This window comes from Columba livia, chromosome 19 (assembly GCF_036013475.1).
Source record: "Columba livia isolate bColLiv1 breed racing homer chromosome 19, bColLiv1.pat.W.v2, whole genome shotgun sequence".
NCBI lineage: Eukaryota > Metazoa > Chordata > Aves > Columbiformes > Columbidae > Columba > Columba livia.
In genome coordinates, this window is record NC_088620.1 from 1616114 (window position 1) to 1837410 (window position 221297).

A 221297-nucleotide genomic window follows, 5' to 3' on the forward strand; every position below is an offset into this window, starting at 1 on the left:
AGTAAAGCAATAGATCTCATGAATGCTCTGATGAGGCTCAACCAAATCAGGCCAGGGCTTCAGTATAAGCTGCTGTCGCAGTCTGGTCCGGTCCACGCCCCAGTCTTCACGATGTCTGTAGATGTTGATGGTACGACGTATGAAGCATCAGGACCTTCTAAGAAAACAGCCAAGCTCCATGTGGCAGTGAAGGTAAGATGGCCTGAAGTGACCTGTTAACCCCAGATCTTGGAACAGTGTGTGAATTATGGTTACAACTAGTGATACACAACCTCAGAATTTAAAAAACGTGTACTCTGAACACAGCTGGGCACGGCTCAAAGAGCATCCCTGGTTGCATACCAGCAGAGGAGAGAGACAATGTGCAAATGTGGAGGAACAATGTCCCAGGGCTCTGCAGGCCAGCTCCTGTGACAATGGATTGAATGTGGTGCTTATGTTCTGGGCTCAAGGGTTCAGTTTTGTTCTGTTCTACTCCTTTTTCCTTTTGGTTTAAAAACGGCATATTGGTGGCTCCCCTGTTCTCCTTTTCATTCGCTGTGTCCATCTCTGGGTTGTGAGCTCCTGGAAACATGTCTTCAGTGTCTGAAGAGCACCTTTGCGCACTGGGGGAAGCAGTGTATGGAACTGGTTGGTCTCCAGTCAGTGTTGCAGTAGGGGACTGGCATCATTCCGGTACTAGTTAACCTGCGCCTGCTTCTTGTATGTGCTCTACATGACCGAGCTCAGGTCTGTAACACAGTGATAGACTGGAATGCCCAACATGAGCATCCGTGTTGTATTGCATGAGGCCAGTTCAGACTGCTAAAGCAGAACAAGCCTGCCGGGTTTCTGGGAAGAAATGGAAGTTTCCTGCAGAAAATTTATATGGAAGAGAACCTCTTTTAATAGAATGCACTTCTGATAGAAACAAGCCCATCTGTCATTCTGTGCTTCATTTTGTTTTGAACAAGAATTTCCTTTTTAGAAGCTTCATCTGGCAACTTTCTGCTTTCCTTTGATTTCAGTTTTGAAAATCCCATTGTCCCGTGTGCTTTCAAGTTCAAAGTGTACAGAAGTATCTAAGGGAATGTGTTATTCCTCCAGGAAAAGTAGCTCTCTGCATGTGTGTCCTTCCAGACCTTCTGCCTCATTCTTTTATTTTGCCTCCCTCCCTGCAGTCTTTTAAAAAAGTCATAGAAAACTTGTCCTGAAAAGCTGTGACTCCTCTGCCCTTGAACTTCTCTGCATCAGCCAGATCCGTGCTGCTGTGTACCCAGCTCTGTTTTCTCTAATTTTACACATACACAAATTTTGGGCTACACTTCAAAACATCCCTGATTCAAGCCAAGAGGAAATAGATGGTGTGGTAGAGACTGCCTTCCCGTGCCTGCCCCTGTTCTTTTTCCTAGCAGGTCTGGGTCCTGCTTTCCCAGACCTACAAGATGGAATAATGTGCCCATTTCAGTTTCTATATCTGACCTTTTTAAAGTTTAGGAAATGAAAATGCAGCCACATGTCCTACGATTGTGTGGGAGCTGAGCCCGGGGTTACTTCCGAGCTTCTCAATTTGGTGTTGGAACATGGTGATTTTTGAAAACTTTGTTCTTGGGGAGTTTCAGGTTCTTTCCAGACCCTTTTGGCTCTGTGTGAAGAGTGGTGCTCGTGGGTCATTGCTGTCTTTGAGACCAGATTTTCTGTTCGTGTTAATTTCAGTTTTGGAAGCCTGGAACTATTTTCCCCATTGCTATTATGTTTTTCTCCATTTTAACACAGGCAGAAACATATTTCTAAGCAATCTGCCTTTATTAGGTGTATAGCGTTGTTCTGTGTTGTGATCAGCTTTGTATTTGTTTCTGTACCGCTGCCTATTTTACAGTTCATTTCATGTGGTTTTGTTGTAGGTTTTACAGGCCATGGGGTATCCAACTGGTTTTGATGCAGATGTGGAGTGTGTGAGTTCTGATGAAAAATCAGATACCGAAGGTAAAAATGAAACAACGTCTTCAATCTCAAGCAATAATACTGGAAATTCCACAGCTGACACCTCTGCTACCCTAGAGGTGAGTATTGCATTAAAAAGTACAAGTGATGGAGAGATGTGGGGATTGCGTTTGTATTTGGTGGGGGCTCGAGGGGGGCTGAGGTTTGGGGGGTTTGGTTGGTTGGTTGGTTTTGGCTTTTTCTCCCAGAAGAGGATGGCGTTTATAGCAAGGGTGGTGGATGAGGAATGAAGAGATAGTTTCCAGTTTCAGATCTGCCATAGACTTTGTGTCCCTGTGGACAGATAACTCATCCTGGTGCCTCCTTTCCTGAGGTTTCAGGTGGAGCAGCCATCTCGTCCTCGTAAGACCATCAGCTCTTTGAGATGGGTGTTGTCTCTTCTAGTCAGTTTATGTACGTCATTGTGACTGGGACAGCTTTTTAAAATAACCAAGATACTCCCAAGGTGCATGACTCCGGTTTTCCATGTTTGCACTTTTGACACACTTTACTTTCCAAGGGCAGGTCCTGGTACCAGGACTCCAGATCTTTATCCAAAATAAGATGTTGCTTTTGAAAACTTTGATTTGATCCCTTCATCATCTTTTTCTTCACTAGTGAGAAGTCATTTGTAGCTGTAGCTGAATGCACTCTGATGCAGGCTGATTTGCTGGTCTGCTGAGATCTCAGCTTTATCTTCCTCGCATCCCAAACAGTTACAGATATTTCTGCTGAAACATGTGACCTGGGATGTGAGACTCCTTCAGTCAGCTCAGGAGTGCCAGGACGTAATTAGATCGAGCAGATGTGTGCAAGGTTGGGAAGGCTAATCTCTCCTTTCAGTGATAAAGCCTTCGATTTCAAGGAACTTGACACCATGGCTTCAGCTTTGGATACACTCAGGGCTTAAATTCCATGTGCAGTTGGTGTAGTGTTCAGTGCTGTGCAGATGCTGTGCCAGGCCACCAGGACAGCAGCTCTCACCAACAGAAATAAAGAGGGTGTGACTTCTTTTACAGTATTGTTTGTCCCGCTGCTGTATTTTAGAGAAGCGACTTCCCATCTGGTGTTCTAGCACAGCATGTTGTACTGAGGCCAAGGCAGCGTTACCTTTGCTGCAGGTCTGTTCTGGGAAGCCTTGCCGATGCGCGTGGTGGGAGGAACAAGCTATTGCAGAGGCTTGACACACTGATCATGCTGCTGTGTCTCAGTGGCTGCCCATGTGGCACTATATGCCACAATGCTGTAGGTGTTTATCTGCATTTTGAAGAGAAGAAGGCTCTAAAGCAACACTGTAAATGTCTCTCTAGGTAAGAACTCAGGGTCCTATACTCACAGCAAGTGGCAAAAACCCAGTGATGGAGCTCAATGAAAAACGAAGAGGTCTGAAGTATGAGCTCATCTCTGAGACAGGTGGAAGCCATGACAAGCGCTTTGTGATGGAGGTGAGTGCAAACAGGGTTATGGAGTCATTGGTAGGTGGTTTTATTAACAGTGCTTCTGTCTTTGGAGTTGCTTGCTGCTACGGTCCAGATTTTTTGTTTTGCTTTTTGCAATGCGCATATCTGGTAGCGATGGTTTCAGGTTTTTGTATCTCTCATTGCTGTTGTGGTGATTACACCAGGGAAAGGAATGTCTTTGATGCTTTAGGAAGACACAGTAAGAATTAGAACTAGGTTCTGACAGCCCCAAACTACATCATGTCCTGACATGAGGAGGAGGGAAGTAGAAGATCCACAGCTTGACAGAAATATCTGATTTGCAAACATATTTGGTAACCTCATGTCAGTGACCTGATTCGAATCTCCTTTTGCCAGCTTGCCAGGGATATTTAGAATAACAGTAGCTGTGAGTAAACTCATTCGATTTCTCTCCTTCATATACTTGTGCAATCTCTCAAGTAGCCCTGGGCTCTAAAGTCATGTACATATAGTGTTGGCAGTGATGTTGGTATATGGGCCTGATAAAGAGAGCCTCAAATGGTCCTAAAACCCCTGTTCTGTAGTGATATCGTTCATGTGTTGAGAAGCTCCTGCATATTGGCTAAATTTAGTATCAAATAGATATACTGGTCCGTGTTGAATTGCACCTGCACATTCCAGATTTCTGATATCTGCAATATAATGGTTCACAGGATCACTTAAGTATACTTCATCAACTTCATCATCTAGAAGCAATAGCAGTTTGTCACATAAAACACTGAGGATTTTTTTTGACGCATCAGTTCTTTATGGATGGCATGTCAGTGAGCAGTGGTGCAGCACGGCGTTCTTAAGGATAAATACTCATGAACTCATGTCTCAATTTTCAGGTAGAAGTAGATGGGCAGAAGTTCAGAGGTGCAGGCCCAAATAAGAAAGTAGCAAAAGCAAGTGCTGCATTAGCAGCACTTGAAAAACTGTTTTCTGGGCCTAACGCAGCAAACAACAAGAAAAAGAAGATTCTTCCTCAGGTAAGACTTGTTATTTGCTTTTTAGACTGCTCTGTTATCACAGCTCTGGGTTGGTTTGTGATACAGGAACTTCTGCAGGAAACCACTGATTTCAGTCCACTTTTATGCACACATGTAAGGTTTCTATTTTTATTCTTCTACAATAACTGTAGTATAACAATATAATCTGATAGTTGGGACCATTTTGTGGGAAATACAGTAGAAAAGGAAGCACAGAGAGAGGTGGGGAGGAGGCGCAGTGCGGTCAGTGGTTGATGCAGTGATGATGTGAAGTCCCGTGTTTCAGCCCAGAGCCGCAGTGCGCTCCTTCTTCCTGGAAGTCCTGTATAGCCAGGCAAAGGCCTTCACTCTACATTCTGGAGTAAGCTGAGATTTTTGCACTTTTTTGCACCTTTTCAGATGAGCCGTTTTGTTTGGCGAGGGAGACCTGTATAATCAAAAGCTTGGTCTTGTCCATTAGGTTTAACAGCCACAATGATCTTTCAAATCTATTAAGTTTGAACAGATCAGAAACTAATCAACAGTGGTTTTCCTCCAGAGGATTACAGTCTGAACTAAGCTCTGAGGATTACAATTTGTGTCTCTTGTGCAAATACGTTAGAATTAGATTTTCTTGTCATTTCATGCTGGAGCAGAATGTATCATAAAATACATTTGCAAAAGAAATTGGTCATTTTTTTTCTGTAACTAATAATCCTGTTCTCTAGGACAGTACTTTTCCATTCTGTGTTCTACCTTTAACAAGACTGGCACATCAAGCATGTTTGAAGAGATTTTAAAAGATGATGATTTAATGCAGATGGCCTTGTATTTCCAGCTCTGCTCTCACTTTCTGAATTGCTGTTTTTTATTACTCTGGGCAGACTAAAGGGGTTGTCAATACAGCTGTTTCTGCAGCAGTCCAGGCTGTTCGAGGCAGAGGACGAGGTGCTTTAACACGAGGGGCATTTGTTGGGGCAGCTGCTGCAACTGGGTACATAACACCAGGTAAGGCATGACACTAATAGTTTAATTTTTGACTGTTGGGGTGTTTTTTTCCATGTATGTCAGTCACTTCTGCAAGAGCCTGAAGTGTTCCCTTTGCTTTTCAAAGCGCGTTGTTCTTTGTGACTCTGTAGCGTGTCTGAGTCTTGCAGGTGAAGTGAAGGGAATCTAGGCATTGCTTTTACTTGGGAATAAGAATCACAGATCTGTAAGAATGGGATGCTGGAGATTCCTTAGTCAAAGCAAATCCAATAGCTTCCAAAAATAAAAGTTATATTCCTCATGCCCAAGTGTTTGGATGACAGCCTGAGCTATGATCATGCCCCTCAGCAGCTGACACGTGCTAATAGCAGAGCCCTCTTGTTTGGTAGAGTTGCTTCCTGGCACAGTCGACAGCGTGTTGTCTTCATTGTTCCTGTATGTTGATGTAATTATAAATATTAAAAACCAGTAATTCATTTTTAATGGCTGTTAACATTGTGTTTGGAACTGTCTTGCTGCCCACGGAGTCATTTATGAGACACTTTAACCTGCCAGGGGCATGCTTCTTGCCAGCATGGAATTACTCCAGAAATAGGTTTAATTTCCTAGTCACTGTAATTGTTAAGCTTTTATTTGCCTTGGCCTTCACAGATTATTTCTCTTCATCCCCTATTCTTCTCAGAAATCTCTTGCTTTTTGTGATGGACACAAATGATCCCACCAGAAAAACAAACTGTAAAGCCTTCACGAACCAGTAAGATGTAGTAACCAAGACTTGTGTTACCACTGGTGCTTTTTGTCTCGCTCCAAAGTTACGCTTAGTTCTTTGGAAAAAATATACAGTTCCCTGTTTGCCTTGAGGTGTTCATATGTTCTTTGTGAAACTTTCTTTTGTCTGTTAGAAATGGCAGAGAAAGCAGAATTCACAGGAACTTTACTGATGATGATGTGGTGTCTGCCATAGGTATCTAGCATTCTCTACCTTATAATGGAATTGAGGAAAATTACCATTCTTTGCATTAGACTGTATCTGTATTTTAGGAAGAACATAAGCAAAGATGGGTTGTCTGGACCATGCCCACTCCATGCTCGGACAATACAGATTTAAGGGTTTCAGTTGAAAGAAAACACCACTGAAGTGAAATGTGCAATTTAACTCTCTGATCCTGAAGCTTAATAAAGTCATTGGGCAGCTTGTTCCTCAAGTGACCACGAAGAAGGATTTTAGTGTTTACAGCAAAATTTGTACATACGAGTGTGAGCTGTTTTTATCTGTGGTCCTGCCTCCTGTACCAGAACGGGTCCCTCCCTGTGTGCCGCGGTGCAAACACCGTCTGCAGATACTGTAGGAAATGAAACCCATCCCTTATCTGTTTATATTGCAGGCTATGGAGCACCATATGGGTACAGTACAGCTGCACCAGCTTACGGTATGTATAGCCCAATAATTAACAAATTAGAAATTATATCGAAACTGTTGTGGCAGTCGAAATGTGGCAGTCCAAGCAGAAATTCAGAGATTAAAGCTCTTACACCATGACAACAACAACACTTTTATGCCATAACCTTGTGGTTCTTTTTTGGTTGGAGTAGCTTTTTTGCCTATGCTTTGCCTGATCTGTGGAAGGACTGCTTGTTCTAATTGCCTGTTCCCTTTCCTACTGAAACTGAATTGAAGTAGTTTTCCTACTATTTACAGCCAATCTGTGCTCCATTCAAAGACTACCGAAGGGCCTATTTCAGCCTCTCTGACCAATATTTATCTAAATGGCGTAACAGTAACGTTGAAATGTTTGTCCCCAAGTGTAAGTGGCTTGTGGACAAAGCTCCTTAATGCTGTCAACTCTCTGAAATCTCCAGTACAGTATGTGCATATACACCTCCCCTGCAGGCTAAAACACTGCTGCTTGGGACAAGCAGAATGGGGTTTGTGTAGCAGATACCGTTAGCACGCAGATTGCAAGGAAGCGAGGACACGGTAATTCACCACAAGGCTTTTGACTAAGAAACGTAGTGGTATTAGGCTGGCAAAGCACTACTTTCATGAAGATTGTAAATAAACTCAGAGAGCTCTGATGGAAGGGTTTTCTTAACTTGGCTTCTCCCTACCCGGCAGCTTTTTTGTTTTTTATGCTAGACTAACAATGCATACCTCTAACCGGCCCTTTTGGTTACTTTGAATGAGGTTTATGTGGCAATGGGAGCAAAGCAGTTTGGAGTCAGTGATATGTCCGGGCACACAGAGCGCGTCCCCCAGAGACAGTCCCGCGTCCTGGCCCGGCCCCGGCTGGGTCAAACCCTGCTGCTCACATCACAAGTTGAGTATGGTTCTAGGCCTGCGGTTTTTCATACAGGAAACTAAGCCTGCAATTTGCTACAAATTTTCTAACTTTTGTAGCATTCATACTACTTGTTACTCTCAAATTTATATAGCTTGGGCAATACCAACTCCCCTGATAACATTATAAAAGTTTAAAATATTTAGAAACATTGATTTCATTACTTTCTTTTAGAAGCTAGAAACAGTGGAAGTTCACTTTTCTTGACTAAGATCAGCTTGGCCTATTTTATACTCCTGCAACGGAAAGGGGAAGGAGAATGTGCCCAAGGATGGCACTTAGACTGTGGGATTCTCCCTTCAAAACTGAAGCAAACCTCTCTGGTTTTAGAACTCCTGGCCTGTTGACTGGCCGTGCGCTTTAACACACAGCAGCTGACAGCCATGTGTTCTCTTCTGTTGCAGTACACAAGGAACAGCTACACATTTTCTCAAGGAAAAATGAAAGGAAATTTAGTTGAGGGCTTACTTCATGATACAGATTTATTTTTTGGCTCTTTCCAAGCCATAGCTACTGACTGTAACTAAGATGAGTGGTACCTGCACACATGTATTTTTACAAGCAGGGACCCACAGTGACGTATGAGGAATCCTTTCCCTGCTGAAGGAAAGAGTACAATTGTTACCAACTTTGCTGTCAGCTTTTCTTGCTTTTTTCATTCATTCATTCCTTCTGCTTTGTGGTTGTTTTGGTTTTTTTTCTCATGATTCCTGTTCTGGGAGCTGTATTTTAATCACTTAGCTGTGTATATGTGACATATCACTGACTTCAAAGCATTGTGGAAGTGAATGCCCCCATTTTTCACATAAAGAGTTTCTGGTTTTAATGTCTTACAATTGTGATGCGAAGTACTGGGATAATGCTTTTTGGCTGTAAGGTAAACATGTCTCTTTGCCTTTGTAAGCTGTTGCATGTTGGGAAACTTCACTTTGATCATCTGGTGCTCTGGAATACCTGCTGTTGCTGCTTTGTGATTTCTAAATGGATACATAGGTTAAATACTAGAATTTAAATAGGCAAGATCAAAAAAAAACTTTTAATTGTGCAGAAGTTTGCGAGGCCACAAGAACTCTGTAATAATCATGAAATCAGGCAGATATTAATCTTTCCAGATTTGCCACTTCAATACAGGAGAGGAGATGCAGAATAATGAAACAGATGCAGAACTTAGTGTAGGTGCTTGATTTTTGGCTGACCTACCTGGATGCTTATCAAAAGTGCTCAACAGTTTCCCTGTGAGTTCCTTTATGAACAGCAGTGCCTGTCTAGAGTGTCTGCAACTGTAATTGGCCTATGAAATTAACTCAGAGCATAGAACGAGATAGCAGAGATGAATTATCATAGAGATGATGAAATAGAGCTTCAAGTCCAAGCACACACTCTGCTTTTGAGAGTTCTGCTTACTTTAATTTTACCAAACACCAAAACCAAAATAAAAGCAAACATTAAGCTCATCATCTGTTGGAAATAGTGCCAAGTGTTGAAGTTTTATTGTTTATGGGTCTCTGCACCCTAAAATCACATTGATTGACTGATCTGGAAAAGGTTAATGAGAACAATACTGTAAGCTCTTGTCTGACTTTTTTGGATCGCTAAACTTATTTGGAGTCCTCTCCCTTTCTTCTCTCTGTAGGTTTACCCAAGAGAATGGTTCTGTTACCAGTTATGAAATTCCCAACATATCCTGTTCCCCACTACTCATTCTTTTAGCAAATGGCAGAAGCTAATTCCTATTGATTGAACAACACAGTACAGTACAGAATGTTAGAAGAAAAAAGCCTTTTTATCCTGTTTTCTTTGAACACATACTTGAGCAAAGTCATTTGTAAAGAAACATCTTTTTCCTACTTTTTGATTTTAACAAAATGCAAATTTAGTTCTCTAAAACTTGAAAAAAAAATGTTCTGTGAAATGTTACCTCATTTTCAAATAACTTATACCAGCCTTCTGTTATAGGGAAGAACTAGAAGCTTAAATCTTACGTTTTAAATGAAGTATCCAATTATGTAAAATTAAATTTGTGAAGGATGTATAGAATATAAAACACTGATCACAAATAAACTGTTTTGTTGTAACACAAGAGTACTGCCTGTTTCCTCATGCAGTCACACAGACTCAGTTAATGACCTGTACTTGCTGTAGGGTTATTAAATACAGGGCACAGTTACTTAAAAAAATAAAAATTAGAAAAAAAAACCCCACACAATAGAAACTTCACAGTTAACATTTAACTTTGTAATTATGGTGTGTAATAAACTTAGTAAAATATGGGTTAAAATATTGTTTTATCTTATTTTTTATAGTTAAACATCAGTACCTGAGTTTCCACGTAGTCTTTGAGATCAGCATTACTGTAACTGTGAGTTTAGACACAGTCTTAATTATCCAGGAAGGATTTTCACTCATACACGAAATACTGAAAAACAAACAAAACCAACGGAGTTAATGTTAGGCCGTCTCTCTGTATTAGGTTGCATTCTGTGAAATAAGTATTGAACAAAGGAAGCTCCCACAGACGGACTCTTGTTATGTAATTCCAGGGATGCACAGCTAAGTCTGTATTGCCCAGAGAAAGGACAACAGTAATGTTACAATCAGGTTCTTTAGAGCTCAAAAAAATGACTTGTTTTCCTTTCTTTTCTGTTTTTACAAAAAAAAAAAAAAAAGGGAGAAAAAAAATTTTAAAAAATTGCACTTGTTCTTGTGGCCTTCTTCACTTTCAGATTGTCTGCCCACCCTTGATTTTCCATCCACCATTGCTACAGAAAGCAGTTTAGTTGTCAATCTTATACTAAAACAAAGGCTTCTTCTTTCCCCCTTACATTTATAAGAATCTAAAGCAGCAACAAGGTCCCCATGGAAACTTGCTATTTAATTGTCCCAGTTCTTGTTGAGTGCTGCTGTGAAAAGTGACACACTTCAGCCATAGGCCAGTACTTCTCGAAGGGTTGGTGCTCAAAGCGAGGGAATCCTCTTTGCGCCGAGGAGCGCGTGCACCTGTCTGCAATTCCAGGGCAGGCCCCAGCTCCACCACTTCTGCATTAAAAGCTGCTGTGGGCTCTAACGCGGGTGCCAAGTAGTCTTTATTAAGGTATCACCCCACAAAATAAGCAGCGTTGTTGGTTGCACTTCTCTACTCAGACCTCACCCATTGCTTTTCAGTAGGTTTGCTTTAGTTCGAGCTCTTCTAAAGATTTGCCTTGATGCACTCTGTTCTCCAACATGCTCCGCTGCTGAGGCGGGGGAGCTTTGTATATCAAGAGAGTGTAAGAACGGTGCTTAAAGCAACATAAAGTTCCTCCTCCCCTACACCCCCCATTATAGGCAAAGAAACATTAGAAAAGCTTAATAAGCTGTGGCTTATGTAACAAGCTGCTTTTTTTGGAATTAACTGCAGCTGTTAAGCTAAGTATTTGTGCTGAGGATTGTGTTTACATCTTAAATGGTTTTTCTTTTGCCATAGCTCTAACTTTCATTTGGTGTTGGTGGTACTTTAATAAAAATTGTAGGTGTATTGACAAGTAGTGGTGAGCCTGCTGTCGTCATCCACATGTTAGTGCTGAAGAGCAGGGTCTTGGGGATGTCGTCAGATGAGTGGTGCTCGTAAATCACAATATATTTTGCTGGCCTATGGATGAAAGGAAGCCATCACGGAGCAGAAAAAGCATGGCTGATAAGAGCCCGTTTTTCGTAATCAAATATTCATTAAAGGAATCTTGCCTCTGCACAGATTTCCCTCCCTCCTTCCCTTTTGGAGTTCCCCTGATTGGCAACTGTTTGTAGTTATTTTTTTAATCCCCAGCTTTGTAAAATTCTCAACAAAATATTCTCTGAACCAATTCTATAAAATGAACATTCATAAGCTGAATAACTTGCTCTTATTTTAAAACCAAGGAGGGCGCTATGCTCTTTTCCAACATGATGGCAGTCATTTCAGATGATTGATAGAAGTCATTTTTTATTTTTGTCATTTGTTGGGAGTTACTAACCACATTGTAAACTTGCCCCCTTGCTGCATATTTTACATTTCTCTGCTTTACTGAAAATATGAATGAGCTGTCAGTTCTTTGTTTAGAAAGTGGTAACCTTGGAAGTGTTAGATGTTTCAATACCTTCATAGAATTCAAAGTGCCCATTTTACAATGAAAATTCCACTTGCAGCTGAAAGAGCAGAGAAATTTAAATGGAGCTTTAGCTTCAGCCAGTCTCTCTGAAATTAACATGAAGTTTTTGCTTCTCTGCTCTTTTCCCACTGTAGGTGGTTTTTTCATTGACAGTCCCTATTGCCAGCCTCTCAGCATCGCACCTTTTATTATTCACTTGGGCCCTCAAGATTTCTTCTCTGACTTCTAGAACCATCAGGTTGTGTGGCTCGAAATGGCATTTTGTACATGTCTTAAAAGCAAGAACGTGGTTCGTTTTGAGATTTCTCAACTTCAGACGTGGAATCTCAACTTTTTTCCTTCTCTTTTATTTTTTTAATGCTTTTTCTCACTTGTGGAATTTTGTTCCATTTAACGAAAAGCAATACTTACTCCAAGCCACAGTCCTTTCTTTGGGTACATAGCAATAGATGTGTATATACTTCTGAAGGGAAAGATGGGTATGGTGGGGAGCGGGGGGGGAACAAGCACAAAACCAAGCAACAAAACCTAGCGGAGTGCCTGCTTTAAGCAGCGAATGCTGCACTTTCACTAGCTAAGTACTTTACAGTTTTAATACTATGACTGTATTTGCATGGTTCCTATAAAAATTGCTACAGAGACTTGCAATGGTCACTCTTGCAGCAGTAGTGCTTTGTACCATTGTGCACGTCTGCGGACATGAAATGTAGCAAAAAGGCAGAAGAAAAAACATAGAATATATTTTTTTTCCAAAACCTAACTAAATGTTGTATTCTCTCTCTCTTCCCCACATCATTAAATGAGGCACAAAAAGGGCAGGCCTGAACTTGACTTCCCAATAGAGAGCTTTTGTGTCTCTTAAAATCATCACCAGTGATAGGAAAACATAGTTATCTGGTAAACATCCAGTTCAAAAAACTTTGCTGCTATAAATTTACTGAGCTTTTTCCTCTTAAATATTTGTATGTGGATATTTTGAGACTGTGAATCAGCAATAACTGAAAGGTGATTTTTTTTTTTTTTTTTAAATGGTATTGGAACATCTATATGTTGCAGCTTAAGACTTTTAAGCAGTTTTCAGCAGGTTAATACCACTTTATTCTCATTCTCTCCGGACCTTCATAGCCATATGCACTTGTATAAAATAAGCAGAAATGTAGTGACTGTAAGCTGAGATCGTGATATAAAAGGTAAGAGATTTTATTTTCAGCTTAAAGAATATTTTTATTGCTTTTTTTCTAATAATCTCATATACCTGTGACAATCTTGTATATGACATGTTTTTATTGTCTTGTCTAACTAAATGTTTGAACAGATAATACATAGGTCTGAATTCCAGCTTTGTATTTTTCAAGGCCACTTCAAATACTCCCGTTTCAGTTAAAAAAGAAAATATTACTTAACACTTTTAAGAAATAGTTTGGGTTTATCAACAGACTGTTCTCCTTCGAATATTTTTCTCTTGTGTAGCATTAAAAGCTGTATTGACCCTGTGTGTCAGGCACTACCCTCCCTGCATACCTGGGGAGAACATTCGGGGAGGTACCAAACCACAGCCGTGGCTGCACCGAAAGCTGCACCATGGTTATCAGGAGAAGTGGAATGTGTGATATTATCTAACTAATAAAGAGAGAAATTATTTCCCTAAGCTATTAAAGCTAAACTCCAAATGAAGAATGAAAGACTTTGATGATAGTACAGTTAAAATCTGCAGAGATCAAATTACATTAGGCCAAATTAATTAATGAAGCAGCCAGGTTTGCTTCCCTCTTGTGGGTGCAGTGGGAGGAGAGGAAGGCAGGCAGTGATTTAACTCTGCATGAGTAATTTGCCTCGCTGTGGTCTTCTAAGGCTAGAAATTAGGATACAGCCACCCATAAATAACTATTTTTAGTTCTGTAGTAAATGTTTTAACAAATATTTTACTTGGATTAAAATTGTTTTGGATTATGACCTATATGGTGCACATGATATGTGTAGTTTTAAAATACTAGTGTGGGTTTTTTTAAATTTGCCTTTATATAACCTTGTGTTATGCAAAGTTGCATAGTACAGTACTGCACAATTGCAGTACCTGCAGTATTTGAAGTTGCTGGAAACAACTTTTTTAATATTAAAAAGGTAAAAAGGGGGGGAGGGGGGCAAAAGGGAGGGAGTTGATGATGTTGTATTATTAACAGCATTTTAGGGTCTCAGTTCAGAGATGAAAGCATTAAAAAACCCTGATTGATCACAGTTTATACTGATGTAAAACAGGAAAACACTTGTTACGGAATATATAGTAGTATATCAGGCTCAGAGCTTGTTGTTTTGCATCAAAATATAACAGCAAAAATAAACTAGATTTCATTTCAGTATTGAAAACATCTAGTTCAGTAAATAACTGCATGTGTAGGTTATCCATAACTCAGGACATGTCTGGATAGAATTCATAGCCAGATATAGAAAGATAGCTGTTAAATATTGTTAGCTTTGCTGCTCTTGGCAGAAAACTGATCTTGCAAGTGGCCTATACACTTGCACCTGGGGAAACGAACTTCAGGAGCCATGAAAGCACAGAACCATTTGATTACATTTGCAGGTGCAAGTGAAGAGCCAGTAGAACGTCCTTGCCATTTGGCGGTGCAGATTTGCACCGTGAAGATAACAGCAGATGAAAACTCGGGGCTTGGTCTGAAGCTCACTTAAAATTCAATTCATTCTTTCAGCCTGTCAGGCTTAGCAGTGCTGACAGCGGAGCAGCGGGCTGCTCTGTTTCCTTCAGAAGACAGTATTTTTTATGCGTCAAGGCAATGTTAAGGTGCATTATAATGAACTTCTCTGGAGTATTCTTTCCTAGGCTTAACTGATGCCAGCCTGACAAGACTGTCCAGTTCAAGGACTGATTAATAAAATGTCTTGCTGACTCATTTGATCTGTTTCTTTGTGGCCTGTACTTGGCAGCTTAATCCATTTGTATTGGTTTCCATCAGGAGTGCTTTGACTATGCTTAGTGCTTTGATTTCCATATTTTTCTGTCATTACCCTTTTAACTCTAATAATCCTAAGATTCCACTCTTCTGCTTTTTTAAAATTCTCGCTTTGTTGGATCTTCTTTTTTTCACTGAAAAGGTATTAAATTTCTCTAATACATTTTTGTTCATCATGCATGTACTTCGAACGAAATTTGTCTCCTTGCTTTTGTTGCTCCCCTTCTCAGAAGGAGAGACACCATTTCCTGACACGTGAAATACCCAGTGTACGTAAGACTCCTAAATCCTGGGGTTTGCAGCCACTTGGAATCAGTGATAAGATCCTAAGGCGCAAGATTGCCTAGGAACCTGTCTCATTGCTGGGCCACTCTCCATCATCTTTGCCAAGTCTTGGGAAACAGGAGAGGTGCCTGAGGACTGGAGGAAAGCAAATGTCACTCCAGTCTTCAAAAAGGGCAAGAAGGAGGACCTGGGTAATCATAGACTGGTCAGCCTCACCTCCATCCCTGGGAAACTGATGGAATGACTTATCCTTGCTGCCATTTCAAGGCATATCAGGGATCAGAGGGTCATTAGGGGCAGTCAGCATGGCTTCACCAAGGGGAAGTTGTGCTTGACGAAACTCATTGACTTTTATGAGGACATAACAAGACGGGTGGATGATGGCAGAGCGGTGGACATGATCTACCTTGACTTGAGTAAGGCATTTGACACAGTCTCCCACAGCATCCTCACAGCTGAACTGAGGGAGTGCGGTCTGGATGAGCGGGTAGTGAGGTGGACTGTGAAGTGGCTGAAGGGAAGAAGCCAGAGAGTTGTGGTCAGTGGGGCGGAGTCCATTTGGAGGCCTGTATCTAGTGCAGTGCCTCAGGGGGCAGTACTGGGGCCTGTATTATTCAATATATTCATCAATGATTTGGACGAGGGAATAGAGTGTTCTATCAGCAAGTCTGCTGATGACACCAAGCTGGGAGGAGTGGCTGACACGCCAGAAGGCTGTGCTGCCATCAGAGGCCTGGACAGGCTGGAGAGTTGGGCAGGGAAAGATGTAATGGAATATAACAAGGGCAAGTGTAGAGTCTTGTACCTGGGTAGGAACAACCCCAGGTTCCAGTATAAGTTGGGGAATGACCTATTAGAGAGCAGCATAGGGAAAAGGGACCATGAGCCAGCACTGGGCCCTTGAGGTTTTCTTCTAGAAGTCTTCTCACAGAAGCAGGGTCTAAAGTGCCTTTTCTGTGAGACTAGAGGTCTATTTTATGGCTGAGCTTTGTATTTCTGGATATACCCAGCAGCCAAACATGTAAACCTAGTTAAATGTGCTTTGTGCAGCTGCTCATATTGTTGCCTATTTTGTTGTACCTTTTCAGTGAAGCAGAAATGTTATAGCTTGAATTTCTGGTTCATGGAAAAGAATTCCAAAAAAGTTCCTTTCAATTAGTACATATATAAATAGGACACCAGGGAAAGTCTGCCTGTACACTTCCCACCTTAGCTCTAGTTTTAGCTAACCAGATGATCGGGTGTATTTTGGGAGTATTTGGGTGTCTGACACTTAAAGGATTAAAAGAAGCCAGAGCTTCACAAAAAGAATTGACCTGGTTAATGTGTTGTCTGTGTTGGAGGTGAATGGCATTACCATTGACTTTGGAAGAACAACTGGTGAGCTTCAGTTGTCTGCTTGGAGGAGGAAAGTGAGGCTATTTACAGATGGGGAGATTAAAATATAGATTGTTCCATTGTTACAACGGCATTTGTTTGCCTTTGGCTGCTCTTGTTTGCTGTTCTATCTAGAGAAGGTTTTAAGGCAAGCAGATTGGCTTGGAGGGCTTGGCTAGCTGCTTCCTGCTATTCTGGCCCCTTTGCCAGTGCTTGCTGGCTTCCTTAAGCACACGTTCAGGAACTGGAACATGGAGACCTTACTGCTGGGCTTTGTGCCAGCTGGATGGAGAGGGGCCAGCCTACGCTCACCAAGGGAATGTGGAACACGCAGCCTCTGTTGCCCCAGCAATTTCTGTTGGACACAGTGCACCATCCAGCCCTCACAAAGGCAATTTAGTGCCTGGGTAGGTGGTTTCTAATCGGTCTAATTTGCTGTCATGTAGCCAAAGTGAGCTAATTAGGTGATTCAGCAATTGTCATGGCTCCCACTTAATGTGCTTTAAACCCTGCTGCCATGACTTCCAGTGCAAGTGAATACCTTTGCTTCTGTGAATTCTGTCTTCCTTCCCTGCCTTTTCTGAGCATCTCCTAACATCCCAGTAAAAAACTGATTCTCCCAAATTACAGAACTTTTACATAGAAGTTTCTAGATTTCTTAAAAACCTTTAATCAGCCTATGAAGATCTTCAGAGAATCAAGTATTCAGTATTTCAACTTACTCATGTGCCAAGGGACTATTTCTACTCATTTAGAAAGATCTGTGAAAACTGATCTGGTATCTCCGACCACTGGAGACTAGGATTCTTTCTATGACAACACTTGCCTTCTGGTAGGAAAAAGAGATATAAAGTGTGTCTTAATAAAAAACTCTTATCTTGTAGCCACTGAAAGAACTTAACTGGGGAAAAGTGCACAAATCTAAAATTATTTGAGACTTTTTGCCGCTTTTTGCTTCTCAGTAAGGGTGACAGAGCACTGGAACAGGCTGCCCAGGGAGGTTGTGGAGTCTCCTACTCTGGAGACATTCAAACCCTCCTGGACACCTTCCTGTGTAACCTCATCTGGGTGTTCCTGCTCCAGCAGGGGGATTAGACTAGATGAGCTTTTGAGGTCCCTTCCAATCCCTGACATTCTGTGAAGAAAAGTCTCCTGTTTGTTGGCTGTTCAACTGTGGAACATCAAACTTTTGGTACTTGTTCTAAAACTCCAAGATAGCAGTAAATGTGAACAGCTTTAATGTACCATCCCTGATCCAGTCCCAGCAATGTCTTGGAGAGTGAGCCTGGCAGTCTCTGTCTTTTCAGTCACCCATCCCCTGAAAGAAAGTGTCCCTTGCTTCATTTGTAATTCAGCATCTGTGCTTCTGAGAGCTTGTAGATCATCACAGTCGAGTGGTGGGATTCCTGAACATCTCTCCAGAAGCGTATAAATGAAGACCCATTAGACAATATAGTATTTCAGTCTTTACTCAGACAAAATTATAAGTTTCCCTCTGTCTCTTTTGCTTGGTAGTATTATTCAGTATTAGAACTTCTTGCCTTTAGCTAAATTCTCTCTAGACAGTTGCCTGTTACTTAATCAAGGGAAAAAGTATGTCCCAGCTTCAGATGAGTTCCAAGTCACAGAAGCAGCTTATAAAACCAGCTACTATTTCCGGTGGCTCTGGGAAACAGCACAAGAATCACAGAACTCTGCTGCAGTGGATTCTTTGGGATACGTGATGAGATACGTAAATATGAAGTTCAGATTGCTGTTCTCGGGCATGAAGCTGACTTAGGACCTCTCTGGCATCAGAAGAACGAAAACGAGCTCTCTGCTTGACTCACTGAGGAGTTCTGTAAGAACGGTTGTACAATCTTAAAAAACAGTAACTCAGCTCAAATGTTCAGGATACAGGCCCTCTTGGGCTTCCTACTGAATAAATCTATTGAAAAATGAGATACTTCATTGACTTGTTTAAAGCAAAGCAAAGGGGTATTATAGTTGTATCCGCTATCTACAGTATATGAGACAGCTTGTCTAGCGGCTCATTGATTTAATTCTTCTGTTTTAGCACATCTAGTTCGCTGTGAATCTGATCCCTACTGTAAGGTGAAAACTCTGTTACAGTCATTTCAGAGCAATTAACTGGAGAAACTCAGCCCTGAAGTCCTACACCTATGGACTGTGGCAGCAGTTTTCACCTGTACTTTCCCTTCAACATTAACCACTAGTAATTAAGTGTTTGACATTAACAGAATTGTCATCACAAAGCTATTTTATTACTTAACCCCAGAATTTATGTCTCCTTAGCTTTATTTGTCTTATCTAAATCCATACTTATTTATGTCCACGTTTTCTAGTGCTCTGAAGCATCCTCCTTTTTCCCATTCTGCTCATAGAAATGGGACCGATTCAGTTGTTCCTTTGTAACTGATGTTTAAGATGATACGAAACCATGAGTAGGACAGATATGCCTGTTCTTCTAGTCTGGGGTCTTCTAGGAGAAAGGGTGCTGCTTCTGCTAGGCCTGTCTCATACTGTGTAGGCAACGCAATGCCATACCAGAAGTAGCTGTGTGAGTTTGTAAGAGAAAAGGTTCATCACAGTATAAGATTTAAATTTAGGAAAGTGGGGTTTTTTTCCAGTTCCTGTGTGTATGAAACATTCAGACCACATGTTTACCTTGACATTTAAGAGGAGTTAAATGTCCAGAAGTGGTATGTGGAGATGTGTGTAGTTCTAAAGCAAGTTTCTTATTTTAGATGTTGTTTTATCTTTTATTTGGTGCCTTAACTCTGAACAATCTAAGGTCATACATACTGTACTTTAAAAGAAACCATCAAGTCTACAGAAACTGTTGTAAAGACTGAAGCCTTCTCAGTGGGAGAGTTCTCTTCCATGTTTAATTAATAATCCATTGAGAAACAGGAGTTGCAAGAATTTAAAGAGCACGTAAAAATTTTAACCACAGATTGAGACTGAATTTATCTGATTTCCAACTTCAAAAGTTTGTGGCAGTAAGCAAATGGAAGGTACAGTCTCTTCTAAGCTGTGTAAGTAAACAACATCAAAGTGTTTTACAGCTAGCCAGAAGTGCATGTTTGTGAAAACCTCTTGACTGTTATCTCTACTTGAACAAATTACACTAATACTAAAAGGCATTAATTGAATGTAATTGGCTACCTTTCGTTCACTGGTACAGGGGATTTGGAATGAGTAAGAATTGCAATTAGTTTTCAATTCCAGCGTAGACTTAAGCGTCATTCCTGCCTCTTACCTAGATCTAGAAGCTCCAGGTGCCTTATGCTGCTTTGCGTTCGTGTAGTGCCACTCCTAGTTGAACACATGCCTGCTGAATACATCTGGTCCTTGTAGAACACACTGAGGCAAGAGAGAGCAAGAAAAGAAGACAATGAAGCTAGAATGCCCTTCTCCAGCCCTAAAGGTTGAGCACTGTGGATAGGAAGTTGGCAGGAATATTGCACTGCCTTCTCCAAGTCTGTTAATAGAGTCTGTGGTAAAACCAGGAGATTTATGTCTGCTTTGGTAAACCAAGAGCCTCAGGAAACTAAAAGGAGGGGGAGATGGTATTGTTTTTTCAAGAGTTTGTAAGAAATTAGATAAGAGTTTTAAGCTAGCCATATAACAGACCAAAAGCTGCTAGTCATGTTACTACAGGAAATTAATTAATTTTTTTTCTGTTCAGTAAACAAGCCCAGGACAGAAGGTTTTTCAGAGGAGGAAGAACAGGAAAATTCCAATGAACAAATTACATTTCCTGATGCAGCCCTATCCAAAATAGGGAGGCTGCTCCAGGCAGTGTATATAGCATGCAACAGGAATTTTGGGAAGGGAAGGAAAGAAATAATAGTAATTTCCGTCAAGGACTACTAGTAACTTATTTTCACAAAGCCCACAGTACTGTAGACAACTTGCTTTAACACAGAACAGCATGGCAACAAGGAAAAGCAGATACTGCTTCCACATCTACATGTTGTAATGTACATATTTCAGGTCACCAATACTGGTGTAATTAGTTATGACAAAGTACGTTCATCTTACCAGAAAAGCATATTTTGACATTCTATCCACTTCTATTTTTTTAAGCTAGAAGGGAGTTAATTATAGCACTCAGCTGTTTCGAAGGGAGTACAGCAGAAGGTAAGTTTCAACTTCATACTTCGAAGCTGCTATGAATAAGTTGAGTAACAGTGTTCCATGGAAACAACCTGATGTACTTATTTTCTTTGTGCTCATTTCTACGTTCTTAGAAAAGCACAAGCTTGTGTAAGAATAATCAATACAAAGTTACTCAGGGTACTGTGTCATCTCAGCAGTGGACACTAACTGCATTTTAAGTCAAGAAGCACATATAAATCAAGCTTAATTAAAAGGAACGGACCATCTTGGCAGGTTTTGCTTTTCTACTGGCACTGTTACAATTTAATTATCTATGCATACAGAAATGTGTGTATTGCACACTCCCAATAGCTCTTGTAGTTCTGTAAGGGCATCCTGTAAACTAACACAGTAAAATACAGTCAGTGTAGGAGAGTGCGTATTCTTCTTCCATTATTTCCATGAAGAACTGTTTATAAGATGACAGCAATTATTGCTCAAAGCAAAATAATGGTGGGCTAAAGAACAGCATTCAGAACAGTACAGCTTTTGAAAAGTTAGCGATATGAATTATGAAAATTTTGATTTGTTGTACAGATTATTTCCTGTGTTTCTAAACCAGAATCACTGCTTCCTTGCTCAAAATAACAGGATAAAGACAAGTGTAGTTTTCTAATAGCATCTATTGCATGGAAATACACATATACTGGAAGAAAATGGAGGCTGTACTGCAGAGAGCATAATCAACTACAGAGCCATTCTCTGGGCAATGCTGCATAATTTAAGAGTGGGTAAATATGCCTTCAGGGACAACACGACACAGATGTTTAAACTAAAAAGGCTGCAAAAGAAAGCCTCGAAGCTTTGTCCAGTCATACATTTATTCTTCCCTGAAAAAAGGACATATACACTCATATGCGCTTAGTGAGTTGTACATCAGATATCGCAAAGGTCCTTAAGGACAGATGTGTTAAAGCCAGTCTCCTTTTGGACAGAAAAGGGAGGAAGCTGACTCTGTCTTCCAGTTCCAAAGTGCAGTGTCCTATTTCTGATCCTAACCCTAAGTCAATATTTATTGATCAAACTGACTAAGCTTTTTAGGTCAACAAGCTCGCCATGAAGCAATTCTGTTCTCCAGCCTCTGCAGGGGCCAACAACTGGTGCTTAACTACTACTTCCACTCCAGAATGTCACCTGTCCTCCAGCTGTCCCAGAGCCATTCTGGGACACTTGCACTTCAAAGAGAGCAACACTGTTGTGGGGGGACTCTCAAAAGCACTGAAATGCGACAGCAGAGCAATCCCCGTGGGCTGTATGCTTTTGAAGTCCTGTCCAGTTCTTGGTGACAAAGTTGAGCATGAAACCTGTACTGCCAAATGTACCGGCCCTTATTGAGAAGGACATCTGTGGGAAGCAGCGATTGTGAGGAAAGGCTGGTGTTTTCCAAGTCCAGCTCATGCATTGTTGGGTTTTCTTGGGTTTTTTTTGTTTTGTTTTTTTAATGGTTGAGTTTCCACTCACCAAATATCACCATCGGTCAAATCCATTAAAACAATTACTGCTAATTTGGGCAAAAACATCCCCCTTGTATATCCCAAACTACCACCACACATCCATCTAAAGAACTCTTAAGCAGAGAATGCTCAGGAGGCAGAGCCCTGCCAACAGTCTGCACACTAGAAGGCAGACGCGAAATCTGGCAGTGCAGCATGATGTTACTTTTCTAATGGCAATTACTTCCACAAGACAAGGAAAAGACAGAGGCAGTGCTTTGGGGCAGTGTTTCATGCTCAGCAAGTTTGTAGAAGGGAGGAATGCAATTCTATAAATCACTTGTACTGTATTTCTGTTTCTAGACTTGAATGAATTTCACTTTTCCTTTGTGGGTCAGCATAGTAAACATTAAAGAAAAGGTCTATTTTTCTAAATCTCTTTCACCAATAGAGGTCTGACCTGCAGCCAACAGATGGATTTATTTATCCACAGAGGGACAGTGTTTATTTTTACACTAAGATTGGATATGGCATGGAATAAAAAGAAGTATGACCTTTGAACTATCTAAACCTGAAACACTAGAACAAAGTCTACAAATGAGTAATATGGTGGACAATTCCATCTTTCTTCCCAGTAAATCTCTCTCAAAAGAAATTACCCAGAATTAAACTTCCAAATGAAGTACAGGAGATCCTTGTGGTCTAATTACAGCCTGCTTTCAAAATATTTAAGATTTCTCGGGATTTGTAATCTGTAGAGAACAATGACAAACTATTCCTGACTCTACTGTAAATAAAGCAACTTCAAATAAAGTAATTCGGTGACAACCTTAGCTATTTATAGCATTTAAAATGTAATCTGAACATTCAAATTGTCTTAATTTGGTAGCAGTTGAGTGGGAAGAAAAATAACTGCACACTGAATTTTAAATTGAGCCGTATCTACTCACTAGCCAAAATAAGCCTGCAAATGTAAAGTAAATGGAATGCTCTTTGTACATTAAGTTGCTTCCTCACGTGATGCTGTACCCTGTACACTTGGCTTCATTTGGCTTCTGTGTTGTGGTGTGTATGCCAGCCACTGTTATTAACTGTACACAACACTTCAATCTGCACTGTAATCTTGGTTCATATGCCACTGATTGTAACCCGATGCTACAGACTTATCTGTATATAAAACCGTAACCATGTCCCATTTGCTTCCAATAGCACACAATAAAGGCTTATCTCTGTAAACAGGAATTATGGCTGTATGACTGGGTTGAGCTTTTTTTGTTTACAGTAAGGAAACTGGCTTTAAGGATTTTTGAAGCCTGGGAAGCCAAACCACAGAAGTCCTTTCTACTTTAGTCAGGTAATAGGCTCAGCAGAACATAGAGAGAGCACTTCCTAAGGTTGCAGTTTTATTAGAGATTATTATTAGCAAAGTTGCGACTTTGAGATGTAACCTAAAGCACATTCATGCAGTAACAAGCAGGATGCATTCCTTCACAAATATGGCAGAGAACACAGGACACAGGACTGAATTGTGCAAGGGCCACTGCACACAAATATGACCGGCCACTAGCCAATGGAAGTGGCAACAGCAAAGCCCAGGGAAGGCTGTGATGAGCCAAGAAAGCTAAAAAAAAGGAAAGAAAAAAAAAAAAACCCTCATTGTATATTTTCTTAAAAGATAAACTGGATACATAAAGAACGAGTAAGGTTCTCTCAAACTTTTTTTCTTCTCCTGCCCCTCTCATTTCACTCTATTTTCTAAACATTTAATTCCTGTGGTCCCAGTTTGTCCCCTGAGGTCTGAACCAAATCTGAGCAATTTCCTTGTCCAGAGCCATTGAGGGCAAGAGTTGAGGATACCATAAGAATTGTGTGGTTCTTGCAACTTACATTAAGATTTACAAGATTTACTGGAATATACAAGTATGGCCAGTTGCCTGGAGTTACAGAACAGTTTTACTCTAGAAGGGAAGATAGAGAAGTCATTTTATCATATGCCCTTATATTTTCTTAGAAGTGTTTCTTCTGGTCTGTAATTCAGCATTTCAAGTCTCAGTGCAGAGGTCGTTAATCAAATTCAGAGGAGATCAACCTTGAGGAAGGATTAAAAACTGCTGTGAGCTGATTAAAGCTGAGATTGCTCTTAATAAAATGTGATGTATGGAACCCCACAGCTTAGTACGTACGATAACCAGAATAAGACTTGGTGCACTCATCAAAACAGTGTGCAGCCACCCGAGTGTGCTGTTGTGTGGCAAACAGTCATGCACATAAGAACTGCTGAGGGACCACTGTACCAAAAACCACTAAACCATGCGTCACTTAAAATTCAGAGCTGCATCAAATATTTAGCACGCAAGATCCACAAAGAACTGAACACAGTCAGTTAAGAAAACATCGTTAACACTTGACTGAAACTGAGGTCAGTTTTACCCTAAATATCAGTATAATACTGTACCTATGTACATGCTTAACGTTAGTGAGCTTATTAAGAGGTCATTCAGAAAGCTACCTCAGGATTATCATCTCGGAGGTGCTGAGAAGGCTGACAGCTCTTCAGCAGAAGCCTGGCAATGGCTGGTCAGTGACAGCTTGTGACAGGAGCTGGGCCCACTCCAGCAGCTGACTGGCATTCTGTAGACTCACAGGAATGAAACCAGGGGTAGATAAGGGAGGAGTAATACAATACTGACTAGACTGAACAACGAGGTGGGCACATCCATCTTGCCTCACTGTGCAACTGCCTGGTATCATCTCCTACTTAGTTTTTTTCCCATCCTGCTGTAGCCAACCTAAACTTGCCCACATAACTTCTTAAGACATAAAGAGATCAGAGCAGGCTGTTGAGCTGCTAGTGGATTCTAAAAACAGTCTGTTACTGTAATGCTGAGACTGCAGGCACTCAGGAGCTCTACCGTTTGCTGTTCGTGTCTGTGCAGCAGACATCTCATCCATAATTCATAGAAGTCTGGCAGAGGCTTCTATAGCCCCTCCAGCATGCTGCATTCTTCACCATACCATGCAAAAAACACCTTAGGGAGACACACAGTCATCATCTCATGGAAACACTATCCTTTCCCCTCCATGCTAGATGAGATCTTGTTCCAGAAGGAATTCTCAGGGGGATTATGCAGCAGTCCTACCGTGCCCTGGGTAGGTGGGGAGCTCAGATACACACTACTCTGGAAGCAACAAGCCTTCATCCTCCTCCTCTTTCCCATCCATTCAGTCTGGTGCACCACAATTAAATTACCATAAGACCACTTCTTTAAACTGGCGCAAGCCTTCAGGGCACAAAGGACATTAAGTCACGTCCCTCTTTTCTCATCAGCCAGAAAACACCAAAACCACGGTGGTTTTCTACGGTATTCTTAAAAGAATTTATAAAAGCCCTTTGCTCACATTATGAAAGCTGACAGTGGCACAGCTCTTAGTCTCATCTCAGCAAGTACTTTACCAGCTTTTCTCAGGCACAGAAGTGGAATAAGAACTGCGCAGCAGTTTTCCCTAGGTGGGATAAATGGCCAGATTTATTAGAAAATCCCATCAGGAGTCATTCTAGTGTCACCTCCCAAAATTAATTTATGTATCTGGCTCCAAGCCTGTCCTTCACCCTGGATTCCACAGACAACTCTATGCATTAACAGACACTCACAGCAGGGAGTTTAAACACACAGCTTTGATGTATTCATGGTATACACTAACTGTACAGTCGACATGATGAGGGCTTCTGCTCCTATCTGGCAGCCTGCAAATCTCACCACTTCTGCACCTTCTGGAGTCTGAGAGTCCAGAGACGCTGTGATTCCATCTGAAGCACTGCAGAACCTGCCTAAAAATCACGACTTCTGTCATACAAGCTGTTGATTAAGGTGAACCCTCTGCAACACCATAACTGAGACAGCATGCTCACTCCTGTAAAACAACCCGTAGTCCGAATAGTTATTGCCTCCAGAGACAGTCATGCACAGAGTTAAACTACATCTACATCTAGTTCTGAATACCCTTTAGGACAGAACCTAAGGCAGACCCTTCTCTTAGAAAAAGCTCAATCAGCAATAGTGTATCTCCAAATAAACGGTTGGCATCTTTCCTACATCACCTGCCTACAGAACATTAAGTTCCTGGCACAGTTATGACAAAAACTTTTCACTACATAAAGCAAAAAGCAGCAGTTTTACAGCAGAGTTATAAATAGCAAAAAGTCGTAAGGATAGTGCTATAGGATGTCTTCACTGCAAAACCATTTGAGCTAATCCTACTAGATTGAGAAGAGCCTAAATGTACGTTAAAATTTAACCACTCTGTCCCTACTACTGCAAACTAAAGATGTGGCACCACAGCAATGACCACCGGGTGCAGATCTGCTGCCCTCGCTCCAGCACTAACAACCTCATGTGAGGGCTGGCACCAAAGGAACCTGCACTGGGGAGGAGTGACCCTTCAGTGCATTCTACCACACTGTACATCTGCACATCATAAGATGGAAAATATTCATCAAAGAGGGTGCTTTGTAGCAAAACTGAAGGTTTAGGACTTGTAATCATTAGACACACAGAAATGCAGCACAGATTCGAGTGTCCTAAGGCAAAAAAAACCACCGCCACCAACAACAAAAAATAAATGAAAAGTGCAGCATGAAAAATGCACCTTCAAGTGCTTCCTTTCTTCACCTCTTCTCTGACATACATAGAATTGACATGACACACCAAGCAGACTCAATAGCACAGGTAGTAAGGATAAGACAGGACAAAGAGAAATTATTATCTTTGAGATCTGCATCTCTGGCTGGATGCTATTTGGCATCCTGACAGATTCTGCTAATTCACTGCCTGAATTACCTAGTTGCTGAGTTTTATTAAACCAGATTTTAGCTCCCTAGAAGCACAGAGAACATTTAATTTAACATTAAAAGACCATTCAAGAAAGATGATTTCTGTTAAGAACCTCGCTATTTAGCATTGCTCTTTAGAAGTCTTCCAAGGTCCAGGACTTTCCCCATGCCATCTGCAGCAATTTCATCTATGCCAATTTGGGCCAAAGCGTGTAATATAATTACTCAATTAAAAATAAACTATATTTCACAAAACTGGTTAGCAAACTGGCAGTCCTCAGTGAGAGGTCAAATAAATAATATTCTTCTCCTGTTGCTTTAGGAATAGAAATCAGAAAAGTTCTATTTACAATAATTTTACCATGTATAAATACATTGTATGCATTACATTCGTAAACACATAAACAGTACTAAATTTTTTTCCACACATATAAGGTAGTGCACAGAAACAGTCCCCTTTTACACATCTATACAAGCATTGCCGCAGCAATTCTAACGTTTACAGAAATGGAGTTTTTTTCCTTATTCAAGCTTTCTGTAGTTCCAGCACCAGAACTCAACCAACACTCAGCAGAGCCTGTAACAGGGAGGAGGAAACCACAAACTGCTGTGACCTGCTCAGCAGTCAGCGATTTGATTGGCTTCTTGTTGTGCAGGGTCGCCATGGGCAGAGCAGTACAAGGCAGCCGCTCATCACCTTAGAGATCAAACGGTTCAAGCACACAGTGCTTTATTAGCTCTCACATCCTATTTCAAAGCTTTCCACTTCAGGAGGCCTCAATTCGCCTCACAGCAAAGCTGGCGCAAGAAAGGAACAAACCCGACTGTGCTAAGTATGAAGAGCAACCCCCAGAGCAGCAGGTGCTGCTGCGGCACATGAAGAGACCTCGGCACCTTCCTCACCCTGAGGGGCCTACGGTGCTGTCTGCGAAGGGCAACAAAAACGACAAGGCCATCGAAATCTCATGCAAATGACAAAATTTTGTCTTTGCCACAAAGACCATCAATGCACTACCAAGCTCAGCACAGGTTTTCCCCAAAGTATCATAGATCTCCAGCAACTAACACTTCTTTCTAAACCTCTATCATCTTCCCCTGCCCTAGCGTTCTGCAGACACCAGCACATGGCACTGCAGATGCTTGGGAGAGCTCAGGGAGAGCAACCTGACACGCGGATTCCCACAAACACTATGTGGGGTATGAGGGAACTGCCATGCTGAAAGGCCCCTACTGCCCTCAAGGCCTCAGATGAAGGGGTGCCAAGCAGTTCTGAGCAAGATACACAGATACCATCAGTGTGTGTCCACACACAGTCCCCCCTGCCCGGTCAGACCCCGCCTTCTCTCTGCCCCACAGCCCCATCCCTGAGCGCACCACCGGGCCCCACCTACCGGGAAGCTTCTAGCAAACAAGATGGCGCCGTGGGAGGTGGCCGAGGGTGACACCCAACACCAGCCGCACGAGCCGCCGTCTCTCAAGGGCTGCTTCTGCTGTCAATCAGAGCGCCAGCCTATCAGAGATCGCTACGAGACTCTCGGGCTCTGCCCCCCACTCGTCGGGGGGCGCCGCGCGCTGCTGAGGCGGTGGCCGCGTGGCGCTGCTGAGGGGCTTTTGCAGCCTGAATAATTCGGGTGCTCCGCACTGCCCCTTCTCAAGTAAATCGATATCAGACAATCATTTGCATTGTAAACTTCGAAGTCAGCTCAGTTCTGCTGCTCTTATGTTCAAGAACTTAGAACACTGAGAGAAAACACTTTCAATATTAAACTCAATGTTCTTAAATGCAATATGTTTTTTTAACAGGGGCAATCATGCTTTTCACAGAATCACAGAATGTCAGGGGCCTGGAAAGCTCATCCAGTGCAATCCCCCCATGGAGCAGGAACACCCAGATGAGGTTACACAGGAAGGTGTCCGGGCGGGTTGGAATGTCTGCAGAGGAGACTTCTCACACAGTCCATCCTTTCCCGCCATTCCTGTAACAGGGCTGCACCTGCGTGGCCACATTATCCGAAGAAAAACCCTTCAGTACAAGATGACACGTCATATTTCATTACCATGCAGAAAATGCGGCAAAATCAAGATCTCATTCCTCAAAGTCATCTGGACATGCAGCAGTGAATTTTAGCAACGTTTTGGAGGTTTTTGTAGGCAGAGTCCTTGATTGGTAATACAGAAGGAATACTGCACAACAACAACAAAGTGAGGATAAAAAGAGGAACATTTAAAGTAGATGGCAATCCTCACTGTGCACACAGACACTGCATTTTTGTTATTTTTAAATTTAAGAAGGACCATGGGTTTGGCTGCTCACATGAGCGTCCTTGCTCAAGCAGGGCAGGGACAGGCGCCCGTTGCCGCCCGCGGGCTGAGCAGCCTCCCTGGATTAGGCTCTTACATGAGGCACCTCTGCGAGTGTCTAAAGTTAGGCTGGATGAACGCGAGCCAAGCTGCGGAACAGATGGAGCGAAATCCTCGTCTTGATAACAGGAACTTTATATCACTGCCGTGGATAAGAAGGGCAGCTAAAAAAAGTCAGGGAGGTGGTTATATAAATTTCAAGAAAGCTTACCAGCAATGCCTAAAGGTAAAACTTTCTAATAGAACTTGAGTATCCACTTCCAGCTGCAGACCCTTGAGCAGCCAAGAAGTTCTGCAACAAAAATGAGATTGTAACACTAGAGCTACCACGTTAGAGACCAAAGAAGCTTAATGGTGCAGCACAAACACGCAAAGCATTAGGAAGCCGGAGCCTGGAGCACACAGGACTTAAACCCAGCATCAGCACCCGGGCACTAATCTTGAGTTCAGTGCACAAAACCAGCTCAGAGGCTCATGTGAACAGAAGGGTGATTGACTGCCAGCAAATAACTAACCATCTTATGCATGCCAGAATGCTACCAAATACGCTCATTCCTTTTCACTTTACAGCTGTGTAAAACACTGGTGCTTATAGCAGCTGTCTTTTGGGTTTTTTACCTTGCTTAATCATAGTCTTGAACATCTGCAAATTCATCTTCCTCCTCTTACAAAACGACCTGCTTCCTTGTGTTTCACGTCATTGCACTCCAGAAGATGTGCATCTCAGCACAGGATCCATTTTTCTTAATTAGCTGTGGATGTTTTAGATGGAGTCAGATGTGAAATACATTGATAATATTTATATCCTAATATCAAAATCCTTCAGGTAGATATCTAAAATAATCCATAATGACCAGAAACTAGCTAGAAATTTACAAAATGTTGTGAAGAAATCAGTTTCTCAATGCGTGTTACATGTCAATACTAAAACGGAGTATATGCTGCATGCAGTTTTGAGTTTTACTTGAGGGAGTGGAAGAGATCGGAACAGTAAGCCAGCTTTTCTCCTCCTGTTAATACCTCATTTCTGGAGGAACGAGCAAGCTACGCTGTTTCCCAGTCGCTTTGGGGAAGGTAAGTAGATCAAGTACTTTGGGCTCGAGTTCTTCCTCCTCCCCCCCACCTCTCCTTCCCACATTTAGCTTCACGCTTTCTCCCGAAGTTGTAATTATTGAGAAACAGCAGAGCTGCAGTTACCAAGGGATGCACCTCTGTGAAAGACAAAGCAGCAAAGACACGCACAACCTTATAATGCCATTCCCTTAAACCAAAAGTACGGTTGGAAAAGTGACAGTGTGAGAACAGCCTCCTAGAGCAGGGCTGCTTTCAGAGTAACCTTTAGTCGTTTTGGTGACAAAAATACATTTCCACTCCTTGTTATCTCTGCAGTACACGCGGAGCCGGGGGAGCCTGCGCTGCACCGCGACCCAATTAGCGCAGCCATCCCGTCGCACGGCTGAACCCCAATGCAGCTGTGACCAGAAAATCCTAGTGAACAGGATGCGAACAACACTTGACCCCACACAGTTTGTTACTGACGATGATAAGCAGAGCGAGCCTACATTTATTTTGCAGATCCAAGCAGAATTTGGAGGGCCGTGGAAAAAAACCAACCCTGTTCTAAATTGGACATGTTTGAGAAATACTGAGTCACAAGCCTCAAGCTGCACAAGGTCATTTTTGCAGTTTCTTTTTTCAAAGCAAACCCTAGATTTTGTTATATAAAACAGTGTTGGCAACACTCAGAACATGCAGACTTTTTTAGCAAAGCCCTTTGCAGCATGACTCTAGCTTCAGCCCTAGAGAAGCTTCCAGATGCTACTGCTTCTACTTTGAGAACTAATTTTATATTGCAAAATATTTAATTTCCTGTTAAAATGAAATGAAACAACAAAATAGTTATACAATTTTACTAGTTTATATTTCAATTCATAAAGTATACACACTGCAACTATGCTACCACAATGTCCACGCATCTAATATTGATGGAGTTACAGTATTCTTTTTTTGGTATTAAACAATAGAGATAATGTATGCAGTTAAGGAAAAAGCTTGGACATAGCATGTTCTATTCCGTAGTTACAGAGTACATTAGCTAGCATTAGTACAGTAAACAAGAAAAAGGTAGAAATACAAAATAAACCAAATATCTTTATATACAAACCAGTGCCTCTTATTGTTACCAGCTTATACTCACACTGCACACAAAATTTATCCACTGATGCAATAGATACTTCAGCATAACACAAACCATTATAAATTAAAAAAATTACAAGGTGCAAAACTCCATTCTACAGCTTTCTGGTGAGAACTCAAGACAATCCAATGAATAAGAAATCCAAGCACGTTTAGCACCTATTAGTGCAACTGCATCGAGCGTGAAAAATGACCTACACAACCTTGGAACATGTTACCAGGGGAGCCGGTTGGACAGCTACCGATGCTCGCAGCTACACTCGCGCAGTGATTTTTGCCTCGTATGTATCTCAGTTTATTGTTTCTTTGTCCCATTCATACCTATGTGCAAAACTAAATCCTGGAAGCTTTGGCAGAGCTTCCCAGAAGGCCTGCTACAGCCCGCCAAAACAAACACACGCCACAGAACAAAACACCTGACAAAAAACAAACAAAAAGACTCAAATGTCAGACCATCCACATCATTAGTACTTAATAGCAGTCCCGGTGTTGGGGATTTTAACGCTCTTGATATGTGGATCAAACAATATGACACAGAAGTGAAACGGAAATTTGCTCAGGATTCTGATTATTCTTGTCTAGCACTTCGACAAGTCTCCAGCCTCAGGTGGTGAATTTGATTGGCAGCCCATGCCAAAAAAGCCTGGAGTTGCATAGAATTGATTAGTAACAGAAAGAGATGCCAAACACAGAGAGATGGATGCTGCGTCTACTAAAAGTGGGGTTGCTCGACAGGAATGCTGAAATCATCCCCATTCACAAAGCAAAACATGTCACCTCCTACTCTCCATATCCTACCTCTGGGGACTGCTCGCTGGCACTGCTGTAGTAGTTCTTGCTAGAGTTGGTTTTTTGTTGTTTGCTTTTTCTTTTTTCCTTTTTTTTTTCTTTTTTTTTCTTTTTTTTTTTTTTTAACTTTGTTAGTGACACTTTTCCTTTCAAATAAAATATTAAAAAAGGTTATAACTGTAAAAAAACCTATCATATGTAAACTTAACAATTAGGGTTTGGTAAGTTCTCGTACCTAGTCTGTGAAAAGCCTCCAGCCAGACGGCAGAATGGAGTGTTTCTCTGAAGAGCTTCCATCTAGCTACATCACCTGGTAAATATCAGTAGTATGAAGATCCCATGTCTAGCAATAAAACCTCTCTCGTGTTTCCATCCTCTTTATCACTGACCTAATGAAATCCTGACATGCTGTGTTTCTATTTTATTTACATTCTGGTCCTCTCATGTCACAGAATTAAACATCTGGCCAAGGAAGGCAACAAAAGGTGTTGTGTTAAGAAGGTGAGTTTGACAGAACTGCTTTTCAGCAAGTCTCTTTTCCTTGGACTCCAGTCACTGTTTTTATAGAGCTTATTGTTCTGTTGAACCACGTTTTCTTTGCAGCTTGTACTTCATTCAAAGCCAGACCCAAATGGTGCTCCAAATCCTGCAGACACAAGAGTCATTTCATTAATTTGTTACGTATTCGCAGCACAAGGTTATATAGGTTAAACTTAGAAGGCTCTAGGACATCTACAATCTCTTGGCCAATTTAGAAGTTAAACAAGTCTTACATAAATTAAAAGTAGCACAACAAGCTGATGAAGAAAAAAAAACAGCTTTGAAAAGCAAAACAAGCCATGTCATTGCCCTCAGTGAAACATTCGGCTTTCTTTAGTACATCAAGCCCTTTAATTCCTTCCCATCTTAGAAGGAGCTGTTCCCACAGGAAGTGAACTTCCTACCAACTCATTTTTACCTTTCTGTGAACAAGCAGCACCGACATACCGGTTTTCAGCTAAAAGAACAACGTTGTCACATTTTACACAAATACCTCAAATACCTGGAGTGCTTTCCAATCATGTTTTAAGAAACATGTCTAACATTTGTCACATGTTACTTCTTCACTTCCCATCAATTGTGAGATAAAGAAATGCATGATTCAGTACTTTGTCAGAGCCTGGATTTCTTCCAAGAAGTTGCAGCAGATCCGTCAGTAAGTCTGCACTGCAGCCAGGCAGATGTCTGGGAGCTGCAGAAGCTGGTAAATACGGTTCATGCGGTTTCAATTATTTTGTCTGCATGCACCAGTTCCAGACCCAATGTTTGGTTAAATAACCCGTGCAGGAAATAGCAGGTTACAATTTCAACCAACGGGATCTCTTCCAATCCCTCTACACCACACATCTTTCTCTAGGAATGCAGACACACCACACACACCCCAAAATGAACCTCCAAAGCATTACCTGTATTTTACATTCCGCCTCCACAAGCTGCAGCTTGGTCTGGGCCAGCTCGAGCTCCATTTCTCTCAGCTGGTTTTTCAGCGTTTCCTTCTCCTCATCCGTGTCCTCATCTGAACCGTCCTTGGCAGCACTGGCAACCTTCACACGGCCTTCTTTATTGAAGAACTCCCGGCAGTGCTCGCAGTCATCCACTTTTTGCTAAAGTAAACACCTGATTGTGAATGCTCGCGGTGAAGTGCTGCCCATATGATCAAAGCCTTTTCCTGCCTCTGCTCTGCAAGAGCAGCACAACGTGAGAGGGACCACTAATGACTTCCAAACTCAGGTACTTTTGGGGAAGCACAGCCAAGCAGCAACTCCTGCCACCCCCACATTTATGGGCTCTGGAAAACACTGATGTAGTTTTGGTAAAACTGTATCACTACAATAATGGACTCTGTACTGCCTACATGTTACTTTATGGTAAGAGACAGTCAGAGAAATCTCCTCCGGAAAAGAAAACCCCTCAAAATTTAAGAGTTGTTATTGCCCAGCATGAAGATTAGTATCTAACAGATATAGCATGGGAGAACTGACATATATCCTTCTTTCCAAAACTGTAAGTCAGTAATGAACTCTTTTAGCTGCCATTTCAGTAATGTTCCTTCTAGTCTTATTTTGCTAAGATATTAAAACATTGTAGACTGTGGATCTGTTTGGTCTCTTACCCGTATTTTCTCAATTTCAGCTTTATTTGCGGTTTGTTGTTTTTCCAGTCGCTCGCTCAGCTGGGAACAAATCTGACAAGCAAAATTATGTTACCAGACCATTTATAAATGCAAATTTCCTCCCAAATGAATGCTAAAGCACAAATAAATGCTACAGGAATATTAACATAGATAGTCTGAGGGCTCTTAGAAAGCCAGGAAAATTGGGCTGCTGCATTAAGTTCTCTCATTGTACATATTCTCATTCTCTACATATTCTTCTATGCCTGGAGGAAAAGATGCAGTTTCAACATAATTTATTAGCAGTTTGGTCTTACTAAAGGAGCCAGAAAAGGTTAGGAATAGCACGGCTCTTTTTGTTGCCTTTGGGATAAATGAACGAGGCAAGACAGCCAGAGCAGGAGAAACACCAGCTCATTCCTCGAGATCTGTGCGATGCAGACTTCACAATGATTTGAAGGTTATTGGCCCACTAAAAAGATACATGAATATGCTCCCTTGATATCTTATGATCAGGAGTTTAAATTCCCAAACAAAATCTTTGAAAGGAAAAAGGCATCTTTTTAATTTCGGAAGTGCAGTTACCATTTGTTGGAGGAAGGGAAGCTGGGAGAGAGCGAGGTGAACCTTTGATACCCAAGAGCCATTTGAACAGCGTCAGGCTGTGCTGACTGAGGACCACAAATACCCACATCAGGGGCAAACAGAACTGACCACCAAGCCTCAGGGTCTTGGCAAAAGAAAATACAAAACCAAACCCAAACTTCCCATTTAAAACAGCTAAAATGTCTCCTCAAATGCATGGTGCAGATTACATTTATTTCCAGAAATCACCTGAAATACCTGAGAAAGTTTTGCGGTTTGATAGCAAACCACATCATCATTAAGTTGTACTTGCCTGTTTGTAGTCACCAATAATAGAGCTGTTCTTTTTGATTTCTGACTCCGCCTTATCTAGTTCCCTGCGACACATTTCCTTGAGCTGCAGAAAAAAAAAGAGGTTGGTTATTTGTACCGTGTGATAAATAAGCAGGTGGTATTTCCTCCTTCACTGCTCTGCTCTACCCAGGAACACCCGTCCAGCTCAGCTCCACGCAGACAAGGCAAACCTGGACTTTGGTGGCCACACCAAAGAAGAAAACCCTGAGTACCTAACAGAAGCAAGTATTAAAAGCCGGTGCTGACAGCCCAAGGCCTGCACCGCCTCTGTGTGCGGCCGTCTCTGGCACAGCCTGCGCCTTCGTGATTTAGAGTCAGAAGTTCACTACCCTATGAAGCACCTGGCAGGAAAGTGAAGAATTCTTCTTTGCTGACGTGCTTTACACTCCAGAGGAGGGACAAGCATGACTTAGAGCATTAAGCCCTTCCCACACTTGTCACCTTTTTGGTTTTTTTAAATTTCTGCACTGCACAGCAGCGTGAAAACGACAGAAAAGCCTCAAACCTGAGCTGATTCTTCTTCTAGGCGCCTCTTTTCTTCTTCTGCATCAATCAGCTTCTGTTTGGTCATTAGCAGCTCCTTATTCAGAGCATCTGCCTTCTCCTCCGCCTGGAACACAGAGCACAGCACTGAGCAGAGGCTTCCTGGCTGTGCCAACGCTGCCAGGACACAGCCAAGTCCACATTCTTTTCATCCTTAGTAAAAAGGGTCTGTTCATTGTTAATAATAATAAAACTTCATTCTGAAAACTATTTCTCTAAATATTACCGCTACACTTCAGCGCTCCAAAACTCCTTGAATTCAGTGATTAGTTTTAGCAGAACTGCAGCAGAGATCGCTCCAAAGAAATCCAGTAACAGAAATCAGTTTTGTTCTCTCATCCAGACTGGAAGTTGACCAGTGCATTTTGAAGACAACATCACAATGTGCAAGATGGATAAATGACTATAACCAGCTTAGGCCTATATTTAATTTGCAAATGAAATGAAAACCACCTCTAGAACATGTTAAAAACCCCCAGAATTCTATGACACCTACCAGTGGATGTGAGACCATCTTTGTTATGTCACCCAGAAAAAACTGCAAGAAGAGAGAGCTGCCAGAGCAAACACTGAGTCCGAGCCCCCTCGAAGAAAAGAGATGGCCCACCAGAAGCCGTGCAATCCTTTTTCACTGCAGTTTTTGGGTCAAGAGGTATCATTGAAAATCTTTGGCTCTTTATAAAGCACTGAAAACTCTCTCTGCAAAGACAAGACACCTTTTCCTATCTTACACACAGCAATGCAGCACTTCCCAATAGGTGTGCCAGTTCTACATAAAAATAGATCAATAACTCAACTGATATATAAAATCTGCAGAAAGGAGCTGTACCAATTCCCTTCAAAGGGAGCAAATCAAAAAGTGAATTTTAGTCCCTTAAAGTCCTGCTGATCCTTTAAAACGGAAGGCAAAGAGAACACCTTTTCATTATACATGGTTTTTAAGCTGTTTTAAAGCTAAAGAAAACTGGGATGTGAGAGTCCAACAACAGTAGAAAAATGAAGCCTATTTTCTGGTCTAGTGCAAAGAATATTAAGGAAATTCTTGTATTTCCAAATGCTTTGCTTTGATCTTTTGGGCTGCAAGATTTCAGAGATGCCATGAAGGTATGAGAAAAGGTGTGTTGAACAGTGTCCTTTGGTACTTTTCTTTCAGGACATCTGGCTAGTAGAATGAAACTTATCATTTCAGGATCCAATTAGAAGAATTAATCAGGGTCCTAAAGTAGGATCAAACCTACCCATCTTCTCCTGCAGATAACCCAAACGCTGCCAACATCATTTACCATCTTTGAAGGCACGACTATTGTGTATCTAATGAGGTACCTCAAAGATTTTGCTTAATCAGCTCTCCATTTAAACAAATCAATGTAAGAGCACAACTGTGTCTCACAGGCTCAAGCAGCCACAAACAACAGTTCAGAGCTGACACAAAAAGCTGCTTCGGTACGTGTTTGCTGGAGTCCACGCGGGTGCAGTCGGCACAGCCTCGCAGAGCTGGCTTTAATGAACTGGAAAGGCCAAGGGAACAGAAGTGAACATACCAATGCTGTGTAAAACCTGCTTCTAGAACATACCGCTATGATTCACAGGTTTTAACACTAAAGAGCAGCAGATGTAATAAACCCGAAAGTCAAACCCAACCTCATTAAGAGCAACATTCACCCATTAGCATCAACATTTACTGTGAATGTTTTTCCAACAGCAGGTTTCCAGGAGACCGTGGGAAACCTTGAATTCTCTGAAGCAGATAAGCCGAAATGTTTTGAAGCCTGTCAAATCCTGCACTGTATGATTTTCAAAAGTCATTTTCCTTTGAGATTTCAGAAATGCACTTATCTTGGTACAGAACAAGAATGGTAAAACATGAGCACTTGAACTCTTCCCCTCATCTCCCCAAGCAGGCAGACTAAATGCGTTCTAGCCTACCACCAGCACTAGAAATGCCGGTATCTTTCTGTCTCTGCACGCCCTGTGAAATAAAAGGCATATCCAATTAGATCTCCCAAACATGAATATGTAAAGAAGGGAACGGGACAGTAAGCTTAAAAAATAATCTTGTAACACAAAGACAACCCAACGTTTCCTCCTGAGAGCCCTCCTCTTATGGGAAACAACCCAGGATGATGAGTTCACAGGGGCAGATTCCAACAAGCCAAGTGGAAACCACAAAAACATTTTCGGAGCTGCATAAGGTACCTGAGAATCTGATTCCACAGACAGACTCAGACTCTCAGGTTTATTAGGCACATGGCAAACCCTGTCTGCTGCGAAATCTTATTCATAAGAATACCAGCTAAAGGAAAACAGAATACAGCATCCACGTCATCATCTCTGTGACGATTCAAAGACTTGACTCAGCTGCTGCTAGACTTTAATAGAGAGAAGAAAGCAACTGCTCAGGTACAGGCTCAGACCCTCTCCTCTCCCTCAAATGACTCCAGATGCTTTCGGTCCCCAGCCCCATTTCCCATGGACTGCTGACACAGGCCTATATATCATCAGTCTGCAGAGTCCTGTCCCACCCAGATAAAAACTACTTTGTGTGTCTCCTCTCCAGTGAGAGGAGGAATGAGGAATGAGCCCTAAGTGCCCCGTCTCCACTAGACAGCATCAAGACACGTCTTACATTGTCTAAATCTTTTCGCAGAGCAATCTTGCTGGTCACCAGTTCGTGTGCGAGATCGTCATTTTCTTGCTCAAGCCTCATGTTTGCTTCTTGCAGGCGCCGGTTCTCACGCTGTGGGAAACAAAATTAATCAAGAAAAAAGGTTTTCCCAGCTGTTTGTCTATAAAACACAATGCTTACTGTGCCCAAGCACAAATACGCACAGTTGTATATGCCCAAATATAAATTGATACTATTTCTTTTTAAACTGTGAAGGTGGGCCCAAAACAACCGATGAACATTGCCAATATAGAGAGATTCACTTCATGTTCATGTATAAGAGCAGATTCCCCTGTAGTGTGCAATTGGGGCACAAGATAAAGAAAACACCTCAAAGAAAAAGGAGTCAAAGCAGGAATTTCCTGCAGGTACCGTGTGTGACATCAGGCTGGAGCAGGGAAGCATTACCTCACATCTTTCGATTGGATCCTCCTGTTGAGCTTGCTGCTCTCTCATGGTATGATATTCCTTTTCATATTTCTTCAGCTTCTTCTGGCTAATCTAAATAAAAGCAGCCCATTAGTTCCTGCCCAGAACATCAATAAAAGAACACAATTTGCAAAGGGTTATGGTACAAGCTTTAGGCAGCTCCTGCCTTCTACAAAACACAGCTATTACCTTCATTCAGTTTTGAGTATCAAACCATTAGACATGGTCAAAAATTCCATTCCCCTCTATACAATGCCAGAAGCATCCATTCCTCTTATCCTTTTGTGGAACACGGGATAGTTTCTGAAAGGCATCCACAGGAGCATCCTACCCGAGTTCTCCTTGGTGCACGCAGCTATTTGATGCTCCACATACCACAGCGGCTCAGTGTCACCGCCTGCCTCGAAACCCACAGGACGTGTTTTATTTTTGAACTAGCATGATGCTGAGGTTTCTCCAGCTGTAACATTCATCATCACGCAGAAGTGTTTGGTTTACATGAGACTGCAAATGCTGAAAGGGCAAGTGCAGGCTCAGCTGACATTTCTGCCAGTGTCACTCAAGCTTGGCAGACAACAGCCCAGTCCCAGCGCTGCCGAGGTGTCTGAGCAGCGGCAGCCCCGAGGCACGTCTGCTCCGGCCCGAGAGGCTGGAACCTTGTCCTCAGCTCTGACACACACACACCACTAGGAATGTGACTCTCTCAGGGTGCCAGTTTCCCTTCTGTGAGAAGGGAGAGAAACGGAACTCACTATTTTGTGCAGTGTTCGAGTCCTACAGGGATGGAGAACACAACCTCTAACAGATCCCAATCGGCATCTCTCCTGGGGTCACCTGTGCCAGGTGCTACAGTGGTTCAGCAACACGGATCATGCCAAGACCACTGTGAACATTTCACATGCAAGTTAGTAGCCATCTAAATTAAATCGCTAGCATTACAAGTTGCTGCTGAACCTTTATTATTATTTCAGTAAACCATGTAAATTAAAAGGCTATGTCTATGTTTTCCTCTCTAAAGAAGTCTCGTCTAAGAAACATGTTAAACTAATTTTACAAGCATAAATGACAGGCAGAATGGAAACCATGTTTAGTTTCTCCCTGGTTTTATCACTACCAGCTTACTTGAAATGAACTGGTAGCTCAGCTCCCTCTAGCGAGGGCTGCACAGAAACATTTCCTGTACTCCAGCTGACTTTTGGAGCTACCAGCCCATTTAATTGGAGTCACTCCAGCCACATCCCAACTGCTCAAGTTATTCTTACTAAGCACTCCAGCCAAATGCGCAGAGTATTAACCCTTCACTGACAATGAAGCCAATATCTTCAGTTATTTCACTGCACTGACCCAAATTCTTGGGTTTCATATGCCAAATCTCAAGCTATCTAAAGGTTACATCTTGAGAGGCATCCATCATGTGAGAAGAAAGGAAGGCAGACACACCACTGGATTTTCATCTTCCATTTTTCTGCGTGCATTAAACCAGTTTCACCTCTAGATGCCAATAATGAGGTGATGCTGCGAAGATCTGCTCCTGCCCCCCGCTCTGGGGGCGCAGAGGGACGCGTGCCCTGGGCCCTGCACGGTGACACAGGGCAGGCCGAGCAGCGCAGCCCCGGCAGGGAGGCAGCGGTAGCTCTGGCACCATTGACTGCAGCACCGAGGGGTGACTTTAAGACTCCAGTGTTGTCTCAAGCTGCTCATTCACTGACCTCCTTTCCAGCAGAATGCTGCTGTAATCACCGTGCCTTAGCCAGGCTACTTCTCCCTTCCTATAAATGATTTATTCTGACATCAGGCCCTTTTCTGCTCAAAAGCACTTCCAGATACAGAGCCGGAGATTTCTCCTGACAGCAAAGGACTCCTATTTTAGGTCAAAGGAAGCAATTATGTGCAGCACTCCTGCCATCGGAGCATCACACGCAGCTGTGACACAGGCTGGCTCTGCACAACCTGCCATCTCATCCCCCAGCTCCACCGACACCCTCGCCCTTGCTGCTTTAACCCTCCCCACAGCGCCGGGCACACAGGGAATCCTGGCAGACTGGGAATAGGAACAAGTTTCTACTGGCAAATGAGAGGCAAACGCACTCATTACACACAGTCTTAACCAGATGCACATGCAATGTCTTACCTGCGGCTAACACCACATCATTGGAGAGCTACAATAGCTCACTGTGCTCTTGAGTATTCCGTAATTTCTACACTCGTATCATAGAAGACATGCTTGAACTCTACACAGAATGCTGCTATGTGAGCTGCTACTGCACCAGGAGTCCTTAACGTCAACATAGTAGGGAAGTTGTGCAACTGTGAACTGATGCTACAAAGAATTCCCCTAGTGAACTTTAGGCAACAAGGATACTTTGAGAAACACCAGTCTATTTGGCTAAAAATTAATCTACGTGAAACTGTAAAGAAAGAATCTCGGCTTCCTCAAAATACACAAACCAAATGATCAAGGTTACATGTTAGAATTCAATCAATACAACTATAAAGAGGAAATAATAACTTCCTGTCACTCTTTTATTAAATTTCACTTTAAGGGCTTACTCCAAAGTGCCCACATAAAGCTTTAGTTACAATATTTACTGATTATAAAAGCAATTGACTCTCAGTTGTGAGGCCATGCAATATTGCTATATCTAGCTAAAGTCTGAATGTCAAAGGCTACAGCTTTTATTTCACACAGTTATACTTAAAAAATAGAGCTTAAAGGGATATTGAAATCTAAAACAACAACCCACAATCAAGCAAAAAAGCTCCTCTGTTTACCTCAGTAGTTCAGACATAAAGGAGAATGCACAGAGCTCCCTGAATAAGTTCTATTAAGAAAACAGAAATCACTGAGGTTAATTCCTTTCTGGGACAGCATCCCCCCAGCCTGCAGCACGCACCAAACTCCGCTCCTCTGCCTCTTCTCTGTCTAAAGAAGGCTCCTGGAAGGACCAAATGACATTTGACTGTGACACATGGTTTCTGCTACAGAAGTCCAATTATCATCAGTATTTCCTAAACAGCGACTGTCTGAACAGTTAACCAATGACTCGTGGAGAGGCCCAGCAGCTGCGATGACCACATGAAACAACGCTCTGGGTGAGCCCGCCCGCCTCCCGACACCCCGCAGACACGGCCGGTGCGTGCAGAGCATTCGCCCTCGCAAACATCTGCACAGCAAACGCCGGACGCAGCGTCAGGGCTCGGCCTCCAACCAGCAGCTCTGCGCTCCATGCCCGCAGCAAAGGAACAGCCAGACGCCAACGCTGCAAACCTCACGAAAAACAACGCTCTTCACACTGTTCAAAAACTTGAGCTAACTGTGGCAGCTCCAGACCACATAAACTCAGGCAGCGCTTTGTTCAGTTTCCTAGGAAGCAGACTCTCTTTAGGCTACTAAGGTCACACCAGATTAACCTGTTACTGTCAGCGACCTAGAGAACAAGTGAAACAGTCGTGAACAGGTAACTTAAAACACTTTTTAAGAAAGCAGAATACATCCTCCACCATAAAATATGACAAATCCAAACCTCACACAGGGAATACATAAACTTCAAGGTTATTTCCCTAGCTTGACTTGTAAGGAATTTTAAATGCCAAATGGTTTTCCTCCATCTCCCCAGATCTGTAAATCCAAGAGTGCATTTCAATGAGCTCCCTATTGCAGCACATAAACATCACGTGCACTCACGATTAAAAAATACCAAACATATTCTGTCTGAAACATGACATTCTGTTTCAAATGAAACTGCCCCACTACCTCTTTTTGAAAGGTACCACCGCCTGTTTGCAGCTACTACTGGAGAAAGATTTCATCAAAGAGCTGCAGAGATGGCTGCAATTATTTTATATTAGCGCCATTAGTCATTTAAGATTTTTCTTTGAAGCAGTTTGATTTTCGGTAGCAATGCATATTGCTGCTGGTTTTGAGTTCTCCAGGTGGGCTCGTATCACTCTGAGAATCTCAGGGCTTTACTGTTCCACTGCAAAGCACCTGCAAGGCATTTGCATCTGGACAGGAGAGTTGCGGTTACATATGGAGACAGAAACTGTGCCCATTCAATATACGACTGCAGTTGCCATCACATCTTTACCTTCATATTACACGCTAATTCCATCAGCTTTTTGGCGTTTTCTTCTGAGCGATACCTCTTGGGCAGCTGCACGCGGAAGAATTTTAAAGCCCCTTCAAAGTCAGTCAGTAACAAATCATCCTTGGTGGTCTGCAGACAAGAAAGAAAACCAGTAACTGCAAAGCAGATTTTGTACAATTACTGAATTCCCAGGGACAATAAAGGCACGAGAGGTTTGTAACGCTCCGAGAACACAACTACTTTTTAGCCTTCTGCAAACAGTGGTTATTTCTGCAACCTCCCATTTCCCGGCACCCGAGGCCCATGCGGCGCAGGCGGCCCAGGCACCGGCACGTGCCACACAGAGCCTGCTCGCTCTTCGAGAAACAGCGCCATATTTTTGTGACGGGCACCTTAATTTTTTATACTGTGCAGAAAACACAATGTAACGCTGGATACTCACTTTTAACAATCCCAGGGCAACATTGAAGATAACACTTATTCCCTGGAGAGAAAAACAATGACAAGATAAATTAATTTCTCAGTATTTACAAGCCTAGATATTAATTTAGTTAGTGGGTTTTGTTGTTTGTGTGGTTTCTGTGAAAAGAAGAACGGGGATACAAGTGTAACCAGATACTATATTAAATCAAAGGCCCGGAGAAGGACTTTGCAAACAATTTGGAAAATATCTTTTACCGGACAGCCATTATAAATAGTGAGAACAGTGTTTCAACACGGGGTTTAGTATCTTCTTAGCCATTTGAAACTCTGAAATGATGAAGGCACTGTTGTATACTGTATTTCATTTTTTTCAGGACTAGCTGGTTAGCTCAAGATCATTTTCATACAGAAACTTCAAATGCAACAATATATACACCAGTATGTTAAGTTCTGGGGTTAAAAATTGAGATAATTCATGTAAAGAAAAAGCAAGTGACTCACTTTAGAACAGCTTCCTACATCATCTATTTTGCCAATACTCGTTACAAGTATTTTATTTATATTACCCAATTAAACACTAACAGATCCGCTAGTCAGCAGCAGCACACACCTCCTCTAGGGGCACCTCTGGCAACCAAGACACGTTCCTTGCCTTATTTCCAGATTCTGTCTTCTTCCCACGACATTATTCTTTCTCTATTACTTTACATGACAAAAAACCCTTAAAACTCCATTATGAACAGATTTGCTATTTATGAATTGAAAATGTGTTCCTAAACAAACAGAACCGATTTTCTTGGTGCCATCTGTTGCTCTCCAGTACAGTGGCACAGGGAGAACGCCCAGCAGCAGAGACTCAGGGGAAGGGTGAGAACCCTGACCGGGGGACTGCGAACGCGGAACCCTTCAGTAGAGGAACCGCACACAAAGCTGAAACAACCGCAGAGCCAGCGAAGAGTGGATGTGCAATGTCAACCAGCGAGTAAAGAAAGCAAATCACTGAATAACTCAAGGATGCTTCAGTACAAAATGGGATTTGTTCGCTTACATTATAAGCTCTGACTCAAACTACACTACTTACCAGCACAGTGCCAAGATACTAAACATGATTACATGCAAAATCTCCATGGAAAGAATGTTGCTCCCTAAAGCTGTGAGTATAAAGAGACTTCAAGTTTCCAGGAGAAATAACTCCAAGCTTGTTAGATCACCACCGTGAGAGTTAGCTGGGCAATTTTAGTCACAACGGCCTCCATGCAATAATATTCCAGAAAAAAAAAAAGTTAGCATTGCGTATAATACAATTAACAGCAGAGAAACCCACACATTTGTAAATTAACTCTCATCCCATGAGCACTGTACAGAATCTCAGACATTCAAGTGTTACAATAAATAGGGGATTATAATATTTTATATAGATATTGACTCCTAATTTATATCTTTAAAGTGCTGAGAACTCCCTGTCATTGCAGAAACATAACACTTCTACATAAAAGTAATTATCACATGCCTCGCTCTACAAGAACAGATCGAAACAAGGACGCGAAATGAACCAAGACAGTGAGAAACCGCCCGAGGTTGCCAGCAGCACGAGCCTCCAGCCACAGCACCCACCTCACATAAGAGTAAGTCAATAATGTGGAAGACCATGTAGAGAGGGAATTTTGCAGTGAAGAGGGTGAGGAACCATTGGGACGCGTACATGTGCGCTTCGAGGCTGATGTCCAGAAAGTGGTTATACAGATCAGGAATGTATTCCTAAAAATAATTGGAAAATAATTGGAAATAATTGGAAATAACTGGTAAAAAAAAGCACAAGCACTGAAAGTTAATTCATCACATGTAAGATAAACAGGTAGTTTTGAATTGCAGGCTCTGACCCATTCAGTTTGCCAATTTGAACACCCACCTGCATGAGGCGCTCCAGCTGATAGAACTTGCAGTGCAAATCTTCGAAGTTTTGTTTGAAAAGTTCCCTGAGTCCATAATCAAACATGATTTTGACCAGAACACTGAAAGCTTGCTCCTCGGGCATCTGGGAGGGAGGAAAGTGTATTTATCGCAAGCATTTCAACCTTCCATGTCAGTTCCATTTGCCCTGACGTTCGTTCTGGGCAAGCGGAGCAGCATTTGTGCTTAAGCTTAAAACAAACAGGGGAAATCTCCCCCACTTACATGTAGAAGCAGCACAGCAGCAAGAAATGACTGGCCTTGACAGTAGCCAATCTCTTCATCGTAGACAGAGTAGGCCTAGAAAAAGAAACAAGAGTTTAGAGCACATCTGTCTGGAGCTACAAACAAACAAAACAAAAAGCTGCATTGAACACAGTTCCTTAAAATTTTTACAGGGTGCATCAGTTGCCATTCTAATGAAGGGATAACCTGTATGAAAATCAAACTGTGACACCTAGCAGCAGTGGTTGGTCACAGTGATGGTAAATACAAGTCATGGTAAGCAGTCAAGAAGAATTTAAAGAATACCTTGCATATTTTGTACAGGGAGTCCTGGCCATCTCCCCCAGTATCTTTAAAATAATCATGAGCAGGGAACGTTCGATTGATGTCTCGGGTGATAGCACTGTCTTGTGGAGACTCCTATTAGAGAAAAGATATTAAAATGTAAATGAAAACACATCAAAAGAATATAAATTACATTCCGCTAGGACTGAGAGTTCGGAGATGGGCATTGTGTTCTGCGCGCTGTTCTAACCGTAACGAAACAGAGTCTACTCAAGCAGAACAGGCTGCCTGCAGGCAGGCAGCTCCGGACCACAGCCCTGATGGATCTGCTTCCCACAGCACATCTGGGAGCAGCGCGAGCAGCAGTTCCAGCACGCGCGGGCGTCCCAGTCACTGTCGTACGGTAAAACATCAGCTAAGGCAGCCAGAGCTGCCCGCGTGAGCCGGGCACTGCAGCGCCAGGAAGACCAACTCTGTTCTCTGCTTTGCTGATGTCTTGTGCCCTTGAGGCAGCCAGGACCCAGCTGTTATCCACCTGATCACGTAACTGCAGCTGTTACCCAAACTGCCAAAATAAAACAGAAACAAAAGCCCTCTGTTTGCCTGCAGGTATTTCCTTTTGCTGACCATGGGTCCCTCTTTGTGCTGCTTCAAGGATGACTTTTCTGGGCAGCTGATGAAAACAAGAGCTCCTTGGTACTGGGAATCATCTGAAAAGATGCCACAACGATCATTGAGCCACCATTGCCAATGAAAGGGTCAGCGGCTCCCTGGTTAGGTGGCTTCCCTGGCAGCGACTGAACGCACTAATAAAAAAGCCGACCTTCTTCCCGTGTGCGATCACTGAGCAACAGTGTCCGGGTTAACAACGCTGCAAACATACACGATGCTCTGGGGAAGCAAGAGAGATTTTTCTGTTTTTTAACAAGTTTTACTCTGTCCAAATAACCCGTGTTTCTGCTAGACAAACGGAAAAGGGCTGGAAGTAAAACAGACAGTAACAAAGTGTTTGATGTAATCAGTGTGAAGATCGTTAAATACAGCTTTTAGGTGATCTTTTTCTTCACAAAATGATTTTGCAAACAAGAACAAAATTACCGCAGCGTGCTTGATTTTCACTTCAGATTTTAATCCAAGGTTAATGCTCCTCTTAGTGGCTTAATACCGACATTTCATTAGGAAAGCATTACACGGCTAGCAGAACCAAGTTATTGGATTGGCTTGGAAATTAGATCAAAACTACTGTTCAGCATTTTGATTTTATAATAATTAACAAGCCAAAGAGGTCTATCTCATTATAAAGAAACCAGAAACAAACAAAACCCAAACGCTAAATAAATTTCATATAAATATAAGCCTTTTAAGTCAACACAGACAAGTAAGATAACGGCCAGCTGTCGCTTCAGCTGGTTCGGCAAGTGGAGCGAGACAATGCTCAGAAACAACTCTGAGAACTCGAAAGCACGTGAACACCGTCCTAGCGGGACCTCCAGCTTCTCCGGGGCTTTCCAGCCCAGGGTGCAGAGCAGAGCCTGCGGCGCCCGCGGGACCGGCCCGGGGCTGCTCCGGCGTCACCGTGTCCTGCGCAACGGCAGAGGAATCTCAAACCCACCTGCCTTTGCAGCCACTGATTTAATAGCAGAGCCCAAAGCATCTGGTTGGAAACTCTTAGGACAGGCTTCTCAAACAAATCACTCATTATGACCAAAGAGAACTAATTAGTGGTCTCTCTCTGGCTTTGCGTGACTCGCTCAGCACTTGACTCCTGTGTTTCAGCACAATTCTTCAAGTAATCTGTAACGCTAGTTCCTGCAGCTGAAACGCAGCTTGGGGAGAGAAAAATGAACGGAAATGATAAGGTTTAAAAAATGTTTTTCAAACCGTGGCTTTGAAATGTCCCCATTAGTACAAACTGCTGCAATCCAAGCATTGTGTAACCTTTTCTTTACTCCTATTTTTATACCTTGCTGTGAGAATTGGCTCAATGGGCAATTTCTCATGCTTTCAGGGGACTGGGAACCGAAGGAAACCCTTCTGAACCCACACCCTTCACCAACTGAGATTGAAAAATAGAAAGCTAAGAATGACAGGAAGAAAAAGAAAGTAGTAAAGAAAACAGAATGGAAAAGAGCCATGAGAACTGAGGCAAGCGCAGTGGAGATTAAAATTCTCACAACAGCTCACTGCTCAAAGGAAAGCAGGAAAATGCAGACGCTCAGACTGAAAACATACCCTTCCTCCCTCTCTTCTAGGCACTTTAAAATATTAAAGGAGTTATACTGAAACCTTCCTCTCTGGTTGATTTAAAAAGAAACTACGTGAGTAATTATGGAAACCAGGATGCCGTCCAGCAGATAAAACCTCATCTGTTGTATCACCCTGTCTATAAAAGCATGTTGGTTCCTGCATCCTAAACTGGACACGCTTAAAGCCACTTTCCTTGTATTTTTATGATGTCCCGGGCCCATCCCAGGACCTGCAGACCACACCATGCAGTTCTTCGCACTGACACTGTGTTACTTTAGAAGCTGTTTCTGTACCTTAAGCCACAATTAAAAACACAGAAGAGATGGAGCTCCTAGGGCCTCTTCATGGGGCTGATCTACTCGCAGCTTTCAGCAGATCAGGTTTATTCCTCCTAATCCCCTACTTAAATCCAAGAGAGTAAAGAAACAACAGCAAAGAATTGCTGAAGGAACAGGGTCTGCGGTGGAAAAAGGCAATCTGAAATGAGAAATCTGCCGAGAAGAGCAGGCGGTTTCCTGCTGGAAAAGGCTCAGCACTCAGAGATCAACACCAGCTAACTGGGGAAATCCCACGGGGGCATGAAACACGAAGGCTTTGCCTGGACACAGGTTGACTTCACAAATGACATGAAAATGGACAAATGGTGCGGTCCCAACTTCAGACTCCTCCTGCTCTCACCCCAGAACGATCCAAAACACAGGTGGTTCTCCCTGGGTGAGTCACCCAACACATCCACCGTACAACCCAAACCGCCTGGTTCTCGCTCTTACCACCACGGCATCCATTTTCACATTGCAATTATTTCTTAGGAAGGTCCCACTGACTTGCAAGTTACTTGTCAGAGGTGACTGTGAGAAGGGCCCAGCGACTCAGTCGACGGGCGGAACGTTCCTGCTTTGCCCAGGGCCAGATCCGCACGCGGCATCTCCTGGCACAGCCCGGCGAGCGGGTCGGGACCAGCACCCGCCCGACACCCGCAGGGGCCAACGCTCCCCGGAGCTTTCACAGGCAGCGGCAGGCGTAATATTACACAATGGGGAGACGCCATTTGAGCAGATCTGCACATTTTGAGTACACCCGAAAACATTAAAAGGTCTTTTGATAGCTGTTTTCAGCATTAGCAGGACACCGTGCCACCACGTCTGCTCTGCAGGTTGGTAGCATTCCCAGGTTTACTTTCAATAAGCAATATTTACAGCGACTTCTACACATTCCTGCATTCGTCTTCGACCAAACCACTGTGAGGTTTCCATAAGAATTACACCTGTTACTAAGACCTTAAGGAAATATCACAAACCCACTTTTGAAGCGGTGTACTGTTAACTGCTCGCAAGAAATGCTGTCTGCAGAATGTACGTGTTACCTGGAGTTGGCACTTACTGAGAAATGCACAAATAAACAGTATTTGTGGAAAAAACCTGAATAATGTAGACGAATTCGGGACAGCTGCAATTTGATACAATAATGCATTGATCCAGCATACTTTCAGTCCAAATATGGCAATATAGTGCAATTCTAAAAATAAAAGTGAATCCCTTGTGATATCCAGCCATTTCACTGAGTTCGTTTCCTTTTAGGGCTCAAGTTTCCCACAGGAAAATTACAGAGCGGAGTTTGCCCACAGTGCCCTCCGTCACGAGCGGCCGGAGCAGGAGCAGAACGCGCTGCCGGGCCCTCCTGCTCTGTTCGACTATTCAGAGCTATCGAGATCAGAGGAAAAACCCACCCGCTGCCAAACGAACCCACCCCCGTCAGCAGCGACACACGAGTCAGCCCAGACGAGACGTGAAAACATGTGACGTATCATTTATTTCTTAAATGTATTTATGATCCATTCAGACCTTTCAAATAAAGTGTACAAGTGCATTTCAGAATAAAAAACTACGCTCTCCACACAGCTCTGTAGAACACTACATTTCGTCAAGAAACTCGAAGCAAAAACTTCCTATGAAACCACCCATGCATCCTTTGGCTACAATAATATCACTGATCAACAAGTACTGCTATTCAACTCAGAGTTTCCCTTTAAAGAGAAGGAGCGTCCTAAAATACGCTACCCCTTCCAGAGACCTCTCTTTAGAGAGAATATTCAATAAATTAGCTAGGCGTTTAGGCAAAACAGTAAGGCTACTTAGTACTGTCGATGCATGATCCATACATTGGAGAACAGGCAATCCCAGGCTACGTGAAATGCGCCAACAGCCCTTGAAATTTTAGGAGTATCAAGATACATCAATCCAGAACAAATGGCAGACAAAAAATGTAACCGGTGGAGCAATCACTGAGAAATGTGCAGTTTCTCTTAGGATGGGATGTGCTGATAACAGACTCAGAAAAGTGTTTAGAAAATTCAGTAAGAACCACATTGACATTCTTAAAATTACATATTTTACAAAGCCCTAAACTGCGTGACCGGACAATTACTGCCGTGTTAAATTAGTTCTTTTAAAATACATATGCACATGTGTCTTTTACATATATGTGTATTTATATGTATATATATGTTTTAAAACAAGCAGTTTAACAGGGCAGTCACTGTCCGGTCACACAGTGCACACAAATACGTATGTACATCTACAGCAAAAAGGAAACAAGCCAAGAGATGTATGACACCGCTGGGGTACAGACCGCCTCTAAGGGAATAATACATTTCTTTGAGATTCAATAGCTCATAGCAAAATTACCTCTTGGAAATAATGCAAAGATTTAGAATCAGATATTTACATGCTTCCAATTTATCTAGTTGCATTTAATATTTTAAAATATCCAAGTATTATTTTTAATCAGTAACATTTGTAATTTTTGGCTCAACTGTAGTTTTTCTTATTATTAGTCTTAGTTGAAACATCAGCTACAGAAACGTCTTAAAACAACAGGGCAGGAGTCCCCCCTCTCCCCTGTATTTAACACTTCGAGTTGGCACAAACCAGGTAATTCTGGAGCCGGGACAACCGCCCCTTCTTTCCTCAGCCGCTCTGCGTGTCCAGCGCCATCGTGCCCAGCTCCCTCCCGGCCGAGCTGCGCGCCCCGAGGAGCCCCCGGCGCCCCGCGTCACAACCAAACACGGCGGTACAGGCTCGGGCTGGATCCTCCACCCGTTTGCCGCTCTCATCTGCTTGGGTGGACTTTTCCGTAGTTCTTCGCGGCAGGGGTTTCACACTCACACCTCTTTCATCTTTTAATACGAAATAATTTCCAGCATTAAAAGGTGCACAAAGTTCTTACAAACAAACACATACGCTTTCTTACGTGTGATTTTGTCTATTCTCGGCCCTTTCACTGGATCTCAGCAGAGAACCAGCAGTGGTCATGCTCCTCGTGAAGGAGCTGGACTGTCTCCCAAACAAAACTCAGAAGGACCCTCCGACAACGTCAAATCTCCGCAGAACGCACGGAAACACCCTCCCCGGCGGGTCCCGCTGTCGCGGTCCGCGAGCGGGACACAAGAAGCACGAGCACCCTTCGAGGTCCGGCCGCTCCGCTGCGCTCCATCAGCAAACAACCTAAAGCACATGCAGGCACAGCCTCCCACGCTCGCGCCTTCGTTGTAAACAGCACGTGGGAAAACACAATTTAAAAAGGTACTAATACAGTTTTGAAATCCCTGAAGAAAATACATACCCACGAGTATTAAGAACAGTAAAAAAGCAATTAGCAATTGCAAACTCGTTTCCATCCTGTTGCATTCATTAGAGAAATACAAAATTGAATCTAGTGTTTACATGCTAGAGTTACAATAGAAACTAGATTGCAAAGGTTACATATGGAGAGAAATTTATCAGCGTAGGAACTTGCAAAACACTGTGCTGTACAGCATTGCTAAAGACCTAAGTCTGTGAAGACAACACACGCGACTGCAAACCCTTTCAGGCAGCTCGGAAGCGTGGCTGGAGGTAACGCCGCTTTCGGGCACCTGAAAGGATTCGCTGCACCGGTATTTTCAGTAAGTTTTAATGACAACGATTTATCCTCAAGAAATACCTAACCCCTCAAAAACCGAGGTGATCAGAAACACACAGGTACCTTTCAGCCCTCAGGGTTTTATTTCTTTGTACACTAAACATCAATTCCTTTGACAGCATCTACAGAAAATGTCTAAAAAATGTTCTTATGAAATACTTTTAATACTCAGTAATGCTAATATTTAAAAATACTTCACAGTGTGGTACTAACGTAACTTCATAAAACAAGCAATTTGAGTTAGCTAAAGCTCAAAGCCTTACATTATATTAAAATAGTCCAAAGATTTCACACACACACACACACACACAAAATCACTAGCACTATAAATATGCCTAAGCCACTTTAGTGCAAAGTCTGGTTTTGCTTTCCCTGACAAATCCCTCTATATTCCTGCCAGCATATTAAAACGTCATCCTTTACTAATCTAATTATTGGTTTTTAAGGATTCATTTACAGTTGAAATCCCAGAAGAACTTTTTTTCAATTTACCGTAAAAGTAATGACTTGGTTTATTAAGCATCTGATTGCTTGTATCACGTGATCATCGCAACGTTTAAGAATGACTCGCATATGCACAGCAAGACTTGAGTTCATCTTTACAAGGAGTTGCTTGAACTTATTTAACTCTTTAATTAAAGGATCTCCAGTAATGACCACCGGAGAGAAGCCAAAGCTTTGACTCACAAAATCACCATCTTCATCTTACAACTTTCTACCAAGAAAGAAGCGGGACCAAGCAGCCGATCCGTCCGTCCCGCCCGCAGCGCAGAGCAACGCGGGGCAGCCATCGCCAGCTTCACAACCGCGATGCCAAACACAGCCTACAGCAACGTGCACGCGCGCGGCGCTTCTGCACACTCCTCAGCGAACGGCAGCGCGGGCTGTGAACCCACGCACAGCGACGCGGCCGCCCGCGCAGAGCCAGCGCCTCCCAACAGCAGCGCAGGCATCGCGACAGCCCCGCGGCTTCACGCCAGAACGAGGAGGACTTCAACAACTTGTTTCTCAATTAAATTACCACAAATTCACAGCTAGAGAGTCAGTTTACACTGGACAGCTGGCTCAAGTACACCAGAGGCTGTAAACAAAACAACCTGGATCAGGATGCAGGAATGAAACTTACTTCAACATTTTCATCAATGGCTAAAGCTCAAGAGATCCAAATAAGTTGTGGGTGAAATCCGCAAGCGTTTCCATTTGCAATCACCGGTAAAGGCGTGTAGAGCAGACACAGACTGTGGTTTGTTTCAAACACTGTGACGGGAATAAAAACTGAAAGGTGGCAGAAGTCACTATTGCATGAAGAACCACGAGCAAAGCTGCCTGCGGAGGGAAAACACTTCACCTGTCCAGAAAACCCTGTGTCACAGAAAACAACCCTGAAAAGCTGACTGAACAAACTACCTCCCACCACATTATCTCCCGATTGCTGGAGCACCGCGGGTGGTCGAGCGCGACGCAGGCCGGTGTCAGCCCTTGTCCCCGAGTGGAACCGGAGGGTCTGCGGCGGGAGCCCCAAGGAGCCACCAAGGAGCTTAAACTCCACCTGCTAAAAATGTGTTGTAACGGATACGACCCAAATGAAATACTCCATTGTCCACCGGCAGCACGGGCATCTCTGCCCAGAGGTTTCATTTGTTTCCACTGGCCGCAACTTTCAGTTTCTTTCTCTAAATATAACTGCGTCTGGTTTTATACATACTAAGTTTTAACTCTGAAGGGCAACTATTCCCCCATTGAAGCATAAAAATCACAGAGGCCTTTACACCTGCTGGATCTCAGCAGCGTCACCGACAAACGTGTGCTCTGCCAACTTCACATGGGGTTGGCAGTGAGGTAAAAGTCAAGTTTCTCTCGAATGCCACCACAGAAAGGACGTGTCATCGTATCCTGCAGTCACAGAAGGGAAGAAAAAGGTTTCTAAACTAAACAACAAAATTAGGAGCAGGTCAGGGCAAACGCTTCAGCGGGTGCTTCAAGTACTTGGAACAATAGATGTGTTAAAACAGCAGAAGTCCTCCAAAATCTCCACCTCCTCTTATGAAAATAACCTACAATAGTGGAATAAAGTAACTGGAAAAATTGTAAATGGGTCTTTTGTTTGTAATGTCTGAATGCAGACCCCTATGCTCAGGTATTCTTGCCTAAGAACCATGGTTTTTAAAGCACTGACCACCTTCTTCTGGTCTAAGATACGTGACAAATCCTGCAGGCAGCCCCTGGGCGCTGTGACACCGACCCCGGCCCGAATTCCAACAGCAGAAACTGATTTCTGAGTGGTGAGAAGCTTAAAAACAAGTACAAAACCCCTAATGACACAAAGACTGCAGGAACTATAGCATTTAATTAAAGAAAGGGAACAGCAGACAACAGCAAAGCTTTCGCTTCGCACAAAAGATTCCTGTTCGGTTAAAAAATAGTCACTTGATTGCAGATTATTAAAAAAAATAAATATTTCACGGATTTTCTCCCCACCTATTTGGAAAAATGACAATATAATGACACCCGGACTTCCAGTCAACTTCAAAAAACCAAAACAACTCCTAGATGAAGCAGATTTTCACCTTCTGAGAAGTTGTGCATTTAGAAACCCTTTCCATGGCACTGCAATGGAACCTTCCAGCAGCTTCATTTGAAAGTGAGGCAGATAACACAAATAATTACAAAAAAGGTCTTGAGATGGAACTTTAAAATGTGTTCACTTCATCACATCAAAACCACCATTTTTATGAAGATGCAATCTGAATTCTGCACTCTCCACAGTGCGGCATTCGTGCACACAACGCTCTTGACACCCGGTTCTGAAGCATCAGGCACAACCGGGTCCAGGCCAGGACAGGATTAGCTCTGTATGTGCCGTGATGCACATGATCCAACTGGAGAGTTCGCTGCCTAACAATCCACAGCACGCACTGCGCCTCCCGTTACCTGTGCCACAGAGGATGTGCGTTTCTTCCACACTTGGCACCGTGAACAAGATTCACTCCCATGCAATTTTACTGAATGAACTCAAATGTTACGAACATTTAAAACAACTAATAACATACAAACCTAAATCGACATTAAATTAACATACAGGACAAAAAAAAGCGATTTAATTTTTAAAAAAATCAATAAATTAACACAGATAAAAATAGAAATATTTGACACAAAAGCTAAGCTACTGAGGCAACACTTTAAAAGTGTCTGTAAAACACGGGATGAAACTCAACCGCATCAACTGCCTGCACCTCCTTTTGGTCCTCGTCTCTAAGAGGCTTCCAGGGTCTGATTTTCACCTCTCACAGGAACCACCTGAGCCGACGAAGACTGTGAGAAGAGCAAGGCGACGGAACCAAGGCCTGGCTGTCGGGAACGGGCAAACCAAGCACCCGCAGCAGGTGTGGATCCGCGCCTGCACCTCGCCCACCACCGCACGCCACGCTCAGCCCCACCTCCACCTCAATTCCTACGCCTCGCTGTAGACCCCTCGCCACTCGTTAAACTCTTCCATATTCTCAAAAACCAGCACACAATGCTCCTATTAAACCTCTATCCATGCCACAAGATAAAAAAAAAACAACAGTCTTTGCTCTCCAGCTTCCACTTAAACCTCAAACTGCCGTTTTTAGGATTTTAGTCCTAGCAGATTCTTTTCTTCTATTAAATTTAATCGAATGCTATTTTAATGATAGATTGCATCACTTCAAAGACTTGGAAATCTTAGATAAGGTGAAGAGCCAGAGAAAAGCTATTGGGAGTTTACCTGAGAGGCTGTTCCAAAAATACCACACACAGAGGCTTTGATATTAGTGACTAAAAGCCTTAAACTGTTCCCCAAAGCCCACCTTTGCCATAATACCCACAAAACCCTTGAGAACAATTAGGCAGCCAATGTGCTGTGGGCTTATGACACCGTTTAGCAGTGACTCACCCCCCCGGCTGTTGTGTGTCTCAAAGTCGCGGTGCAGGAGCTGTGCAGAACAAACCTCCCCTGCCGCGGCCGGGCAGGATGGCAGCGTCAGCCCCGGCCCCGCTCTGCTTTAGCGCAGCAGGTAACAAGAACCGTCCTCCTGAAGGCTTTGGGGCTTAGATACTTTTGTTCTTAAAATTTCCGATGAACTAAGGAGGAACTTGAGAGGTTTGAACTATGGATGAAGTAAATTGAAAGCAGACTGAGATATGACTTAGATGTGCTCTGTAACAGGGCTCTCAAACCAAAACTGGGCAGCAAGAGTGGGGGTTCTGCCCCGTCCTCCCCAGGAACAGGAATCCTGGGGGGCAAAGCCCGGCAGACAGAGCACAGAGGAGGGAACGGCTGTGCTCGTGGCAGGGACAGCGGAGAGTACGAAACAGTAGACCTGAAACCATTTAACAAGTGTCTTCCCTTCGGCCAAGAGAATTACCCCAATTCTAAAAAACCTCAAACTACTCTTCCCTAATATTTCTGCGTTCCTAATTCTGCGAGAATCCCCCTGTACCAGTGTAAAACCTGCTCTGGGAGCAGAGCTGTGGTGCGAGGACCCCCCGGCACCGGGGACGGGGAGAGCAGATGATGCAGGCTGTAATCCATACGTACAGAAACACACGGTTCACTTTCATTTTCCAAACAAGGCATCAGTAAAAAAACAAGGATATTCTTTAGGAAAACTAAGCAATTTGAGGGCCATACTGCCTTCTTAACAGCATTACAGTACTCAAAAAATATTTCATCTAAGCTAGCTTGAAAAAGCTGCGGTCAATGAGGTTTTGTTTCTCAGATCCTGCCTCTGACCGGTTAGATACGCGTTTGCCAATGGGATTTAGCTCCTGCTATATTCGAACCATCTTTAATCCCATGAAGGCTAAAGAAAAATGTCACTGATTTAGCTCTGTGCACTTATGAATAACTCAAATACTACAGTTAAATTTACAACATAGTTCCCTTAGCTGTTTAGAAGACAATTGTTTTCTTTCCTTTCCCCTTAAGTTCCAGTATGTAAAATATCAGAAGAATTTAGATTTAAAAAAAAAAAAAAAAGGGACATGTTATTTTTAAAGTTGTTCTTGAGAAAATTTCCACATACAAAACTGTGGCATTTCTCCACTGGTTGGAGAATAATTTTCACATGTTGGCATCATCCTTGAGTAGCTGCCACAACTCTGGTATCATAAAGCAACATATATTTTCTCTTAGCTTATCAAAACACATTTTATTTAACTGCTAAATTTGGTCTGATGCAAGTTTCTCTTGTTACTTCACAACAAACAGGAGAATGCGGGTGCCACGCTCATCGCACACGCGCGTCCCACCCGAGCAACGGGCGCGAAGCCGGATTGGTGCGTTCACATTGTTCACTACTGTTGTAGAAGTCCTGTCTAGGTAGCACTGGAAAACAAATTGTTTGGCCCCTTCTGTACGACGCTGGAACATTGTGTCAATATACTTTGGCATATATTAAAAAATCCCTGTAATATACCATATACTGTGACATTTCCACTTCAGCTCTATCATTTGCATGTGAAGCACGAATCTCAAAAGAACCTAGTAAAGCTGTAAGAAAGACTACATTTTGCCGAAGCTCTCAGACACCCACTCCATTCAGTCACACCAGCTGGAGAGGTAAGTGTCAAGATACAGCTTTATTCTTAAAAATGCATATGGAGGTGAAACTCCACAGCCTCCTCCACAGCAATAACCTTTTGAAGTGAAACCACAATGATATGTGCTCCTGATTCTTCTATGTCAGCAGCATTTCTCATAAACCTTTTTGCAAATCTGGACATCATAAAATCATAATTAACTTATTTTGCTGTTTACAGAATTGTCCCTGCACTTCCCAGTCCAGCTGATAGGAGTCTTAGACATGACATCCATTGGAAGATCTTTTGCTCCTAGAGGTAGAGGAGTCCTTAGCCACCCTCTGTCTAGCGCAAGAGGCACAAATAGCCCCCGAGAGACGCTTAAGCCCCTTCTGAAAGACACTGTTGGAGAGACTATAAATAACACAGTTGCAGAAACTGTTGCTAATGGCAAGCCAAGTGGTCAAGAAGGACGCGATGCGGTTACTATAGACATTGGAGCTCTCCAGCAGAAAATAGATGATGTAGGGCAACCAGAGGATGTAGAAGACACTGGTGATGCGGAAAAGAACCATGGCATAGCGCTTGTCCGGGCAGGGCTGCGCCTCCCCGGCCTCCCCGTCCTGAGAGCTGAAGCGCACCCGCCTCTCGTTGATCTCCTTGGTGTGCTGCTGGCAGATGCGGAAGATGTTGAAGTACGTGAAGCAGACGATGAAAGCGGCTGGGGCATAGAGCATCACCACAATGAAGAGGGTGAAATAGGGGTCGGTGTTCCAGGAATTGGCACACCACTGAAACACATCCCCGTGATATCCAGGCTTTCCCCAGCGAAAGGAGGGGAGGAAGACCAGGCAGGAGTACAGCCAAATGATCAGTATGCAGATCCGAAGTCTCCATGGGGTGACGAGCGTGTTGTAGGTCAGCGGCTTTGTGATGGCGATGTATCTGTCAATACTAATGCACGCTAAAGAGGCCATGGAGACGCTCTTCAGCACCGATACCACATAACCAAAGATTTGGCAAACCAAGGACTCACTTAAAACAATAGGGTAGTGCAGCAGAGACAAAGAAGGCACCAGACAGCTCACGCCCACCAGGAGGTCAGCATACGCCATAGTCTGGATGAAGTAGCTGGTGGTGTGGTGGTTCAGCAGAGGTGCACAGTGAAAGACAAATATCACAATAATGTTGCCCGAAATAATCAGGACCATGAGGAACACAATAATAACCACTTCCAGGAGGCAAAAATTGATGGTCTCCAAATAGCTAATGGCCAGGAGACAGAACGGCCGGCCACTCTGGTTGCCAACCAAAGAGGAGTTCATCTTGAGCACTGCAGTGATCTCTTTACTTCATGCTCCTGCCTGCTGCCTGCAGCCACTCCAGGCAGCTGCTGTCATTGCGGCTGGTGCTGTGTGTGTAGCAATGTCAAAACCAGAGCTCCGGTCCCCAGGGCCGCTCCAGATGCTGCTGCTGTGCATTGTTCTCAGCACAATTCCCCTTTAAATCCGGCTCCCCGCCGCCACCTCTGCACCGGGACCCGGCAGCCGTCATGTCAGCAACTTCGCACCCGCACACGGCACAGGGCTGATATTAAAGCCCTCTGGGTGGGCTGCCGCGTCAAGGAGGGATGAGGGGTTGGGGGAAGAGGGAGAAGGAACCTTCACCGAGCCAGGACGAGAGTCCTCCCAAAGGCTGACAGAAGAGAAGGGGAAAGTGTTTTACAGAACCGCCTCTCCTCCCTCTCTCACCTCCATCCCCACGCCCTGCTCAGCGCTCCCCGCCGCTACCCCCGCTCCCCGCCGGCTCCGGCTGCGCCGCCTCCCCCGCTCTCGGCCCGGGGCAGCGCGGGGAGGTTTTCCGGGCGAAAAGCCCTGCCGCCGGCCATCCATGCGGAGGGATGCGCGGCGGGGAAGGGGTCCAGCCCTCCTCTCCTGGCTCCATTTTGCACGACGCTTTTGTTCGCCGCCTCTCCCGGCCCGCGCCGCTCCGGCCCCCGCGGCCGCCCCGCCGCCCCCGCCCGGCCCGGGGCGCAGCCCGGCCCCGCCGCCCGGCCCCTACCTGCCGCGGGGGAACAAAAGCCCGGGAGCATCCTCGGCCGAGCGCCGGCACGGGCGGCGTGTGCTCCGGCCGCGGCGATGCGGAGCCGGGGGGAGGGGACGGCGGGAGGAAGGGGAGGGAGGCGGGCAGGAGCGCGGGGGAGGGCGCGGCGCGGCGGGGACCCGGCGGGGAGCGGGGCCGCAGCCCCCGGCCGGCAGCGGCAGCCCCTGAACGCGGGGTTCCGCGCACGACGCCCTCGGGGGCCGATTTCCCCAGGGGCCGATGGCGGTAGGTGCCTCACCCGGCGCGACCCCGGGGAAACAAAGGGGCTCCCGGCGCTCCCCGGCGGGCAGCCCTGCCCTGGCACAGCCCGGCCCTGCAGACAGACACACACCCACGCCCTGCTCCTGCGGACAGACAGACAGACACCCACCGCACACCCGGCTCCTCCTCTCAGCACCTGTCAGCGCGGCAAATGACAACCGGACGGAGCAAGAACGGGAATTTAAACATTTAGTCATCGTTTAAGGCTTTTCCGTCCAAGCCCGTGTGGGAAATACTTATTCTGGAATACGGGTGTCTTTATTCCAGGTGTAGTGTGTGTTGTTTAGGAGACACCCGAAACCAAGGGCAAAGCTGAGAACTGCGTCCCACCAGTAATCCAGATGTTGCCCAGGCGGGTGAGCACCTCCTGTGTACACACACACAGGACACAAAGGCATCGCCATCCCCGACAGTCCCGGCACAACCTACACCAGGACAGACTAGAAAACACGACGTTCCAGAGAACAAACATGCGATTCACAACACAGCACCTAACCTTGTATTCACACCGTAAGCTAATACCATCACGCATATTTAACCAGAAAAACCTCTCTGATGCATACCAGGTAGAGATGTCAGCACAGGATCCTCATATCTTGTTTGTCAAGAGAGCTTGACTCACTTGACATGCTGGAAAACACCTTCCCATGGTATGTGGAAGCTCATTCTCCAACTGACATTCCAGACTTCTCCACAGCTCAGGACAGGCCCATCGCTACGGGAACTGGTCCTTGAACCATCCAAGCCAGTAAGAGACTGCAGTAAGGCTCTTCAGCAATTAACTTCCTTCTGTTAAAAATGAAAGCGCACAACTGGCGTCCCTACAAGCAAGTCCAGACACTGAATTCAACCAATACCAACAGACCCAAGGGTTCAGTCAAGCTAAGTGAAACATTTTGTGGGATACCTAATGAAAAATGAAGTGCAGGCAAAAGGACGGATCCCACAGCAATCACACTGCAACGCTAGGGATTTTAGCTGACATGTAGTTAAAAAAAATACACTGGTATTGGTCAAAAATCTCTGCTGGACAACAGCATGACTTGGCAGATTTTTAGTTATTCTCATGCAAAAGCCTGAGAACAAAAGCTTGTTTATTCTGCCCTGTCTTTACCCCTCAAAGATCCCCTTACTATCATACTTCAGTTTGTTATAATTCATGGTGTTCCTGATTGTGGCAATGGAAGTACTAGAACTGTAGCTAGGAAACAAACTTTGAATTAAATTTAGGGAAGGGTATTGTGGTTATACAGAAAACAAGCTATGATTGAATCACTGCAGGAAAAACGATCTATCTTTCCAAAGCAGAGAATGACTTACATACCAATTGATTCAAATAGTATTTCTGGATCCTTAGGCATGAACAGACACATTATAAACATCTTTAAGAAAATAACATACATTGATATTTAAGTGTATCATAGATATAAAACCAAGGTGGTATTGGAAATAGTGAGACTGACCAAAACAGTATCTAGTTGCCGAAATTTTGAAGCAAAAGATGCATCAAGACTCCTCACTGGTTAGATTTTTATTACAAGATTAATTCGTACGCAGCTGACAGGTATTTCTGTAGGAGAGACGGGCTGGTTTTTCCTTTAACTGACATTCTATTGTTTCTCCAAAGCTGGGAGTGGTAACTATTCAACGTTCATGCCAACTTGTCCTGCTTGCTCCAAACACCCAGCAAAGCAGTGATACCTCTGGTAATTCTCCCTGCACCAGAGCCCAGACCAACGTGGCCCAAGGGTGCGAAACTGAAGCGGGAGGTGACTGGGCTGGAGATGGACCCACCATCTCTTCGGCCAAGTGAACCACCTGACATGAAACCGTCCGGTTCGGGTGGTTGAGGGCTGTGAGACACTGAAAATATTTCTGTGTCGCAGAGACTTCTCCCTCTTATACACACGTATACAAGAAAACCTCATCTAAGACTTTGAAAAGTATTCAAGAAATCGTTCAAAGTTACAATGAGAACTCTTGGGAAAACTAGTGCTTGCAGAAGATAATTAAACTTTTATCACCACGTGATCAAAACTAATCAAACACGGGATGTCGAGGTTCAAGCACACCGACAGCACAGCTACATCATCCTTCCTACACCGGGATTCACGGATGGACAGTAGGTTCCATTTCAGTCGATTGTTACACAATCATGGCTCTTTGTACTCCTGAAAATTAAATGTATTCTTCTTAATTTATACAAACATATGGAAATGTGATTGTGATAGAAGTGGAAAATAAGTCTTAACCAGCCACAGCTAAAGCATTGTTACATTTTATGCTGCTGATGAAGCAACACATTCCATCAAATAATGGCAGTGACATTTTAATCTATTTCTTCATTAAAAACTAGTATCATTTGCACCAAGCCAGATGAGTCTATTTGGTAGAGCTTCCGTGTACTGTAATCCTCCGCTCAGGGAGACAAAACAGTGGGAAGATGAGGAAGTGGGCAGCAAGAGTCTTGCTATAAGCAAAACTGGAGCAAATTAATTTCTTAGCAGGCCCACAGTCTCTACCAGAAACGGTGACGACCCCGGGGCAACATTCCAGGATACTCCTGCCGCCACCGCATTACTTTATTTTATTTGTGCCACAAGACGTATGTCCCTCTCATGTCATAATTTGCTTAATATAGTGCATTTATCTGGCACAACAGTTTGTAATTTTTTTCTCCTTTCAACATTACTTCCTCCCACACAGACCTATATCTAAAACCTTTTATTTTCTCCTCAATATTGTAAATGTCAGGCTCCTAAAATTTTGGTGTTATGAAGCGCTCCTCCGCTGAGACCGCCACTGATCTGAGAGATTGCATTAAACCTTTCGAAAAACCTCATCTGAAAAGTGGCTACTGTCTATTTTGCTTTGTATCCTGCTTTTCTGGGGGGTTGCTTTTGGTTTTTTGGGGTTTTTTTGTGTGTGTGTTTTCTGCTGTTTGTTTTGTTGGGGTTTTTTTAACCCGTGTGGCTTGCTTCACAGGTTTTCTACTCCACAATGCTTTCCATCATTAAGTATTTTTCCTGCAGGTGCCCGTTAATACCTTGCCCGAGTCCCCTTGTCTCTCCTCCCGCCTCTGAGAGGCTGGAAGCCTGAAGATTTACAGCCATAACCATGATTGCCAAAGTCCTACCGGGAGCAGATGCCTCTCAAAGGGATTGTCTAGATCGTTTTACCTAGAGTTTGCTTTCTGTCCCCAGTAGGGACATGACCTTAATTCATCGGGCTGGCTTTCAGCCACACTCCCCAGCACGAGCACGGCAATCTGGAGCTGCTGAAAGCTTTATTACTGCACACAGATGGTGTGCAAATTCTCAGAAGTAATTTGTGGAAGCACCACAATGGTGAAATTTAGACACTACTACAATAACAAAAGCACAGAGTATAAAAAACCCAGCTAATGTTTAGCAAAGAAATACGGAGCAAATCATTAATACTGTCATGACGACTAGAATGCAACGTGCACACCTTGAGGTGCAAGTCAGATTCAAGGAGAGACCCAGACACAGCATTCAGTGGCAGAACACAACAAAAGATGTTTCCTTTTCAATCATTCAGTAGCCACACATCACCAGGACATAAGGAACTACCCGTGCAGCAGGTAATTTGCAAAAGAAAGCAAAACCTACAGATGTGCCGAGCACCCGGGGCCAGAACCGCACAGGGAGGTAAACACCACAAGAAATCCTGGGACTCCTGCCTCCGCCGCCCTGTGCACAAGGGGAGGAGAATCCCTGAAAGAGGCCAGAAGCGTTCGAAGCAGCTGTCACCACAGACCCATATTAATTTGGGACTGTGCTGCCACACGGAGTCACGAAAAGTCTGATGGAAATCAAACGCAGCTACAGGAACAGAGGTCAACGTGAAGAGAGCAGGGGCGCTGGAGCAGGAGCGCTCAACCCGCCTTCGCGGCATCACCCACCTGCACCGGAGAGCAAAGGTTCTGCACCAACCCCCTGTGCTGCTGCACTACGGCACGGCAGTTCTCACATAAACCATCTTCAGCGCTTGGTAACGCACACCGCTGCACGCTTGCCAGAGATGAATGTGTATTACTGACAAGCAAAACCGCGGTGAAGCATTACAAGGACGGCAAAGCAATATATTGCAAGAGACCCTTGCCTTCACACAACTAACAAATATTTTTTCCCCAGACACGTTTAGTCCCCCATTGCTGCATACTGACCATAACTGAGCTGGTGTTTTCAGAGCAGTAAGAGTCACATTCGAACTACTTAATTGTCAAAAAAATCTATAAAAGGCAAGAAAATTTTAAAAAGGAAGGCCAAAGGACAATCCAGACTTCTTCTCCTGTTAGCATATGCTATATACAATGGGTCTGCAAACGTTTCCTGGGTCTTGAATTCAAGTTCCCATCAGCCTCACAAATAATTTTGTATTCTTTGCCTATTGCATCTTTCTTACTTCCACACCGATAACCTTTTTCAAAACCTCACGCTTGTTCCACTGCCTGCGGACTGAAGAAATCACAGTTCCACTGCAAACCAGCCAGGCACTTCCCTCCCAGCACCCATCTGCCCGTTTGCAGAGACGTTCTGGTGCCATCGCCATTTCAGTCACAACAAGGCCGGCAGCCTCAGCAATGGGCTAAGAGGTGCTTCCAGGTTTAGGAGACTGCATCTCCCCGGGCCTGAGCTGGTTGCTGCCGCAGGCTGGAAGCCCAGCACACGCCTCGGCTGATTCCCGCACAGCCTGGGAACGCTCATTCCGTGCTCGTTTAGTCCACAATTAGTCTCGGTGCCGGCCGAGCAGGCGGGGCAGCCGGTCCTGCGGCAGAACACGGCGCTGGGCCAGCCCGCCCTGCCTGCCGCTGGCTCTCCAGAGCTGCTCCCAGTACATTAGATCCAGGTTGTTTCCTTTGTCTCTGCCAAACGCAAACGAGTGGAAAGGTTTCACAGATTTAAAAATGAATCGTTACACGATGCCTTTCTAGCTCACAGATAGTAGCAGTATGTGTCACCAACTGTGCCACAAAGAGATCATCTTTTCCACTCCGATACCAAAACACTGAAACAGAGGAACAAGTGACACTGTCAGCGACTCACTAGGCAATTAAAACAACACAACAGGAGTAACTGTGATACACTCCTTGCCAGAGCACTCAACCTCCACATTATTTGTATGATTTATTCGCCATAAAATCCAAGTTACAGCTCTACAACGCATGTAACAACACAAAGAAATTCAGATCAAGTTTCTTCTATATTCAATAAGTGTGTGAAAGTACTTATGGCAAAACATTTTTAGCTAATCTAACATGATTCATTCAAATCACGTAGGATCCTTCCTGCATGATTCCAGCAGGAACAGAGTTTAATTTCAGAAGCCCTCTTGCCCACAAAATAAGGTCTTTAATTGCTCCTTACGAATCTGTGCCATCAGAACACAGATACATAAAGGCTGATTCAGTTGTTTTGCCTTTTTAACTGGTGAATAATTAATTTCTGTTATATTTGTACTAAAGTTGCATCATTAATAATTTCTAATATAGTCCTTCTAGACTTGCATGTTTGATGAAAGCACTAAAATACAACATACCTATAATGGTCAAATCCAAACTAACAGATTGGTTTTCTGATTAAGGGAGGGACATTTCATGACCCATTTGTTCCTCTAGAACTTTGAGAAACACCGAATGATGTCTGTATATATATTATTCTATTTTCCTATGTTACTGAGGTCGGCATTCAACATAAGTTAAAAAGCTGCTGTCTAGAGCAAAAACGTCCAAAGTGTTCTGTTTTTTCTATCAAAAAAGGCTGCAATTTTAACTGGCGTTGGATTTTTAGCATAAATGTTAAGACAATACAGCAAAATTCAGCTTTCTTTCAGGAAATCCAAACAAGCAAAGGAAATGAGCTCCCTGAATCTCTGTCAATTATGAAAGCAATTAATAGAATCCTAATTTTTGACAAACTAACTCGGAACTCATCTGAGCAAAACAGAATCGGGACCACTAAAAAGAAAGCACTCTAAGTAGAGATAATGCCACAAGCAGCCCTGCGTGTGAGGGCTTTTTGTTGACGAGAGGACTGAATGCTCCTCGCGACCCGATGCACTGTATGGAGATACGCTCAAGAGTGTTCCAGCGCGAGGGTACACACTCGCAGGTCTCTGTGCTTTCATTCCTTCAGATGTGCGTGGGGGGAAAGAGGTGAAAAACAAGGCACTGTACCTTAGTGATGAGGATGCGGTACTTCTCCACCAGGTGGTCGTTGTTGTGACACCCCGCCAGCAGCTGCCACACCTCTCCCCGCAGCGCCTCGGGGACCCCGCTCCGCACCAGCGCCGACAGCGGCTTCGGCCGCACGCTCAGGTTGAGGTGCCTGCGTATGCGCAAAGGGATTGTTACCATCAACCAAACACAAAGAAACGAGTACATGAGCAACAACCGACGTGTACCATCAAACGTGTCAAATGACAGGAATTTCAAGACAGTCCATATGTTGCCAGATTAAGTGAAATTCAAGTTATGAAATAAAACAGATTTGGAGAAGCACTTTCCAAACGCTTTCCTTGATTCCTATTACATTTAAATATAATATAAACATATGTTATGAACCGCTCAATGAACCAAAACACTCCACAAAACCGGAGGACAGATCTCACACTGTGTAAGATCGCAGGCTCAGACTGCACCGAACCCAGAATCCATGTGCAGCAGCATGTTCTGCTCTGCAGAGCCGCAGCCAGGGGACCTCCCGGGGAGAGGACAGAAAGCAGGACACGGAGCGACGGACCTCACGTGGTTATCCAGCTAAGGCCTATAAAACTGCTTTGCCTTCCTGTCAGATCAGAGTAAGTACAACAGTCATTCCAATGAATACAGCCAGGATCTGTATGGCTGTAGACTAAAAGCCACACACTTCCAGGTTCTTCCAAACTATTTTGAAAGGAGAAAAATTGTGTGACTCAGCAGTTAGGAAACACGAGCCAAATATTATTTAGAAATCACAAAATACCAATGCATGTTTAATTGCTATAAAAATCTAGTTACAGGATTCTAAAAACCTAGCGTAAGACTACGTGAACTCTGATTTTTATGATTTTGAATCCTCTTATGTTAAAACCTCAAGGATCATTACTTCCAAATACCGGGGTTTAGTTAAGAAGGAAAGCCCTTTAACACCTATTAGAGCCGGTGCCAGCGCTAGCGCAGCAGCACTCGGTACCCGCTCAGGGCTGCCAGAACGCTGCCTGCAGTCAGGCGGCTTCATTGTCTTTGAGCCCTCAGAAGAATTACAAACAAATTCAGGTTCAAAGAGACGCTCTCACAGCAGCAGATGCACAGAGCTCATCTGCTCCAGATGTTTCTACATGTCCAGGAGACAAAGGGCTCATATCTCGTTAGCCCACAGCCTTCCCCTGCTTACGGACTGTCCACTGCTGATGGTCACTCTCCCAGCAAATTAGCTCAATATATTCGTGCAAAAGTACTTATTCAAATCAGTACTAAGTAATTACGGAAAAAAATAATGTGAAATTGTTATAACTTTAAATTAAAGAGAATCCTGTTTAAGTGGTCACATCAATACTTTTCCTCTGAAGTGCATAACTTATTCTAATCTCTGCTGTCCCGCGCCTCAGAGCTTCCATTTGCTGTACACCCCTCGCCCTGCTTCTCAGGAACACAAGGAAGCAGAAGGCAGCAGCTACAGCCAGAGTGGGGCTGTAGCACATCTGAGCTCAATCTGACGCGGTGCCTGTCAGCCCCCTTCGGGGAAAAAAGAATAAACTAAAAACCAACCGAATTTCACAATAATCAGCATCAGTTTCTTAGAACGGCTCAGGCTACTTCAAGATGAATAAAGGATCCTTCGTGAAAGGAGGACAGGTGTTGCATTAGCAACTTGACTGGCAAGAAACGCTTTTCTTGTAAATTGGCATTTTCTAGGAAAAAAAACAGAAGAGCCCATGTTCTTCCTTCTTGGCAGGCTCCGGAGCATCTTCCTGCAGGGGAGGAAAAGCATCTTTGCTATCCAAGTACAAATCTCCCACATTCTTAAGCTACAGTGCCTAAGACATGACAGCTGCAGGAAAAACTGGCTGGGAAGTACACCAGAATTACAAAGAGGACTGGAAGTGATCTGTGCAAATAGAGACAAAGGAAGGGATGCCTTTTTTTATACTACTTGGATTAGGTTTTTCTTTAACAAAAATCCCAGTGAAACTCACAGATGAGTAAAATACTCATTTTAAGAGAGAACCACCTAAAGAGACAGCATACGTGAATTTTTATACAGTATTTAAACTTGCACTCAAAACTGAAAATATTTCAAACACCCCTGGAATAAATCAGAAAACGTGAAGCCAGTGAATAAGGGGAGTCATGGGGATGAAAGAGGACTAAATCCATCTCAGCCGGCTTCTGGAAATAACAAAACCTCCGAGCAGAAGGAGAAAACAGACTGAGAATATTCAGAATTGTCATTTTCAGAACGTGATTTTACCACTCACCATTTGGACAGCAGATCTCCCCACGTCTCAAGGATTTTTTCTGCGCACTCTTTGGAAACATCGCCAGAACCACTTAAGAGCGGCTCATCGTTGTCTGCCAAGAGAACAGAAGAGACGCCATGAGCTCGGCAGCCATCGCTCTCCAGATCCACCGCTGCGCTCCTCCGCGTGCCGTGCGCAGGGAGAGCTGCTCCTCACCCCGGGCTGCAGCGCTTGTGCGCTCGGCTCGGAGAAGGCAGCAGTGGCCTCTTCCCACAGCGATGGGACAAGAGACGGGAAACGAGCAGCAAGACATGAAATTCTGGTTAAAAATCAGAAATGAAAAATTTAGCGCGTGGATGGTCAAACTGATGCAAGGGCCCAGAGGGGTTGTGGAAACTTGGTCATTGGAGACGGTCAGATTGCTAATGAATAACACCTTGCAAAGGAGTTCATTTTCAAACCAACCCTCCCTCAAAAAGGGCAATTAAAGCACAGAAGTGAACCAATTCACCCAAGGCCACAAAGAAGGCCAGCAGAAAAAGTAGAAACGCAGCAACTCAAGTTGTCTGCGTTGCAGCTCAGAGCTGTAAGGCCAGGTGTTTATAAACTCACAACTAGTCCTTGTTTTGGTTTAAGAGGATTTTTAAAAAGCAAGAAAAAGATCTTGAAAACACATTAAGTTCCAAGCTGGGCAGGTCCTGGTATAGTTTTATGTATTACAGATGTCTACACTCATCTCTTCACTAAAACATGCTGCTTGCTTCTATTTCCAAATAACATCAGCTTCTCATTTTTACTCTCGAATCCGTTCACAGCTGCTCAGGGAGGGGCAGAAGCTACATGATAATCCCAAATTTTTAGCAGCCTCTTTTCACATTGTTCCAAATATATCACACCAGAGACTTCACGAGGCCTGGGCTGAGAAAAGCACAAACTCCAAGTGTCAGACACGGGAGAGGCTGCGCCAGGAATGCAGGGGTACCGGTTATTGAACACCCACAGAACTAAAGCAAGAAAAACAAAACCATCAGCAGGCCACATTCTGATTGGAAAGGACCCGACACATTTCATAACTACGTTATCTACTGACTGCCCTTTCTTTTGAAGTACACAGAACATGCAACCCACTTCTTACCTTCCTCTTCATCATCCTCCGGAGGAGAAGGGATCATGGAGCCCTGTGACCCCGACTGGGGCAGACGAAGAGAGGGACTTGCTGTGGTTTTTCTTCTCTCCCTTTCCGATTCGCTTTCTAGGCACACAACTTCATATAAGGTGTCCGAGTTATTCTTTCTGTCCTTTTGCTTTATCTAGGAAACAAGAAGTCCCATTTTCCTGAGAAAAGCCATACGAACACCCAGATTACCTCCCGAGGCTCTGCCTTCTCTTCCTGGAGCAGGAGAGCTGAGAAACAGTTTTCAGCCCGTTCTACAGTGCGGACTGTTCGGTCCCTGCAGCAACTCGGTGCATCCTGCACGTGCTTCTGTCCCCAGTGCCCCGGACCAGCCGCGGGCATCCTGCACCCAGAGGGCACGAAGACCCGGGCCAGACGCAGCAGAAGCGGCACAGGGAGCTCAGCTTTTCCACCAGAAATGGACTGGACACAAACGCACAGATTTCTTTGAAGCTGTAAATGCATCTGTCCAACAAATGGTCTAAGATAGGAAGGTTCCTTAAGACGAAATAACTCTGCCTTGTTGTAAAGATTAGCAGAAAATTAAAAGCCAAATCTTAAAAATTGTGTCCAATTTATCTCTCTAACTTCCTGGGGATACCGATGGTGGCTAAAGAAGAGTTTTAATAAAAATTGTTCATATTTATTTTTCCACCATGGCAATTGTCTTTAGGGATGTTTTCGAGTCAAGGGTATCTGTGTATACACAGCTGCAGGAACACAAACTGTTGAGTCCCGAAGACTATTACGTGGCCCTGTTTTCTCCTTAATTTTCAATGCTTTGATACCTTCCTTTCCTTTAAAGGAACATTTTCCTTTGTCAAGTGGTTCTCAAATTTTAATACAGTATAAGGATTTAGAACATTTTTTTCATAAATGCATAAAAATAGAGAGTAGAAAAGGGAAGGTAAGAAAAGAGGGAAATGAGATTTATAATTATACTCTACACTAAGCTCCCAGTGCTCAGTTTGATCCTTTGGAGTATTGAAAATGAAGAGAAACGCATCAAACCTAAAAATGACTAAATCACTAAATGTAATCTGAGCAAGTAAAATCCTTCTGCTTTCACCATTTCCGAATAAAGAAACACTGCCAAAGTACGATAAGCCAGCTCTACAACAGCTGTATTTTTAATAGACTAATCATGAGTCCATAGAAACAGGTTTCCCTTCCAGGCTTATCAGGCAGTACATTCTATATTTGTTGCTTCCACTATGAATTTTGATAATCTTCCATTAGTAAACACTGCAAGTTGGATAACCTGACAGCGCCTGTGCAAAAAAGAGAATTAGCTGAGATAAGTCACAAAGCCTGTGAATTTGGTCAGACAAAAGACACAGAATTAGCAAAGTAAGATAAGCTTCCTTTCAACCACCAAACAGAACAGGCACCTTTTGGAGGCTGCCGAGTATTTATAGCCCAACAGCCTTAACTGTTCGAAATCTCAATGCTCCACCTCAAAAATATCCTCCATAAAAAGGTTGATCTCATCCATGAAGAGTTTTTCCACTTTAAATTTTGAAGGCAAGTTTCCAAAATGTTTATTCATATTTTACATAAAAAATAGCTCATACACTGAAATAATACTTGGTGAACCTCATCTTTGTTACTACCAAAATGCCATTAGTTGTGAGCACTTTAGGACAAGTGCAAAAAGAACTAAGAACCACCTCTTATTGCACTCATACCTCTCTAAAGAAGAGCCCTTGTCGAGGCAGCAGGAGCCAATCTTGTCCCTTTGGGCTGTGCCCAGAATTACTAAACCTTGGGAGAGCCCACACATCCACGGTGCGTTGGGCTTCTCTCTATTTCCATTGCTTTAAACACGACCCTCACTTCAGAACAATAATTCCTAAAGCAGCACGGCAGCTCCTTCAAGTACCTCATCTCTTTAGCAACACGGACCTTCGACTTTCCAGCTTTATTTTGAGATCAAGTTATTGTCTTCTCCCATTATTATAAATACCCTGGACGGGAAGCATCCTTTCCTTTTTAGCAGATTGGGTAAAACAGCAAGTTGGAAAAAACAGTAACAGTTTTTTTAAAAGTTCTGGGGATTTTTTGTGGTTGCTGCATTGCTTTCCCCCGGGGTCAGCTTGGGGTATGTGTGAAACATGTTCCCAAATACGCACAAGGGGGAAAATAGACTTTTCCAAAATATATTTATTTTTCCCCTCTAATTTGAGGTGGATGTTTGCTCATCTAAGAAAAAAAGTCGCATTACTTGTCACCAGGATTATATTAAAGCCTTTTTTCCTCTTAGTCTTTAATTTTACATACTTACGCTGCTACACCCTTAAGCGAGCAGCTCTCAGCACAACCCTAGTCTGCAGATAAATCCACCGTTCCGTTTATTGCTGTGGCTTGGCTGGAAGATCCATAAGCCACTATGTAACTTTGCAGCCTCATCAAAGCTGTCAGAATTTGCTCCGAAATGAGGACACGCAGCTTTTCCAGGCACTTGAGGCAGCCGGCGGTGACCGGCGTGGGGAAGGACAGCGTCCTGAAACTGAGGAGCGCCTGCTGTACCTCTGAGTTAGGGGCAGGATGTTGACATATTAACATTCTATTAATGAAGGTTTTACCCACCACAGGGAGAAACACCATAGTGAAATTCTGACCCGCCAACAGGCACTAATAGCTACAATTCATCTTTACCTCCAACGCATTTGTATTTATTCCGCATTACACCATAAACCTCTCAAGTCTCGAAACTATATAACTGACCATACCGCGGTTATTTTTGAACAACACATTATCTTTGAAAAACCTCGCCAAATCCCAAATTAACCGGAGATTATTTGTTTATTTTTAAAGCGTTACCTGTTTCAATTTCAGGAAAAAATTTTCAGTAGAGCTACGTTTGCTGAAGGGCCAGAACAATCGCTCATTAGGTGAACAAACTCTGACTTTAGTCTCCAGAATGAACCGAACAGGCTCCTGAACCTCAGTTATCACCAAATCCACAGCCGTAGTCATGAACAGCACTTTATCTAGAGAGAAAAAAACAATGCAATAGTATTGAAGGAAATATTTGAAACACAGTCGTCCATAACCTCTTTCCTCGTAACAGGAAAGAACAGAAACTTTTTTGCAGAATATAATTTTTTCACAGAATGAATCACAGAATCCCAGAATGTCAGGGATTGGAATGGACCTCGAAAGCTCATGCAGTGCAATCCCCCCATGGAGCAGGAACACCCAGATGAGGTTACACAGGAAGGTGTCCAGGCGCCTTCAGGCCCAGAAAATGACCTTGTTAAAGAGAATTAGAATTTTGCTTTTCCAAATCCTACTGAAATGTATACAAAAATCTTCCTTAAACATTATAAAGGATCGGCATACTTAACTCCCCAGTGCAGACCTCTTGCCATCTAACCTACTTACATTTTAGTTGGTTTTGTGTTTTCAGAAGTTACTCGGACAACACTTAAGTCCCACCACATTAATGGCAGCATTTAAGAGCATCTCAGCTGTGAGATTCAGAAAACTGACTCTACAGTACGATGCTCCAAGAGGCGGCAACTGGGCTCAGTGACCCGTGAGATCTCTTCTGGTGCTAAGTGATAAATTTTGTCCTTCAGGTAGGATGGCATTTAATCCAGCAGCAGACTGTACCCAGCAGCTGACTTTTATGACTTGGCCCAGTCAGTTCCCATTAACTTCCCCAACCTTTGGCACGCAACTGTGACAACAGATTGAAAAGATGATAATTCAGCTGACATCTTAAAAGAAGTGATGACAGATCTGTTTCAGCACTCGAGGGCAATGCAGTATCAGCTATTTTCAGGTTACAGCTGGGAGCGTTTTACTTCCATTCTCATAGGTACAGGAATCTGTCTCATTTTTTAATTAAAAACCTGGATTTAGATAAATCTGAACTGACCACAGAAACTAAGCAAAGACAAAAACTGCAATAGTCATTTAGTGCCATTCTCTATGAGATTCTTCAGAAGCTCTAATGATGCACAAAGCATCTGCATCCTGTCCCCACACCTCTACAGGCTCCCGCTGACAATACAGCCCATAGCGTGACGAAGGTCTTCCTGTGGGATTCATCTTAGAAAAGAGAACTGACCTGATGTCCACTATGTGAGTCATTTGCTCTGGCCAAGTTCATACCTTTGGGTGTTTCTTCATTTACAAATTGGAAGTGTGGAGATTTCTGATTCCAGCTCCCAGTGATCACATATGATTTCCCATCAGAACTTTTGCCCATGGACTCCTGTGAAACAAGTTTATGTATTTTTACATAAAGACATCTCTATATGATGAAGTCTCAGCCCTATAAAACAGCTACAGCACTGGCAAGAGAAGGGCAAGCATCTCCAGTCCACGTGACACGGTCCCGTAACAGATCATCTCTGAAGAACAGAGTTCCCACGCAACCCTTGGTCCCTTTGCCGATAACACAAAAAGCCCAAGTTATACTATACAAACCGCATGTTATTAAACTATTAAGAACCAAATCAATATTTTTATCTTTCTTATTCAGCGTGTCTGTTTTCCCACCAACCTTATTTTCTGGGCAATCCAAAGCCTGGTAAAAAGCAAAACTACTCATGTAGTATTGGACCTTCTTGGGTACTCACTACTGTAACAAGTGTGCACTACAAAAATCATACCAAGTTTGTTTCCACAACACACTTCTGAGGTCAGATGATCTCTATCATCTTTTTACAGATGGAAAAGTGAGTCAGAAAAATAAAGCACCCACTAACTGTCAGTGTTATATTTGAAGCCACTTAGGCCCCAGGTTTTTTACAGTGGTAAGTATGCTATAAAACTTCTCATGTTCAAAGCACAGCTCTTCAATATTCAGCACTTCCAAAAATAAGGTTGCCCGTTTCTCATTTCAGGCTCCCAACTCACTGCAAAATCGGGCAAATCCCTTGACCAAGCACCAGGTCACGTCCCAACTCCAGAGCACAGACAGAGATCCAGCCCAGGCGCCCAGAGCTTCCCCCCCAGCAGCACAAGCTACAGCATCAGTCCCTGCCAACAAGTGAGCATAAGAGTCTACATCTTTTCTGTCTAGCCTGAGATCATGCACAATTGCAATCAAAATTATTAGTGAATTCTGTTAAGAAAAGATCCTTACCAAATCTAAAAGGTGCATGTCACCACTCCGGACGTCTTTCCCACGGCTAAGGAGAAGTCCAAAACACCTGCAAAGCCAGGCAAAAAATTAAACTGCAAAAACCAGACTTACTCATAAGCAAACCGTTAACATTCCTTATCTAAATATTCATTGCTATACGTCACAAGCAGCCCATGAATCCAATAACAGTGTCAACAAACCTTGCCATCTGAAAGCAGCATCAAGCACGTCAAGCGAACCCATGTCATGCCTGCATTCTTCTTCCCTTTTTTTTTGAGACATATTTGCATAGAATTTACCCTTTCATACAGACAGAAATCACAAAATTCCAGATGTAGTGCATGGATCTGTCTTTTTACGGTTTCGTTTTGCAAAGACTTTTGGCCCACACAGGTATATTCCACTTCGCCCTCTGCTTTACCACAGTCCTGCATTTCATTTCAGACCACAAAGCCTGGGAGACGCTGTGTCTTGTCTCTGTAGCGTGAGCAGCACTCAACTCCATCACTAGTCAAAAACTGCCAGTTTATTTCTAAGCAGGGAAAGATCTGAAGTCCGAGCTCTTCCCTACACAGATGCTTCATATTCTAGAATTCCAGCCTGTGGCAGATTCAAAGTGCACGTACAGTAACATTCTCAGATGCAACAGAGATGAAAGGAAACCCAACTGGTGTAACTCAGGCATTGATTATAGCCTCAGCATTTAAGACAAACCGGCCACTGAAAATAAAAGCAATGTTTTTTAAAAAAGATTTTGAAATGGGTATTTCGAGCGGATGCGACCACTGATTCCACAACCAGATGTGCGCAAGATCCGACTGCACCTGCCGCTCAGGCCTGAACAAACCAACCCGAGCTTCTGCACAGTCCCACTCCGGGGAGAGGTGTGGAACTGAACCACACACGTGCCTATTCAGAGAACAAACACCCATCTGCTGCCTCAGAGAAAAGAGCATAAAACAGCAAATAGGTAAAGATCTTTTTATATTATGAAATTACCTCTCAATAGCAAGTTCTTTATTAGTTGTCTGTTGGACATAAATCACTATCTTCTTATCAATTCCTTGGCGGAGTTTAAAGCATTGCCTGTCCTTGTCTTTGGGAACCGCACTGTTATTGAAGAGGAAAGGAAAAAACTCGGTCATTTATCTGTGTTCCTCGCATGTATCAAAACCAGCATCAGGCACTTGGTGAAGCCAGGTAGACAGAAGCGCTCAAGACCTTTCTTCCACACACCACAAACAGCAACATGAAAGAAACGGCAACATAACCAGGTGACACTATTTTATCCTTAGGTGAAAACCAAGGACACTTAGTTTCCAAACTAAAAACTATGTTTCTGCACTGTGGGGCTTAGTGTTGTGAGAGTTTGGTGTCACCCAGGCCCGCAGCTGAATCATTTTTCAGTTTCAACACCTGAGCAGTCCTTTGGAGTACCCAGTAAATCCTGGATTATTAAATGGGATTTATTTACTCATTTAATAAATAAAACTTGAGCTGGATGTAAATCTGAGAACAGAAACAACTCTGAAGCTGCGGCCAGGAGCCAATGCGCTCAAAAAGGCAGAGTATTTGGCAGTCAGGCTGTAGGGAAATAAAGACACTTTGGCAATTCCAGAACGCTATACATGGTCACATAAAACATCTACGGGCTCGGTGCATAGGCTAAGCAGAAGAAAAAGTTTTTAGCATCAACTAAGAAAGGTCTTTTCAAAAACTCAAGTTTATCCTCAAGAGCTGACGTGAAAACAGCGTTAGCTGATACAACGTGAAAAGCTGCTCTGACACCCTCACCCTGCACCACCACCTGCAAACAGCACCTGCTTCAGGAAATAAAAGAGGAAAAACTGATTTAATTTTGAGAATTAGGTCAAATAACAGAACGAGCTAGAAGCAAGCTTTGTTCATAGAGCTTTTTTGGAAGCGCTGAAGAAACACTACTTGCCAGGTCAGAACAGGTGAGTATTTTAACGAAACAGATCATTCCGGGACCATCTCAGACTCAAACTCTCTCTTCACTCACTTTCCAACAGAACCAGACGCCGTACGCACAGAAATGAAGAAGCTGTACCTGAAATAACCTTTCCCATCATCTTCTTTGATTTCCAGAGACACAGAGAAGGTGAAGATATCGCTGTCCGGAGTCTGCGGGGTGGCGGTGGCGGAGAGCGGAGTCTGTTTGGCAGAGCGGCGGAAGGCAGTGGCGAAGCTGTACAGGATTCGGCTCACCTGCATTGACACGGCCCAAAGGTCAGACAGCTACAGACATACAGAACAGTTGAAACCTACCTGAATTTTCACTAAGTAAAGAGAAGCAACTGTAGGAAAAGAATTCAGTTTTAGCATCTAATTAACTGGTTTTCTGCACTTCTTAAAAGGATAAACAATGACATCACGTGCATTCTTATTTCACGTCTGAGGTTTCTACAATTATCTTAACTTGGTGTAGAAAAGAGCAATTAATTACATTATTTTTAAAGAGCCAAAAAATCCTCAGTTTAATTTCAGTAACAATGCTCACAGGTACATAACTACCATTTGACAGAAAGATTCAACTTACAGCCTCTTGGATTTCACATCGGAAGACATGAATCCTGAAGAGTTCTGCATTGTAGTGGCTTTCAGTGAAGGCAAAGCAATCGCTTTCAGGGGTTCCATCATGCCCTCGTACACAAAAAAGGATTTTATAGATTGGATAATTTGCTATTTCCGTGTTTGTCTGAGGATCTAAAAGCCTGTTTAAAGAGACAGAAAAAGAACACAAACCTTGCAGCTTTAGAATAATTCTTTCAGCCAAATATTAACTTGCAAGCTTTAACAATTTCAGTACATCACAAAGACTGTAACAGCTCCTGACTGCCACAAAGCTTGACCAGAATAATTATATTTAAATTGAACAGCATAAAAAAGTACAATGCAGCAGACATTACCACAAATAATTTCCGCACAGTTTTCAGGGCTGAGCCACCCAAACGCCGCAGGAACAGGCAGCAGCAGATGGCCTCACCGCTGTTCAGACTCATGTATCAGCCGTTTTCCAGCCCTACAAACTAAATACTTTCCAGGCTATTTCCAAAGTTTTCATTAATAACCACTCCCACTATGGCTTTTGGGACACTTGGATCATCATAATATTTCATACTGATCCTTGGGGCATAAAATGTCTTTGGTAAACGAATTCAAAGCATCACTTTTGTCAGACCTCTTTAAAACCCACTTTTCCACTAAATGAAATCCCAAGATGCCCATGTCTCCTCCCAGGCAAACTGGGCACCCGTTTCCTTTCTAAAAGGAAATAAGATTAAATGCATAAAGTCAGAGAGTACACCTGAGCAAGCTTCGTACCTCACCGTTCCCTCCGAGACATTAGGCACGGACAGAGTCACATCCAGAGAGATCTGGCACTGGCTCCGCAAGATGGACATCATCCGCAGAGCTTCCACCTCGCTGCGGGGAGCGTTCACCGAGGCGCAGCCTAAGTACGTGAGCTTGCTGAACACCACACTGTCCTCATCCGTCACAGGCGTAAAAGGGCTCAAATCCTCACAGCCTAGGGTGAGACACAAAGCTGAATGTGAGAAGAAATATCAAGCTAGTTCATTATATACCACCAGACATTCCCCATCTTTTTCTAACCTCCCTGGGATGGTTTCACTGGCAAACTCATTTCTGGTTTCTGCAGTCCTGCCACCGACACTGGGTTAATGGTTGAAGACGCTGAAGCTTCAAGGACAACAGGTTCTTCCCCATCTCCATCAGTTGTAACTTCTCCATGGTCCCGCTCACTTGACTGATCCTCCATGGGTGGGTCCATCAGCACGTCTTCAAGTTCCCTCTGCAGCTGCTGTTCGCTTCCATTCCCCACAATCTACGAGCCACAAAGAGTTGGGACACAAAAAAGACTGTTCAAGTGGAAAAAGATGCCCCTCAGGCACAGGGTCATTCATACGGCTTTTTCTGTCAACCAAAGCAGCAGTTAACAATTCAACCTAGTGACAACCGTAAACACAAACTGCACCGTGCAAACGCTCGTTGGGACGGGTATTAACATAAAATGCACATGAAAAATGTTCTATTCCATCAAGATTACAAGCCAGAAAAGTAATTATTCAAGAACCTCATAATCAAAATCTTAAGTATTTTAAAAGAAAGCCTTCAATCTCAGTCCAGACTATCCTCAAAAACTAATTCTAACAGACACAGCACATATACTTCTGGACTGGAATTGCTCTGCTGTTCTTATAGCCCTACCAGTCAAATGCAGCAAGCCAGCTGCCCAAGAGACGGGGCGTAAAATACAAACTAGGACTAACTCTGTGTCAGCCAAAGTCTCTTATGCAACCGTATAAATTCAGCACATGGTGGGAACAGTGCACCTTAAGGGCTAAACAAGCTCAGAACTTTGCAACCCACAGAACCGTGAGGCAGCGTGGCAGCGCAGCAGAACCACGGGCAAAAGGGAAGAATGGACAAGATACACCTAATGAAGCTTCACGAAGGTTTGCTTGAGGCAGAAGGAAGAAACCATTTAACCATGTCATTATTTTCTCCATTTCTCACAAAACTGAAAACTGATTTTCCTTAACCTTTGAATAGGATGTAGCCTCCTTCAAAACTTCCAGGACAACAACCTGGGGGATTTATTAGCACTGCAGTTTATTCCCTTCTCCTGTGGCAGGTGCTGCTGGGCTGTGCTGGGAGGGCTCGGTACAGCACGGACTTCAACAGCCGCTCCACAAGGAAGGACTTTGCAAATCCAGCTCAGTCCCACTGGCAGTGGGCAAAAGCAGACACAGAAACAACACTGGAAAGCAGAGAGCGCTAGCAAATTGTGTTTCTGGAAAACAATCACTGACAACCACTTTTTAAAGTGTCTGAACAACGTTATTCAGTATAGACAAAAAGCAAAACCACATTTATTAATTATGACCAAGTGATTGTATTTGGAAGATACATTTATCTGTCTGGACTCGAGAAACAACAAAAATAAAAATGGGCATTAATTCAGTTCACAGCACTATTACTTAAAACTATAGCATATCAACAGCTTTTAAATGGGAGCCTCAAGTTTGATGTAAGAACTTCACAGCTATGGCACTCAGCAAACACACGCCTAACCTTGCGCCATCACCCTCCGACTGCATTTGGCCCATGTAAGAGCCTCAAACTGCTTTTCTAAAGAAACGGAACACCAGAAAAAGACACCTGGTCAAATATGAACCTGAACTGATTTTCTGCTTTTCTCAGTGGGCACATCAAAACCAACAGGTTTTGACATACGCAAACAAATTAACTTCGTTATAAATACCAAAGTAATTGATTCTCCCTGAAAAAACTAATCTCATTTGTTCCTGTGAAACACATAACCTCAGTTCTCATGTTGTAGTTTTGATATTAATTTTCCATATGCTGCTTAAACACTTCCAGATACCACTGTGACAGTACTTTTAATAAATGTTTGGCAACCTTGACAACTCCGCTGACCCTGCACACACAGGGTTTGACAGTACAGTAAAGCTGGCTACTGAGCCACCAGTTACAAGCTGAAAATAAGAAAGGTACCAAGAACAAAGCTATATTCTAGAGTGGTATCTCTCTTCTCTTGAAGAACTACAGCAAAAGGCAATTTCTGTCCCTACAAACAGCTGAAAAGTCTTCCCATCTCCTCTGTCAACAGTTTTCACCCCTCTAAGCACATGAAGGAGGCCAACAGGAAGGTGCCGCTATGGGGAATTCACACTGCGCACGGACCGCTCTTCTGGGGTTTAGTATTTCCATGAATCACCTGATCGCAGCCAACAACCAAACAGCACAGGCTCCCGAACACCCGAATACTGAAAGGCTCAAGGTGAATCACTTTGTTCAAGGATTGTGCTCAGTCTTGGCACCAAATTCATAAAGCAGCTTATCTTTAAGACCTGCAAAGCCCTGTGACATTCAGTGACACATCAGGGAACAGCACAACTTTATTGTGTGGTTGTTGATGATCAGGAGGCAGCAGTGCTAATGTTCTTCCTTCCTCATCAAGAGAGACAGCAGATCTGTACCAGCATTTCATTTGGAAGTAAACGCACAAGGAAAATTTAAGAAGGACATGTCAGGAGTTGGCTGGAAATTTATTAAGCATATTCTTCTCTGAAACATTTGTGAGCTTTATGAAGATGACTTTATATATAAGTCTCTTCAATGTCTCTGATTGTACTAAAAAAGACACAGCATGTCACACAAGCGCTGCAGGACAGCCACAACAAGGCAACCGCCACACCAGCAATACAACAGCGCCTGTGTGGAGCGAGAAGCGCTGCTGACTACAGTACTTCATGTTCCCAAACTCTCTGTGGGAGTTACGGGATGGAACGGAGAACCCAGCTGATGGTGCCTGCCTGCTGGGGCCTCAAATGATGCGCCACAACTTCCAGACTAATCACAGCCTCGGCCACAGGAGCATTCTCAAGGTAAGCACCACTGGGGAGACTACGCTGAACTCTGAAGTATTTATAGCTGCTGGCATCTGCAGTATCTAGAAAGACAAGTGTGAGGTTACAGCCTTTCAGTGGGTTTTACAGAACACCAGGCTGATTGTTCAAGAAAACTGCAAGTTTTTTTAGGCTATCCTATGGCGTGAAGTGACAATCTTCTGCATTAGCAAGAAAATATAAGTGAATATTTTTGCCAGGTTAAGCAAAAGTAAGATCTTGAGACTCTTAAGTAACAGAATTAGCTTGAAGTCCTATGTTAAAGGAAACAGCCAGTATAACGGTATGTCCTGCCCAGGACTCAGAGCAGTGCAAGAACAACAAATAAAGCAGTTGGGAGGTAAAGTCAAGATGAGCAAAAGCATCAAGAAATGTCTCTGTAACAACTGCTGCTAAGGAAGAGAGGAACACTCAGGCCAACAGGCAGAACACGCGACTTCCCATCATCTTTAAAGACAGCATTTTGAAGACGTGGATGTGACTGCAGAGTGACAAGGGTCTCTTTTCAGAACAGCACGTTTAAAAGTGAGAAGACGTCAACGCCCTTCCAATTCACACAAGCCTACTGCATCAGCTTGTGTTCGCAGCTTCATGCCAAGTTGTTAGTTATAACTACACTTCTACATTTCTTAAAGAGAACATTTCGCATTGGGGAAAACTTTAATAGGTGTTTAAATTGACAGATAGGGTCAAATCAAGTGTATGTTAATATTGCTTTCTATCTGAAAGCTGTGACAAAATCACAGTTCCAAGTTCATGACAGTCAGTCTGTTTCATCCCAAGCATTTCATGAAGGATTCTGCAAAGTGGAGAAAAAACCCCACAGGTAGTGATGGAGACAGCTTATTCAAAACCTAATTATCACCCCTGACATCAGCAAAAGTAATGCAGAAATCCCCGGCAAAATCGATTCTTGAATAAGTTCTCCCTTCCATCAAGTTTTCCACAATAAAGAAGTCCCTCTTTAAGCTCTCTATGGTTAGTTTGAATTAGAAGAATAGGGAACAAACTCAGGTTATCGATTCTTACCTTCAGTCCTGTTTTTTCATCATCACTACCATTATTTGTAGATGGTGTTTCATCCCCTTGCCTGGAAACCAAGACAAAATCTTCACTGTTAAGAGTGGATACCGAGTCTGAAGAGACACTGATTTTTCCAACAGAAGCCTTGTCATCCATGACTTAAAAAGGAAGTTCGATTCATGAATGAGATTAAATATGTTATAAACTCCTGAAAAACAAAAATCATAGAAATACTTATATAAAACTTCATGCTAAAATGCTCAAACGTTTCTTCTCAGAAGCTTGCTGACTAGTTATAAAAGTCACACATCTAACAGCATAACCAAGTTACAACTCCTGTCGGTGCTCTGATTTTCTACGCAGCACACTACTCACACTGCTATGAGAGCACCGGTTGCCACAGCTCACAGAAGGGAAGTTAATCAATCTTTTTGCAGTATTTCATTATTATATCAGGCACCATTTTCTACACATAGCACAACGCAGGCCCTTGGAACACACACTACACCTGCTAACAAAGGACTCGTATTAAGGCCAGAACTATCAAGTCCATTTACTCTCTTCAGATAACCTGTCTGCCTTCACCTGTGTTCATGCAAAAATGACTTCTGTAGCTACCAGAGCTCACTGTACACTGCACTCCCATTCTTCTCCCCCAAAACAAGAGTTAGATCTAACTCTTGATATTTTGTAGTAAGGATGCTCTAAAACCTTGGGACATAGAGCATTTTATGATTCTACACTGAATCTTCTGTACTGTAAGGAACAATAAAATAAAAGACTTCCAGGAAGCAGGAAGAACAGGGTAAGCTGGATCAGCACTGAGAACCGGAACCAACAGAGGGTTTTAAAAAGCTGGAACTGGCACTGAGAGGCATTTGAAGAAAGGAACAAAAGGTGAAGTTCAGCCGCACACCTTGAACCCTACAGCAGATTCTCAGAATCTGTGGCTCAAAACAGACTGTGTGACAAAAATAGGCAAAAAACCCAAATACACCCTTATCACAACGCTCGGGTCTTTCCATACTCCCAAGCGGGACCAAACCCAAGTGCTGTTTGAGCCTCCAGCCCTGTCCCGACACGGGGAACCTGGCAGCCCCACGCACACTCATCGCATTCCTCGCCGAACCAAGAACAATGCACCCAAAATAGCAAAGCCTGCTTTTATTTCTATCAATGCCCTTCCCTCCGCAGCCTCCAATACGACCTGAAAATCTGCCAGGAGGACAACAAGTTTTTTTTCCTCTGGGTTATTTTTAACCTGATTACTTTCCCAACAAAGTCGCTTCATGGTCCTGAAACATGTTTCACTGGACGACTGGAGCAGCGCGTAAGAGCAGGAACAGATGTGGGTTGTTCACTGATAACAATGTACCTACGATTATCGTGTTTTGCTTTCAAAAGCATGTAAGGTATTTAGATATCATTTTCAAATACACTTTAAGATCCATTGGCATTCAATGAGAATTACCGGCTGAGAAACTGAGATACTTTGAAAAGTTTTACCCACTGTATGCATCTATCTGGTATTACCCACAGGTACCGTAAAGGCAGCGCAGAGCTCTCCTTTTTAAAGATGCTTTTGCTTAAAGAATTCATATTAGAAAATTTCTATAGAAGTTCCTTATTGCACTATCTACATAATACACATATCATCTTAAAATAACTATATCAAATATATATCGAAACACATCATAAATCCAGGCTTCAAACACTTCATCTTTTACTGTTTCATTCAAACAGCGCAAACTCATCTGCCACACTAAGACAGTATGAGCAGAAGAGCAGGCTTTGATCACCAGCAGCTGTAAAGATCGTCAAGTCAAGGATCCAATTTAGCCATTTATTTTGATACAGTGCGTCTGTCTTGAAGTGCTAATTTCACCTGTTCCCAAAGTCTGTCAGTCTGCCACCTTTCACCAATATTAACTCAAATCAAAGAAGTAGTATGCTGTGCTTTTGCGTACTCCTGGTTCTAGTAGCGTGGTGTAAACGGCCAGCGCACGGATCCTGGGGCACAGCCGGCTCAGCCGAACGCCGCCGCAGTTTCACAACACAGAATTGCAACAGCAGAAGGTCCCAATTAGCCCAACTTTGACAGCCCTACATTGAGCAAAAGTCTTACTGAAATTACACAAGAGAGCACAGGAAAGGGGACCACGTAGTAGACTACGGGAAGCAACTTTTATTAGTGATACACCAGCGAGCAAGGCTCAATTACCCAACCATGCTGGAATCAGCCACTGAGGTTGATTAGATTAATGCACAAATAGTCGAGGTGCAAAAGCAGAGTCTTCAAATACTAAAAACGCTAAAGTATTGTCTGAAGTTAATGAAAATTTCCACATCCCCATACTTTGTTTCACACGCCTTTAATTTCCTCGGTTCCTTGCCAACATTTTGTTCCATGCAGATGGATCATTGTACCCGAATCGGAAAACACACGGTGGCAGAACCAACACCAGAGAGCCCACGAGCTCACTGACACACGGGCCAGCCCAGAAGGGCACGCACACACCAAGGACCAGCGGAGCAACTAAGTGAGGCTGGTTTACGACTCCCCTGTAACCAAAACGCAACAACAACCAGGAGTGGCGGCTGATCTTCAGTATCACCTGCAGCCTGGGGAAGAACCAACACTGTCTGTTCTCACAGCTTGGAGCAGAAGGAGAAAAGACCCCGGCCAAGGGCAGACCTCGAGTTTTAATGTTTCTCACAAGAAGGTGTCTTTGCACACCTACAGGAGACGGAGTGACAAGGTAAAACATATACTAAGAGGCAAATGTTTATTAACATCTGTCTTTGCTCGCCTGCGTAATTAAATGGGTATCCCGGCCTCTCCTCACACAAAAGACCATTGGAAAAAGCTGCAAAATGAGAAAGGCAACACAGCTGGCTCTTGGGTCACTGCTCTCAGTTTTATTTAAAATTGTAATTCTCAATGCAACTCACCGTCACTCTGCTTGCTACTGTTACACTGCAATGCCAGTCCAAGAATCACACTATCTTTTTGTATCTTTAAAGCAATCGAACAACAGTAGCAACCTGCCTTCCTCTCCCTACTCAATATAGTGTGCAGAGGAACAGAAAGGCACCACTCACCATCCTAAGATTGCAAACAACTGGAAAACAAACCTATCACTGAAATTAGCAACATAGGTTGACAAAACGTTTCTGCTTCCCTATCCTCTCCCAAGTATTTGGCACCTGACCCACAACTTGCGATCAAAATTTTCCCTGTAACTACTGCTTAAAGCAAGCAGTATGTTATAAAAAGGAAACCAGAAACCCTTCCATCTTACACTACTATAAGAGAAGGAGGCTTGAATGCCACCTTGAGACACACACAACAGGTGAGGCAAGGCCCTCAGAACTACGGCTGGTCTCGCGCCGTTCGCAAGGGGTGCCAGTTCCCCCGTGTTTAGAACATCTGCAGCCACGCTAAAAGCCAGAGGGTGAGCAGAAACACCAATGTTTCAGCTGCAACCTTCTTGCACTGTTTAAAACAGCAGTTACCTTTAAGTCAACAGCAGACGTAGCACCCTTAGCACCGAATTTAGAGGGGAAAACAATTAAAAATATACTTAAGTTTTGGGTTTTCATGGCAGAAAAGAGAGTAAGCATGAGAACGGGAATGCAAACTAGAGAGGAAAGGAGATTTTCTCCCCACTCATATCTTTTTCAGCATCTGCGCTTCAGCTGCAGTTCCTATAGGAATTCCAGTTATCACCATTATCACCTTAGTGCGAGTGAAAAGTGGAACTTGTAGCAGAGTTCAGAAGCTTTACAATGTACTTTGCAAAGCTGGTTTATGTCAAATAAGCCAGCACTATTGAGTCTTTGACATCCACGATGTTTTTACCTTCACAATTGAAGCAGTGCACACTCGTTGTTTTACAAACACAGAGCGAATCCCGAAACAAAGCCTGGAAAAGGCTACAGCAGCGTGTCGTCATTACAGGTGGCCAGGCAGGTGTTTCAGTCTGAGCAGCATGGGAAACACAAGAGCAGAAGTGGCACCACGCTGGCAGACACGGGGGAAAGGAGCTGTGGTTTCGCTTTTTCTGAGCACATACACACCGCCTGTATTTTACTGCGGCTTTTGGAAAAACAACATACAAGAAAGACCAACCCCTAGCAACCTTTTTCTTCTCACATATCACACGGTTAGTCTGCAAAACCATATGTTTGATCTTTATCCACCTTCTCTGTGCAAAACACATTCTCAAAAGCACCGAGAAGTATTTTATGCTCAGAACGAAGCAAGAAAGCCAGTGGAATACTGCACGTGAAAATAAAGACCTGGGATGACTGAAGAGGGTAATTAATAAAAAATAGCAACTGCAATACTAACTTTTCAGTTTGTTTTAAAATGCACTGAGGGTCACAGATGTTCCCACCAAACTCAAGAACCAGACAGAAAAAATATCTCATTATTAGGAGATAACGCTGCCGTGAATTCCAGCCTCATCCTCTTCCCAAGAGCTGAGAAGCACAGATTTCAGGAAGCTGAGTGAATCATTAGCCATTGTATGCAAAACTAGGGATCAGGCAAAACACACGAGTTAAGCTAATGCAATCTTTGTTAACAATCCTTAACAGATTCACAGTTATTGCCAACATAATTGTGCTTACAATCTTAATTTGAACCATCTGCGTAGGAGACAAAACTCTAATTTTAGGCTCTTGTAATAAGCAAATTCTCCAACCCCAGAAATATGCAGCAGTTCCTGGGAAACCGTGGCTTATAAAAGAAATGCTGACACTGCCTTAGCTGGCCCATCGCAAGAATGTTGCTGGAATGAATTAACTACGAACGGGCGGCTCTGCGGCTGATGCTCCATCGGCACCAGGTGCACCCGCGTGCTGCCTGCGCAGGGAGCAGCACCCGGCGGGCCCGGCACAGCGACCCGGAGCCCAGCAAACCCTGGGGAGGACGCTCGGCCTGCTTCTGGAGCTCCCCCTCATTAGCACGCTAACAGACAGAGTTACGCCTACCAGACAAACACAGCACTTCAAAAATATGCCGTGAAAGAACTGAAAAAAGGAGAGTTACACTCAGCGCGCGCTACCAAAAGCTGTCTGCGCTAGGACCCGGAAAACGAAAGGAAACTCCTCTGCCAAGCTCCATTTGTTAATTTGTTTACTGTGTCCACAGAACTAAGCTTGCTCAGGTCCTTGACCTTTTAATGTTGAGTAGAGGCCTTTAAAAAGAATACAGTGTTTCTGTAATTTAATCAGCAAAGGGGAAGTCTATGCAACTATATATTTTCTAATAAAGTAGCCAAAAACCTCAGAAATCCCATCAAGTTGTGCTTTAACAAAACCTCTAAGTAGAATAAAACTGGGACTATAGATCAAGCTGTATCTGTGTATCAAAGCAGCTAAGCGGTATTTGATCTCCAACTTGTATTTAAGAAATAAACGTAATATTTTTTCCTCTCTCCAAACCCCTCCTGAGCATTTTTTCTTCTTTTCCTGGTCTCCCCCAAAACCCCTTGAACAGGCAAAACTAAACAGACAAAAACCACAAAATCTACCTCTACCGGTTCAATTTTCACTTAATTCTTGCTGATGCATGTTTTTAAACCAACTTCGCAGAGTCTGTTTGTTTCTACTTAATTTTCACCCCTGACACAATCTAGGAGATGTTTTAAGTAAAACGAACGTGCCAACAGGATGGAAAAAGGAAACAAGACAAACACGGAGGTTACGCTGCACAACAGGTACACATACAGGTGTCTGGACCCGATCAAGTGCCACATTTTAGGATTCACCTGGAAGCAACAGGCAACAACAGACACGGCCCGGCCAGGGAGAGAATCCCCGTCAGTCCCACAGGAGCCCAGCGCAGGACGGGACGGCCCCACCGCGGCTCCGGTTCGCGCTCGGGGAGTCCCGGGGACACCGGCGGGTTCGAGGCTGGAAGCACCGGAGAAGCGAGGGGGTCCCCCGGCCCCCAACCCCGAGCCGGGGCAGCTGCGAGGCCGGGCCCAGCCCGGCGCCCCCTCCTGTCTCGGGACCCAGCCCAGAGACCCGGCAGCGCCCGGCCCTGTGCGAGCCGGGGCGGCCCCGCTCCCGCCGCCTCCCGCACCTGCTACCGGGCGGCTCCGCGCCGAGGCCGCGGCCCCCGCCGGGTGGAAGGGACAGAGGGCGGGAGGGGACAGCACCGGGAGGGCGACACGGCCCAGGGAGCGGGGCAGGGCGACGCCGGGAGCGGGGCACAGGAGCGCCCCCAGCTCCCGCACGCCTGTGGCCGGTCAGGGGCGGGGAGCGACGGCGGAGCCCCAGTGCGGCGGCGGGGCAGCGCCCGCACGCAGCTCGCGGGCACCGCGGGAGCGGGCCGGGGCCGCCGGGCGGCGGCGGGAGAGGGGCGGCCCGAGGGCGGAGGGACGGGGCGGACGAGACCCCGCCGGCAGCGCGAGCCCCACCTACCCCGGCCGCCGCCGCCGCCTCCCGGTGCCGGGCCTGGGCCGCCGCTCCGCGCACCACGTGACCGCGCGGAGGGGGCGGGCGCCCCGCCAGGCGCTTCCGGGTGCGGGGCGGAGGGCGCGCGAGCGCTTCCGGCGGCCGAACAATGCGGTTCCGAGTCGCCGTCCTGGGCTGCGGCGGCGGCTGTAGGTCCCGGCGGGCTGGCGGGGCAAGGGCGGCGGCCCCGGAGCGGGGGCCGGAACGGGCCGCGGCTCCCGCGCTCCCCGCCGCCGCCGCCTGTGCCGCGGGCCGCGTTCGGCGGGCGGCTCGGCCCGGCCGGGGCCGCGGCGGGTCGCGGGGCCGCCCCGGGGGCGCGGCTGGCGGCCGGGCCCGGCCTGGCGCTGGGGCGGCGCGGCCCCAGGCCCGGGCGGCGGCTCACGGCGGCTCTCCTCCCCTCTCTAGGTCCGTAGCCGGAAGCCGCGGCGGGCGCTGCGGTGGGAGCGGCCGCGGGTGCCAGCGGGGGGACGCGGCCCGGCGCTACAGGTACCTGTCCCTTTCCTCCCCGCGGCCTCCCGGCTCGGGGAAAGAGCTTCGCGTTCGGGCAATGCTTGAAAAGCTGCACGGGCTCCCGGCTGAGCTGTCCCGGAGCAGCGGGAGGAGCGGGTTCAGGATTCGGCGGCGATCCGCGGCCCGTTAAAGCCGGGGAGGCACCTGCTGCCAGGCCGGCAGGGTCCCGACCAGCCCGGAGTTAGGCTCGGTCTGCCACCCCCGGGATGGAGGGCTTGGCGTTCATTTGATGTTTGTTTTTCTCTTGGAGAGCAGTAGTAGTGGGAACTGAACGTGTGTCGAGGCAAGTCACTTCTTTTCCATTTTCAGTTTCTCTTGGTATGACTCTTGTACTTGCCTGAGGAAGCGGCTGGAACAGTCGTGCACTGTCGACAGCGTAGTACAGCGTTACCTTGGCACGGGCACTGTCACCGCATTTATATTGTAGTGTCCCAATGGCGTGGAAAAATCAGGCTCACAAGTAGCCTTCCAAGAGAAAACATAGAGAAATAGTTCTGTAATGCCTGAAATTCTTTGAAGGTATTTCGCGATGATCTGTTGCTACCGTTTATATTTGCTAAAGGCTATTGCCTCATAAAATTAAACTTTTTGCCGTAGAAACGGGGATGGGTATGGGCCTGGCTGTTCTGCTCTCTGTAGGTTCAGCAGAACCCGTTGTGCTGCGGAATGATGGTGTGTTTCTGAACTTTCCGTGGTCCCTTGTTTCTGAAGGCGTCTGAAATCCTTTTCTTTTTCTTGCTGCTTTTTCTTAGGTGTGCCAAAATGTCAGAAAGATCAGATATTCTTCACTTCAAGTTTGACAATTATGGAGATTCAATGTTACAGAAAATGAACAAACTGAGGGAAGAAAACAAATTTTGTGATGTTGTGGTCCATATAGACGACATTGAAGTTTATGGGCATAAAATTGTCTTTGCTGCTGGCTCTCCCTTTTTAAGAGATCAGTTCTTACTAAATGACTCCAGAGATGTGAAAATCTCCATCCTGCAGAGTTCAGAAGTGGGGAGGCAGCTGCTTCTGTCCTGCTACAGCGGCGTTCTGGAGTTTCCTGAAATGGAACTGGTGAACTACCTGACGGCCGCAAGCTTTCTGCAGATGAGCCACATTGTCGAACGATGTACACAGGCCCTCTGGAAGTTTATAAAGCCGAAGCAGCCGTTGGAGAGCAAGGAGTGTGAACAGCAGAGTGACTCCTCTGAGCTGAAGGAACATCAAGGAGATGACGACTCTCTGCAGCAAGATTCACCCTGTATCCAGCCTTCAGAAGACAGCATGGACATGGAGGACAGCGATATTCAGATCATCAAGGTGGAGTCCATCGGGGAGGTAACAGAAGTCAGGAATAAGAAGGATCAAAACCAGTTTATTTCTCCTGAACAAACTGCGCTGCATTCCTCAGAGCCTCAACACTTTCTTATCAACTCCACTGTTGAAAACAGAGCAAGTGAAATAGAGCAAAACCACCTCCACAATTACGCCCTTTCCTATGCTGGCAGCGATAACATCATTCTGGCCTCTAAAGATATGTTTGGGCCTAACAACCGCGGTATAGACAAAGGTCTCCAGTGGCATCATCAGTGTCCAAAGTGCACAAGAGTATTTCGGCATCTGGAAAACTACGCTAATCACTTAAAGATGCATAAACTGTTTATGTGTCTGCTCTGTGGCAAGACGTTCACTCAGAAAGGCAATCTCCACCGGCACATGAGAGTGCACGCAGGCATCAAACCCTTCCAATGTAAGATCTGTGGGAAAACGTTCTCTCAGAAATGTTCCTTACAGGACCACCTCAACCTGCACAGCGGGGACAAACCCCATAAGTGTAACTACTGTGACATGGTCTTTGCGCATAAACCCGTTCTGAGGAAACATCTTAAACAGCTACATGGTAAAAACAGCTTTGACAATGCCAATGAAAGAAACGTTCAAGACATAACAGTGGACTTCGATTCATTCACATGTAGCGCTGCTGCAGACAGTAAGGTCTGTCAGCAAGCTGATGCAAGCCAGGTGCTGGATGCAGGGAAGCTGCCTCAGGCTGTGCTCAGTTTAAGAAATGATAGTACCTGCGTCAATTAAGCAATTAGAACCAGCCCTTTGAAGGGATCGTGACTGAGGGGAGCAAACAGTTGGTTTGGGCTCTTACCTAAACTAGTGGTATGCCCTGAAAGGCTACGGATGGATGGCAGGTTGGATTGCAAAACCTGGCAGGTCTTCAGCCGTCATTCTTAGTCTTACTTGATATTTTGTGTGAACAGCAATCTTCCTTCAGGTTTCTGTCTGTGTCTCTACTGTGGATTACGGGGTTAATTGTTTCATTTCTCTCTGATTAGGAGACTCAAGACTAACACGTTTTGAAAGGCTCTTGCTCTGCGCTGCAAGTGAAACCATCTGCTGTACAGTTAGAGGCCTCTGCCTGGGCAGATGGAGGAAAGAGCAAAGCGGACAAGTCTGTGAAATAACCCTTTTTTTGTTTTAAGCACTGGATAACTGAAAGCACTCCATGCAGTTAAATTTAAACTTACCTCTTAAAATTATTTTTCTCCGATCTTACCCGTAGACACCTACAGTTGAAATGAAGTATTTTTTTTTGTCGCCTTTTTGCCCTTTCTAAACTATTTCAAGAAACTTCTGCTGCCAGTCAATGCTATCTTAAAAGCTCTCAGGGTTTTTAACCTCAACATGCGTTATAAAAAGATAAAACCCTAAATGATTTGGCAGGGTTAGCTGGTCATTGCATAGAACTGTTCAAAATGAGAATAAATTTCAGTTCTGGAAGGTGAGAGGCCGGTGCCTGGAGTGCAAGTATGACCTGTTTCTTATGCTGTCATACGTAGGATTTTTAAAGGGCACGTACCAGTGTGTGTAGTGAGACAAGCTAAACACTTCAAAACTAAAAATTATCATCCATCTCCCGTAAATTTTGCATCACATAAGCCACAACAGTTGTTGGTTTGTGAGCAAAGCTGGAGTGGAGAAATACTGCTTTCTGACACTGTGAAAAGAATCTGATTTAAAAGCTGCAATATAAAACAACTCCACGCTTTTCCTTCCCCCCCCACCCTTAGTTCTCCTGTATCTCTCCTTGATCACTAATAAGGGCCACATGTCAGTTAACTTGACAAAAAGAAACAAATACCCACCATCAGAACATTAACAACATAAAGTTTTTTGAATTCTTAGACATTCAAAGAACACTTTTTTTAAGTGACGTGCATAGTTCATGACCTTTAGTGTTTTACAGAGCCCAGGATGAGGTATAGGTAGCACAATTTCCGTAGGTTAATGTATCAGCTATAGACTGTACTCAGCAATACCTCTTGTATACCGCCTTAAACATCAAATGTAGCGGGAATGGCTTGTTAATTGGGATTCTGTGATTATTGCTTCTCAAAAGTGCCGTGGAATTATCCGCATCCCAGTCGGGCTGAAAGAAACTAATTTCTCTGAGGAACACCATTCCCAGTAGAACAGCACTCGTATTACGTTGAAGTGTAGCATAAACTAATAATCAAATGGCTGATCCTATGTAGAGAACTGCTGTTCGTATTTGGAGTAAGTATTTCTTCCAGTGCAGCTCTTTTCCACAAGGTTTGCCATGAGGCTGAGATTATGCTTCCTACTGACAAGTAGTCCTGTTTGTGTGTTTGAATGAGGGGCAGGGGTGAAAGGCTGCTATTGTATGGTTAAAAATGCTAAACAGGTATGACCAAAGGTGTGTTAGAGCAAAAAATGGTTTGTATGTCATTATCAAAAGTTGGTCTTGATCTTCAGATACGTGTGTGTAGAAGCCAGGATTTCCATATGCAGACATTACACTGATGGACGTTAAAAAGCGTTAATGTTGCAGAACGTTTTCAGAAATCCACGTAGGTTCAAGTAGAAAAGCAAAGTGATTCTGTGAATCAGTTCTTGCAATTGAGTTCTTAAACTACTGTACTTGACTGTTACATGAACTATTACATGGACAGCTATGAAGCAATGGAAATGAAGTCAGGGCATTACATTTTTCAAGTTGTAGCAAACATATTTAGGCCTAAAATCTAAGCAAACGTATTTAGGCCTAAAATCTAACTATTTGAAACTTATTAAAATTATTGTTCAGGTTCCTGGGACAGACAATAGGTTTGTATGGGAAGAAAAACTGTTTTTCCTCTTAAAGCAACCTGCTTTTAGAATTGTTCTGAGCTAAACCAGACTGTGATGGTTGCATCTGACACTTGTGTTTTGTCTTCAGGCAGAATCTTCTGTATTATTCAAACATTTTGATAATATATTATTCACTATATGGAAATAAGTTATAGCACTAACATAAAAATGAAGATAGACATGGAGAATAAGAGCTTGCAAAGCCAGGTCAACATGCTGTAAGAGACTAGTGAACAGGCTAACCAGATATGCATATGGACATGATAAAGGAAATGGTCTTCTGCCAGAAAAAGGAATAAAACTGTACAAATGGTAGAAAAAGCGGCAGCAAAATGGACAGTGTTGAGAGCTTTTTCTATCTGGAAAGTTTTTTGTGTGGAATTATGAAGTTGTAATGTTACTGCAAGGAGAATACAGCTTGATGAAGTAGCCATGGGTGACCTGAAGCTGGTATGAAGAGACAAAGGTTTACCTAACAAATTGTTTGGTCAAGATGTAGAGGTGTTCAGTCCACCCTCTGCTGTGGTGGTGTCGACGTCTGAGAAGGCCGAGACTGCTGGCTGTTCAGTTCAAAGGCTGCTTGTGGTCATTCGGTGAGACCACAGCAGAAGTAAATAGGAAAATGCAGAAAGGTACAAGACTGCTTCTCCAATGAAAATGGACGCATCCGCGGGATGAAAAGTGACTTCTTGCCGATGTCTGTGCTTTGGGCCTGGAGAAAGGGTGCAGACCAAGAGATGCGCTCAGGAGGTGGCTGCGTGGCTCCAGAACACTGGAGGTCTAGGAGGGCAATGTACAGATGGCAAGGTGCAAAGTGCACTGGTGGTAGAGTTCATCTGACATTTGCCCCTATATGGAACAGACAAGTGAAGAGCATAGATGAGGCATTAGAAAAGAAAAACCTGGCTAATGCTGCTTCTCGGAATTACAGGTTAAAATGGAGTGAGAATTATTATAAATGGAATATACAGAGGCAGCTCGATTATTGAATAAGATGAACTTAATTGTCCATGTATGTACAATGTTTTCATTTCAATGTTCCGATTAGTGAAAGACTAGACCCATTGGTTGTTGCTACTGATGCCGCGTATTCAGACGAGGACTACAGCAGTTGTCATAATCTGTGTGTTCATGCGTAGAATACTATTTGCTGGTAAGTGGATAGTCTCACAGTGTGCTGTACAACTTCCTGCATATCCTAAAAACAACTGAAGTCTATTACAAAAATATTTTAATAACTCCTTGAATATATTAGGATTTTTTTTATGTTGGCATTTTATTTATTTTTTATATATATAGAAGCAAATGTTAGAGCTCTTAGGTTTCCCAGAGCTTGAGGCTCACTACTCGTCTGAGTGGTGGTAGATTGTGCAGCACGTGGATGGCGCAGCTGCACAGTCTCCTGTGTAGATCAGGGATGAGGCTTTCTTTAATTTATTTTTCTTTTAGAAGACATATTTTGCAGGTTAGTAACTGATAAAATTGAAGTGTCAGTCTTGTTCTCCACTAGCTTTTTGGCAAAACTTAGATAGCTGCGACTGAACTTTTGTGGAAACAATTTCAAAATTGTGTGGGGCTGATTTTGGTTCTGGAGTCATTGGGAGGAGTAAAAGCGAGGAGGGAGAATCAAAATGTGGTACATACTGAAACTGTTGAATTCTGAAGTCATGGTAAATGTTGATTTTTCATAAAGGGGGGGGAAATAGTCGGCCCTCCTGACTTGATAAGGGTTGAGAAGGCAGAATGGACGTTTTTCCTTGGAGATTGTATAACCGACGGACTGAGCATTAGCTACCTCTTCAGTGACTGGGCAAAACTCTGATCCTACGTGTTGTAACCAAAGCAGGCGGGTCGGTGGCTGGCGGAGCAGCTTCCCCCGGGGCCGGGGCCGAGCCAGCTGCCCGGCCCGGCGCTGCGCCGTCCCCTCAGCCTGTTCTCGCTGGCGGGGCGAGGAGCAGCCCCGGGGCAGCTCCTCTCCGAGATGCCTTACGGGGCCGGCGGCTCGGGGCGTCCCGGGCCGATACGTTGCTACCTCTACCGGACGTTTGGCGAGGCGCGCCCCGGTGTCGGTGCGGCGGTCCCGGCGGCAGCCGCTGTAGCAGTGCCAAGTCTTACAATAAACGTGCTGCTAACTCTGTGTCCCGCCGCCTCTCATTGCCCGCCGCGGGAACGGCGCCGCCGGAGGGGGCGGGCGGCCGGTGCCGGAAGGGGCGGGGGAAGCGCTTCCGGGGCGCTGCGGCACGGGGGAGCGCAGCGCGGCGGAGCGGAGACCGGCCGGGCCGCGGCCGGTGAGAGCGGCGGAGCGCGGGAGCGGCGGGCGGCTCCGCGGGGCCCGGCAGCCGCCGCGGGGCAGCGAGGCTTGGGCGGGCCCTGCCGGCGGGGCGGGCTGCGCTGCGCTGCGCTGCGCTCGGCGGGACTCTCCGGCGGGGCCGGTGCCTCCCCGCGGGCCGGGCGCCATGGCCGCGGACTCGGAGGTGCTGCACTTCCAGTTCGAGCAGCAGGGCGATGCGGTGCTGCAGAAGATGAACCTCCTGCGGCAGCAGAACCTCTTCTGCGACGTCTCCATTTATATCAACGACACGGAGTTCCAGGGGCACAAGGTGATCTTCGCCGCCTGCTCCACCTTCATGCGGGATCAGTTTCTGCTCAACCAGTCCCGGCAGGTGCGGATCACCATCCTGCAGAGCGCCGAGGTGGGCAGGAAGCTGCTGCTCTCCTGCTACACCGGGGCTCTGGAAGTCAAAAAGAAGGAGCTCTTGAAGTACCTGACCGCCGCCAGCTACCTGCAGATGGTTCACATCGTGGAGAAGTGTACCGAGGCTTTGTCGAAATACCTGGAGACCGATGCTTCCATGGAGAGCGGTGAGCAGGCTGCGGAGGGGTGTCATTCCTCGGATGCTGAACTGAGAAACAGGGATGAGCTTTTAGAGAAAGACTGTGAAATAATTGAGATCTCTGAAGACAGCCCAGTGACCGTAGAATACCCTGTGAAACAGGAGAAGGGGGACATCTCACGGCCCGCAGCACAGAGCTTGATCTCAGAAAGAAAGGACGCAAAAACCCCAGAAGTATCAACGGTTGAAATCGGATACAAGGATGATGAAATCTGTATCTTCAGAATGGATTCTATGAGTGTAGCAAATGTGGAAAACGATCATTTTCCTCAGCCTTGCACATCCTCTAAAACCAACTTATATTTTCCAGAAACTCAGCATTCCTTGATAAATTCGACAGTTGAAAGCAGAAATACAGAAATGTCAGGAAATCACTTCCAGGCTTTTGTCAGTGACAACGCAGAAGGAACTTCTAGTCTGGTGAATGGGCTCCAGAGCCTGGAGGATTCTGGCAATTCGTGGCGGCACCAGTGTCCAAAGTGTCCGAGGGGATTTCTGCATCTTGAGAACTATCTCAGACATCTGAAAATGCACAAACTCTTCTTGTGTTTGCAGTGCGGCAAAACATTTACGCAAAAAAAGAATCTCAACAGACATATCCGGGGTCACATGGGCATCCGGCCCTTCCAGTGCATGGTGTGCTTGAAGACCTTCACTGCCAAGAGTACCCTCCAGGATCACCTGAACATCCACAGCGGCGACAGGCCCTACAAGTGCCACTGTTGTGACATGGACTTTAAACACAAGTCCGCTCTTAAAAAGCATTTAACTTCAGTTCATGGAAGGAGCAGCAGCGAAAAACCAAACCTGAACACTATTACGAAAGTTAAAATAGACTATGATTAACAGAAGGGTGTTGTGGAGCCAGGCTCCACAAAAAGCTCCTGCCTAGTGACATCCTAGATACAGATCCCCACATGATGGAGAGAAGCACAAATATGTGACTGGTGAGCAGAGAGCCCTGCGAGAAGCAGACTTGCCTTTTGCATTAAGATTGCTATTTTAAATGCGAAAAAGGTGTTTGGTAGTTGAAAGTAAACTGCAAAATACTGGAAACAATTTCACGCTTTCGTTATTCTGGACGCGTTCTGATTTCCTCCCCCAATTATATTTTATGCTCCCCTGTTTCAAGGGCAGGCGCTGCCGATTTTCAAACTGTCAGTGATATTGCAATAAGCTGAAGCCTGAGCCGTGATGTTCCTGATGTAGAATGGTTAAGGAAAGGCGATGTTTGTGTTTATTAAGCAAGAGAGTCATTCCCACCCAGCTCATGTACCATTTCTGGTGAAATCACCTCCTTACTTGCCCAGACTTTGCTAATCTTTCAGCAGAAAGAAGGCATGTTTTCATAAGCAAGTCTGTGATATTTAAGAAAGACCGCACAAGCAAACAAAAACTAGTCAAGGAAGCTTTCAAATTGCCTCTTGCCAATAGAGAATTGGTAACAGAAACAGGATTGTCTTGCGGTTCATTTTTAACTGGATAGTCTCATTAGAACCATTTGCTTTCAGTTTTATGAATGAGTGCTGATTTTTTCTAAACTCTGTTCTTCTAATTTTTTTCTGTCATCCCAGCGTTTAGTGACTAATTCCAGTTCAGTTGGTCCTGTTTGTTGAGTTGTAACATTTGCCTTCGTTTTTTACAAATCCTAGACATGTACACTGATGTGAAACATTAAGCTGTGTGCTGTTATGTAATAGCAGTTTCTACGTTAATTTTCAAAAATAATCCTTTATATCTTATTAGGAATGGCTTAGACATAGAGGTCTTCTCATACTCTAATTCTGTGATACAGTAAACCCGTAACTAGCTGTGTTTGGATAGATGTGTTTGTACTTTGTCAAAGGTCATTTCAGTTTCATTGCAAGCATTGGAAGCCCCATAATGCAGAATCTTTATCCTGTACCTGTCTTTGACTGGAATGTGTTTCTTCTACTTAATGTGATATGAATAAAGAGTCAATGCAGTTGTTAATATGAGGTCATGGTACTTACATTAGATGCTGTCTAGTTAGCAAACAGCAGTAGTTGTTGCTCGTGCCTGTACCATGAGGATACGCTTTCCTCCGGGTTTCAGAAGTGCTGTTACAAAGTTCTTGCTCTGAGTCCCGAAGTCTGGCCCGTGTGCTCCATCATCTGGCTGTTTTAACAATAGTTGTTAATGTCAGTTAGCAGTTTGCATTTCCTTTCCTTCCCCGTGTGAGTACACCAGCCATTGTTTGGGGGTTTATTTATCAGCTACGGGAGGGGTTAGGTGGATACAACATCTACCGTGCAGGTCCCTGTTCTTATCTGTAATGTACATGGGCAGCTGTGCCAGCTTTATTACTGTCTTCATCTATGGGAAAATTTAGTTGAAGAGGTTTTAAAACTTGTTACATTAGTGTTTTTTTTAAATTTTCACGATAATTACTATAGTTGAAAGGTTTGAGTCAGGTATGGTACAACTGCCTGACATTTTGCCAAAAAAATGTGTTTTATAGCACTGTCTTCTGTTTGCATTCATTAGTCTGTCACTGTTTACAGCCTTTGTGATTTGTACAGTTTGCTTGTTTTTCACATAATACCATTCATTTTGGTTCTTCATTGCATAAAGTTAAGGGTCTGATTTTCAAAAGCATGCTAATACCTGCACTTGCCCTTCCTGTATTTACAGATGTTAACTTGGGTATATGTACAGGTTTGTATGTAGCTTTTCGTGTGTGTCTACAGACCATCTTAGTTACTTAAAATAAACCCCTTCATCCCTGGAAGAAATTGTAAAACAAGGAAAAAGTTTAACTCCCTCTCCTCATCCTTTTTACATTGGGCTGCTATTACTATAGTTCAGTCAATAAATATATTGTGCATTTATGGGACAGATTTGGTTCAACTGTGCCTATATTGCTTCAGTTAGTATACATTTTTGGCAGGCATATGATTATTATTGATAACACTTACAAAGATCATTCTTTGGTTTTTGTCAGACTGACTTTCCCAGGTTATTTCCTGTGCATCAAGGGAGAAGCAGAGGCTGATCTCTTCAAGTCCATCTTCTGTGGGAGCAGGACTGCGAGTTTTTTTGGTCTGTTGTTGTATCGCATGTGAACACGAGAGGGAATTGCGCCGTGTCACGGGCCAGCAGCATGTTCTGTTCAGTGGCTGGAATGTCTTGGTAAGCTTTGTGAACAAAACCTGATTAAAGGTGTTTCTTCTGCCCTTTCCACACGTGTAACCACTTGTCCTGTCATAACGCAATAAACGAAATGCAAACAAAACATTGTTTCAGAAAATACATATGTGTTCTTCTAATCACAGTTAAATAATTATGTGCATACCTCAGAACTTATTCTTTTGGCTATGGCGAGTAAAGAAGATACTGCAAAAAATATATGGCAGTCATTTTGTAATGTGGTTTTTTGTCCTTGAGAAGGGTTTGGCAGCAGCTCCCGCTTGCTCGATGAACGCTTTCTGCTCTGAATCAAAACTCTACAGGCCTTGATTAAAATACCTGGTGGGGTCTTTGTGAGCAGCAGAGGAAGGGGGCGCGGCTCCGACCCCCTCATCCTTCTGAGCGCTAGTAATAACCAAGTTACTAATTACAGTTTAAAAAGGAAAGTAAATCATCGACACCCGCAGCGGAGACGCGACGCTGCAGGCCGAGGAGCCGCTGGGCGGGCCGCCAGGGGGCGCTGGCGGCGGGTCACGTGGGCCGGTGCGTCTGCGCCGCCGTCTCGATGGTAGCGCCCCAGCGCCCGCTCCCACAACGCCCCGCGCCGCCCCGCCCACCGCCGCGGTCACGTGCGGGGCGGCGGCGGGCGCGGCGCGGCGCAGCCGTTGGGCTCTCGCGCGGCGGCGGGCGGGTCTCGCGAGAGGGGGCGGGGCGGCGCTCCCGGCTGTCAGCGCGATGAGGAGGCGCCGCCGAGGCCCCCGCCGCTGCCTCCGCCGGGCCGCGCCGCGCTGCCCGCCCCATGGCGTGTGAGAGGCCGGGGCCGCCGCCTGCTCCCGGCCCCGCCGCCCGCGCCTCGCAGGTAGGAGCGGGCTGGGCGGGGGCGGCCGGCGCGGGGGACGCGGTGACCCGGTAGGGCTCCGCCCGCCCCCCCTCCCCCGACCCCCCCGCCTCTTCCCCGGCGCCCTGCGGGGTCCCGGCGCTGCGGAATCCGGGCGGGGAGCGGGGCCGGGCCTCGCCCGCCGAGCGCGGCCTGTCAGCGCCCCCGCCCCGCCGGGGACCGGCCGCCGCTGCGGCGCGGGGGAGGGGGCTGCGGGGCAGCCATTTGGCGGCGGCTCCGAGGTGACGGCGAGGGCCGGGTCGGGCGCAGGTGCGCGGCTGCCGGCAGCGGCCTGGCGAAGGGCCGAGGCTGCGGGGGGCCCCGCCGGGCCTGCCCGCCCGGGCTGCTCCGCTCTGCGCCGGCACCGGGGCCGCTCCCGGTTACCTCGCCTGGGCCGCCTGGGCCGGTGTTGTGGTGTTCTCCGGTACAGAGGAGAATCGCACCGGCACCATGGGTATTCCCGGTCTTGTGGAGCTGTGCTTGAGGGTAATGGTGGAGAAGAGTCATGGTGGAAAATGGGCCCTGGAACTGCACCCGTCGTGTCACGTTTAACGTGTCTTAAACAAAAAGCCCAAAGCAACTGACCAGGAAAAGCATGTCTGAGTTCTGCTGATGCTTGAGGTGCACGGAGGATTCTAAGTGAAGCTTTAGACGTCAGCACAAGGCACAGGAAAAGGCAGCGGTGTCACTGGAGGGTGAGGAGTGAGCAGTTACAGTCAGGGGTCAAAGTGGGTCGGCGTGTATCTTTAATGAGAGAAAATAATGGCAAAGTTTAGGCCGACAACCAGGAAAATTTCTGCTTGAGGTTTGTTCCGCTAGTACAAACTTAGGATTTTGGTTGGGTTTAACTGTAATTCCTGTAGCTCCTCTTGTGATCATTCTTTCATGCCCATTATAGCTATATCATAATGGTGAAACAGAAATGGAAAATAGCTCTTCAGATTACAAAGGTGTAAATTTGTAGTTGTGACAGGAAATATTTTCTCGTTTTAAATGAGAAGCAACAAGTACAATTGTAACAATCAAAATACTCTTATTTGACCTTTGGTCTGTGTTAAGTATCTGTGGAAATTCTAGCAATTGAAGGTTGTGTTGCTAATATAAGTATTATTCTGTGAAGCACTGAATTCTTAGTTTTTGTAATTAATTGCTTTCCCAAGACCTGCATGCCTTGTTAACGAACTTTTCCTTGTTTCTGCAACATAAGCAAAGCTTGCCACAAGAAAAGATTTCTTATTAACTCGTGCTCCTGTCACGTTTGAGGTCATGGCCATTTCTCTCAGAAATACTCAATGCCAACAACTCTAGTGTCAGTGCTTGAGATATGTCAAACTCAAGGCTTAATACTGAGTATTGATCACTTTTAGTCAAGGCTTTGATTTACAATAGGTGGGATATTTACGGTATCCACAGGGTAGTAGCTAGTAGTGTTTTTGTTAGATGTATGGTCCGTTTTGTTTAGTAAGATTTTGCGTACCCCTTGATGGGATCCGTGGAAGTGATCTCACTGCCTGGACAATCCCAGTTAAAGGAAAAATAGTGTATATCCCTATTAAGCTATTCTGTATGAACTTTACACATGCTTTCCAGCTCCAGTGGAACCCTCTGTTTTCTTGCCCATGTCTCAGAATGGAATTGGTATTTATTTTATAAAATGTATAGTTTCAACATGGAGGTCATGGGTTAAAAAAGGGGGGGGGCGGCACCAGGAACTAAACCGTACATGAGAGACCTTATTCTCTGAAAATATTAATGAAGAGTAGGGAATTCTTTAATACATCTCTTCTTGAAGTAATTGTGTCAAAACAGATCTGCTTAGAGATAGGTTCCCTTTCTCTGCATTCAGTGTAAGCTCAACTGATTTTGATGACAGAGAAATTTTTTCATTTATTTGCCCTTCAGTTAGTCCTGAAAAGTCAATACGGTTATAGGAGCTGAATTCGTATCAGGCTTGTGGCAAGGACAATCTCTCCTTTCAGTGGCACCTACAAAGCACAAAAAAACCCCACAGTGGCATTACATAAGTATATAGGAAACTTTTAAAATCCACTCACAGGATTTCTGCTTGTGACACTGGAACAGGAAAGAGCAAGTGTGAAGTGCTGATGATCCACTGACTCTGGTGTGGATGTGGGGATTTACCTCTGAAGTGGGTGAACTGCAGCCACTGAGCAACCGTGAACTTCCATGAGAGGGTCGTACCCCTGCTCACGGGAGTTATTCTTCAGCCGTGTTTCAGGGAGGGAGAGGGGATCTAAGCTTTAATTGTTTAAGACAACCAGAAGCAAAGTATCCTGTAGGCATTTTGACAAAATGTAGTGTGGATAGAGATACATATTCTAGTATGTCACCAAGTTTTCTCCTTTCTGGAATTTAAATTGGCCTGTAGATACTCTCCATAGCATTAACATTCAGTGGAAGAAAAAAATCATTGAAATACCATCTTTAATAACCATTAAAGATTCTGCTTTATATATAGAATTTGCACGTGATATAAGGAGATTTACATGTGACAGATATTATGGAACGTAGAAATAAGCAAGTCTGCTCTGTAAAGAGGATTTATTTTAATTTCAAGCCGTCATAGCTGAACGATGCAAAGCTGTTCTGGGGATGGCCCTTTTCTAAGCCTTTAAGGAAGCTAATTTTTACATCTGTAGATGATGGGTGTTGAAGAGAAGTGAATAAAAGGTTCTAGCCCTTTCAGAGAATAATTCAATACTGATAACTTGATTATGTGGACGCTACATTTCTGACCTAGTCAGGATGCTTTCAGAACTACATCATTTAGGAAGGAAGGCTTGGAAAAGCTACCTCCTTGTAGTGCAAACAAATGATTAATCTGAAAAATGGAAAATTATAATGGAGATCACTTAGAAAATACCATAATCTCTGCAGTCAATATTAAGAGCAAGTCAACATCAAGGACTCTTTAATTTAGCGATCAAAAATCAAGTGAATTCTAAGATTTGGATTGAAATCCACAGTGGGGCTGTAATTGGACTAACTTAATTTGTGAAGATGCCGTATAATTCTAGAAGTTTTTCAAGGTTTTCCTTTGTTTAGCACTGACAGAATTATTCCATGCGTTCTCGTGCAAGCTCTGCTGATTAGACTCTCCTTTGCCTGTGTCCCCGAGGGAGCGGATCGAGCAGGTCTCAGCAGAGCAGACCGAACGTGGAGCTACTTCTGTTGAGCCACATGGCTGCTGCTGATCCTTCTCTTGTTTTCCCTGGGCATTTGCCTGGGCTGTGGGGACCTGAGCGAAAGCCTTCAACCCTTCCTTTGAAAAGAGATGAAACCTGCCTATCTTGCATTTTGGTCGATGCCCTGGCTCAGGGCGATGTGCAGCTTTGAAGGGGATCCCTCCCTGCCTCACGTTGAACCTGTTTGACTTCGAAGAGAAGAAAGTTTTCTCAGGTTGAACCCCGTGCTGCCCAGGAACCAGGGCAGGGAGCTGGGGAGGAGGCGCTGCGTTTTGTTATGCCTGGCTCAAAGAGCTATACCTAGATTGGATCCAAGGGCTGATGAGGAAAAATTCACAAATGATCTTTAAAAATGAAAGAAAATCCAAGTTGTCTGCTCAGGCAGCTGAAAATGAAGCTGCAGTTGTCTTTGAATATTCAGTCCTTTTATGTGTGAGGAGTAGCTTCAAGGGGAGGGACTGAAATTGCCCCATCTCTAATGTATGTATTTGGATTAAAAGTATTTAAAAGTAATTGAATTTGTATCTCATATTGTAAATGAGAAATCTAGTCACTGAACTAAGATGCAAGGTAGCACAGCACTACTAACTAAAAAATATCCCTTCCTATGTTTTTGTGTAAACTTGTTGGTCTCCTGAAGCTATTAACTTCTGGTGTGGAGAAGTGAACATCTCCCGGTGTTGGGCCTCTAAGCCTTGGATAAAGATAGACTGTGAGATATAAAGCACTGTCATCAGATTTCTAATCAGCTGGTCCAGACACCGTTCAGCTCAATGTGCCGGCTCAGTGTCCTGCGGGGGGTTCTGAGACCTCTCCTGGCTTAACGAGTATCGATACCGAACTCCAGAGAGCAAGTGCCGTATGTTCAGCATCGCTCTTCATAGATCAAGCCCTGTGTCTTTAGAGGTTTGTTGGAATTCCTGCAGATTTGTCATGTCCCTTCCTTCCAGATAGCCCTTTATTATATCTGAACAAAATGTGATATTTTGGGGCTGGGCTCTGGTTGGCTGGTTGTGTATGTGATGATAGATCAGAAAAGCAGGCAGAACAGATGGTGATGCTGGAGCCTTTCATGAGAAGTGTGCAAATTTGGACCTTTTTCCAGATAGTAACTTTCATGGAATGTATATACATGTCAGATGTGATGCATCTCTGTCAGGTTGGCTCAAAAATGATCCAGAGGTCCTGAGGTTCACATGGAATAGGAGTAGACTAACCGAAAGCACAATCATCTAAACTTGGTTTCTTTAGGAAATCAGGATTAAATTAATCACGTCCAAAGGTTGTTGAGTAAATACAATGACTTGGTTTAGTTGAGAAGAATGTCATGGGTTTAGATAGCTAAAAGTTAATGTAAAATAAGAACATCTAAATCCTACCACTTCCGGTGTTCGTAAATGGTCCCGCTATTCAGGAAAGGTTTTGGGGCTTCACCTTCCTCCACCCCTTCCAATTTCATCAAATATTCTGGTCTAAAATTATAATGAGAAAATCAGTCATTTATCATGGTTGCTACACTCCATTGCAACCATTTCTGCAGTGGGACAACATTATTGTATTAGAAGCAGAAAAATTACTTAACTGTAATAGTTTTTATTATGTAATTTCTGAGCTTAGACTTGTGCATTTTTCAGTTTGTCATCTGAAGTATTACATCTAATGTAATACTATAAAATTTATTGTAACTATACTGTGTAAACATCTTCTAAGTAAAATCTCCCGTGTCTTTTCAACCTGTTTACCTTGTATGTTTGGCCAGTGTCTGCATCAGCAATTTGGGGGGGGAGTTTTTTGCAGGGTGCTTCTACTAATACGTTACTGGGGAAGAGATGTCCTGTGTATGTGTAGCGATAGATAGACCAGGGGTGATGGTGCAGACTGAGTATACTGCCTGTTAAAAACAACCCCAAAGTGATTTCTACGTTGCTGCCTTTATTATGCTTTCCTCCTTGTGTTTGCTCCGTTTGGAGCACTGAAGCAATTCAAGAGGACATCCCCGAAACACATTGTTTCTGACAAGGAGCAAGAATCTGTTAAACATTTGGCTTATGCTTTTTGTAGAAGGTGACATGGTAATTAGGGGATTGTTTTCTTAACACACTGGAGTGCAAGAATGGCGGGATAGCTGGCGTGGCTCGTGGAGTCTGGAGACTTCTCTGTGTGGCTGTTTGGAGCTGGGGGAGTTGGGGGCTTTCCCCAGCTGTTTGCTGATTTAATTATTATTTTTTCTTTTTCCTGTCAGGAAATCTGAAGGTCAACACATGCTTAGTGGAATCTGTCATTTATGATGATTAAATACCCAGAGATAGATCTTTAAAAATTGGTGGTGCATGCTTTAAGAATCTGTTGTTTCATTTCTGTGCTGGTCAGGAAAACAACTATATTTTAAAAGCTTGTAAATAGACAGGTGCTGTTTCTTGCAAGTCTCTGAAGTATCTGTGAAGACTGAACGTGGGTACGTCTTGGAGCGGTTGAGATCATCAGTGAGCAGGGTGGAAATGGAGACTGTTTGCTAGTGACCAGCAACATCTCAGCAGCTGAGCTGTGTGTGTCCTGGCCTTTTTTAACTCTTCCCCGTGTGAGTCACGGAGCAGCACACCGGTTTGTGCTGTTGGCCGTGTTGTGTGTTCCGGCAGGTGCAAAGGCACCGACAGCGTTCCTGGGTCAGCAGCAGCGCTGCCGTGCGGGTCGCGGCGCTGCCGTGCGGGTCGCGGCGCTGCCGGGACGCTGGCACAGAGCTCTCGGGAGAGCACTGCCTGCGAAGCTTCACGCTGCGTTCTGCACAGCTCGTCCTGGTGCTCTGGGGCGGAAGCTGAAGTAAACGCGCTAAGAACATGGTGGGATTCTTGATAGAGGCTTTAAAAATCTTTCTAGGCATGTTGGCTCTTTGTTTGGTTTTGCTTTTGAATTTCCTTGGTTAAAAGACACATGTGGCAATGGTAGATTAAAGGGGACTACAGGTTTTTTTTCATCCCTGCGAGAGCTTCGCTTGTGCCTTCCTAGAAGTTGGATGAAAATCTCTTTTGCTCAATGTATTTGAATATTCTGGCTTGTGTTGAATGTGTTACATCAGCAGTTTGGTTTTGAAGGGACAGGTTCAACCTTCAGTGTGTTGTGTTTTACACTTACTATGGGAGTTCGTTTGGGGGAAAAATTGCTGCATAGTATTGAAAAGCTCACTGAGATAAGGACAGCGTGTACGAGTATCCTGTTACTTAAAGGACACTGAATGTTCATAGTACTAAATAGAATTTCTAAACAGATGGTCATAATTAACATAAACGAGATCCACAGATAGTCTATTTGGTGTTCTAGTGATTGTTTCAATGATCTGATACTTTAGCATTAATTAACTGTAGCACGGCCAACAATGGAATTGCAGTAAAGAGTTACCAAATTCAAATGGGGAGGGGAGATCTCAGCTTCCTCAAAACAATTGCCTTTTTCTGTCATGGGAGAAAAAAAAAGAACAGAACAGTAAACATGTAATTAAAACATTTGTGTATTTGCATTTCTAACAAGCTGCTGGGAGGAGCTTCTTCCCAGCCTTGAAGTGAACTAACTGGTCTGGAGGTTGTGCAGAGAGTCAACATCATTGCACATCGCAGCCAAGGGTGGGGCTGCGGGTGGAAATCTTCAGCATGGAAGCTTGAATGAAACACTTTGGGTGAACTTCGACCTGTTATCTCTTTCAAGAACATAAGTTACATTAGAATGGGTGTCTTTCAGAACAACCTCTATAAATCCGTATTTTCTTTGTAATACATTCATGTAAAAGATTTGCGTGGTACTACTGCACTGTTTCAAGAGAAGAGACTTAATAGCAAGCCAACCTAAGTTATTGCTTGTTTTGTCATGAGTTTTGTCCTAAATACCTGGACTTTCAACACGTCAGAGGTTTTCTTGCTGTGTGTTCTTGGAAGTGGAGTTGCACTGTGTAAGGTAGAGATGTGAAAAGCAAACCTGAATGCAGCGGTCTCTGCCCGTGGGTGCTAGTGTCTGATGAAGCCTGAGTAAGGTTTGCAGAAGGGGAAGGTATTGTTCTACTTCACCTTAAATGGAAAGAACATTTTAACTCCCCTCCCTGAACAAAAACCCCCAAACTGTATGTTCTCCCTACCCCAGAGCCATTGCACTCCCAGGGCCACTTTCAGGGCTTTGAGAACTCGAGGTTAGGTGACATAGTGTGAGAGATTATTACTGTGATTCATGCCTTTGTGCTTTCTGTGCCAATAAGTGTCTTCCTCTTCCTACGCCAAAGGTGTATTTAATCCTCTGAGAAGAACTTTAATGTGATTTATTGTGAATAGGTTCTACTTCAGTTTATGGTAGTCTGCATTAATTCAGTTCATGAGCCTTTTCTGGTACATTTATTAGACTAACACAAAGCTGTTCTTTTTCAACACAAGGATTTATTTTTATTGTGTAAAATATTGAAGTGGTGGGGTTTTTTTTTGATTAAAATAATTCTAAATTATCAGAAAGCATGTTTTAAATACTCTGTTATTCACTTACAGCTGCCAAAACATAGTACAGTGAAATAATGGTCTGCTAGCCTGCTAAACAAGTGTCCAGCTTCCACAATGCCTGTGCAGGCAGCTCAGTGGACAGAATTTCTGTCCTGCCCAATCTGCTACAACGAGTTTGATGAGAATGTGCACAAACCCATCAGCTTAGGCTGCTCTCACACTGTCTGTAAGACCTGCCTGAACAAGCTTCATCGCAAGGCATGTCCTTTCGACCAGACTGCCATCAACACAGACATCGATGTGCTTCCTGTCAACTTTGCACTCCTCCAGTTAGTTGGAGCCCAGGTATGATTTAAGCAGCTTTTTGTATTGCCACTTAGTGTTATTACCTTTTACATGCCAGTTGCAATACATATGCTCATCATTTTCCTTTGTTTTAGTGTAAAAAATTGTAAGATTAACTTCGTAATATCTAGAAGTCCATACATATTCTTAAAAGCAATGACACCATTTTCGGGACCATCTTCTTCTCATAAAATATTCTAGTTATAAGCTTATTCTGGCTCAAAAGGCTCCTGAACTGTGACTGGAGAAAAATACCTATGAGGAAATAGACAATTATCTGTCACAATTGGCATTAGAAAGGTGAACCTGCAGATGGCATTTGTTCATCATGCTCTTGGCAAGGAATCTTGTTTCTACACGTCACATGTTGGGAAGTAGCGAGCTGTTTAACCAAGAGTCAGAAATATATGTGTATTTTTTTTAAAAAAGCACGATGATGGCTTTTTGGTTACATTTTCAGACACAGGCTAATCAGGCCAGGAATGTTCCCTCTGCTGTCTCGCAGCAGTGGCAAAACAGCAATTATATAATCAGTACTGCGCTTTACGGAGACTAAATAAGTCTGTTCACCTTCTGCTGATTCATATGCTTTTTCGTGTTACTCTCGCTATACCACCTGGGTGATGCAGTAAGGAGATGCTTTTAGAGTTGCTTTTTAATGTGTTATCACATGAATTGGCACAGCTATCGGTAAGAACATGATCTGTATCAAAGTGGTTTGTTTCTCAGGTTCACATGTCCCTTTTTTATTTGTGTGTCAAATCACTGCCTTGATCTTGCAACATTCATTTCCCTGGTCTTCCAACTTCTTGCAATGTCTTTCAAACAACTTAATGTATTGTGACTAATACTCCCTCTGTTTTCATTGTCTGACCTTGTTATTCTACTTTGAGTTTTTTCCACCAAGTTAAGCTTCTGGTTCTTCTCTTTGAAGATTTTCACATGCCCAAATTATGCTTAAATTATTTTTTGACTTTGCTTTTGATTTTTTTTCATGTTATTTTCTCGCCAGTTAATTTTGTCTTGTAACTTAGTCTGCAGTAGACCATGCTGATCTTACATACTGATCATCCTCTCCCATCTTGTGTTCTTCATCTTTTAAGTACCTTCTCATTAGACCGTGGCTATTTTTTTCTGTCCTACTTCTGTTCCTAATGTGTTGAGTACTAACAAAATTAATCTTGCATCACCCTGATCCTAGTCTTGAGTCTTTTTAGGTTATTCCTTACTACATTTTACATACCTTGGGTGGGTCCTGTCTCTAAAAAGCGGTGTAAATCTGCAAAGTTGTGTGATTAATATCGAGATGTTGGTACCATCACAGGCACATGAGGTGGGTCAGCTGGGTATATATAATTCTCCCCCTTCCTCCCCCTTGCATTTTCTTAGGTACCTGACCATCAGACAGTAAAGTTGAGTAATGTAGGAGAGAACAAACATTATGAAGTAGCAAAGAAATGTGTTGAGGATTTGGCACTCTACTTAAAGCCGTTAAGTGGAGGAAAAGGTGAGTCTGCTGAACCACAGAGTTTTGATGTAGCTTTTAACAGCATTGTGTTTTCAGCACTGATTTGAGAAGTCAATTGGGTAATCCTGTCATTTTGTAATAACATTTTCCTTATGTCTTTAAAAGCTTATTTACACCTGTGACACTTGATATTTTTAAAGTTTATATTATATTCTTTTATATTTAATAATATTTTGGGGGGCTAACTTTGCACTAAAGCTTGACTTTCCTCAGGGGATGGGTTTGATATCAAAACTTTAATTAAAATTCTTTTTGATAATGAAGAAGTTGCCGAAGAAAAGGAGTTGCCAAACAGAGTCTAGTATCCAAGTCCTAGAGAGAGACATGTGCTCTTAGACATTTCTGTTTGTGTTATTCAGGTAAATTTTTCTGCTTAGAAGCACCAGTTTGCCTTTTCTCTCTTTCTTTGAAGGTGTTGCAAGCTTGAATCAGAGTGCACTGAGCCGTCCGATGCAGAGGAAGCTGGTGACGCTGGTGAACTGTCAGCTGGTGGAGGAGGAGGGTCGGGTTCGAGCCATGAGGGCAGCTCGGTCCCTGGGCGAGAGAACCGTCACCGAACTGATCCTGCAGCACCAAAATCCTCAGCAGCTTTCTGCCAACCTTTGGGCTGCTGTCAGGGCACGAGGATGCCAGTTTCTAGGACCAGGTGAGGTACCTCTAGAGTCTGCAACAGAGAGTATATTTAGCTGTACCTTTTCTTAACACAAACAACATTCTTTGACAATTTCTTCTGTGTGACTGAATATTTAATTACTTCTAGTTTTCAACTCTTTGCCAGGAAGAAGGGAGAAAAAAGTTACAAGTTAGAAAAGTCTGCTAGTTTGAAGTTGGTTGTGGTGTGTGGTGTTTTTCCTTATGAACTGTTCTTTGAAGTTGTCGGGAAGCATTTCAAAAATTCTGGCCAAAAGACCAGATCAGCATGCTTTCTGCACAGTTCGTAGTGCAGTGTAACTTGCTATCTTTTGGTTTTGTGTGTTAAAGCTATGCAAGAGGAGGCACTGAAGCTTGTATTACTGGCACTGGAAGATGGCTCTGCACTCTCGAGAAAAGTTCTGGTACTTTTTGTTGTACAAAGGCTAGAACCAAGATTTCCTCAGGCCTCTAAAACGAGCATTGGTCATGTCGTGCAGCTACTGTATAGAGCATCGTGCTTTAAGGTAAAATACCAGTATTTGAAGTTTGTTATCGTACTAGTGCAGCTCCAGAGAACCCAGCTTTCTTAGTTGGAAGTAGTGGAATTGGTAAAGTTTTGCACCTGCAATCCTGTAAAGACTTGAAGAGTTGGCTGTTCTGCCTGTGCGCTGCCAGCTGAGTGGATCAATACATGGAAGAAAATTAAGTATATGCTAAATATACAAAAGTGATACTTTTGTGATTTATGCTGTATAACTGTCATTTTCTGATGGAGATTTTTTTCTGGTAAAGGAGGAGTATTTAACTATTGCTGTTTATTAGGTCACTAAAAGGGATGAAGATTCTTCTCTGATGCAACTTAAAGAAGAGTTTCGGAGTTACGAGGCTTTGCGGAGAGAACATGATGCCCAAATTGTTCACATTGCCATGGAAGCGGGACTTCGAATATCACCAGAACAATGGTCTTCCCTTCTTTATGGTGATTTGGCACATAAATCACACATGCAATCCATTATCGACAAGGTTCGTCAGAGGGTTGGCTTTAGTATCTTTGTAAGATTAGATTTGACTGCTAAATGTTATAATAAAAATTGAAGAACTGCTTAACTTTTTTGTCATATCAAATATTGATTAAAATTAGAGTGAAGGGCCTTTTTTCCCCTACTGTAGTGTATTCTTCATATGAAGACATTTTGTTCACCTGTAGTTTAACACTAATTCACTTTTTTGTGTCTTATGATGAAGCTTCATAGGGCAGATTCTGAGCTGAGAAATGAACTTTCTCTCCAGTGATCCTCTCTATGCCATCTGAAGACACTGTTACATTGAGGAACTTGTTTAATGGAAATCTTTTTAAGATTAGTAGTTCACGGTTTGTAAGATGCAACACACTAACGCTTGCTTTGTTTTCAGCTCCAGTCTCCAGAGTCTTTTGCGAAGAGTGTACAAGAATTGACAATTGTCTTGCAGCGCACGGGAGATCCCGCCAACTTAAACAGGCTGAGGCCTCATTTAGAGCTCCTGGCAAACATCGATCCAAATCCAGGTGTGTAAATGAAGCTTTTAAAACCTTTCTTGATATTTTTCATATCTAGCAAAGTAAACTATTAAGATGATAACCTCCATTCCTGCTTTCAAAATTCCCACTAATTAATATAGTATGTCATAAACCCTTCTTCAGGGCTGAGTTCTGTCCTCGTACTTGGTGTTTTGGCATACTGGAAGAGTTTCCTCCTATACTACTGGAATTATTGACAGAATGACAAGCTTGCTTTTAATAATTTTAGATGCAGCATCTCCAACTTGGGAGCAGCTGGAAAATGCAATGGTCGCTGTGAAGACTGTGGTACATGGGCTGGTGGATTTCATTCAGAATTACAGTAGAAAAGGCCATGAAACTCCACAGGTAATGATGTTTAATTGTTGCAGTATATTACTATTGATTTGAAATATTTATGGAATATTTTGAGTATTTATGGAATTTTCTGTGGAATAACTGATGATACTGCTATGTACTGCATTCAGGTTTTTGGCAACATTTCTGAATATGGAATGCAGCAGAGCTTGCTGTAGTGAGCTTGATACAGTGGCAGAGTACTTAGCCCAGCAACAAGACATTGCCTTAGTTCTCTGATTAAAGGTGCAAAACCATGGATATACTTTGTGTATTTTATGCGTATCTTTTTGTAAATGTTTGTTAGACTCTAAGAGGAATGTCTTGTCTTGCTTTTTTTTAAAGCCACAACCGAATAGCAAATATAAAACAAGTATGTGCCGAGACCTTCGCCAGCAAGGGGGATGTCCAAGAGGAACAAACTGCACGTTTGCTCATTCTCAGGAAGAGCTTGAAAAGTGAGTGTGGGAGACCTTTTTTTGGTGTTTTTTTTTTAATAATTTCCTTTTTAATTTAAATCCAAGCAATCTCCACAAAATCTTGAAAACAGTTTATTCTGTATATTTATTCATTCAGAAGCATTTGTGAATCTCTTGAAGAGACAATTCTTTACATGGAATTGAAGGTACAGTGAAGCGATGTCTGCAAACTAATTCTAGTTTTATTTTACCTCATGTGAAGTAAAATTTCCTTTCCTGAAAGTGAGTCTGGGCTGAGTGTCCGTCAGGGATTTGGTTATATCACCCACAAGAGTGAGAATGTTAATTACATTTTGATTGATTAAGGAATGAGTTATTTAGATAGTATGGTAACGTCTCAATTCTTGAAGCTGTTTTCACCCAAATCCCTTTTCAAAGAACTGCAGAAGTGGATCTTCGCTACGAGGAGAGATGATCGTTGGTTACAAGGAAGACGTTGATATTCAATTTGCAGATCATTGAAAATAAGCACCAGTTTTTTGAAGTCTTGTAATTTTTTTATGTCATGTTCCTCTTATTACCTTTCTTTTGCTAGTTTTGCAACTACATTAAACTTCACAGTAAGCACTTTTAAAAATGTCTGGCTTTGTGTGTGTTTGTCCATGCGTTTGCTTATAGATATCGCTTGAGGAACAAAAAAATCAGTGCAACAGTGAGAACATTCCCCCTTCTAAATAAAGTTGGCGTGAACAGCACCGTCTCAACCACAACAGGAAACGTAATTTCGGTCATAGGAAGCCCTGAAGCAACAGGGAAGATGGTGCCAAGTACTAACGGAATAGCTAATCTAGACAGCGGTGTTCCCCAGCTGATCCCTCGCTGTGCAGACACCTCCCTGAGAGCTCTGGAGAACACCAAGAAGGGTGGGAAGGCTGGAGCCAACGGCCAGAACGTTTCTGGATCCCCTACAGAATCACTACCTGAAAAGTAGGTAACATTTCTTCATAAAGACAACGAAGCACAACATTTTGCTTTTAGATTATCATGGAGTTTGTGGATGGCAAACAGTAGGTACTGAATTCTGGTCCTGACTGGCCATTGTGTAAGATCTTGTACTGCAGTGCAGACACCGTTACACAAAGTCTGTGAATTCAAGTTGTCAGAGCCAGCAGCGGTTGTTTTGCTGTTGAATGCTCCCATGCAGTGTTGATAAAATGGTAAATCTCTCCCTTTGTTTTTTATTCCATTGTTCTCAGTGTAGTATCTTACTATTGAGTTACTACATAAAAAAATAAAACTGAGAACTTGCACTTAAAATGTGACACTTCCTGAAACCAAGAGGGGTACACCTGGTGTCTGGTCTCTTAATAATGCTGGAAACCTTCTTGGGCTTGGGTTTTCCCTTAAAACTTTTAAAATACTTCTCCAGGAAGCACTGAACCTCTAAACAACTCTTCAAAGCCTTTGTCTTTACTAGAATATAATTAAAAGTGGTGTGTAAGCTGCTGGGTACACAGCAAAACATTTATGTCTGCTTTTGAGTTCTCTTAGGACAAAGTCTGAGATGTAATAATAGTGTAAGTTTGGGATATGAAGAATAAAATTCCAGAGGCTGTTATATGGCCAGTCACACATGGAGTGTACACAGAGGTGACTGAAGGAAGTAAAGATCTGCTTAATGATTTTTTGGTAATCCTTTTCAGTAAAATTGGTTCTCCACCCAAGACTCCTGTAAGCCAGGCAGCAGCTACCTCAGCTGGTCCTCCTAATATTGGAACAGAAGTTAATTCTGTGCCTCCAAAATCCAGCCCGTTTGTTCCCAGAGTTCCTATCTACCCTCCACATTCTGATAATGTTCAATATTTCCAAGATCCCAGGACTCAGCTGTCATATGAAGTTCCGCAGTACCCGCAGACAGGTGAGTGAGACGAGCGCTGAACCAAAAGTAGCTCTGAACGTTTCTCCAGATAAGCCTGAAAAAATCTTTCATCTTAGTTTTGTGGATGTTTTTCAATATCAGCTGAATCTTCTCTGAGTGGAATACTAATCTGGTCTGGTGCTGAGTAGGGAGGGACCTGCAGTTTACTTGCAGTGTTGGTGCTTCTTGTTTTTGTGTACTGTATGTTACACAACTTGTACCTCAGCATCCGGAAGAACTTGAACCTCAAGGTGTTTCATCTACTTTTTCCTTTGTTAGCATTTAATTGCATTTATTTAGTCTTGCTCGCCTCATGCCCTATCCATGAGGGTATTGACAGGCAGTATTCAGACCCAGAAGCACTGCATGCTTCTTCTGTGAGACCTACACATCTTTGTGCTTGCTCAAATGTTTTTGAAAGGTTTCCATCATCTTTTTGGGTAGCAGTGCGCATGTTTATGTTCAAGCAAACAATTACGTGTTCTAGCATCAGGTCATTCACAAGCTCTCAAAAGAAAAGGTGGGGGCGTTCAAACATATTTATATCATAGTACATAGGAGCAACGGCAGAGAAACTCTCTTTGTCCAGATTGGGTGAAGGTGGTAAAGGGTCAGCATTACCTCTGTGAATACAGTTGTCATGCGTGAAACTATATTCCACAGAAAAATGATAAGGGTCAGTAACAGGTTTGTAAAGTGTGACTCTTCTCTAAAGCTACTTATCAACACTATTTACAGTTTTAGAAGGTGTAAAATTCTGGGTCATTTGTGGTTACATTAAATATGCCTTTTTCCAATTTTTAAGGATATTATCCACCACCTCCAACAGTACCAGCTGCTGTGGCTCCCTGTGTTCCTCGCTTTGTGAGGTCCAATAACGTTCCAGAATCCTCCCTCCCACCTGCTTCCGTGCCATATGCCGATCATTACAGTACATTTCCCCCTCGAGATCGACTGAATTCTCCTTACCAACCTCCTCCTCCGCAGCCGTATGGACCAGTTCCTCCTGTCCCTTCTGGAATGTATGCTCCAGTTTATGACAGCAGGCGCATCTGGCGCCCACAGATGTACCCACGAGATGATATTATTAGGAGCAATTCTTTACCTCCCATGGATGTGATGCACTCATCTGTCTATCAGACATCCTTACGTGAGAGATACAACTCTTTGGATGGCTATTACTCTGTGGCTTGTCAGCCCCCAAGTGAACAGAGGACTGTGCCTTTGCCAAGGGTAAGTGAGAGCCAACGAGGGGAGGATGTAGTCTTTATTTTGAAGGTCTTTACTGTAAAGTTGGTAAATAATTAGCATAGATCTCTTCTGTTTATTTGGGGTTACAGTGATACTAATATGTGACCTGGACAAAGTTCTTTTTTTGTTTTGTTTTTGTTTTTGTTTTTTTTGTTGTTGTTGTTGTTGTTGTTGTTGTTTTTTAACCTTAATAAACTGGGCTTGTAAAATACACCACTCTAATCTACATTTAGATCAGATCCCCTCTGCCTCTTTAATTCCCAAGCAGGTTGCTTGAATTAACTACATATTTAAGATTTGAGTTGCTGGACGTGGGCCAGGTTCTCCAAACCTTGTGAAATTCTTCTAGTGACATCAGGGGGAAGGTTATAGACCCAGGGGTCCAAGTGGGTCCCATGCAGGTGTTTGCCTTCTGTTCAGAGGATGATAGGATATCCAGTCCTGTATTTATTATTGCCAGGAGCCTTGTGGTCATTTGAAGAGTGGTTACGATGAGCAGTTAAGACGGAAGCCGGAGCAATGGGCACAGTACCACACGCAGAAAACTCCTCTGGTATCGTCAACCCTTCCAATGGCAACACCGTCTCCAACGCCACCATCTCCTCTCTTCAGTGTAGACTTCGGAACAGAGGTGAGAAACCAAAGAACTTTTTTCCATTCCTGTTTCTGTAAGATGCCATTTAGTAATTCTAGTAAAGGTTTTTCTACCTGCTATCTATTGTTGATAAAATAAATCTTCTAGTGAAAAGTAGTATCTAATAATGAATGCATTCAATTTGATATTAAGGTGATGCTGAACAAGATTGCTGAAAAGAGGTCAAGAAGTGAAGTGATTCAATTTACCCTCACTAAAAGAAATGTGATTTTATTGAACTAGCTTTGTGAATCTCCAGTTTTTTTGTGTAGTCCTTTTCATTCAGGTCGGAGGGTTCCAAGTCATTCTTCTGTCTGCCATTGGCTTGTACATTAAAGGAATATGCATGGCTTCCTCTCAATTTAATTACTGTAGGTGTTTGCCTGAAGAAACATGCCACTAACATAGTGACACTGATTCCAGTGTCTCAGAGTGGCAGAGCTTGTCCTTCTTTGACAGTTGCCAGCTGTACTAGTTTAAAATTCGAATAGGTTGTGTTTTCCCTGAATCAATCTTGAAAACGGCTGGAACTCCTTGGTTGACTTCTCAGATAATTTGATTAAATAGCAATAAATGTATTTTCTTACTTTAGTACTGAATTCCTTGTTTTTATTATTCCCTTTTCTGTAGTTCTCAGAGAGTGTCAGTGATTTGAGTGGAACTAAATTTGAGGAAGACCATCTCTCTCACTACTCACCGTGGTCTTGTGGAACTATCGGCTCTTGTATAAACGCTATCGACTCAGAGCCCAAGGATGTGATTGCCAATTCAAATGCTGTGTTAATGGTAGGGGGTTTCTGCATGTTCTCTCATTAATGTAATGATATTTACATGCTGAAGTATCTTCTGTTTGGTTAAACAAGCCTTTAGGGAACAAAATCCCCTTGGTATGAATCATGAAATACAGCTTATCTCTGGAGGGGTAAGAGCTCTTGTGTTTTGGAGACTTTCTGCCCTATCGTGTCGCAGGTTTCCTTTATGCTCTGGAACATGCTTGGAAAAGCAAAATTATTTCTCCTAGCACTGGCAACAGCTTTCTTGTGGTCGGGTTGTCATTGAAGGGCAGTAGGTAAATCATTGAGACCCATCTTGGCTCTCTAGTTGGACAGACTTTCAGCATTGTATTCAGCAACAATAATGAGAAAGTTATTGGCCAGCTGAAGAATCTGAATAACCTCAACTGAGTCCATATGTCTTCTGTCTCCTAAATATATAGGATTTGGACAGCGGAGATGTTAAAAGGAGAGTGCATTTATTTGAAACTCAGAGAAGGGCAAAGGAAGAAGATCCTATAATCCCATTTAGCGATGGACCGATCATCTCCAAGTGGGGTGCGATCTCCAGGTCGTCCCGCACAGGTTATCACACAACGGATCCTATTCAGGCCACTGCTTCCCAAGGAAGTGCTACTAAACCCATCAGTGTGTCAGGTACAAGTCCAGGCTTCCTATGACAACATAGCATACATCACAAGTACTTCATCCTGTTCATGCTTACTACAGCAATGAAGATGCAAAGAGCTAAAATACCTGCATATCCCACTTCAAGAGCAGAGAAGATAATGAATGGTGTCTTAATTTGTTACAGATTATGTCCCTTATGTCAATGCTGTTGACTCAAGATGGAGTGCCTATGGCTCAGATTCTACTTCATCAGCACGTTATGCAGAACGGTATGGACTTGTTTTGGTGTGTGTTCTGTTAAAAGATTTTTCTATAGCTTGCTGTTCTTCAAAATCCTGAATGTGGGGGGAACTATTAATAGGCATTCTTAATTTAAAAGATTTTTTTATTATCCAACATAGAGCCTGGGAAAAAATAGGTTAGATCTTGTGTAGACATTAATACTTAATCCAGCTAATAATACCCACTTCACAGAATCACAGAATGTCAGGGGTTGGGAGGGACCTGGAAAGCTCATGCAGTGCAATCCCCCCATGGAGCAGGAACACCCAGATGAGGTTACACAGGAAGGTGTCCAGGCGGGTTGGAATGTCTGTAGAGAAGGAGACTCCACAACCCCCCTGGGCAGCCTGGGCCAGTGTTGTGTCACCCTTACTGAGAAGAAGTTTCTTCTCAAATTTAAGTGGAACCTTTTGTGTTCCAGTTTGAACCCATTACCCTTTGTTCTATCATTGGTTGTCACCGAGAAGAGCCTGGCTCCATCCTCCTGACACTCACCTTTATATATCTGTAAACATTAATGAGGTCACCCCTCAGTCTCCTCTTGTCCAGCTCCAGAGCCCCAGCTCCCTCAGCCTTTCCTCACACAGGAGATGCTCCACTCCCTCCAGCATCTTGGTGGCTGCGCGGGACTCTCTCCAGCAGTTCCCTGTCCTGCTGGAACTGAGGGGCCATAACTGGACACAATATTCCAGGTGTGGTCTCCCCAGGGCAGAGCAGAGGGGCAGGAGAACCTCTCTGACCTACTGACCACCCCCTTCTAACCCACCCCAGGTACCATTGGCTTCCTGGCCACAAGGGCCCAGTGCTGGCTCATGGTCACCCTGCTGTCCCCAGGACCCCCAGGTCCCTTTCCCCTACGCTGCTCTCTAATGGGTCATTCCTCAACTTATACTGGAACCTGGGGTTGTTCCTACCCAGATACAAGACTCTACACTTTCCTTTGTTATATTTAATTAAATTTTTCCCTGCCCAACTTTCCAACCTGTCCAGGTCTCTGATGGCAGCACAGCTTCCAGTGTCACCACTCCTCCCAGCTTGGTGTCATCAGCAGACTTGCTGATAGTCACTCTATTCCCTCATCCAAATCATTGATGGATATATTGAATAATACAGGCCCCAGTACTGCCCCCTGAGGCACTGCACTAGATACAGGCCTCAACTGGACTCCGCTCGTTGACCACAACTCTCTGGCTTCTTCCCTTCAGCCAGTTCGCAGTCCACCTCACTAGCCAGTCATCCAGACCGCACTCCCCCAGTTCAGCTGTAAGGATGCTGCGGGAGGTTTCTAACTCCTCCTGCTTATTCCCCATGCTGCACGCATTGGTGTGCAGGCATTTCAGAGTGAGCTGAGCACACCGATTCCACCCCAGGGGTATGGGAGGCCTCCCAGCCTTCATGAACTCTAGAGTGATGCCCCACTGATGCAAGCCCAGCTACAACCCCATCCCCCTTCGAGTCTAGTTTAAAGCTCTCCAAATGAGCCCTGCTAATTCCTGTCCCAGCATCCTTTTGCCCCTACGAGATAAACCTTTCCCACGTATCACTGTTTGGAGTGGTGTCTTGTAAAACCAGCCGTTCCCAAAGAACCCAAAGCCCTGCCTGTAACACCAGTCCTGGAGCCAGTTGTTTACAGACTGAATTTTGCTATTCCCTCCCATATCATCACCCAAAACTGGAAGGAGGAACATATCCCTTGAGAGACCTAATCAAAGAATTGGAGTCTGTCTTACCCATGTGTAAAATAAGGATGTTTGCTTCATCCAGTGGCTTGGGGTATTGTGGGCCCCAATGAGGATGAAGAGTGTGTTGTCTTAGTCATGTAGTTTATGTCCAAAAATCTTACTTTGATAGACTAATGAAGTTTATGGGACCTTTGATTTAGAGAACTTGTTTTTAATTCGTAGTCCTGCCTTCTTTCTCTTGAAGGGACAGGTTCATAGTTACAGACTTGTCTGGTCACAGGAAGCATTCCAGCACTGGAGATCTGTTGAGTATTGAATTACAGCAGGTAAGATCAGGTATTATACCATGTGGGGGGTTTTAATTTTTTTTAAAAAAAAAGGTGGTTTAATAAAGTGGCTTTAAATAAACTTTCTTAGTGTATCATGCAGAAAATAGTACAATTGACAAAACCACCAGTACAGGTTAACTAGACGGTAGCACCGCAACACTTAGTATGATGCATAAGGACCACTAGTGTGGGCTGTTCCGTGGCATCAGTAAGACCACTTTGGAGAGGAAGTGGTGGGCCTGGTACATGCCAGCAGAGGTAGAACAAAATAAATGCTGTGCATTGAAGGAATTCACAGTTGTCCATCTAGCAAGAGAAATGCTCTTTTTGTAAGCTGGTTTATTTTGCCGTTTGATAATCCATGGCCTAAGCATCATTGTCGGTAACTGATGCGCTTCTCTCCATAGGCCAAAAGTAACTCGTTATTACTTCAGAGAGAGGCGAATGCACTAGCCATGCAACAGAAGTGGAATTCTCTGGATGAAGGCAGTCGTCTTACCTTAAATCTTTTAAGCAAGGAAATTGATTTGAGGAATGGTGAGGTAAAGAAAGGGGTAACTGGGATGAAACAGATCTTTTGAGGTGTTTTGTGGATATATAAGTGCATGCGTTGTAACTAAGAGTTAGAACTCTTAGTTTTAACATTTCCAAATATTTGTAACGTATTCTGTGCAAGTTAAGTCACTTGTTGCTGCACCTGAGATCAAGGAGGTGCACCTGCTGTGCTGCTGCTCCCATCATCCATTTACAAAATGGGAAGAATGTGACAATCCATTTTCATGTAATCGTTGTTCTTCATTCTATTTGTACATGTTGTAAGTCTAAACATTCTGCCAACGGACTCTGCAGAAATTTGTTTCAATATTTATTTTATCTCTCTGTTTCAGTACTTTAACGTAATTAGATTTATCTTTGTATCCTGTGTTGTCTGTGCCCAAAGTTGTGTCTAACTAGCTCTTCAATATTGTAGAAGTGTCCTAGAAATGCGTCTTCTGCTTTCACTTTAATGGATGAGTGTTGTGTGAAGCAGGTGAAAAGCCAATTTGAAATGTACAGAACATATTAATTCTTTTTTTAGACCGATTATACGGAAGACTGTGCAGACACAAAGCCAGATCGAGACATTGAATTGGAGCTGTCAGCCCTTGATACAGATGAACCGGATGGGCAAGGTGAACAAATAGAAGTAAGTGCAAAAATCTGTGTGCCTGAAGAGCTCACTGGGTCCTTTCGTTGGCTGCTAAAAAACTTCTAAAATTTCTTTGTGAATTAGTAGATTGTTGATAGCAAAGCCTTTGGGTTTTAGTCTTTGTAGTGATAACAAACATTTGCCTTATTTTGGCACTAGGGGTCTCATACTTCTCATTCAGACAGCCAGCGTTACTGAAGTTAAAACCAGCTCACTGTGTTCTTTTGTCACAGCCTCCAGCAACTGATGTTCATACTTGTGTTGTTGTTCACTGCCATCTTTGAATAACTGTTTTTTCCTTTTCCTATAGTAAAATGTGATAGACATTCAAATGGTATTAAATAAATATAAGGAGTCTTATGACCAGCCTCCCATTTCCATCAGCTTTATGTAGTGGAATATAATAGGAAAATGTAAAGCTGGTAGCAACGGTATTGATGGACATTTCTCCTTTTCTCCTGTAGGAGATTCTGGATATACAGCTAGGTATTAGTTCTCAAGATGATCAGCTGCTCAATGGAACAACTGTAGAGAATGGGCATCCACTCAAGCAGCACCAGAAAGAATCTATGGAACAGAAGAGACAAAGTTTAGGTGAAGACCTTGTGATTCTGTGAGTGTTAGACAAAACAGCAGTGTCTGCCAGTCTTAGACAAGCAGCAGCAGCAGCCTAGGTGAAGCGAGATTGTTTAAGGATGAACTACGTTCCTGCTCAGACTCGGATTAGACGTCTGCATTGTGTGTACGTGGGGAAGTGAGAAGAACTTGTCAAGGAATAGAATTAGGTCACAAATATGAAAGTCCCAGGATGGTACCGTTGTTCCTACGCATTGTTGTAATTGTATATACTGAAACACGTCACAGCTGTTAAAAATACCTTTCACATTCAGTAAGCAAAAAAATCCAAAAGTATTTTTATAGTTAACAGAAATTAAGAAGAACTTCAAAAGGTTTAATGTCATACCGTTTGCACAAATCTCCATAGAGAGGTAGTTTTTAAAATACACTATTCTAGGTTTGTATGTTCTGTAGTCTTTAACGTGTAATGCAGCCTTTGAAAATGAGGCAGACTGCATTTAACATCTTGAGCGTACCGTTCCATAGTAAGATGTTTAGCCTGTTGCTAAAAAATGAGTTTGTGTCAGTATTTATTTAATGCACACAATTCAGTTCCGGATACTTGTGCATGTACTTGATTAATATTTGTATAACTTATTTTTCTCCTCAGGGAGGAGCAGAAAACAATCCTGCCTGTAACTTCTTGCTTCAGTCAGCCGATCACAACATCTGTTAGCAATGCGAGCTGCCTGCCCATCAGCACAGCAGTCAGTGTTGGCAGCCTCATTTTGAACACTGCTCACATTATGTCTGAGGATAAAAATGACTTTTTAAAGCCTGTTGCAAATGGCAGGATGGTTAACAGCTGAAAGGCATTCATCTTTCCAGCTTGTGACCACACCATGGAAGCATTTACACTAGCTTTTTATATATATAATATATATTATATAATGTATATTTTTTTTAAAGAAAATAATATTGGGGTCATGCATTTCCTGTGGACTCTTTGATACTTCAAGCCCCTCTCGCATTAGCATTCTGAAGAAGAAAAAACTTACTTTACTAGAGTAAGGCGTTCACTTTCCACAAATGAATGGAATTTGGACATTGTTTTACTTAAGCTTAAAGCAGCTTTTTATGAGTTTGTAGCAATCCGGTGCGGTATCTGAGCCATTCTTGTTTAAAATGGCTTCTGTAGAAAACTAACAACTCAGTTATTTAAACTAGCAGGATCCTACAATGATACATCTAGTGAAAGGAAGACTAACTTATTTGTCTCTGTTTTGTTTCATGAGAGAAGAACTTGTCTTGTTGCAGCTGCTTTTTCTTTAGTTGTGGAACTTGCATGGAGTATAGTTTCCTGTTGGAAGACTGAGAGGTGGAGATTTGGACTCGAGACTTGTACAGGGTTAACACACCATTAGCTTTGCACTGCTGCGTTGTGTGCAGGTCTGTGGTGCAGTGCTTTGCTGCGGCTTTTTGTTTCCATTCCCCCCCAGTTTCTGCTTTAGCGCTGTAGATACACATACACAGGCTACTTGTCCAAGTAAAGTTACCAGAAGTAAACCAAGTGCCTAAGTCCTCCAGCTAACGTACTAGGTATTGATTTCCCCAATTCATATGTGAAACAATTTCCAGCCGTTTTGAGAGGTTATGCACTAATGTAACAGCAGGTTTGGGGTTTCTTTTTTTTTTTATTAATTAATAGTTCTCAACTTGGAGATTATAGAATCCAGATGACTTGGCAAAAAGCATCGGGTGCTCTTGGCTTTCCTTTGAAAACCCTGTATGTAGTGTTTGCACTGACTAACAAGATGGTATTGCTGTTTTTTGTACTGTTTTGTTTTTAATTTAAACTAAATATTGGGAATTTAAGGCGGTTGTATTACCTTTGTTTAAATGTTGTTAATCATAATTTTGTATTCAGGTTTAATTTTTGCTTGTTCAGTGGCAACTTATTTTCAGAGACCTTGACAATACAATAATATAGCATTATCTGACCTTCGCAGTACTGAGAAGTGTATGAATTTATGCCCTGTGAAGATGTGACTGAGAATCAGACATGGCAACTGAAAATTGGTTTTCATAAATACACACTAACCAGAGCCCTGGGCATATTGTTGTTGAGAAGCTTAAAAATCCACTTTTTTGGAAAAGCAAGCAGGACTCTCCTCCTGATGATTTCCTGTCTGTGTTTGTCCTCTTTGCTTTGTGACAAGTTTTACTTATTTTTTCTTTTTTTTCTTTTGATGTTTTTATTAACTTCTGTGAAGTTGTTTACTCTGAAAATGATACTGGAATATTTTAAGCCAAGCTGATCTTTCACCAGGTGTACTGCATGTAAGGGCTTTTCCTGCTAGCAAAATGCTTAAAGAGGATCATGTTACTGGTCGTCTGAGTTGTTGTTTTACAAAATCACAGCTATGTGGTCGGCTAAGATTTTGATACCTGTTTTGTGCACGCTTCTGGGGGGTGGGGGTTGGCATTTCCCTGAGGGTTACTGATTAGACGGAGTAAATATTGGTGTTTGATATCTCTCCTAATGAACCTCTCCATGAAATAATTATGTTGTAAATATACCTGGAAATCCAAGGGTTAGTTTTGATATTCTGGTGTCAGTATGGAAGATCTTACACGTCTCTTTAATACTCAAGTGTAAAGGAATGTATGTAGAAAAGCAGTCCCGTAGTGTGTTCGTAGTTCCTTTGGCTGTTGCTGTCCCTCCCTAGAGCCGGTGCCACCGCGCAGCTCGGATTAGGCTGACGCTTCGTTTCACTCGCAGCTCCAAGTGAATGGATACAAGAACCAGACCACCTTTGTCACCTTAACTTATTTCCTATTGATGTTAACTTTAACTTAGAATGTTAGACATAAATATAATTGTTGTATATTTTATACCAAGACCATTCTGTAAATATGAATTTATATTACTTTTGAAATGCTTCTGAGATACTATTATTTGCTGTACAATGTAATTCCAAGACAGATATGCAAACAAGTATGTCTCTTTCATGGATATTTAAACAGTGAGATCTTCCATGTTGAAGGTGATGTAATTTTTTTAAAAGATTTTTAAATTTTAAATTGCTATTTTGTTACAAAAATAGAGAAAATATAAAGGTTTGAGAAGTCCTTATTTGCCCTCAGGGAAAGAGCCCTCTGTGCACCAGAACTCCACAGAACATCTTCAGCATGATCTGAGGGTGAATATATACTACATAAATTGATTGTGTATTTACCTTAACTTTTTAATTTTAAAATTACAATTTTAAAAACTTGGTTGTGCTCTGCTGGAGGAGGATTGGGATAAGCTGCTTACACACATTTGCCTGTTTGTCCAGTGAAATTACATAAGCCTGACGTGTTCCCGCCGACCGCCGCGGCGTTTGAGAGCAGATGTACGTCTGTGCTCCTGTCTGCGGCAGGAGGTCCCGCGATAAGGCAGCTCTCCAGGGTGACCGGACACTTCACATGGAAAGTTGGTTCTTAGCTGAGGCTGAGGTTTTTTCAGTTGATTATTTTATATATAGGATGACAGGCAGAAGAACTCGGGGGGGTTTAACAGCATGCCAGCTTTGTCTTACAGTTGTCACACTGACTGTGTGCCTTCCAGTGCCCTGACAAGAAGCTGCAGGTGGGAACCCAGCTCTGGCTTTCTGCTTTGGTGAAGTTTCAGCCCTTGACCCTATCCAAACAAGTATGTATTCATTTGTCTGGTTGTAAATCAGGTGCCTTTGGGCTATGGAAGGGCTTATTTTCTGACACTGAGAGACAGTGACTAATCTTTGTGTGTTACTGGCAGCGATTCGCGTTTGGGTTCTGGCCTAACTTACCTGTGCTGTCGGAAAAAGGCCCATAGCAGATTGGGGAAAGAGATTGGCTCTTTTGCTTTGCTTGGACAAGCATTTTGGGTTGTTTTGGTTTGCCTTTTTTTTTTTCCCCCCTGCTAGGGGTGCAGCAGAGATTTCACATGCAAGAGATACAGGAATTATTAGTATCTAAGTTAATTGTGTTGCCTCGCTACCTGGATTCATTCCTTGGTTTGCCTCCTTTCCCACATAGGTCTTAACAGAGACTAATGCTTGTGCTGGGAGAATGTGTGTGTGCGAAGTGATTACCCGTATGTTCTGAACGTGTGCTTAGAGCAGAGTGATCGCCCTGCTACTGATATTTTGTTCCTGTAAACAGGTGACAAGAAGTGAATCTTAGTGTTTATGCAGATTTTTGCATTGTAGAATGTATACTAGACCCTTCAGAGGACAGGTTAGACTCTGTGCGCAGCAAACTGGCGTTGGTTCTTGCTGGTCGAGTACAGGGACACCAAAGTTTGACGTTTGATTTAGAGGGGAGAAAAAAAAGTTGTATGCAGCTGATTACATGAACTCTTAATTGCTCTTTGTAGAAGCCTAATTTGGAAGGTTTTGGTGCTTTGATGACACAATTGAATTTTTAATTTATCCCGTACTCAAGAGCTGAATGCTGGGTGTGTATAGTAGTGTACTAGGCTGGATGAGGTACAAAATGATGCGGAGTGGTCAGAACAGCTGAGGAAAGAATGCTTAATAGAACTTGATCTAAACTGAGAATAGTTCCCAACGTTGTTTTTGTTTGCTTTCTTAAAGCACAGGTTGTCAAGTTGTACCTGTTGCTGTACATACACACTGTGTGCCAGCAGCTCCTCGATCAGATTTGTGAACAGACTTTTCATTATTATTAGACTGTTCTTAAAAGGAAGACGTTGAATTTCGGAATGTAACGAAATGAGAAATGATCGGATTATCTCTAGTATGTAAAAGTCCATTCTTTACATTGTAGTTTAAACCCTTTGTTAGGAAGTTCCCTCTCAGCAAGGGACCCCTTTTGCAAGCAGAACACGATAAATGTGCTTTTGAAATGACCCGATTTTCCAGCAGAACTGACTTTGGCAGTAGCCACCGCCGTGTGTCTCTGCTGGCAAGGGAGCACGGCAGGGAAAACCCCACCTGTCAGTGATGGAATAACCCAAACCTCAATCATCACAATGACCGATACCTGAACATAATCCTATACTCCGTTATTTGAGGAGGATGTTTGTGGAAGCTTGTAGTCACTCAAGATTTTGCTGTAAAAGCTGAAATAAAACAGCCTGGCTACATTTATTACTGCCACAAGCCAAGGTCATTTGCACATAGCCCATGGGTTTATCCAGAGTAGATCTCCGTTCAAGGCATGGAAGTGCATGCGTTTTCTTAGCTGGGCAAACAAGTACATTATACGGTAGTTGTGATACAACACACGTGGCTTTGAGTTGTACTGCACATACCCACTGTACAGCCACTCAGAAGTATTGTGGTTAGCTTGCAGCATCTGCTGTCCGCATTTATACTGTTTATTGCGTATTCTTTTCCCTGGAAGTTTTAAGGAAAATTTTTTTTCTTGTTGCATTGATTATATTTTATAAATTTGCTTAGCTGGAAAGTTTGGGAAAAGAGGCCTGTTTGTCAATTGTACAACCGATTGTGAAGCTCTAGTGTGAATATTTTTACGTCTGTATTAGACATTTTCTTTGCAAATCTATTGTTCGATTGAAATGTAAATGAAATAAAAGATGGTGTACACCCATCATGTATAAAGCAGGCACCATCGCTACGATGGATTTAATGCTCATTTTTATGGCGCATTCTCAGCTTCTATTTAAAACTATAATTTAAAAATCTGTAAAATTAAATGGGGATATATGGGGGAGTAAATTCTATTCCGTTTATTTCGGTTTTGGGTTCCCAATGGTCATGTTTCCCTTGTGGTAGCGTAGGGGGGCCCCGGCGGGGGTGCCGTGTGTGTTTGCTGTCGCGCTGACGTGCGGAGGTTGTGGCGTTGGCCGGTCACGGGGTTGAGCATCCTGGTTTTCCGTGTTTGAGAGACTTGATGGAAGAAGTTTGCAGTATTGACATGTATTTGCATGCACGAATAAAAATTATTTGTCCACCTTAATCGCCTCCTCGTTTAACCGGGCCGGGGGGCGTGGCCGCGCAGGGGGCGGAGCCGGCGCTGGCTCCTCCCCCTTCCCACCGTTCCCCGCGCGGCGGCCCCGGAAGGCGGCGGGAGAGGGTGAGGCGGCGGGGCCGGGCTGGGGGTCGAGGGTTCGGGGCCGGGACGCGGGGTCGGCGGTTCGGGAGCGCCGCTCGGTCCAGCCGCTGCCGGCCGAGCCCGGGGCGGGGCGCGGCTCCCCGGGGGGCTGAGGGCGGGGGCACGGCCTGCGGAGAACGGGCGGGCGGTCCGCGGGGGGAGCGGGGCGGGGGCTGCGAACGCGCTCGCCCGTTGCTGCTGGAGCCGAACGGCTCCGCTTTCAGCCTGCGCATTGCCCGCTGCTCCCGGCGGAGGAGCCGCGGTTCTAACAGCGGTTTGCGGCGCCCGGAGCGGTCCCGGTAATCCCGGCCCATCTGGCGCTCTCCCCGTAATCTGTTTATCCTGGTTTTAACCGCTGGAGAACCTGCAGGGAAGCTGAAAGCCCTTTCCATCCATACATTGCTCGGGGTGTCTTTGTCAAATACATTAAATCATTTTGTCTGGGTGAGACCCTCGAGATGATCGAGCGACCATTACAATACACGTTAACGGGGGCCGACTTGCAGAGTCCTGCAGAGTGAAGCGCGTTCCTTCGGAGGGTGGGTGCTGCTGGGTTGGTTTCTGGTTAGCAGAAGATATTTTGGATAAAGAAAACGATTAACTTGGGGGCGAGTGAAGATTTTTAGGATAGCTGCAATCGCTTCATCAGCGCGTCAGCATCTAATTTCGCGTTGTCCATCCAGACGACGCTGTTGGCGCTGTGAAGGTGACCAGTGTGGTCAGTGGACAGGAGGAAAGATGAGAGACGTGAAGATCCTGCTTTTGATACGTTATTTCTTAGCCTGGTCATGAAATTGTAGCACTGAGCTTAAGAATTTTATCTTCTGTCTCAATACCCAAAAGAGTGTTTTCTGTGTTTGAGAATAACGTTTTTTTGTTAAACAGCAACCACAGTTACGTTTGCTTGAAACTCTTTTCCTTGCATTTGCTGTCTTCCCTACGCGCACTGACTTTCTGCAGAGGGCATCGTCTTCAGCAATTTGAATCAATGTAACCTGAAATGTCTTCTTCCAGGTGTTGATAGAAGCTTGTCTCTGAAAGACTGGAAAGTAGTACAGGTCAGAACATATTAATTTGATTAATTACATTTTCAGCTCAGATAAATCATTGTTAAAATAACACAAGTGATACTGGAAATTTAAAATGCAACAACTGGAAAATCAACCTTATAGAACTGAGTGAGGCTGATAAGACTCCCAAATAAAGTCAGAAAATTAATGCCTTGTGAATGAGAAGACACATAAAGTGTTCTTGCACTAGTGAGCCTCAAAAAGTTCTATTCCTAAAGGTTTTTAACTCCAGCGAGTTTGAAATTGTGACTCAGAATTAGCTCCTGTGACTGTCTGCAGCGCAGGCTGTTTGATGGTGGGCTATGAACTGCTCTCATTTGGCTAAAAACTGCTCTGAGGAGGTAAAGGACCATCGTTACGTGTTTAAAGTGGTGTGTATTTGATTAAGAGACATTCTCTGCTTGGTTGATTTATTTTTTAGGGCATCATGACTGCTTTGGATGATAAACTGCTGGGTGAGAAGCTCCAGTATTACTACAGCAGCAGTGAGGGTGAGGATGAAGACAGCGAGAAGGAAGATAAAGAAGGGGAGAGCAGCATTCCCGAGGGCGTTGGGGAGGTGGAGCTTTGCAGCGATGGCAGCGCTGTCAACACAGGTATCCCAGTATCAAACACATTGTTTTGTAAAGACTTTGTTGGAAAATTCATGTGTTTTTCTACAATGCGTTTTTCTAGTTGGAAGTCCTGGTTTTATGCATCCTTGGGTCAGAGGTGGATCGTTTCCTGCTGTAGTCTAAGAAGTGGTTGAGGGCTGGTGGTTCTATTTCAGGAGCACCGATATTAATCTTCAGAATAATCTTTAGGACAATTTTGAGAGTAGCCTAGTTAGATAAACTTCAGTCTTCTTAGACTAAAAAAACCAGATACAAGCTCAAGGACATGTCAGTGGCAAGTTACTACTTTTGTTTCATTTCAAGATTTTGCACAGTAACCAAAAAATTCATGAGGGCCGCTATTTTCCTACTGGCTTATTACTTGAGTTTTGAATTATAGGTGTAATTTTGTTACCCTTTTATACCAACTGTCAACATACTTAATTTCAGGTCCCAAAGGCGTCATTAATGACTGGCGGAGATTTAAACAACTGGAGACTGAGCAGCGGCAGGAGCAGCGCAGAGAAATGGAGCGACTCATTAAAAAATTATCTATGACGTGTCGCTCTCACTTAGATGAAGAGACTGATAAGCAGAAGCAGAAAGAGCTTCAGGAAAAAATCAATGGAAAGGTAGCACGGCACAAAGGAATCAAAATGCCACTCGAATGTTTGAACGTTCTCAGTTCCAGCACACGGGAACCCTTGTTCTAGCGGTAGATCTCTGTTGTTTCTCCCAGTGAGCAGGAGCACAGCAGCGGTGTGGGAGCTGTTCTGGAAATGTGTTTGCCAGGTGTTGTCAAGGTTAATTATTTTGCATTTTAGTGATACTTTGGGTGCCCAAATCAGTGCTCGTGGCTTGGTGAAAGCACAGAGCCACCGTTAACCTGAGTTAACGTGGGAGCGTGGAGCGGCCACTGGTGTTATTAGTGCAGCCCCGGAAACCAGAGTTCCCAAAACTGAAATCGCTGTTCCCGCTGGACGTGGTTTCTAATTAGATCAAAATAGAATGTAATACAGAGGGTGCCAGAGCCTTCATGAGTTGTACTTTGCCATCATTAAAGATGAGTGACCCACATTAATCCTCTGGATTTAAATTATAGAAGTTACCCATATGGTGCTGCGGGTCTTTTTAATATATCTTCGTATGTGTTTTTAGATGACGTTACAAGAATATAACATGATTCACAATGATGAAGACGATGAGGAATTTTTACAGCGATACAGGAAGCAGCGGATGGAGGAGATGAGACAGCAGTTGTACAGCGGGCAGCAGTTTAAACAGGTTTTTGAGATCACCAGTGGAGAAGCGTTTTTGGACACAGTTGATAAAGAGCACAAGAGCACACTGATCATGATCCATATTTATGAAGAGGATATCCCCGGCACCGAGTCCCTGAACGGCTGCATGATCTGCCTGGCCACCGAGTATCCAACGGTGAAATTTTGCCGCGTGAAGAGTTCGCTCATTGGAGCCAGCGCCCGCTTTACTAACAACGCTCTGCCGGCTCTGCTGGTCTATAAGGCAGGTGAGCTCATCGGCAATTTTGTGCGAATCACCGACCAGCTCGGAGAAGATTTTTTTGCTGTCGACCTGGAGGCTTTTCTGCAGGAATGTGGTTTGCTTCCAGAAAAAGACCTGGTGCTCCTGACTTCTATACGTAACCCGTCTGCGTGTTACAGCGAGGACAGTGATCTGGAAATCGACTGAACCGGTTGTACCGAGGGGCCAGTAGGTGTAGTTGTGCTGTGGGATGTTCTTGTGCTAGGGATTGCTCTCTTCTTCCTTAGTGTGGATACATGTTCTTCCCCTTCACTCACTTTGACTTTTGCACGTTAAAAACTTGTTAAAAATAACATAAGGAATTCCTAATATTTTCTTAAATTAATTCAATAATGTATGCACTGAAACAGTCTTGCTTTTATGCAATTAAAATGTATTTTACTAAACATGGAATTCTAACACAGTTCAGTAAGTTTAGGTAATTGTGCATTGTCATCTCTGTTCTCCAAATCACTGTATTTTTTTAAACATTACGTTCTCAGATCAGCTCTGTATGGTCAGTTGTTACAGCTTTCCTGAAGCAGTGTACGTGAGCACCGGTTGGCTCGAGATGTGGCCACCTCCTCCTCACTCAGGTCAGAACTGAGACTGCGAATAAAGAAGTTTTTAAGCATTCAAGACACTTACTAACCTGGAGCTGAACTGCTGCCAGTTAGCACTGCAAGGCCCCATCCTCTGTTCCCGGTTTGCAGTCTCCTTCTTGGAAGTACCTTCTTGTTCTAATGCTTGGCATCAGACTTTTGTTCCTTTCTCAGGAGTAACAACAGCCCTGACTTCATCCTGAAAATTACTTTTCAGCTGGAAAGGGTTCTTCTTTCTTTAACCTTGCCTGAGGCTTAAATCAGAAACTCTTTGTTCAGTTACAGCTCTTAATATATTACAGGGTTTTAAAATACCCACCCTTAGAGTTCATAGCAGTCACTCCGTCAGAAAATGATCCCTGCTTCTTCAGAAAGATACAAAGAGCTCCAACATGTGCTGAACAGCATCAAGGAGAATTTTGCTGGCAAAATGCAGAATTAGGACTTGAATAGCCTCAGAATTTCATCTCTCTCTAAAGTCACTGAATCCATGCTCAAGTTCATTTCTGTCATCTGCCTCAGCTGGGTCACCAGGTGTGTTTTGAGTGTCAATAACCCCTGGAGCTGGGAGGTGACCAGGGCTGTGTGGGACAGCAGCCGTGGGCCAACAGAGCAGCTCCCTGATGCAGGGGCGGGAGCAGGAGCAGCTCCCCCATGCAGGGGCGGGAGCAGCTCCCCGATGCAGAGGCAGGAGCAGCAGCAGCATGCAGGGGCAGGAGCAGCAGCAGCTCCCCCATGCAGGGGTGGGAGCAGCTCCCTGATGCAGGGGCAGGAGCAGCTCCCCGATCCAGGAGTGGGAGCAGCTCCCCGATGCAGGGGCAGGAGCAGGAGCAGCTCCCCCATGCAGGAGCGGGAGCAGCTCCCTGATGCAGGGGCAGGAACAGCCCCTTTCTTTGCAGCTGGTTCCCTTCTCTGAAGCTCGGGATCCAGTTTCTGCACAAGATGTTTAGCGGGATCGAAACATCGCTGCTGTCCCGGTTTTGCTCTTCGGGAGCCTGTCTTTGTACCGTGCATCCGTGGAGTTCACTAGCACAAAAATGCCTTGGAGCGGGGCTGGAACCCCAGTGCAGGCTGCAAGTTTTCACTCTGTCCTTTGCAAAAAATAACAAGTAACAGCCATCTCAGAAGCAGCACCACGGCTGTTCCAGTTGCTCAGTGCTACTGATGTCAAAGTTCTCATCTTCCCCAAAGCCGTGGGGTGACTCCCGCTGCTGGACTCCGAATCAAAGCCACCCGGCGCCAGCCAAGCCCGTTTCTCTTCACGACCATCACTGCTGCTGAATGCAACGGCCGTGTACTGTGCTCCCCTCCTGCAGCACCTTTGGCATTACCCTTTGTCACCGATTTCATTTCATTAAGGTGTGTTTATTTATCTTGTTCATGCTCTATTTACTTCATAAACCAGATCACAATACGGGGAAGTAATTTTCAGGGCTCCTGGTGCATTGCAGTTCACGCTCCTCCTGCCCAGCTGGTGCTGCGGGGGAGCCTGGGGACAATTAGGGACCATTGGCAATTTTTGAGTGAGATCCTGAGAGGCGAGTGTGCACTCTGTGCTTCCTTATTGTTGGATCATCTCCACGTACTTCATTTGATATCACAACGTTTGCTTTCTCATGCATTGCTCGTTTCGCTTGTTATTTTTTAATTTTGAGGAAAGTAGACTATGGTTACCTGAGTATGTGACCCAATGTAATGCTGTGTTTAATGATTAAACTTAATTGCAAGTTTTCCGTGAGGTGTTTTGGAACACCGTGAGGAAATTAAAATGTCTCTATGTAAGCGCTATGTTCTTAGTAAGAATGAATCTTAGAATAGAAAAGGAAGAATTTGTAATTGTATCTATTTGAACTGTGTTTTAAAAGTAGTACGGGCAGAAAAATAATTTGTAATTAAAAATTGCTGAATTGGCACAAGTTGTAGCTGTTTTAAGGGAAACTGGCAGAAATCCAGATTTTAAAATGTGGTAAGAAATTATTTCTTTTCATCTCAGAATTGCAGAAAAAAAAAACCAAGAAAGTTACGTGAAATTAAATCACTGAGCATGGATATCAGCACATTTAAGGAATAAAAGAATGCAAGAGCTGTGATTGCTATTTGGGCTGCGATTCGGCGAGGCCCGCGGTGCAGCCGGGGCCGCGGTGCCGTGGTACGGCCGGGCCGGGCCGGGGGGGCTGCCTGACCGACCACCTGTCGAGTTTTATGTTTATGAAGTAGGTTTTTGGCCCCTGTGGCAGCAGAGCTGCGATGGGATCACAGCCCGTCCTGCGCCGTCGGCTCCTGCGGCGAGGTGGCTCCAGTCCATGGCCGTGCTCGCGTGGATGAGACGCGGTTTATGGTGCCAGTACCAAAAAGGTGGGGAAGGAAGGTCTGAATCCAATTAATCATTGATCTGGAAGAATGTAATAAGTACTATACCAGGGGGAGCGGGGTAGAGAGAAGCCGTGCCATGAGGCACTGCTGGGCTCTGCTGCTGATGCTTCTGTGGGTTCTAAATCCTTCCAAATTGACCCACTGGTAGTTATGTGCCCTAAAAAAAACAGCATTCTTAATGTGCATTAAGCAATATAACAAAGTAAACCTGATTTAGAAGAGGTTAGTTATTAATTTTTAAGTGTCTGCCCTTCATCCATTCAATAAAAATAAAAACTACAACTCGTAGTAATGTTGTGTCTGGAAATGTTTTGGTTGTAGTGTTAAATTCTGCTTTATTTCTCTTAATTATCGATGTGGTCCTGACTTGCAGATTAAGAGTTGGGGTGTGTTTATATACACATATGGGGACTAAAGTGAACATTAAATTGTACAAACACCTACATAAAGTAACACTTGGCATGGAGGGGTCAGGCTTTGGGTTGATCAGGCGCCTCTCCTTCCCCCAAGGCTGTTCTGTTCTCTCACCATGAGAACCTCACTTCAATCGATGCATTCCTGCTAAACGGTTTGGGTTTGAATAAAGGATGCTTTTTAATTCTGTCAGATTACAGGCACAATTCAGCCATAAATAAAAAACAAGTTTTCTTAAAATATTTTAACAGGACAAGAGAGCTCAGAAGGACAGCGGCTGGTCCTGGACAATGAGGTTGGTGTTTGTCTCCGTTAAGAGTTTTGAGACATTTACACTGGTTGTATATCTGCGATATGACAGTAAGTTAAGGCATGGTGAAGACCCAGCGGACAAGACTGAGGTGCTGTGTGCTCTGTCTTTGCTGTCTGTCCTTTCCTCGTCCCGTTTTCTCGGCTGCCTCCCAAGTACAGACGGACACGCAGACGCAGCCCCGCGGTGTTTTGTGTGTCCCCGTGGCCGCAGCCTGGTCTGGGTGGTGCGATACACCCCGCAGATCAAGAAGGTGCATGTACCAGGTCTAAGTCATCTCTGCGTCCGATTTTCATCTGCAAGAAGTCCTATAAATAGGAGTTGGAAAAACCACTTGTCAGGGAGGTTGTGTTGCCCTGGGGAACGTTTTGGTTTGGGCAGACAGCCCCGCTGCGGAGAGGGCAGCCGGAAACAATGGGGTTTGCAGGAGGGTGTGATTCTGCGTGGGGAAACAGGAGTGGAAAATCACCTGGGTTGGTTCCTTTTTAATGATGTTCCAATACAAACAGCGGAGTTTGGCCACAGGACGTGAATGCACAAGGAGGCGCAGCCACTGCTTGGCAAGGGCAGGAATTAAATCACGGAATGAGCTTAACTTGGGCATTTAATCGCAATGTTGACCCGGGTGCCAGGCAGTGAGGGACAAGACTTACAAAAGAGAAGTTCATATGGATTTTTTTCACCTTCAACCTACCTCTTCTTTCTAAAATGTTCAAAATGTGCCTTTGTTGAAAATCTAAACAAATGTTCCTGTGCAATCACGCCACGAAGGGGCCCGTGGGGCGGGCTCGGGGGAGGCCGGTGCCGTACTCAGATGGGGGTTTGCTTTTCCTTTCACCATTAGGACCCGACTTACTTTTGCCAGCATGTGGTTAAACGACTTTCCAGCGTGGATCTTGCGGAGCGTGGGGCCGGAGGGGTGCGTGCTGCCCGCGAGGGAAACCCGGAGCAGCTGCAGCGCAGCTGCAACCTCTGCCCTTCCCTCCAACCGCGGGGACCGCTTTGCACGGAACAGCATTGCAGAGAGTTGAGCCTCCTTGTGCGGTCTGCTCTGGTCGGTAACAACCTCCTGCTCGGTGAATCATTGCTGAAGAGGTCGCACGACCAGAGACAAAGGTTTTCATTGTTGCTGCTCGTGCCGCAGGAGCGCAGGCACTGCTGTCGTTCTGTCCACGTCCGTCCCTGTGCGGGCAAGCTGCAGCTGGGCCCCTTGGAGACGTTGTTTAGAAAATCAGAGGATGTCCTGTGAGCCGTGTTTACCCAGAGCTCGGACAGCGGGTAGGTCTGGCAGCACCCGCCTCTGCACCGTCCCCAGAGCTGACGGTCCCGGGGACACCTGGAGCCCTGGCCTTGGCAAGGCTGGTGGATGCTCCTGACTAAACACCGTGTTTAGATGCAAACTGCTGCCTCCTACTTTGGCTGCGCATTGCGATGGCCAAGCTGGTGGGGATGTGAATAATTTCTGCAAACCAAAAGACTAACAAAGAGCACACAAGGGCTGGGCAGCGCTGGGCTGGGGGAGGCTCCACGTGTGGGGCTGTGGGTCCCCAGGATCACGGAGGAGCAGGTTTCAGTATGTGTCAGATGCTGGTCCTGGGGTTGGTACATGTTACCCCTCCAAAGAAGCCATTGCAAAGCTTTTCCAGCTAGCAGAAGGGTGAGGTACAGGAGGGAGATGCTTTGCTGTGCTGGGCTGCGCCACGTGGGAGCTGGTGGCACAGCTGGAAGATACGTTGTTCAAATGACTGAAACTTCCAGGGCAGAAGGTGGGACATCACAGGACTGTTGCTCCCTCCCCAAATGGCCAACACCCCCATCCGTCCTCATATTCTCCCCCGGGAATGGCAACAGAGACTATGGAGGAGGCTGTCTCCACCTGGATGTATCTACCTTGGAGGTACCACATCTGCTGGCCCCCTCGCCCCTGCCTGCCCTGTCCCTCATGTGCTGCCTGACCCCAGGTTTTGGGGCAGTGCCCTGTACCAGGACCCTCTGCCCCAGTTCTCCTTGTCTCCCAGGGGGTCAGGATGGAGAACCCCTCAAGAAAGGGGGAGCAATGTCTCTGGTGCTGGTGAGACAAAGCTTGGAAACTGGCTTGAGGAAATGAGAGAAGTTTTTAAAAACATTTATTATTCTACATGTCCATTCTCTTAGAACTGGGAACTGAAGGGGATCCAAAGGCAGTGACAGTAGCTTGCCAGCTACCATGTCATTATGTCAGTGAGGGCTGGCGGCTGCGTGCGTTGCTGGAGCAGGATGGAGTCATGCTCTGTGTGCCTTGGGGACGCCATTTGCTGATCTATTATTGCAGGGAAGTGTAATGATCATCGGGTGGAAGAGACTTCACCGCTGTGTTTGCACAGAGGAAGCGCCTTGCTCGGAGCAGCCCTGCGCAGGCAGCCCGCGGTGTGCACCGGGGTCCCAGCCAGCGGGTTGGAGGTGCTGGAGGTTTGATCTGACACTTCTCCCCAGTCTCCTCCTGCAGAGATGTTGCTTTGGTTCCTTCTCCTCGGCCATGTCTCGGCCGTGCCCGTGTGCTGGGCAAGGTAGGTGGACGGTCCAGAGCTGCTGCAGGAGAAGTGCATCAGGGCAGGTTTGAGCTGCAAGCTCAGCCGCTGCTGGGCCAGCACAACCACACACGGCATGTCCTCCCGTCCCTCTGAGTGCTGTCACCTGCCCCCTCTGCCTCCCCTGGGCAACTCAGCAGCTTAACCGGCCACAGCACAGGAGGGAGGACCACGAGGGCTCCCCGGGCTCTGCTCCTCTGTCCCTGTGGCAGAGAAGCTGCTGGTGTCCTGATGCTGGAAAGCTGTGTGGCCCAGGGGGTGACAAAGGACAGGGGAGTCCAGAGTGTCTCAGGGAGATGGGTGTCACCTGGGAAACCCCAAAGCTGGCTTAGTGTGAGGTATTGGCAAGCAAGAGAATTGTGTCTGCTGAGGACAGCGGTGGCAGCTGCACTCCTGAGGCACTTGAGCTTTTTGCAGAGCTGGTACCAGCCTCTCCTCAAGGGCTGGTGTGAAGGACACCCAGGGTGGGACCATCTTCTGTCCCGGTCCCGCTCAGCGCAGGGGTGGGCATGTCCCTGTGTCCCCCTGCTGCCTGCAGGAAGGAAGGGGACGCTCAGTGCCCGGCCGGCAGCTCAGCTCAGCCAGCACTGGGGTGAGGACAGTCTCTACCTGGGCAGGTTGTCCTGGTGCTAGAGCTCAGCAGATGATCCACCAACCCGAGGGCTGCCATTTTCTGCAGCATCTGGCACCTGGAACGCCACGTATGGGCACTTCTTCACGTTGAGGCACACAAGTTTCTCAAGTGATGCTGAATTGACTATCTCAAAGCCAGTTGCTCCACCAAACGTACTGGGCTTCCAGTACTCTGGGGAGCAGATGGGGTTTCCGAGAAGCCCCTTCAGGGAAAACGGAGATCCGATCTCAACCATGCTTTCTCCAAAAATACCATTTGGTTGAGGTTTCTCAAGCAGCAAGCCCAGGTAGAACTCCAGAGCGTCGATGTCTCCATACAGCTCTTCCAGTTCTGCTGCCTTTTCTTCCTCTCCTGTACCAAGTGAACATCAGAGGGCTTTAGCAAGGGAATCGCCCCCCAGTAAGGACTGTCCTTGCTGTGGGTAACAGCACCAGCCCTGTCCCCCCGGTGTGAGGGTGACGATCTGGGCAGGAGCAGCTGCTCTGCTGGGACCAGTGCTGGGTGGCAGCTCCTGGTCTCATACCCCAGCTGAGGGTACAGACCGTCTGCGCTGCCCCAGCAAAGCCCCGAGAGCTCCCACAGCAGCACCGCAGCCCTACCTGTCAGCTCCTGGAAGGACTTGTAGGGCTTCATGCCAAACCTCTTCCGATACTCGTTGAACGGCTGGAGCCTCAGCTGCCGGGACTCCTTGATGACCCCAACGGCCACTTGCAAGACATTGGCATTGATGGTTTGTCCCCCACCAATCTGAAGAGTGAGAACACAAGGAGGAGCAAACGTAAGGCACAATGTGGCACCAGCATCCACTCCAGAGGAGCCACCGCATCAAAGCATCCAGGTCCTGGGCACAGTGTCATGGAGACCAGCACAACATCACAGCAGCGAGGGGGTGGGAATTACTGGTCATTGCGACAAAAAGCTGTAGAGCAGCTTGGGTGAAAGCTGATCCTGTTCCCCGGGTGGGTCAGGGAGAAGCCACAGATGGAGCCACAGATGGAGCCACTCGTGGGCGGAGGAGAGAGATTATGGGGGTTTGGGATCACAGGGGGAACCTGTGCACCCAAGCACCCGAAGAGCAGTGGGTCTGCACCTCAGCTTCGCTGCTTTGCAGGAGCCAAGAGGGTCACAGCTGTGGGTGTAACCACTTGGAAGAAAACATCCATGTGATGGCAGCAAAGAACAGCACCAGGCGAGCTGCTCCGTGCCCAGGCTGCTCCACAGCCCGTCTGTGCAGGAGATCCCAGCTCACCGCAGGCTCCTGGCGTCACCATGGTGTTTACTACAGAGCCGAGACCAGGTAAACGGGGCTGCCAAAGCCCAGCCTTGCTACGGTGCTTGTGAGGAGGACTTGTGGTGTGCCTGTCAGATGCTGCCCTGGTTAGAAGACTATATGTGATGTGTGACCCACTGCTGAAGGGGGATGTTTGTTACTGCAGTAATGGCACTGCCTTCAGGGTACCACCAGCATCCCTCCCCAGGTACCACCAGCATCCCCCCAAGGGTCCCACAGCCCTGGCACTGGCAAGGAGGGGAGAGCAGGACCTTACCCTTCCTGCAACCTGCTTGGAAAAGGACTCCACCAGCGCCTCCACACCGTAGTCCATGAGCATGGAGGTGTTGTAGAGGAACTGCTCATAGCTGTACTCTTGCCCCTGGATGATGAAGGAGTCGGGCATCAGCCCATGCCAGTGATAGAGCTGGTTGAACTCCACCGCGATGCGATTCCGGTACTGGAACTGTGTCCCAAACAGCAGCTCAGGGTCAAACTTGAGGCTGAGGAAGTACCCGCTGAGGTGCTGGACATAATCTTCAATGACAATCTTAATGGTCTCCCCTGGGCAGGAGGCGAGAGGAGCAGCCGTCAGCTCTGTACGCGAGTGCTGTTACCCACCTGCCGCGGCAGCGCATCCCAGCAGCCGCCGCCGGGCAGCTCCCTGACCACGGCCTTGTTGAGACGGTTGGGAATTTTTCAGTGAATTATTTTTTTCACCAGCAAAAGTCATTCTGCCAAAACCAAAATGGTTCTGGAGGAAGCCGACCTTGATTCGCTGCTTAGAGATAATGTGCTGACATGGCTTTTTTCTGGATTTTGGTCAAAAATGACTTTTCATGAGATTATGGTAAATTTGTAATAGAACATCAAAAAGAAATAATTCAAAATTATCAGAAAATTATTCAAAATTAATTTTTTTGATGAACCAAAGCAAATATTTTCTATACGGACGAAAGTCAACGATCTCCAGAAGACTGCCAGATAAAGTTGTCCAGCCTCTAAACCCAGCCTGGCCTCCACCCTCAAACAGAGACCAGCTACACCTTGGGGCCTGCCCGAGCGGTGGGACACGGGGCTCCTCACCAATGAGGACGAGACGCGCTGTCTGGAAGAGCTGCTCGTCGCCCCAGGTGGGATGCTCCCGTTTCAGGATGTCGCAGACACGGTTGTGCTCGCGCAGCCAGAGCGTTTGGTACATGGAGAGCCCGGGCAGCAGCCCGAACACCTCCTGCCCCATAGCCAGCTGCCGCTCCTTGGGGATGCCGGGCGGGTAGACCATGTGAACTGGAGCATCGGTGACCATTGGGGGGTACATCTCTCCATCCACCACCTTAGAGAGACAAGGACAGGATGGCAGAAAGGGAGGAGGGGAGAAAACCACCCTGTGATGGCGTACCCAGCTGGGACCTGCCGCCCTACGGGCACCGCGGCCGCTATCCTGCAGGTATTGAGCAGGATGGAAACACCTCCCTCACACAGCCCTGGCTGCGGGTACCTGCTGCCAACCAGAGCAGCCTCACCCTGAAGCTCTTCCCTTCAGCCAGCAGCTGCTGCGGGGACCCTGGTGCACTCCCCATGGGGCACCAGCCCTGGGGTCTCCTACAGCGCTGGGGTCTCCTGATGCTCCCAGGAGTCGCTGGCCTGGCAGCTGCCAGAGGGATGTGGCCTTCAAACAGCCCTGGATCACAGGGCTGAGACTGGTTGTGCCGCGTGGTACCTGGAATTTCAGCTTCCCATCTCTGAAGAGTCGCAGCTGGTGCTGCCGCTGCAGGTTGTCCCCATACAAGTGCCCAAGGTCCACCTGCCAGGAGAGCACGGAGTCAAAGCTGCTCTGAAAGGCCCTGTGCACCCCAGTCCCCCTCCTTGCTCCCCACGTGCTCCACACCACCCTCTCCAGTGCCCTCACCCCATGCCCCAGCGCCTTGGTGAAGCCACGTCCCATCTTCCCAGACGTCTTGAAGAACTGGTGGGTGAAATGCTGGGCGAAGAAGGCGAACATCAGATTGGTGCCTCGGGGATCAGCTTCAAACTTCTGCCGCAGCAGGAACCTCTCCGCCAGGAGCTGGGGGTCGGGGAGCTGCTGCTTCCCTGCGAAGGACGGGGACTGAGGGCAGCGGTAGCGGGTACCGGTACCACGGGCTGTCGGCGAGCGCTGCCGGGTCTGCTGCAGCACCAGGCACAGACTCGTCTGCACAGACACCGCACAGCGCTCCTGCACAGGCTACAACATCCCCAGCAGCTCAACCAGAGCCACCCCAGCAGTGCTGCAGATGCCATCAGGCTTGTCCTGCCTGCGGGATGGTGGCACCGCACGGCACTGCCGGCAGCAGCTTGTGGATTATCCACAGCCACGAAAGCTTCAGCATGAGCAGATAGGAAACATGGGTGCTGCACGAGGTACGGACCCAGGGTGCTGCTGCGGCGACTCAGCCCCACGACTGGCACCGCGTGAGACCCCCTGTGCCAGCCACGAACCTTTAGTCCCCATGGGCGTGGGGCAGCCGTCCGGCACGGGCGGGAGGATGCGGGTGTAATAGCTGACGTTGGCGTAGGCCTCCCAGCTGATGTAGCCATAGTCAGAGTTGAAAGTGGGGGGGCTGGGGATGAGATTGGCACGAACTGAAAGGAGAGAGAAGGTCAGCACCACGGGCCCTGGGGCAGCACCCCATGAGCTCTGCCCCCAGCCCCTATCTACCCACTCAGTGCTGCCAGACGCCCTCCCCGACACCCCGAAAACCAGAAAGGTCCCAGCGGCAGTGGCGCACAGGCATCCTGGGCTGTGCTCTGAGCCTTTTAAAGGCTGCAGCTCCCTGCAGAAGAAGAGAGTTCGCACTGGTGTACTAAGTGGATTCTTGGATGATGAACGAGATGACAACCACACAGAAACAGCAAAATCAACAGCCAAAGCCTTGTGAATGTGTCGCTGCAGCTCCAAGGGCTGGAACCTAAATATTTATGCAAAGTGCAGAATGTGGGAACATGAGTTACAAGGGCCAGCTCCACATTTTCCCAGGCTGTGTTCCGTGCCACTGTTTAAAGAGCACTTTGGGCCCAGAGAGCACAGCGTGCCGAGCGTCACTCCTGTCTCCCAGCTGGCTGCTAGTCCGGTGTGCGGCCGGGGACACACGGCCAGGGACACACGGCCAGGGACACACGGCTGGGGACACACAGGCAGCCCAGCGTGACGACCCCCTGTGCTCCGCTGCTGCCTGGCCCAGCAGGACGATGGGGTGACAGGATGACAACCATTCTGGGTGTCCCACTGTGGTGCCTCAAGCCCAGTGCCCGTGGTAGCTTCTCAGCATCACTGCAGCAGTGCCACCCCCACCTGCACCTCTGTTGGTGCCCGGGAATCCCCAAGTCCTGCTGCACCCCGAGACCCGCTTCAGCCCCTCACCTGTGAGCACGAGCCTCATGAGCGTGTCCCTGATGAAGGTGCTGTTGATAATGTCCCAAAGCCCCGTGAAGTGGGTCAGGATGAAGTGGAAGAAGGCAGGACTGGGCTTCAGCAGGTCACGGAGGCGCGTCCAGAACTCGGCTAGGAGGAGGCAGACCAGGCAAACCGCTTGCCCCACTAATGAAGCTCATTAACAGCGCCAGCCCACCCTCACTGTCACTGCCGGTGAGAGCACGTGCTGTGGGCACAGTGCTGCCCCAGGACCCACAGCTGCCAGGGGTCCGGTGGGACAGAGGGACTTACGGGAGGTGCAGTTGGCCCCAAAGTATCCCGTCCGCGTGCAGTCACACTCATATCCTGCCAGGCCGACCCTCACGCACACCCCTTGGTGCTGGCAGGGGTAATAGCAACAAGGATCCACTGTGGGGAGAGAGAGATGTCACCATCCATCACAGTGTCACTGTGCCCAGGGGCTCCCTGCTCCCCATGGGATGATGCTGCCCCAAACACAGCTGAGACAGATGCAGCTCAGTTGGAAGCACTGTGGTGTGTCCCCCTAAGATGTGATGCTTTGTTGCCAGCTGCTTCTATGAGCCTGTCACCAAGTCTGGTGTCACCGACGTGCTGCGGGGAGATGGCAGAAAGGCTCTGCAGGAGCCAAGCGCTGCCCTGGCCATCGCAATCCCAGACCTGCTCAGCTTTTCTTTAACCTCCCTGGTGAGGTGTTTCGGGCAGGACCATCACTTCGGCACTGTACCTGCTTCCTTGTGGAAGTCAGCCTGTCTGAAACACCCAGGATTGCCAAAGGAATCATCTGTACCCCACAGCCAAGCACCAACGGGTGCTGCAGCCCCAGCCCCAGCATGGGCTGGTGCTGCCAGGGCCATGTCCTGCCCAGTGCCCCATGTCACCGCAGGGCCATCTCACAGTGGCCTCCTACACAGCCAGGGCTGTAGCCTCATGTACAGGGGCCGCTGTGCCCCCAGAGCCCCAGCGCGGGATAAAGTCATGCAAACACAGCACCGCTGTTAATAATAATGGCAATTGTCAGGGCTGAAGTTTGCTTTGGCAAGCAGCTCCTCCGCCCTGGCCGCCCTGAGCAGATGAAAAGGCCCGATGGCTGGGCTCGCTCCCTCTGCTCCCGCCTGGCCCCTTCCTCCTGGCCCCTTCCTCCTGGCCCCTTCCTCCGCTGCCTTGTGCCCCAGCCTGCAGGCGAGAGATAAGGGCCCCTTCCCAGCAGCGGGATCCTGAGGGACAGACGAGACAGGAGCAGCTGCCACCAGCCTGGGTCAGCCCCCATGGACCCAGGATGGGGCCTTTGTGGCAGGAGAATAAAAGTTGAGCTGGAGCTCAACCAGCTGAGGGTTTCAGCAGGACAAGCGGTTACCAGCTCTGCTGGGACGCACACTGCTTGGGGACAATGGTGCCACCAGCACACAGTGCTTGGCCATGGGGACAGGGATAGACAACACGCCTTGAGCAGCAGAAGGGACCAAGAGCTGTCCCCAGTGTCACAGCTGATGAAGGAAGGTTTCCTGAGTCCATTGGCCCGTCCGTGTGGTCGATGAGCTCACCAGGCCCCTGCCAGACCCCGTTCAAATTCTGCTGGAATTTAGGAAGAGGTTCCAATGCTGGGGTGGAGGGACAGGCATGTAGAATAGAAACCACATTTTTTCCATAGGAAATTACAGCTAAAAATTAACGTATTTGAAACATAGAGCTAATTTTGCAAAGTGGCTCAGTCCCCCAGCTGGCTGCCCGCTGTGACCCTAAATCCCTCGCGTCATTGGGGCTGGCTTGCAAAGACATGTTCAGCTCCCAGCCCTTCCATCAGACTCCCTTTCATCTCACATGAAATGCATCCAGACGGAAGGCAGCAGGCAGGTTCTTATTTATCTCAGACAAATTAAGGTCAGACCACCCATTCAGATTTTTGCAAGATGGGAACTTTTGCAAGGGGGCCTGTGTTGCAGTGCAGCTGTAGCATCCTTCAGGCTGTTCCTGGACCGGTAGCTCTGTGTTTGACTCTGCTGCAAACCTAAAGCTTTGACAGCCCTGTGCCATGCCCAGTGCAACAGGGGGTTGTGGGGCTGCCGCAGGTGCTGCAGCCCTGGGGTCAGAAGGATGCTCCGTGCCACTGGCTCTGGCACGGCAGGTCGTGTCCTGCCCCGTCTCTCCAGCTGATGCGGAGGGTCATGGTGAGTTCACTTTGCCGGGGCTGTCCCGGCGCAGGGCTCACAGTGGTGTCAGTGCCGCGGGGTCCCGGAGGTGGGGCAGGAGCAGCATGTTCCAGCCAAACGGGTGGGAGGGGGACAGAACGTGTCCTGGCCTGCAATAGCAGCTCCCTTGCATCCTTTCGGAGCCTCCCTCCTGCGGTGGCTCTGAGCCGCTCCCCGGCCAGGAATCCTGCGCCGGCCCTGCCAGGATGGCTTGAGGTGCAGGGAAAGCTGCTGTGAGCCTCTGTGCTGGAGCACGGCCCCTCCGTGATGGCAGGACTGGTGAACACGCTCCATCACCACTGAAAAATGCCAGATTTCAGGGACAACATCCGCTCTGCGAGCCGCAGCCAAAGCAACCTGGCATGAATCATGGCCAGGCTGGGACTGGCCTCGCTTGATGGGACATGGCTCCATGGCTGCAAGCTTTGAAGATTATGAAAGCTTCATGCACTTGTTTTTCTGATTCAAGGAGGTTTTCTCGGGCCCACGAGTGGTTCACAGAACATGCAGCACAGCCAGATTGTCATCTGCAACTACTTCTGGCGGCACCGTGAGCAAGAGTCGTGTGCCAGGGCTGCAGCTGCACACCACATGGGGCTGGGCCATTCTCCCCCTGCACCCATGGCCAAACTGTGCCCCATGGCCAGGCTGGGCCCCACAGCCGGGCTATGGGCTGACCTGCCCATGGAGCTCAGGCAGATGGTGATGTCTGGGTGCTGCCTCATGTCCTGTTTGCCAGTGGGTGAAACAGCGTGGGCTGTGGAATGGCTGTGGAAAGGACGGTCAGGTTTATTTTTCAAGAACACTTGTAGAAAACTACACCCCTGAAGGCAATCCAGCAGCCAAGGGCAATATCTGCCGGGGAAAACAGGGAAACACCATGGGACCAGCTTGGCTCCACTCACAGCCAGAGGAAAAGTCTACAGAGAGCAGACATCGTGGCTCAGAGCCAAGGTGCAGCCAGCAAGCAAAGTAGAAGGGCTGTAAGCAGCAAACACCAAGTGAGCTCACAAACACCAGCTTCAGCCCAACATCCTGTTATTTGGTCTTCGAGAGCAGATTCAAGGGCCTGATTAGTGCTGTGGTCCTTCTGGTGTGGCACAGGGATGGAGCAGGAGCCCGGCTGTACTGCTGACAGCGCCGCAGGGCATGGTGCAGCTCCCCTAATTCCTCAATCAGATATCTGCTTCCCTAATCAAGGCTTGGAAGAGAGCTGTCCTTTCATGTAGATCCCAGGTATCTTTTTTTTTTCCCTTCAGGTAGTAAAATTTGCTTTGATCCTGGCATGCCCCAGTCAGCTCCAGGAGCTGGTAACAGCTGCGCCATCCCAGCATGTGTCTGTCCCAGCTGCTTTGGGCATGTGGGTCCCCAGTGGGTCCCCAGGCCCTGCCCTGTGCCCAGCAGGACACACAGATGCTGCTCCCTGTCCTCAGCCCCCAGGAAGAGCTCCTCAGGGAGGTGAGACCCATGTTGGGAGAAGGCCAAGCTGGAGGAGGGACTGGACAGAAGCTGTCCCTTGCTCGTCCCCACCCGCGCTGCCTGCTCAGCCCCGTGCACCCACCCTGTGCACAGTTTGGGAGCTCTTGGGTTTGGACACATCAGTTCCCACCACAGTGGGTAAACCTGGGCAGGCTGCTGGAGACAGAGTCACCATCAGCACCATTCGCACTGCAGGCAGCCGGAGTCCTGCTGAGGGATATGGCCCACATGCTGTTGGTTTTGCTGAGCGTGTCACTTTAGTGAGGAACTGTAAAACCTGAAAAGTGCTATGACCTTAATGCTGGGATGGCATTTTTTCTGCAGGGAGGAAGGTCATTTCTCGGAAGAGGGACTGGAGTCAATGCTCCATCAGGACCTGGAGAAAACTGCACTGTATGGGCTGGAGATGGAGCTGATGGGATTCCACACATGGTTTTATTTCACAACACGCTCTGTGGATGCCTGCCATAAGCAGCGTTACTCCTCGACATCCCCAATGCACAAGCAGCCCAAGCCCATTGCAGCTGTGCTGGTGCATGGTGAACTGCTGGAGCACATGGGCACAGGAATGAAACAATGACTTAGGACACTGATGCTGTCTCTGCTGCCCCCAGCCTCCATCCTTACCCCCAAACTGCAGTTTCACCTGCTATATGTTTGGGAAGAGCAAGGAAGGGCCCCGACATTCATGGATACTATTCCCCTTTCTTCTAAGAATCCCTGTCCCAGCTGGGATGCTATGGGGAGCAGCCAGGTGCTGCTCCTCAGCGCGGTGGCTGCGAACCTGTCCTGCCCCGGGCCTCTGCGGGGTGGCGGTGGGCTTGGCGGGAACCCAGCCCTGTCGTGCAGCCACACTTGGGCCAGCGACAGCTCCTCCAGCCCTTGCGTGTGGTCTCAGCGTGGCCGCAGCAGGAGGCAAAGGGGAAGTTTGTTTTTCATGGGTGATGTTACTCTCCAGTCTGGCATGACCAGCCAAACCCTGCAGCTCCAGCTGCTGCGGAGACTCTGCCCCAGGCGGTGACCTCGGGGCTCCCGGCCACCGGTGCCACAGCTCCTGCTGGCTGCCCGGCTGCCCCTGCCTGCCCTGCCTGTCCTGCCCCGTCTGCACTGTCCTCTGCTCTGGGGCCCCAGGGCCGGGTCTCGCAGCGGCGGGGCGAGGACCAGCCCGGGGCGATGGGCGCGATCCCGGGCGAGGACCAGCCCGGGGCGATGGGCGCGATCCCGACCCCGGGGACCCGGCGGAGCGCGGGCCCGGCCCGCAGGGCTGGGCAGGGGCTTGGGTCGGACACCCCGACCTCCCCCGGCGCCGTCCTGGACCAGGTTCCCCTGCATCCCCCAGTACCGAATCCCCCGGCGCCGGGTCTCCCTTCGTTCTCACCGTCCCCCTGGTGCCGGGACCCCCTCGCTCCCCGGGTCCCCCGCGGTACCGGATACCCCAGTGCAGGTTGTGGCCGCTCCCCTCGATACCGGATCCCCCGGAGCGGGGTCCCTCCCCGCTCACCGAGGCCCCTCGATGCCAGATTCCCCGGGTGTGAGATGTCGCGTCGCTCCCCGGTACCCGTTCTCCGGTCTCCCTCCCTCCCTCCCAGTGCCGGCCCCCGCCCCGCGTACCGGAGCCGTCGGTGGCGGCGGTCCCGGCGGCGCAGAGCAGCACGGCGTGGGCGAGGAGCAGCCGCAGCCCGGCCCGGCGCAGCCCCGCAGCCAGGGGGACACGGGCCCGACACCCACCACCCATGGTGAGAGGCAGTTCGGCCGTGTCCCGTCGCCGCTCCCGGCCCGGCCCCGCCGCCCCCGCCCTCGCCGCGCCTCCTCCCGCCCCCGACGGGACGGGGCCGCCTCCGACAGCCCGGCCCGCCGGGAGGGGCTGCCCCGGCCCGCGCACCCTTCCTTGGGGTCCCCGTGACCACCCGTACACCCCCAGTCGTGCCCTGTGCCCCGTGTCCCTCAACATCCCCACTCTCTGGCCCCCAGGTCTCCCTAGTCCCCACATCTCCAGCATCCCTCTGCCCACTCCCTGGTGCCCACATCCCTCTGCACTCCCATGCCCACCCCCTGAGCCACAAGCCCCCTGCCTGGGTCCCCATGCCTTGGGACACCGTGTGACAGTTCAGGCAGCAGCAGGGCCATGGGCTGTGGGCCCAGCCCAGTTCCCTCCAACGTGTTGCAGGAGGCTGCCCCAGCAGCGCTGCCCAGCTGGCACCAGTAGCCAGGCTGTCCGCAGCCGCCAACAACCAGAAAAGCTGAGTTTATCAGTGAAACCATCGCTGAGTGTTTCCTGCCTGGCTGCCTTGTCCCCCGGTGCCAGCTTGCTGCCAGCAGGGACAGGATCAGGCCAGCCCATGCATGCATCGGCCACCCCACAGGGGAGTGCATTGGGTTGGGAGAGCTCTGCATGTGACTGGGGTGGGCGAGAGCGCGGTGGGCTGCAGCTCTGGCTGGGACAGCCTCACAAGATGGCTCTGAGCCTGGTAGCACCCAGAGCCCAGGAGCTGTGGCTCCTCTCCCTATCCTGTGCCGCTCTGCGGTAGCAGCAGAGACCCTGGCACAGGCCTGCGAGGGTTTCAAGATTATCTGGAGTTTTGCAGAGCAGCAGGAAGCCCCGGCAGAGCTGGGGGGTGCGCGGTTCCTGTGCTTTGCACAGAAAGCGGCTGTGCAGTGGGGACAGGGGCTCATGCTGCGTGGCTTTCCTGGGTTTCAGCAGCAGGGAGGGAGTGTCCACACAGGGCCAGCGACTTTTGCAGGTGTCCAGAAAGGAACAAGGGCCTCAGGTCCAGCTTTAGTGGGAAAATGCATCAGCTGGAACATGAAGATGAGCTCAGCAGGCCCTTGATGTGCTCTCACAGGGTGGGGACACTGGCTGCCTCCCAGTGATGAATATGCACTGGAAACGAGGGGCAGGTTCTGCTGTATGTCTGCAGTTGATATGGTCAGTGTGTGCTGGGCCCAGAGCTGCTCTTGCCTGCTGAGCCCCTGCCTGTGGGCAGCGCCGTCCCTCCGGGCACTGCACACCCGGCACTTGCCCTGTCCTCTGGCCCCTGAGACAAAGAGCGGCTGATCCATGGGGATGGGCACCAGATATAAAGCCATGGTAGGCTGCTGGTTCAGCATAGGCGGATGGGTTTCTGCAGGGTGTTGGGATGGTTTCAGCATGAGCATGGGGAGATGGTGTCAAACACTCACCCAGGTGCTGCCCCGTTCCCCTGCCCCACGCCTGTGCCCTGTGGGGCTGCAGCAGTGGGGCAATGTCAGGTCTCCCCTCCCACCACCACCACCGGCACCATGGTGTTGTAGCCCCACAGGGAGCAAAGCACTTCACCCTGTAGCTGTGCACCTTTCGCTTCCCTTCAGCACCTCCAGACCCAGCTCCGACCTTTCACCCTCCCTGTTCACACCTATCACCTGGTGCTGTTGTCTGCAGCATTGGGACCTGGCAAAATGCAAACTCCCTTGTCTCCCCTGCTCAGCCTGGCAGCCCTTGAGGATGTCCCATCTCTGAGACTGCTCCTGTGCTCTCAGCCCCCTCTCTTCCCCCTTGTCAGGTTTTAATAATTGTTCAGTTGCACAATACAGGAAATTATTGCAACAGCCCCAAGGCCAACTGTCTCGCCAGGGCTACCGGGGGGCTGGCACTGAGGCAGACGGAGCATGTTCTGGCACCCAAGGGTCATCCCCACCTCCTCCTGTGTGATGCCAGGGCCTCACTGTGCCTTCTGCCATCCTCTCATCCAGTTCCTCTTGTCCAGCCCTGCGTTGGTCTCACACTACTCTTCTGCTTTTCACAGCAGTGGCCATGGGCTGCGGCTTCAGCCCTTTTCCTCCAGTGGCATCCCTCTTCCTTCCAGAGACATCGCTGGAGTTTTGCTTCCCTTTTCTCCCTGCTCCACCTTCAGCTGTCTCAGGGCTGTTGGTGCTGCCCTTGGTGATGCGCCGGCACTGGACCTTGGTCTCTGCTGGGAGACGTCCACTGAGCATGGTGGATGCAGGAACCAGCACGGCAGTCTTGCTCCAATGTAAAATAGGACGGAGAAGGTGTTTTTGGAGGTGCACTGCAGCTGTGCTCGGGTGCACCCAAGTCCCTCCATCGGTGCAGCAGCTCTGCCCATGTGTTGCAAGGCCCGAGACGCCGCTGGGAGGTCACCCCCGGACAGGGGACAGCGAGGCTGTGGGAGCCGGAGCCGCCGGCCGCGTCCTCCCATAGGGAGGCAGCAAAACACCGTCTATGGCAGCGCAGGCTGCGGGGGCTGCGGCAACACCGGGCGGCACGAAGCAGCACTGTGCCTCCGGCCGCCCCGCAGCTCTTCTCTGCCCCCGGGACCCCCTTCCCCGGCTGTAGGCTGGTATCGCCTCCGTGAGCCGCAAAGCCACGGGGCAGGACAGCGGGACCGAGAGCCTTCAGCAGGTGGGCATCCAAAACTCTTTTCCCTCATCTTCCTAGGTGTGCTGAAGCTGTGGGGACACCCTGTGCTGGGGCTTCACAGCCGTGGGGCAGGGGCAAGGTGGCAGCTTGGGGAGCCCCCCACAGGCAGCAAAAGAGCCCAAGCCCCAGTCTAGGAGCAGAGGCACCCCCTCTGCCCCCCAGTCCTGTGGTCCAGGGGCAGCTGTGGCCCATGCATGCATGGCCCACGGAGCATCACCTGGCCTGACCCATCCTTGTGCATCCCTGAGAGGCTCCTTGGGTGGGACAGGACTCAGCGGGTGGACACCTGACCGTGGGCTGCACCAAAAACAGAGAAGCCAAAACCCTCTGTTTTTCTACCTTAATGTTAAGAGGTGACTGGTGACAAGTCCCCCTTGGGGAAGGTCCCCAACAGCCACAGGAATTTCAAACCAGCACAACAGCACAGCAGATACTGGTGGCTGGAGACCCCTCATGGGGCATCGGTGTGGTCTGGTCCACCCCGCTTGGGCTCGGGGGGGCTGCAGGGGCACAGGGCTGAGTGGGGCAGCAGCAGGGCAGCCTGGGGAGCAAAACTGTCCCCAAAAGCCAAACAGACCTGGCAGCCCCTTCCCCAGCTCCATCGGCCATGGCAGCAGAGGACCCAGCATTTCCTCTGTCATGGGGAGCTGACAGACGCTGTTTGGGGGGCTACAAATCAGAGCTGAAAACCCAGGGCTGGACAGGCTGTCTGGGAACTCGTAACCTGAGCCCCAGGAAAGGAGGACTCAGGAAAGCGCTTTCAGCAATCATATTCATCATCTTCAGCTCAGACTCATTAGGCTCACGGAGCCCAGCCCCGCCACTGCCAACGCCTCCCGCACGCAGATAGAGCCGCCGGCTCAGACAAATAAATGCTTCCAGCTTCCCGGTGGATGCGACAGGTCAGGGAGCATCTGATGCCAATTACCCGCGGTGTAGGGTTCCCTGGTGCGCGCAGCGAGGCGGCTGCCGTGCTCTGGCACTCCTGCCCAGGTCTACCCTGGTCACAGGGGTACTCGGCCACCTGCACAGCCCCTCCAATTTGGGGTGGCCCCATACATCACCCTCTGCTGCTCCTTGTGCCAGGAGCCTGGGGGGCAGCCAAGGGGAAAGAGTTTTAGTCTGCCCTTGCAGAGGAAAGAGCAGCCCTGTGCCACCCACGTTTTCTCCATCGTAGGGTCGGGGATCAGTGCAGAGATTGCCCATCTGAGCATTTCAGGGGATGCTTGGTGGCCACCTCTCCGTGTGGCTGTCCCCACCATGGCTGGCTGTACACAGCATTGGGCACTGGCGTGTCACTGTTGGGGTTTAACTTCCACGGGTTGTTTCCTTCCAGGCTGTTCCTGTCACCCGTGCTCACAGCAGCTGCCCCGGCTTGCACAAAGTGTTTGGAAATGTCCTGGCCAAGGGTCCCACAGAGCAGCCACTTCACCAGGCGTTAGGAAGCACATCAGGGCTGCTCATCATTGTGTGACACTGTGTGGGTGCCACTGCCCAGGGACATCCCTGGGGTGGCACATCCCCATTTAGAGGTCTGAGTGGAGAGAAGCTCTGGGATTCCCATCAGGTTCGGGTCCAAAATTACAACAGACCATAGAGACCCACAAACAGGGCTGGGAAGGGACTGCAGGGTCTGGGAACCCTCCCCAGCGGTGGCAGCAGCTGGCACAGCCAGGCAGCTTTGCCGTGAGCTGCAGGGAAGTGGGCGCAGGCGGCTCCGCTCACCTGGCAGCTCTTTGGGGCAGCTGCACGTTCCCACTTCTCCAGGCTCAGCCTGGCCTGGATGTCCTTAATTGCCCAAAGGTCAGCGTCCCGGAGCCCGGGGCCACGTGTCAGAGGGACCCCGGGCAGGAACCTGACACAGACACGAGTCATTCGGGATCAATGTTGGGGGCCAGGAAATTGCAATGGACACCAACCTAAATACACCGGGTGTCCCCCCAGGTAATCAGGGGCCGGGCCAGATTCCGGCTGACAGCTAAAATGCCTTAATTCCTCGTCCGCTGCGGTTCGAGGGGGTCTCGTGTGCTGTGGGCTTCTCCCAAACGGTCTGTGAGCTGGAGATTTGTCTGTAATTGGAGGCACGTCGCATTCCCCTGAAAGTAGCCAGGTCCCGCTGGAGGGGGGCTGCGGGAAGGCAGCAATTTCCCTTATGGAATTATTTACCTGATTAGAGAGTTTATTTTATCAAAATTGCTTCAGAATGGGGCTGCTTGGTGTGTCCAGCACGGGGAGCTCCCTGGTGGGGCTGGCAGCCTAGAGACAGGTAATTTGTGTGGCTAATGGGACTAATCCACCAGGCAATTACACCAATAGATTTCACGGCTGCGAAGTGCTCTGTTCCCATTAATTAAAAATCTGTTAAGAAGATTAGCACATAAAGGTATCAAAAGAAACCCGAGAGTTTCTTTCCTCACTGGCCCCCAAAGGTGAGTGTGGGAGTGCTGGATTGCTCGCATTAGCACAGAAATTATTCTTTTAGAGGTAAAGGCTTCACATCCAAAGTAACTGCTGACAGTTTTCCCCAACTTCCCCACCAAGAGGTCCTTTAGGTTTAATTATAGTTAGTTGAAATTAGCCCTGATTGTTCGCATGGAGTGTTAGTTTAAATATACTTTGACCGCGTGGTTCCCCGTGCCCTGGCTGTACGGTGCGAGGAACAGCCCACAGGTGCCCCCGCCACCGGGGGATGCTCAGAGCCACCCCAGGGGTGACGCAGGGCCCAGGAGGGTCGAACTTGGCATCCCCCGGTTGAGATGGCCACAGCAGAGCTGGGGATGGCGGTACCGGCCACCGGCAGGGGCTCAGCCACCAAACCCTCTGCCGCTCCCGGCCTTTGTCCACAGCCAGACACTAAGCAAAGCAACAGCAGATTCCCCGGCAGCTGAAGGTGCCATTTTTACGGCTGGGCTGGAAAAGGAAGTATTTTTTGATCTCTTAAAAATCCCGAATATTATCTGACAGTTTATCTTGTTTCTCCGCATCCGTGTCTTTGCAGCAACGCCAGCTCATTTACATGTGTATTGCGCCTGCCTCCACGGGTGCTGAGGTCAATTGAAACTCAAGAAAAGAGGAGAAATTTATGCAAAACTGTTGATTGCATTTGTATGTAATGAAATCATCCAATATTCATCTGACTATAGACTCTAATCTGAAAGGAGAAGTGAAGGACATAAGAGTCACTGGAAAGCAATAATGAGCTTCTGTAGTGATTAAAAAAGCTCTTGAGCTTTCTGAAAATCCAGCCAGAAATCGTGTCTAATCAACACGGAATATAGGAGGCAGAGATTACATTGATACATTTTGCAAAGCTCACTGTTGAAAATGTATGCGAGCTGTAAACTCTGACATGCCATCCATGGTCTGTTTTATACAAATCCGGGCGGCACACAATCAGCGCCCGGGCTCGTCCCTGGCACAAAGCAATCTCGGTGTCTCTGCTCGATGACTCACAAGGAGCGCAATCACATCTATTTTGAAGAGCAATGTTGGTTTTTAACTATGTCGAGAGCTTCCAGCTTCCTCAGAGTTTTTCCTTCCTTTCTCCTCTGCGTTCCCCGGTGGCCGTGGGGCTCAGCTGGGGGGCAGCGCCTGCCCCAGCCCCTGCCCCGACCCCTTGGTGCGGCTGCCCCAGGTCAGTGTCTCAGAGCAAACCGGATTGTCCCGGCAGAGCCGAGCGTGTCCGCGTCCGTCCAGGCGCCCCGGGAGGGTGCGGGTCTCTGCCCGGGATGTGATGAGCAGGGATGTGCATGGGGGCACCAGGTTTTCCAGGAGCGTGACCCCCCTTAGGGACCACCGACCCCCCAGGACTTTGCAGCACCCACCAGGTGGGAACCTGATGGGGCCCCAAATCCACGTGTGGGGTTGGGAGAGGGTGCGGGACCCAGGGCACAGCTCAAAGGGTCCAGCCACAGCCCCCCTCACCCCCTGCCCTGCATCACCAAGTAGCATTTGCTACCGAGGCCAAACCACTTGGTGGCCAAAGCAGCATCACTGAGACCACATCCACGTTAGATCCAGTGCAACCATTTTCTGGCCCACAATCCCCTTCCCTCCTGGTTATTTGGCACAGCTGGAGCTCCTTCACCACCCGCCAGCAGCATCAGCTGCAGCTCCTGATCAGCTCTGGGTGCTGGTGCCAAGGGAGAGGTTCCTGCTGGTGGAACATTTTGACCTGGCATGTCTTGTGCTGCAGCTCCTGCTGAGGAACACTAGAACAGCTGATGATTTGAGCAGCAGAAAGGAAAGTGGGTCCCATCTGGAGCCTTCCCTGTGTGCCAGCTGGTCACAGTCAGCATGGTGAGTTTCTGTCCTCTCTTCTCCTGGGTGTTTGCAGGTGCCTGTGTGGTGGCTGTGGCAGGTGGAGGTGGCCCCGTGGACCATCCTTGTGCCATGCATCCAACTGTGTGTGGTGGGTGCTGCCACAGTGTGAGGGTGCAGGGAAAGGGACCCCCCAGACCCTTCCCTGCCACGTGGCCATCAGCTGCGGTTGCTTGGAGAACGCATCTCTGCCTTTCTTCAGATTTAAAATCTATTTTTGCACCTGCTTTGTCTCCCAAAGGCACAGGGCAGGGCTGCGTTAGGGACAGGCAGTGGTGTGGTTGTAGTAGTAGATTTTAATTCACGCAAGATGCTACAGGGTACGGACCAGCGGTGCTTGAGGGATTCCTCTGCTCCCCTAGCCCACCCCTCCACTGTCCCGTTGCCTCCAGGACTTGGAGAATGGGAAGAGGCCAGTGAAGCCCCGTGGGCAGTGCCAGCCCTGCCTGAGCCTGAGCTCAAGCCCAATCCTAAACCCAAGCTTGCAGCAGCTTCTCCACCTGCCCTGGCCCAGAGAAACCCCCAGCTCAGCCGCTCCCGGGCAGGTACCAGGGAAACCCTTCCAGCCCAGGCTGTTGCTGGGATGCCGAGGCTGCAACAACAGCAAAAAAAGCCTAGTTGATAAATGTCAAAAGAAATGCCGTAATCAGCTGAAAGCAATTTACTGAGCCATGTAACTGCCCTGGGCTCGCCATTTTCCTTTATTCATTTATCATGGCAAGCGCTTTGGCCAAAATACACAAAGCAGAGAAATTGTTGACATGTGGGGCCCTAGCAGAGCAAATCCTTCATCCTTCTCCCCCTCCCCACTGCACACAAACTAACTTTTTGGGAGTTGTTTATTTAAGGACTGCAGAGCACTCGGTGCTCTCTGAACGCAGATGCTGGTGCGGGGCTGCGGTGCTGGTCACCACCTTCCCTCTGGCCATGGCCCGGGAGGCGCCGGGAAGTACCTGCTGGTGGTGGAGCTGAGCTGTGCGATGTGCTCGGGACCCCGTTCTGCTTCTACCTCCTCCACCCCCTAAAATGTGGTACCAGTAGCTTGCACAGGCCTTCTGTTGCTGGTCAGGGAGGGCAGATGCTGGGTTTGGAAAGTTCCTGTGTTGGCTTTTGGTCTTGGTTCACGCTAAAACAGCCATGCTGACAGCACAGGTTTCAGTTCTCTATCCCAGGGAAGCATGGAGCCTGTCTGCCCTGCCCGCCGGCACCGGTTGGTGCTGAGCTCCCTGGGTCCTTCCCGCTGGCCAGGCTGCTGGCAGCTCTGCTGGCCATGGGCTCCTCGGGGACACAGGAACCCGAGGGGACGCGCCAACCGGGAACGGGCTGTCCCAAGGCTGCTCCTCCATATCTGACTTTATTTTAAGCAAAAATAAACGCCGAGGTTTGCAACGGGACAGCACAGGTTTCCCTCGCTGGGGTGCGAGTGAGCCGGTGTGAGGTGAGCGGGGCAGCCACCCCTCCAGTGTCTCAGTGTCCGTGAGCCCCCCCAGCAGCCTCCAGCCCTCCTTCCTGCTAGTTTATTGTTAATCGTAGTTCACCCAGTTCTGTTGCCACCCGGATGAAGAACAGCGAGGAGAGTTCCCCCCTCCCTCCAGCACAGTCCACAGTGGGGAACTGGAGCAGCCAAAGCTGGGGCTGCTGCCATGGCGCTGGGGTGGCCACAGGGGCGGGTGGCAGTCTGTCCTTGCTCGAGGAAGGAGTGTGTCCGTCGGGAAGATGTTTATCCAAGCAGCTCCTTGGTCTTCGCGGCCAGCAGCTTGTCCATCTCCGCTGCAGCGCTGTCTGCCATTTGCTGGATCTGCAGCAACATAACACAAGTCTGAGCTGTATGCCAGGTGATGCCAGCGCTTAAAGGGAAAGCAGTGACTGGGTCACCTCCTGAAACAAAGCCTGAAGTCTTAATTAAAACCCAAAATAGTGCTGGGGCAATAATGGCCTCTTCCTGGGGGCTCCCACCAGCCCTCAGTGATTCTGTGCCCGTGTTGCATCTGCACAGTGAGAACAGGGACAGGTCAAAGGCTCTGAGAACAGGCACAACATAAACTCCTGGCTGAGCTTGGTCAGGTGCTTATTTAACAGAATGACTTCAAGGGAAGGCAGAGTTAGAGACCGGCTGGTGTTGGCACCAGAGAAGAGAGGGCTGATCTCCTCACCTCCTGCCACCTTTCCACTATTAGAATCAACTAGGTAACAGCAGGAGCACAGCCGTAGTACACGCTAAGAACTCGCACATCAAGTAACAGATCTGTTCGCTTCTTGTAAAAAGAAATGAGTGGTGATTGCTAAAGCCCTGCCCAGGGATCAGGTCTCCTGGTAGCACCAGATGGACATGGCAAGCATGTAAACAGGACCAAAATGTGCAGGCACTTATTTAAGCAAGTGCAGATAGAGGCTGGAGCACATCGAGGGGTCTTACACTCTAGTTTTACAGGACCAATTTAAGACGCATTTGCTTCCGAGGTATATGACGATGACCCTTCCACAAGCTGAAAAATTTGGGGTACAAGCAAACATGAGACTTGAGACGCTACCTCTACAAATGCAGAGAAACATCTGTGTGCTCTGGGAGAACTGCTTCCCAACAGGATTCAGTTACAATAGCATGGCCATTTTTCCTGCTTGCACAAACGCTCTGTATATCAATGTTTATTTTTGTGAGCACACAGAGAACTGTCCTGAAGCATTTGCAATGTATCTAACTTTAGCTGTTAATAAACAAACAGCTAAAAAGTAATGGCCTGCCTTCACAGGCATCAACTCAGCAAAACACTTAGGCTTGTGCCTGAGTTTATGCCCAAGTAATTGACTTTAGTGACATCTGCTCTTAGGGAATTAAGCATGTGCTTAAGTATTTTCCTGAACTGGAGCCAAAAATCTCCTAACAGAGATAATCTTGCTAGCCTTTTCATTAATAACAAACTGGAACAATCCTCATTAACACCAGCTGGTGTGCAGTGGCCAGGCCCTGTGTAGATGATGGTAAAGCTACAGAGGTGGGTCGATTTGATGCCCAAGTTCAGCTGGTTTGTGCAAGTCCCTTGTAGTATGAAAGCTTTTGGGGAGCGTTTGTTTTTTCCTGTGTCAGTTTACAACAGTTCATATCACAAATTTGGCTTTGAGACTGAACCCCCAAATCTCAGAGAGAAAAGGCAGCCATTGCCAACTCCAAAAACTCAGCCCAGGGCCACCCGTTCCCCAGCCGGGTCCTTAGCGCTGGGAATCTGTCAGCAAGGGCTGGGACACACAGCACTGAGCTGGAAACATCATGAGATGGCAGAAGGAAACAAAACCAAAATTACCTGCTTCTCCAGCAGCCAGATGGTATCTTCAGACACTTTGCTCTTGAACTTCTTGACCTGGTTGATGCTTTTGCTTCGCACCTTTCTCAGGGCCTCTTTGGACTTGTTGGTGGACTGCTTGGCCAGCTTGGCCAGGCTCTCCCTGTGCTCCCTCGTTACCCTGGAAGTGAGGGGAAAGGAGAAACACCAAAAGCAAACAGTGTCATGTGTAGCACACCCAGATTTACTTTCTGCGATGGACTTGGGGTAAATGCAGCGATCCTCCCTGGCTGGTCGAGCCAGAGCTGCCACCGAGCCAGGCTGCGCGGGGACACCCAAAGCCACCGTGTTAAGATATTTTGCTCTGCATGGACACTGTGTCACAGGGGCAGGGGAACTTAACAGCTCAGGATGTGCTTTATCTCGTTTTGGTCCACCTGAGTGAATGGGCCACCTCTGCGCAGCATCGTCAGGGCGGTGCACCCCAGTTAAACCAGTCTTGAGCCTGGAATGGAAAGTTCCCAGCACAGCCCGAAGCTGAGGGACTTGGCCCGAGTCTTATTTGTTCTATAGTTGTCACCACAGTGCCTGAAAGTCATGCTACGATGTTCAGACTTTACCTTTTTCTGCTGCCAAAGCATCTGTGGGAAAAGAGGGAAAGTCCAGCTCCAGACCTGAGAGATGGAGCTGAAAAGTGCAATCCCGCCAAGCCAGGAGGCAACTTCCATCCCTGCCTGGAACTCCGTGTCATCTCCCTGCAACTCGAGAGCCTCAGTTCTACACCTGCAAGCCGCAGAGCTTATATTTCACTTAAACTTATTTCAGCTCATCATAAGGCTTTTCCACCAACATGATGTGAACTCCTGGTTTGACATGAGGATGATGCTGGACACACCAGCCACAGGTAACTCGGCCCAGGAGAACTTCAGCTCCACCTTCCTGCCAATGCAGGGCTGGTTACTGCTGTTGTGCCATAAGAAAACCCTCAACTTTCCATCCCAAACTGAAAACTGCAGGTGATGAGGGAGTCTGGCCATCTGAATGTGGCACAGGAATGGGTGACGTGTCACCTCAGCTCTGGTAATGCTCCAGCACCTACAGCTGATCACTGTCAACACCAACTGCTAGGGCTTAACAATAATATTTTAATTATTTTCATGGCTATTGAAGTTTCCAGACCGCCTTGAGAATTAAAACCCTGGCGTGCTCACTGAGACTCGCTAGCAGGAGAGCGCCCGTCTGCTCGCAGAAGATATTGCAAAATAAACATTTCACAGGAGTATTTAGAAATTGGCTGCAACAGCCTGGGTCACCAAAACACTGAGGCCAGGACTCTTCCTGCAGAGCTCAGGAAACGTGGGGCGAGGGTGTGTGTTACGGGGAGGCTGTCGGGGCAGGATCGGACCCTCGGTCCCTTCCCCCGGCAGCCGAGCGCTCGTCCATGTCTGCAGACACCGGCCTCTCGCCAGCGATCTTTATTGCACAGTGCAAGAGGGAACGGGCTTCTCAGAACTGGTTAGCAAGCACAGGATTGCTAGAAAAGCTGACAGACCTAGAGAGCAGCGACCTGTCCCCAGTGTCCCTGGTCTGGGGGTAACCGCAGGCAGCAGCTCGTCCCCCCAGCCCATCCTGCTCCCCACTGAGGGACAGCGGGGAGGTGGCCAGTGAATGGCACATGTGGCAAGGAGCTCCTGGCCAGCGCAGGCTCGAGCCTGGCCCGGACGCCTCACGAGAAGCGAGCGGGGTGACTTGTGGTTTCCTCCGCATCCCACCAGCGATGCCTTTAGGGCTTCTCGAGTTCGAGGTCCCGCGGCACACGCACAGCCAGCAGAGCCGGCTCGCAACCAGAGGTCCGCGTGAGGTCAGATTCTCAGGCAGCTTTTTGGGGGGCTGGGGGTCAATCCCGGCTGCTCAGCTCGGAGGAGGGAGCTGCAGATCTCTCCTGTCTCCGCAGCGGGGCCGCCCCCGCAATGGGAGCCCGAGCTCCCCATCAGCTCCTCGCCTCCCCGCTCGGCTTTTGCGAACTGTGCTGAGGGTATCACTCGCCTGCTTGGGGCTGCCGAGCCTTTAAGGAAATGTTTTTGTTTACGCAGCGCTGCCAGATTTCCTATGCTTCTTGGCACGGGGTCACAGCTTTCATGCCTCCTTGTCTGTCTTTATTAACACCAATTTCTTTTTATCACTGCGCAGCGCCGTGGAGTTTCTCAGTGGGTTTTATGTTCCAGCCAGACTGTGTGTAAATTCTCAGCAATGCTACCAACAATGCCAGAAACGGACGCTTTTTCAAGCAGATGCTGTTTCTGGTTAAGAAATCCATCAACGCGCGCCAGGCTCATGGTTTCTAAGGACAGTTGCTTAATCCTGCCCCCAGATCTGGGACTTTTAAACTGTTCTTAGATATGTTTGCTTTTCTGTCTAGTAACCATTGGCCTTATCCCACCTTTAAAGCTAAAAAATGCGTGAACCTGGGGAAGGGGTGCCAGAGGTGGGGAACAAGGACGAGGAGCCGCCTGCAGTCCCTTCTCCTCTCCCCGCAGCCCGAGGAGCAGCAGCCTGCGTCCTGCGGTTCCCCAGGGATGCTCCCGCCCTGCCGGGATCGGGATGGAGCCTGGTGAGTTCAGAAGCGCCCGCGGTCCCACGGGTGACATCTCCTCTCTTTCTGCTCCCCCAGCACCCAGCGGTTTAAGCGGCGCAGCCCTCGGGTGCTGCTCTCCCCGCGCAGCCAGCGCGACAGCGGCCACGTCTCGTCTCCAGCGCAAAGACGTTTCTGTGGGTAAGAATAGTTTCTGTATCTCAAACGCTAGGAATTTCCTGTGAAGGAGAGGGATCAGTTAAAGGAAAGTAGGCTTAACTAGATACTCGGCATGCATGATTGCAGATAAACACAGGGTGCAACATCTATTGCTCAACAAAAAGCAGGCAAGAGACTTCTGGTGATGAGCTCAGAAACAGCTTTGGGTTTTCTCAAAGTCATTTTTTTAAGTCTCTTTTCCCCATAGTAGGTATCTGCGCATATTTCTTAAAGGGCAAAGGAAAAAAAGCTCACAATGAGTCATTAAACTTTCAAATGAGTCATCTGGCTTTCAGTAAAGCATGTGTAAAAATATTACTGATTTACAAACAATATCCAGTGTAACACAATGGGTCCAAAAAAGATGAATCTAAAAATGAGGCAATACCATAAAAGACACAAGGTCAGGTCAAATTCGGCCAAGAGATCAACCAATACAAATGTTCCCATGGCTGCTTTTCTTTCTTTTCTTTTTTTTTTCCTCTTTTTAAACCCTCAGAGGATACTTTTTATACAAATAAATATTGCCTATGCAGAGCTAGCAACACAAACAAGCGAAAGCCTTGGGGAGCAGAGGGGATCCTAGCAGGAAGCACAAGTAAACACAAACTAAAGCAGTGTATTTTTTCTGCTAAAACTGCAATGCAAAAACTAAACTATTAGAATAAATACTGCAAAGTAAACTCCATTTTAAAATGCTCAGTTGAAACACTCTTTAGCACTGGACCCGCGTAAGGCAAAATACGATGCATATGTGTCCAGCTGACAGGTCAGACTAAGAAGTGTTTCTAATAACAGGCGAGGACAATTGAGGTCTGAGTTTGCTTTTACTGTGCCTCCCGCCTGAAAGAATCCATTGCTGCAGAAACTGTATTGTCTCTTCGTTTCTGATTTGTTTGCTTATTTTGCACACCTGCCGTAATTTTGGCAATTTCACTGCATCTGTCTGTTCTATTTTCCTTCATAAACATCTTTAGAATTTGGAAAATGAAAAGCTTAGAAAATCAGAAAAAGTCATTCAGCGGTATTAAAGAGAGGCCTCTAGCAGAATCTGATTATTTCAACCCCTCTTTGCATTAGGAGGTTTTAAAAGGTTGAAACAGTCTTCTTGTCTTTTTGACAAGTGGATGGAACTCTGGAAGAACCTGTGGTGTTACTAAGGAGCGGGTGAGCAAACGGGACGGACGTACCCGTGCAGCAGATCTGCAGGACATGCGTCCCAAGCCAAAAACCTCCTTAACTTGGGACTCCCTGGGCTGCCAACCAGCCAAGGAGAAAGGAGCCGCAACCCCTGCAGAGCAGAGGAACGAGGGAGCACACGAGGCAGATCTTCCCTGGGGAAATAAGACCCATTTTCGCTCTGCAGCACCGCAAAAGAGAGTGAGAGACCATGTACATTTGTTTAAAAAACAATATATATTTTTTAAGATTGGGATTTGCAGTTTCGGAGTTTCCTCCCCTGCAATTCATATTCAAGGATGACCCAAGTGCCCATTAACAATCAAACCACTGTGCAGCAACCCGGGAGCCTCAGCAATTATGAAGATAATGGTGCCCTCCTCCTCCTCCTCCCTGAGGAATGGGGGAAGGGCAGGGAGCACAGGGAAAAGAAAATCAGCAAATAGAATGATAATGTCATTCCCTCTCACCGACAGCAACGGAAAGCTGCAATTAGACTTCTCCGATCAAACCGCTAGATGAAATTCCATAGAATTTTTAGAGTAGATCTAAAGCACGAGAAATACTTGGCTCATCTTTACTGGAAGTCACCTGCCCGTAAAACGCAGCACACGTGCAAGGTGTGCGCACAGGCAGCACGGAGCCGTTCTCACCCCTCGCGGGAGTCGTTCTTTACCCTTTGTGGGAGCTGTTTGCAGCCCCCCAGTGCCAGGTAACCCCAGGGTGTGAGAACGTGTGCATCCGCATCTGCCTGGGGTATTTAGACGGCTCCACCGCTGCAGGGTCCGAGCACCGGCAGGAACTGGTGAATTTTCCTTGTATCAGGCAAAGCTGGGCCGAGCAGAACTGCCCCTGCAGCGGGCTGTGTCTGCAGCCCTGCGCCGCGGGGACAGTGCCAGGGGTCCTGCTGGGGGTCCCACTCCACGGAAGGCCCAGCCCGGTCCCAGGGACCGAACATGCACGCACAGCAGCGACTCGCTCGCTGCACCCACTCTCTGTTTAGCACTCACGCGGTGGCACCTCCTGCCTCACCCGAGGGCTGGGAGCACCCATGACGGGTGAGGGCAGCGATGCTGCAGTTTGTGCCAGCAGCAGCCGGCTTCTCTGTCAGCCCCACACCAAAGTTTCTCTGCAGCCTCAGTTACACAACATGTACGACACGAGAAGGGTGGATTTTTTTAGCCAAAGCTATCTATTTCCTCCCTTTTTCCTTCATTGCTTCCTCTTAGTGTTCTCTGCAACAAGGTGCTATTCACCCCTAACACTACTGGCTCGTTACTGCTGCTCTGCGCTGGTTTAACTCAAGGAATTTACAGCAGGGCAGCAAAGAATCAGCCTCTGAATTACGGCAATACAGCTCCAAAAGCCTTTCCCTGTCTCTTGCGGAGTGCTGCAGCCAGCTAGGACCAACTCTCCCCTGCACAGGGAAGATAAAGAACAATAAGACCAACCACCAGATGCCAAAATGTGGTGACTTACAGCTCAGATAATTGGAAGAGCTTCCACTAGACGCTCTTAGAGGCTCAGATTTTTTTTGGAAAGCAGCTGGATCACAGCATTACAGCAATTGTGTGTGTTCACCCTCTGAAGGACACTGACTGCAACCTACTGCGTTACCTTGCGTGGTGATGAACTTAGGCTGCCATCAATACTCACTTAGGAATTGGCACCCGAATTATCGTCCCATCTGCTTCTGGGTTCAGGTTCATGCCACTCTCCCGTATAGCCTTCGTCGCTGCAGCTGTGCTCTGTAAAACAGATCAAAAGGTAAAGGGAATTAGGAAATAATCATTCCCATATGCCAGAACTCTGTCAATAGTTGGCAATCCATCTCCATGGAACATGGAAACATTTACTTCTGTTACCAGTAAGATCAGGAAGTTACATTGGTGCGGAGAGCTTTGATCAAACCGAGTGGGAAACTACGGCCGCGCTCGGTATCGGGGTAGGGGGCACAAAGAGGGGGAGCGGGGAAGGGAAGCAACAACAAAAGAAAACTGTTTTCCTTCTTTGAAACTATTTCAATGGTTTGAGGCAATGCAGAGTGAAACCGCAACAAATTCCCAAGGCATAGCCCGACTGTGGCGAAGGAGATGAAAGATTCTGAGCATTTAAAAATTCCAGTTGAATGTTTCCCACTAGAAATCACACAGTGCCAATTTAGAAATGTTATTTAACTTAACCACTTCAGTGCTACAACCTAACCACATTACAGCCGGGCAGTAGCAGTTGGCTGGGAAATAGAGCCTGTGCCCAGCTCTATGTTTATTTTACAGCTTACTACTTTGGATTAACTTCTCAAAGCTCCATCACTGCTGGCTGACACTCTGCTCTGCTTAAAAGGTGGGGCGCGCAGGTTTGCCTGGTAGCTGCAAAGTGACTAAACGGCTTCCTTCCCCCTCCCAGGGCACTGGTGCACCTCTGCAGAATGTCAGGATTTATGGTTAAACGGTGGTTTTGCCGGGAGCTCTGCAGCGCTCTGCCAGGTCGCTTCATTCTCGACACTGACAATAACAAGACAGAGCGAGTCTGTGTTCTTGTGGCACTCACGCAGCATTTCCTACAAGGTGCGTTGCTGTTTCTGATGCCCTTTCCCATCCTCACCTTTAGCTCCAGGCAGCTGCACTAGACTATATTTATGAAGTTCAGCTTTTGTCAACTGAGGCACAAAATAAAGCTCTGCATAGTTGTTTAGGTCCCCAATGTGTGACATCACTGAGCAAAATGACTGTTCGTGTTTTGTAAGACATAAGTGCTGTCCTCTAGAGCACAACAGGGGCAGAGAAAATGTAACCAAGATGATCTCAGCTTGTTAGGAATGTAAACGTGTTATTCTATGGACGGTGCTTGCTCTGTAGGAAGGAAATGCTCAGCAAAAGCTCTGCTGTTTAACAGACATATTGGAGGATATAGAGGAAGGGGCAAATATTGCAATATTGCCCCAGCCTTTTGCAGCCCATGAAATAAATAGCCATGCTTAAAATATATCGTCCTATCTGTTTTTCTAACTCTTGGGCAAACAGAATTTGACCCAGCAAGTCCTTTGCTATGATTATTTTCTTTCCCAGACTCTTCAGGCATTTTTATTTGTTTTCCAATGCCACGAGGCACTGGCTGTATGCTGTCAGTAATGATAGCAAGTGAACGTGTGTGTAATGGTTTTAAAGAGTTCAGTCTATCCGTGGAACACTTATGGTATAAAGCAACTACATTGAGATAAACAGTTTTAGCTCTAGTTCAAATGAAAAATGGTCTTTTGGCTTAGAAAGCAAATGTAGGCAATGGTATATACTGTGGTATTTCGTTTCTCACGTGCCCATTTCTCATTTTGAGACATGGGGTATGTCACAGTGACGTCCCCGTCCCTCTCAGCTCTGGCACTCCGAGGGACCTTGGGGCACTCGCTAACGAGGGGCTGTCACCCTTCACACCATGATACACGCTGGGTACGCTTTAAGAAACACTCAGGCATCAAGTGCCTTATACTGACCTCCTGAGACTTTGCTGACTTAATTAATTGGGGAAAGCCTTTGCAAAATAAATAGAGATAAGCTCTGGCAACCCTCCAGCCCTGGAGTGGGATGAGCAGCTAACTCTGGGCTCCTTACTGCTCTGGGCTGAGCCCGCTGCAGGGCACCGCTAGCACTTGATCCTAAGGTGGGGTCTGGATTTGCTGCCTCATTTAGGGCCAAGTCTAACTAGGACTCCTGCAGAAAATTAAGGGAAGTTGGCCCTCCCATGGGATAGGTCAAAGCACCTAATTCGGGTTCTGACCTGCAGGTGCTTGCAAACCTCAGCAGAGCTTAAGTCAGGCCCCATGACAGCACTTAGCACAAGCCTGGCTTAGTCCTACCAGGGTGGCTTTGCAGAAGTTTGTAGGCTACGTCAGCAGCTTCTTCCATGAGCGCTCAGGGGGGTTACTGGCCCTGGTGATAAATAAGTTTTAAAGGAATTTAATGGTGTCCCAGCACAAATCCAGACTATTCCAACCACAAGTCTGTTTCTGTGCATGGCCACGTCTTCATAAGGAACCGAAATGACCCATTGTCATTATCTCCTCTCGCAACACCTTTGGCAGCGTGTCCTTACCTCTGGAAAACTGGCCATGTTCACTATAAGGAGCTGTGGTGACTTCTGCGAGATCTGCCCCAGCTGGTTCAGTGGAAACTTCCCGTCTTCTGTCACCACGATGATGTGATCGAGGGCCCCTCAAAACAACCAAACACAGGGAGTTTCAGTATGTGCCAGCAGCTCACGGCAACGCTGAAGAATAACGCATAGGCAGTGTCCCACTTCCCCTCCGGTATGCAAAATATAGATGTTACAAAAGAAAAAGAAATCCACGTGTTTATTCAGCCTTCAGGTGCTGTTTGTGTTCATGCATCCCCTGTGGTACTTGCAAGCTAAATATTTCAGTGCTACTCTAAAGCGCAAAAACAAAACTCGTTTGTTTTTGTTACTAGAATAGGAAAACAAGCAAGACTGTTATGAATTAAAAGGAAATAGTTATTTTTTAATTCTTAGAACTTAAAGAAAATCAAAATGTTGTTATGAAAACCCAGACAACTATTGTCTTTAACTTAGCAGTGCTCTCTTAAACCCCTCGTCTCTTTTCCCAGGTCCCAAGAGGAGGTGTAGTACACTGACTAATTTAAGGTATTCGGTTTCTCCCTGAGCTACTCTTAATCTGCTCTCTAGTTTCTGCTGCAAAATGTTAACAGGCCAAAAGGCACATGGGACGTGAGGTACTTTATCAGTGCAATTAAAAAAAATACCTATGGTTAAAATAAATAGTTAAGAGACTGAGCTACGCTCTCCAACCCCATTAAAGACTGAAGTGCCCCTGCCAGAGCTGGGGTGGTGAATGATTCAAATTTGGTCATTGTTTAATGTTAAATTTTATCCCTGAAACTTGATACTAGTCATAAATCCGTATGTTCAGAGTGTTATAGTAACTGTAGCTTAGGCAAATATATTCACAGTTCTTCCTAAGACACAAAATTCACTAAGTGAAGAAGGCTCATAAAGGTCACTAACCACAAGGACACAGAGCAAAAAGAGTTTGTATATAGCAGACACCAGCCTGATGGCAATTTCCAAAAGGCTAATTTAATGGCAATTGGATTTTTCCTGCCCTACTGCACCATTAGCTGACAACCTGCTTCTTCATCACATCTGCAAACAGTTCACTTAGACACTTTTGACATCTCCCACTTACAAAAGCTATTTCCAGGAAGCTATTAACAAAAATGGATTCTTCCTGGTCAAGCTCAGGGTGAAGAAAGCCTTTAGTTGGGGACGTCAAAGTTGTAGTAATTGGGTGCACAGTGAATAACTCAATAAAATCAATTTTGAAAAATTCAGCGCTCTCCGTTACTGGGACTGGTATCGTTACTTACAGGCAATAGAGTATCACATGAGAAAGTTACCAACCTGGTGAGGTTCTAACACTCAGATTTCTGCTGAAATCTTCTTTCAGAGCTTCCACCACTGCCTGCATGTCTTCATTGGTTTCCTCCAAATTGATAATATCCTCAACCAGGGCCGCACTGATATTCACTCTGGCTTGAGTCTGCCCTTTACCTTTAGCTGCAGAGCACGAATAAAATCAATTTCTGACAACAGTTAGTTGTTGCATTAGAAAGTAGAAGGAAGACATCAAACCCCTGTTGGATTCAGAACTAAGATGAACTGGATTAACTGTATCTTTTATTGAGTAAATTGCCCAGCACTTTGGCACATAAGCCAAAATATATTTGTAGGTCACACTGTGGGCACTGACTCCAGCCCGGACTGTGACAATTGCCACCCCAGCCCCAGCACAGCAGCAGCTCCACGCGGTTCCTCTCCCAGGGGAAGAGCTGAGCTTTCCTGCACTCTGCAACACCAGCAAACCAGCTTCTCCAGAGCTGCGTCCTGCGCGAGTTAGACCAGTGCTGGTACAGGAGATAAAAGGGATAAGAAAAGAAATTCTGGCAACGTACTGAGGTTGCAAACACTAGGAAAAAGGCTGCTGCCGTTACCTTTTTTGGTAGCTAGCTGTCTGCTCAGCAGCATCTGATGGCCACAGTGGCTGCAGCCAGATGGGAGCGGGGCCGGGGGGGCCCGCGGTGGCCCCCACAGCGCTGCCAACCGAGAGCGATGCAGCAGGGAGGGCAGGCGACGGAAGCATCTTAGTGTCATCGCCATTGCTTACAGCTCTTCCCTAATTCACCTGGAAAGGAGAAAAGGTAGGTAGCTCACTGTGTGCTAAAAAGCAGCAGTGTTGCTTGGTGCGAGGTGACAGTCCAGCGGCGTGGGGAGCGGGTCTGGGTGTTCTGCAGAGACCAAGGGCTGAATTTGGTGGAAGGGGCTTGGTGGCAGCCAGCTCCTACCGCGGGATCTGTGTGGCCTTTGCACAGAGGGGCCTGGGACGCAAAAGCCACGTTTGCGAAGCAGAACAGCCTGGATTTGCACATCAGCCCAGGAGAAACTGTCACACGACATTTGGGGTGCTCAGCCCCTCCACGTTCACCGGATTTATTTCACACGGGACTGTTGGGGGCTCTGAGGCGTTTTTACAGCTCTGCCGTGCTCAGAGCGGCACAAACACGGACGGAAAAGCGGGTCCGTTCAGACAGGGGCGCGATGTCCGGCGGGAGCCGGGAAGCTGCTGCTGCCGGCGGCTACCGGAAGGACCGGCCTCCCGCTCCGCCGCTCCGGGCGCTCGGCTGTCCCCTTGCCCCCGGCCCGGCGGGGACCCCGCGCCCCCCGGCCTTGCCGCACGTGCGCACAGGCCACGCCCACCACAGCCCCGCCCCGCGTGCTGCCCCGCCCCTCCATCTGACCACGCCCCCAGCACAAAGGCCCCAGCCCGCTCTTCTCAGGACGCGCCGGTCCCGCCCCCCCCGCGCCCCCGGTGCCCCGCGGAAGGTCGGGCCGCCCCGCCCGCCGGACCGGGGCCGGGGCCGGGGCCGGGGGTGGCGAATGGGAGGGGGAGAATGAAAAGGGGAAGGAGGGGGAGGGCCGGTGTCCGCCGCCCCGCTCACCGTCGCGCAACCCCGCCGCGCCTGCTGGCGTCATCGGGCCGCGCCCCGGCGTTACGTCACTAAACAGCGCCAAGGGCGGGGCGAGGCCTGCGGGAGGACGAAGCGGCCGCGGCCCGCGCGGTCCCCGGTGTCATGGTGAGTGCGGCCCCGGCCGGCCCCGCTGTGTTCCCCCGTCCCGGCCCCGCTCTCACTGCTGCCCTCCGCAGAGCCATGGAGCCGGCGCGCCAGACGCTGCCGCTGGAGAACGCGTCCATCCTGTCCGAGGGCTCCCTACAGGACGGGCACCGCCTTTGGATCGGCAACCTCGACCCCAAGATCACCGAGTGAGTGACCGAGCGGCGCCGCTGCCCCGGGCCCGCTGCTACCCGGCCCCTCCCGGGCCTTCTCGGTGCCCCCTCCGCGGCCCCGCCCCCCCCGGCCCGCAGGGGCGCCGCCTCCCCCCGCCCCCAGCAGCGGCACCGCCCCTCCCGTTACCCGGTACCGCGTGTCCCGCACACCAACCGCAGCACCCGGGCGGTGCCGCATCTCCCCGCTCCGGTGTGACCCCCACCGCCGGCGGCCCCTCCGGTCCCCGCTGTGGCACAGGTCACAGTCGGGGGGTGCGTGTTTGGGGGTGTCTCCAGGGTTGCGCTGGCCCCACGGACTAAGGGACCCAGAAACAGGCGCTTACACCACGACCCACAGCAGTTCAACGAGCTGCTGCTCGGCTGGACGTCCAGGGGTTGTAAAGGTCTTGGTTTTCTAAACTAGGGAAGTGTTAGAATTGTAGGTTGGAGAATTCCAGGATGACAAAGAGCCTTATTTCCTTATTTTGCTGGTGTCAGCGGTGGGATGTACATTGAACAGACAAGTGGTGGGACTGGCTGCTTATGGTGGCTGAGTGCACAAGTCAATCGCATGTGTGTGCATTTTGTGTTTTCTGCAGACTATACATAATTATGTTCTGAGCAGACATAGTATCTGAACAGCCACATGGTCAAGGAATAGTGACTTGCTGCCCAATGTCTGGATCGTGTGTTGAAAAATCAGTAGGTTATGTATAAACAAAAACCAAAAAGGCACACTGTCTGAGGTTTGATTGCAGGGTGACAATAAAACCGTGGCAGGTGTTTTGTTAACCCCCTCTTCCTTCCTGCCCCCCTTCCCACTAAGGACAGGTGATTGGGAGGGGGAGGAGGACAGAGAGAAGAGAGTTGGAAAAATTAAAAATGTTTCACTAATGCTACTAATAAAAATAGAGAAAATAATATACAAAATATACAAACCTAATCTTGAAAGTCCAGGCAACTGCAGGGGCGGCACCCGGAGTCCTGGACTGGACTCTGCAGCCAACCGGAGCTGGATTCAGTCTGTCACTGGCCTCAGTTCGCAGGGACGACTCACAGGGTCCTCTCCTAATGTCGGCCATGAGGAAAAAGGGACAAGATCCTTGTGATCTCCCACTTGTATATGAAGTATCATATGAACGGGATGTAATACTTAGTTGGTCAGTTTTTGATGACCTGTTTCACGTTGCTCCTCTCACGGGATGTCCATCCATCCTTATCAGTGACCTCGCATTCCATTGCTGTGTCTACCAAAACATGTATGTAGCTTTTCAGGAAAGTACAGCTAATAAGGCTTTAGCTGACAGGCAAATTCACTAAAAGATAAACTGTTTTTTAATAAAACCAGGACACACACAACAGAAAACCCCATGAAAATGAAACCAAACAAAAAACCCACCCACAACCCAAAGCAAAACAATTTTGGGATTATACGCTTCTAAGAAACAAGCATTTTTGATTAACTATTGTATATGCCTGTCATGGAATACTTTTTTCTTCCTGCTGCTTTTTATGTGTCTGCAGGTGCTTGGTTTTTATTCTAAATGTGGTTCATCTTAACAGAGCAGTCTCCTAATAGCTTCTAAATAGAATCATTAATGCTTTGTGCTTTTCAGCCATTCAGCTTTGGGTGGTTTCTGCATTAATTACCATTTTTCAGTCCAGGTTGTTCCTCCAAATCTAGGCCAGAGAAGTAATAGCTTTGTATGTCAAAATCTACTATTTTCATAGGCTGGGCAAGGTGAGTTTTGTGGGTTTCAGTTGGGTTCTTGCGCAGGTGGGCTGTTCCTTTTTGAATTACCTATTGCAGCTGCGTGCCCTGGGCAGCTGGGGTGGGAGCAGCGTCACGGCTGTGGACAAGGCACTTTGTTCTCCAGCATCACCAGACCCAGAGCGCTTCCATGCTACTAAAAGTGTGCCCGGTGATGAATGACAGTGCTTGTGTATTTCAGACCTTATAATTCTGTGTCTTGCTTTAAAAAATGGCTGTTTTTCTCCTGCAAACTATATTGTAATCTCCATTTTCTTGTGAATAAAAAAAAAGAGGAGTTTCCTTTTAACACTTTCCCATTGTAGAGAAAGTGAGGTTCTATAAATTGTCTTTACCCTTACTTTCTCATAATAAGGGCTTACATCTCTGCTCATAGTTGCTCATCTGAATTATCCCTGTTGATCGTTTAGTAATCACGTGACTAAAAACAAATACCTGAAAACTGCACAGCTATTTCTTCATTTGCTGCTTTTATCTGTTTTTTTTAAAAGGTGTTAGATTTGTTTAAGACGGAGTAAAGTTGATTGAGTTGTTAGCAGGGTTAATAACTGATTGTAACATTCTCAAGCAGAAATGAGTTCAGAAAGTCTTGATTTAATCCAAGACTTCTGTTTAGAGAGCAACCTATAACTGCAATCAAGCACAAGAGAGTTAATAGGTAGTGTACACGTTTGAGCACAAGCACATCAAACGTTCGTGATGTAGGACACTGTCTCCTTATACTTTAGCTACATCTCCTGTGTGGCAAGTAGAGCAGGACTGCCTCCTCTGCCCATTCCTGTTTGTAAAGCCTTCTGAGACTTCTCAGCGTTCTGGACAGGCAAAAACTTCATTTCCAGCTCTACAATTACACATACGTATTCTCTAGTTTCTAGTAGCCCTTGAATGACCGTTCATTTTCCACAGGTATGAAAGAGCGGGTGTTGAACTTCCTTGGCTGTTCTGCTGCTTGTCTGTGATCCCATCTTGATGAGTCTCACCCAGAAAACAATGTGTGCATAAGTTGTTGTTACAGACTCCTACTGACTCCCAGTGGGGCAAAATTCTTTGCAATAATAGGTTTTGCATGTGGCCCGGTACCTTTGCGGTATCCTTGGGACGGCATTGTTCAGAGGAAGCCGTGCCTGCGTTTGAATAGCGCTCGGGGTGCCAGGAGGAAGAGCGGAGGAAAAGGAAATGGGGGAGCTGCTGGCTTGTCTCGCATTCACATCAGATGACGGGAAGTGGAAATTGCGCTTGGCTGCGGTGATCTGTACAGCACAGCGGGGCCACATCTGTGTGAATAACTTCCAAGCTCTGGACAACCCAAGTTGTTGCCATAGTAAAGCTTTTTACATGTTACCACTTTTGTTTTTTAAGGTTTTCCGTGACAGATCTTCCTTCAGGACTGCAGTCCTCTTGGCTTGGAGAACTACTTGTCAAGTTACTGTTAATGCCCTCATTATATTTACAATAATGAATCATACAGCCTGGAACTTCTAGTTACACGAGACTTCGGTCCTGAGCTGTCCCATGGAGAGTAGGTGACCTGCAGTTGTAAAAACTGCATCCGTGGTTGGAAAATAGTGTTTGCATCATCTGTGATCTAAAGTTTGAGTAAAATAGATTACATAGGTTGCATCAAGACTCTTAATGGAGTTTGTTTTAAAGGAACAACTGTGACTTTGCTGCTAAGAGTATTACTTAAATACAGAGGTTTTCAGACCAAAAAAAGCTACAGAGGGTTCCTTTTAGCAGGGGAGCTCGGGGGTTTTGTTGTTGCTGAACAGAATGCGATGAGAATCCTTGTTGCTCCTCTACTGCCTCTGTAATTTGCTGATGGGGAACAGCGTTCTAGTTGTGGCAAGGACTTTCTTTTCACACTGCTGAACTCGCGAGTGCTTTTTGTAGTGATGCATTTACAGAAACAAACCCGAGGTGCCTTCATATGTTCTGGATGCTCTGAAAGTTCAGTGTGTGGGGTTTTATATGCATCACATGGCTCCAAAGTTAGTGTTTTTACCAGTACGTCTGTGCCTGCATGTTCATAGCTTGAGGTGCAGTGGTGAAACTTATCTACTGTGTAACCAACTCCCTTTTATTTTTATACATTAGCTCTTGCTTTTCTGTCTCCCTTGCCTTCTGAGCAGAGCCTGAGGCTTCCTAGGCCCCTTGGAAGACCACAGTGCTTTGTCTGTACTCCGAAGGCTGTAGGAAGCCTTCCATAATCAATTACAATGTGTTTGTCCCCATGGGAGATAACTTGGCCCTTCTGCGCTGTTCATCTGAACACTTGCTGCACCTTCACCTCTTTAAAAGTGCACATCCTGAGTGTCCACCGTGACCATCCTGTGAGATGACTCACATTCCTGGAACTTTCTTGCCTGGCTCCTGAAGCTTAACAAAGGGCTGTGGCCCTTCTCAAACATCCTATCGGGCTTTATTAGGAAAAATGTTCTCTGTCCTTCCTATTTGGACTGTCCCTGAAGCTGCTTGGTGCATTTGGCCATCTTGGGCCACTGCTGACCATTGATATCTGGACGTGCAAGGTCTCATCCAGTGCCTGGTGCTCCATGTGCATGCCTGGGTGGCTCAGAGTGCTGAGTGTCATCTTGCAAGCAGAAAATTAGGCTTAGACTATGTGGCTTGTTAACAAATGCTGTACAACTGATCAGAAGAAGATGAGTCCAGACTAAGACACCCTTATTAAACCCTTAGACAATCCTTAAACTCTAGAGCTGGGATCAGACAGTGAAGTAGTAACAGGTGTCATTTGCCTTCTGGGTCAGCTGGTGGTGTTGAACACTTTGATCTGGGGAACCAGAAAAGCTGCAAAGAACTGTCAGGATTAGATGTGGCTTGTACAGCAAATGTGCTCCGTATTTAAAGTTGCTCAGAGCGCTAGATACTAAGCAGACAGATTTACTCTGACTTTTCCCAGTTTTATCAAAACCAGCACACTCCCAACTGGATGGCAGGAAGATAAGTGGCCAAATAGTCTCTGACTTTCATGTGCCTGTCCCTGAAAACTGTCTGAGCCACAAGCACTGGCAGGTCTGGCCTGGATGATACTGGGGTCTGTCTGGTGCCTCTCTTTGCCTGGTCTACTGTCTATTCCTGGTTGCAGTTTGTTCTGTTCGTTCTTCTGTCTTCCTGCTTCCCCAGCTCTGCCAGGCAAGTAGGAACGTGGCTGCTTTTCTGTGTGATGGGGGGACCAAGGTTTATGCTTGAAAGTAGGTGTGATGTAGGGAGGCAGGAGGCAAAGCCCTCCCAGACTCCTAGCAAACCATTGCGTGGTTGCTCAGAAGCCAGCTATGAATAGATCTTCTTCATGCCCTTCAGCTGGCACCGCTAGGAGGGAAACTTTGTTCCTTGGGGTTTTTGAGCAGTCACTGGCAGTGCAGCTCAGAGCTGTGGACGCTGAAGGGTCACTGTACAGGGCACCCAGCTCGGTGGGTGTTTGGGAATACACGTGTGACACAACCAAACAGCTCGTGTGACTGACTGTGATACGTGTGTGTGTCAGGGCGTTCCTCTGTCTCCTCATCTTGGGACTGGTGGAAGTTTTCATCAATGTCTTCTCTCCTATTCAGATACCACCTCCTCAAACTCCTTCAGAAGTTTGGCAAAGTAAAGCAGTTTGACTTTCTCTTTCACAAGTCTGGTGCTCTGGAGGGGCAGCCGAGGGGTTACTGTTTTGTGAACTTTGAAACCAAACAGGTATGTTACTTTTATCTAAAATTCTCATTTAAATGACTGGCTTCTTTCCCAATATTTTTTTTAATGTTAATGTAAAGCTTAAACAGGAAGGGATAAACTAAATACCTTGTCTACACAAACACACTGGCTCTAACAGCTCCACTCTGTGACTGCTCCTGGAAGAACCAATAGTGATTTCCTTTCTCCTGTGCTGACTTTTCCTGAGCGCTAATTGGAAAGGGCCAGTTCTTTGGTCCGCTTTTGTTGTGAGCTCATGGAGTTGTACTGTAGCAGTGCTGTGATCTGCGTAGAGCCTGGATCAGCCTGCCAGACAGCCTGACAGAACTGCTCTCAAGTGCTCCTGTGTTTTCTTTTGGCTTCATGAATACACAAGCACCAACTTGTGTGATGCTGCCAGATGTACAACATGACACATCAGCAGCATCCTGGAGTGAACTGCCCCTGGCTGCACAGTTGGGGTTTTAGCTCTTGTTTCAAAGTAGAAATTTCAAGTCATGCTGACCTGCAACAGACTTGTCATTATTTTGTCATAATTCTGCTAAATTTGTTCAAAAGTTAGGGATAACAGCATGTTTGGAGGTTGCTTGTGTTTGCATGACCTCATTTTTTTGCTGTGCATTTGCCAGTAAGGATGTCTGAAGAGCCCTGATGTGGTGAGTTAGCTCTAGAAAATGATTAATGGGAAGGTGGAACAGCATTGCAACATACATCTTCAGCTGCTGTGAATCGAGTTTTGTGGGAGAGTCCCCAGACTGGGATTCCACTGCTGAGCCTAGAACAGGACCAAGTGGTAATGTCCCTGGTGTGGATGAGCAGGATCCAGAGTAGGCATAGACCAGTGTTAATGAGACACAGGTAATCACTGTAATGAGTCACAGTGTTTTCTAGAGAAGCTCCTGTAGCATAAACCTCCCTCTGAATGCTGTTCCAGTGGTCTCTCTGTTTGGTATTTTCAAAACTGATTGTTTTCCACATTTCCTCCCCAAAACCAAGTAAAAGAATAAACCAATAAGGCTGATAAAAGTCTGTCTGCTCACATGTTGGACTCTTCTGAAGATATTCCTGGGTTGGGATACAGTGGGATAAACTTTCTTTGCTGTCAGTTGGCTGTACTTACAGAAGGCTGCCTAACAAAGAAAAAAAGGCTCTTTATGTCTGAGTCGGTTTTGACTAAAGACTGGGTTTGTTTATTGAACTGTCTTCCTGCGCAGGAAGCAGAAAAGGCGATCCAGTGTCTCAATGGGAAGCTGGCCCTTTCCAAGAAACTGGTGGTGCGGTGGGCACACGCGCAAGTCAAGGTGAGCTGCTTGTTGTAAGGAAGAATTGCTTTTAATTTGCAAAATCGAAAAACTTTAATATCAAAATAACAATTCTTACCAAGGCTTTCTTAGCCTGGCAGTATAATTTCAGTCAATTCTAGGAAACAATTCTTACAGAAAGGTTATTAAGGATCTACCACTTCTCTTGTCTACCTAAACTGTGCTGGATGAGCTGGGAGTAAGAATAGGCCATTTAATCTGATGTTCTTCATAAGGGAGTTTCTGATCAGAGGGGCGGGAACAAATTACTCGTATAAATGTCCGTGTTTCAGCTTTTCCCAAAGTTAGTGAGTGATTGGCTGAAAGTCTGAATCCGTCCCTTCATGATTTTACTCCTTTTTGGATAGGAGATGCATGGAAATCCCCATTACCAAGTACTTTGTTCTACTTCTGAAAGCACTTATGTGGCATCAGCCCTAATTACTTCTGACTTTAAAGCAACATATTTCACATCTAAGCTAAATATCCTTTTATTGCTTGCTTTGTTGCATAAAACATCAAGTTTTTAATATTAACTCGGGCAGTACCTTCTTGGAATGCCCCTGTTTTAATTTTTTAAATGATTGTCTTGTTTCTCCTGCGGTTATTTACTGTCTGGTATTTGATAAAGCAATTTATTTTGAATAGCTTTCTTTGCAGATAAATGGATCTGGGGAGAGGTGGGGGGAGCCACTTGTTGCTGTTTCCCTTTGACTGGTTTGCTTTCAGCATGTGGTGTTTATCCCACAAGCAGCTTACTCCCCTCTCTCTTATCAAGTACACAAGTGCATCTGTTTTGGATGCTAAAAAAGCCAAAGCAGGTTTCTTCATTAAAGGAGACCATGTTGTTTTAATTACTGGCTTCAGGAGCTGCAGGCTCTTGTCAGCACATCCAGGCTCTGTTTTGGTCAGCTCTGTGGCTCCCAGAGCAGCGCGTGTTCCGGATGCCTGGGCAGCCATCGGGCCGCGCGGGGACTTTCAGCTGGGGGTGCAGCGGGCAGCTCAGCGCTGGCCGGCCAGGGCGCGGGGAACACCACAGGTAACTCGTTCAGTTTGCAGGGCTTTGTCTGATCGTGAACGGGAAGATATAAGAACACAAAACTTTGGCTGATCGTAACAAGTGTTTGATTTAGACAACACCAGCGCCGTGCTAAGTAGTTTTAAGTTGAGTGGCCGAGGCTTACCAGACACTCAGTTTGAGCAGCTCTGCTGAAAAACAAGCCTGACTTTGTGCCAAGCGAAGTAAGGAAGCAGAGCACCGCGAAGAGTTCAGGAGGCCCGTTGCTCACAGAGGTGACACTCACAAGCTGCTTTCTACAGAAAGGAGGGGGCTCCTAACTGGTCTCCCAGTGCTGTGCGATTCTGTGCAGTCGTGTGCTTGAGTTACCTTCTGACTGCACGACGGCTGGATAAAGAGCATAGCAATACAGTACAGTAGTTACCTTAAAATGTACCATCTTTGCTTCATGCTTTATATAGAGGGCAACAAGAAGTGGTAAGACAGGATGAGGTTTAGGAATCCGTAGTACAGTGCACCTAAGTGTTCAGTATTGGAGTCAACATTCCATGTTGGTACTAACCGAATAAGGTTGGAATTTGTTTCAGTGCTTGGCCACTAAAACAATTCTTAGCAAAAACTGCACAAAATATGAGGTTATGTTAATCCAGCTTTAAAGTGTATCTGTGGGCAAATGTTCCTCTGTTCGTAATTCCAGCTGACTTCAATCCTTGCTTTTGTTCACAGAGATATGACCACAACAAAAACGAGAAGATCCTTCCGATCAGTCTGGAGCCATCGTCCAGCACGGAGCCGCCCCAGTCGAACCTCAGGTAGGAGATGGGGGGGCTGAGGGGCGACCAAACTGCGCAAGAGGCAGGAACTGACTCTTCAGATTCAGTGAGATCTGGAGTTGTTGGCATTATGTTTGTGCTAAATATCTAACATGGCAGCAAGCTGGTTTTAGAAGGGCAGCATGCTGCAGAGTAACTCGTTTGGTGTGGGTTGCTTCAGACTTGAAGTTCATTTTCTAATGTGAAGCTGCTGGGGCAGTAGGAAGGAGAAGAGGTGAGGAGAGGAACTGGGAATGTGTAACACGGGAGCTCATTTGGAGAGAATATGCTTTGCACATTTCATATGAATTTCAGTGAGAGGTATTTTACTGTAGTAGTTTGATCAAGCAAAATTCTTGTGAGCAAGCATTTCTATTATAGTGGTAAAAAATTAAAACAAAATCAGAGATGGTACCTTTTCTTTTTGCCATTGTTGGGGCTGGTAGGTATTGGTCTTCTCCGTGGGATGTGGTAAAATTCTCCAACCCTCTGTTTAACTAAAACATTTAGTGCTGCTTTACTAATACAGTTGGGTTGAAAGGATATGTGATTTTTTTTCCTCTGTGTTCCGTCAGTGGAACCCTGAAAGAAACCAGGACAGGGGATAATGAATTTGCCCACAGATAAAATGAACTTGGAATTCAGAAGTAACACACAAGGAAGTAACGAGCAGAGATTGAGTTGTGCAGATTGTCAGCTGTGTCAGGGGCACACAGGAGTTGTTCCAGTGAGGCTGGATGCTGCAGGAAGCCGCAGCAGAGAAGGGAATGTTCCTCTGTACCCAGTGGAGGACAATGAAGAACAAAAGTCCTTGGAATTTGGGGTGTAACCTGGGATAGCTTCTCCCTTTGGGATAAACCCTGCTAATGCTGAAATAATGTTTCTTCCTGACCTAATTAGAGTCTGGGGTTTTCCCATCCCGAGCGGTCTTGTAGCTGGGAGGAAGTCTGGCTTTCATTTCTCTGCTGCTTCCAGCAGCCTCGTCTGAGCTGCGCTCTGCTGCACATGCTCAGACCTCTTCAAATGACATCATTTTACATGGAGTAGGAAGCCTTGTTGTCTACTTGTCTCGCTCACTGTCCTCAAGAAAGTGCTGAGTAGGTGCAAGGACTGTTATTTTGTGGTGCTGTGATATATCTTGGAGGACCTTGTCTCAGCAAATCTGTGCTGGGGATTGAAATGAAGCAGTGTGGGCTTTAAGCAGCAGATTCCTGCCTCCCATCTTCACGCGGCTTGTGAATGCAGCAGCGGGGGCTGCCCGGCCCCTCCTTGTGTGACTCAGTATTCTCACGTCAACAAAACCTCTGGATTGCTGTAGTCTGATTCCATGCTCAGATCAAACTCAATTTCCCTTCTGCTTTTCCTCTTTCCAGTGTCAGTGCAAAAATAAAGGCCATTGAAGCCAAGCTGAAAATGATGGCAGAAAATCCAGATGCCGAATACCCAGCAGCGCCTGTTTATTCTTACTTCAAACCGTCGGATAAGAAAAGGACTACTCCTTATTCCAGAGCTGCCTGGAAGTCTAGAAGATGATGCTTATGAATGGATAATAGTAGCAAGAAACAGTGCTTTGTGTTCCTGGAGTCCTCCAACGCTTTTGTACTGTGTCGAGTGCGCGGGATGCGCCGGCGGAGCGCGGCAGGGCGTCCGCGGCACCTCGGTGAGCTGCCGAGCGCTCCTCGCTGCCGCGCAGCCCAGCGCTGCTCAGAGAAGTAGCTTCCCTTCAAAGCCTCTGCTGAACACGCAGACAGCCTCTTGTTAGTGTGCATTCATTAGCAAGATTAGAAACGGTAACTAGTGGATGGAGTAAAGCACATCCAAAAATACTCCGTTTAACTGATTACTTTTTAAAGTGTTTTGGAACAAAAAGTATTCCGATTTGTGGGTTTTTTTAACGGGAGGGGAAGCACTCAGTTTTGATGAACATTCTGTAGTCACCGCGGAAAACTTTTTCGTCTCAATAAAACTCATTTTAAATAGATTTTGCAACACTTTTAGTAGCACTGCATGCAATATTTTATATGCACCAAAGAAAATTTATTTTGCATTTTGATTTGCAAAATTTCAGGTATTAGTTCATGATATAGTAACCTTAAGATAAGACACAGCCCAGGTATTCCTAGTGTCCTTCGGGCTGTAGGTGTGTGTCTCCATGTAGGAATTAGTGTTTTGACGCACCGCGAGGTCTGTGCTGTGCCCTAAGCTTCTGCGCAGCAGTGGCGCATCTGATGTTTGCGTTCAGTAATCCCTTCAGTGGTAGCTCTTCCTAAACCAGATGTGACAGCGTGAGAACGACCCTGCAGCCTCGCAGACATCTGCCACGCACCTGACCTCGGGGTTCGCCCACCAGCCCGTCCGGCTGCTGGTGTTACTGCCTGGTGAAGCCCGTCGGTTGCCTCTTGGTGTAACGTGGCACAAGCGTTTGTGCTGGGGATTACCTGTCCTGGGTGCGTAATTCACAAGTCTGATGGGCGGCATTTTGCTTAAACCATTTTACCTGCAGCCCTTTTTTTTTTCCCCCTAAAAGTTATCTGCAAAGTAGAAATCTGAGGGGGGCAAAAGCAAACGTCTGGCTGTGTTTTCTCTTTGGTGTACGTGCAGTGGCTGCGTGTGCAAGGGGGGTGTTGGGGAGTGTGTGCACTCGGGTCCAGCAGACACCGGTCTGGTTTTTGCTGCTGTTTGCTCTCTCTAATCCTGTCAGTGGTGAATCTTTACCTCACGTTCACTCCAGGGTTGCTTCCCCAAGCTGGCTGACAGTGGTCTCAAACAAGCGGAGGAAAGTAATGGTTAGCCAGCCCCTGGTTTCCATGTGCAGGTGTTGCTCGCTGGCACAGCACAGGTTTGTATTCCTGCAGTGACACCTCCAGCAGAGCCCTCCTGCTCCCGGACTGAGCGTCAGGGACAGAGCTGTGTGTGCGTGATGGATTGTTCAAAGCCTGAATTGTTCAAAAATAGGTCTTGTGCTGTTAGATATTTGCTTTCTAGTTTTTGTTTCCCTGAGTAAAGACACAAGTAGTATCACTGCCAGTTTGTATCCCTATGAATGTTGATAACACTCATTTATATTCCTCTGTAAACAGCCTGTGTTTTGTTCTTCCATGGTCTAATGTTTGTAGTCTTCCAGATCTGTATCTGCGTTATTTAGAACAGCAACCAATTCTATTTCTATTAGAAATTTAGAAAATACCTAGACTCAAATTTGGTATGTGGTTGTGTTCCCATCAGAAACACACTTTGATATTTATTTGTATTTAAATACAATTTGTTGGAGTTCTTATGGTTCTAAATAAACATTTAAAATGCATGTTTTCCTCCAGGAAAGCGAGGGTGGTGAGCAGGAAGTGCGGGTGGTAGATCCTTGGCACCAGCCGAAGTCCACTGGTACAACGCTGGGTACAATAGTAGTCCTTTTTTAAAATGTTTTGCGCTACACAGTCCCTGACAGAAGCGCCTTGTCTGTCCGGCCGCACTCAGACCTGGGGGAGCTTTACTGCAGGTGGGTGTTTGTGTCATTCCCGCTGCTGCCGGCCCGGCAGGCGCTGGTGCCGCCCGCGCTCCCCAGGAACGCCGCGGCTTCCCCAGGGCCCCGGCCTCGTGGGCAGCAAAGCTACGGAGGTTCTAACCCTGGAGCTGCAAGGAGGTAAATGCTCCGTATCACTTTTTTTCATGAGCGTCAGTTTGCGTGTTGACCATCACAAACAGGCAGCAGGAAGCGTGGCGTTGCTGCGGTGGAGGATGCGGCCAGCGCTGGAGCTGTGAGTACGGAGGTTGGCAGGCTGGTGGGGGAAGGAGCTGGGCTTGGCACCCGCACCCCAAGGAGGAGTGTGGGGCTGTTTCTTACTGCTGGCACACAGTCCTGTCCTCAGGTACGTCCAGCAAATCCCTGGGGGCAAGGTGAGGTACCGAGGACCAAGTTCACCGTGACCACGATGTGGAGTTTTCCCCTCAGTATTTCAGCAATCTCCCTGCCTTTGAGGAGACTCCCTCACTCGGGACAGGTACGAAATCATACCCATGGGAACACAGAACACACCCAGCCCCAAATTTTGGGATTCTGGCTGGGTTGCTGGTTCACACCCCCCCTGGTTGTTGCTGTGGAGGAGCTTTAGCGCTGGTGGGAATGAGGATGTGGGGGTAAAAGGGAGTATGAACTTGGTGCTAATACCTAGCAACTGCGCTGCTTTGCATTGCACAATCACTGCATGGGCCGTATAACTCACACACTGGAGATCCACCTTCTCCCAGCAGGCAGTGAAGGCAGGAGATGCCTGTTCTGATTTTGTGGGGCCCAGAGCACCTGGTCTGTAATTATGGGAGTATGGAAAGCCGTCAGCGTGACTGTGGTGTGATGTTCCACGGTGTTACAACCCTGCATTGCCCTTGGATGCAAACATTGCCCTGTTCTGACCAGTGCTGTGTAGGGGGCAGGCAGCTTCCATGGCTGTGTCTGTGAAAACTACGTGTTTCTTTTGGAGCTAATTCACACCCTGTCGTTGTGGATGAGTGGTTTAAATTGTCCTTTCCGAGCATCACTCCTCTGCACTTGTCCGTGTGCCCCCTCTGCTCTGCCTCTGCAGAGCCGAGTGTGAGCTGGTGGGCCTTAGGCTGAGTTTCCTAGGGGTTGCTTGGGCTTTCTTGCAACCTCAATGTTTAAACCTAATGTCTTGTATTTATTCTAAAATGGCTTTCATCTGATTTCCCTCTCGGTTAACAATTTAGTTGTCAAAATCAATAACGGCGAGGATCCATCCCTGGCCGCCATCAGCTCACGTTACCGTCCTGCAATTACTCCGCGGTGGAACCGCTGCCGGGGCTTTGCTGGGGAATTATCAGGTTACTAATGAAGCCCGGGCAGGGGCGGGCGGCCAGACGCGGCGGCGGTGGGTGCGATCCCCGCTGCCGATCCCGCCCCGCGGGCAGCGGGGGGCTCCGGGGCCGCGGCCGGTCCTGGCGGTGCGGGGCGGTGCTGCCCCGGGGCCGGCCCGGCCTGTGCGCCCCGTCGGGGCGGGCAGCGACTCTGCGGCCGGGGAGGGACCGGACCGGGACCCCGCTGCCCCCGCCGCGCCCGCGGGCGGTGCCGGTGCCGCCACCGCAGGTAGCGGGGCCCGGCGGGGCGGGCGGCCCCCGGGGCGCGGCGGGGGGGCGCCGCTTCCTGCCCGGCCCGCGGCCGCCCCCGGCGGGGGAGCGGGGCCGGCGCGGTTCCCCGCCCTTCCTGCCGCGGCCGCGGGACGCGCCGCCCGCGGGCACGGAGCGCGGCGGCGGGCGGAGCGGGGCGCGCCCGCCCCATGCACCGGAGCCATGAGGGCGGGCAGCCCCGGGGCCCGGGCCGCCGCGCCCGGGCCGGCGCCGAGGCGGGCAAGGTGAGCGCCGCCGCTGCTGTCGTCGGGGCCGGGAGCGGGGTGAGAAGCGGGGCCGGGAACCTCGAGGCGGGCGCGGGGCCGGTACCGGAGCCGGGCCGGGGCCGCTCGCTGCCTCCCGCGCCCGAGGGGAGGATTTTCCTTCCCGGCGTTTTCTGGGGCGTTTTGTGCTCGGCGGAGGGAGAGGGGGAAGAATTTCGATTTTTAATTACTACCATTAAAAAAATCAAATTTGCAATTCTTTGGGTGGCCTGATGGATTCCCTGATTGACAGGCGGAATTGACACTCTGGGTACCTCTTATCTCGGGCATTTACGGCAATTTCTAATTGCAGGTAGTTTGTGGGTTTTTTTCAGCGCTTTGGCTCGCATGGGAACCGAGCGATTACTTCAAGAGGCCCGGGTTAAGTGCAGGCAGGGAGAGAATTCAATCCACATTCAAATTGCTTCATTAAAGAGACGCAGCTTTTGTTGCAAAGGATTTAAATGGCCACTAGAAAGTTCTTATTTATTGTTTTGAGGCGGTTTATATAGGGTGCCCCGCGCTCGCCCGGCGCATGGAGCCGCAGCCTCCCTCTCCCGCTCTCTCCCGCAAGGTGATGCCGCCGGAGCCGCTGCCCAAGGGGAGCGTCCGCTGCCTCGACCCGCACACCCGCACCATGGTAAGCGGGGCCGGGGGCTGCGGGAACCCACCGGGACGCACCGGGGTTTGTGGGGCTCACCGGGCCGGGGGATGTGCGAACCCACCGGGCCGGGGATTCCGGGGGCTTCGGGGACCCGTCGGGGCGGTTCGGGCCGGGGCTACGGGTAACGGCTGCGCATACCGGGGACTGTGCGGACCCGTCGGGAGTCATCGAGCCGGGAGATGCGGGGACACGCCGGGACGCTCCGGGCCGGGGCTGCGGAGGGCGGCGGGGCCCCGGCTGACGGCCCCGCGGCGGCTCTGCCCGCAGTCGCAGCCCGACGGGGAGCCGCTGCCCGGCGCCCTGGAGAAGGAGGACGCCCGCTCAGCGCCCAGCACACCCTCCACCCCGTCTGTCTGCTCCCCGCCATCCTCCTCCTCCTCCACGCCATCGGCCGGAAAGAACGTCTGCTCCAGCTGCGGGCTGGAGATCCTCGACCGGTACCTGCTCAAGGTGAGCGGCTGCGGCGGCGGGGGGCGGCGAGGGGCTCCGGGTGGCCCCGGGTCTCATCCCCTTCTCTGCCGCAGGTGAACAACCTCATCTGGCACGTCCGCTGCCTGGAATGCTCCGTGTGCCGCACCTCGCTGCGGCAGCAGCACAGCTGCTACATCAAGAACAAGGAGATCTTCTGCAAGATGGACTACTTCAGGTAGGGAAGACGGGCTGGGGGGCAGCTGCTGAGGGCCGGTACCCGGGCCGCTCCGGTGCTGGTGGGGAGAAGGTTTGAAAAAGCCGCCAGGCTCCCCAGAGCGGCCCGGCGGAGAAGTGTCACCCCGGGGCACGGGGAGGAAGCGGATTTGGGGTGCAGCTGCCCCAGCCTCGGAAGGGTTCGTGACCCTCGGGCCGGGCTGTGCGGGCCGCCCCGAGCCCCGGCGTGCCGCGGGGGTTGCGCGGCGGGAATTGTCCCCTCGCCTGGCGAAATGCTGGTTGAACGACGTCGTGCCGGCTTCTGGCAGGAGGGTAAATATGTACCCAACGGTGTGCAGTTCCGAACGGCTTTTAGAAACCTCTGTCTGCGATGTAGCATCACAAATGCCGAAGCCTCCGTGGCGGGATTGTGTTAAAAAACCGAAACAAATTCCTGGCAGCGCAAGCCCCTGCGGCCGGGCCGGGGCTCGCTGGCTGCCGTTGGGTTCGGTCTGGACCTGGATCCCCCGGGGGAGCGCGTCCTGCAGGAAGGCTGTTTCTGGCTTCGACAGCCTTTTAGTTATAAACCTTAAACCACGAATTTTCTTCAGAAAGAAAGACAGGAAGGGATGGAGGATCCTGAGCTTCTCACTGAGGTTTAAACTGAACATCAGAGCCCTCCCGCTCTGACTTTCCCCATCTCCTCAGGATGCGGGAATACTGTTTGTCCCTGGTGGAAGTGGAATCGCGGGCAGGAAATGAGAATGACCCCGGCGAGGGGCGCGGGGTCTCGGCAGCATCGTCCGGCCGCGGGGAGCGGGTCGGGGCCGCCTGCTCGGACAAAGGTGCCATGGGCAGGGCGTGCAGGGGGAAAATCCTTCGATATTTCTCTAGCGGTTGTTCTTGTGAGGGTCCCCGAAATCTCGCGGCTCAGCCGCCGGTGCCACCGCGGGGTGCGCGGCTCCTCGGGCTCCTGGTCCCCGCTCCGCGTCCGGCCCGGTGATTATTGTGATTATTTTTGAAATCGCTATTTGTTTAGTGATTTCACCGAAATTTCCTTCAGTTTCAGCAGAAAGGTTTTGGGAAGTCCGCGGTGCCGTTGTGCTGCTTCGAGGCACTTTCAAGCGTTTCTCTTTGATTAATAACCGTTCCGACTTCGTTATATATATATATATATTTTTTTTTAAATTTAAGAGTGGACCTTTATAAAGATGGCTTTAAAGTAGCGACTGGATTTCTAAATTGCCTTCGAGCAAACACAGCGAATAATAGCTCTTAAAAAATAAACCCGTTTAGCTAGAAATCCCGGCGTGGGGTCTTTGCCCGCTGGCGACCAGGGACGCCAAAGGAAAACTACAACGAAAATCGCTGAAGTGGCCGCAGGACGCACCCGGTTCCTGGGCAGCAGTTTTGGGGGGCGGGGGGGCTCCCGGCTCACACTTCGCACTTGCCTTTTTGTTGAAAAATATGGGTTATATTTTTTCTTTTATTTTTACCTTCGTGCGAAACGCCGTGCGGCGGGAGCGGCAGCGCTCGGGGCCGCCGCGCCCCCCCCAGCTCCGGGGACTCGCTGCGACCCTCGGACCAGCCCGGCCGGTCCCCCGCGCTGCAGCGGGTGGTGTCGCTCCCGCCGTCTCCGGGGCAGCCGCGGCGGAGCCCGCCGGGTTGAGCCGCGCAGCCGCGGCCGTCGGTGCGGGTCTGCGGCCGGGAGCCGAGGGCTGGGGCGGGTCGGGGCAGAAGCCCCCGGCAGCCCCCTGGCAAACCCGGCTGGGGGGCCGTTCGCCCGGCCCCGTTCCTGTTCTGCCCCCGTCCGGGCCCCGGAAGCATTCTGGTCCACAGGCTGGTGAGCCCGGGACAGCCGGGACCCGGCACTTGGCAAAGGACAAATCTGACTGTTGAGATATTTTTATTTGTTAGTGTTTATTGTTTGCTGCAGATGAAGTGTCTTTTTTTTCTTTTTTTCTTTTTATTTTTTAAGCAAAGCAGAAAACCCATTCTAACACGTGCAGATCTTTGGAGCCAAGGCAGATGGGAAGGGGTAGCAGGCTGTGCTCTGCATGAAGCACACGGTGGCTTTTATTGCACCAGCACTAATTCCCCGCGATCTGGGGCTGTTCGCAGGCTGCCAGGGCTGGGGGGCTGTCAGATGGGGGGCTGTCCATGGGCGCTGCCCCACTGCCCGACGATGAGCATGTTTTGGCCTGGTCTGTCCGACCTTCCCTTCCCCATTCACGTGAGGGGCTGTGTAAGTGCTGGCGCTGCCACAGCTCCGTGGCCGCGTGTGCGTTTTTAAGCAAACGCTGCTGTTTCCTGTGTCTTGTCAAATAATTGCATTTGGCATCCAGGGCTTCAGCGCTTCAAGGAGAACCAAATTAAAATTGGAGCTCATTGAGCAGAACATTGTGTTCCTGGGTGATGCGAGGGCTGCTCACGGCCAAGCTTCCACGGCTGCGGTCGCAGGGAGGCCCGGCATGATCTGGGTGTGATTCCCACAGCACCCTGCTGTGGCCTCGCTCCCTGCCTGGCTGGGCAGCCCTTGGGCACATCAGCATGGGGTTGCTGGCTGCAGCAAGAGTCCCTGGGGCCTGGGACAGCAAAAGAGCTGTGCGGAGGGTGGGCCAGCGCCTGCAGCCTGGCTGTGGCCCAGGTGGCCTCTGTTGCCCCTTGCCATTGCGCCCCACTGGGATGATGCTCCTGCTTGAGCATCACTGTGGCTCAGCGTGGAGATGGAGTCACTGTGGCTGCTGGTCTGCTGTGCGATTTGGGATGATGTCTGGAAGCCGCAGCTGACTTCAGGGGCTGTGCAAGTGGCTTCCTACAGAGCGGGCCTACGAGGGGATGGGGACATTTGGAGCTGTGTCTCTTGCCCTGTGCCTGTGGGCAGGGATGGACAGTAAGGCTCAAGGAGCTGTTGGACCTGGGTACAAGGGGCATGTGAGAGCCCGGACACACCAAGGCCTCCTCCCACTGCTGCTCTTCCTGCACCCCAGATGTTGCAGCCACCCCTGGGGGAGGTGGGATGAGTCTTTCTGGGATGAGTCTTTTCTGGTAATGTTGTTGGCAGTTTCCATCTCTTGGCACTAATGATTGCAAAAAGCCAGCAGCATCTGGTCACCCAACCACAAACCATGCGTGTGGGGCGTGAGCTGCTGGTTCTGGCAGATGTGGGTGAAGCTCCAGCCTGTGCTCAGTGCTGGGCTTGGGCAAAGCCTCTGGCTCGAACTCTCCTGCTGCAGCGCGGCCCTGTCCCCATCCCCATCGCTGCCAGTCAGGCGACAGGAGCCCCTTACCTGGTGCTCTGACACCTCGTGCAGACAGGGCTCTTTGGGCTATTGCTGTCCTGCAAGCTTGGTGAACTAAAGTCTATGTTATTTTTGAGCCATTATTTCCAGTGGTGACAGGTCAGGGCAGTCAGTTCACAGGCGTTTCTCAACTTGTTCCTGGCAGTGGTGGTCCGTGTGGTGACCGTCCCTGTTGGGTGACAGTGGGTGCCCCTGCTGAGCCCCCGCTCAGCCTGGTTTCTGTAAAACCTGATCGCTGTGGCTGATACCAGAGGCGGGTGTTGGCCAAAAGCTGTGGATACAGCAACGGCAGCTGCCGGTGCCGCAGCCCACGCAGCCCCATGCTCAGGTCTGGCTGTTGAGCCCCAGCCGCTCTCCGGGTGCTGCTCGTGTGGTGGCTTCATGGGGACAGCAGCATTGGTCCCCGCCTGCGCTGGCTGCTGTGTTCCCATGAGTCCCCACACCCCTGGCAGCCCCTGCCCCCTCCTCAGGATCTGCTGCCAACCCGGGGGTCCCGCCTGGCCCTTGGCGGGGACACTGTGCTGTGGGTCTGGGGCCAGTTGGGTGTCTCCCCCAGATCCCAGCTGGTGTGTGATGGGGACATGTGATTTGAGCGGGGAGCAGTGATTACCACGTGCTATTAGCTCGGGTACGCCTGCCCCTCGTTTGATACTGTTCAGCGAGTATGACTGTTTATATAGCACATTGTTCAAAGTAATTCAATTTACAGGAATGATCTTTACTTCTAAATAAAAAATTAATACAGTTCTTTTGTTTGTGCGTTTATATAAACTAGCTGGCACAAAGTCAGTTTACAATGTTCCCATCTGAAGTAAATTAGTGAAGTCTCTTAGCTAAGTCTCTGTATAATTTCAGCACAGAAATGTCCTCTTTCAGGCAGCTATTTTTTTTTCTTTCCTTTTGGTCAGTTATGGTCAAGCTGAAAAATTTAAACCTTGCTTTTCCTCCCAAATAGTTTTGCAGTTAGTAATTCCAGCACAGGATGGTCTTGCTGCATCTCGCTGAGCGTGTGGCGGGCGGTAGCTCCGCGGTGCAGGGCCGGGCAGGGGCCGCGTGTGCTGGTTGTGCTGGGCTGCCTTGGGCTGTCCCACCTGCCAGGGCTGCTCTGCCCGGCGAAGCAGAGGGGTTGCAGTGCGGGGTGTCTCCTGCTGCTGGCTGTGGTCTCTTCTTGGTGTGTTGTGCCTGTGCTGAGAGATGCTGGAGCTGCTGGGGCAGGGGAGGCAGCGGCTCCGCGCCCCGGCTGTGGCGGGGGCCATGGGGATCCCCTGGGGAGCCTGCGGCGGTGGGTGCACGGGGAAGCGCAGCGGCTGCGATCAGGGCTGTGTCAGAGCCAGCACCAGCGCTGCAGTGACAGAGGAGATGGTCGCTTCTCCCCTGCTGCTCCTGCCGCTGCTGCTCGTTGCAATTATTCTTTTAAGCAGCAGTGATATGAAACGCAGAAGCCAAACCAAGGCCGTGCCCGACCCTGCCTGTGCTGCGGCAGCACCTTCTGGCAGCCGCAGGTCTGGGGGTGCAGGGCCGGGGAGTCATGTCTGCTGCGTCCTGGCAGAAATGAGGTTTTTCAGAAGTGCGTGCAAACACCCAGTGCCCGGCGTGGGGGTCCTGGCTGTCTTGTCTCTTCATTGTGCTGAGCTGCTTCCCAGTGTAACTCATTTAAGCACAACCATCATCATCTCGCAGCGAGGAGACTCCTTGTAGGAGGACAAGGCAGATGCATGCGCCTGTACGTGTGAGGAGAAAACACATGTTTTGATTTATGGCAAAGGGAGAGAACCAGCTCTGACACAGTTTCCATCCGAGTCTCTCACGGGCTGTTATCAAAATAAAAAAGCCCACGGGCTTGGGAACTGATTCATGGCGCTGCGTCACCTCAGCCCCTTGGCCACGTCTGGGCCCACGGCGAGTCCACACCCCCCGCTCCAGCCTGTACCACTGCCTGCGCGGCTGCCCGTGCCCTGCCGTGGGGAACGGCACCGGCAGGGTGGCATTGCTGCGGCCCCTGCCTCCCATCGGTGTTGTGGGTTTGGGCTGGATGGGTGAGTGGTAGGGCTAGCAGCAGCACCCGCACCCTGGTGTCACCCTTCCTGCCCTCACCCCGTCTCTTCTCCCCCACAGCCGGTTCGGTACCAAGTGTGCCCGCTGCGGCAGGCAGATCTATGCCAGCGACTGGGTGCGGCGAGCGCGGGGCAATGCCTACCACCTTGCCTGCTTCGCCTGCTTCTCCTGCAAGCGGCAGCTCTCCACCGGTGAGGAGTTCGGCTTGGTGGAGGAGAAGGTGCTGTGCCGGATTCACTATGACACCATGATTGAGAACCTCAAGCGAGCAGCAGAAAACGGTAATGTAGCCCCAGCGCCACGGTCGTGGCCTCACCGCGGGTCATCCCTGTCCCCTGTGCTGACTCCCATCATGGGGTGCCAGGTCCTGTCATTGCCAAAAGGGGGTGATGGGTGGCTATGGGGGAGCTGAGTGCAAAGCCCTGGGCTGGCAGAGGACTCTTGGGGATGGCCACTGTGCCAGCAGTGCCCGTGGCTCATGGGACACCTGTGTGCCATGGCCAATGCCAGGGACCAGCCCCTGGTCCTGCACAGCACAGTGTGCTGCATGCAGCGAGTGAGGGAGCCGCAGGGATTTTGAGGCTGTGAGTCATGACTCTAGAAGGTGGGAAAGCTGGAGACCTGACAAAACCTCCCCATCATTTTCCATCTTCCTTGCCCGCCCGCGGACGTGCCGCTCCCAGCTGGGCCATGCCGACCCTGCCGTCCCTGCCACGGCACGCCAAGAGCAGCCGGCCGGCCCCTGCTTTTCCAGTCAAGTTGGTGACACTGAGGTCACGCAGAGCCACAGCCCCCATCCCCTTGACACCTCAGCCCCATCCTCCTTCGTGGCTGCAGCCAGAGCGATGCTCAGAGGAAGGAGTCAGTGGTGTTGTTCTGCCGCGGTGCACAGGGAGGCCAGGCAGTGCCGAGGGCTGTTCTGGGTGACAAGGCAGCGATGGCAGTTGGGGGAACAGGCAGACTCCTGGGCTCGGTGCCATGGGGGGTCAGCCATGCTGGGTCCGTCTCTCTCCTGCACTTGTGTCTGCGGGGACCGATCGCCACGGTGGCTGCGAGGCCGTTTGATTTTATCACATGGGTGCTGCATTTGGCATGGGGAGGCTGCCCAGGGATGCTGTGCAGCCACAGAGTCACCCAGGGAAGGACCCAGGGCCACCGTCCCACAGGCCCCTGCACCCAGGACCCTCTGGGGCTGTGCTGGGGCATCACCCCTGGCTGGGAGCACAGCTCCAGCCCAGCCTGCCCATTGCTGTTGCTTGGTGGGCATGGGGAGGCAAACACTGTGTCCTGCCCTGTGCAGCACGTGGAAACTATTAACAACCTGACATGAAAATAATCAGTGTTTCTGTTTACAGTGTTTGAGTAAGAGGATGAAAACAGAGTGCCCGCTCGGGCTGGGAGGGTCCCAGCTTGGGATGCAGCTTGCGGCATGTCGGTCCATATGGTCGACTGCCATAGAGGCACAAGCGAGGTGGTGGGGAGCAGGGATGGAGGGGGAGCTGTGTGGCCTGGGGAAGCAGGCTGTTGTGAGGATGGCCGGCTCTGGCGTTGGGGCATCCCACAGAGTTGTTACCCCAGCTGAGGGCTGGGCAGGTGGGTTTGTGGCTGCTTGTAGCATCCTGCTGAACCCCACAGTGTCGAGGCAGTGCTGGGGGACATGATGAGAGTCCTGCGTGGGTACCTGTGTCCAGGTGTTCCCTGGTTTTGAGAAGGGGATGGGATTGCTTTGGAGAGCAGCAGTTGCTGCAGAGTTGGATGGCCACGCTTCCCCCCTCCAGTAATTACCCAGCAATTTCTTCTGCACATGAGGTTTTACATACAAGAAAAATAAACAGATGTTGCTGAAGTCAGAGTCCCATTCATCATCCTAAAAGAACAAGTCAAACTATATGAGAAAGTCCTTCAACTCAAGCCAAGACAATCACAGCCCGGTCCAGCTTGCAGAGCGAGCGTCGGGTTGTGCAGGCACATCCTGGGAGTGGGACGAGCGCCGGCCCCGCTCAGGCATCCTCCCTCATCCATCACTCCTCGGTGCTTCACCCCACTGCCGAGAGCGCTTGGGCATGACACAGGCTGCAGCGGGGACCCCAGAGCGGAACTAGGGACCCAGTCTCCAGCCACCCCCCAGCAGAGTCCATAGCTCCGTGAGCATGACAGGGCTCACCCTGGTGCCGTGTTTGGGGAGTGAGTGGACAGTCCCCTTCTGGCACGTCCTCCTTTAGCGCAGTTGCTGCTCAGAGCCTGGGCACCACACTGTGGGGGGTCACCGGCACCCCAAGTCCATGGAGACAGTGCTGCTCCTGCTGCTGCTCTGGGACTCAGGAGGAGAAGTTTGGGTGCTGGGAGGATTTGGGGCCAGTGATAGGAGCAAAGACTCCATTGAAACGCCCTGATCATACAAAACTGATGGAGGCAGCGCCCGCAGTGGAAGATAGGGTCATGGGGGGCAGCATGGGGCAGAATGATGGATGTTGGTGAGCCCAGCAGAGGCAGCGTCCCCTCTGAGCCACTCGCTGGAGGACACAGCCAAGTGGTGGCCATGAGTCAGGGCCATCTTCCTGCTGCTGTTTCCCCACCCCTCATTCCCCACATCTTCCACCAACTTGCTGCGTTTTTCTTAATTCAATAGTAAATTCCTCGGGCTGGTGGTGCCCCCCGGAGTGGCTCAGCAGCCCGGGGCAGCTCCTGAACAGTGGTGCTGGCTCTGCTCTTTGTGCTGCTGCTCGCAGCATGGGATGCTGGGGGTGCCCCACAGCGTCAGGTGTGTGATCCCCCGCCAAACTGCTGTTGCACGCAGGTGGGCAGAGGAGTTCCTGACCTGTGGTGTGCGGGGCTTCTTTCTTGCAGGCAACGGGATCACGCTGGAGGGGGCTGTGCCCTCGGAGCAGGACAGCCAGCCCAAGCCAGCCAAGAGAGCCCGCACCTCCTTCACCGCCGAGCAGCTGCAGGTACCGGGGCTGGGCCGGGGGGCTGGAGGGGCTGCGGCTCCCCAGCCTCATCCTCACCCCCTCTCTCCTCTCCTCTCCCCACCAGGTCATGCAGGCACAGTTCGCTCAGGACAACAACCCCGACGCACAAACGCTTCAGAAGCTGGCAGACATGACAGGGCTGAGTCGGAGAGTCATTCAGGTGAGGGGCAGTGGAATCGGGCAGGGTGAGGCACTGTCAGCCGAGGAATGGGCAGAGGAGTAGCCCCAAAAGGCGGGTGCCAGACGGGACTCATGTCCCGCAGCCCCTCACTCCCGCACATCCACCCCAGCACTTGCCGTATCCAGCAGCTTCACGCTGCTTCACCAGTGTGTCGCCTTCACCGGGTCCTGCAGCAATGCCAGCACTGTCCTTTCTCTGTCTCACTTGTGGGTTTTCTATTTGTTTTTCTCTCTTATGATGCAATGAAAAAAACAAAACAAAGCCATACAGCCCCAGCCAGTGGCAATGAATTGCCGGGTGGAGAAGCCGCCCTTAATGTGTTGCCTGGAGCTCTGTGCTCAGCCCTGACAGCAGCGCGGGTGCTTCCCGCGGGGAGCGGGCAAAGCCGGCAGCTTCGGGAGGCATTGGCATTGAGAAGTTTAAAGAAAATGGGGTTTGCAGCCCCAGGAGAAGCGGTGGCAGGAAAGTCCCTGCACTTGTGCTCTTCAGGAGGGAGAGCGGTGCCGTAAGGACCGAGAGGAATGTCCCCTCTGCAGCTCCCAGCTCGCTGTCCCTGCAGACGGCCCAGCTCTGCTCCCTGGTGACATTTATACTCTTCATTTTAATGTTCTGCTGACATACTTTCTGCATACAATGAAAACATGAGCAATTAAAATAAATTTGGAACTTCAGTCCAGGATTGTTTTGCCAATTACACATCTAAATTTTGTGTGCAAAAATCCATCTTGAGCCTCAGTTATTGAGATTCTTCATTTAGCTAAAGATCAAGCAGTCTGCACACTGGCTATTTTTTATGTGGATATTTTTTAAAGGCACTTTCAACAGGAAACAATTTGTCAAACACTTACGACTGTTTCCTTCTCTGTGGTCCAGCATGCACGATCTCAGAGAGCTGATCTTGTCTAAGCCTTGGAGAGGATTTTTACTCTCAGCTATCTTTCAAAAATTAAAGCATAGGAAAGAAATCACCACATTAGCATAGAACCCCCCTCCGTGCATGTTTTAACTCCAAGGTGTAATCCCCTAACTATTTCTCTAATTAGAAGCAGTGAGATATGGTCAGAGGACCACACTTCAGTTGAACTGTCTCTCCCCTGACACAGGGTTTGCTGCTTTTGTTTCAGGTTTGGTTTCAAAACTGCAGAGCCCGCCATAAAAAACACACCCCCCAGCACACGGTGCCACCCTCGGGAGCCCCCCCGTCCCGCATCCCCTCCTCGCTCTCGGATGACATTCACTACTCGCCCTTCAGCAGCCCGGAGCGGGCCCGGATGGTAACGCTGCACGGATACATTGAAAGTAAGTGCCGGCTTGCAGAGCTCTGGCAGCGGGGTGCTCGGGGACAGCAGTGAGGTGCTCGGAGACGGCAGCAGGGTGCTCGGGGACAGCGGTGAGGTGCTCGGAGACGGCAGCAGGGTGCTCGGGGACAGCGGTGAGGTGCTCGGAGATGGCAGCAGGGTGCTCGGGGACAGCGGTGAGGTGCTCGGAGACGGCAGCAGGGTGCTCGGGGACAGCGGTGAGGTGCTCGGAGACGGCAGCAGGGTGCTCGGGGACAGCGGTGAGGTGCTCGGAGACGGCAGCAGGGTGCTCGGGGACAGCAGTGAGGTGCTTGGAGACAGCAGCAGGGTGCTTGGGGACAGCGGTGAGGTGCTTGGGGACAGCGGAGCAGTGGGGTGCTCTCCAGGAGCAGGCGGTAGCACCGTGGCACAGAGCGCTGTCAAAAATGCCCTTGGACTGTGGGTTCACGACTGGTGTGTGTGCTCCTCCTCCTCCTCCTCCTGGTCGGATGAACTTTGTCTTTGGGATTTTCTGAAGGGCCAGTTACGGAGAAGCCCCAGAAGGGGAGACAGAGGGGAGGGGGAGCTGCTGCAGCCTCTTTCCCTCCATATGTCATCTCCAGGAAAATTTCTGCTGGGGTTTTACCTGCCCAATCCTTGGCCCTCCTGTGTTTTCCTTGTCAAGGAGAAAAAGTGCGAATGTGCCCTGTTGAGCTCGCTGGTCAAGTGGTCTCCTTCCTGCTGACAAGCTCAGAGTTGCTTTCTCTAACAGCTGCCAAAGTGCTGGTGACTTGTTTGTGGGTGGTGGGCAGATTTGGTCCTGCCTGGATGGAGGTTTTGGCTCCACAACCCTTGTGAGGCTTCTCCCCCCATCATGGGCCATAGGAAAACGTGGGGGGGTGTTTGCAGTAACAGAGGCTGAAGCCTCTTCTCATCCACAGGTCAGGTACAGTGTGGACAAGTGCACTGTAGACTGCCCTACACTGCTCCGCCAGTGCACCTCAAAGCAGACATGGAAGGACCACTGTCTAATAGGGGTGAGAAGGTAAATGGTGTTTTAGCCTTTGGGGCCAAAACTTAACTGTAGCACAGATTTCTGTGTAACATCATTGCCACTACCATCTCCTCTCAGCATCACTGCTTCCCCATCATCTCTGGTAGCTGCTACCAGCTCATGTGTCTTTCCTTAATTTTGGTGGCTGTAGATTGATGTACCAGCTGCTGGTCAAAAAGGTATCACTTTGTTCTTCACTAAATACCCGCACTGTGATGTGCTGGGACGCTGAGCCTGCGCTCACTGAGGGCTGTTGGCATCCTCCTGCCTCAACTCCCCTCTCTAGTTTCTCCCCTTCCCGTGTGCGATGACCTCCGTTCTGCCCCATTCTGCTCTGTTCTCCTCAACCATCTGCACACCAACATCTTGGTGTGAACAGTGACCGGCTGTTAACAACGGAACAGGGAGGACCTTTAGCATACACTCACTTTCCAGTTTTCCATGAGTTAATAAGAAAGATTAATTTCTCGGGGATTCCAGTATTGCTTAAATAAATAACAACTGGCTGTTACAGTCTCTGAGGTAGGAATGTTATTTCACAATGTCTGGCCAGGAAACAATATTGCATATTGATATTTTTCTGTTCACCACTTAAAGTATCTGTCTGTTCTAACACACGGCTTATTTGGGGGCAAGACTTCTGAAACATGCTTAGGCTCAGAAGATTTTGTTTAGGATCCCAATTTAAGTGGCTTCCTTTTGAAGAAACACTGAGCCTTTGGCAACTCTTACTGGTATTTGCAGAGCAGTGAGGTAGAGCAGTTTGAGGGAAGGCTCTGGTGATTAGCGGGTAGAGTAAGGACCATTAGCAATGGCCTTTATCTTTCTTGGTAGCTGCTGTATCACAGAGCAGATAAACACTGGTGTCAGTGTCTGTCTCTGCAAGCAGCTAACGCTCCGTTCCCGTTTTCTCCCACCAGGTCATCCTCTTTCAGTACTGACCGCGCAAACTCTTCCTCACCTGCCCCTGGCGCTACCAGCACCGCTGCCCCTCAGCCGCTGAAACGCAGCGTCCAGCCCGAGGCACCGGGTGTCAGTCACGCGGGAGAAACTCCGATCCAGCATTCTCAGTTCTTTCCATTGACCAGCATCTCACATCCACTCTGATTTCTCCAGCGACACTCTGTGTATGTGTGTGTTGAGTGCAGAGTTACATTTTTCACTTGTTTCTTGTGGACTTGTAGAATGACCGTGAGTCTCTCCAGGGCAATGCCAGACACAGTCAAAATTAGTGACTCTGCTGTGCTTGCAAACCTTGCTCCCAAACCCATGGGAATATGAACAAAGCGGAACATGCCGAGTCTCGGGGGGGTCGATGATCACCTCTGAATATGAAGGAAGGAGGAATTTACGTGGTTTGGCCTGATTCTCTTTTTGCACCAGTGAAGCGCTGTCGGTTCCCGGACATCCCTCCTTATTTCCACTTGCACGTGTGAAATCTGAAATGGGCTTTTTTGGCTCAGCAACTTGATATATACACAGACCTTCCTGAGCCAAACTCGCAGGTAGCTGAGACTCCACTAAGTGGAAAACATGATGCCAGCTGGAAATAGGCAGTTTTCCTTCCTCCTCGAAGTGCTTTAGAATCACATGTCCTTTGATTTACTCCAAGGTAAGTAAATCTTAGTGTTTTTCCCCCCAATTTATAGGAGGGGAAACCGAAATGTCCTAAACTGAGAGGATCCGTGGGGGTTGGTGGCAGAGCCAAGTTTAGCACCCTGAAGTTTGTGATTGCCGACTTGTTCTTAGAGCACCGAGTATCTCTCTCCTCTCACAGCCATCTGCCAAATCTTTTTAAATCCTTTTTTTATTCTTGCTCTTTATTAACAAGCTACTTTATTTCCTTGGAGTCATATTGGATCACAAATGAGTGATTTCAGAATGTACCTACACAAAACTCTTAGACACTCCATACTCTGGGACTGGGAAATCCCGAATGGAAGCTGACCAGAAATGCGTAGAAATGTTCTGCCCTGGTGTGGACCCCAGTGCAGTCAGTGGAAACAGTGGGGTAGAAACCAGAGGCCAGTTAAAAAGGCGAAAACTGCAATAAGGCCAGCAGGACAGCGGCTAACGGAGCGGACAGCAAGGTGATGGCGCATTCCTGTGTTGCTCTGAGTCCCAGTGCTGTCCCTCGCTGGTGTTTGCTGCAGCAAAGGAAGCACTCAGCCCCAAATCCGGGAAAAAAACCCGAAATGATCCTTCATTGACGGGAATAACAAAAAGTAAACAAGTAAGCTTTGCCAGCCCTTCTCTGTTCGCGCTTGGCCAGGAGCAGGTCTGTAAGGAAACCTCTCTCTGTGCAAGCACACGGGTCTGTCTTGCTGCGCGCGGTCTGTGAGGCTGTGCTTCCAGCAACGGGAAAGGCCACCCCGAGCCACCATTAGCACGTAATGTGACCGAACTGTGCCTGGGGAACAGAAGACATGGATCCATACATCACACAGCTTGTTTTTAATTGGAACTGTAGAGACGTGTGGTTTTCTCTGGATCCTGGATCACTCTGCAGCATTGGCTGGGTGGGCAGCCGTCCCGCCGGTTTGGCCAGTCGGTGTTGCACGCGTGGCAAACCTTCTCCTGCCCGTGTCCCTGAGCTCTGTGTGATACCAGCGCTGCACGCGTGGCCCCGGGTGACGGTGAGGCACGCTCGCCACGCCGGCTGTGGAGGGGACAGCATGAGGGGCCCAGGTGGCCACCAAGACCTCGTGGTTTGAGAAGTAACCGAATGCAAGCATGCATCGATACTGGTCGGAACAAATATATATGTACATACACACATACCTCTGTGTGTGTATATATATATTAAAAAAAAATACAGAGAGAGAGAATGATGGCAATAACTTGGCCAGTTGGGTCAGTATTCTGCCTAATTGCAGCCAGCAGTCAGCAGCTCTATCCCAAATTTAAAATAACATTTGAAAGGTGAGAAGAAATTAAGTTTGCAAGGTATTATTGTCACCTCCTGGTGTGCAAATAGCCATTTGCAGTGTGTAGCCAGTGACGAGGCGCGCCAGCCCTGACTGGAGCCACCGCTGCCCAAGTGTCCCCTCGGGGAGGGAACAGCCACCAGTTGAACCCGTTGCAGTCACTTTTCTTCATGTCTGTAGCCATGAGAGCAGGACGGGTGGTCCCTTCATTGGCTATTGGAGCATTTGTGACCGTGAGGTTGCAGTGGGTTGTGGTGTCCACACACAACAGCCTTGAGATGCTGGTGTTGGTCAGCAGGGTCACCGGGGCCCAGCGTTCTTCTCCGTTTGTGCTCGCGCATCCTAATGACGGTTTAGTTGTGGAATTAGTGCCATAAATGAGTGCGTAGCTATTTCACTGAAGACTGAAGGAGAGACTTCAGGCTCTAGCTTGACCTGACATCCCACAGTACTTGAGATTCCCACAACTGTTTGGCTGAGGGAGGAAACGGTTTGTTGCATTTCTCTTCTGTCTCGGCGGTGCGTTGAAAGGGAAACTCTTTCATATATACCTGCTAAATATCAACTTAGTTACTGATCAAAAAAAGCCCACTTGTGAAATGTACTGTATATCGAGGTTGTGGTAACGGACGGGGCTGGCGGGGCCGAGGGTGCGGGTGCTGCTCCGGGGGCACCGGCTCTGCCGGGGGGCACGTCCCCCCAATGGGTAGCCAGGAGCAGCTTTGCTAATTCAGAAATCATTCAGAATGCTCTGTTTATATTAAGCCCAAATTGTTTGCAAAAACTGGAAGCAATTCAGCTTGTGCAGTTTTTAGAGCTAATTATGTGTATGGAAAATACTCAACTGTACCCAAGAATGTAAGAAATCCTCTAATTTATTCAGTACATTGTTTCACAACGTATTTCACACTGACTGTTGCCACTGAACCAAACCTTATCTCAGGTCATTTGCATTCATCTCCTGTCTGTAGATTAAAAAGAAAATAAAATGAAAATCATTCTCACTTTCTTAGTTTATTCAGTAATTGCCAAGCGGGTTCTGGAGCAGCAACGCAGCCTCTGCGTACTCAACTTCCCCAGTTGCTATTTACAAAACCTTTTGCAGACAAAAGCCAATGAAGACAGCCAGCGAAAGGCTTTTCACCCGGGTTTAACAAGGTAACTAAATATGGTGAGGGTCTGAAAGTGGAATGGTTTACAGTTTTATTACTGATCTTGTTTTTTGGCTCATGCTGGTTAACACCAGCGCCCGAGCTAAAGGTGCTGACACAACGTGCTCGTTGGGGCAGGAGTGGGAACCAGCCCTGCGCTAGCAGGGACGTATCTGCAAGATGCCAACTATCGACACAGCGGTTTGATTTCATCTGCCGGTCATTTGTTGTCGCATGTTGCAATTCTGCATGTCTTGGCTACAATGGTTAAAAAAAATTTCTCTGAATGAGTGGACAGTCAAGACTAATATTTATTTTAAATAAAAGTAAAACTAAATTGTAAGCACTTTTTTGTAAAACCAATGTCTGTTTTGTTACATACTTTTAATGTTGTGCTTTGTAAATGTCTTATTTGTGTAATAAATAAAGTTAATGCAAGTAGAAGTGCTGGCACTTACATCCAGAAAATGATGTAATTCCATTTTCTTTTATTTTTAAATACTTTCTGGCTTACTAATCAAGCAGCAACCCACCCAGTTTTCCTCTTTTATTATTTTGTTAAACTCTGGCTTCAGGAGAGTTCAACAAACGTTCGTAGTAAATGGATATAATTTCCTAGTTAGCAAACCAGTCATTAAAGAATACCTCTGGTGTACATTATTACAATGATCAATCAATATCAAAGTACTGAGCAAAAAGAGAGGAAAGGAATTCACCAGGACAGCTAACTAAAATCTGGGAAAATAATGTTGATTAAGATGGATTTGAATGACTTCAACACCGAATCTGAGGCACTCTTTTTAACAAATTGTTTTCAGGCTTAATAACGTGTGTATGTACCACAGCACACACCTCTCAGCAACATCATTGTGCGCACAGTCTGCTGTTTTCCGTGGCTTTTTCCCAGCATGACTGATGAAATGATTATTTCCATTTTTGTTTGTGCTGACAGAGATGACAAAAAGATTATATTCTTGTGGAGGGAAAGGGTGAGACAGATCCAGAAGGACAAATTAGGTCTTTTGTGAATCAGATTACCTGCTTTGGAATATTATCGTCTAGCAAAAGCTCTTCTCATGGTTTCGGTTGATGTTCAGTTGTTTTATACCCGGCTTTCCGGCAGGTCCCAATGATCCATTCGTGCTCATCATCGTCTAAAAGAGAGATAAAGAAATGCCAACTATCACCATGTCCGACCTGCTTTTTGCATCACTGGGGTGCAGCTTGAATAAGCAATTTTGCCTTTGAGAAATCAATCCCTTTTTAGCCAATGGCATCTCTTAGAATACAGTTTGTTTTCTTTAAAGGACCGTGTGCTGTTCTGTTGGAATCTGACAAGGCAGGAGGTGCTGGATCTATGGCAATGACTCTGATTATTTGTCTGTTTGATAAGATTAACTTGGGTGAAACGATGAGATTTACAAGTATATATTTTATATTTTGGCTTTCTGGCAGATGTGCTGGAGATTACGTTGAAACTATCAGAAATGAAGATCCATTTTTTAAATTCCGTGTCTGCATTGCTTGTTGGTTTATGAAAAGTGAAGGTAAAGCAAAATCCATAGGCAAAGGCTGGGTTCTTGTCTTCCAGCTTTTCCTTCAGCGCTGTTTTTGAAATGTGTGTTATGCCAGGTATGGATAAGCAGATATAATGGCTGATAGATATTTTAGAGCATCTTTTGTGTCCCTTGTTAGTATTCACGTCTGTCATATTTATTCTCAGAGCATAATGACAGCGTGGAAAGAAAAAAAATCAAAGACAATGTAGGAGAAAACAATTGTCCAGCAAAGTTTGAATAGAAATCTTGTGTATGATTGGGAAAAAATAACTTGGCAGATGTTAATATGTGGCTTCTTAATTCTGGGGATTTAAACAGTCCTGTCTCCAAAAACCATTCTACAGCCTTTTCTTTTGTTTGTGTCAGGGAAAAGAGATCAGTGCAGAGCAGGAGAAGCAAACTTCAAAAAGCCTTGAAAAAGAAAATCAAAGTATTACTTACAACAATACCTGTATTTATTTTTCTATAAATGAAATGTAGTAGAGCTGCTGCTTGTGTTTACCACTGTCTTAGCAAATTCACATCAGCTGCCTGGGATGTGTATTTCTAACCTGCCTCCATTTAAATTTTAAGGGGTTTGTAGCAGCCCTTATTACCTGAAAGAATAGATGATTGCGGGCAGGATGGAGCCAAGGGGGCTGTAATCTCGGTGCTGGGACCATTGCTTGGCATAGCACCTAATCCCATTTATTGTATTTACACAGCTGCCCTGCTCCGCTGAGCTCCCTGCCTAGGTAGAAAGCAGCATGTTGGTGCTTGCAAGGAGACCCATTTTCATGGGGATCTTGGACCTTTAAGGGAAAGCGACACAATAGCATTAGAAATGCAAAATGTAGGAAGGTCCTGGGCACAAAGTTGTGCTGATCTGAGAAGTGAAAGTTCAGAGAAGGGTGTGTGACAAATTAGGTCTGATGCACAAGTCTCCAAGCTTGGGGGCTACTCTTATTGATTGCAGTGGGGTTTGACTCATCCGCTTTGTCTTTCTTTTTTATATATATATATTTTTTCACGCTGCGCTCCCTTTCCTCTCATTCCCGTTGCAGTGAGTTGAGTGCTGGCCTTGGCTTCTCCCAGGGTGCTGCTGGCCAGCAGCTCTGGTGGCATCCTGGCCACCACCTGTGCCGAGGCACCATCCCTCAGCTGGAATGGCACGTTTCTCGGTTGGGTACAAGCCAGCAGAAAGCAAAACGCTGAAAAATAAGCTAAAAGGGAAATTAAGAAGATGCGCGCTGAATCTTGCTTAAAGACCAGGCAATCCTGGCAGAGGCAGCGATTCCACTGAGGGCTGCGGCAGGAATGCAAATGTGGTCCTTAAGCTTTCTTAAAAACAACATCAAAGCCATAATCAATGTGCTGGCTTTTGTTCTATGCACTAGGTGTTCCGGCGCAGTAATGATGCCATCACGTGAGCCTCGGCTGGAACAGATATTGTCCAGCCTCGCTATCTCTGGGATTTTAGCTGGAAGCGCCTTAAGTGGAAAAATAGAATATATAGTTTATCTAAGCTTGTAATAATTGCAAGAAAATGAAACTTTGTCTATTTCTGCCATGGTGAGGGAATAAGCAAAACTTAGAGGTGCTGTACATCGGCACTCTCGCTGGTGTTTGGGTGCAGATGCATGTGGCTCACCCGAGTGCCAGAAATGGCCAGCCTGCCTCCCCAGGGACAACCACACGCCCGCTCAGCTGAGCCGCGCGGGAGGAGCTGAGAAGGGCAGACGCGAACTCGCGTTGCCCAGATTGTTTCCTTCTGTGCTGCGTGTTTTCCTGCTCTCCGAGGAAAGCACACAAGGCAGGTTGCTCTAAGGATTTTAGCTCCCTGGACCCATCCCAAAACGTCTTGGTTCACGCAGTGATCTGATCCCGTGCAAATTAAATACATGTTGGTAAGCGCTGCTTAACGTGCATGTGGTTTAATCAGATGCAAAAGCTGAATGAGCTATATGAATTTCAACTTTCTATAGGAGAAGGAAAAATAGATGTAATGACTCACTATTCCAAAAAATACCCTAAAGCAAATCTGCAGAACTGGGGTTCGAGGCAGGCGCACCGCACTACTGCTCCTCACATTGGGCAAGGGGAAATGGGAGAATGATCCAGCACAAGCCCAGAGATGAGAATGGCTGCAGGGCTAGCTATGCGAGAAGAGGCAGGGAAATATTAGAATGTAAAGAGTTAAGCTATGGTAAAACATACTTTTGCTACACTAAAGAAGACTGGTTGATAATTACTGTAGTTTTAGGGCTATTTGAATCAGTGCAGCTGCAACCTCTTCAGTAGTAACCCCTGAAACAAGACAAACTGGGTTTATTGTACTGAACAAGTCTTAAAGCTCCTCCCTGATTGTTAGTAATTGGCAGCAATGGACTTAACAGCCTCTTGACTACCCTTTTTACACTCTACCTGACTGTGCAGCTAACAATTTAAATCACAGATGCCGATCCCTCTTTGTGGCAGCTGCTTGTTAACTACACGTTCCTCTCTTTCTGTCACTGGCTGCTTCCATAACCCTGCAACACCAGGGTTAGATTGGAGAATCACATTTCATCAATATTTAAAATGGAATTAAACCTTGAAGTTTGATTAATGCTACCGGATAGTGAGTTGTAATTACTATTTTGCAAATTGCAATTGTTTGAATATGTTAATATGATTGTCTAAGCACATCTTCACCTTCAGAAGTAATTTTCCTTTTAAAAAAGATTTGAAAAAAAAAAAAAACAACCCACCAAACTCTTTAATCAGTGGTGAATTATCAGCCTGTGCACAATTAGGTGGTGTGGGGCTCTCCATGTTGTGTGCTGAATTTTGTGTCAGCATGTTTATCTTTAAAAGTTTATCCATTTTTTTAGATTTTCCTCAGTAGAATATACATTCATGGAACAGACTTTGCTGAAGACCATTGACCACGTTGATATTTGAAGGTAAAGGAAAAAAGCTTTGTCTGAAAATGTTATTGCAATGTGCTGTATCCCTATTCAGTTAGTAAAGGTTATTTCATCCAAAGTTAATGAAATATTGTTATCATGACATATCATTGAAATCTTGAAACAGAGACAGTGAGAGATTTGAATGTATGAGCCGTTAGAATACATGTGAGTATTGACTGATTCTTTTGAATTATTTCCTTCTGTCTCAGTCAAAAACAAGAACAGTTTTCTAGCACCCACAAGACATATTTTGAGTATTGTGGGCCAGCCCCTCAGCCAGCCCAAACCGGGCTAACTTCTTTTTAATTTTGGTAATTAATGCAGGCTGTTTTCGTTAAGCAGGCAGAGGCGTCGGAGCCGGCCCTGGCTCCCCCCGCACGATCCAGCCCCGCAGCAGCGCCTGCCCGCAGCGGTGATTGACCAGGGCCGCGGGTCCCGCTCACCTGCTGTTGGACAGGGGCTGCGCAGCCAACAGGTCAGTCCGGGTAGAGGCCTTTTAGGCAAATAAGACCCAACTAAATCAGTTGGTTGTCCTATGTTCCTGTAAGTAACCCATTTCAAAATTTGTTCTTCTCAACAATTGTTGCTTTGCAAGTTTCTTCCTTAGTTTGGGTGGCTTAGCGGAAGCTCCAAACTCCCTGTCCAAAAGGGGTCTGTCAAAAATGCTGTTAGGTGTGTTCCACAGCGAGCTCAGACTGCAGCCCGCTTAAATCAGTGCATTTCTGCTCAACATCTCTGCAAAACGAAACCACTTGTCTCATTTTCAATGCTCAGTCTAGGAGTAGTGGCAGAAGAGACTTTCCCAGCTACGCGCTGCAGATTTATCTCTCAGCCAGGATTAGAAACAGCTGAAAATTCAGGGTGGGCTTGCTTCAGTGTGCTTCCAAGGGACGACATGAAAATATACTGTAATTTAGGTGCATTTAATCTTCCTATATTAAATGCATATTGCAAAGTTTAGAACGATTTGCTTCGAGCTATTGCATTTCTGCGTTGCTTGTGGCAACCTCAGCCATGAGCGACTCCCGAGGACCCTGCACCCCAGGTGTCGGCCATGGCTCGTGGGAGCCGGTGTTTACAGCAGACAATCCTTGACCGAGAGCGGAGTTTCCTCTCTGTTTGCAGAGGGCCAAGCACACACAGACCATTGTAAACAACAGTATCGTTTAATTCTTTCGGGTGCCGGGCTCCTCCCGTCACCCGCAGCGCAGTTTATCGCGTTCTTCCACTGCACAATTCCCCTGGCGTGTGATAGCATCTCGGCCGTGGATCCTGCCTGGCACACCCCTCTCATTTCCACCACCCTCTCACATCCCCAGCACCACTTTCCTTACTGCACCTGACCCCACCAACATCAACGCTGGCAAGAAAATGGAAAATACATTTCCAATTAACCTTTGCTTCCACCCACAAATTCTCAGCCTTCCATTTACTTCTAATTACTGTAATTCCAAAATGGCCCCCAAATGAACTTTCCATCTCTCCTAAAATTTGTTTTCACATGAACCGTATAGTTGAATATAAGTGCCTATAAGACTTGTGTGTAACCTATTTAATGGATACACAATAGGATGGCCGGCACACAAACAAAGGTGTTATTCTTGGCATGCCACTATTTGGAATTGAAATTTTCACAGGTTTTTTTTAAGACCAGGAAGCCACAAGGGACAATATATCTGCAAAAGCTATAGCTACTGAAATTATTGTAGTAACTTACATCACGATGCATATATTAATATTATCATTGTTGGCTGTAGTCTTGAATATAAATAATATTGACTCATTGCTATATAAAAATATATTAAAAGAGCATATGATGGGTAGGAGAATTGGTCCAACATTTTAAAAAGTGTTTGGGGTAGAGTAAGAATAGACACGAAGCTACTTCTTGTAGGAGTCTGGGGTCTTTACATTAGATAGACTCCGCTTCCTTCTGCCATCTCCACTTCCACACCCATTGTTTGCCTTCCCCCCCAGCCATCCCAGTTGGACACTTGCTGATGTGCTGTCTCTCCTCCGTTTAAGATCTGGCTCCTCGACTCATTTATTTGGTAAGCATGGGAGATTATTTAGGTCCAAAGCTCTCACCTCAAGACAAAAGCTCTCCAACCAAAAAATAGGAAGAGATGGATGAGCGACACTTGGAGATCCAGAAGAAAGAGCTATGATGCCATTTGTAACCTTTCCCTTAATGTAATATTTTTCAAATCTTCTGACTGTTGTAGAAGCAGTGGGTCTGGAAAGCAAGAACCAGGAAACTGGAATTGTATGAATGTGGGTAAAAAAACCCCATGTCCTGGGACTGGACATAAGAGAAAAAAGTGTGTGGGAGATGGAGGAGACAAGATCAAGAACTGAAGTTGTGCAGACTTGTGTAGAGCTTTGTGGGCAAGGAAAACAAGCTGAGTGCCACGGTACACAGAGAAAATATGTCTTGCAATGCTGTTTTGGAGGAATATGAATCAAAGAGGCCAGAGAAAGGAGTTAGCAGGAAAAAGGACAAGCACTTCAGCTGTTTCGGGAACAGCAAATGGCTACTCACAGTTGTGAGCTCTACTGTTGTAAATGGAGAGTAGTATTGGCTCTCTGCTCTACAAAACCCTGCTTTCAGAAATAAGTTTGTCAGCCAAAGCAAAGAGAAAAAGATCAATGGATTGCAAGAAACAGCATTTAACATAAAAATGAGTAAAATTTACAATTCAGTTAACTTGTTAGATGTTAAAAAATCAGCAAACAATAGACACAATTTGTTTTGTTCGGAGCCCAGAGGTAGAGACCAAATCCTCTAAATTAATTTCTGCAAAAGCTGGGGTTTTTTTCCAAACAGGTCTGGATCCTATTCGTTGTAGAATATACTGATTACCAACTATTTTTAAGAGCTTTACACAAACATTATTTCTTTTGTTGTGTGAAATGCAGAATCAGCCATCTGGCAAATGCCCCAGAGCTAAAATCTTTTACATGACATATAATTCAAAATGATTAAATATACAACAGAAAATAGCTATAGCATTGCACTTAAAATAGCATGAACTTTTACTGCCGATCAAAACTGATTTCTTTAGCTTAACAAGTATCCAAAGAACAATTATTTGAAGAGCTTTTAAGAGTTTCAATATGTAGGAACTAAACCTCATCTAAATTCAGTATCTTAAGTCAAATAAAAAAGAAACAAATGTACAAAAGATTAAATGGTCCTGCGTTATAAGTAGACATTTAAATCTATGGGAAGCTAAATTCATTCGAACAAAAATACTATATTCCCTCTGTAAGTGTGTTGCTGGGGCTCTCCTCTCCTCTCCTTTGCTAAGGGCATCTGCCAAAACAACTCTTACATTCTTAGGCAATGAGCAGGGACCAGCCTGGAATCAGTGTTCATCCACTCCCTCCATCAGCAGAACGGGCAGTTTCAAAGAAGAACAGGGAATAAAGCTCCGTGCACGATCCCCAGGAGCAGTCAATCTTTCTTCCTGCACCACAGCCGACTTGAAGTTAAACTTGCTGTCTTCTTTCCAGAAATACTCCAGGCCTGAAAAATTGCCAGGTCTTCATCCCACACCCAGTTCTCCAGTAGTTTATGAGAAAGAGCACGCAAACATCTGCATGTATTTGGGGTACATGAGGGTAGGTACAGAAATATTACCCTGTGCAATTATTGAGCGGTTATGGCTCTGTTTCTCAACTACATTTTTCAGACAAGTCTACATTTCTCAAAAAGCACTCGGTGCAAGTCAGCTCTGAGTTGTAAGACAAAAACATCTAAATGTAGGAGATTTATCTCATGGATTTGCACACTTGGATAAACCCAGAATGGATGAATATGTCGCTGTGCACTTTCAAAAAATTTTGCTTCTAAATTCTTTCAGAACAAGTATAAGAATCTTCATGCCAAGGTAACAATGTGAGGAAACTGTACTACAGTCTGTGATTACTAAGGCTCAGAATTAAAATGGCTTTGCACCCTTGCCTGTGGAGTTGGGTCAGCCTCGCAACCAAGGGACGTCAGACATTCTAACCCCAGACTTTTCTAAATGATAATAAAATAATGTTCTTGAGTCTTGACCTTTTCAGCTCATAATGATTCCTGAAGCAGCAGGATTTTTCCTGCTGCTTTTGACAAGACTTCCAGGCTTGTAGAAATCCCAAACTGATTGCTGGCTGGCTTGGCATTGCAGCAACACCAAAAACTCTCCTCCTGATAAGATGCTTGTCCTGGTTTTCCTGGCCGAATCGTGCTCTCAATAACATGCGTGTTAATTCAGTTACCTGCCTGAGCTTTCACGGTAAAGGCAGGCTTTGTGTCTTTTCTATGATTTAACCCATCCTGGGGAGAACCAGAAGAGAAACAGAGTGATTTTCATCTAAGTGTCTTTGCTTTTCATCAGCAGAGAGGTGACCCAGGCAATCTCCTGTAATCTCTCCGTGCCAGTAGAAGAAAATTCCTATTACTGACTGTATTTTCTCTTTGAAAGCTATAGGCTTCTTTGATGTTTGGGGGTCCTAAAACCTGGATGTCTCTGCTCTCCTTGTACCTCCCTGCTTTGCATTAAAAATAACATCATATATTTTCTACTTTTCACTGACAAACTGGGAAATCTCGCCATCTCTCTTTTTGACCAAACACGGTTACAAAGGTGCCAGGAGTCCTATTTCTGGAAAGAAAAAACATATAATAGTCCTAGTGAAACAGGAGTCTAGTACTAGCATCTATTCAAAACAAACAACCTATCTTCTTACAAATGAGCATTCCTATTCTTATTTATGTGTCCAATTTCGCGTACTTCACAATACTGGAAAAAAGAAAAGATTGAAGAACACATGGAGAATCAAGAGAAATTTGAGCATCCCCGAGGAAACAGAGGTTTAGGGATGGAGCAATAACTGCAGGACTTTAATGAGAATTTGGAAAACTTTGCTAGATAAAAACGCTTAAGAAAACTGTTGCTGTCATTTAATTCCCTGGGCCTGATTATGTTTTCACGATGGGCCTTTGCACTGCTTTAGCAGTAAGAGCTCGTTCAGTAAATGAGGATCAGACCTCCACGCTCGCGAAGAGCAAGGCTTGCCAAATTCACCAGCAGCCTCCCCGGTGCTCCACACACGCTCATCTGGACAAAGCAGCGAGGAGAGCAAACTCGGTAGTTTCGAATGGCGTCTCCTATTTTCTGGAGCGGTACCGGGACGCTGCCCGTTTGGCCGCAGGCCGGTGCCAAGGCCGCGCGCTTCCTCGCCCTCCTTCCCAAACAAACCAGAAACAATCAGAAATGGCTCCGTCCCAGGGTGAAAGGTGAGAACCGGAGCGCTCTGAACGCCTGCTGCCAGACCCGAGGAAGATCGTGTCATTTTGGTAAACCTGTCAAGCTGTTGTAAGAACTTCCTGAATGCTTCCTACCATCTGCTTTTGATGCTTTCAAGACTTGGCTGGAAGCCTGGAGGTTTTCCTGCTCCTTCCTGCCCAACCTATAATGGAGCAATTCTGGATCTGTTCCCTGTCATCCCAGCCTCTTCCTCAGTTTCTTCTGCTTACAGCTGGCGTTTTTTCTCCTCTCTTTTTTTTCCTTACCGCAGTGGCCTTGTGTCCTGAATCATCTCTCCTGGGGCGGTAAGAGTTCCTCTGATGTCGAGCAAGTGCCGGGCTTTTCAATTGTGTTCGTGTTCTTGAGAGGAAGGGTCTGGCCCACACGACACATTCCTCCTTCACACTCACATCAACAAGTTTAACTTTGTGTACAGGGCTCTCAATGGAACCGCCATGCAAAGCACCTCTCCAACAACTCCATTGGGCTGCACGCCGCTCCGCTTAGCAAATATTGATTGATATAGTTTGTAGGGTTTGAGATAAATGTCATAAAGGACAATGAGTTCAAAGAACAGATTAAAAAACAATAAATTGAATTCCAAGGCGTTCCCTCCTGTCCTAATCTGTGTAGGTTCCTGTGTTTTTGGAAAGCATGGTGCTTATCTTCCTCATCAGTAGGCCCACTGCATTCCAGTATTTTGGATCAATGCCATTTGTAATAATCTAGATCAGTTTTTATTCAACGTTTATAAAACAGGCCATGTATCATAGGGTATATTTTATAGCAGATGGTATCTCCGATTCATTTAACCCCCCTTCACTTCCCTCCTCCAGTATCACAGTGTATACATATGAAAACTCCTGAAAGTTGAGCTGAGCAGAATTTTTTCAACAAATAGTAAATCCATCGAAAAGATGGAGATTCCAAGCAACAAAACTGTTAAACTGTGTCACACTGAAGTGGAAACGTTCTGCCTTCTGCAATCACCAAGTGTTGCAGTTTGGACATGAAGGAGACAAAAAAAGAAGTGGGGTGGGTGGATGGGTGCTTTCGGAAATAATTTTAATTTTTAAAAAATCTGCGCTAAAAAGGTGATAAACACAAAGGTTAAACAGCCAGAACACACAGCGCTTTTTCAAGTCAGATTACACTTATTGAGTTGTCCCACTTCTGCGTGTTTTTAATTTGAAAAGTTTCTCTTTTGGCTTGATGAGAACTAATTCGCCCTGAGGCTTATTAATTTGAGTATTGATCCACAAGACTCAGTATTTGCCAGACTCTACCTAGAACACAGCCATACAAGGTGACAAGAAAGGTCCCTGTTCAGCAAGGTATTTTAACATAGCCCTAAGACCTATTTCAATAAAACGGTCTCTTCTAACATTTAGAGGTAAGCACAAGCTTAAGCCCTTTGCTGGTTCAGAACACGGAGTTTATTCCCTTTCAGGATGGGTGATGTGCACCTTACAGCCACTCCCTTGCCTGAGATCATCATGGGAGAGACTCAACATCTTCCTGAGATTAACATACCAAACGGTAATAAAATACATTTATTTATATCTGCTTGGGAATACCTCATTGTAATTTTGCAAAATATGATTTATACAACTCTGGGGATACAGAAATCACTGATAAAAATAAATAGGTAAAAAATATTTTAGGTCGGTGATAACAGAATCAAATAATGGACTTTTAAAATGTTTTACATCGAATCACGCATCCCAGAACATAACATGACAAATAAACTCAGTTTACCTTGCAGAAGAAGTGAATCATACCTGCGTTTCTCAGAAACCTGAGTTTGTAGTCAACAACAACCCTGGTTTCAGGATCATAGAATCCATCACCACAGTCGTAACATCCTTGTGGGATATTTCGGGGAGGATCCAGATTTGTAAGCTGAGAAATGCCTAAAGAAAACAACAACAACAAAGGGTTTGCTTTATTTTGCCCTTTAATTTTGCATTTGTGCCTTTGATCAAGATAACTAACAAATATTGCATTTCCACTGCATTTACTATAAAAACAACGTGGTCACCTTACAATAAATTGTATGAAACTTTTTGCCAATTTTAAAGATAGAGAAAATGAAAATGGAAAAATCCATATACTGAAAATGTGTGATAAAAAGATATCACTTTGATTTCCTCATTCACAGTCCTGTGATTCAGCCCACTGAGCGAACATTACACATCTGACCCCAAACTCCAAAACGGGGCCAGGGGACTTGCTGGCCTCCCTGCACGGCTACACGTCATCGCCAAAATATCCTATCTATAAAGAAGAGTATTTTATGTATTACATTATGTATTTTAGTCACTTGTTCTTCATAAATATTTTTGCCTTTTGACTACAGGCGAATAGCAATATTACAAAGGTCTTTAGCAAAAATATAGACTGGACACAAATGTTTATGTTGGTATCTACTAAAAAGCTACGTGGGACCGACGCGTTCAAACTTTATTGGATCTTCTGGATGTAAGTGAATTGCTTTTGCTCAAGTTTTCTATATTAAAAGCACACTGCTAATGCAGTGAGGGCGAGATGTATAAAAGGGTTAATGAGGATGTCAAAAGCTGCGGATAACAGAGTCCCGTCCTGCGGGTCGTCACTCAAGAAGAGCCCACGCGGCCGTTGGGCGCTGCTGGAAGGTGGTGTCAGCATTCTTCTGGCAGCGTCCGACGGCCGGGGCCTGAAATTAGCCAGAGCATTTCTGCTCCATGTTACTCATGTAGCCAAATTAATCTTTCTTAGGCAAAGTTGTTAGTTTAATTCCTTCCAGACTCTCAGGATCGCAAACGCAATTCAGTACCTGCTGGTTTAAGACCAAAACAGATTTCTGTGTAAAATCTTCTGTCGTAGCCGTCACAGTAATGCCATTTTTTATCTTCGTATTTGAGACCATCTGCAAAAGTGTATTTCCCCTGCAAAACATGTTCAAGCACAGAGTTAATAAACATGATGGATGGGTCGAGCACGAGCAGGGCCGGCGTTCCCGCTGCCAAAACCGCGCGTTGGCTGCGCACGGGTCCGCGCAGCGCTGGGAACCGCATCTGCGGGACGCCCGGCCCCGAGCGGCGTCTGGGGACGAGATGTGCCGAGGGGACCGAAAATTGGCTTGGCTCAGAAATCCGCTTATTTCAGCTCAAAACCTCCCCCGCAGCGTGGCCTGCGGGCGGGGCCGCTCCGCGGTGGTGGGGGTCCCCCAGCCCGGGGTACCTGCGTGGGCACCCCGCGGTGCCAGAGCGCCCGGTAAGAACCGCCGTCGGGGAACAGCAGCTCTCCCTCTCCGTGAAACATCCCGTCCTTCAGCTCGCCCCGGTACTCGGTGCCCGTCGGCAGCGTGTAGGAGCCCTGTCCCTCCATCCTGCAGGAGACAGAGCAGTCGGGAGGGGCCGGGCGGGCGGCAGCCCCCCTCCCCGCCGGGCCCACCTGCTGCGCACGGTGCCGCCGCGGTACCGCCCGCCCGTCAGCTCCATGGCGGCTCGGCCCGACGGCGCGGCCGCGTCTCCATGGCAACGCCGGGGCGCCGCGGGGACACAAAGCTCCGCCCCCCCGCCCCACAGCCCATGCGCGCTGCCCGCCCCCTCCGGCGGCGCATGCGCGGTGCGGCGGGCGCTGGGGGACGCTCAAGGAGAGCGGCGCCGCCATGCCCGGCTCGCTGCAGGTGCCCTCGCTGGAGGAGCTCGATGTGCAGGAGGTGAGTGAGCGCCCGCGGGCCCTTCCCTTCCCCGCGGGGCAGCGCTGGGCCCGGCCGCCCCCATTGCCGCTGTGCCCCCGCTGCAGGTGACGGTCAGCTCGGCCGTGCTCAAGGCCGCCGCACACCACTACGGCTCGCAGTGCGACCGGCCCAACAAGGAGTTCATGCTGTGCCGCTGGGAGGAGAAGGACCCGCGGCGGTGCCTGCGGGAGGGGCGACAGGTCAACCAATGCGCCCTCGACTTCTTCAGGTGAGCGGGACCCCGCTGCCCCCCGAGCGGCTCCGCCCGGGTCCCTTTCGGGATCTCCCGGGGCCGGTTCGGGCTCTCCCGGTGCACGGCGCCCTTGCCGGGCTTTGTTATTCCAGCGTTGGCACCCACTTGGTTTAATTTAAAATGCTGCCACCACGACCTTCAAACTCTTTATTATTGCTTTTCTAACTCTTGGGGGTGGAGGCCGCGTGCATTGTGTTTTGTTTATTTATGTGTGAATCTGTCCTTTCGTGTGTGTCTCTGTGGTGTCTGCTCCAGAAGTGTGTTGCCCTGGGTTTTGGTTGGGTTGGCAGGGGGGGGTGGAAGGTTTTGCTGCTTCTCCACCTGGCAACTGTGTTATGAATACCAGGAAACCCACCCAAGCTCTTCCCCATCTGCCCTTGCTGTTTCACATTACTGTGAAACCTTGATTAAATGCACCGTTTGCCTCTTCTGACCAAAACTGTAGACCCAGGGTGTGTGCCAGTGTCGTGTTCTTAAGTCACTAGTAAAAGGCTTAGTTTAATTAGCTCAGAGCATGTCCACTTCTAGTATAGCAGCTATCAGTCAGAGAAAATTGTGTTCTAAACACGTTTTCTTGAGCTCGAGAGGTCAAATTAATTTGGAAATATTACAACATCATATAATGTACACTAAATTGTTTTACAAAACAAGGATCTCATAGGGAGAAGCTGTGTGCATCAACCTAGCAAGAATACCTTCCACACATTGGTCATTACTATCCCCACTTGTACCTACAACGATACAAATGTTACTGGTATTGGTATCAAGTTCTGTTTATAATACTTCAAATACTGACTTCTTTCTGTGATCTCTTACAGGAAGATTAAGACGCACTGTGCGGAGCCGTTTACCGAGTATTGGACGTGCATTGACTATACCAACTTGCAGGAGCTCCGTCGGTGCCGAAAGCAGCAGGCGGTGTTTGATAACTGCGTGCTGGAGAAGTTGGGTTGGGTCAGACCTGATCTGGGAGACCTCTCTAAGGTAACTTCACACCTTCCTGATGGGAAAGACACGTTCTTCTCTCCCTTCTTATGGGCATTTCATCCAGACCAGGGTGCAAACTTCTCCCAGCCAGAAGGTGATTCATGAACTCAACACAGGACACTTGTGGACTTTACTAGAAGTCAAGACTTTGTCAGCTTTCTCCAAAAGACTTGCGTTTTTCTTAGGCAATGCCTCTTTTTTGCTTTTCCTAGCACAGAGACCTTTCCTTTAGCAGTGAAGTTCACACACATTGGAACTATTGTTTGCTTAAGAGAGAAATGTCCCTCCCTGCCCCCTTTTTAAGTACTCTGGAGACAGGAGCTTTCATCGGATTAATGTGTCCTTAGCATTATTTGGTACTTATTGGTAGTTCTTCCTTTAAGTTCTGACTCAATCTAGCTTTTCTATTAAATACTGTGAGGAGTCATATCACTTCTTTTTTCTTTTCAGGTTACAAAAGTGAAGACAGACCGTCCTTTGCCCGAGAATGCCTATCACTCTAGGCCTAGACCAGAGCCGAACCCACCCATTGAAGGAGAGCTGAAGCCGTCTCCATTCGGCAGTCGGCTCTTTTTCTGGTCCTGGTAGAGTGGGCAGACTGTGCTCTAACCGAAGTGCAAAGATTTATTGCTTGCAAATGTAAATTGTCCAGTATGCGTTGGGTATGAGTTTAATGATTAAAGATTCCCCAAACTGTTATATGGCTTAGTAGACTTCTTTAAACATACTCACACATCGCAGCAACCAAAAAAAATGTGATTCCCTGTTTTGCAGAGTGTTCTCTGCAGTCATGCAGGCCTTAGGGCCATCTTAACATTAATGTCAGGTGCTTGATAGTAACTTCCAGGCTTGTTCAAGATGTGTGTAATTGTAGCCTGAGTCTTTGGCGACTGCTTCAGACAATCACAAACTGGGGTGAGACTTTATTTACTGGGTGACAACACTGTCACTTGGATCAAGGAGACTTTCAGAATAAAGACGTTAATGTTTTCCCTTAGTCTTGCAACTGATAATTGTGTATTTTTTTCCAAGGGATTCCTTTTGTATAGGTTTAACCTAAAATCTGTCTCAGAATGAAGTTTTAGTCTGAATCTGTGGCATTTGCTGGGTACCAGGTCAGTACTGATTCTGACACAGGTTCTTGTGCTCCCAGCTGCTTGTTCTTCATGCAGGTGGGTTAGTTGCTTCCATTAAAAAAATAAAAACATTGAGAGAACACAAGGTACTTCATCAGGAAGATCACACTATGTTTTCAACACCTTCAAGGAAAAGTTACCCCCTAAAGGATCTTCGTGTCACTTTAAGCGGTGTAAGAAGGTGGCTTGTCTTCTGTGTCAAGGCCCTGACCTGAGGAGTCTGGAGCAGATTCTTCTCCTTGTTTCACTATGATATTCTTTTTGATAGAGAAGTAAATCCACTTGATGTTTTCTGTAGTATCTAAGGGTCGTATGTTGTATAGGAAGTAGATCTAGACTTTCTTCCACTTCCACCCAATAGCAAGAACCTTATTACAAAGGCCAGAAGAAAAATTAATGAACTTGTTTTCACAAAGCCATATGCAGCTGATCCTGCGAAGACTTGAGTCGTGCTTTGCTCCTTGAGGAGCCTAGCGGTTATTAGGGTCTGAAGATCTACCATCTCCTTGTTTGGGGTGGGATTAAACTGTAATGGGCTAGGAGCTGCAGCATGTGTTTCTGATCCATGGAGCTAGAGGGCTAATTGTATAACATTTATCTAAAAATAGCTCCCGCACCATGCGGCTCACGGGCTCTCGCTGCTTTCTGCCTGGCTGTGTTGACTGGGACTCAAAGCAGGTGCTGTGACATACGTGTTTGCGTTTTAATGTATGTATCGTATGGTCTTACCAGCTCCGTGTCTAAATCCGTGAGATGGTGTGCACCTTTGCACTCCGTGAGGCCACTGCCAGCGTTTCAGAGCAGCCGCACATCACTGAAGAAAAATAGCCTCTTTTCTGCAGAGATTGAAATTAGGACAAGCTCGAGGTCTAATTACATTCAGCTGAGTGAGTGAAATGAGGTTTGGCCGAGTAGAGGATGAATTGTTCTGGGATGTTAACGCGTGTCACATCTGATCTTTTGTTGCTGACCTACTCCAATAGTTAGGCAACCTCGCAGAAAGACTTTTCAGATATTACTTGCTATGTTTTGCTAATAACTTACTATTGTCAGCATAATGTATGAAACATTGCACTGCCGAACATCTGCTTTTGAATAAACAGGCATGGGCATTCCAGTAGTCAGCCCCTAATCATAATTAAAGAGTATTTTTCCCATTAAATTGCTTCTGAAGAGAATGACGTGCATAAATAGGGGAGCAATTTTTTTTAAACAGCCTTTTACGAACCCCACCCTTAAGTTGGCTGGGACTGTAAGGGGGGGAAAATAGTGATTTATGCTGCAGCCTCAGAGCTTTAAGTTTGTTCGTCTGCTTCATGACAGCTGAATCTACTACCTCTTGGGTCAGAGGTGGTTGATCAGTAACGACGCATTGGCCACGTTTAAAAGCCAAAATTAACCGTCTGCTCGCCTGGATTTCCAGTGCAGTTCCCCGCAGGAGTGGGCCGGTGAATGTGCAAAAGAGAACAGGAGAGGAGGACGATGAAGTGCTGAAGTCAAGTAGAATTCAGCTGTGCCGTGAGCACTTCTGTCATGAACCTCTGTCTTTATCTCTTGGCTGAATCTCTGTGAAAGTGTTGCCAGATAGCTGTTTCCTGGCGCTTTGCACAGTGCCTGCGTGTAGCTATTTCTGTTCAAAATCCTGTGGCTTTACTCAAATGTAGGTGCCCCCTTTGGAGCTGTAATGTTTTCTTGGAAACCTTAGAACAAGTGAATGTCAAGACTGAGTAAAGACCATAAAAGTATTTTTGAGGAATGTATCTTGACGTTTTTTTGGCAGATGGAGAGCAGACATGTACAGATTCAACACAGATATTTTACTGGAGATGTGAGAAGTGTTATTTGTGATGTTGTAGGCTCTTAGCTCTGCCAGAGCTTCTAATCACATGTGTTGAATTAACAACGTTTTAAGGCAGTGTCATTGTAACTTCCCACACCACGGGTTAGATTGGGCAGAACCTGCTCTGTTCTTTCACATTACGGATGAGAAGAGTAAAATCCCAGTGCAGTTCCTAATCTAGGTAAGGTGGGAGCGTGCGTTTCTGGTGCGGCAGAGCCACGTGGCACCAGCACAACAGCATCCTCCTGAAGAGCGATTCCCCGTCCCACACATCAGGCGGTTTGGCGTGTCCTGCTCTCAAGGGCTCTGCTCGGTGCCCGAGGTGACGGCTGGAGACGGTGCATGATCAGCCAAAAAGGCCTGGAGACCCACAGCGAGTCCCGCTCTGCTCACAGCCGCCACGTCCGAGCGAGTCGGGGGACACAATTGGTTTTATTTAGCTCTCTTGCCAGTTTCATAATTCTGTGACATGTCATTATCCATATTCTCATCCAAGCTGAAAAAGAGACTTCCGGAAGTCGTTTCAGGTGGAACGAGCCTTTCAAGCAGTTGCAAGCTGAGATTGGCTGAGGCAAAAACCATTCGTGTACCGCTCTCCCTCTGCCTTCAGTTGCACCATGGTCCTAGAATGGATGAATAAGGTAATTCTCTACCCCCCCCGCTAAGAAAAACCTGCATCTTTATACCAAGGATTCATAATTTTAAAGACACTTTACCTTCAGAACAAGGATACTCCTATGAAGCCAGAGAAGAAATTTGGAGCTCGGGATAACTTTGCACAGTCCTTCTGAGAGCTTTGCTGTGCGCCCTTGGACTAGGAGCGGTTTGAAAGCAGAACCCATACGGATATAAACAGCAGATTTAAGACTCCCTCTTGTGGCTGCATTGAGCCGATCTGGGGCGTCTGTGTGAAGATTTTGCCATCATGAAAGTCCTGAGGCTACTTCAGTATTGCAAAGAGAAACTTGATGAGGCCTTTTGTCTCTGCCACCAAATTCACTTGAACGATGAGTTTTCCTACGTGTGGAAGCTCCTGAATTTGGTGTGAAGTGAGAGGAGGAAGAAAAATGTTTTGAAGACCTTCTGATCACCTCAATCACATTTGATGTGACTCGAGGAAGTTAAGGCAGAGCCAAAGTAGCTGGAGCTGGTTGGGAAATCCCAGTGCAGGTTATATTTGCTCCTCTGAACTCAGAAAGGGGGTGTCCCTGGTGCGGCAGAGAGCAGGAGGGTTCTGAAATGGCAGGGCCAGTGCTCGCAGTATGATGGGCAATTGCAGCAAACAGGTTCATTGCACCATTTAACTTTGTGTAAAAACACGTTCTTTCTTTTAATTAGGAATAGACATGACCTTACTGAATGGTCGCAATAGTGCAACCTTGCCCTTCTGTTAATAGTTTTGTGTTTTCTTCATGTGAGCCCTTCTAGCTGGGGACTTGATCCGAGTCTGTTCCAAGACAGCTTCTGCACAGTCCAGCGTGGTACAAATAGTACTTGGGCAAAGGGAGAAGATCTGAGAAAATACAGAACAGCCAAGTAGAAGCAAGAAGCCTGTAGCATTATTTTGGGTGTTAAGGCGGTAACTCAGCGCATCGAGCGCAAGCGGCTGCTGGAAGGGGGTGTCTCCCAGAGCCCGAGGGCAGCAGCGCAGCTCACCTGGCAGCTCAGGGGCTGTTCCTGGTTTTGGTTTCTCTCTGTTTCAATGACAGGTTTCTCCACTCCCCTACACGTGTTGCAAACCCCTGGGCCAGCCTAAGGCACGCGCGGGTTCCTCCTGTGCGCAACGTCCTTGGCGAGAACAGGTGACAAGGAGCCGCGTCCTGTGTGCCCTGAACCTGCCCGGCTGCCCAGAGCTGCCACAGGGGCAGAAACCGCTGGGACGTGAAGAGCTTCGCTGTGCCTGACAGGATCCAGGATTACGAGCTCAAAGAAAATAAACGAAAGCGTTTAATAAGGTAAAAGCTCCTCTATCTCACCTGCATCCCAAGCATCTCCCTGTTGCTGCTGCCCTTGCTGTCTGTGAAATAGCTCGGATCACGTTTATCTGCATTTGTCTGTTGCAGATGCCTGAACAAAAGGATTCCAACCTGCGTGTTCCTGTGCTCGTGGCTGGGCTGGCAAATGCAGATGGTTCAAGTGAGTGTTTCGTTCACGCTGTGTTCTGCAGCACAAAATGGTGAACAGCTTTTGCTGTTTTGATAGGGTTTAAATTAATTTCTTCTTTCTCACCAGGGGAAATGAGGGCTGGGAAGAACGGCCATGCCTGTTGCTTTGTTAAGCTCGGCTTTGGCTCCAATTCTGGCACCAAGAATGGAAATAAAATACGGGGAAGGGGAGCTTTATAAAAGAGCTATGGGTCTGCTCCCAAGTTGATAGGTTAAACCGTACAAAACACCGACTCCGAGGCACTGCTCTAATATTTGTAAAATCAGCATGGCAGCTCTGTTAAGGGCTATGAGTCACTCTGAGGGTGGTTCAGCTTTTTATAAGTCATAGCACAGCCTTCTGCTTCCATGCAAACGGGAGCGAGGATTTTAATGGAGCCAGAATTACCCCTTTGGTTGGAGCACCGTCTGACCTCTGCTTTGTTCTCGCTGCCTCCCATTTACAGCTGCGCGGAGAGTGGAACCTGACCCATCTTTGTCTGGGAGAAAAGGACGGGACGGAGCCCTTAAACGTGAATCACATCGGTTGTAACCATTGTCCCCCCAGTCCCCAGCCGCTCCTGCTCCTGCACTGCCCGGTGCTGCTGTGGGATGCTCAGGTGTGGCCCGACTTGGCTGCGGTTCTCAGGAAGGCGCTGACAGCGGCGCTGGCCCGGCCGTGTGCGCGGCGGGAGGCTCTGCGTGTCCCCAGGCACGGCCCCGGCGCTCGTGGCCAGCCCGCGGCCAGGCCAAACAGAGGAAGGTGAGGGTCAGCGGCACAGAGCTCTGCCCAAGACTCAGGAAGCACATTTTGGCAGAGGAAAGAAATACAATGCAAGCAGGGAGGGAAACAGCTTCCATCCAACCCCCTCCAAGAAGCTCTTGGCTCCCTACAGCTGCTGGAGTCGTACTATCAGTTATTGGGCTCTTTATTGTTACAGGCTTTCGCGTGTTTGTTTTCTGTCTTTTGCACCAACGTGTTGCAGAGGGGAAAGAACAGAGTAAGACGGGAGGGCAGAGCCCGCGCTGGGGGACAGGCAGCCCGGCTTCCCTTTCCTGCCCGGCACTATCTCATTGTGTGGCCTTGGGGCATGTCACCATGTCACTTCCCTCTCTGCCCCGGCTCCTCCGTGCCATGGGCTGGTTCCACCCAAATGAGCACTCTCTGCTTGTTTACTCGTCTTTGTCCTTGTAAAATGCCCTGGAGGAGTCTTGGGGGAAGCTCTGCATGGCCACGACGGGC

General features: G+C 47.0%; 13 protein-coding genes, 1 long non-coding RNA gene and 1 other non-coding gene across 58 annotated transcripts in view; 9 read left to right on the forward strand and 6 right to left on the reverse strand.

The window, feature by feature from the left end:
* Window positions 1-21909, forward strand: part of STRBP (spermatid perinuclear RNA binding protein) — a 58339-nt gene extending 36430 nt beyond the window's left edge. For 13 of the 24 annotated variants that reach the window (XM_065035467.1, XM_005512986.4, XM_065035474.1 and 10 more), the window contains exons 12-18: window positions 1-192; window positions 1884-2042; window positions 3273-3407; window positions 4274-4414; window positions 5278-5401; window positions 6766-6810; window positions 9353-9799. The exon at window positions 1-192 is cut by the window's left edge and continues 8 nt beyond it. In XM_065035467.1, the coding sequence (XP_064891539.1) occupies window positions 1-192; window positions 1884-2042; window positions 3273-3407; window positions 4274-4414; window positions 5278-5401; window positions 6766-6810; window positions 9353-9429 (873 nt within the window). In that variant the 3' untranslated portion in view covers window positions 9430-9799. Of the gene's footprint in view, window positions 193-1883; window positions 2043-3272; window positions 3408-4273; window positions 4415-5277; window positions 5402-6765; window positions 6965-9352; window positions 9800-11977; window positions 12260-12899; window positions 12924-12968; window positions 13034-14424; window positions 14613-20566; window positions 20621-21716 lie in introns of those variants that run through there. The other 11 variants (XM_021280252.2, XM_065035461.1, XM_065035458.1 and 8 more) reach the window with 6 other exon arrangements.
* LOC110355079 (uncharacterized) lies at window positions 5678-19846 on the reverse strand. The gene is made up of 3 exons (XR_002407453.2): window positions 19737-19846; window positions 10037-10135; window positions 5678-5813 (listed from the first exon to the last, which is right to left on the reverse strand). It is a non-coding gene; the product is annotated as an uncharacterized LOC110355079 (long non-coding RNA).
* A 9250-nt stretch (window positions 21910-31159) lies between the features above and the next one.
* RABGAP1 (RAB GTPase activating protein 1) lies at window positions 31160-88908 on the reverse strand. Of its 2 annotated transcripts, none has more exons than XM_065035453.1 (26): window positions 88735-88908; window positions 82306-82507; window positions 78437-78668; window positions 78146-78350; window positions 77361-77535; window positions 76872-77029; window positions 75800-75910; window positions 74801-74867; window positions 73822-73924; window positions 72523-72692; window positions 69661-69835; window positions 68544-68637; window positions 66262-66412; window positions 45969-46082; window positions 45663-45737; window positions 45397-45522; window positions 45102-45245; window positions 43507-43548; window positions 43065-43193; window positions 38956-39048; window positions 38509-38619; window positions 35845-35949; window positions 35299-35382; window positions 34401-34472; window positions 33694-33891; window positions 31160-32894 (listed from the first exon to the last, which is right to left on the reverse strand). In XM_065035453.1, the coding sequence occupies exons 2-26, from the start codon at window positions 82453-82455 to the stop codon at window positions 32772-32774; spliced, it is 3207 nt and encodes a 1068-aa protein (XP_064891525.1). In that variant the 5' UTR covers window positions 82456-82507; window positions 88735-88908; the 3' UTR covers window positions 31160-32771. The 2 variants fall into 2 exon arrangements, with proteins under 2 accessions (XP_064891525.1, XP_005513048.1); XM_005512991.3 differs by lacking the exon at window positions 88735-88908 and adding an exon at window positions 88077-88307.
* On the reverse strand, window positions 57302-60218 carry GPR21 (G protein-coupled receptor 21). 2 transcript variants are annotated; one of them, XM_065035480.1, is made up of 2 exons: window positions 59760-59899; window positions 57302-59393 (listed from the first exon to the last, which is right to left on the reverse strand). In XM_065035480.1, exon 2 carries the CDS (start codon window positions 59021-59023, stop codon window positions 57977-57979), a length of 1047 nt encoding a protein of 348 aa, XP_064891552.1. In that variant the 5' UTR covers window positions 59024-59393; window positions 59760-59899; the 3' UTR covers window positions 57302-57976. The 2 variants fall into 2 exon arrangements, with proteins under 2 accessions (XP_064891552.1, XP_064891553.1); XM_065035481.1 differs by lacking the exon at window positions 59760-59899 and adding an exon at window positions 60172-60218 and having other exon boundaries at window positions 57740-59393.
* Window positions 88815-95565, forward strand: ZBTB26 (zinc finger and BTB domain containing 26). 2 transcript variants are annotated; one of them, XM_065035454.1, is made up of 3 exons: window positions 88815-88916; window positions 89173-89253; window positions 90030-95565. In XM_065035454.1, the coding sequence occupies exon 3, from the start codon at window positions 90040-90042 to the stop codon at window positions 91354-91356; it is 1317 nt and encodes a 438-aa protein (XP_064891526.1). In that variant the 5' UTR covers window positions 88815-88916; window positions 89173-89253; window positions 90030-90039; the 3' UTR covers window positions 91357-95565. The 2 variants fall into 2 exon arrangements, with proteins under 2 accessions (XP_064891526.1, XP_064891527.1); XM_065035455.1 differs by having other exon boundaries at window positions 88857-89253.
* Window positions 95566-95669: 104 nt separating this feature from the next.
* Window positions 95670-99576, forward strand: ZBTB6 (zinc finger and BTB domain containing 6). The gene has a single exon (XM_005513016.3). The coding sequence runs from the start codon at window positions 95883-95885 to the stop codon at window positions 97164-97166; it is 1284 nt and encodes a 427-aa protein (XP_005513073.2). The 5' UTR covers window positions 95670-95882; the 3' UTR covers window positions 97167-99576.
* A 613-nt stretch (window positions 99577-100189) lies between these two features.
* Window positions 100190-123383, forward strand: RC3H2 (ring finger and CCCH-type domains 2). Of its 3 annotated transcripts, none has more exons than XM_065035450.1 (21): window positions 100190-100329; window positions 108071-108367; window positions 109757-109874; window positions 110308-110541; window positions 110877-111052; window positions 111351-111551; window positions 111942-112074; window positions 112316-112434; window positions 112768-112880; window positions 113520-113828; window positions 114545-114759; window positions 115565-115992; window positions 116471-116641; window positions 117275-117430; window positions 117861-118074; window positions 118232-118316; window positions 120256-120337; window positions 120748-120882; window positions 121419-121526; window positions 121994-122142; window positions 122758-123383. In XM_065035450.1, the coding sequence occupies exons 2-21, from the start codon at window positions 108137-108139 to the stop codon at window positions 122954-122956; spliced, it is 3576 nt and encodes a 1191-aa protein (XP_064891522.1). In that variant the 5' UTR covers window positions 100190-100329; window positions 108071-108136; the 3' UTR covers window positions 122957-123383. The 3 variants fall into 3 exon arrangements, with proteins under 3 accessions (XP_064891522.1, XP_064891524.1, XP_064891523.1); XM_065035452.1 differs by having other exon boundaries at window positions 121994-122123; window positions 122758-123010; XM_065035451.1 differs by lacking the exon at window positions 100190-100329 and adding an exon at window positions 101023-101042.
* LOC135575881 (small nucleolar RNA SNORD90) lies at window positions 111745-111856 on the forward strand. Its single transcript, XR_010467247.1, has one exon. It is a non-coding gene; the product is annotated as a small nucleolar RNA SNORD90 (small nucleolar RNA).
* A 4716-nt stretch (window positions 123384-128099) lies between the features above and the next one.
* PDCL (phosducin like) lies at window positions 128100-133912 on the forward strand. Of its 4 annotated transcripts, none has more exons than XM_065035482.1 (5): window positions 128100-128174; window positions 129207-129250; window positions 129684-129858; window positions 130306-130487; window positions 131014-133912. In XM_065035482.1, the coding sequence occupies exons 3-5, from the start codon at window positions 129690-129692 to the stop codon at window positions 131563-131565; spliced, it is 903 nt and encodes a 300-aa protein (XP_064891554.1). In that variant the 5' UTR covers window positions 128100-128174; window positions 129207-129250; window positions 129684-129689; the 3' UTR covers window positions 131566-133912. The 4 variants fall into 4 exon arrangements, with proteins under 4 accessions (XP_064891554.1, XP_064891556.1, XP_021135897.1 ...); XM_021280222.2 differs by lacking the exon at window positions 128100-128174 and adding an exon at window positions 128388-128491; XM_005512996.4 differs by lacking the exon at window positions 128100-128174 and adding an exon at window positions 128434-128731.
* Window positions 133913-137205: 3293 nt separating this feature from the next.
* On the reverse strand, window positions 137206-148474 carry PTGS1 (prostaglandin-endoperoxide synthase 1). Its single transcript, XM_065035456.1, has 11 exons — window positions 148277-148474; window positions 143271-143387; window positions 142968-143108; window positions 142046-142189; window positions 141477-141658; window positions 141288-141371; window positions 140654-140900; window positions 139845-140131; window positions 138897-139044; window positions 138273-138648; window positions 137206-138195 (listed from the first exon to the last, which is right to left on the reverse strand). Exons 1-10 carry the CDS (start codon window positions 148398-148400, stop codon window positions 138293-138295), a joined length of 1830 nt encoding a protein of 609 aa, XP_064891528.1. The 5' UTR covers window positions 148401-148474; the 3' UTR covers window positions 137206-138195; window positions 138273-138292.
* Window positions 148475-156062: 7588 nt separating this feature from the next.
* Window positions 156063-170047, reverse strand: MRRF (mitochondrial ribosome recycling factor). Of its 2 annotated transcripts, none has more exons than XM_065035491.1 (7): window positions 169870-170047; window positions 168674-168864; window positions 168084-168239; window positions 166740-166858; window positions 164307-164398; window positions 158702-158861; window positions 156063-157200 (listed from the first exon to the last, which is right to left on the reverse strand). In XM_065035491.1, exons 2-7 carry the CDS (start codon window positions 168837-168839, stop codon window positions 157123-157125), a joined length of 771 nt encoding a protein of 256 aa, XP_064891563.1. In that variant the 5' UTR covers window positions 168840-168864; window positions 169870-170047; the 3' UTR covers window positions 156063-157122. The 2 variants fall into 2 exon arrangements, with proteins under 2 accessions (XP_064891563.1, XP_064891562.1); XM_065035490.1 differs by lacking the exon at window positions 169870-170047 and adding an exon at window positions 169679-169814.
* Window positions 169889-180583, forward strand: RBM18 (RNA binding motif protein 18). The gene is made up of 5 exons (XM_065035500.1): window positions 169889-170001; window positions 175348-175474; window positions 176686-176772; window positions 178517-178602; window positions 179976-180583. The coding sequence occupies exons 1-5, from the start codon at window positions 169889-169891 to the stop codon at window positions 180133-180135; spliced, it is 573 nt and encodes a 190-aa protein (XP_064891572.1). The 3' UTR covers window positions 180136-180583.
* A 3202-nt stretch (window positions 180584-183785) lies between these two features.
* LHX6 (LIM homeobox 6) lies at window positions 183786-200037 on the forward strand. 5 transcript variants are annotated; one of them, XM_065035485.1, is made up of 10 exons: window positions 183786-184001; window positions 184480-184620; window positions 184912-185094; window positions 185169-185290; window positions 190686-190906; window positions 193473-193573; window positions 193659-193754; window positions 194900-195074; window positions 195994-196097; window positions 197027-200037. In XM_065035485.1, exons 1-10 carry the CDS (start codon window positions 183888-183890, stop codon window positions 197045-197047), a joined length of 1278 nt encoding a protein of 425 aa, XP_064891557.1. In that variant the 5' UTR covers window positions 183786-183887; the 3' UTR covers window positions 197048-200037. The 5 variants fall into 5 exon arrangements, with proteins under 5 accessions (XP_064891557.1, XP_064891559.1, XP_064891558.1 ...); XM_065035487.1 differs by having other exon boundaries at window positions 183788-184001; window positions 184555-184620; XM_065035486.1 differs by having other exon boundaries at window positions 183790-183962.
* On the reverse strand, window positions 199891-213530 carry MORN5 (MORN repeat containing 5). Of its 8 annotated transcripts, none has more exons than XM_065035496.1 (6): window positions 213406-213524; window positions 213193-213340; window positions 212786-212897; window positions 211752-211883; window positions 201223-201338; window positions 199891-199998 (listed from the first exon to the last, which is right to left on the reverse strand). In XM_065035496.1, exons 1-5 carry the CDS (start codon window positions 213450-213452, stop codon window positions 201259-201261), a joined length of 519 nt encoding a protein of 172 aa, XP_064891568.1. In that variant the 5' UTR covers window positions 213453-213524; the 3' UTR covers window positions 199891-199998; window positions 201223-201258. The 8 variants fall into 8 exon arrangements, with proteins under 8 accessions (XP_064891568.1, XP_064891567.1, XP_064891566.1 ...); XM_065035495.1 differs by having other exon boundaries at window positions 199891-200442; XM_065035494.1 differs by having other exon boundaries at window positions 199891-201129.
* Window positions 213502-215633, forward strand: NDUFA8 (NADH:ubiquinone oxidoreductase subunit A8). Its single transcript, XM_065035501.1, has 4 exons — window positions 213502-213673; window positions 213760-213923; window positions 214766-214931; window positions 215385-215633. The coding sequence occupies exons 1-4, from the start codon at window positions 213623-213625 to the stop codon at window positions 215520-215522; spliced, it is 519 nt and encodes a 172-aa protein (XP_064891573.1). The 5' UTR covers window positions 213502-213622; the 3' UTR covers window positions 215523-215633.
* Window positions 215634-221297: the final 5664 nt, after the last annotated feature.

Excerpts from the sequence above, each read along its gene's own strand:
- ZBTB26 (XM_065035455.1), top strand. The coding sequence starts at position 88,877 with ATGCGGTTCCGAGTCGCCGTCCTGGGCTGCGGCGGCGGCTGTAGGTCC. Across the intron at positions 89,254-90,029 it reads GACGCGGCCCGGCGCTACAG|GTGTGCCAAAATGTCAGAAA; the intron begins GTACCTGTCCCT and ends GCTTTTTCTTAG.
- MRRF (XM_065035491.1), bottom strand. The coding sequence starts at position 168,839 with ATGGCGATGACACTAAGATGCTTCCGTCGCCTGCCCTCCCTGCTGCAT. Across the intron at positions 166,859-168,083 it reads GAGTGTTAGAACCTCACCAG|GGGCCCTCGATCACATCATC; the intron begins GTTGGTAACTTT and ends GGTTGTTTTGAG. Across the intron at positions 157,201-158,701 it reads TCTGGCTGCTGGAGAAGCAG|ATCCAGCAAATGGCAGACAG; the intron begins GTAATTTTGGTT and ends ATGTTGCTGCAG.
- NDUFA8 (XM_065035501.1), top strand. The coding sequence starts at position 213,623 with ATGCCCGGCTCGCTGCAGGTGCCCTCGCTGGAGGAGCTCGATGTGCAG. Across the intron at positions 213,674-213,759 it reads AGGAGCTCGATGTGCAGGAG|GTGACGGTCAGCTCGGCCGT; the intron begins GTGAGTGAGCGC and ends CCCCCGCTGCAG. Across the intron at positions 214,932-215,384 it reads ATCTGGGAGACCTCTCTAAG|GTTACAAAAGTGAAGACAGA; the intron begins GTAACTTCACAC and ends TTTTCTTTTCAG.
- PDCL (XM_065035482.1), top strand. The coding sequence starts at position 129,690 with ATGACTGCTTTGGATGATAAACTGCTGGGTGAGAAGCTCCAGTATTAC. Across the intron at positions 129,859-130,305 it reads TGGCAGCGCTGTCAACACAG|GTCCCAAAGGCGTCATTAAT; the intron begins GTATCCCAGTAT and ends ACTTAATTTCAG. Across the intron at positions 130,488-131,013 it reads AGGAAAAAATCAATGGAAAG|ATGACGTTACAAGAATATAA; the intron begins GTAGCACGGCAC and ends ATGTGTTTTTAG.
- RBM18 (XM_065035500.1), top strand. The coding sequence starts at position 169,889 with ATGGAGCCGGCGCGCCAGACGCTGCCGCTGGAGAACGCGTCCATCCTG. Across the intron at positions 176,773-178,516 it reads GGGCACACGCGCAAGTCAAG|AGATATGACCACAACAAAAA; the intron begins GTGAGCTGCTTG and ends TTTTGTTCACAG. Across the intron at positions 178,603-179,975 it reads CCGCCCCAGTCGAACCTCAG|TGTCAGTGCAAAAATAAAGG; the intron begins GTAGGAGATGGG and ends TCCTCTTTCCAG.
- MORN5 (XM_065035492.1), bottom strand. The coding sequence starts at position 213,452 with ATGGAGCTGACGGGCGGGCGGTACCGCGGCGGCACCGTGCGCAGCAG. Across the intron at positions 211,884-212,785 it reads TTTTGGTCTTAAACCAGCAG|GCATTTCTCAGCTTACAAAT; the intron begins GTACTGAATTGC and ends TGTTTTCTTTAG. Across the intron at positions 208,203-211,751 it reads CAGGTTTCTGAGAAACGCAG|GCCTGGAGTATTTCTGGAAA; the intron begins GTATGATTCACT and ends GCAATTTTTCAG.
- RC3H2 (XM_065035450.1), top strand. The coding sequence starts at position 108,137 with ATGCCTGTGCAGGCAGCTCAGTGGACAGAATTTCTGTCCTGCCCAATC. Across the intron at positions 111,053-111,350 it reads ATAGAGCATCGTGCTTTAAG|GTCACTAAAAGGGATGAAGA; the intron begins GTAAAATACCAG and ends GCTGTTTATTAG. Across the intron at positions 112,881-113,519 it reads TCTCAGGAAGAGCTTGAAAA|ATATCGCTTGAGGAACAAAA; the intron begins GTGAGTGTGGGA and ends GTTTGCTTATAG.
- LHX6 (XM_065035485.1), top strand. The coding sequence starts at position 183,888 with ATGCACCGGAGCCATGAGGGCGGGCAGCCCCGGGGCCCGGGCCGCCGC. Across the intron at positions 184,002-184,479 it reads TCGTCGGGGCCGGGAGCGGG|GCGGTTTATATAGGGTGCCC; the intron begins GTGAGAAGCGGG and ends TATTGTTTTGAG. Across the intron at positions 195,075-195,993 it reads GCTGCACGGATACATTGAAA|GTCAGGTACAGTGTGGACAA; the intron begins GTAAGTGCCGGC and ends TCTCATCCACAG.
- RABGAP1 (XM_065035453.1), bottom strand. The coding sequence starts at position 82,455 with ATGGATGACAAGGCTTCTGTTGGAAAAATCAGTGTCTCTTCAGACTCG. Across the intron at positions 78,351-78,436 it reads AGTGAAACCATCCCAGGGAG|GCTGTGAGGATTTGAGCCCT; the intron begins GTTAGAAAAAGA and ends GTCTCACCCTAG. Across the intron at positions 69,836-72,522 it reads TTTTCCTGAAATTGAAACAG|ATAAAGCAAAAGGACAGAAA; the intron begins GTAACGCTTTAA and ends CTTGTTTCCTAG.
- GPR21 (XM_065035480.1), bottom strand. The coding sequence starts at position 59,023 with ATGAACTCCTCTTTGGTTGGCAACCAGAGTGGCCGGCCGTTCTGTCTC.
- ZBTB6 (XM_005513016.3), top strand. The coding sequence starts at position 95,883 with ATGGCCGCGGACTCGGAGGTGCTGCACTTCCAGTTCGAGCAGCAGGGC.
- PTGS1 (XM_065035456.1), bottom strand. The coding sequence starts at position 148,400 with ATGGGTGGTGGGTGTCGGGCCCGTGTCCCCCTGGCTGCGGGGCTGCGC. Across the intron at positions 143,109-143,270 it reads TGGGGCCAACTGCACCTCCC|CCGAGTTCTGGACGCGCCTC; the intron begins GTAAGTCCCTCT and ends GCCTCCTCCTAG. Across the intron at positions 141,372-141,476 it reads CCAAGGCGCTGGGGCATGGG|GTGGACCTTGGGCACTTGTA; the intron begins GTGAGGGCACTG and ends CTCTCCTGGCAG.